The sequence below is a fragment of the Syzygium oleosum genome, unplaced genomic scaffold (assembly GCF_021117445.2).
Source record: "Syzygium oleosum isolate NSW1041296 unplaced genomic scaffold, Sole_v2.1 Sole_v2.12, whole genome shotgun sequence".
In the NCBI taxonomy this organism is placed as follows: domain Eukaryota; kingdom Viridiplantae; phylum Streptophyta; class Magnoliopsida; order Myrtales; family Myrtaceae; genus Syzygium; species Syzygium oleosum.
Genome location: NW_026607496.1, coordinates 5049028 through 5293117, shown reverse-complemented (window position 1 = coordinate 5293117; position 244090 = coordinate 5049028). Strand labels below are relative to the sequence as shown.

Sequence of the window (244090 nt, the reverse complement as noted above, 5' to 3'; positions counted from 1 at the left end):
TAAAATATTTAAAAATATTGTTAATAAAAAGAAATTTTGTGGCGTTACCAAACGCATTTATGTTCTTTTTCTATTCCAGGAATGGAATTTTGGGCCGTTAACAAACGCCTTAAAATGCTCAGAATTAATTCCGGGCACAGAATCAAAAAGAATCATTTATGAGCGAGAATGTTCCGGGCACGAATCGTTGTCATGCGCAGCCTTAGCAACATTTCTGTTTCTCTATTTTTCTATTCTTTTGTTCTCCGGAACAGAAAAAGAACAGAAATCCGTTTAGTAACGTCAGTTAGTTTTTTTTTTTCTCCAGAACAGAAAAAGTGGTTTGGTAATAAATATGGAAGAGAAATAAGCAGTAAAAAAATCTACTTTTTTGTTTACTGAACAAAAAAAGAAACAATAGAGAAACACGATCGGCCTTCCCTCTTTCACAAGATATTTTCATACTAAACCCTAAAACCCAAAATCCTAAACCCTCAAACCCTAAACATTAACCCTCAAATCTTGAACCCTAAAACCCTAAACCTTAACCCTCAAACCCTAAATCCCAAAATCCTAAGCCTTAACCCTAAACCCCAAAACCTTAAACCTCAATACCCAAACCCTCCCATAACACTAAAATGAAAAACCCGAAACCCTAAACTCTAAAACCCCAAAGCCCAAATCCCTAAAACCCTAAACCCAAACCCTAAACCTTCTAAACCCCAAATCCTAAACCCAAAACTCGAAACACTAAACCCCAAAACTCCAAACCCGAAACCCTAAAACCTAAACCCTAAAATCGTAACTCCAAACCCTAAATCCTAAAACGTTAAACCCCAAAACCCCGAACCCTAATCCATAAACCCCAAACCCTAAGCCCTATACCTTAAATACCAAACCCAATACCCAAAACCCGAATCCCTAAAACCATAAACCCTAAACCACTAAACCCCAAACCCTAAACCCAAACTCTAAAACCCCAAATCCAAAACTCTAAAACCTAAACCCCAAAGCATAAACCATAAAATCCAAAATCCAAAACCCAAAACCCAAAACCTCAAAACCTAAAATCCTACAACCTAAACTCCAATTTCCTCGACGACCACCCGATATTTGATTTGTCTATAAGGAGTAATTTTTTTTTATGATTGTATTAAGGTTGTCCAATTCTATATAGTAATATATTATTATTCTATTTCTAGTCCAATTTTATACAAACATGAATTGTTAAGTCTCATAAACTGCAATTTCCTTGACCACCACTCGGTATTTACTTTGTCTGTAAAGAGTAATTTTCTTTATAATTGCATTAAGGTCATCCAATTCTATATCATAATATATTCTTATTCTATTTCTAGTCCAATTTTATCCAAACATGAATTATTAAGTCTCTACCAACAATTTTATAATTAAATGAAAAAATTGAAAGTAGAAATTTTTAGTGTCCTATCAAATGCATTTATGTTCTTTTTCTACTCCAGGAATAGAAATTTTATACAGTTACTAAACGCGTTTTTTTGCTCAGAAACTCGTCTAGGGAACAAAAATAGAAAAAATTATTTCTAAATAGAAATAGTTTTTAGGAACAAAAACGTTACTAAATAGACCCTTACCAGCTGTGGAGCAACCATGAACAAGAAAGACGACTATAACTCAACCAGCAGAGACAAGGAGAACACCCACCATCTCTCCGTTTCTATTCCTTTAAGTGTGCCCTCGTATGAAGCGCACCATCTCTAATTCTTTTAGGGCTAGGCAGTTAGGTTGTGATTCATACGCTCATTGGCGAATAATACCTTTCTAAGGAAAATTGTTTTGCCATTCTAACGGTAAATTGATACCAACACCCCAATTTCACATGCAAATCTGATTGGAAGCACAGCACGATGAATATTGTAAGCCTGTGTTCCTCGAACGTTATCAGTTCCGAGATAAGGGATGAAATCTCCCTAGTTACGATGATACATTAATGGTCATTGCTTCATCTCCGGGAAAAGAAGTTATAGCAGTATTAGCAAGACATCTAGGCGAATCGACTAAACAGCATGCGAGAATTTTTAACGCCCATTTCACGTGCAAATCTAAGAACAGCATGTGAATTGAGGAATAGAGTGCTGCACGCGCATAATAACACTAGGATGAAACCAAACTTCGACAACATATTTCAAAGCCCAACCAAAAGCTTAAGTTAATCCATGGACGAACGCCATATGAACAAAAGGGCCAGTTAAAATTCCAGTAACTGGCGGTGTGGGATATATCAACAATCTTAATTTTTTTTTTTTGAACTAACAACAATCTTAATTGATCTTGTGCTAACTTCGAAGTCAAGAAAGTCAATTATCGACGGAGAAAAAAAAGAAAAGCAAAGACAAACAAAGCACCGGATCGGACTCGATTGATTTATCAAGGAAAAAGGAAAACCTAGAACCTCGTTCTCATTGGGAAAAGTGCACCGCAATCTTCGGCCTCATATGCAAAATACAATTGAGTACCAAACCTTACAATTGATGCAATCAAATCTTAAACCTTTGTAATAAAGTTCTTTCGAATAATGCTAAAGACTACGTGGTGTTTAAAAATTGCATACATACCCTCAGTAAATTGCTCTTTTTATTGTAAGTTTAAAGACTTGCCACGAGAATTGAAAAGTATACAAGTCCATTGCACTTTTCTACAAAGATCTAAAATCTAATTACACCAACTGAAAAAAAGTAAGACTGCATCTATAAGATTTAGGACTTTCAAAGCAATTCTACGTTGCTTGTTAAAAATCTTCAGCGAAGAGACATGAAGCCAACCGCAATGAGTTGAACTCCAAAGGTGCCTTCCAAACATGTTCTATCCGTTCAGTTTGGGTTTTTAGTTCTACATATTCAAACTGCCCATTTAGGATGACTTCTAGTTTTAACTTTTTATTTTCTTAAAAAAAAAGATGGGGACGCTCACGAATTTGACTTTTACTCGATACGAAACACTTGAAATCCATCAAAATATTCAAAATATTGATACATAGAATTGTATACGATTTTTTTCAAGATCTTGCAAAACTAGCATAGTTTTTTAAAAGTTGTAAAGTAATAAGTCGATGAATTGCATCAGATATTTACCGAGGCATTCACATCGAAAACCACCTAAACGTCCTCTGGAATCCAAGAAAAGTCGTCCTGCGAGAACAATAAACTACAAAGTTGACATCATAACAACAAGAAGCCAATGCAACTGAATGTCGCAGGCTCCAAGCAGATTTCTTGATTCTCTCAGTCTTCGGTAAAGAGATGGATTTTCAACCTTTCTCCCTAGTCATAGGCCAATGGAATACACATGGGGAAAGCTTTTAAGATGAATACCTTCCTTGTCTTGATCGCGTAAGGCCTTCCCTTTTCTACTCAATGAAGCTCCATGCAGAATAAAGTATGCTCGCAGATTTATGATGCCCCGTCCCGTGAAGCTGCTTACCCACTATCAAGATGACCCTGCTACGTGCACTAACCAGAATTTGATCAATCCTTTTTTTTGTCGTTAAGGTGGAAAACTGAACCAAGAATTCTCTTTCTTTATCATCAATCGAATCACTGTTCGCGACCCAAGATTCTATTTTATCATCAATCCAATCACCGTTCACATTTTTTCTTTTTCTTATCAATGAATAGATCTCTTTACTTGTATGACTTAGATGTCTCGTCTTTTTCGAAAAAGTGATTCGATGGGTGGGATTTGGTACGATACTTATGAGATCGATGAGATTGATATTCAAATATTTCTTCTTAGAACGTATTGATTTGACCCCATAAGCGGGACCACCACCCCATAGCATGTTGCCGCCTGAAGCAGAACCCCGTATTTCTTCTAGAGAATCTCTTAATTTTTCCGGAGCAACTAGAAAGAGATTCTTTAACCAGAAAAGAATTCAGTTTAGATGTAGGGTACCTATCCAGAAGTTTTCGCAACTCCATCATGTATGATGGAATCATCCAAGATTTGACCTTTTCGAACTCTCGTCCGTAACTCACTATAGGCTCGGGAAACAAAGAGAAGATGTGTACAAACGATATATGTAGCAACAAGAAGAAGGAAAAGGATTGAATAGAGGAACTCCCGAACATTTGGAGATCTCGGATGGGTCGATATCAATGGTGACTCATTATTTCGATGAATCATTTCTTCGGACGTAAGAAGATTATGTAAACACTTACTCGAAATCTCACTTATCGATTCCATTGTGGAAGACAGAATTTTTTCAAGAATTTGCCATGATATATCCGATCCATGCATAATATCATGAAAAATGGATACAAATTTTTGACTGCTACTTAGTATCGGCAATAGGTCTGAAAAAGTATCTAAAAATATCCAATTTAGATATTTGTACCCTGTCGAGGTAAGGAACCATGGCATATATGTTTGGAATAGATTCCATTTTGAGAGAGTTGAAAAAGCACTATCTCGTTGAAAGGTTCTATACATCTGTCCTTTCTCAACGCATTTCTTTAGACAAAGACTCCGTTTTTTCCTCTTTTCGGATGGTAAATATTTCTCGAACATGGAGTGTGAATCAAACCCATGTTTGAATTGAAATTGAGATATCGATACAAGTTCTTCCCTTCGAATCGATAGATTCATATCGGAAAGAGGTTGACAATAAGTTCTTTCAAAATTGACTATTTGTCCCTCTGTTAGAGGTGTTCCAGAAATGTCTGCAATCGAGTAAATAGCTCTACGAACTAATGGATCGGATTGAATTGCAAAATGGAAAGATTTGTACAAGTTAGACCTTTCGTCACCACTTTGTGGAAAATCGTTAGGTATGAATATGTTAGATACCTGTGACTCGATTGGTGAAATAGTATCTCTCTCCAAAAAAGCGTATTTTTTTTTTTACCGCCGCACAAAGAAAATATTTGGTTGCGAATGAATAAGATATTGAGGAATTGTCCATATGTAAAATCATAATTATTGATACGGGCCCTTTCCACATAAAAGGGGACTCTTTTGTTACAATAGAAGCAGAAGTGATGTGGATTATTCAAGAATCGAAGTCGATTTGCTTTATAAAAAGAAGATATCAATGAACTTCTATGAAATGGTTTCACGGGATTCAGCCAATTGTCTTGATCGTGGGATATCATTGAGAAATAGGAATCCGTGTTATCAAAAGATTTCCTGCGATTATTTCTAGTATGGAATGAGTCAATCATCCACTTTGGTATCTTATTGAACAAAAATGGTGATATTGTTCCTCCATTGATCAAGAATTTCGATTTTTGGGAAGTATCATGATCATCCAATAATAATGGTTTCCATTTTTTCAAATGAACGATTTGAAGACCTATTGATTCTAACAACTGATTGCGAGTTGATCATTCGGACCTTTCAATTCATAGACGTGGATCTCGGACCTATGAATGGGGGTATTCCCGAAACTCACAAAGAAAAAAGGAAGTGAGTTAGACAAAAAAAGAAGAAACTTGGACAAAACGAAACGAAGTGACTTAGACAAATCTTTTTTGTCGATAACCTCAAACCAATCAATCGAATATTGATTAATACGTAATCGATCGAAGACTACTTGAAAACGGCCCTTCTGCTTAGAAACGAAATGTTCCAAATGTTCCTGGAAATTCTTGCTCCCATTGGACCATTTGTATCTATATGCATTAAAATCCCGATTCACGGATCTCTCAATTCGAGAAATAAAAATAAGAGGATCGAACCATTTCTTCTGACTCTTTTTCAAATTCGATAAATGTTGGTTGATCGTATATTTCATTATAGTTCTATGATTCAAAGTATCATTTCCTATTTGATCCCTTTGAATTCCATATTCGAAGTTGCGATCGAATCTATTCATTAAAAAGAATCGATTCCATACATTTCTTATGTACCCATAGGTGCTATATTGGATTTGAATCAGATTTCGGATCCATCTATATTGATTGACTGCCTCCATTATGTTGTTGCTAGCAAATACCACTCTTTTTGGTTTTGGATCTTCCAAATCATTCCCGCAGGAGATCCGGACCCATTTTTTTCTGATCCTTCGATAAAAAGATTCATTCTCTTCATAAAAAAGAGGAGGTAGAACCAATAAAGATTTCTTTTTCGATTCATCCCTGGAGTTGAATACCTCATTCAAGAATTGTTTTTGATCCAATACGTAAGAATCCATAGAAAAGGCAAATCCCTTATGATACACCGATCCGGCTCGCTTATTGATAGAGTGAATAGATCTGCCGTTTCTTGAAATCTCTCTTCGATTCAAAATCGTGGTGTAACGTGTATCCCCCCTGTTCCGGTCATGGAACAGATGAAATAAATCAAAAAAATGTATTTTTGTTCAAGAATGAAATCTTATGGGAACTGTCCATATCCAGTTCATCCTTCGGAACCATATCACATCCCGGATCTGATGAAATAGGATGAATTGCAGAAGTTCAATTGTAATTAACACTTCCAAAGAATATTAGAATATATAAAAATACTGTGACAAGCTGAAGCTATACCTTTGTGCAAAGGGCAAAATACAAGGACATGCAGCGCTGGGCCTCAGAGATGGCTACGCTTTCTGCAGCATGCAATTGGCTAGTATCAGATGATCTATCATCATTGATTGCTTCCCCTGTTGCACTTTCTTCCAAAGCTCTTTCTACATCAGAATCCTGTAATTTTGCGAATATAGTCAACATTTAGACAAAAATTCAATTTTCGCATGTAGCAGCTAACGCATGCTTTATGAAAAAACAAATATTAGTACGATACTTATTTGTGTGTGTACTAAGCCAAAATATGGGGTCAATAAATACGTCGTAGTCTAATCCTCAATGCAACTGTCACTCTTCCATGAGCATAAATAAAATCTGAAGATTATGCCCTCCATGGAGTTGTGGACTAGTAGGATACCATTTCACTCGTTTATGTATGCATGCATCTACCAAACATAGTCCGCCAATCAAATTGGTACAAACCAATCAATCAGTGTTTTCTTTGGCTAAAAAATTATAAGCCACGAAACTAATGACCATCTTGACCACCCCAAGTAACCCACTCGCAGAAGACGATTCTATTTGTCGCTAAACATCTGTTTTGTCAGGCTTTCCCCCATCCCATCAACCAAAAGTTCCATCTTCTCGTTGAAGCATCTAAGAGCCTCTATTTCACATGCCTGAACAATCTAGTTTCCATCCTTATCAGAAGAAACAGGAACTCTTTCTTGGTCAAAAATCATTTACAATATCTTTGTGTATACTCATTAGTCCTTTCTGCACATGCTTATATGTTGCATGTTGTAACAACCCAACCAGTCCATGTGGGCCAAAACCCCAAAAAAAAAAAAATGCTCTGTTAGGGCAACAGGACAAAGCTCAGAAGAGCCATGATCAAAGACAACAAATGATCAGATTCACTCGGTGGCAAACAATGATCTGCAAGTCGTCTCCAACAAGACTTACAACGGACATAAGCTCGCGCTTGACAGAACTTTGTGGCTAAAGGGAACTTGACAGATAGAGGAGCTCAACAGGTTATTGTGGCACAGAAACTTGAAGGACAACCTCAAGTGATAGAAAACAGCAACCGACGCTAAGTGGCAAGAAGGAGCAACACTAGGTGCTGCAAAGGCTCTAATGTGGAATGACTCATGGATGGGATGACAAAGCCACTTTACATTGACAATGCAAAGAGAGGATCGCATGGAAAAGTGGCCCACACCTTGATGCGAACAAACCAGAACAACATACTTGGTGGCGATTAGGACATGCAACAACAGAGATGACCAAGATATGGTCAACTGGGTCCCTAAGTCCCAAAATGGAGGCACTAGATTGGTGTTGCTGTTTGAGTTAGAAGGTTTTTTGAGGCGGCTGAAACGAATATCCTAAATTTTCGATTCCTCGCTCTAACTTGGCTCCAATACCATGATAAGTTATTAGGATCGCAAGAGAGATGGAGAGAGAAACCACATAGGGACTACATTAATCCTCAATGCAAGAGTACATGGCATGCTCTACATTAATAGCATAAAGAGACGAGCTAATTAACAAGGGAATCCCACCTTCCTTATCTGAGTAACTAATTATTCTTCAGGAAGTTAGATATCTCTATGACCTGTATAGTTCCTTCCAGCATACATTCGCATCATAACCTTTCTTGAATGACTAGAAGTTCAGTGAAAATAGCTCATTTCGAAAGAACAACAGTTGGTACTTTATTTGTTTTTAAAGATTACAAAGCTTAACTTCTTTGCTATCAATTCTTTTTCTAGAAATGAATAGCATATTAACGCTTTGTTATTGCCCAGAAAATGACAATATCTGTCAATAAATGTACCTGAAGAATATTATCGGCAATCAAACAAAAGCAAGTCGAGAACAGTGGCCTAATGCTAATTTTTCCCACACCAGATCTGAAAGTTACGATACCTTCCCTTCAAGTGCCACTGTGTCCAGACTCCCAGAGCTAATCACTGAAAGCAACATTTCCTTTGCAAAGTCTTCTATTTTTTGAGCAATGGCTGATAAAGGATACAGTTTGTTTGCTACCTGTCAAAGAAGACAATGTCTGTAAGGATCTACTAATTAATGAAGAAGCAGAGCAATTTTGCTACAGCTAGTTGCCCATATGTTACCAGACGGATTGCCTTCATGCGCACTTCCTCCAAATGATGAACTGCACTCTGATAATAAGAAAGAAGGAATAAAGTCAACAAAAAAAAAGAATAAAAGGAAAGTATATTCTTATTGAGACCAATAACATTCAGTTTTTTTCTTATTCAGTGCCCTGCCCCCATACGCAAAGAGGAGCTTCAATTCAAACAGAAGGGGACAACGGTGCAATCAGAAAATAAAAAGAAACCATACCATATAACAGCCAAAAAAGAAATAAAAAACATAATTAATAAGTTTAAAAAAAAAGGAGTGAAAAATTCAAAGAAAGTGGAATGCAGGCGATTTACAGTGAGAGTTTCATCACAACCTAAATGTGATCCGTGAGATTTACGGTGAGAGTTTCATCACAACCTAAATGTGATCCGTGAGCAGAAGCAACAAAGAAAGCAAGACATTTGTGTTCATAAATAAAACCTGCAAAGAGATTTTCAAGCAAGAATCTCGAATTGGAGGGCGGAGCAAGATAAGACTCCAAACAAGACTCGAGACCGAGTCAACCGATCTCCGCTTGTAGCTCCTTCTCGGACTTTTCCAGATTGCCGGAGAACATAACCTACCTAATAATTTCAAAACTGATCTGCGGAAGATAAGGAACTTCACCAAGCAATCGCTTAGAGATTTGTCGAAGGTGGAAAAGTATCTTACAGTGTTTTTTTTTTTTTTTTTTTTGGTAACCCAGGGAACTCCCGCACGGCCGACAGCCGGGAGGTAAACCCTGGGGGCGACACGTGCTAGCCACCACACACGTGCACCGGTTAAGTCACCCTGCGGCGCCCGGGATTCGAACACTCAACGTTTTGCGAGAAGAAGAGTGCCCTTTCCAGTGCCACCCGGGCGGGTGGTTGTATCTTTCAAGTGTTTCGCCGCATATGAGAAAAATAAATTCGTAAAGTTTGCAATGGAGGCGGGAGTTCAATATAGTTGAATGAACACCCACCACATTCAAAAGCAAGTGATTCATATGAAGAGGAAGCGGTTGTAGAAGAGAAAAAGTCACGTTCCACTTAAGCCTCCCCAAATAATCTGTAGAGGAGACGCAATGTCAACTCATGTCCCTGAACAAATTGAAAACCAGAGTCAGCATTACGAAACTAAAACTTTCAGAAGAAGCACATCTAGTTGTATACGAGAAAGGCATGTGTATGCAACAATCCTTTTAGTACCACAGGGGATACCAACAATCCCTTTTTATACTACAAACACAGGTTCCAAAGTTGATAAGATTGAAGAAGCGCAGGATAAGAGAAGAGGTCATCAATGGTACATCCTCGCAACCAACATCTGCCATATAGTTCTTTTACACAAAAAAAGAAAAAGAAAAGGGAAGAGATAGACATGGTAATGAAATTAGAAGGATCAGGCAAATGTAACTCTTAAACAAATACCTTCCAAGCCGAACAGAATTAAATATAAAAAACATTTCATGGCTAAAAGAAGGCATAATGATGATTTCTTTTGCTATCACTAAGGGACCCGAGGAAGCTTCATTTGCAAGAGACATCGGTCCAGACAACCTTCAATAACAAAATAAAGTGCCTAGCTAACTAATGCCTTCTTTCTTCAAAGAAACCTAGCTCATTTTCTGCCACATCTATATGGTGACTTAATCCCTACTTTAACTTCTATCTCTATTTTGAGGATCAATGAGGTGTCAGCAAAGAGGATTGAGGAGATATTAAGTCGAGATAGAAATTAGGCCTAAACAGTAGTAGATAATACCTCACCCAAACACATGCTAAGTGACAAGGGAGGGCATAAATCGCTACATCAGAGGCTTTGCAGCCCACTGTCCCCACCAATGCCTTTTCCATTGACTACATGGTCAATAAGCCCAGACAATGCTATTGCCTACCTTATTCAAAATTCCATAACTGAATAGAGCCCTGCAAATCCTGTGTCCTGAAATTCTCTCAAGTTGCCCCCATATTCTCATCTTTCCTTTCTCTGTTTGACAAAGGGACAGCAGCTGCCAAGAACCAACCCCACTGCTGTATAGATGGGTAGATACACAGATGATATAGTAAGAGGTTTCCTCTTTAGATGAGATGAGAATCCAATAACAGTTCACAAGGAAGTTTCGCAAAGTTTGGAGAACTCCCATCTCGATCAGAGTATTCTTAGGAAACAAGACCTTAATAGCTTTTATAGGCAGGTTCAGTGGCCACCAACAAGTAACCGCTAAGGTTCAATAAGTGCAGGCTATGTCTAAAACCAGCTTAATTTTCACTCCTGCCGATACAGCAATACAACAATAACTTCCATTTCATTAAATTTGTTATAGTTACTACTCAACCACTTAAATATTTCAAAATGTATCCAAGTGGTATAGAAGTTCAGGAACTCTCATGGGTATCATTAACATGCTCAATTGACCCCACTCTGCACGCCTTCAAGGGCCCACCTGTTTCACTGATGTCGTTTGCCAATATGGATTAGTTTTCGACTTAAATGGACAGACCCCTCTCAAGGACACTGTGGCGATTATGATTGTTTGATCGCATGGTTGCAGTACAGGGTCTCCAGCACATTAGCCTTCAGGCCACTTAAGCAGCAGACCAACTATTCCAACCAGTCCACCACCTAAGATGGACCTCGCCTCCTCATTTAAATGCTTGAAATGGACCTGATACATAGAAATAAACCATTACAGAGAAAGAGGAGTAACCTATTTTTAGTGTATACTTGATTGCCTACCAGAACAAACCAGTGTCACTAGCTCCTCTTGATCTAAGTTGTTTAACAAAAGATTGTCTGTACGATATCCAGAGGTCCGAGCTTATAAGCATCAAGCGTAACTCATGAACAATCTACAATCACCGAGTGAAGAAGTGTTGACCTATCCAGTGACCTCACTCTGCATCCCATCACATACAATAGCTGCTTCCGCTAACATTGCCTGCATTTGTGTCTCAAAAGCTAGTAGCGATGCTATCACCTTGCTACAAACATACCATGTGATAAACTAACAATGAATTGCTTGGGGTTCCTCAATTGATAAGCTTGTTCGTCATTCTTGCTCAAGATTTGGTTTTGAATTATGATGTTAGCACATTCTATTCAGATCATTCCCATAAGCAGCCTTGTGTGCCTGAAATCAGTCGGCACGCATTGGCATGGGGATGGACTCATCTAGTGAAGATCAGTCCGGTGCTTGAAGAGCCCCAACACCTCGTTGTAGCTTCCAAGAGAAAAGAAATGATCAACTGAACCTTCAACGAGATGATCCATTGTTGGTAGCCCAATGAAAAGGATCTTGCATCTAGCTCTTGGCTCAGTTCATCTCAACAAGTCGAAGGGCTCCTGCTGCAAACAGACCATCCACCACAAAGCTGCAACTTAACCATCTGACGTCAGTCTGAGAAAATTGAAAATCAGAAATTCTTACTACCAGCAATCATTGCAAGAGCAGTTTCCTCCAATAAAATGATGATATCTGTTATAATCTCTCAAGATTATATGGCGCCCAATAAGTTCAGATGCATATTTCATAAACATGTGGCAGTCACCGCATACACGAATATTCTTTATTATTCGTATGGGAATTGCACCATCAGGGTTTTTGAGCAAGATGAATGCAAGAGCAAGTTTCTCACTGTGGTAGCTTATAGATGCAAGCTTCTCATCGTCAGCTACATCATGGAGTGCTGACTTTGTATTAGGAATAAAGCCAGCCACTTGTAGTTTCTTTATCAATCTGTGCAGTTCTTCATAAATTTGATCTGTCTCTGGATGAGAACGATCTTCTGACACAAATCTGTGGACCTTACTATCGAACTCAATCCAGCTGTAAGCTGCGACTTTCCTGACATTTCTGTTCTTCATCAGAGATCTCACAGATGCAACATCTTTCCATCTGGCATTAGCTGCATACATGTTAGATAGTGTAATATATGGTCCAGCATTACATGGATCAAGATCAAATAAATGGCTTGCTGCTATCTTTCCAAGTTTAATATCGCCCATTGTTGCACATGAAGACAAAATAGAGGACCAAATTACGCTATTTGGTTGATGGGGCATTTGCTTGATGAGACTCAGTGCTTTATCTCCCTGGCCTGATCGAACAAGGAGGCTGACCATGAATGCATAATGATCCAAAGTTGGCGTAATCCCATGTACTTTGCTGATTGAATCAAAATACTTCTGTCCCTGTTCCATCAGATTGGCATGAACACAGGATGAAAGAACAGCTATAAAAGTGATAATATCGGGTTTCATGTTCCCTTGCAGCATCTCCTCATATAGTCTCAAGGCCTCCAGATCTTGACCATTTTGTGCATAACCACCTATCATGGCATTCCAAGAGACAACATTCCTAGAAGTCATCCTATTAAAAATGAACCGAGCATCTGCAATGACTCCACAGCTGCTGTACATGTCAACAAGAGCACTGGAAACAAGCAGATCATCATCAACTCCCACAAGAATAGCTTTCGCATGCACAGCCTGACCAAGACACAAAAATGCTAATTTGGCACAGGAACTCACCACACTAGAGATGGTAAAACCATCGGGCTGCACATTTGTTGACAGCATACGACAAAAAAGCAGCAATGCATCCTCTTCTCTTGAACTTTGGGAGTAACCAACTATCATTGTCGTCCAACAAATTTTATCTCTCTCTCTGATCTCATCAAACAATTTCCCTGCTTCAACGACATGTCCACATTGAAAGTAGGCTCTGAGGACATTGGAGACCGTAATCTGATCGGGCTTACAACCAGTCAATTGCATCTCACGGAACAAATCAACACATTTATCCGGATTCCCATTAATCACATAGCCAGAAATCACTGTGTTCCATGAAACCACATTCTTATCAACCATGCGATCAAACAACCACCTGGCCCAATGAATTTCACCACATCTAGCATACATATCAGTCAACGCATTCCAAACAAACGCACTGCCCCTAAAATTACTAGCAACTATCCTGCCATGAATCTGCTTTCCCAGCCTCAAACCCTGCAACTGTGAACTGGCATTCAATGCGCTCACGTGAGTATATTCAGTTGGCGCAAACCCATTTTCGTGCATATTCACAAACACTTGCAGAGCCTTTTGAGGCTGTCCATTCCCAGCGAAACCCGCGATAACTGTGTTATAGGAAACACCATCGCGTACAGGCATCTCATCGAAGGTTGCCCACATGTCCCCAACAGACCCACATTTAGCGTGCGCCGAAAGCATAGCATTCCACGAGAAAACGTCTCTCCTGGGCATTTCGTCGAACAGCTTCCGGGCATCGTCGAGCTGGCCAGACCTCGCGTACAAGTGGAGGAGGCGATTGTGTAAGTAGGTGTCGTCAGGTCGAAAGGAGTGGAGCTCCATGTGAGATTGCAATCGCCTGGCTTGATCGACATCGTGGGCACGAACGCATTCGAGCACCAGACGAGTGTAGGACTCAGGGGTCGGGCGCCCGCGAGAGTACAGCGAGTCAACGGCTTGGCGGAGCTGGTGTCTCGCCGCTCTCATTTGGTGCGTTCGGTTTTGGATTTTTTCTAACGCATGGATGCATCTGCGTCGATCACGACATCAGCACACACGAGTGCTCTTCACAAGACAGATGACGAGCAGATGAATACTGGTTCCAAGAGACTACAACTTGGGCGACGAGGCAACGAAGAAACGGGATTTAGGACAAAGTTGAGATTATGAAACTTAAACCCTAACTAACACGAGAGGAAATGAGTAAGGTTGCTCTAGATATCAATCTTGATTTATGAGTTGTATGTAGTTAACGTCGCTGTCGGACCCGGCGTGCTCGGGAGGGCAGGAATCCTGGAGGGGAATCTCGACGACCGGCAAGGGCTTGAACAGCGGGGAGCAGGACGCCGGGGACGGCGGCGGCGGGGGGGAGGAGGGGTGGGGGGCGGCGGCGGCGGCGGAGAGGAAGGATTGGCGGAGGCCGATGTAGGAGAGGAACTGGGCGAGGGACGGGGTGCCGCGCAGGATCTGGAGGAAGATTTGGAAGAAGAAGGCGAGCCAGTTCACGAGGCCCCGCCACACCTGCATCGACCGGGGCACGTACATCTCCGACGACGCTTGGCGGCCGTGCCCGCTCTCCGCGTGCGCAATGGGGAAGCAGAGAGCACCGTCGGCGGCGGCGGCGGGCGGCGGCCGGGATCCTACTGGTCTGGGATTCCGAAGGGGGCCTCCTCCTCCTCCTCCTCCGGTCTCCGCTTCGACGAAGTCGTGTGCTTTTTGTACTCGCTTTGTTTTTCGTTCTTTTGTTGTCTAGACAGTGAGGGGGAAGAGAGAAGAGAGAGAGAGAGAATATTTTGATTATTTTATCATTAAAATAAGTTTATGCTTATTATATATATATATATATATATATATATATATATATATATATGCTATGATAATCAATTATTGAACCCTTTTTTCGTATCACAATTTAAGCTTTCAGGACAGCCGACGGCACTTTGAAATTTTTGGATACGTGCTTTTTCATTTTGTTTGCAAACCGAAAAAAGGATGAAATGGGGCGGGGGCGTGCATTGGCAACCTCTCTCGGCAGAATTTTCCAACACTCGTCATGGAAATGCCCGGTTTAAGCCCCTCTCTCTCTCTCTCTCATAGTCCAATTTTTTTGAGCATGTATTTAACGTGGTACCTGCTTAATAAACGATTGTGATGGGAATCTTACGAGCATGTCATTAATGCAGTACTTGCTTATTTTAGGAATGTGATGGGAAACCAAAAGTGAACTACGTAACGGTGTTTGAACGCCCTGGTTTGCATGAGTTCTTGAAAAGGATCAGTGAATTTGCAAACCTTATTTTATTTACCGCGGGTCTTGAAGGTATTGCCATTTTTTTTTTATCAATTTCCTATTATTTGTCGTCCTTCCGTGAATTTGTCCATTAGCTTAACTACTTGGGCTCCCTGCAGATTACGCCAGACCGCTTGTGGACAGAATGGACAAAGACAACGTGATTGGAGAACGTCTTTATCGCCCTTCGACTGTCAGCACATAAGCATATTCTATATATCCTGTTATTTCCACTTAGGACAATGTAAATTCTGTTTTAAGTGGTTTGTGCTGATTATTGATTGCATTCAAAGGAATTACTTGAAATTCAAGGATAGGAGATCAGTTCTGGCTTAGGACTAACCTCATCCTCTCTCTTTTTTCTCAATCTGATGTATGACTTGTGAAACTATGGACAAATGAAAGTTATCTGCAAGTCGTTGCCTTGGAAAAACAAAATAAGCAAATGATTAGGTTTGCAAAAGGTAAAGGATTTGTGGACGAATTATGCCCAAATGTGCAATGTCTCTTCGTCTTTGTAAGTTTCGATCTTAAACTGGATTTAAGGTCTGAATCATAAGACGCTGTCGAAGTTTTGATGTGTTGTTAGCTTAGAGTACAAGACTTTCCAACTTGGAAAAGCAGTTCATCTAGCATGAAAGTCTACAGACTATTCTCTTGAAGTTCATAAGATAGTGGGTTTTTGAAGGTTATGTTTGGTTGTGGCTAGTAAACGCTATAGCTGCTTGCTGTTGCATATTATGTTAGCCTGTGCATCATAGATCTCACTTGAGAGCTAGGGGAGTTGGTGCAAATTACTTAAAACTTGCTACTTCTATTGTCAGAAAGCATGTTTCAACGTTTTGAGCCTGAACCAATTTTGGTGCTAAGTGGGGTAAGTGTTAAGGATCAGGTGGAAAACATACTCCCTCTTTCACCCCAAAAAGTTTTCTTTTTGTTCAAGTTCTCTCCTCATCCAGAGCGAGAGATTATTCTCTTCAGTCTCTCACAGCAGTGGTGTCCCTGCCGATTACTGATCATATGAATCAATGCGGGTTGCACTGAGCGAAAGATATAATGTTGCTACTCACAGAAGTTTTGCTTGAAAGAATCACACAAGTGTGTAACTACCTCGTCATGCTATATTAAGATCACAGAAATCTCCATCGATCGATCTCATGGGGAACTCTCCGGCCGCACCCTAATGAAGTCACTCGGTACTTAGTAACTAATTACAGCAGCAGATGGGGTATAAACAATACAAAAAAGGAAGCAGAACTATGAACACCCTCGCAATCAAATCCAATTGCAAGGAGCTGGAGAGTCACCATGGTCATGCACAAGAACTCTGGATCAAGTCTCTCAGATTCTACAGTATTTCTACATCTCACGTTGACTTCGAGCCTGCCCAAAGTGGAAAAATGTCTATCAGATTGTTGCACCGACACAAAAGTACTCAGCGCAGACCAGAAAAGGATCCTGACAGACCAATATGCACAACAAAGCTTGACAGAAATCAGGCAAGACATTGTGTTAATGAACTGATGAATGTAATGCGAGGAAAAATGATTCAGGAACAAAAACCGGAAACCGACAGGAATGAAATTATTTTTTTTTTTTAGCACTAGAAACTAGGGGAAAATTCCCATGTCAATAGTACTAACAACAAAGAAGCACGCTTCAACCCCAACACTCCCATCACGGGAATGGATCTAGTTGGCCTATGTAGCTTGGTTGATCTACAAGCACGATGAATGAGGTTGGAGCAGTTTCAATTCACCGACTGACGGATAGATTTAGTAGCTTGAGGTTTTGTTATGAGACAACCTTTCAACTGGGATAGTGGGGAATTACGAAAGTCGAGGTACAGGTGTTAACATTGTTTTCATCACGTACGAGCAGTATCTGGGACAAGAGAATTACAATGTTTGCGTCACATATCTTCTCTACGACTACGTTTACCCCAAAAATAATATTACTTTTGCATCTATAGAGGAGGAAGAGGTTGCATAGATGTTCTTCATTTGAGAAACCGTGACTGCATTTTATGGAAAAGGATGGCCAATAAGGAATTATTTGAATGTGCAAGATCTTGTACATCTAAAATTAAAAGAGAAATCTTTAAATGTGTTAGAGAGTTGGATGCCAGCCTTTAGCTTTGTAGTAACCGTGCTGCTTAAATTGACTCGAGATATCTATCAACCGGTAATGATTTGATAATTTGACAATTGATGGAAAACTTGCATGAAAATGTATTGCCGGTGATAATAGTAATCTGTATAGTCAATGTTTTTGAAGCAGACCAGAATGGCGGCTTTGCCTGGTTGGATTGGGTAATAACCTTAAGTCTGCTTCTGCTTCTGCTTCATCTTCAGCCTGTTCCTGTAAAATAACTGATCAAACTGGTTTTGACCCGGAAAAACAGTAAATGGGCAGACCCTCTTGGAGCAGTACATGAGACTTCCACTTTAGCTAAGGTTCTCTTTGCTTACTATTGACACCATATTAATTGTTACTGACCATTAGAATTCCGACCCAAAAGCTTAAGCCATTAAGTGGATTGAGACTACTGGTATATAAGGCCCATGGAAACCCTTTATTCAGATGATGTGGGATAACTCTTCAATACCGGTAAAGGCTTTATGGTTTATATGGCTACCTACAAAATAGGAGTTGTGCAGGATTTCAATGTTATTTTCCAAGATGCAAATGTGGGAATTTTTGCTCTTATAACTGGGCATGCTTTTTCACTATTGCTTTACTATTTGTATAAATTACAAATCATGTTGACATGATACATTTAACTGGCAGTACAATGCATTGAATCAGTTAAATCATGAACTGCGAGCATGACCAACCTTCATGTTGGTCCACTTCTGGAAACATTGGTACCTTTGTTGAAATACAAAAGAATCATGTTAAAGGATGACATCTTTTTTTTATGACTTTTGGCAATACAAGACACTTCCGTGTACTTCCATTTTTTTCTTACTGATAAGGAATATATTGGGTAAGCATTGGAGGATCTGACTACTGTAGTTCTTAAACCTGAAATGGTATGTTTAGATTTAAGAAAAAGACCTGGAATATTGGTAATGATTCTGCTAACTTCCTTGAAGTGGAAAACACGTATCGTGATGTGCTTATACCATTATCAGGTAATATGAATGTTGTTAGATGTTCCGTTCTTTTCAGGGGAGGGACACATTTAGCAAACTTGCCCTGGACCTTCTGCTTCGATTTGTATGTCTGATATATCAATTCGTGCGCGCATCAACCAGAAGTTCAAATTCTTACCTTTACTATGGGCGCCTGGTGTTGGCTACTAGCTTGGTGGACTTGACCAGATTTGTTAACAAGATTTGCACTCTGCTTGAATCACAGGGAATATAGGGAACACGTGAAGGATCTATCTTGTTTATCAAAAAATTTGTCTCGGATAGTTATTGTGGACAACAACCCATTTAGCTTTTTGCTGCAACCGTTGAATGGAATACCGTGCGTCCCGTTCTCAGCTGGACAGCCATATGATGATCAGGTTCTTCAAATCCTTCCATTATGGATTGAGAAACATTACCATCTCCATAATTTTATGATAATATCTTCCTGACATTCGTTAATTTTATCTAAAGCTTTTGGTGGTTCTCCTTCCTCTACTCAAGCACCTTTCTCTGCAAAGAGATGTACGGCCAGTCTTGTATGAGAGATTCCACATGCCCGAATGGTTTCAAATGCACGGTATCCCCACCAGTGGAAACGGCGTTTGATCGACAATCCAGGAAATCATCTCATGGAAGTGGAGACTGTGATTCGTCGTCGCGCTACACAAGCTCGTGATTCATAGTGCCCTCATCATCCTTCTTGTACATTAATAATAATGTCGAAGGAGTCCTGTCATTTCAAGAATATTAGGATTTGTGGAGGCAATTGATGCATCATCAGCAGAGGGACCGAAGGGAGCACGAAGTTGATGGACCGATGGAGGGCAGCATTCGTTTTTGTGTAATTAATTCAAAAGTGTAGTTTCCAATCTGATTATCATTGAAAGAGGTGGTCTTAAGAATGGCCTTTGATTGAGAAGTAATTAGCTTGGTCAGTCTTGTAGCAATCGGAATGCTGGAATTACAGAAACTGTGCAGTTGAAGATTAGACCAGTCTGTTTAATTTCATGGAGTTTCCTTGCTTCGTATTCTTGTTGCATGATGTACAATTGTTTAGATCCCCTCCCTTACGGACAAACTCTAAGTTAGGATCCTCTATGGTGTGCTGTAACCGCTTTAATTGCCATGGAGAGTGCGAAATATTTTCATTATCAACAATAACTTATGTCCAAATATTTTTGTAAATGAAGTTATTTATCGCTTATTCATTTTTTAAAATGATATGAGCGATTTTTTTAAGAAAAAGTATTTTTTAAATTATTTATTTTTCGCAAAATAAACGAAATCTGAGATTCAAACAAGACTGAAAACTTTGAGGGCACGCCAACATTGCACACTTATTTTCAAATCAGGTTTTGAGAGGAAACCTACATAAAACTCAGATTTGAAAATCATCTCGAATGGGATCCCTCGATTTAGGGTCAAAGATGTTGCAACACAAACTAAATTTATAGTAATTGGGAGCTAGCATCTCTCGCTTAGCCACTACAACAGCTATGGTAGGTCAATGATCGTCGCCCACCCTCCGTGACCGACCCACTATCATCGACTCACCTCAGCGTCGATCCACCACAGACCGGTGATCTACCACCACACGACCCCTCTTGATGAAGCCAACAAGATGCTACATTAATATGATCTGGTAATGACTAGCGTCTTAAAAAACGCATCCAAGAGAAGCTCATCCAAGAAAAGTACTACGACGAGTTAGGGCTTCTTAGCAACATTTATGTTTCTCTATTTTTCTATTTCTTTGTTCTCCGGCACAGAAAAAGAACAGAAATCCGTTTAGTAACGTCAATTAGTTTTTTTTTTCTCCAGAACAGAAAAAGTGGTCCGGTAATAAATATGGAACAGAAATAAGCAGTAAAAAAATCTACTTTTTTGTTTACTGAACAAAAAAAGAAACAATAGAGAAACACGATCGGCCCTCCCTCTTTCACAAGATATTTTCATACTAAACCCTAAAACCCAAAATCCTAAACCTTCAAACCCTAAACATTAACCCTCAAATCTTGAACCCCAAACCTTAACCCTAAATCCCAAAATCCTAAGCCTTAACCCTAAACCCCAAAACCTTAAACCTCAATACCCAAACCCTCCCATAACACTAAAATGAAAAACCCGAAACCCAAAACTCTAAAACCCCAAAGCCCATAGGCCAAATCCCTAAAACCCTAAACCCAAACCCTAAACCTTCTAAGCCCCAAATCCTAAACCCAAAACTCGAAACACTAAATCCCAAAACTCCAAACCCGAAACCCTAAAACCTAAACCCTAAAATCGTAACTCCAAACCCTAAATCCTAAAACGTTAAACCCCAAAACCCCGAATAGAAATAGAAATTTTATACAGTTATTAAACGCGTTTTTTTACTCAGAAACTCGTCTAGGGAACAAAAATAGAAAAAATTATTTCTAAATAAAAATAGTTTTTAGGAAGGGTTAATACCACGAAAAACCCTAAACTGGTACACTTGTGACACATTTACCCCAAACTATTTTTTTGACCATAAAAAACCCCGAACCGGTACACCTGTGACAATTTTACCCTGAACTTACCAAAAAAAATCCCAAACTGGTACATATGTGACAATTTTACCCCAAATTAAAATTTTAATATTTTTATTTTTATTTTTTTCGAATTTTTATTTATTTTATTTTTTTCATCTTCAACCTCTGGCCGGTCCGGCGACCGGCCAGAGGTGGAAGCTGGCGAGGGCTACCCTCGCCGACGTGGGGCGAGGGCTACCCTCGCCGGCGTCGGGCTGTCCTCGCCCGGACTCGGGCGAGGCGGCCCTCGCCGAGTCGGGGCGGCCCTTGCCCGGCGCCCGAGGGTCGCCTCGCCGGATCCGGCGAGGGCGACCCTTGCTGCGTCGGGCGAGGCCGCCTCTCTGAGTCGGGCGACCCTCGCTGCGTCGGGCGAGGCCGCCCTCTCTGAGTCGGGCGACCCTCGCTGCGTCGGGCGAGGGCGGCCCTCTCGAGTCGGGCGAGGCGGCCCTCGCCGGCGCAGGGCGAGGCCGCCTCGCTGAGTTGGCCGAGGCGGCCACTCGCCCGACGTCGGCGAGGGTCGCCTTCGCCGAATCGGCGAGGCGACCCTCGCCCCGCACGGGCGAGGGCCGCCCTCGCCAGATCCGGCGAGGGTTGCCCGACGCCGGCGAGGGCGGCCCACGCCGGCTTCCGCCTTTGGCCGGTCGCCGGACCGGCGACCGGCCAAAGGTTGAAGGTGAAGAAAAAAAAAAAAAAAAGAAAAAAGAAAAAATTCAAAAAATAATATTAAAAATTAGTTCGGGGTAAAATTGTCACATGTGTACCAGTTTGGGGTTTTTTGTGGTATGTTCGGGGTAAAATTGTCACAGGTGTACCAGTTCGGGATTTTTTATGGTCAAAAAAATAGTTTGGGGTAAATGTGTCACAAGTGTACCAGTTTAGGGTTTTTCGTGGTATTAACCCTTTTAGGAACAAAAACGTTACTAAATAGATCCTTACCAGCTGTGGAGCAACCATGAACAAGAAAGACGACTATAACTCAACCAGCAGAGACAAGGAGAACACCCACCATCTCTCCGTTTCTATTCCTTTAAGTGTGCCCTCGTATGAAGGGCACCATCTCTAATTCTTTTAGGGCTAGGCAGTTAGGTTGTGATTCATACGCTCATTGGCGAATAATACCTTTCTAAGGAAAATTGTTTTGCCATTCTAACGGTAAATTGATACCAACACCCCAATTTCACATGCAAATCTGATTGGAAGCACAGTACGATGAATATTGTAAGCCTGTGTTCCTCGAACGTTATCAGTTCCGATACGTAGACCTGGAAAGAGCGGATAAGGGGTGAAATCTCCCTAGTTACTATGATACATTAATGGTCATTGCTTCATCTCCCGGAAAAGAAGTTATAGCAGTATTAGCAAGACATGTAGGCGAATCGACTAAACAGCATGTGAGAATTTTTAACGCCCATTTCACGTGCAAATCTAAGAACAGCATGTGAATTGAGGAATAGAGTGCTGCACGCGCATAATAACACTAGGATGAAACCAAACTTCGACAACAAATTTCAAAGCCCAACCAAAAGCTTAAGTTAATCCATGGACGAACGCCATATGAACAAAAGGGCCAGTTAAAATTCCAGTAACTGGCGGTGTGGGATATATCAACAATCTTAATTTTTTATTTTTTTTGAACTAACAACAATCTTAATTGATCTTGTGCTAACTTCGAAGTCAAGAAAGTCAATTATCGACGGAGAAAAAAACGAAAAGCAAAGACAAACAAAGCACCGGATCGGACTCGATTGATTTATCAAGGAAAAAGGAAAACCTAGAACCTCGTTCTCATTGGGAAAAGTGCACCGGAATCTTCGGCCTCATATGCAAAATACAATTGAGTACCAAACCTTACAATTGATGCAATCAAATCTTAAACCTTTGTAATAAAGTTCTTTCGAATAATGCTAAAGACTACGTGGCGTTTAAAAATTGCATACATACCCTCAGTAAATTGCTCTTTTTATTGTAAGTTTAAAGACTTGCCACGAGAATTGAAAAGTATACAAGTCCATTGCACTTTTCTACAAAGATCTAAAATCTAATTACACCAACTGAAAAAAAGTAAGACTGCATCTATAAGATTTAGGACTTTCAAAGCAATTCTACGTTGCTTGTTAAAAATCTTCAGCGAAGAGACATGAAGCCAACCGCAATGAGTTGAACTCCAAAGGTGCCTTCCAAACATGTTCTATTCGTTCAGTTTGGGTTTTTAGTTCTACATATTCAAACTGCCCATTTAGGATGACTTCTAGTTTTAACTTTTATTTTCTTAAAAAAAAAGATGGGGACGCTCACGAATTTGACTTTTACTCGATACGAAACACTTGAAATCCATCAAAATATTCAAAATATTGATACATAGAATTGTATACGATTTTTTTCAAGATCTTGCAAAACTAGCATAGTTTTTTAAAAGTTGTAAAGTAATAAGTCGATGAATTGCATCAGATATTTACCGAGGCATTCACATCGAAACCCACCTAAACGTCCTCTGGAATCCAAGAAAAGTCGTCCTGCGAGAACAATAAACTACAAAGTTGACATCATAACAACAAGAAGCCAATGCAACTGAATGTCGCAGGCTCCAAGCAGATTTCTTGATTCTCTCAGTCTTCCTCAACGAGGGTAAAGAGATGGATTTCCAACCTTTCTCCCTAGTCATAGGCCAATGGAATAAACATGGGGAAAGCTTTTAAGATGAATATCTTCCTTGTCTTGATCGCGTAAGGCCTTCCCTTTTCTACTCAATGAAGCTCCATGCAGAATAAAGTATGCTCGCAGATTTATGATGCCCCGTCCCGTGAAGCTGCTTACCCACTATCAAGATGACCCTGCTACATGCACTAACCAGAATATTATTCCGCATTCATTTCCTGCTATGTTCTGGCAATGTGTATTGCCAAAAGAAGATGAAGATATCTAGCTAACCAAATGTGCAACGCACAAATACAAACTGAGCAGTGGGAGTAGCGCATTCTAGTTCCATCAAAACTTGGCCCAAATGGTGAGACTTTCTTGTTATTGCACCAAATCTACAATGTACAGAATTCATAAGATACAGACCGCATACTCATATGAACGACAATACCTTACTGTTCAGCCTGATTTTTGACACAATGATGCAGGCTGTAACCGTAAGTGTCGATAGTATGATACAACAAAATGTTTTGGGGAGCCTCCCTTGACTTGAGTTATGGAGCATGAAATAGTACTGGCTTTCGAGTTTAGCCAATCGGAGTCTCATAGCTGACAAAAATCACAGTTAGTTAGCAGACCTAAGAAAGGAAAAAAAAGAAATTTATCCTACGATCAATTGAACTTGTGTAAGAACAACTATCTTATCAGGCTAACAAAAGCAAACAGAAACGTACACAGAAGCAGTCAACGTTAGCTAGCATTTGATGAATCCTTCTCATTTACAATTTCTTTATCTGAAGTGCCGGTATCCCCTGTCTGAGCCTGACTAGTCTGCACAAGACTAGGAGTTTGCGAATCTGGAGCAATTCCCAAAATAACTAGAAGAGACCTGAAGATAAATACTAGCCTAATTCAGGATTCAAAAATATAATAATCTTGAAATATAAGGAGGCATCAGTCCCTCGTTTCTCTTCTTATCTCTTGAGAAAAGTGAAGGAAGCAAGAGAGGGAAGGGGCTCAGGAGGAACCTGGGAAGAGAGGTGCGTATGTTAGGCTGGGAGGCATGAGCTACCAAAGGTTCCTTGAGTGCAGGCATCCTATTCAAGGCATTCTCTAACTGTGCAGGAGGCAGCTATGTAACAGAGTCGGAGAGCAAACCAGATAAGAAATGAGTTCGTAGTGAAGTCACCATGACCTATCAGGTAGAGGGGAAAAGATTGAACAAAAGTCAGCAGACGGACCTGTAGTAGCACAGTAAATGACTGGGGCTTCGTTGAGGCAGCGCACTTCAAAAATCCCACCCACAGTTTAGGATATTTCCATATCTGCAAGAGCACATAAATCAGCTAAAAGAATAAACCTACACTAGTTGCAAACAGCAAAATTACTAATGCATAAATGCATGTATCGCCTGACCACCTGCTTGTTCACAAGGCGGGAAAGAATCTCCATTACAAAATCCACCTGAGACATTTCGTACATAAACAGAGCCAGTCAAGAAACAGATAGCATATAAAGGTGCATAACATCGAAAAACATAACGAGCAGTACTTCTGCTGTGCTGGCAAGTGACAAGAGAGCACTGTAAAACGACAAACAGCCTAACCATCTTCTGTGGGAGTTTGACAGTTTCCCATTTAAAAAGTGCAAGCATCCCATACAGAAAATGCAATAAGATGGCATACGACAAAATACAGGCACTTCTCTCAAGATATGACCTATATGTGTGCATCTACGTTCTTATGCAGTTAAAATAAGACGGCATCTTCTAGTCCATGTCTAAACTTTGAAATCAGTGTGTAATTATCATCTAAAAGATGAATTTGTTAGAGCATGACATAGTTTCAATATTATCTCTTCACATTGCCCCTCATGTGAAAGCTAGAAAAATGAGAAAGTCTAAAACCTATAGGCCCGATTCGTACGGCGTAAGAACTGTCAAAGCCTGTCAGGTAACAAAAAAGAAAAAGGAAATCCCCAAACAAGTTAAGAGGAAGTGTGAGTATTTGAACTCCACACTTGCTGCTCTGGTTCCATATCGAAGTCGAGTGTATAACAATTTCCTATAAAAGTTTAAGTTATAGGAGAACAATCTGACTCAACACACATAAATGAACGGTATCACATGATGCAGGACAATGAACATGTCAGAGACGGTAAAGAAATCTATTGTTACCACACAACATCCACCACATCCTTAGCGCAATACAGAAGAAAATTACGATAGAACAGGTCTTGGTAAGTCTACAACAATATATACAAGCAATCGAATAATTATGGCATATTAAAAGGATTTTATTTCTTATCCATGATTCCAATTTGAGCCCATAACTTATACTGCTTACTGCAAAGAAGACCCCACTAAAATTATCAGCCCAGGAAAAGATACACACAGGAGGGGCTGAGCATATTTTATGAGTCTCTATACGAACTTAATTTACTGAAGATCCACAACAAGCCTAGAGCAACGCATAGGGAAGAAAAGAGAAATAGTGACTTCATCAGAGTTTAACTTAGTGAAACTTAGCATCAGTCACAGACAAAAGACAATTCCCAACTTGCCTCACAATATCATAAAATAGAAAGAACAGTGCTCTATATGCAAAGCACCAGTCCGGCATTGGTCTGCCGTGAAGAAGAGCAGCCCAAACTATAAAAGAAAGGTTCCCTCCTCGGCACACGCATTTGGGTGGGGTATGGACTGATTTTCCTAACCTAAGCGGCATATCTGAAACGTGTCTGCATTGTATCAGCAAGTAAAGGCAGTTGGATTCTTAATGTTCTTACCAACGCAGGAAAGGCACCTATTGCTTGTAACACTGTACGCATGAACAACAAAGGAAGAGGAATCTGTTCAACCTGTAGGCTCAAGAAATGTCATTTTCATTAGTTCACTATTAATTAATTGGAATGTAAAAATTTGCATTGATCCACACAGCACATACCAGTTGATTCAAGACCTTTGCAATCACTTGTTGCGTGAATATCTGCCGTTGCTCAAAGCAAGCATTGCATGCATCGATGATCTGCTCACAAGATGTAACTTTCTCTAGTAAGCAGGGTCAGAAATATCAAGGGTACACTTGATAAAAAAAAGGAAAGAAAAGAAGAGAGTGATAACCTTCTTCAAGGGAATCCCATCCCTGTCAGGGTCAATCCCGTGGATAGCAATCAGAATTTCCGCAGGACTTATTAGAGGACCTGCATGAGATGATCCCTGCAAAATAATATTCTGATGAACTCTACCAGAGGCAAGTTCTAGCATGAAAATAGTATATCAATTGTTGATACAACACAGGGTTTGTTTGACATTAAATACCACCAATATCCTTCCTACGCTTCTGTCATTTTCTTGGATTTATATGTCAAATGAAATTTCAAATTGGTCTATCCATTCTTATCAGGTCCAGCTTGACAACCATTGAACCAGCTGACTTGAAAAGGGAGATCCAGTGATCATAGAACAAAGAGAAATACATTTGTTGACCTTGACAGTACTCTAAAGTCGTGTAGAATTTAGAAATTTTAATTCAGAGAGATTATTTTTTTTCTGTTTCAGCCAGAAAGCCAAAAGTTATTTTGTGATTCCTGCAAAGTTGAAACAAGCACGCCCTAAAATGAGGGGCACTTACTACCTAGACCAAACATCGGCAAATGACATTAAGCGAATGTCAAATAACTATTGCGACATGTTTATGATAGCTGCATGTGCAACAGATTTTGAAATATCGAATAGTGGTCCATGTAGACTTGAGATTTTCCATGCAAGGGGTGACCACTGGATTTGGTTCACCTGGTAACTGGCCGCAACTGGCCTGATTCAATTCGCGGTAATCTCACTCCTGTGTCAAGTCCCATGCTTCCCTTTTCTCTCCTCCGCAATCCATCACTTATATTTCCATATTTTTTTGCGATGTATAGAACAAATTGTACGCTGGAAATTTGGAAAAAAAAACAAAAAACCAAGCCGCAGCTCCAGATCAAGAACCGACCTGGAACCGCTGGCAGGCTCAATTCTAGGCCGGTTCTAGGGGTTTCCGGTTCTGTTCTTTGGTCTAACAACCTATAAGCAGCTGACTGGGTAGGGAGACCACCTAGGAACTGATTGCCCCTAAGTTGCCAGGCATGATGTATCACGAATCAATAGAGCAATAATCCCCCTCTCATCTGTTTCACCAAAGGATTCAGAACCTTATTGAATTGTTATCATATCACTCCGAACACATATTATGTCAGTTGGTTCATAAACTCAAAAGCACATAATCAATATTAACTCGGAACTGAAATAAAGTCATGGAAAAGAACCATAACTCAAACTATCTGGAAGATTCTTTATATATCTACAGGTAAAAATAGCACGAAAGAATATGTAGCTCAATACAGTTCGCTGAAGAATGTAACATAATTGGACCACTCCACTACAACTTGATGGCAAATTCAACATAGCGTCAAAAGTCCAGTTCATATCAACTAAGGAAATACCAATAGAGTCTTGGATAGACAACTTAACATTCACCTTCTTCGACAGTTATCACCAAAAGCACTATTAAAAGATAGTCTAGTTACCTTACCAAAAAAAAAAAAAAAGATAGTCTAATGACAAATGAAACAGACAAGTCCCTATACATTCTAAGAAGTATGCAGTGAGGAGGTTATCGACACTCTTAAAGTAAGAGTGCTTCTGTAATGAATTCATTCCTTGGTGAGTGCAGGTACTATCTGCATCAACATTCTTGAGTTCCACAAACTGTAATCATATGGGCCCACTTCCTCCACTTGATTGAAATTGAGTTCAATCAAGTTAAGCAATCATTTCATTTCAAGGTTCTCACTTAGTTATATTGGGTACCAAGTCTCGAAATTTGAGAAAATAAGTGAACAAACGACACTCGTAGTGGCAAAACGTGAAAGCCCCTTTTCCTTTTACGGTTGTGAAACCTACAATCTTCTACTAAGTATTATTCTCAACAGGGGAGATATAGTTTGTTCATACATTGGGGATTAGCATATTGAAAGTTGCTATCACCGTGCTAAAAGATGTTAACTGCCATTGCATATGCAGGGTCTATTCTCGTTGAATACAGCTTCACAGAGGCCACTTGCTGCTACAGTCTGCCATTCGACTAGTCATGCTTGAATACAGACAGATATCACTTCCCACAAAAACAGAAGAAGTAAATGGATGCTGAGAGACCACTAGAATGATACCGTTATTATACGAAGAAGCGCAGCTTGCAATTTATCAGTTGGAAGATTGACAAGCCGCGGAAAGATTAGCAACACCTGAAAAATATCCAGAAAGGGAGCTCACTTAGTAAATTGGCCTCAAAACATGATATGAATTGTGGAGAACAAGAAAATGATTCCACAAGTAAATCATCCAAGAGTAATGACAAATCATATGGTGAGCAGCTTGAGTTCACAACTACTTGCACAACATCCTAGAAAGACATCTCAAGTGCTATAGTTTTATAAGCCCGCCAGAATGATTTTCATATAATACTGGAACTGTGTTCATTGGCACAAGAATGGGCCTCCATAGGAAATAAATAGATGAAACTAAAGCTGCATGTCACTGGGCTTCCACTTTAGACAACAGCAGCGGTGGCAGCAATCAAGATTTATCCCACTAACTGCGTTTGGATATATGGATCCTCAAGATATCAAGTACATGTCAGGAAAATCATCTAGTAAGGGAGAGGCCTTAATCAGGTCAACAAGCAGACAAGGGCATCCCACTAAGAGAGTTTGGATATATGCATCCTCGGGACATCAAGCACGTGTCAGGAAAATCATCTAGCAAGGGAGAGGCCTTAATCAGGTCAACAAGCAGACAAGTAAGGGGGTGGCCTTCATCATCCTCCGCAGACTATTCATGGCAGTTTATGCATGCTTGGACACCATGGGAGGCCAACAAAAAGATAAGAATTATAACTATATCAAAGGAGAATAATGTAAAATAAGGATCATGAAGAACGAAAACAACAAGATGTTGCAATATTGAATTCAAATGCATAGACTGATCAAGGCTTCACTCCATAGCCTCTATATTATTTAGTATCACAAATTATCTGGACCATTTTACCAAAATTTTCCTGCGTCTTCTCCGACCCTAGTTTACATGAATTTCTAGTGGTTAAATAGCCCATTCGACTCCTTCCTTGTCGATGGTCGTATAAAAGAATTTGAAATGTTGTATATGTTCATGTTGTTAAATTGATGCCTCAAACTTATCAAGATCAGTATGGGGTAGTAAGGACATCTGTGATTAGAAATTGAGGTCTGAAGGTGAAGGTTGGTGATTGTCAATTTTGGCAGCAAAGTGAGCTTCAGAACCCTATCAATTGAGAAGTGTCGTGCTCCAGTTTGCTCTGAGATCACAAAATTCTACTCTTGTGGAACACATAAAGAGAAGAACTTTGAATGTTTGATACTATTCAACAAATAAATTCAAGTCATTTAAAGGGACATGTAATTTATCTAAACTCTTCAATGATTAATTTGTGATGATAAGAAAACATTAACTCCTGCAATTTACGTGGTTGCAAAAGTATAAGCAAGTGGATCCTTATTGATTTGGATAATCTACAGGCTGATAATTGCTTTGTGATTGTCAGAGAGAAAATAGGGCTACTTCACAGAATTATGCCAATTAATTGGCAACTGCCAACAAGTGACGCTTCCCATGTTGTCTCAAACTTCAGCAAATAATTTGATAGGATAACATAATCCCATATCCTTCATTATCCAGTGGATGATAAGACTTCAGTGTTTTTCAGTCTTCAACTGCATTGGTTAACAAATGGTATTATTAAATTCAGTGACCAAAATGCGGATTGCATCAGACAGATTAGATCTATGCTTCAGTGTTGTTAAAAGTGCAATGCACCAATAAGCACCAGAACTCCCTAATGTCTAACACGCTAGGTGCCAAGTTAGGCGCTCTCCTGAGTAAGGTGCTAAATAAAAATTGTAAGACTAATCCATTGACAAACAAGTATTGTGTTCTTTAAATGACTTGGAATATTCTTAGTATTGTTCTCTCTGCTTTCCATTTGTAATGTAATGTTTTGTGACTAAATGAACAAAAATGTATCATTGTGATAGCACAATCACATTACTTGTGGTTTAAAATAAAGGCCAGACACTCACCATGTGAACATGCTTGCGCTGCAACAATAACTTTCAATTGGTTAACAGAGAGAGAGAGACGGTTGGGATGAAAAACAGTAGTGGAAGTCAAACTGGATCAATGGCTGGTACATTCCCGTTTGACTTAAAGAGACTTTTAAGATAAAACAGTTGCTATATAAAGCCCAGCCCATATGAAAAGAACACGTATACCCTCTAAGGTTGCAATTGCGAGTCTTTACCAGCACAAGACGTGACTTTTCTCTATCAAAAGGTGTCGGATTCCTTAAAAATTTGTTTGCCATATCAACATAATATCAGGCATAGCTCGGTTGAGGTTGCATCCACATTCCAACTGGTCCTTGGTTCAGATCCCCTGCCCATAAACTCCCCTCTTTAATTTTTGAAAGGCCAAGGTCATTTGAAACAGGTCGACCAATAGAATGGTTCCCCGGTCTTGACTGGCTCTTGGTCCAAGAGAAAGGAAGTCCATACAGTACCGGGTTGAACCAGCCTGTGCAATCTGGTTCTGAACAGCCAGTTTTGAAATCATTCGTCTAAATAAGGTGGTCTAACTGTTTTTGTCATTTGTGCACTGTCTTTTGCCACCATAACTCTGATGGGAAAGAAGAAATTGCTGTAGCCGGCTGACAACACATGACACTGTCTGCCACTTCTTGAGAGCTTATCTTAACCTAGGCAGAACTTCGCTCAGGTAATGCCTCAGCAGACGAATACCTCACATTAGGCGCTTGCCTAAGACCAGGTGAGGTGAGAGAAACGCGACTCACCTCGCCAGGCACCTAGGACAGCACCCGCTTCATCTTCGACAAAACTGTTATATAAGTCAATACTTATAGCATTCCACGTTAAACTCGGTGCTTAAATCTTTTTTTTATTTAATGTACCTAATTCTACTCACTGGCCAACAAGAAAATAACTGAAGTAAATCTAGTGACAATAAAAATGTGAACTGATGCAGAAACAATTAAATGGCAACCTGGAAAGAGAAACCCATCAATGAAGAATGGTTATAGTCTTTCATATTTAACTAAGAGTTAGATACAGTCTTAATCATTCTCCAACAACTTCAGGAAAAATAAGAAATTAATGAAGTGATCAATGTTCATCAAATGAAGATGCCATCAACTAGAATCATGCAAAAAGAAAATTGCTTATATAATGAACTTGTCCAGTCACGAAGAATCCTTAAAAACCAAATGGACTGCACCAAACAGGACCGGTCATTCAACCAGTTGAACCGGACATTGGCCAAAGGTCTGCTAAGGATATGGCTCTCAAAACGTCTACAGTCAATGCTAGGACCAAACCAGCATTGACCCGGTTGAACCAGAAAACCTGGGCGGTTCACCCATGTGGTAAAGATGATTGAACCAGTTCAGTTAGAGACACATCAAAAAAATTGCACTGTGATATGCAGGAGCTGATCAAACACATATCTTCACTTTGAAAAACCCATGCTGAAGCCATCCAACCACTTAGTTAAAAATTATTATATTGTGCAATTAATTAATAATACAGTGGGTCGTCTCCTATTTTCCTTTACCTAAAACAATCATCCATGGTGCTGACGGATATTAACAGAAAGTATGCCTCGAACTGTGGACAGTATGCCTCTTCTATGCTTGGGATGCACAAAAGAGACCACTAAACCATGTACTGAAGTTATTTACCAGCTTTCACATAAATTTTAACATCTAAGCAGTCAAATCGGCAGTTGAAGTGGTCGAACCACAAATCGGTGGCTTGATCAGTTCGCTCACTGGTCAGAATTAGAAACTCTAATTATGAGAGAAAATCAATTGATATATGCATAACTACCAAGAAAAAAATATATGACCATTGAGATTAAAACTAAAATACAGAATCCAAGAAAGTACCTCATCTTTTGGTAAGAATGGCAAAACAGGCATTAGAATCTCTATATCCTGTGATCAAACCAGCCATACATCAGCCAATGCCTATGCTTCACCACATATGAGTAGATGATTGCTTTACCTTCAATTTGGAATCATATAACTTCCTCACGGTAAGTACTAATTCGGGAGAAGGAATTATCCCATCTGTCAGGGAGTGTAAAACCTGATGAAAAATTGGAAAAGTCAGGAAAACTTAAGGTATATCTAGTGCAGTGTCAACATTCTAAGATGGATGAGGGTAAGGACCTGTGACAGGAGGTTTTCACTTCCTCCAGGAGCATCTGATATTATTTCAAGAAGTTCAGATGATGGTCCCATTGTTCGGACTAAAATAGGGGTATGACGGTGAATGGCCTGCACCACACAACTGATAAGAAGGAAAGCTCATAACAGGATTAAGTAAAGCGCCTCCCCTCAGAATGATATTAATGATACCTGCTTAGCTGCCGTAGATGCACCTCCATAGATAACAAATATTTCGCGAAAAAGAGAGTGTCTCTGTTAATCAGATTGCAGAAGTTCAATTGTAATTAACACTTCAAAAGAATATTAGAATATATAAAAATACCGTGACAAGCTGAAGCTATACCTTTGTGCAAAGGGCAAAATACAAGGACATGCAGCGCTGGGCCTCAGAGATGGCTACGCTTTCTGCAGCATGCAATTGGCCAGTATCAGATGATCTATCATCATTGATTGCTTCCCCTGTTGCACTTTCTTCCAAAGCTCTTTCTACATCAGAATCCTGTAATTTTGCGAATATAGTCAACATTTAGACAAAAATTCAATTTTCACATGTAGCAGCTAACGCATGCTTTATGAAAAAACAAATATTAGTACAATACTTATTTGTGTGTGTACTAAGCCAAAATATGGGGTCAATAAATACGTCGTAGTCTAATCCTCAATGCAACTGTCACTCTTCCATGAGCATAAATAAAATCTGAAGATTATGCCCTCCATGGAGTTGTGGACTAGTAGGATACCATTTCACTCGTTTATGTATGCATGCATCTACCAAACATAGTCCGCCAATCAAATTGGTACAAATCAATCAATCAGTGTTTTCTTTGGCTAAAAAATTATAAGCCACGAAACTAATGACCATCTTGACCACCCCAAGTAACCCACTCGCAGAAGACGATTCTATTTGTCGCTAAACATCTGTTTTGTCAGGCTTTCCCCCTGTTAAAGGGTATAATGGTCTTTGGGATTTTGATGTATATATATACCGTATTTTCTGATCAATAAAATATACATCATCATTCTTCTTACATGGTATCAGAGCCTAACCCTAAAATTAACGTCGTCCACCACCAACCACCACAGAACCCAAGACCGGCAACCTCATACAAGGCCGGCGACCTCATCCCGGCGTCCCGGGCTGGCGCCGCAACCCGGCGGCGCCGGGCGAGCCGATCTCGAGGTCGCCCAGCCCCGCGGGCGCCGGCGAGCCGACCCGAGGTCGCCCAGCCCCGCGGCGCCGGCGAGCCAGACCTGAGGTCGCCCAGGCCCCGCGAAGCGCCGGCGAGCCAGACCTGAGGTCGCCCAGGCCCCGCGAAGCGCCGGCGAGCCAGACCTGAGGTCATCCAGGCCCGGCGAAGCCATTTCCGGCGCCGATTTAAGTCCTCCAGGCGTCGATCGAAGGTTTCCAGGCCAGGCGACCCACTTCGACGTCTTCTGACGTCACTAAGTGAGGAGCGACCCCTTCTGATGGCTGCTGATTGAAGTGGAATCGAAAAAGAAGAAGAAGAAGAAGAAGGAGGAGGAGGTGAATGTGTTCTAAAATTTGACTTGGTTGCTGATATGCTTGAGGGAAGGGGGATTATCGCTGTGTATGTTGGTTTGGATGATTGGACGTGATGTTGGTTTGGCTAATTGGCTGATTACGTGTAGTGCTATACATGTAGATTGAGAGAAGGGGGGCTGAGTACTGTTGCGTATAATTACTCGTACTGAGATGATGTGTTGATTGGTTCGGATTTGGTCGATCATTTTGAAGTTGTGATAGGTTGTGGAGTTTTGTTTCTGGTTTAGTGTGAGTGATTATGGCGATAAGAACAAAGGAGTATTGATCAAGTCGTATCTACATCTTCTAATCGTTTGACCGAGGAGAAATTAGTCAGGATCACCAACTTTCAAGATTGGAAGAGAATTGTGGTGATAGTATTGACCTAAGAGAGCAAAATCACCATTTGACAGTGCACGAACCGCTGCGATACTAAATGGGATACCATGGATGCCGAATTCTTGGGCAAATGTGGAATTCTATGGAATCTCACGTGGCTGCCTTAGTTACACATGCCACTACTGTTAAGGATTTGTGGGATTACTTGAATGTCCTTTATTATGGGGAAAATAATCTCTCAAGGATCTATGAAATCTCCCAAGATTTCTTTAGAGCTGACAGAAAGAATCGGTCTCTTACTCAATTTTTTGCTGATTTTAAACAAATGTATGAGGAGTTTAATCATCTTTTGCCAATTACCTCTGATGTTAAGACGATGCAGGAGCAACGAGAACAATTGGCTGTTATGGGATTTTTGGGAGCACTTGGACCAGAGTTCGATGCAGTTCGTTCACAAATTCTTGGAGGAAATACCGTGCCTTCACTAACGGAGACCTTTTCTCGGGTCTTAAGGGTTTCACGTGAGTCATCTAAGGATATATCCCCCATAGGTGATAGTTCTGCCTTGGCAATCCAAGGAAATCGAGGTGGTGGTCAAGGTCGTGGTGGTGGTCGTAGTGGCCGCGGCTTTAATAGTGGTGGTAGTGGCCGTGGATTCAATAGAGGCCAATCACAGTCATATGGTAGCATCTCTAGTGACAAAGGGAGTAATACCGGACCTGCACGAACATGTCATTATTGTGGTATGCCTGGACATATTCAGCGTTTTTGCTATAAGCTTCATGGAAAGCCCCCTCATTCGGCTGTCGCTAATGTAGCCAATGCAGTAGAGTTGGGTGTTTCTTCGCAGTCTTCTGAAGGAGGAACACTGATTAGAATGTCAGAAGAGGAACTTGCTAGGTACAATCAGTTCCAGATTTCTCAGCCAATTTCCTCTTCCACAGCTACTTTTGCTCAGACAGGTAATGCAACAGCATGTCTTTCCTCTATCTCTCGCCCCTGGGTCATTGATTCAGGTGCTACCGATCATATGACTGGATCTTCAGGTATCTTTTCTGTCTTTCACAAGTCTTCGTCTAGTGTTACATTAGCTGATGGCTCTCTGTCCACAGTAAAAGGGATAGGCACAGTACCACTGACATCCTCCATATCTTTATCCTCTGTCATGTACCTCCCAAATTTTCCATTTAACCTTATGTCCGTTGGTCATCTTACCAAAGAATATAACTGTTTCTATAACCTTCTATCCCGATTCCCGTGTTTTTCAGATTTGAAGACGAAGAAGACGATTGGTAAAGGACATATGTCAGGGGGACTATATGTGTTTGATAATGCTACCAGTGTAGCTTGTTCAGCAGTTTCTCCACATCAAGTTCATTGTCGCTTGGGACATCCCTCTTTAGCAAGTTTGAAGAAAATTGATTCTCGGTTTCATTCTTTATCTAGTTTTGAGTGTGAGTCGTGTCAGTTTGGAAAATTGCATCGTATTAGTTATAGTCCAAGAGTCAATAAACAGGCTTCTCGGCCGTTTTCTTTAGTTCATTCTGATGTTTGGGGTCCATGTCCTACTGCTTCAAAGTTGGGTTTCAAGTACTTCGTGACTTTTGTAGATGACTATTCAAGAGCCACTTGCCTATATCTAATGAAAAGTCGTTCTGAATTATTCTCTATTTTTTGTGCGTTTGTTAATGAAGTACATACTCAATTTTCTGCTTCTGTTTGCATTCTTAGAAGTGATAATGCCAAGGAGTATTTTTCTAGAACATTCTCTGAATTCATGTCCCAACGGGGCATTCTTCATCAATCTTCTTGTTCGGATACACCACAACAAAACGGTGTCGCCGAAAGGAAGAACCGTCACTTGTTAGAAATTACTCGTTGTTTGATGTTTGAAATGAAGGTAGATAAATCCTTTTGGGCTGATGCTTGTTATGACAAAGATGTTATCTTATCAATCGCATGCCGTCCTCTCGTTCTTAAGGGTGCCATTCCTCACTCTCTTCTTTTTCCTTCTGACCCTTTGTTTCATTTGCCACCTCGTATATTTGGTTGTGTTTGTTATATTCGTGACCATCGTCCAGGACTTTCCAAACTTGATCCTCGATCCCTTAAATGCATTTTTGTTGGGTATTCTCGTACACAGAAAGGTTACCGTTGTTATTGTCCTTCTTTGCATAAGTACTTCACCACTGCAGATGTTTCCTTTTTCGAGTCTATTGTCTATTTTGATCATTTGATGGAGACTCCTACAGTGGATGATGATTCCTTAACATATGTTATTATGAAATCAACACCCACTTCGGATTCTCCGGTTATTCCTCCACCTGTCCAGTATGTTTATAGTCGACGTCCTCGTCAGCATGTGGAGCCCCCTGCAGATGTACCTCAGCCTATCTCATCTACTTCGTCTTCTCAACCTGAGGTAAGTCGGTCACATACTGATCTCGATATTCCTATTGCTCATCGCAAAGGAGTTCGTAGTTGTACCAAACACCCTATTGCCCAGTTTGTCTCATATTTTGGTTTATCTGCTTCTTGTCGAGTTAGTCTAATGACCATTGATAATCATCCTATTCCTAAAACTGTTGCTGAAGCATTATCTAGTCCAGGCTGGAGGGCAGCTATGGAAGAGGAATTACGTGCACTTGGACCAAAATCGACTTGGGATCTTGTTCCTTTGCTGCAGGGAAAACACCATTGGATGTAAGTGGGTATATACTTGTTAAAGTTAACCCCGATGGTTCTCTTGCTCGTCTCAAAGCTAGACTGGTTGCTAAAGGGTATGCACAGGCTTATGGGGTTGATTATGGTGATACTTTTTCTCCGGTGGCTAAGATGACCTCCGTTCGTCTTTTGTTTTCTTTGGCTGCGTCTGCTTGTTGGCCTCTATTTCAGCTCGATGTAAAGAATGCCTTTCTTCATGGAGATTTACAGGAAGAGGTGTATATAGAGCAACCACCAGGGTTTGTTGCTCAGGGGGAGTCTGGTCATGTTTGTCACTTAAACAAATCTTTATATGGCTTGAAACAGTCTCCCAGAGCCTGGTTTGGGAAGTTTACTGAGGCGGTACTCCAGTTTGGGTTGTGTAGATGTACTGGAGATTATTCTATGTTTTATCGAGTTTCTGGAGCTGGTCGGATATTCCTTGTAGTTTATGTGGATGATATTGTCATAACTGGAGATGATTCTACGGGGATTAAAGAGTTGAAAAGGTATTTGCAATGCAGCTTTCATACAAAGGATTTGGGTCTTCTTAGATATTTTCGGGTATCAAGTAGCACGGGCGAAGAAAGGTATTTATATCTCACAACAAAAATATGTTCTGGATTTGCTTACAGAGACAGGTATGCTAGGTGCTAAACCACTGGATACACCAATGGATGTGGGCTCTAAATTGACAGCAGAAGATGGTGAGCTGTTGGATGATCCGCAGAGGTATCGAAGACTTGTTGGAAAGCTAAATTATCTGACTATCACTCGACCTGATGTTTCTTTTCCAGTGAGTGTTGTGAGTCAATTTATGTCTTCTCCCCATACCTCACATTGGGCTGCTGTAATCAAAATTTTGAGATACTTGAAGAAAGCTCCCGGTCGTGATCTCATTTATCAGGATCATGGTCACAGAAGGGTGGAAGCCTTCTCAGATGCTGATTGGGCAGGATCTCCTATAGATAGGAGGTCTACATCAGGGTATTGTACCTTTGTAGGAGGAAACCTAGTATCTTGGAAGAGTAAGAAGCAAAGTGTTGTGGCTAGATCAAGTGCAGAATCAGAATACAGAGCTATAGCTCAAGCTACCTGTGAGCTAGTTTGGATGCGTCAATTATTAGTTGAACTTGGATTTGAAGACCCTGCGCCAATGGAGTTGTGGTGTGATAATCGAGCAGCTGTCCATATTGCCTCAAATCCAGTTTTCCATGAGCGTACCAAGCATATCGAAGTTGATTGCCACTTTGTCCGTGAGAAACTTCAAGCTAGAGTTATTTCTACTAGTCATGTTAGGACCGGTGAACAACTAGCTGATATTTTTACCAAATCTCTAGGGGGAAGTAGGATTGAGTATATTTGTAACAAGCTGGGCATGCTTGATATCCATACTCCAGCTTGAGGGGGAGTGTTAAAGGGTATAATGGTCTTTGGGATTTTGATGTATATATATACCGTATTTTCTGATCAATAAAATATACATCATCATTCTTCTTACACCCCCATCCCATCAACCAAAAGTTCCATCTTCTCGTTGAAGCATCTAAGAGCCTCTATTTCACATGCCTGAACAATCTAGTTTCCATCCTTATCAGAAGAAACAGGAACTCTTTCTTGGTCAAAAATCATTTACAATATCTTTGTGTATACTCATTAGTCCTTTCTGCACATGCTTATATGTTGCATGTTGTAACAACCCAACCCAGTCCATGTGGGCCAAAACCCCAAAAAAAAAAAATGCTCTGTTAGGGGAATAGGACAAAGCTCAGAAGAGCCATGATCAAAGACAACAAATGATCAGATTCACTCGGTGGCAAACAATGATCTGCAAGTCGTCTCCAACAAGACTTACAACGGACATAAGCTCGCGCTTGACAGAACTTTGTGGCTAAAGGGAACTTGACAGATAGAGGAGCTCAACAGGTTATTGTGGCACAGAAACTTGAAGGACAACCTCAAGTGATAGAAAACAGCAACCGACGCTAAGTGGCAAGAAGGAGCAACACTAGGTGCTGCAAAGGCTCTAATGTGGAATGACTCATGGATGGGATGACAAAGCCACTTTACATTGACAATGCAAAGAGAGGATCGCATGGAAAAGTGGCCCACACCTTGATGCGAACAAACCAGAACAACATACTTGGTGGCAATTAGGACATGCAACAACAGAGATGATCAAGATATGGTCAACTGGGTCCCTAAGTCCCAAAATGGAGGCACTAGATTGGTGTTGCTGTTTGAGTTAGAAGGTTTTTTGAGGCGGCTGAAACGAATATCCTAAATTTTCGATTCCTCGCTCTAACTTGGCTCCAATACCATGATAAGTTATTAGGATCGCAAGAGAGATGGAGAGAGAAACCACATAGGGACTACATTAATCCTCAATGCAAGAGTACATGGCATGCTCTACATTAATAGCATAAAGAGACGAGCTAATTAATAAGGGAATCCCACCTTCCTTATCTGAGTAACTAATTATTCTTCAGGAAGTTAGATATCTCTATGACCTGTATAGTTCCTTCCAGCATACATTCGCATCGTAACCTTTCTTGAATGACTAGAAGTTCAGTGAAAATAGCTCATTTCGAAAGAACAACAGTTGGTACTTTATTTGTTTTTAAAGATTACAAAGTTTAACTTCTTTGCTATCAATTCTTTTTCTAGAAATGAATAGCATATTAACGCTTTGTTCTTGCCCAGAAAATGACAATATCTGTCAATAAATGTACCTGAAGAATATTATCGGCAATCAAACAAAAGCAAGTCGAGAACAGTGGCCTAATGCTAATTTTTCCCACACCAGAGCTGAAAGTTACGATACCTTCCCTTCAAGTGCCACTGTGTCCAGACTCCCAGAGCTAATCACTGAAAGCAACATTTCCTTTGCAAAGTCTTCTATTTTTTGAGCAACGGCTGATAAAGGATACAGTTTGTTTGCTACCTGTCAAAGAAGACAATGTCTGTAAGGATCTACTAATTAATGAAGAAGCAGAGCAATTTTGCTACAGCTAGTTGCCCATATGTTACCAGACGGATTGCCTTCATGCGCACTTCCTCCAAATGATGAACTGCACTCTGATAATAAGAAAGAAGGAATAAAGTCAAAAAAAAAAAAAGAATAAAAGGAAAGTATATTCTTATTGAGACCAATAACATTCAGTTTTTTTCTTATTCAGTGCCCTGCCCCCATACGCAAAGAGGAGCTTCAATTCAAACAGAAGGGGACAACCGTGCAATCAGAAAATAAAAAGAAACCATACCATATAACAGCCAAAAAAGAAATAAAAAAACATAATTAATAAGTTTAAAAAAAAAGGAGTGAAAAATTCAAAGAAAGTGGAATGCAGGCGATTTACAGTGAGAGTTTCATCACAACCTAAATGTGATCCGTGAGCAGAAGCAACAAAGAAAGCAAGACATTTGTGTTCATAAATAAAACCTGCAAAGAGATTTTCAAGCAAGAATCTCGAATTGGAGGGCGGAGCAAGATAAGACTCCAAACAGCACTCAGACCCTGAGTCACCCGATCTCCAGCTTGTAGCTCCTTCTCGGACTTTTCCAGATTGCCAGGAGAACATAACCTACCTAATAATTTCAAAACTGACTGCGGAAGATAAGGAACTTCACCAAGCAATCTGCTTAGAGATTTGTCAGAAGGTGGAAAAGTATCTTTCAGTGTTTCTGCCTGCATATGAGAAAAATAAATTCGTAAAGTTTGCAATTGAGGCAGGAGTTCAATATAGTTGAATGAACACCCACCACATTCAAAAGCAGTGATTCATATGAAGAGGAAGCAGTTGTAGAAGAGAAAAAGTCACGTTCCACTTCTGCCTCCCCAAATAATCTGTAGAGGAGACGCAATGTCAACTCATGTCCCTGAACAAATTGAAAACCAGAGTCAGCATTACGAAACTAAAACTTTCAGAAGAAGCACATCCAGTTGTATACGAGAAAGGCATGTTTATGCAACAATCCTTTTAGTACCACAGGGGATACCAACAATCCCTTTTTATACTACAAACACAGGTTCCAAAGTTGATAAGATTGAAGAAGCGCAGGATAAGAGAAGAGGTCATCAATGGTACATCCTCGCAACCAACATCTGCCATATAGTTCTTTTACACAAAAAAAGAAAAAGAAAAGGGAAGAGATAGACATGGTAATGAAATTAGAAGGATCAGGAAAATGTAACTCTTAAACAAATACCTTCCAAGCCGAACAGAATTAAATATAAAAAACATTTCATGGCTAAAAGAAGGCATAATGATGATTTCTTTTGCTATCACTAAGGGACCCGAGGAAGCTTCATTTGCAAGAGACATCGGTCCAGACAACCTTCAATAAAAAAATAAAGTGCCTAGCTAACTAATGCCTTCTTTCTTCAAAGTAACCTAGCTCATTTTCTGCTACATCTATATGGTGACTTAATCCCTACTTTAACTTCTATCTCTATTTTGAGGATCAATGAGGTGTCAGCAAAGAAGATTGAGGAGATATTAAGTCAAGAGATAGAAATTAGGCCTAAACAGTAGTAGATAATACCTCACCCAAACACATGCTAAGTGACAAGGGAGGGCATAAATCGCTACATCAGAGGCTTTGCAGCCCACTGTCCCCACCAACGCCTTTTCCATTGACTACATGGTCAATAAGCCCAGACAATGCTATTGCCTACCTTATTCAAAATTCCATAACTGAATAGAGCCCTGCAAATCCTGTGTCCTGAAATTCTCTCAAGTTGCCCCCAAATTCTCATCTTTCCTTTCTCTGTTTGACAAAGGGACAGCAGCTGCCAAGAACCAACCCCACTGCTGTATAGATGGGTAGATACACAGATGATATAGTAAGAGGTTTCCTCTTTAGATGAGATGAGAATCCAATAACAGTTCACAAGGAAGTTTCGCAAAGTTTGGAGAACTTCCATCTCGATCAGAGTATTCTTAGGAAAGAAGACCTTAATAGCTTTTATAGGCAGGTTCAGTGGCCACCAACAAGCAACCGCTAAGGTTCAATATGTGCAGGCTATGTCTAAAACCAGCTTAATTTTCACTCCTGCCGATACAGCAATACAACAATAACTTCCATTTCATTAAATTTGTTATAGTTACTACTCAACCACTTAAATATTTCAAAATGTATCCAAGTGGTATAGAAGTTCAGGAACTCTCATGGGTATCATTAACATGCTCAATTGACCCCACTCTGCACGCCTTCAAGGGCCCACCTGTTTCACTGATGTCGTTTGACAATATGGATTAGTTTTCGACTTAAATGGACAGACCCCTCTCAAGGACACTGTGGCGATTATGATGTGGAGGTTGAGGTGATGGTTAGCTAATGGTGGTTATAGCGGCGGCAAAAGCAGATAGGGCCGATCATTTGGAGATGATGGCATGTAATGGCGGATCAAAAATGATGCAGAATAGCAGTTGGCACCAATGATAAGAGGAAGAAAGTGCAGTTTTCCTATGGCTAATTTTGGGCGATGAATATAAGCAGGCAACACAGGTACCAAATTGCTAGGTCACTGGATGGTGATGGATGCAACTCCCTTAACTTCAATCTCGGTAAACCTCTCCTGGTGACTGGATGTTGTCCATGCCAAGATGCAACTCCCTTAATTACCTTCCCAGCCATCATATTTCTGGCCTCACGACGATTATGCCTCTCCAAAAATAAAGAACTGGGCAGGCTGTAAAAATGAGGAAACTTCTATAGGTGCTATGAAGGAATTTTTTTATAGGTAAAAAAAAATTAAGGGCACCCAGGGAATGCAATCCCATAGACAACAAAAGCTCAGAACCTAAAGAGCTCAGCTACAAGACAAATCATCAACAATGTCGATTAAAGCATTTACATCCACACATAACTTTCCACTATACCAAAAGTCTAAGATTTTCAACCAACTTTCAGTATTACTAAACAGGATGTTTGCTCTCCAATGAAAGCTCTCGTATTCCGCTCTTCCATATCAACCAAAACACAGCAAGAGGGATTGATGAAATCCTCCTTTTCTTAGCATAAGGCAAAAGAAAACCTTGCAATGCCATGCCCATAATTCTTGTTCAATAGATCCTCCTATAACCCAAGATAGCCCAGGGCACACATTAAGTGACTGCCCAGATAATTTTTATCCACGGACATTGAATGAGGAGATGTCTCACCATCTCTGCCTCTGTCTTGCAAAAACAAGCACCTATTGACCAGCACAATCCCCCTTGTTTGCAAATAGTTTAATGTGAGAATACATTCCCAAAGTGCTACCAAATAAAGATTGAAACTCTATTAGTAATCTCACTTTCCAAATAGCTCTCCAAGGAAAAACTTCCCTCCCACTGACAATCTTCTATTCCAGTAAGCTATAATAACAGTTCACAGAATAAGATCCATCCCTACCACTACTTCAAGAAAAAGTATCCACACCAGTGAGGGAAGTCTTATAGAAACAGCAAATGGAAAAAGACTAATAATTCGAGTTCCCAATCTTAGGCTTGTTTCTTAAGGTCGGTCTCCGACGTGATTTTCCCTTCAGAGAAACAATAACAATCCGACACAAGAGCCTTTTTGTTCCTAGCGATGTCAAAGAGGTCAGGGAAACAATCATCGAAAGACATATTCCCACACCAAGTGTCAAGCCAAAAGTGTATCCTCTTACCATTTCAAGAATAGGATCTGTACGAGTGACAAACTCACTCCACCCAGCTCTAATCCACCTCCAAACACCACACCGATGTGATATTCTTCTACTTTTAGAAATCAAACCAGTTCTTTCAATTTGGCGGTGGCAGCTCTTCAGATACGAGTCTTTTTTCGATCTCCTAGATATTTCCTAACACCTAGGTTGTAAATGGGAGGCACCCCATTGGTGCACTTTAATATTATATACTTGCTGATAGACAAATGATTTTTCCAGTCCACAATAGAACCCTATTCCAAATGAATCCTCTTAGGGCAGTAGTCCTGACTCGTGTCTCCTGTCTTTCTCTTCCCTCCCCAGCTCCCACAAATTAAAAAGAATGCGGAAATAAAGAAAAGAAAAACACATACAGAAGACAATTGATGAAAGAAAGGAGAGCAGGTGGTATCAATTGAAGCATAATATTAAAGCCGACTTGAAAAAGTATAAACAGAGCAAGAAAGGATAGGCAAGTATATGTTGAAATACTCAACCCAAAAGCTTAAGTTATAATATGGAGGGAAACTACATCCATGTGCCTATTAAAACCCCATATTCAAGCAATGTGGGATATTCTATCATCGTCTCTCATATGAAAATGGGACTGGGAACGGCAAGTGGAATTGACGAACAGAAAGCCATACACGAGAAATAAACCTAGGGTGAAATACTATGTTAGAATGCCCATCCAAAAGCTTAAATCATTAGGTAGAAGGAGACTAAATATATAAGGCCTATTGAAAACCCGCGACATGGGATGTCTTAACAATGTCAAATTTACACCAGAAGAGATAGGCAAAAGTTGACTTTATGGACCAGAACAAGCCCAAAAGGTGTGCGAATTCAACCAGACACAAGCAAGCAATGTCTACTAAGCATAGAATATCACAAGAGACGGACCAAAATAAACTTCTGCTACAAATTCTTGTAAAATAAACTCGGGGCCAACCAGAGCATATGTTTCCACAAAACTTAAGTTCATTAGTGTTAGAATTGGCAAAATCCTTCACAAACAGAGTACATGGTTGGTACTTTCCCACTCACACCAAGAAATGATTACTTAAGTAGATGTTTATTTTTACAACATAAGCATGAAATTTTCCAATTTTAAAGGACAACGATAACATGGATTACACAGGACCAGACCAGGGAATAAGGAAAGAAGATTCAATGAGACACGAGAACACAGGGATCTTACCCAACAAGTTATGTATTGCCTATGCAACAAGTAAATGAGGGGATAATCACTTACCTCATGATTCACATAATCCGATGAAATATGCTGATGTAGCTGTATCCATGGGTCTAGCTCCAAGGGAAACTGTGATTTAAAGAAGAATTAAACTTATTCAGTATTTAAGAAGTTGAGCGGAGCATTTCCAAGTGTCATATACAACTCGGGAGGGCTGCAAACTGTAGATGTAACTTACCTATCACTAAAAGGTATGTCAGAGAGTTTTCATCTTATTCCCAGTAATAAGAGAATCATTTTTTAAGTGATGTTTGTGCAGGGGATTCACTCCAATGGACTAATTAAAAAGATTATACCTTCTGGTAGAAAAGGGAAGAATTCGTACCTCAACTCCAAGATAAGAAAGCAAAGAAGAGCGAACTTCTGAACCTCCAGCCACTGCAACTTCCTTATATGCCTCAATAATGCGGGTGAATGCCAATTTCTGCAACTGATCTTTCTGTTCATCAGTCAAAGCAACAACAGGGGCTGACATCTTGGGTAACATAACATGAGAAGATAATCCAACAGAAGCTGCAGATGAGGAGACTGGAATGTTGTCATCAACGACCAGCGGTCTGGGGCTAAGCTCCTCATATCTATCGTTTGAAATTGATGGAATTGACTCTACTAATGATTTCCCCGACTGACTCGTATCTTGCTCTTGACCATTATCTTCAATACCTATGGATGCTAACGAGGAATCAGGCCGGTTTTCTGAATGCCCAGCACTATGGCTGGATGAAGCAAGACCAGGTATTTCACTTTCTAAGTTTCTATCTTCATTGATATCAATCGATAGCATTACGGAGCCCATTTCTGTTCCAGCTGAAGCATCAGCAGAAGTTGGTAAAGCAGTTGGCGAAATAGAACTCTCAACCTCATTAGTTTTATCCGTTTGAAGAGCAACATCATCTGCTGCTGCCACCACATGAAGATCATCTGGCTTCTCAGGCTTCTGCAGCGAAAAGCAAATACAAACTTCTTACGGAAACTATAAACAAATGAAAAGTTTTAAAAGCTCACTGAAAATGAAAAGAGGAAATGTCATCAACATCATGAAATTACGTAGAAAAAGGGGATGAGAAATTACCGCAGTACCTGTTCAGCCTTCAGTATAGAAGATATCTGTGGAAAAGCACTGGAAAGTGAAAAAACATCTTGCAGCCCCTCTTCATCTTCATCGGCTTTAGGACGTTCAGGAGGCAGATGACACATATTTGCCATGACCACCTCAGCCAGCAAGTCCGCAGATATAGTGGAAATAATGATCTCTAAAGACTGAACAGCTTTTTCACCCTGAGCAACCAAGGCACCGAACATGGCAACCAGTTGATGCACAGTTCCAGAATCACTCTCTGCTTTGGAAGAGAGTGCTCCACTTGAAGCATTTTCTTCCTGATAGACTGTGCCTTTTCTGTTCAATTCATTACTTGATTCCTCAGACATGCTAGGACTTGGTTTGATTCGTTTTCCAGAGACATCCACCTCAAAAGTGTGATCCTCTGTTTCCACTCTTTTCCGCCCTCTATTACTTTGGGCAGAATCATTGGGTGATATTGATGGTTTCTCTTCCTGCCAAAATTCTTTTCATCAATTCTATTTTCTCAGCCCGTTTAGGTCTAGCATCCAAGCATAACTAAACATTTAAGTAAAAACATACCACACAACAAACCAGTACATTAGAAACTGAAGGCTCCTCTTTTACTTCTAAACCTCCATTTATCTTGTAGTCTTGGTCAAGGGTTTGCTCAACTACTGGTCCATCTTTCATCTCCCTCACAGCATCAAGTAACTGATCATGCCACTGCAGAGACCAGAAACTCACAATTATCTGGACTAACACCAGCGCGTAGAACAGTACTGACAACCAAAATTAAGAATAAATAATAAGTTCAGACGCAACAAATTAGGGATATTCATTGAGTAAAGTGCTGTCACAATTGGATCCAGTCAAGTGCGAGAATATTGAGTTATTTGCTGTGTCAAATGATAGATCGAAAGTTTGAGCTCCATAAACTCCAAAAGTATCAAGCGCTGAGTTTCAAGTTGATACTAGAACGATGCCCGCGACATGCCCAGGGGTCAACTTGAAAAAATGTCCATTTTAATCATAAAAACCTAATTAAATTTCTTCCCAATGTGTAATTAACATCGCCCAATTGTAGTAGAAAATAGACTTCAGAACCATTTTAATGCATTCAAACTCAAGTGAATAGTACAAAAAGTTTTGTTCTAAGAATTTATTCATTGAATAGGTTAAACAATTGTACAATAAAATCAACTTAAGTTGCAGAAAAGGAGCTAGCTATAAATGCCTTCAATTCATCATCCGTGATACGAAACCTCTTAGAGAGCACCAAAAATTTAAGGAAAGGAAAAACTCATATAGCTTCAATTATGCTATATTTTATCTGTTTTAATCATCATCCTTTTTTGTGCCAGTGCTAGATCTTGCTCTATTACGAGTAAAAATGCCGCTTCACTTTCCCGTAGTCTTATAGTCTTCCTTAAGCATTTGTCTCGGGCGAATCTTTCAGAATTGAAATCTAGAAATCTTCATGAAAAGAGTACTTCATAAAATATTCAAAATCAACAAAGCAATGAGTAATAAATTTTTTATTCCATTTAGCATCAAGTTTGTTCTTAAAGCTTTTGAAAAATGGAATAATATGAGTGTCTTAGACACTCAACAACATATCATTTGGCCATGTGTACCATGTAGAAAGGTTGATGTCTACACTCCTCATTAAATTGTAAAAAACAGTTAAATTGAATAATGAAAATAGCATTCTTGCATTTTCCTTGATAGCTCCTTTTTTGTTAAATCATTATTCTTCAGATTATCCAGTTCGAATCATCTTTGTATTGATTTTCGTTCATTAGATTTCTCTAGTAAATTTTATGACAAAAGAAACTATGATATTTCATCCTTTGCTTATTTTTACCATTTTAATGTTCACTTTAAGAAAAATAAAAAATACAAATCTGAAAATCTTAAGGTAGGTATGTGTATTTCAGGAAATAGAAGAAAGGAAATACAAAAAATGAAGAATGAAAATAATAGGAGAAAAGCTCAACGTTGGATAAAGAGGAAAAAAATATGAGGTGTATGTGTCACCCAATGTAGTGAGCCATGTGTCACCATTTTATAAACCATTTGTGAGCACTACAATACTCAAGATTTGTTTCATTATTTCTCATGTCAAACTATGTATTCTTGTTTGTGTAAGTTTTTGGTCTTTTGTGGACTTAAAGAATCTACTTAGACTCTCCTTACATCTAGAGAATGTGTAATGCGGGTTCTCGGGGATATTCATTCCCCTTATATGAAGGACAAGTGTTTTCTTGCTACCTGTGAGAGCTGATTAGACTGTGGGACATTTAAGAATGTTGTTGTGCTTGTCCTTCTGTGATGATAGAGGGTAAGCAACACAGTGGTTGATATGTGCCACAGTAAGAACAAGGCCAACAACATAGGAAAGTGATCTCTGAAAATTGTGGTGATTCATTTGGGAACTAGTGGAACATGATGGATGGGGGACAGAAGAAAATCTAGAATGTGTAATGTGTTGACACTAAAGGTGGAGTTTGCTTGTGATTTGCTTGAATCTTGGATAGGAAAAAATGTAGGAAACTGCAGAGGACAGTGCAAAACAGGATTTCTGATGTGTATTAGGAGGTGATTATGCTGGGTTTTGGGGGAACATGCATGACTGGTGACCACAAACCACCTTTCGCACTGATTTAAGGATGAGCATAAAACCAGGTGGGAAGGAGTGCGGCCTGCAAAATGAGCATTTCCTTGAAGGATGGGTCCTGCCCAATTCTTGTTACATTGTCCCTGCCTTCCCTTCCCTTGAATACTTAGCTATCTGTCTCTTTCATGAATCAAAAGAAATGGCGAGAGGGACCAAAGGAATTTATTTCCTCCTTCCCTTGTAGATGTTCTAGCTTAAAGTGTCATATGTACTTAATTAGGCATAACCTAACCCTACCCAACTTGATGAGAAAGTTCTCTAAATCTGATATTTGCATTTTCTATGGGCAAAAGAGTAGTAAATGGTGTAGAGATTAAGCATCCCTTGTGCACAGGGCATGATTATTAGGGTTTAGTAGGCTAACTTTCATGAGACTTACCGCTAATTCCACGGCATCGCACTTTGGCATATCCATGCTTTAATGGGTTAGTGATAGGTTGTTTTCTGTTTTATGATGATAACTAAATCTTTACGAGAGGTTTGATTGAGCTGAGTTGAGTTGATTGAACATGGTATGTGATAGAATACTACATAATGACAGCTTCAATATTTTCTGAATCGCAGTGCCAAAAAATAATTTAACAATCAAGATTTTTTCACACTACAGTGTTTTCGTTGCCTCCACTTTCTATACTCCCAAAGAGTTAAGTATTATTATTACCTGCCTCCTCCGTACCCCCTCCTTCCCTCTTTCCTTTCCTTTAACATTTGTCCATCCTACTTTTTACTACGAAACAGACCCTCATGTTGGGCTTTTCGACATTCTCAGATGTACAGTGCAATTCAAAGTGACACATAGAATTCTTGCAAGCAATTATCCAGCAAGAAATTTGAGAAACTACACCTTGAGATGATGAGAAGCTGAGAGAAGTTGAACGTGAGATATTAAACAAATAAAAACTCGGTGATCAAATATTAAGAAAGTCACGAGCAGTTATATATATGCATGGGAAATTCAAAATTGGATAATCAGAAAAGTACTGACTTCACAAACTTAAGGACACAAAGAAATGCACTGTAGTAAAGATATACCAGTGCAACACCCGGGTGGGTGCTCCCTAAGCAGGAACGAAAAGCGTTTTTTAGTGCAAGGCGTACTCCAGATACATGTGCACCTTTTGTAACAGAACTTGTTGGATCCAAACCAAGAAGAACCGGCAAAATGCGTCCATAGTATGCAGGCCTTTCCTTGGCTATTGCAGAAACACTGATAAATAGATCAAAAGAATGGACAAAATGGTTGGAAGAGAGAAATTTAGAAAATTGAATGCATATTCAGAAAATAACAGAGATCATCAGTCATAAAGTGATATAGATTAATCACGCAGCAAATCCAATGCAAACTATTAAATACAGTTAGGCTGCATTTGGTTGGTGAGATACAGTGCACGGATATTATATAAGTAATTCTATCAGGAATTTGGAGCAATTCTCTAATGAGATTAAGTCCAGATAAACCCGGATATGAACTAGATAAAATTACCCCAAACAAAAAACTCCAAAAATAATCGGAATTAAAAAAGATAATAAGAGGGTGGACTATGAAGGGGAGCCCAATGGACCACAAAGCATGGAAGAGAGAGTCAACCATCGATAGGTAAAATATGAACAGTGACAACTACATAGTGGTCCCACTCCTAAGGCAGCGACCACCATGACTGATTTGTCCCCTTTCTCTTCCCCTTTCTCTTTCTCGCTCGCTCTCTTTCTCTTAATGGTTCTGTCTTCTGTCACGGTGGTCTTGGTCGACCACATCAACAAACCACCACACTGGTGGTTGCTATCAATAAAGGCAACCACCATCAGCCAGGCGATTGCCCACCTACGGCTGTTCGAAAACGCCCAATGGCCCAAATGCCCAAAGCAGACCAGTTTTTAGGGTTAGGTCTCGGTCAGTTGGGGCTTGTGAGCCTACCCCTGAAATTTTTCCAGACCGTTTCAGTTTTCGAGCATTTAGCTACAAAGCCCCACAAAAACAAAATCGGCCCAATACAGTATATATTTGTGACTTTGGTCTAAAAACCCCAATTTGTTGTCCACTCTCATTCTCCGCCCTTCTCTTCTTTAATCTCAACTATGTTTCACATCAACAATTTAATGCCGGACAGCACTAACCACCGATGAAACCAGTTCGACCAATGAAAACCATCTATCACTTTCAACCAAAGACGAAACCAGCAGGCCACCACGACAATTATCTGCATCACCCCAGATAACCAGTTAGCTAAAGAGAAACCAACTCCAAATCCAGTGACAACAACGTTCATCATGACCACGTCTCTACCACCACTAATTTCTTCATCGACCATAAAGCCGCTAGAGATCAAACAGCCAAACCGCCATGAAATAGAGTTTTGATGTGTTACTTTGTGACTCTGCACAAAATTTGGGAAGATTTCACCATTGCTCTATGGTGTATGTTGTACATCTACTGGGAGCTCTCATTTCTGATCTTTTAGACACGTTGCATTCCAAGGTCCTCAGACGAAAAAATGAGCCATTTCAAGAGATATATCATGTAAATAGACCTGGCTAAGCCTGAACCAAACTGGGATTGATTCAGTTCGGGCCAGGCACCCTTGAATTAGATCAGACTGACCTTTTGGGCTTAGAACACCCTAACCTGATAAGTTCGGTCTAAGCATATTTTTTCATGTAAGCTTGGTCCTCCCGACCTTGAATCTAATTTATATATTTGATGATTTAGATTTATTCCCAAATCCAATCATAGGTTCACCAAACACTTATGAGACCAGGATATATCGTACTTGCCATTACATCCAGTATTTCCCAAACAAAAGATGGGATATAAGAAATCCAAGAGAGACATTTTCCAATTCTACCTATGAAACAAAATTATCCTATCGACTAAAGGCAGCCTTAAAGAAGCAGACTTACGCAGCATTCTTCACCTATCTCAATTCTCAACTTGCCTCATCCCAAAATCTTTTCAATAGTATCTGCAGTCCCTCAAGTGGGGATTCTAAAGTCATGCCAACATTAAGAAAATAGTGCCAATTAAACTTCCGAATGAACCATAGTTTCCTTCAGAGCAGGAAAAAACAAATGACACAGGTCAGTTAAACAAGTAGGATTTGCTTGAGTCACCTTTAGTTTCGGTCTGTGAGATCTATCCAATCACTACTGTATTAGATTTTGAAATCTTTTGATAAGATTTTTGTAAGTTATAGCACATTAGCACACAAAAGTCTTTGAATAGATTGCATATACTATAAACATAAAACAATATGTACCTATTAATAAGCACAACGATCGTTAGATTACTGAGAGATTTCACTGTTGGAGACCTTAGCTGATCAAGCAATAAAACAAGACTTTTACTAGCTTCCGTAGCCAAATCCCCAATATTTAATATAGGATGACCACCACGAAGCCACGATGCATTGAAGTCCAACAAGTTTCCTGAAACAAAGGTCAAGTGAAGTAAGATAGAAACCAGCAGAATTTGTACTTAGTAAAAATCACACAACACGGTTGCTGCGATGACAATGAACCTGACATTCATCTTACCTTCTAAGCGCTGATCTGAAGGGGGCTCCAAAGATCCATTAGGATCAGGCGTATAGAGTAGAATGATTGCTTGAACAAATTTCAGTGCCGACAACTTTATCCCGTCACTTCCCGGCTTGTGAACAGGTTGTCAACGTGAGTCACACATTGCAAAAAAATTCAATTTCAGCATTCACAAGTTATTGCTTACCTGGAAAGCAATTGAGTATACTTTATCCTTGAATTTCAACATCCATTCCCAAGATGACTCCAGTGAATCATCCAGATCACTAGTATATAGTCCCTGAAACATCTCGGAACAACAAAGCTATTTAGGAATAACAGTCTCCTAACTATCCATATGAGGTGTCTGCATGGAGGTGCTAGGAAGCCAAGGCAGTCCAGTGAGCAAGAAGAGACACCATCATAATGCAGAAAAAAGATATCAAAAAAATCAGAAAAAAAAAAAAGTGATCATCACTCCAGCCAATTCACAAGGGAAATAGATAGAAACAACCCATTAAGCTAACGACAAATTAGAGAAAATTACTTTAGATGTTTGACTTGAATCACCTGAATTAAAAAAGAGAAGAAAGGTTGAGGTGGCCATGGGTATCATCTAGTGCCATCTATAATCCATGAGGGTGCCACCTTATGTTAATGAGCATGATTTGCAGTTACAGACCTAGCAAAAATCTCCATCCATAACATGTTTATGGTTCTATAATCAAGACCGAGGAATCACGGGTACAATTAGTCTTCATATACATAAATAATCTTCTACTATCGAACCACAACCATAGAAGATCGAAGGAAATTAATCTTCACTCCACTGTCTAAACTAAAATGACTATTGCCACCGTGAAATTTTCTTGGACATTTTGGGGTCAGTACACCACACAAATATTTGACTTGCTTCAGACCAGAAAAGTACCATAGATGATGTTAAAACAACCATGAAAGCCGACCCGAGAGCTTCTCCGGGAGGTCCTTTGGTAATACTGATTGCATTTTACAACAATACCCCAAACGGATAATGACGACATGTAGCATGAAAAAGCAATCACCAACAAATGAGCTAAGACAATACTTGCAGTGACAATGCAACCAGTTCCCAGCGATCTCTTTCAGAAAAGTATAGTTTCCGGTCACATAAAAACACGGAATTAGCATCCATTCATTACACAAGCTACAAGTTGCGATCGCAACATCCACCGCACAGCTATTCGGAAAAAAAATAAAATAAACAGTACCTGGATCGCAATTCTCTCGAAAGTGTGACGAAATAAGTCAATGCCGCAACTTATAGCCTGGCGAGCAACCGGCGGCGACTCATCCTTCAAGACCGACATCAAAACGGGCACCATCTCAGGTAGAAATTCCAGCTGCTTGATCCCAATTTCACCAATTATCCTACGCACGGCACCAACAGCGCACAGTCAAGAGGACACTTCAACTTCAGTAGAGCCAGAACAAAACACACAGAGGGTTTTGAGAACGAAGCAAGCTTTACTGAGTGATGAACTTGCGGACGGGACTGCAGCGGTCGGAGAGGAGGTCGAGGAGCTGAGGGAGGAACTCGGCGAGCAGGACGGGGTCGTCCTGGAGGAGGTCCTCCTTCAGGTCGCGCAGGCGGCCGAGCTTCGAGGGCACGTCGGGGGACGATTTGGCGGAGCCGACGAGGCCCGCGAGCCGCTCCCTGGGAGTTGCGGAGGCCACGATCGCCACCATCGGCGCCGCAATGGGAGGGGCGGCGATCCACCCCGCCGACCCCGGACCGGAGCTCCGATACGCCGGGTGGGACGGTGAGCCGGCGAGGGCTGCGCTGTGAACCTCGAACGGAGGACGGAGGCGGCGAAGGTATAGACGATGAAGGAATCCCGACGAGCGTTTCGCCTCTCTGCTGCTCTTGCTGGGCTCCGTTTCCTTTCCTTTTTTTTTACCTCGATCGCGCGCTCTCAATTGGGTTTTGTGGGCCCTCGATTAATTTTGGTGCGTCCCTAAATTCATCGCACGGGTGTGAATAATTGAGCATTAAAACTTTCAATTTCGTCAATATAATTTTTTACTGTTTATGAAATTTCAATATAATCTTTTCACACGATCAAAAATATATATATATGATCCTTCCCGTTGATTTTAAATGAAATTACTTACTCCATACGCTAACCTAGATAATTATACTCAAATAAATCGTTAGGTTAACGATTTCCAGCAAATTAATTGAAAAGGGCATATTAAAATTTCTCACAAAAACTTAAAATTACGTTGACATAATTAAAAATTTGTGACTGAATTAACATACGTTTCCGGACGAATTTGGTAATTTTTCCTGAGGAAGTCATTTTACTTGAGTGAAAAGATGGGGAAGTAAATTATGGCATTCTTTGCAAAGAGAAAGTATTGGTGAATTTTGATTTGTCGATCTATTACATGAGGAAAAAGCACATAATTATATAGATTATGTTTCCATGATTCAAATCATAATTGATAACTTATTTATTCTTTAATTAATTTGGATTTGGCTGCCAAGTATGCAATCTGGGATCTTCATTAATAATACAAATACGGTATCTACTTTATTGATTTTTTTTAGAAAAATATCTACGCCATTATTTTTCTGTACTATTATATGAAACAAAGATAACCTCCTATTTTTAAAAGGTTTTAATTTTTTTCCTTTCTTAAATATCCCCAGATACTTAGCTTATAAATATTGTTTTCATGGATGAATGTCTAACTTAGTAATTCTATTTTATTTCTGATAAGTTTCTACTCTTCTGTTGTGTGACAACTTTCTTTTAAAAAAAACGTACAAATCTTGATAAACCATTCTTTCCACGTGTGTTTACATAATTTATGTGTTGTGCGAGTAATCAAGAATTTCTTTCCATTAAATATTTCTAATAAGATAGCTTGGTTTAATTTTTGAAATGTCAATTTTACACATCCAGACAACGTGCGTGAAAATATAGTAATAGTAATTAAAAAGAAGAAATAATGATTACTATCGATGTTTATTGAATTGGATTGATAGAATTGCCAAGTATTCCTTAGCAACGTGATGTTGCTGGAATTGTTGGAGAATTAATAGTGCCCAAACTTTTGTAAAATGTACAATTAAGTTCTTTTATATTTTTTTCTGTTGAATAAGTCGTTGAAAATATATTTCTTTTAAGTTGGTACTTTTGTGGTGAAGCTTTGCAAAAATGTTGATGTGGTCATTTGATGGATGTTAAGTGTCATGTTGGTGTCTCGTGTGGCTAATTAGAAATTAAAAAATATATATAAAATAACTAAATAAGTATTTTTGAAATAGCAAAAAAAATAGGAATTAGAAAGAAAAGGAAAGAATGGTCCTAAGTAAGTTTGAGGTAGCATGCGGATCTTGGCATCTCTTGGATGTAAATCACAAAGAGAGCAACCGTAGGGTATAAGAAGTGTGAATACCGTCATGTTAAAATACAGAACACATCCTCGCAATCTACTCCACAACAATGGAGATAGGCGAAGGAGGCCGTTGTGGGTGGAAACATCTCTGTTATGGCTAAGGATCCACAACAGGCCTCGAGTTTGAAGCATAGGAACTAGAAAGAAAAGGAAAGAAGAAATGAAAGAAAGGCATTCATTGCATAAAGATATGTAAGAGAATATGTAGAATTGGCTAAAAATGAAGTAGGCGAGAGAGTCCAAGCACCATGCTCTTCGGAATTATTATGAAGGTAAATGATATTGTTTTTTCACCCTTACTATATTGGGCATTTGCTGACTGATGTGCTTAGTTGATGTTGCTGTATCTCGGTTACATTTCTTATCAAAGGCAAACCCGTGGCGCTAAAATGCTGTAATGAGCTACTTTGCTATTCTAGATTTAAATTGTACAGTACTCATGGATTTATTAACGGATGTTATCTCCGTTTGTGCATTTATGGTTTCTTTAGCAACGAACTGTAAAACATTCCTCCTTACCAAAAAAAAAAACTGTAAAACATTCTTAACCACCCGCCTGGGTGGCGCTGCTGGAGCGCGCACTCTTCCTCTCGCAAAAGATTGAGTATTTGAATCCCGGGCGCCGCAGGGTGACTTAACCGGTGGCACGTGTGTGGTGGCTAGCACGTGTCACCCCCAGGGTTTACTTCCCGGCTGTCGGCCGTGCGGGGGTTCCCTGGGTTACAAAAAAAAAAAAAACTGTAAAACATTCTTAACATCTTTGTTTGTACATTTTCAAATTCATTTACATTAACATAAACATTCAAACCAAACACTAGATGAGATGTGATATTTAAATATCGATTTTATTATTGCAATTCATCGAATAATATATAGAATATAAGAAAATTCCTGAATTTTATATCTTATCCTATATATTCCTATCCCAACTAAAATCACGACAATCAAATGTAGCCATAAGGTAGGTTCTCAATTCTAAGTTTTCTAAATTGATGCCAACATAGTAAGTTCTAAAGCTCGGTTGAATACCCTACCCACTCTAAAACCTACACACAACTAGCTGTTGTGGTTGGGATTGGTGACGGTGTTAACCCTATCTACAAACCAGCACTCGATTCATCCTAGCAAGATTGACCCTAGCCACTGTCACTAGTGTGTAGATATATTCATGACCACGAGATGCCATGACTTATGTGAACCTCACCCTAGGACGTTGTGTTTAAACGTGTGCTACTTTATGTTGGCTGCTCTCTCTTTCTCTCTCTATATATGTACACACAAGTGTGTGTGGCAACGTGGGCGGGAGCATTGATTGAGCATGATCGCTTATAACGACATGGGTCCCTGACAATAGCTTTCGATCGTGTATTGGCGTTTGTGCGAAAGTCGAGAGCCTTGTCCAAATTTGTGGTGGAGGCGACCCTCGCATCCTCCTCCTCCTCTCTCTGTCACAATTTATCTACTTAGAATTAGAGATGGTCACGACATTAACTTTACCTGATCTCGCTTGAGGTGTGAGATGTAGTTGCCTAGGTCTGTAATGGCACTAGGTATTGCCATAGAATTGCAATTGAGATTGCAACCATATCGTCATAGACTTGTGATTGCAATTTGTAATCATGATGTCCAACTTTACCAAACTCCTGCTTGTTCACCTTCTGCTCAGGTACCTTCAACTTGTAAACGCATTTACACTCAATATTTTGTTCATCATTAATAGAAAACTCATAACTTTTAGACATACTGTGAAAATACTAGCGTCTTGTGCATCTTTCACTTAGTTACTCAGTCACTAGACATATCAATAGATTTTGATTATTTTATCATCTTCAAAACATCACAAGATATTTTCCCTGCACAATTGTAACCAATATGATCTATGTCGTGCATATCCAGTCAATTCATGTGATCTTGGCCAATGCCACGAACTTTCCTTCTTCTGCATTAGCCTAGCATGAAGGTTAGAGGAGGTCGTGTCACCTTTGCCTGGCCCGGCAAGGGATGCTATACTCTCAAGGTGCTTGGGTGGCATCGGCAAACTTAACATTATACGTCAATTTTTTCGTTTGACTTAACATGAATAAGAATACATGGTTGCAAAAATTGAATTAGACAAAAAGAAAAGCTTATGAATCATATTAAATAAATAATTTTTTTTTTGGTTATACGGGTTTTGATCTCAAAATAAATATTCAAAATCGATGATTTCGCCACCGTCGCCATTCAGCGGCGGCCCTCGGAAGCGCCCTCCCCGAGGTTCTCCTCCTCCGCCGCGCCTTCCGCGACGGAGCGGAGCCTACGACCCCTTCTCTCCCACAAAAAAAATAAAGAATAAAAAATAACGCCATATCACTCCGTTGGCGCTGGGGGACAGGCTGGTTTCGAATACTGTAATGAAACCCAGCTCAACCCAATTTTACCGTTTTCTCCCCACCCACCCCATGCCCATCACCGCGAACGACCCCGTGCCATTCCTCCATCTCCCGGGGGCAAATCCGTAATTCTGCCCCTCCCCAATTCAACCGCATCATCGCCCTCCCCATCTCTCTCTCTCTCTTTCGCCCCCTCTTCTCCTTCTCTCTCCTCAAAGCTTCTCTGCGTTTCCTTCCCCGAGCTCCCCCCCGTTCCGATCTGCGAGCATCGCCATTGTCGCCGCCTCGAAGCTCCGGCTCTCGATCGGTTCTTGGTTTCCGATAAGAGGGAGGAAGGGGAGCGGGCGTCTCTCTCTCTCTCTCGCGCGCTCGCTCGCTCGAGTGTGTGCGTGCGCGCGCGATGGGGGATTTCAACCTCGCGCTCGTCATCGTCGCGATCGTCGTGTGCGCCCTCGTCCTCCTCTTCAATGTCTACCTCCTCGTCAACTACCAGCACCCGGACGACGCCAACCAGGCCTACTTCCCCAAGCTCGTCGTCGTCCTCGGCCTCTCCGTGGCCGCCATCTCCATCCTCATGCTCCCCGCCGACGTCGCCAACCGGCAGGCCTGCCGCCACGCGATCTACAACGGCGCCTGCAGCCTCACCCTCCCGATGAAGGACCTGTGGCTCGCGATCTACATCGCGGACGCCGTGCTCGTGTTCTTCGTCATCCCCTTCGCCATGTTCTACTACGAGGGGGACCAGGACAAGTGCGTTTGATCTTTAGGGTTTTTTTCTTTTTGGAGCGGCGAGTTCTCTGATTTGAGTGCCCCCCCTTTGCGCGCGCGTGCAATGTGGCCGTTGATTGGGGTTTTTTTGGTTCCAGGAGCGTGGGGAAGCGGGTAAAGAGTGCGTTGTTATGGGTCGTGACCACCGGCATTGTGTGCGCTCTCGTGCTTGGCATTTTGTACGGTTAGTTCTTGAATACGCTACTGTAGTTGTTTCGTTTTGATCAGCTTCATGCTATGGGAAAGATATGATTGAAGTTTGCGACGCAGTGGTTTCGACCAGTCAATTCATAAATGAGCTGCTAAATTCTCTGATTGAGGATGTAATATTTTTTTAAGGTTAAATCCGCGGATAGAGTACAAGATATATCTTGTGGCAGCTGCAACTCTAATCTTTGATTGTTTCGAGTTTCTGCTTAAATGTGCAGAGATTATGATGTTATCTTTTTAATCTTTAGCTCTTGAGCTGAGAATTCAAGCATGTCTGCTTGAGTCTTTTGATGTGCAATATGCATTTCGCTCGTTTCTTTGATATCAGGGCTTATTGGGAAGGTGGACTTTACTGTTATGCATCTCTCTTCGAGCACAGCTTCCTTTCCAAGCAGTTGGAGTTTTTCTTCTGGTCAGCCGTGTATTGGGGGCGGTTCGCATCAGGTTTTATCTAACTTTCGGACATTTGCTTGTGGTTTTATTTTCTGATGTCTAGAAAGTAGAAATAGATAATTAAGTAATAATGGTCCTTTAATTTCATGGCATTAGTTTGTGCTGTATGCAATTGTAAAGGTTCTCATACCTGGTCTATTTGGATGTTGCAGTGTGCTGCCTATCAAGCACCAGCCTCAGCAGAGAAAACGTGGACCATGCGCGCAACTTTCCCAGAATATGTTGTTGCTCTTGCTACAGTGGTTGGATCAGTGCTTTTCACGGTATGCCTTTCTTTGGTGAACTCTATTGTTCTAAGGAGAGATGTTTTGTTGTATTTCTGGTTCAAGCATATTGTTGTGTATGGCGATCGGGATTGTAATATGCTCTCTCATGTTAATGAGCAATTGGTGTGTGACTAATACTGAAATGCGAACATGCTGGGACCCATGATCGCATTTTCTAATTTATAAAGCTTTAAACAGCATCAGATTCAGTGAATGTATAGCTCACTTTACACCTGTTAATGTTCATCAGATTTTCGGTGGTGTTGGTATTGCTTGTCTGCCGCTGGGACTTATATTTTCGTTCATCCGGCGTCCAAAGGCTGTCATCACACGGTCACAATATATTAAGGTGCTTTCTCATGTTTCTACTATAGCCGTCATCTAGCGATTCTATTAGCTAATCATATGTCATAGGTAGGTGCAATATGCAATTGGTGTCATTGGCTAATTGTGGGTATTCTACAGGAAGCAACTGAGTTAGGTAAAAAGGCAAGAGAACTGAAGAAAGCTGCTGATGCTCTCCATCAGGAAGAAAGAAGTGGTTCTAAGGGTAGAAAATGGCGAAAGAATGTAAAGGCGGTAGAAAAGGTACTTCCCATGTACTGAAAATATCCTGGACTCCTTTTACTGTGCTTGATAGGGTGGCTGATTACCTACTAGTTATTTAGGTATAATATGATTATGTCAAAATCTTTTATCTGTTTGTGGTTACTTCTTTTTCCTAAAATGGGTAAACTTTTTCCCTGCCTTTTATTTCCCTAAAGTTAACAATGATGTGCTCTATCGTATGATATTTTTATTGCATTAGTTTGGTTCTCCTTGTTTGTGATACAGTAGGTCTTTTAATTAAGGCCATAGGTGTTGTGATAAGAATGTCTGGTGTTCGACAGTGGTTTTTTTCCACATGACACTGTGCTCTGGTCCAATATGGGATTGCTCTGATGCATGCAATGTAATTTAGGCTCTGGTTATCCACTTTCTGCTTTTGTATCTTTGAGTAGTTCTGGAAGGATGGGGGTGGATCTAGTAAGTTGCAAAATGTTAAACACCTCACAAGTTGGATCATTGCTCAGTAACTTCTCCAAGAGGGTCTTCTGCAGTAATTGCGAGTTGACTTGCACTTGTTTCTTTCTGGTTTTGTTTTTCAATTGGGAGGGTGGTAAACACCATTGGACACTGTTACGATGAAATGTGGCTCCTTGGTATATGCCTCTTTTCATTCTTAACTGGTTGCTGCAACTTATTGTCATGCTTTGCAAACATACAGGAGTTGCTGCAGTTGGAAGAGGATGTTAAACTTCTGGAAGAAATGTATCCTCAAGGAGAAAAGGTGATGAACTGGTTTTGCGCACTAAGAAAAATTCTTGATTGATTTCTGAGTATACTTTGCTGACAATTGTGTACTCTTCCTTGTCAGGCTGAGACTACTTGGGCTATGACTGTTCTTGGATATCTAGCGAAACTCGTGTTGGGTATCTTGGGGTAATTTCACTCAGTCCTATTGAAGAATGACTAGTTTTCTGTGTAATTAATGGCATCAAATGGCTTTTTATATTGCTTGTGAATATATCTTCTTGTTCTCCTTTTTCTCTAGAGAGATGAACTAGTTTACTTGGATAATTTGCTTACCATGCTTTGTATCATATGATAATATTTACTATGAACTTTTGAATTTCAAACCGATTTATGGTAAAAGAAGTAAATTTCATTAGCATAAGATGGGGAAACTCTCTCAACAGGTGTCAGTGTGGTATTTTAGAGAGATATTAATGCTAGCTATACCATTGTTTGACATGTGACTTTAATAACTATAATACACTGATAATTGTTTGCCAAATGTGCTTTTTTCACGGAACTGAGCACATGGCTTTATTAAAGTACTCATTTGGCTGTAAATTGACCGATATTACTAGATTGCTTTGAATTTCCTTGTATTTTGACTCTATGCAGTTCTAATATTGAAGATATGTATGGAAATGGTTTAGATAGTGTGGAACCATGGAGCTTGTGTATTAGGTTAATTTGGTCTTCGTTCAACAAGGATGGCATTCTTCTTCTTCTTCTGGAATGGTTTCTTCTGAGGAACTATAGGATGTGACCAATCATCATACCCTGAGACATATGTCAAACTACTTGACAACTGCAGAACACCACTTGCGAATCTGCTCCTTAATATAATCAATTGGTGACACTGCTAGAAATTACAATCCTCCCCCGAGGTCAAGAACTTTTCTCAGGGCGAAGACTGAAGATTGAGACTATTAATTGAACTGAGCTTGTATTTCTCACAGCTTTATGCGTTGGCTTGCTGCAATGGACTATTTCTGACAACTTTCTAGTGCACCATCTAAATCAGGGTCTCTTGGTGTGGTACATTTCAGTTCGTTGTCTAGATGGTTGGCTAGTGTTGATTGGAATCTTGATAGATAGATCGATTTCTTCATAAGTTTTAATGTCTAATTGTGCCATTGTTGTTCTATTAGGCTGATTGTTTCAGTGGCTTGGGTTGCTCATATCGTCATTTATCTCTTGATAAATCCACCTCTGTCTCCTTTCCTGAACGAGGTTTTCATCAAGCTGGATGATGTGTGGGGTATGTTAAGGCCCTCAGAATTCCATGTCTGTGGCTTGTTAAGATGCCTCCATATCTTTGCTCCATGAGATGGATTATCTGATCCTGAATTAATATCCATGCTTCTTTTTTGCTATCCATGCTTATTGCAGGGCTTTTGGGTACTGTGGCGTTTGCATTCTTCTGCTTCTATCTCCTATTGGCTGTAATTGCTGGGGCAATGATGCTTGGTCTAAGATTAGTGTTCATAACGATCCACCCAATGAAGTATGGTGTCCCAGCCACCACTTTTGTATCTTTCCTTTTTATTTAAAAATTTGCTTGCTGCAGATTGGCTAGAAATGCATTAAAACCTAAATAGTCTGCTATTGGTCATTGATAATTGATTTTGTCAAATTGTTTCAGGTGGGGAGCCACTCTCATGAACTCCTTTCTTTTCAACGTTGCACTCATTCTTCTCTGCTCTATCAGGTTTTGCACTTCAGTCCTTGTGCCTTCTCCTTTGCATATTGATGTCCCACTTTGCCATCATTTTCTAAGATAAATCTTGGTGGGGACTGCTATATTGTCTCCACTGGAACTGATACATCAGCCTGTAAAGAAATTCTCATATTTAAAAAAATATTAAAATTATATTGTCACAAAACCAATATGTACATTTCTCCTGCAATATGTCTAGTATTATCGTTTGTTATGATATATGATAAGTGGAAACTAGTAGACATGGTGGCGACTTGTGCTCTGAGAATATCTAGGAGGAAACGATCTAGGTTCGCTGGATCAAATAGCAACTTTTCTATTGGGTATACATAACTGAATCATCACTGGCTAAAAAAGTTTTAACTGTGATCTTGTTGGTTCAGTGTTATCCAATTTTGCGCGACAGCATTTGGATACTACGCTCAAGCAACCGCAGCGCAAGAAATTTTTGGTCACACATTGGAGTCCCTTCGTGGAATTAAATACTTGTACAAGTGAGTGGCCGCCGCTTCTGGGAACAAATTGATACTTATTTGTGTTTGATACTGATTGGTTTGTGCATGCTATGGCATTGCAGGTATAATGTATTCCAGATTGCATTTGTCGCTCTAGCTGGATTAACCTTTGTGTATTATGCTGCCTTTGTAAGTTCTTAGGACCTCTCCTTGCTGATCTCCTCTCTTTTGTGCGCACGTTCATTTTGAGTCTCGTGGTGTGTCGTACTGTTCTATATTTTTGCTCACGGTGGAATTTCTCAGGGATGGAGGAGAAAAAAACCTAGTGGCAGGTTCCAGCTTTCTAGCTAAAATCAGATCTTCCAAAATGGGCTCGAGCTGCCATCGTTAGTTGCTTCTCCAGTTAGAGCAATCTTGAATGCAGATACCGTTATGCCCTGATGTCGTCTTATGTGGAAAGAAGTAGAGGTTTTGGCAGTGATCATCTGCGATAGATTTGATTGCCGCGGAAAGGATGAGACTTTTTGCGTGCTGGCCCACATCTACTGACGCTCTTTGTGCAATGCCCTTCTGTATGTAGAATTTCTTTGTTCTGATTGTAGCATACCCCTTGTTTGAGCATGTGATTGAAAATGAAGAGTACTTCGTGACATGGAGGATTAAGATTTCCACTGTCCTGAGATGTAAGATAATCAAATTGAGAAGAACGCTTGTGTTCAATTTTTTATTGTACTGTGTATTTTGAGTGGGTTCTTGGTGTGCAAACATGTCTTGAGCAGGATAGTGAAATTTAATAGCAGATGGGAAGTTCATGTCAATGTTCGTTCTCTATGTTCTAACCGGTGTTTCTACATAAAACCATGCGGAACGGTTGGAGTTGCGTGGAAGTTCAAATATGCGGTTGATTGATACCGATACTGGTTAATGACGGTTTATTCTTGGGGTGTAATTCGAGTAGAGTCACCAAGATGTTTAAGCTCAACTGGACTCGATTCGAAAATTCAAGGTTCGATACTTGACCCAATCTTGATCAAACTACATTTTTCGAGCGTGAGCTCGACTTGGTTAATCAATTTCACTTTCAACAAGGATTAAACTAGAGCTTGAAAATACGTGATGATAGAAAAATCAAAGATCGTTATCTGTACGTTCATACAGGTAATACGATGTATGATTAAACATAAAAAATCAAATCACTATTATGCTCTCGAGCTATTCGAGTCAAGTAAATTCAAGTTCGAGCTTGATTGGATTAAATACTCAACATACTCGAACTTGAAAAGCATTGAGCAAGATTCGAGCCTTAATACAGATCAGAAGAGCTGATACGGGAAATGAATCGTTTGGCCCTAATTTGCTAGTCGAACTCGAGTAGCTTGCGTGTATTTGCCTCACTTACAGCCCTAGTTTAATTCAATGGACAAGAACAGAAACCATATGACCTGTGCCATGGAAGCTATTGATTAGTGACGAATTGTCCAAATTTCAAACTGGATTGCAGGGTTTGTGTGTGGAATGAACTTCTACAGTCTCTTGGAATCAAACGGTAGGAAATCTCAAGGAGAATGTTGACTAATGTATCCCTTCTTTCTTCTAATCTAGTTTCTGAGGTGAGGTGAGTCTTTTAACGACGAGGCTACCGAGTCGGTATCTTTACACTATCATCCGAACTTATTCAACAGAGCATGCACGGCGCAAGGAAGCGGACGCGGAGCACTCTGGCCATTCCCAAAAGCCAGTTCCTTTTCTTTCCGTTCCTCTAACGGCTCAATGATTTTTCCTAGGGAATAGTTACTATTCCGTCATTTGTTCCGTTAGGAAAGGTTGGACAGAAGCACAAAGCAAACTGGCTCGGGCAAGCTGGTCCTCGTGAAGCAAATGAATAACTGGTCCTAGAATAATCCAAGGCTTTTCCTTTTTCTTGCCTTCCCTGAAAACTGCTATTGGTGTACATTGTTCTTGAACTAAAAAGCAATTCTTATTGTGGCCTGAACTGGGGGGTATCAGGGATGTCAAAGCTCAACCAGGATCATCAAATGTAAAATACGGACAAATGCTTGGCGTCAATCGTCAGTTTCTCTGTTCTTTGTGCTTATTTCTTTATGCCGGCCAATAGGATACATATCCAGGAAGGAGCACAGATGAGAAGGACAAAATACCCAATTGAAAGCAGTTGAAATCGCTCTCTGCTCTCAGAGTCTACAATAGTCTCTTTTTGTGATGAGCAGAGCCCTAAGGCAAACAAAGTGGTTTTCTAGTACTTACTGCAGTGGTTACTTCAGTGGAAATTGCTATCCGACAGGTTCACGGTGGTCTTGCCACCGGGGCCTACCGGGTAATGAGGTGAATCCTCTCCGAATTCAGTGGGCATCGACTCCCTATAAAGACTTGGTTCCCAGTCAGCCTCCTTGAGAACTCTCAATATTTCCTCCACTGCGATCTGACTTCCCTCCGAGGAGAAATGGAAACCGTCCCTGCATAAAAAGGATCAGAGAGCATAGGGTTCAGCCAGAAGCGAACTGTTATACCATGCACGAACCCAGTTTATCTATCGACTAGATTAGGATCAAACATATCTCGTCCGTTTTGGTGCTCACAACTCATTGAGGAAAAATTGAAAGCTAGCTGATTTCAGGCTCTATTACTTGCTTGTGTTGGGGACATCGTTTGATCATGCACGTCAAGTCAGGACCGTTGTAACAAAGTCAAATGAATAGGTCTTGCTTGAAATGTTGTAGAATCTGAACAAGGTGTTCTCAAGACTACGTTAACTAGTTGCAGCCAATCAACCCCTGGACTTCGTCAGATAAATTATTCGAGAAGCAGACCATAATAGTGATAGCTCTGATATGGAGAGCTTTCGTTACCTAAAGAAATTAAACACTGCCTCGCACACTAAAATTATAGTGGTTGGTTTCTGCAATGCAAAACCATTGCAATTCTATGAGCCTGGAGTCAATTGCTGAGAAAGGAGCTTATCAGTTAAGAGCACTGACACAGCTATAGAACCTTTCAGTAGAACAAACTTAGATTAATTTTCGAATGGTATTGAGTTTTTATCTGATATGTATATACAGAGGTTTGAACCGGAACGGTTGAGGTAACCATGTATATCTTACTTTTTCTTCATCTCTCAATCCTTTTCATGTGTTTCTAAGCAAACTTACGTAAAGCATGCCGTAGCCCAATCGTCCCTCTTCTGTATTGCAGTCCATAGATCAACAGCCTTGATGTTCATCTCCCTGCACAACTTTAAGCAGGCCTCCGAGTATACTCGGCATGCGTCGTTTGTTCGACGTAGATCTTGAAACTTATCGCTAATCCCAGGTATAAAGCTCTATCAGAACTCAACATGCGGAACAGAGACAAAAGAAGGATGAGAAATTCAAGATAACACACCTAAAGGATTCGCGAATTTTCTCCTCATTGACGGGTGGAGCACTAAGAAAAATGATGCGGGTACAATCCGACAGGCTCTGCTAAGAAAAGCATGACAGCCTTAGAATTTGTCCCAAGCAGAGAAAAAGAGAGATTTTTCTTTTTGGGACAATACTTAAAAGGCTCTGCGAGTTGCATCTCTCAAGCTCAACAGTTTACTAGTTTAAATCATGCATCTCTTGAAAAGAATGTCGCTACCATAAGTCGCTCACACCTCTTTGCTTACAATGCACTCTTTCAAATCATTCCCTAGAATTGTAGTCAACAGACAATCTAATAATCCATTCTACCTGGAGATAAATGGCAATCTTCCTCATGTTCTCGATATACTCAGGAAGCGGTACATGGGGGCCAAGACCAGATGGGTGAGGCCGCATTGAGTCATTTCCGCCGAAATAGACGATCACCAAGGATGGTTGTGTGGCTGCGTCCTTGCATCGAGGTAATTACAGAAATTTAGCCACAGATTTTTCATTAAATGACAATAGAACTAAAAAATGAGAAACCTTGATGATCATGAGACGTGATCGTAACAACATAAACAAGACATCCTCCACACACAATTGGTGCCTAATTTTTTCAGCATGCAGACCCATCTGTATACATTGCTGATCAGCAAACCATGTATCTACGAGCGAAATGCCGAAAATGTAAACTTCAAGATGGGCAGAAAATCGTTAAGAGCCCAACGATTTGAGTGATACCTTTGGAAACACTTTCTCCAGCACTTCCAAAGCGCACCTCGAGTTCCATCCGGAGTACCCCCTCAAGATTATGTCTGCCTGCAGAGTTTACAAACTTCTCTAGTATTCCACACAACCAAATGAAATAAGGGTAGAAACTTCAATTCCAAACTGGAAATTTCTCATCATTGCTTCAGTTCTTTGATCTCTTCAGCTAGGTTTTCAGTTAGTTTGTTCATCGATACAGTTCGCTTTCGATTTACAACCAATTTTCCGAGTCTCTCTACCAGCATTCATAGCCGGTATTTTTCCAGCCTTGCCATTGGCAAGTCAGCAATATCTTTTTTGAGCAACGATTTTACCAAACATTGAGGGATCTATTACAACAATGAGGGTCATGAAGGCAGCTTTTCCAACTCCAGAGTGCAAAAATTCACCCATCTTGAACAACAAGTCCCATCACCAATATTCCATTGGCTGTGGTAGCAAAAAGGATCACAACCTTCATGTTCCCCCACATCAATTGGGTTCGAAGTTTGACACTTTAGGACCAACATGTATCGCATCTTCAGACTAAAAAAGGTTCATTTCTTTAACCGAAAAAAAAAAACATAAGTAAATAAAAACTGGGTTATCATTAATTCCACCATCGTCATCATAAAAAATTCTTTTTCTTTTTCACATTCGTCGTTGCGTGTACGACACTCATTCATCGAAATCCGCGAAACCTACGCAGAGCTCTTCCAACACTCCTTTTTACCGCGATCCCATCATTCATGGGAACCGTGACATGTAACTCTTTTCTTGATCTTCCGATGCCGCTAAACACAACCTCCAAAAATGGAAAAAAAAAAGAACAAGAAACGAAAAAGTATAAAAGAAAAAAAAGAAAAGAACAGGAAGAAAAAAACGTCGGTGTGGCATGATTTGATCCGTCACAGACCCAAGATCAGACTGTGAATTCGTGATAAATTTTCCAAGCGCGCGCGCGGGTCCCGCCGCCGCCGCCGCCGCCGCCGCAGTGGTGGATCGATTGGGTTCGTCCCGAGAAAAAGAAAAAGAAACCGTGGAGGAGAGGGAGAGAGAGAGAGAGAGAGAGAGCGAGCTTGAAGTGACCCCACGTAAGACATCCGAAACCCCCGCAGGAATCCTCTTCCTCCACGGCACGAGATCTCCCGCGATAACACCTAACTTTTTCGCCATCAACGCAATCCCAAGAAAAGACACCCGACCCAGACCCATTAATCTCTTCCCTTCCTCCATCCTTTCACGCAGAGAGAAAGAAAGAAAGAAAGAAAACAAGAACAGGGGAAAGTCGATGCTCGACGCCGGCGGCGACGATGGAGAGGAGGAAGAAAAGAAGACCTTGCGGGCGTACAGGTCGGCGAGAGAAGCGCCCCATCCGCCGTTGCCGAAGCTGAACTGGACTATCGACGAACCGAACAGCACGAACTGCGGTCGCTCTGGCCCGACCATCGCGCTCACTCCCTCTCTGCTCTGCTCTGCTCTGCTTCTTGCTCTGCTCTGTCTTCGCGAGTGACAAAAATGCTTTATGAGCACGCCACTTTGGGTGTCACTCACTCTCTCTCTCTCTCTCTCTCTATCTAAACATAGAATTTGTGTTCCTTTTCGCTTGCTACTATATCGAAAAAAAAAGCTTAGTCCCCACACCCACACGACAACCTTCATCAGTACGTACGCATTTATTTAATGTACAAAAAAAAAAAACTTATAAAGTGGCACGTTTAACACGACAAAGATATCGACTTATGTACATGTATAAATCGAGCAAGAATATTCTGACGACTTTATATACGTATATTGTGCTGACAAAAGAATAATTTCACATGAGTTATTGAACGCGTCGTGACGTGCCATGAACGAGTTCAGAGGATCTACCTTGCACTGGCACGGTTATTCTCCGCACGTAAAATATATTGACCTGCACATGATAAGAGCGCGCGAGGAAAATAAATTTGCAGTCGGAAATTGCTAATCTCCTTTTTGTTAGCGTGACACGATAACGTGGGGATCTCATTTTCAAGTATATCTTGCAAAAAGTTTTACGAAAAGAGAATATTTTGTCATCCACTATCCGTGACATCGACATTACCAAAAAAAAAAAAATTGAAAAAGGGTGGAGGGGAGGAAAGTGAGGATAAGGAATGGAAAATGGACATCGATTTTGTAGCAGTTTCTCTAGTGAATACATGGCAATACGATTTGTTGGGTTGATGAAGATCTGAAACCTTTGTAATCTGGTTGAGAATGTTTTCGATAATGTTGAAGTGGGTGTCGAATGCAAGTATGAAGAAAACTATTGCATATACCATATTAAAATGTACATTACGGAAGGGAATTGAGAAATTATGACAAAAAATTTACGATTAACAAGGTAGATTTGTTTAAACACTGTACACATAACATACGGCTAATTTCGTGAATGGACGAGGTATTTTACGAATCCAAATATGATTTACAAACTTTTAAAAGGACTTGATTGGATCAATTTGACAAATTTTAGGATTTAATTGCATTTGTCGAAAGTTTTATGATCGATTGCACTTTCGTAACAAGTTTTAGAACTCAATTGCACTTTCAGACAAGTTTTAAGACTCAATTGCACTTTCGTGACAAGCTTTTTATGATCTCCAGTGTACTTATCTCTTCTTTAAATGATAGTTAATTTTGTAATCCTTTAATTGAGTTTGAGGGAGGGAAGGAGGTGGCCGTGGCAGCAATCATCACCGATGGTCCACACCACTACCCTGCTTTAGCTCTAGCAAGCCCTCGCCAAGGTTACTCGACCCACGCAAGGGTCTTTTGTGGCCAAATCTCGCCTCAAATAGCTGGGGCAAAGAGACAGGGCACATATTTCAGTCAAACTCAAGACTCCTTAAAAGGTGATTGATTCTAAGGTTGATAAACTTCAATTTTAAAATCTAAAATCTACCCTATTAGGGTCATTTCTCAGTTTTGGAACTGATATTCAATCCTGTTGACCTCAAAACCAACTCTTGAACCGAACCTGTCGATCCGGGCCGATTTTAAGGTCTACCTAGGAATCAGTCGATTTTTTTTTTTCTCTTTGGTGGTTTCCACTACAACCTGCAAGTGACAACAATTCTGGATGAGAACTATGGCTTGCACGCTGATAACAAATTAATCATAATGAAGTTATAAGTACATAAGTATAGTTGGTATACTTATAACTTCGATTAATATCTCAAGTTTAGAAAAACTATATAAATACGATGAAGTTATAAGTATGCCACTATAATCATTAGACTTATTCCATCCATCCCCTGTCAAGGCTGGTTCCTAGTTTTCGAACCGAGATTCATTTTCGTTGACCCCAAAACCAACCTTCGAACCGAACTTGTTGACTCGGGCCTCTTTGAAGGTCTACCCAATAATCAATCGATTTTTTATTTTTGGTGGTTTCCACTACAATCTATGGCTGATAGCAACTCTCGATGAGAACTATGGCTCGCACGTTGATAACAAATTAAAAATAATGAAATTATAAGTCTATAAGTATAATTGGCATGCTTAAAACTTCAATTGATATCTCAAATTTTGAAAAACTTCGAAAAACTACATAAGTATGCCACTACAATCATTATACTTATTCCATGCACCCCTCTCTGAGGACCAATTCCCAGTTTTGGAACTGAGAACCAATCACGTTGACTCTAGGACGACCCTCAAACCGAACCCGCCAGTTTGGGCCAATTTCAAGGTCAACCATAGAATGGGCCAAATTTTTTCTTTTTTTTGGTGGTTTCCACTACAATCTGCAGCTGATAGCAACTCTGGATGAAAACTGTGGCTCGCATGCTGATAACAAATCAAACATAATGAAGTTATAAGTACATAAGTATAGTTGGCATATTTAAAACTTCAATTGATATCTCAGATTTTCAGAAAAACTTAGAAAAACTATATAAATATAATGAAGTTATAAGGATGATTTATCAGACTTAATACTCCATCAGATCGCGCGGGGATGGACATAGCTCTCATCTCTCCTGCTTCTCTCTTCGCCGACGCCGACCCTGACGACTCTTCCTCTGGTTCTCTCTCTCTCTCTCTCTCTTAGCTTCTCTGGGTCAGCATCATCCCTTAACAAGCTGCACAAATTTGTCTCGCAGAGGAGCAGCATGAGTCCGAGACTCCACAGAGCTACGCGGAGAGGACGCACCGGTTTCCCGGAATGGTTATAGCTTAGTGTTCTTGATTGCACCATCTTCCTTCCCTTTCGTTGCGAATGCTTGCTCATTTCCTATCTGCCTATGTTACCTGCCTTTCTGGTGTTTTGACAGTTTTTTATGACCTCTTCTCATGTATGGATCTGTGTGACAGTAGGGTCCGTTAGCTCTTGCTCGGGGTCACGAGCGCTTGATGGGATTAAAATTTTTGTGGGTTTTTGATTTGGTGGGGCTAGAGATGGGCATTGGCAAGAACTATCCGATTCGTGCCGGACTGCCTCATTGTGCCGGTTCGTGGATAGGAACAGAGGTCTGGTGGTTGTGGGTGTGGTTGATATGTTGAACAATTCGTTGGGGTTGGGAAAATATGCAGGTTTCTGAACGATGAGCAAATTGGGTCTCGAGGCAATTTGTCTGAGGCAAAAGTTTCTTATTGCCATTGGTGCCGGGTCTGGGGGTTGTAGTTGGTATAGGGAATAACTCTTTGGGATTGGGAAGATATGGAGGTTTCTGAACAATGGGCAAAACTGTTCTCAAGACAGTTCGTCCGATGCAAATTTTTCTTATTGCCATTGGTGCCAATTGTTTGTGACCTTTATGCTACTTGCTCTTGTTTTTGTTCGGGCACTGTTTTCTGCAGCTTGCCAGGGTTTTAAGGTCTTGAGCTGTTCCCCCTGTGTAATTGGTTGTGCAGGATTTGGTCATCCGGGAGTTTTCATTCCACCAGCTGAATGCTAATCTTTTGTGGCCGGGGACGTTCGCATTTGCTGAATGGTTAGTTCAGCACCGGACATGGATTGAAGGACGGCGCATCATTGAGCTTGGCAGGTGCGTATCAATTGTCTTGTTGTCTGGACTATCTGGTTGCCATAATGAATGAGTCTCTGAGCATTACATCTTCATGTAACAAAATGGGTGATATTTGGTGCTTCTTGGTTTAATATCCTTTGATTTTGTATCCGCAAATGGTACAGCTGCTTTTGGTACTTTAAATCTTCAAACATACTCCAACACAAGGAGCTTTAGTTTTAGATCTTAATTTAGTGACTCAATGGCAGTGGAACTGGAGCTCTGGCCATCTTTCTGCAAAAATCTTTTAGTCTTGACATCACCACATCAAACTACGATGACCTGGAGATTGAAGAGAATATAGAGCATAACTGCAAGAGTAACGGAATTACACCTGTCCTTCCTCATATCAAACGTGAGTGTCCCTTATCAAACCCTCAACAAAATTTCTACATTCATCTTAATGGCTGTTGACCAGCCTGCTGAGGAAGTTATGACCTGGCATATTGACAGATAATGATTGTTCTAGGTAGTCAGTCTCTTCATGTTTCTTAAATTCTTTATGCATGAATGCCCCTATTCGGTGATTTGGGGAAAATTTATTCTCTGTTAGTGAGTTCTTTGGTTGCTGTACTTTGATCATCATAGCTTTCTGTAAAGGAGTTGTATTCTGATCCCTGCCATACTCATCCTTTTCTCTTGTGAAAAAATTCTGTGGAAGCTTCTTTTTGGCTGGCAATGCTGATGCTCTTAAGATGTGAGACATCTTTTATGTTCATTGTTTCATTGAGGATGATGAATAGGCTTTACTTTTCAGATTCATGGGGAGACACCTTTCCCGTTGGTGAGCCACATTGGGACCTGGTCATTGCTAGTGACATTTTGTTATGTAAGTTTCTAAGCTGTCTTTCATTAGGTAGTGGCTCTGTGGTAGTCTCTTGGAACCAGTATCCATCTGCTCGTCATCTGTCTTGTGAAGAGCACTCGTGTGCTGATGTAGTGATCGACGCAGATGCATCCATGCGTTAGAAAAAATCCAAAACCGAACCCACCAAATGAGAGCGGCGAGACACCAGCTCCGCCAAGCCATTGACTCGCTGTACTCTCGCGGGCGCGCGGCCCCTGAGTCCTACACTCGTCTGGTGCTCGAATGCGTTCGCGCCCACGATGTCGATCAAGCCAGGCGATTGCAATCTCACATGGAGCTCCACTCCTTTCGACCTGACGACACCTACTTACACAATCGCCTCCTCCACTTGTACGCGAGGTCTGGCCAGCTCGACGATGCCCGGAAGCTGTTCGACGAAATGCCCAGGAGAGACGTTTTCTCGTGGAATGCTATGCTTTCGGTGCACGCTAAATGTGGGTCTGTTGGGGACATGTGGGCAACCTTCGATGAGATGCCTGTACGCGACGGTGTTTCCTATAACACAGTTATCGCGGGTTTCGCTGGGAATGGACAGCCTCAAAAGGCTCTGCAAGTGTTTGTGAATATGCACGAAAATGGGTTTGCGCCAACTGAATATACTCACGTGAGCGCATTGAATGCCTGTTCACAGTTGCAGGGTTTGAGGCTGGGAAAGCAAATTCATGGCAGGATAGTTGCTAGTAATTTTAGGGGCAGTGCGTTTGTTTGGAATGCGTTGACTGATATGTATGCTAGATGTGGTGAAATTCATTGGGCCAGGTGGTTGTTTGATCGCATGGTTGATAAGAATGTGGTTTCATGGAACACAATGATTTCTGGCTATGTGATTAATGGGAATCCGGATAAATGTGTTGATTTGTTCCGTGAGATGCAATTGACTGGTTGTAAGCCCGATCAGATTACGGTCTCCAATGTCCTCAGAGCCTACTTTCAATGTGGACATGTCGTTGAAGCAGGGAAATTGTTTGATGAGATCAGAGAGAGAGATAAAATTTGTTGGACGACAATGATAGTTGGCTACTCCCAAAGTTCAAGAGAAGAGGATGCATTGCTGCTTTTTTGTCGTATGCTGTCAACAAATGTGCAGCCCGATGGTTTTACCATCTCTAGTGTGGTGAGTTCCTGTGCCAAATTAGCATTTTTGTGTCTTGGTCAGGCTGTGCATGCGAAAGCTATTCTTGTGGGAGTTGATGATGATCTGCTTGTTTCCAGTGCTCTTGTTGACATGTACAGCAGCTGTGGAGTCATTGCAGATGCTCGGTTCATTTTTAATAGGATGACTTCTAGGAATGTTGTCTCTTGGAATGCCATGATAGGTGGTTATGCACAAAATGGTCAAGATCTGGAGGCCTTGAGACTATATGAGGAGATGCTGCAAGGGAACATGAAACCCGATATTATCACTTTTATAGCTGTTCTTTCATCCTGTGTTCATGCCAATCTGATGGAACAGGGACAGAAGTATTTTGATTCAATCAGCAAAGTACATGGGATTACGGCAACTTTGGATCATTATGCATTCATGGTCAGCCTCCTTGTTCGATCAGGCCAGGGAGATAAAGCACTGAGTCTCATCAAGCAAATGCCCCATCAACCAAATAGCGTAATTTGGTCCTCTATTTTGTCTTCATGTGCAACAATGGGCGATATTGAACTTGGAAAGATAGCAGCAAGCCATTTATTTGATCTTGATCCATGTAATGCTGGACCATATATTACACTATCTAACATGTATGCAGCTAATGCCAGATGGAAAGATGTTGCATCTGTGAGATCTCTGATGAAGAACAGAAATGTCAGGAAAGTCGCAGCTTACAGCTGGATTGAGTTCGATAGTAAGGTCCACAGATTTGTGTCAGAAGATCGTTCTCATCCAGAGACAGATCAAATTTATGAAGAACTGCTCAGATTGATAAAGAAACTACAAGTGGCTGGCTTTATTCCTAATACAAAGTCAGCACTCCATGATGTAGCTGACGATGAGAAGCTTGCATCTATAAGCTACCACAGTGAGAAACTTGCTCTTGCATTCATCTTGCTCAAAAACCCTGATGGTGCAATTCCCATACGAATAATAAAGAATATTCGTGTATGCGGTGACTGCCACATGTTTATGAAATATGCATCTGAACTTATTGGGCGCCATATAATCTTGAGAGATTATAACAGATATCATCATTTTATTGGAGGAAACTGCTCTTGCAATGATTGCTGGTAGTAAGAATTTCTGATTTTCAATTTTCTCAGACTGACGTCAGATGGTTAAGTTGCAGCTTTGTGGTGGATGGTCTGTTTGCAGCAGGAGCCCTTCGACTTGTTGAGATGAACTGAGCCAAGAGCTAGATGCAAGATCCTTTTCATTGGGCTACCAACAATGGATCATCTCGTTGAAGGTTCAGTTGATCATTTCTTTTCTCTTGGAAGCTATAACGAGGTGTTGGGGCTCTTCAAGCACCGGACTGATCTTCACTAGATGAGTCCATCCCCATGCCAATGCGTGCCGACTGATTTCAGGCACACAAGGCTGCTTATGGGAATGATCTGAATAGAATGTGCTAACATCATAATTCAAAACCAAATCTTGAGCAAGAATGACGAACAAGCTTATCAATTGAGGAACCCCAAGCAATTCATTGTTAGTTTATCACATGGTATGTTTGTAGCAAGGTGATAGCATCGCTAGTAGCTTTTGAGACACAAATGCAGGCACTGTTAGTGGAAGCAGCTATTGTATGTGATGGGATGCAGAGTGAGGTCACTGGATAGGTCAACACTTCTTCACTCGGTGATTGTAGATTGTTCATGAGCTACGCTTGATGCTTATAAGCTCGGATCTCTGGATATCGTACAGACAATCTTTTGTTAAACAACTTAGATCAAGAGGAGCTAGTGACACAGGTTTGTTCTGGTAGGCAATCGAGTATACACTAAAAATGGGTTACTCCTCTTTCTCTGTAATGGTTTATTTCTCTGTATCAGGTCCATTTCAAGCATTTAAATGAGGAGGCGAGGTCCATCTTAGATGGTAGACTGGTTGGAATAGTTGGTCTGCTGCTTAAGTGGCCTGAAGGCTAATGTGCTGGAGACCCTGTACTGTGTATTTTGAGTGGGTTCTTGGTGTGCAAACATGTCTTGAGCAGGATAGTGAAATTTAATAGCAGATGGGAAGTTCATGTCAATGTTCGTTCTCTATGTTCTAACCGGTGTTTCTACAGAAAACCATGCGGAACGGTTGGAGTTGCGTGGAAGTTCAAATATGCGGTTGATTGATACCGATACTGGTTAATGACGGTTTATTCTTGGGGTGTAATTCGAGTAGAGTCAACAAGATGTTTAAGCTCAACTGGACTCGATTCGAAAATTCAAGGTTCGATACTCGACCCAATCTTGATCAAACTACATTTATCAATCTTGATCAAACTACATTTTTCGAGTCGTGAGCTCGACTCGGTTAATCAATTTCACTTTCAACAAGGATTAAACTAGAGCTTGAAAATACGTGATGATAGAAAAATCAAAGATCGTTAGCTATACGTTCATACAGGTAATACGATGTATGATATAAAAAATCAAATCACTATTATGCTCTCGAGCTATTCGAGTCAAGTAAATTCAAGTTTGAGCTTGATTGGATTAAATACTCAACATACTCGAACTTGAAAAGCATTGAGCAAGATTCGAGCCTTAATACAGATCAGAAGAGCTGATATGGGAAATGAATCGTTTGGCCCTAATTTGCTAGTCGAACTCGAGTAGCTTGCGTGTATTTGCCTCGCTTACAACCCTAGTTTAATTCAATGGACAAGAACAGAAACCATATGACCTGTGCCATGGAAGCTATTGATTAGTGACGAATTGTCCAAATTTCAAACTGGATTGCAGGGTTTGTGTGTGGAATGAACTTCTACAGTCTCTTGGAATCAAACGGTAGGAAATCTCAAGGAGAATGTTGACTAATGTATCCCTTCTTTCTTCTAATCTAGTTTCTGAGGTGAGGTGAGTCTTTTAACGACGAGGCTACCGAGTCGGTATCTTTACACTATCATCCGAACTTATTCAACAGAGCATGCACGGCGCAAGGAAGCGGACGCGGAGCACTCTGGCCATTCACAAAAGCCAGTTCCTTTTCTTTCCGTTCCTCTAACGGCTCAATGATTTATCCTAGGGAATAGTTACTATTCCGTCATTTGTTCCGTTAGGAAAGGTTGGACAGAAGCACAAAGCAAACTGGCTCGGGCAAGCTGGTCCTGTTGAAGCAAATGATTAACTGGTCCTAGAATAATCCAAGGCTTTTCCTTTTTCTTGCCTTCCCTGAAAACTGCTATTGGTGTACATTGTTCTTGAACTAAAAAGCAAATTCTTATTGTGGCCTTAACTGGGGGGTATCAGGGATGTCAAAGCTCAACCAGGATCATCAAATGTAAAATACGGACAAATGCTTGGCGTCAATCGTCAGTTTCTCTGTTCTTTGTGCTTATTTCTTTATGCCGGCCAATAGGATACATATCCAGGAAGGAGCACAGATGAGAAGGACAAAATACCCAATTGAAAGCAGTTGAAATCGCTCTCTGCTCTCAGAGTCTACAGTAGTCTCTTGTTGTGATGAGCAGAGCCCTAAGGCAAACAAAGTGGTTTTCTAGTACTTACTGCAGTGGTTGCTTCTGTGGAAATTGCTATCCGACAGGTTCACGGTGGTCTTGCCATCGGGGCCTACCGGGTAACGAGGTGAATCCTCTCCGAATTCAGTGGGCATGGACTCCCAATAAAGACTCGGTTCCCAGTCAGCCTCCTTGAGAACTCTCAATATTTCCTCCACTGCGATCTTACTTCCCTCCGAGGAGAAATGGATACCGTCCCTGCATAAAAAGGATCAGAGAGCATAGGGTTCAGCCAGAAGCGAACTGTTATACCATGCACGAACCCAGTTTATCTATCGACTAGATTAGGATCAAACATATCTCGTCCGATTTGGTGCTCACAACTCATTGAGGGAAAATTGAAAGCGAGCTGATTTCAGGCTCTATTTGTTGGGGACATCGTTTGATCATGCACGTCAAGTCCGGACCGTTGTAACAAAGTCAAATGAATAGGTCTTGTTTGAAATGTGGTAGAATCTGAACAAGGTGTTCTCAAGACTACGTTAACTAGTTGCAGCCAATCAACCCCTGGACTTCGTCAGATAAATTATTCGAGAAGCAGACCATAATAGTGATAGCTCTGATATGGAGAGCTTTCGTTACCTAAAGAAATTAAACACTGCCTCGCACACTAAAATTATAGTGGTTGGTTTCTGCAATGCAAAACCATTGCAATTCTATGAGCTTGGAGTCAATTGCTGAGAAAGGAGCTTATCAGTCAAACAGCCCTTGAACTTTGACTCAATGTGCATTTTGGTCCATGAACTTTTAATTTGTTCAATGTAGTCCCCGAACTTTAACCAAATGTTCAATGTGGTCCCTGAATTTTCAATTTATTTAATATGGTCCCTGAACTTTTGGTACATGTTCAATATAGTCCCTGAACTTTATAAAAATGTTCAATGTAATCCTTCCATTAATTCAAGTTCAGGGACTATATCGTACATTTTCATATAGTTCAAGGACTAAATTGAACATGTACCAAAAGTTCAGGGACTACATTGAACAAATTAAAAGTTTAGGGACCACATTAAACATTAGGGTAAAGTTCAGGGACTATATTGAACAAATTAAAAGTTCAGGGACCAAAATGCACATTGAGTCAAAGTTCAGGGACTATTTGTGTCATTATCCCATTTTCGAATGGTATTGAGTTTTTATCTGATATGTATATACAGAGGTTTGAACCGGAACGGTTGAGGTAACCATGTATATCTTACTTTTTCTTCATCTCTCAATCCTTTTCATGTGTTTCTAAGCAAACTTACGTAAAGCATGCCGTAGCCCAATCGTCCCTCTTCTGTATTGCAGTCCATAGATCAACAGCCTTGATGTTCATCTCCCTGCACAACTTTAAGCAGGCCTCCGAGTATACTCGGCATGCGTCGTTTGTTCGACGTAGATCTTGAAACTTATCGCTAATCCCAGGTATAAAGCTCTATCAGAACTCAACATGCGGAACAGAGACAAAAGAAGGATGAGAAATTCAAGATAACACACCTAAAGGATTCGCGAATTTTCTCCTCATTGACGGGTGGAGCACTAAGAAAAATGATGCGGGTACAATCCGACAGGCTCTGCTAAGAAAAGCATGACAGCCTTAGAATTTGTCCCAAGCAGAGAAAAAGAGAGATTTTTCTTTTTGGGACAATACTTAAAAGGCCCTGCGAGTTGCATCTCTCAAGCTCAACAGTTTACTAGTTTAAATCATGCATCTCTTGAAAAGAATGTCGCTACCATAAGTCGCTCACACCTCTTTGCTTACAATGCACTCTTTCAAATCATTCCCTAGAATTGTAGTCAACAGACAATCTAATAATCCATTCTACCTGGAGATAAATGGCAATCTTCCTCATGTTCTCGATATACTCAGGAAGCGGTACATGGGGGCCAAGACCAGATGGGTGAGGCCGCATTGAGTCATTTCCGCCGAAATAGACGATCACCAAGGATGGTTGTGTGGCTGCGTCCTTGCATCGAGGTAATTACAGAAATTTAGCCACAGATTTTTCATTAAATGACAATAGAACTAAAAAATGAGAAACCTTGATGATCATGAGACGTGATCGTAACAACATAAACAAGACATCCTCCACACACAATTGGTGCCTAATTTTTTCAGCATGCAGACCCATCTGTATACATTGCTGATCAGCAAACCATGTATCTACGAGCGAAATGCCGAAAATGTAAACTTCAAGATGGGCAGAAAATCGTTAAGAGCCCAACGATTTGAGTGATACCTTTGGAAACACTTTCTCCAGCACTTCCAAAGCGCACCTCGAGTTCCATCCGGAGTACCCCCTCAAGATTATGTCTGCCTGCAGAGTTTACAAACTTCTCTAGTATTCCACACAACCAAATGAAATAAGGGTAGAAACTTCAATTCCAAACTGGAAATTTCTCATCATTGCTTCAGTTCTTTGATCTCTTCAGCTAGGTTTTCAGTTAGTTTGTTCATCGATACGGTTCGCTTTCGATCTACAACCAATTTTCCGAGTCTCTCTACCAGCATTCATAGCCGGTATTTTTCCAGCCTTGCCATTGGCAAGTCAGCAATATCTTTTTTGAGCAACGATTTTACCAAACATTGAGGGATCTATTACAACAATGAGGGTCATGAAGGCAGCTTTTCCAACTCCGGAGTGCAAAAATTCACCCATCTTGAACAACAAGTCCCATCACCAATATTCCATTGGCTGTGGTAGCAAAAAGGATCACAACCTTCGTGTTCCCCCACATCAATTGGGTTCGAAGTTTGACACTTTAGGACCAACATGTATCGCATCTTCAGGCTAAAAAAGGTTCATTTCTTTAACCCAAAAAAAAAAACTTAAGTAAATAAAAACTGGGTTATCATTATTTCCACCATCGTCATCATAAAAAATTCTTTTTCTTTTTCACATTCGTCGTTGCGTGTACGACACAAATTCATCGAAATCCGCGAAACCTACGCAGAGCTCTTCCAACACTCCTTTTTACCGCGATCCCATCATTCATGGGAACCGTGACATGTAACTCTTTTCTTGATCTTCCGATGCCGCTAAACACAACCTCCAAAAATGGAAAAAAAAAAGAACAAGAAACGAAAAAGTATAAAAGAAAAAAAAGAAAAGAACAGGAAGAAAAAAACGTCGGTGTGGCATGATTTGATCCGTCACAGACCCAAGATCAGACTGTGAATTCGTGATAAATTTTCCAAGCGCGCGCGCGGGTCCCGCCGCCGCCGCCGCCGCCGCCGCCGCCGCAGTGGTGGATCGATTGGGTTCGTCCCGAGAAAAAGAAAAAGAAACCGTGGAGGAGAGGGAGAGAGAGAGAGAGAGAGAGAGCGAGCTTGAAGTGACCCCACGTAAGACATCCGAAACCCCCGCAGGAATCCTCTTCCTCCACGGCACGAGATCTCCCGCGATAACACCTAACTTTTTCACCATCAACGCAATCCCAAGAAAAGACACCCGACCCAGACCCCGACCCAGACCCATTAATCTCTTCCCTTCCTCCATCCTTTCACGCAGAGAGAAAGAAAGAAAGAAAACAAGAACAGGGGAAAGTCGATGCTCGACGCCGGCGGCGACGATGGAGAGGAGGAAGAAAAGAAGACCTTGCGGGCGTACAGGTCGGCGAGAGAAGCGCCCCATCCGCCGTTGCCGAAGCTGAACTGGACTATCGACGAACCGAACAGCACGAACTGCGGTCGCTCTGGCCCGACCATCGCGCTCACTCCCTCTCTGCTCTGCTCTGCTCTGCTTCTTGCTCTGCTTCTTGCTCTGCTCTGTCTTCGCGAGTGACAAAAATGCTTTATGAGCACGCCACTTTGGGTGTCACTCACTCTCTCTCTCTCTCTCTCTCTCTCTCTCTCTATCTAAACATAGAATTTGTGTTCCTTTTCGCTTGCTACTAAATCGAAAAAAAAAGCTTAGTCCCCACACCCACACGACAACCTTCATCAGTTCGTACGCATTTATTTAATGTACAAAAAAAAAAACGTACAAAGTGGCACGTTTAACACGACAAAGATATCGACTTATGTACATGTATAAATCGAGCAAGAATATTCTGACGAGTTTATATACGTATATTGTGCTGACAAAAGAATAATTTCACATGAGTTATTGAACGCGTCGTGACGTGCCATGAACGAGTTCAGAGGATCTACCTTGCACTGGCACGGTTATTCTCCGCACGTAAAATATATTGACCCGCACATGATAAGAGCGCGTGAGGAAAATAAATTTGCAGTCGGAAATTGCTAATCTCCTTTTTGTTAGCGTGACACGATAACGTGGGGATCTCATTTTCAAGTATATCTTGGAAAAAGTTCTACGAAAAGAGAATATTTTGTCATCCACTATCCGTGACATCGACATTACCAAAAAAAAAAATTGGAAAAGGGTGGAGGGGAGGAAAGTGAGGATAAGGAATGGAAAATGGACATCGATTTTGTAGCAGTTTCTCTAGTGAATACATGGCAATACGATTTGTTGGGTTGATGAAGATCTGAAACCTTTGTAATCTGGTTGAGAATGTTTTCGATAATGTTGAAGTGGGTATAGAATGCAAGTATAAAGAAAACTATTGCATATGCAATTTTGAAATGTATATTACGAAAGGGAATTGAGAAATTATGACAAAAAATTTACGATTAAAAAGGTAGATTTGTTTAAATACTGTTGTTGACACCTCAATTTCGACCGACCATTTAATAATAATTTGCATAGAAAATTATGGATTAAATTTTAACCCCTAAACAAAAATATTAAAATTGCATAGCATATAATTTAAGTTCATATAGGTTAGTTGCATTCCGCATCGGACCGGCGGTGGCGAGAAACTGAAAATTAATCGCGTAAACCGAGCTCGAGCACTCGGCTCACTCAAGGGATCGGGGGCCAAAATTCACAAGTCTAAAAGGTTTTGATTGTTTTAATTTGAGCTTAAATTAGCCCGAATTAATTTAGCCCATTTGGAATTAAAATTAAATTAAATGATAAAGCCTAAGTCTAAGCCCATTAGGAATAGGAAGCCCGGTTAATTAACCTAGGGTTGCGATATAAATATGTCATTATGCGTCATAATCAGGGGGCTCTCATAATTTTCAAGATCAGGATTTTCAAAGAGAGCACGAGATACACGTGAGGAAATAGCGAGACTAAAGAGCAAGAATGAGAAAGCGTCGCCTCATCGCCACGCTGCCTCGTGCCCGCGCTGACGCCGCCCGCTCACAGCCAGACCTGTGGCTGTGAGTAGCTTGCTGCCGCTGTTGCCCAACGACGATCCCTGCCGCCGCTGCTGCCATAAAACAGTGACCCAACTCAGCGCCTTCTCATCGACGACGAAGCCGCGAAGCTCCACACGATCTGCTGCCCCCGAGACTGGGATCCTTTGATGCCATCGACGAAGTAGTTGAGCTGCTGCCCTTGACGGTCCCGTGCCACTATAGTTGGACTCTTCTTCGTCGTCAAGTCTCCAGTCCAGCCCTGCACTAGTCAAGCCAACGAGTTTCCAATCCAATCCCTACGTTCCTCCTGGTGTGCTTGTTTTGTTGCAACGTGCCCAAAATTCCACAAGCGTCAAGAGAGGGAGGTGCATAAAGGAGCAATAAAAGACAGAAGAAAAAGATTGTTTTTTTTTTCTTTCTTGCAGGTTATCCACGTTCCACCACTCTTTTGCTTTGCTGACCACTAAGGTCAGGGAGTCCCATTCCAAGATACCGCCGTGAGCCTTGCTGAGCTGCAAGCCTCGCCGACCACAGCAACGTCCACGACAACTCCAGCGGTTACGCCCCCAAAATCGATGTCGTCGTTGCTGCCGTCGTCCGTGAGCCCAGTGCCTAGCCGAGCTGCCCCTGCGCCGCCGTCAGCCCTCCGCCGTCGGTCACCGTCCCGATCCGCAAGCTCGAGTCCGATCCAAGTTCGAATTGGAAATATCCACAAATTAGGTAAGATTCTCATTTATAGTCTTAGAATATTCAATTTCCTAATCTTTCGGGTGTTTGAATATTTCGTGAATAGTGCGTGGATTGCTAGATACCTTAGGATGATGTGTGCTATATCCGCAATATTTGAAAATACCCAAAATTAGGAATCATTCCTAATTTGGCAACGTATCTAGACGACTATCCGATCTTATCTCTAAGGTACGATACGCGGCGATACGGAAAATCGTTATCTTATCCATAATCACTTGGATACGATAATAGATTTTATTCGCTTTCCAAACTCGAACAATCAGCTTTCCGTCGATATCTATAACCCTATAGATATAACTGATAGTTTGATTTCTTGTCCTAATTCAAATTTTCATAAGAAGAATCTTGCGGATTGCGTAGATTGTTTGAATGCGGTTGTTATCTTTGTCTGTTTGCTTTCCTTTTAAATAAAGAAAATCCAAAAATATGTTAGTCAGGATTTAAATTGGAAGTTTTGCATGTTTAGAGAATCCTCAATGTATCTAGAAGATAGGATAATTATTTAATTTAAATTAGGACTTAAGATAATTTATTTCCTAGTTTAAATTAGGTGTTATTCTAATCCTCATAGATTATTTAGGTTATTTTTAGATTCCGAATTTTCATGAAAATCCCCAAAAAAGAATGAATTAGATTAAGATAGATTGCATGTTAATTTAGACATTTTTTTATTCCGAATTTTATGAGAAAAATACAAAAAATAAATCATTTGTCCGTCACTAGAATTAGATCACGTCGTTGCATGACATATAGTTCGCATGCTAGGTTGCATTAATCGCATGTCATTTTTTTGCACGTCATTGCATATATGTTAGTTTGCATTTCAATAAAGCGCAAACCCTAAAGAAAACCTCGAGTGCCTTGTTTTGTTAAGTAGAAATCATAGTAGGATTGTTTGTATGATTTTCTATTAACAATGCAGATGCTTGCGCTGCTTTAAGGTACGTCATTCTCCTAACCTTGCAATCTATTTACTGTTTTCTTGGGTGTTAAATTGGTGGTGCGTAACACCTCACATGTTAGTGATTAGGTAATAAAATGGATCCAGACTGCCTGCGTAAATATTTTTGAAAAGAAAAGGTACCGAAAGGGCGTTAGACTAGATCTAGCGTAATCAAGTCTCCGAGCTTAGAATCTCTGGTTCGTAGGAATAAAACATATCTCCTTATGTTTTATTTAGGTTTTTAATCGACCTACCACAAATAGATTAGTGGCGACTCCAAGCATGAAAACTTTTGCATGTTAAAAACTTAAACACTAAGTTGCGAATTGATAGGGCTTGGGAGGGCCCGAGTTAGGCTTAGTCTTAATAACCCATTAGCCTGAGAAAATTTAGGTCACGACAATTGTACACATAACATACAGACTAATTTCATGAATGGACGAGGTATTTTACGAATCCGAATATGATTTACAAACTTTCAAAACGACTTGATTGGATCAATTTGATAAATTTTAGGATTTGATTGCATTTTTTGAAAGTTTTATGATTGATTGCACTTTCATGACAAGTTTTAGAACTCAATTGTACTTTCGCGATAAGTTTTATAACTTCTAATGCACTTACTCTTTCTTTAAACGATAGTAAATTTTGTAATCCTTTAATTGAGTTGTAGGGAGGGAAGGAGGTGGCCGTGGCAACCATCATCAACGATGGTCCACACCACTACCTCGCTCAGCCCTAGCAAGCCCTCACCAAGGTTACATGACCCAAGCAAGGGTCTCGTGGGGCCAAATCTTGCCTCAGATAGCCAAGGCAAAGAGATGAGGTACATGTTTCAATCAAACTCAAGACTCTTTAAAAGGTGATTGATTCTAAGGTGGATAGACCTCAATTTTGAAATCTAGAACCAACCCTATTAGGATCATTTCCTAGTTTTGGAACTAAGATTCAATCCTATTGACCTCAAAACCAACCCTTGAATCGAACCTGTTGACCTAGGCCGATTTCAAGGTCTACCTAGGAATTAGTCGATTTTTTTTTTCTTTTTGGTGGTTTCCACTACAATTTGCAGGTGACAACAATTCTGGATGAGAATTATGGCTTGCACAATGATAACAAATTAATCATAATGAAGTTGTAAGTCCATAAGTATAGTTGGCATACTTATAACTTCAATTAATATCTCAAATTTATAAAAAAAACTATATAAGTATGATGAAGTCATAAGTATGCCACTATAATCACCAAACTTATTCCATGCTCCCCCTATCAAGGCCAATTCTTAGTTTTAACTGAGAATTGATCTTGTTGACCCTAGAATCGACCATTGAACCGAACCCGTTGGCTCGGGCCAATTTCAGGGTCAACTTGAGAATTAGCTGATTTTTTTTTTCTTTTTGATGGTTTTCACTAAAATCTGCAGCTGACAGAAACTCTGGATGAGAACTATAACTTGCACGTTGATAACAAATTAAACATAATGAAGTTATAAGTATATAAGTATAGTTGACATACTTAAAACTTCAATTAATATCTCAAATTTAGAAAAAAACTATATAAGTATGCCATTATAATGATTAGACTTATTCCATCCACCCTCTGCCAGGGCCAGTCTAGTTTTAGAACTAAGAACTGATCCTGTTGACCCTATAATCGACCATTGAATTGAACTTGTCGATCTAGGCTGGTTTCAGGGTCAACTTGGGAACCGGTTTTTTTTTTTGGTGGTTTCTACTACAATTTGTAGCTGACAACAACTTTAGATGAGAACTATGGCTCTCACGCTAATAACAAATTAAACATAATGAAGTTATAAGTATATAAGTATAGTTGGCATACTTAAAACTTTAATTGATATCTTGGATTTATAAAAACTATATAAGTATGATGAAGTTATAAGTATGCCAATATAATCATCAGACTTATTCCATCCACCCACTATCAAGGCCGATTCCCAGTTTTCGAATGGAGATTCAATCTCATTGACCCTAAAACCAACCCTCAAACCGAACTTGTCGATCCGAGCCGCTTTCAAGATCTACCCCAGAATCAGTCGATTTTTTTTTTCTTTTCGGTGGTTTCCACTACAATCTGCAGCTGACAGCAATTCTGGATGAGATCTATAGCTCGCACGTTGTTAACAAATTAAAAATAATGAAGTTATAAGTATATAAGTATAATTGGCATACTTAAAACTTCAATTGATATCTCAAATTTTGATTATGTCACTATAATCATTATACTTATTCTGTGCACCCCTCTCTTAAGACCGATTCCCAGTTTTGGAGTCGAGAACCAATCATGTTGACCTTAGGACTGATCCTCAAACCGAACCCACTGGTTCGGGCCAATTTCAAGGTCATCTAAAGAATTGGCAGATTTTTTTTTTTTTGGTGGTTTTCACTACAATCTGCAGCTAACGGTAACTCTGGATGAAACATATGACTCGCACACTAATAACAAATTAAACATAATGAAGTTATAAGTACATAAATATAGTTGGCATTAGGGGTGTCAGAACCGAACCGAGATACGAACTGAACCGAACCGAAAATTTCGTGCATTTCGATTCAATTTCGGTTTCGGTTCGGATCATCAAAATTAACCACTTTTTTTTTCGGTTCAGTTCGGATCAGTTCGGTTCGGATCAGTTCGGATCGAACCGAACTGAAATAAAGACTCTTTCTCTCGCCAAGACCATCCTCACGAGTCACGGCCCTCCACACTCTTCCTCTCGCCGCCGTCCCTGCTCTTCTTCTTCTTCCTCCCCATCGACTCGCTCGACTCGCTCGGCCATTGCCGCCGCCGCCCCCGCCGCCGCCCCCGCGGCCGCCGCCGCTGTTGCCGGTGACGACACTCATCTCTCTCGAACCCTAAACGCGGAAAACCCCCCAAATCATCAAACCCCACGAGGAGGCCCAGGAACCCCACCGCCCCCACTCCAATTCGGAACCGCGAGGATCACAACCGCCGGCCCTCGAGAGCGTCGAGCTTGTCGCCGCTGGCGCGGGGCACCCGGAGCGTCGCGCAGCCGACCACAGAGCAGTGAACCCAACCGAACCGAATCGAACCGGGGGAGGGAGAGCTGAGATCACGAGATCCAGATCACACCTCTCTCAAAGCAAGAAGCCTCCAACAATTTGTCCAACATTCGGCTCCTACAGGTCACCTCTCTCCCTCTCTCTCTCTGCTTCTCGATTTTCCTGCTGATTGTTTTCCCTCTGATGGGTGTAATTGCTCTTCCCTTTTTCGCTTTTGAATTCCGTTTGCCGCTGGTTGTCTTTGCATGATGATCGATGGGATCGGCGTGGATTTCTGTTTCTTGGCAAAGTGGGGGCCGTTCTTCTGTATGCATTTTCTCACTGTAGGGATTTGAGAGGCGCGGAGAAGGTGTTTGTCGAAATGGCCGAGAGGGACGTCATTTCGTGGAATACTGTTATTGGAGTCTTTTCGGTGAATGGTTTGTATGAGGAGGCGTTTGTGTTTTTCAACAACATGAATTCGAGGTCTGGTCAAGGTTGGGTTGGTTACAAATGTGACTGTTGGTAACGCTCTGGTGGATGCATATGCAAAGTGTGGGAATGCAGTGGCTTCGAGGCATTTCTTTGACGAGATGGTTGAGAAGAATGTAGTTTCGTGGAATGCGATCATAACGGGCTTTGCTTATGGGGAGCGCAATGTAGATGCTTTTGATCATAGATGTTTTTTATTAGATTTATTGCTTTATTAGGGGATTATGTACGCAATTTTCTGTCTTCTAGAATTTGATGACTAAGAGAAATTGCTGTTACAATGATTTTCTACATTTGATGGTTTCTCCCACAATACTTGGCAATGTACTGCATCTGATTTGATCCTTTGAATGCAAGGTGCATTGCTTCCCCCAACTTCTGAGGAAGGCTATTGTTGGGACTAACCCGCTAGTATGGCGCTAAAGAAATTTTAGATGTATGATAGAAACAAACTCTAGGATTTAACCCAACTGTACATCCTTATTTATCTCTTGTAAGCACATTGTTATATTCATCCTTGGTTTTTATTTGTGTCAGGTTTCCAAAGTTCTGCTTCTGCAAATGCTGGTGCTTCTGATGATAAAGATAGTGGTAAGAAAAATCTGAACTTTATTTGCAAATTCTCATAGAATATACAGAAATGTGCTAAATTGTCCCAGAGCATGGTAACAAGAGTTCTGATGCCGTACTTCGTTTGAGATGGCTTAGTTCATACAGAAATAACTCTTAGTCAAAATTTCGTAGAATTGTTAGTATTGTGAATGGTAATATCGGTTTATGTATATAAGTTTTATGTTCATCTTTGATGATAAAGCAGATATTTTGAGTATGCTTGATTAGTCTGATTAGGCCCATAGAGTCAGAAGCATACCCATATGAAGTAGAAACTAGACAATCTCCATCATACACGTGCACAAAAATTAAATGCGATTGATGTTGTTATTTCTTCTTGTCAACAGAAGATGAGTTGGAGCAGCCTAGCAGCCCATCTGTGAAAAAATCCGAGGAAAAGGGAATCGTGGTTGTCCATGAAGTTAAGTGCAAGCTTTATGTAAAGGTGAGTGTCTGCTTCAAGCGATTTGATATTGATTCATTACATGGAACCACCTCATTCTGGATCACCTTCTGTTCATGGTGCTTATTGATTGCTCATTTGTTCGTGTCTTTTTGGCTTTAGGCCTTGTCTTGGGATGGCTGTAGCCATTTATGACAAGTGTCTATTGAGATCAGTGTGATCATTTATTACTTGAATTGGCCTTGGCTTGTTCCCTCTATGACTTTGTGATTGATTAAAAACACTGACAAAGTTCATCCTACTTTGGTTAGATAGATGGCTTTACTATTTTCTTGCTAAGAACAACTCTGTAGTTTTGCTGTTGGAATTCTCCTGCAAATTTTCTTTTATGAATGTCTTTTAAGTTTGGCCAAGTCACTTTATGCAAGAAGAAAAATATGGCCAGAATGAATAAGAGCATTTGGCTAAGTTCATGTTGTGCAATAAAAAAAAGGCTCTGGATGAGAACACATAACTAGACTTTAGATGGATAGGTAAACTTGCTTAGTGGTGCTGGTTTGTGCTAAAATGTTCAGTTAAGTAATCGGCTGATGAACTGTGACTCATGATTTTACCACCTGGAAATTATCTCATAGATGTTTTTTATCAGCAATTTCCTCTGAGATTGCAAATGATTCAATAGATGTCTCTTGGTTCCAATAATGTTGGATAATGAACCAACAAGCGTGTAGAACTAAGCCATCATGAAATTATCATAAAAAAATTATCATGAAATTTTTTTATCACAAAATTATCATAAAATTATCATAAATACATATTATTATCACAAAATTATCATAAAAAAATTATCATGAAATTTTTTTCATAAAAACAGAAAACTAAGCCATGAATAAAAAAGCAAAAAAAAAAAATAAAAAAAGAAGAAACCGAAAACCAAACCGAACCAAACCGAACCAAATCGGCTTATCGGTTCGGTTCCTATTTGGTTCGGTTGAAGGAGACACCCTTAACGGTTCGGTTCGGTTCGATTTTTCTGAAAAACCGAACCGAACCGAACCGTTTACACCCCTAGTTGGCATATTTAAAACTTCAATTGATATCTCAGATTTTCAGAAAAACTTAGAAAAACTATATAAATATGATGAAGTTATAAGGATGCCAATGTATTTATCAGACTTAATACTCCATCAGATCGAGCGGGGATGGACATAGCTCTCTTCTCTCCGTCTTCTCTCTTCGCCGACCCTGACGACTCTTCCTCTGGTTCTCTCTCTCTCTCTCTCTCTCTCTCTCTCTCTCTCTCTCTGGGTCAGCATCATCCCTTAACAAGCTGCACAAATTTGTCTCGCAGAGGAGCAGCATGAGTCCGAGACTCCACAGAGCTACGCGGAGAGGACGCACCGGTTTCCCGGAATGGTTATAGCTTAGTGTTCTTGATTGCACCATCTTCCGTCCCTTTCGTTGCGAATGCTTGCTCATTTCCTATCTGCCTATGTTACCTGCCTTTCTGGTGTTTTGACAGTTTTTTATGACCTCTTCTCATGTATGGATCTGTGTGAAAGTAGGGTCCGTTAGCTCTTGCTCGGGGTCACGAGCGCTTGATGGGATTAAAATTTTTGTGGGTTTTTGATTTGGTGGGGCTAGAGATGGGCATTGGCAAGAACTATCCGATTCGTGCCGGACTGCCTCATTGTGCCGGTTCGTGGATAGGAACAGAGATCTGGTGGTTGTGGGTGTGGTTGATGTGTTGAACAATTCGTTGGGGTTGGGAAATATGCAGGTTTCTGAACGATGAGCAAATTGGGTCTCAAGGCAATTTGTCTGAGGCAAAAGTTTCTTATTGCCATTGGTGCCGGGTCTGGGGGTTGTAGTTGGTGTAGGGAATAACTCTTTGGGATTGGGAAGGTATGGAGGTTTCTGAACAATGGGCAAAACTGTTCTCAAGACAGTTCGTCCGATGCAAATTTTTCTTATTGCCATTGGTGCCAATTGTTTGTGACCTCTATGCTACTTGCTCTCGTTTTTGTTCGGGCACTGTTTTCTGCAGCTTGCCAGGGTTTTAAGGTCTTGAACTGTTCCCCCTGTGTAATTGGTTGTGCAGGATTTGGTCATCCGGGAGTTTTCATTCCACCAGCTGAATGCTAATCTTTTGTGGCCGGGGACGTTCGCATTTGCTGAATGGTTAGTTCAGCACCGGACATGGATTGAAGGACGGCGCATCATTGAGCTTGGCAGGTGTGTATCAATTGTCTTGTTGTCTGGACTATCTGGTTGCCATAATGAATGAGTCTCTGAGCATTACATCTTCATGTAACAAAATGGGTGATATTTTGTGCTTCTTGGTTTAATATCCTTTGATTTTGTATCCGCAAATGGTACAGCTGCTTTTGGTACTTTAAATCTTCAAACATACTCCAACACAAGGAGCTTTAGTTTTAGATCTTAATTTAGTGATTCAATGGCAGTGGAACTGGAGCTCTGGCCATCTTTCTGCAAAAATCTTTTAGTCTTGACATCACCACATCAGACTACGATGACCTGGAGATTGAAGAGAATATAGCGCGTAACTGCAAGATTAACGGAATTACACCTGTCCTTCCTCATATCAAACGTGAGTGTCCCTTATCAAACCCTCAACAAAATTTCTACATTCATCTTAATGGCTGTTGACCAGCCTGCTGAGGAAGTTATGACCTGGCATATTGACAGTTAATGATTGTTCTAGGTAGTCAGTCTCTTCATGTTTATTAAATTCTTTATGCATGAATGCCCCTATTCGGTGATTTGGGGAAAAGTTATTCTCTGTTAGTGAGTTCTTTGGTTGCGTACTTTGATCATCATAGCTTTCTGTAAAGGAGTTGTATTCTGATCCCTGCCATACTCATCCTTTTCTCTTGTGAAAAAATTCTGTGGAAGCTTCTTTTTGGCTGGCAATGCTGATGCTCTTAAGATGTGATACATCTTTTATGTTCATTGTTTCATTGAGGATGATGAATAGGCTTTACTTTTCAGATTCATGGGGAGACACCTTTCCCGTTGGTGAGCCACATTGGGACCTGGTCATTGCTAGTGACATTTTGTTATGTAAGTTTCTAAGCTGTCTTTCATTAGGTAGTGGCTCTGTGGTTGTCAAAATGTTGAATATGTATGCCAAATGAAGAGACAACGTAGCTATTTAGGTTAAGGGGTGAAGAGTCTATGGAGAAACCGCTGCAAAAAGCAAGGGTTCTTGATTATTATGATTGACGGGAGCTAGCAGATGTGGCAACATTGTGCAAAGCAGTCTTGAGTTCCATCATGTTTTTTGCAGTTATTTTTCTAAAAGTTTGATTCTAGGTCTTTGATATGCTTGGAGCCATGTGTTAGTGTTCTGTGCTGGAAGATATTGAATGATCACTGTGTATTTTGATACCTGACTTTAGGGTTGGTTCAAACTGTCCAAATGCATGATAGGCACTTCCAGTTCCTTAAGACGGTACAGCCGATCTGGAAATGTAGCGTTCAAATTTTTATTCATCTTGGGGAATTCTGTTTGATAAGCTACTGCCACGCCCTTTTGGCATCGACACCTGGAGCCTGCTCCTAGTGGCTTCTTTTTCACTTGTTTTCCATAAATTTGAGAGGAACTTAAAACTTCATTTCTCTGGGTAATTCTTCTTCCTGTAACCCTCTAGTTTTGTGTTTAGCAAATATGTGACAATGAAAGATACTCTTGGTTTATGCAATACCAACTTACTTTAGTGACTGTGAACTATCCTGTCCCTTATATATGACTGGAAGATTTTGTCCTTACCGTTTTTTTTTTCAAATTCATGGAGGAACATTGCCTTCACATCTGCAATTTTTGGCTTTAAATTCTTTCTTTTCTCAAAAAATCAGCGATCGGAGGATATTTCCTAATTTTCCGTTGTTTTATCTCTTGGGATAATTAGTCTAGGGAAAATGTTTTTATTGTCAACAGTGAATTATGATCATTGTCCTGCACATTATTCAATACTACATACTCTTAACATATTTACTTTTCATGATTCTGTGAAGATGTGAAGCAGTACCAGAAACTGATAACGACTCTCTGCTTTCTCCTGAAAAATTATAAGCCAAGAACTGACAGGGCTGATGTCATGGAGACCAGTCAGAAAGGTAATTATACACATGCCTCTTCCGGTTTTAGCTCAGGTTTCATTTTTTTCACTGATTCTTCTGCATCTATTTGCAGCAGGATCTAACGTTGGGTTTCCACGGCCAGCATTTCTTATGAGTTGGCGACGCAGAATTGGAAAAGAAGATGAGTCTCTCTTCTTCAATGGTTGTGAGGATGCTGGACTAGAAGTGGAGCATATTGGCTCCAGGGTATACTGTATCAAACCTAGAGACTAGAGAATTGAGATAAACTGAGGTGGATGGTTAATACTTGATAGATATGTATCGACAAGCGACACGATCAACGTGACTAGGTAGTATTTTGAGTACATACAGCACAATTTTGCGGAACCTCTTTGACATTGGACACAGTGGGGGACTTAAAATCACAGGAAGGATTGTGGTTTGCAAGCTTTGGGAAATTTTTAGCTGTCGAAAGGAACTTTTGAGTCCTTTCAATCTGTGCCTCTATCTCACTATTGAAATATGACGGATAGTTATGTAGATGTCATAAACTGTGTGTTCTGCTTACAGCATCTTGGTGCTGCTATTGTGCAGGAAAAGGGCCTGCTTTCGGGCACTATTTAATATAACAGGAGGTAAAAGATAACTACGCAGCTGAATCTGGAGGATGAATCACAGGTTAGTCTCTACTGAGAAAAGGTTTTGGCATTTTTAACTCTGTCGGCTCTCCGATTTTTTAGCTTGACTATAACCCCCTTTAATAGGTGCAATGGGCATTTCGTCTGGTTACGGTCTTTACATAATGCGGAAGTAATTTCCCAGCATGATAGCTATTGTGAATATCATACTTTCATTCTGGGAAACAAAAACTTCTTTCACATTTACAGAAGATAGACATGTCTAATGGCTCACTTTGGACACCTTTGAATGCCTTACTTCCACATTGAGATCTAAAGTTGGAACCCTCGACCTCTTTTCTTCTAGCTGGAGATGAAGTCTAGACAATAGCCCTTTTCAGCTTGAATGACAGATTCATCTAATAGTAACTCGAATCCGGCCTATGAATGTAGAATGATATTCATCCTAGTCTTTATACAGATAAACCAGTTAGAACCCTACTGTGTTCAAAGATCCATTCATTCATTCAGTTACTTATCATTTCTTGTCACTTGTCAGTCTGGTTCAGTTCCACTTGTAATTTGCTGCTCTTTTTGTCTAAATTTGTAAAGACTATTTCAAACTATCAGCCTCTTTGTTAGGTAGATTGGACTTAAAGCTTGGGTGTGATAACTCTATCTCAATATGCATTCGATTTCGTGTCCGGATTGCATTACATTTAGGGTGGATAAGATTATCTTACCTAAGAGCGAAATAAACTCGGATAGGATTTGCATGTATACATTTTTAAAATGTAAAAACTGAAGAAATTCCGTTTCTACCTTTATCCTATTCGATTCTCTTCCGATCCGATGTAATTTTCGTTTTGGTTACAAATTCTGATAGATCAAGCGCGATCTCAGAGCATACTAAAGTTTAGTGTTATTTTTGTGAAGGGGAAAGACGATTACTCAACTAATATACGGTCCGATAAAAAAAAAAACTAATAAACGGAAACCAAATTATTGGCATACTAAAATGATATACGATTTGCTTATCATAGCTTAAAGGGGGGAAAATTTAAGTTTTGTCTGAAAACCTAATCAAGGGATGATACATCGAATATTATATAATATTTCGTGGAGTATAATATATATGTGATGAAAATAATATCAAGTACCAAGCGACTTGAGAAATCGTACTCAATCTACATCGTCAAATAATGTTTGATTTGTCGTTTGAGAAAATCAAATGACTAAATCGAACATTTATAGATGGTTCAAAAGCTACATTGAACAAATTAAAAGTTCAGGTGGATTATATTGAACATGGAATCAAAGTTCATGGATAATATATGTCAATTTTCCATTAATAAAGTCAATTTTGAACATCTCAAATTTCTAAAGATACATCGAATTCTTACATTCATGTCATTTCAACTCATGCGCTTACATCTTCAAAATATCAATTTTTTTATTATCAAAATGCCACTGCTTAGTTCCATGCAGTACGAGGTTCTTTTTTTTTTTTTTTTTTTTTTTATCTCTTTTCAAGAGTTGCGACTTGTAAAGAATATTTGACTGCCTTATGCCAAGCCGAAGAAGATTAAGGGTGCGTTTGGCAATCATTATGTTCTCGAAAATAATTTCTGTTAAAAAATGATTCTTTTTTATTTCGTGCCCGGGAACAATTTCTAAGCATTTGAAGGTGTTTGGTAACTGTCCAAAATTTCTATTCTTGAAATTGAAAAAGAACAGAAATGCATCTAGTAACAGCATAAAATTTCTTTTTATTAGTAATATTTTAAATATTTTAATATTTCTTTCTTTTAAATTTTTTTTTCTTCTTCCCCTTCTTTGGCCATGGCCAAGTCACTGGCGCCGGTGATCGGCCATAGGCCAGGGCCGGCGAGGGCTAGACCCTTGTCGTCGCCGTCGCCCTCGCTAGATCCGACGAGGGCAACTCGCGGCTTGGGCGAGTGTCGCCCTCGCCAGATTCGGCGAGGGCGGCTAGCGGCCTGGGCGAGGGTCGCCCTCGACAGATCCGGTGAGGGCGGCCCTCGTCCAGGTTGCGAGTCGCCTTCGTCGAATATGGCGAGGGCGGCGGCGAGGGCAAACCACGCCAGACCCTCGTCGGCCTTGACCTGTGGCCGGTTGCCTGCCACGGGCCAGGAAGAAGAAGAAGAAGAATTTTTTTTTTGCCATTTTTTATTCTTGTTCCCAGAATAAAAAAATAACTTTTTTTTATTTCTTGATTCTGTTCCAAAATTGATTCTAGGATCAAATTTTTGCAAATTTGTACTCGGGAACAAAAAATTTACTAAACGAATTTCTGTTTCAAAACTGATTCTGGGAACAAAATAATAGAAATAGTTATTGTTTTGCCGGTTGCCAAAACGCACCCTAAAATTCTCGTACTGCTCCTCCAGTCCAAAGTACTGTCTACCTTTGACAAAAAAAATCACCTAGGAAAAAGAAATTATAATTCTTTTTAATTAAATGTCGACATATTCTCTTTACGAATTCTAGGTCTTTAATATGCTAAAATTAAAATTTGAATTTTGGAAATGAAAAGTGAAAACATAAAAAAAAAATTACGTAACAACTATTCCAAAACGCATTTTTTTTTCTTTTGTCCGGAAAAATTAACCACTAAAAAGTAATGCGCCCTGACATCAAGGATGTACATAGATAAAATGTAAATGAATGTCGAAAAATCAACGGAATAAGAGTCTAAGTTATTCGGCTAAGCAAATTCGAGCGATGCAATCAAAATATAATTTGATATGATGATTGCTTATCGTACAAAATTAACTTGAAATTGAGAGTCAACTTCTCGAAACAGAGCTCGAGGTCGGCGCGAGAGGGTATTATAAGGGTGCGCATGACAATCATTCTGTGCCCGGAAACTATTTCTACTCAGAAATGATTCTTTTTTATTCTGAGCCCGGAAACAATTTCTGAGCATTTGAAGGCGTTTGGTAACTGTCCAAAATTTCTATTCCTGAGATAGAAAAGAATATAAATACGTTTGGTAACTACACAAAATTTCTTTTTATTAATAATATTTTAAATTGTTTAATATTTTTTTTCTTTTTTTTTTCTTTCTACCCTTCCCTTCTTTGGCCATGGCCGGTCGCCGCGCCGGCGACCGGCCACAGGCCAGGGCGTCGCGGCCCTCGCCGCCGCCCTGGCCGCCTGCCTCACCGCCGGCCTCGCCCAGATCAGGCGAGGCTGAGCCTCGCTGTCGGTCGCGACGGCGAGGTCGGCTTCGCCGTCGATCGCAATGGCGAGGTCGGCTTCGCCGTGGGTCGCAACGGCGAGGCTCGGCCTCGCCCGATCTGGGCGAGGCCGACCTCGCCATGATCGACGGCGAGGGTCTAGCCCTCACCCTCGCCGGCGAGGGCCGTGACGCCCTCGTCGGCCCTGGGGCGACCGGCCACAGCCAAGGGAAGAACAACACAAAGAAGAAAAGAAAAAAAAGAAAACGAAGAAAAAGAACTCATTTTCAAAATTGTGCCGAGAAACAAGAAGCAACTTTTTTTTACTTCTTGTTTCTCTTCCAAAACTGTTTCTGGGCACAAATTTTTGCAAAAATGTGCCCGGGAACAAAAAGTTTACCAAACGCATTTCTGTTCCCAAACTATTTCTGGGAACAAAAGAACAGAAATTTTCACTGTTTGGCACGTTACCAAACGGGCCCTAACTCTTCAACCCTAAACTCGAGCGAATTCAATTATCACAAACTTAACATCAGAGTAATCCCGAGCTCCATCTCGTCAAGCTCTTGTAGGAGAATATAATTAAATTGAAAGCGATGTTGTTTTTTTCGATTTCCTTTGTCGTATCGATTCATTTATGTGCGTAATGAAAACATTAGATTTGATGTTTGACACGAGGTCAACTTGATTTAAATTCATGGACTACGCAAATTGACTCAACTGTATTTTAATTAGGTTTGTGGGCCTTTATGTCACTAATTCTAGTAATGTATAATCAATCTTAAATTTAATTTCGTCCATTTGTATGGTTGAGAATTTACTAATTATGTAGGGCCCACGCACTATGATGTAGACACTCAAACTTGAGCTAGCTCAATTAGTCACAAATCGGGATTGAAGTAGCTAACAACTTGAGCTTAAATTACTTATTAGTATCTCAAAGCTTGATTTCACATGTTACTTAGGCTCCGTTCGTTTGGCGGAAAATATTCTCCTTTTGAAAAATATTTTCCCGGAAGTCATTTTCCTGGAAAATGTTATCCCGGAACATAATTTTCCGGTGTTCGGTGACCAATATGAAAAAGTTTCGGAAAATATTTTTCGTCGGTGACCACCGGCGGCGGCGGCGGGCGGCTGTCGACCGGCGGCCACGGCGGCGGCCGGGCGGCGACCGGGCGGCGGCAGCCGGCGGCGGGTGGCGGCCGGCGATCGCGGGTGGCCGTCGCCGACCGCGGCCGCGGCGGCGACCGGTGGCGCCGGGCGGCGGCGGCGGCGGCAGCGTCGGGCGGGCGGGCGCGGCGGCGGCGTCGGCGGGCCGGCGGCCGGCGGCCAACGGCGGTGACCGGCGATCAACTTCCTCTCCCACGGAAAACATTTTCCCTCCCATGGGCAATTTTGCCTTCACTTTGTGGGAAAATGATTTCCTCTTTGTGAAAAGAGGAAATCATTTTCCTCAAAACAATGAAGGATTTGAGGGTGGGGAAGGAAAATGTTTTTCCACGGAAAACATTTTCCGCCCCCTAACACCGGAAAACGCGGAAAATGTTTTCCGGAAAAATATTTTTCCGCAAACGAACACAAAATGAGAAAATTGTCTAAAAAGTCTTAAACCTATTGTGCTTTTGTTAATTCAATCATAAACCTTTCAATGTTACTAATTGAATTCTAAACTTTTTCACTTCTTGCCAATTGAGTTCATTCGGTTAATTTTGGTCGGAAATTGCTCATATACATGCTAGCAGTTTTACATGGCATGATAAGCGCTGGCATGGATAATTTTAATAATATTTTTCGAATTTTCTATTAAATTTTTTTCTTTTTTTCTTATTTTTTCCTTCTTTATTTTTTTTTTCTTTTTCATGTTTATTTTCTTCTTTCTTCTTTCGTTTTTCCTTTTTCCCTTCGCTGGCCATTGCCGAGCCTCGTCGATGGCCGCCGGAGGTCGTCGGCCTCTAGTAATGGCCGCGGGCGGCAGGTGAGGGCAACCATCGCCCTTGATTTGGCAAGAATGGCTTGAGGTCGGCGACCTGTGCCAGCCATTGACGAGGCCAAGTGGTGGCTAGTGGAGGGAAAAAGGGAAAAAGAGAAAAAGAAAGAGGAAAGAAGAGAAAAGGGAAAAAAAAGAAAAAAAGAAAAGAAGGAAAAGAGAGGAAAAGAAAAGGAAAATAAATAAATAATTTGAAAAAAATATTTAAAATTGTCCATGTCAGCGCCAACTATGCCACGTAGGACGGCCGGTGTCCACCTTAGCCATTTCCGATCAAAATTAGCTAGATTGACTTAATTAACAAAACGTGAAAATGTTTAGAACTCAATTGGCAAAATCGAAATGTTTATTACTGGATTAACAAAAGTACAATAGGTTTAGATTCTCTACTTGAAATTCTAATAAATGTAGAAACAACAATAGGAAATTAAAAGTCTACATATATAATGACAAAGGTTATTTTTCAGATGATGCAAGGGCACTGTCCCTACGCGACATTGTGAGAAAATTATCAAAAAAGTTTTAAATTTATTGTACGGATGTCAATTTAGTCGTTGATGATTTTTACAATTTTTTCTTTCCTTTTTACTCTATTTTCCTCCGCCGATCACGGGGGCCTCAACAATGGCCGGAAAGGGTGTCCTGGCCCTCATCGGCCGTCACTGAGACTCGGCGATCGGCAAAGGGAAATAGGGAAAAAAGAAAGAAAAAATGAAAAAATTTAGAAATTAAAAATTAATTGCGAAAATCGTCCGCGTTAGGATTGCCGGCGCTGACTAGGCTATCACGTCAGCGATTTCTTGTCAAAATTGGCTGAAAAAACTATATTGACAAATTATCAAAAGGTTTAGGACTTAATTGGCCAAATTGAAAAGTTTATAATTAAATTGACATTCGTAAAATAGGCTTAGGACATTCTTGGTTATTATACCGACATTTGCGGAGTCATATATGCTTAAAAATTGCTGATACTCGATCAATTATTTATTCGAATAAGATAGACGACTTAACACCCACCCGGCTTTTATCAACAAAGTTGTTTAATCACATAGGTAAAAACGGTCTGTGCTAGCATCGACGTGGGGCGCGCGTCGAGTCAAAGATCAGCATCACGACATAGAAGATCCACAAATCGTCTAACCACCTCAGAAAGAATCCCGTACACCAATAAAGAGAATCAAAACAAACGGTGTTTCATAAAGCTGATCGAGACAACGAAGAAGAAGAAGAAGAAGAAGAGGAGGAGGAGAAATATCAAACGGAAGAGACAATGAAAGCGAGTTCTTCTCAGCAAGGTACGCAAGTACAGCTTCCACATGTCGACCTCGCTCCATTGTTAGCCTCAGATATGTCTTGTGTGGTTGTGCCGACGGCATGAGTGATGGTCATGGCCTCACGCTAGGACCGTTTTTCAGTTTTCAGCTCTATCCTAGGAAGATTCAAGGAAGGAGCACCTAAAGAGTTCATTCACGACACGCCAGGGACAAGAAAATTTTAGGTACTACGAAACCCTTTTGTTATATGTATAAACCATGCTTTCTCGTATGCTACGTATCTTTCAAACACTTTGGCGTTTCCTAAAGAAGTCACTATAAAACCTTACTATTCTTTCGCATCGCTCTTATTAGAATCCTATAGAGATCTAACCATCCAAGTGCTCTAACCAATTTTACCTTCACATGCTTGAGGGACAACTTTGCCAAGGGGCATCAGGAGTCACATGAACATCAAAAGGTTAGACTATCTAAAAGCGAAGCCCTCAATTCAACAAACCAGGTGAATTCAATAGCAGGCACCCGTTGGCATTCCAGCCTTCCTTCTTTCAGGGCCAATTCTAACTACTACATAGAATTGAAGAAAAACAAAGAAAAGGTCTTTAAGAAAAAAGGAAACAACTAAAATACCAAGTCATAAGCGGAAACGTAAAGAGAGGGAGTCGATAGATGTTAAAGAAAGAATTTCCAATTCTAAGAAAGTGTCGCTCCAATCGGGTTCAAACACTTATCATCGTGGTTTTTTTTTGCCTTTTTTCTTTTTACTTGGGGCCCGCGTTTCATTGCTAGATTTGACCTGGAGCAACCACTTGGGCATTGCAACGAAAGGTTCGGGCATCTTGTACTTGCATGGAAACGGCAAGAACGCAGCATGTCCATTTATTTGCATCCGTCAAAGAGAGATCTCTTTTGTTGTGTTCCTCATTACTCAAATGAATCAACTTGTCTTCTTGTCAATAATGAGACGAGGCTAATCTTCATGTTGGAGGGAAATATATAGGAACCATTTGTTTATTATTTTATTTATTTTGGCCCATCATATAGGAAACTTCTTGGAAACACCCTTACTGGCTCTCTTGACACATGGGGGTGGGTCGGTCAATTTTTTGTGTTGTTTTTTTGTCTTACAATGTATCCAAGACATGGCATGTGGTAGTGGGGTTTCCATGGAAGCGAAGAAGCAATCGATGAGCGTGCTGTGTATGCAGATACGCATCGGGATCGTCAGGTCTGGTGGGACTGATAAGGATCTCGCTAGATCTAGTAATGATCCGGATGCATATTGGTACATATGACGAACTCACCAAATAACTTCCCAACAAATCCTAATATTATAGGTTGTAAAGGGTAAAAAAGTTAAGTGGTCCTTGAATCGTTTGTCTTTCGATGCGCTCATCGCTAATGCTTTGCCGTGTAAGAAAATGAGTCTGACCTTTCTGAGGCTCGAGAGCCTTGTGATATATGTTAATGGCGTCTGGATAACGGTTTGTGAGTGATGAGTATACCTAAAATAGACGATTTGAATTCGTGAGCTATGTTCTCATGCCTCTTTAAATCTGCATCCACGACCCATAAAGAATAGATATAAATCAAAGGTGGAATCAACTCAACAATGCGCATGCCTAATGGTTCAGCTTATGAGGAGAGTCGTGATTTCTATAGATTAGAAACGAATTTGTATCTTTAGCATCTGTGTTTAAAGACCCACCAACGCATAAAGAAGTAGTATACATGGGAGTCTTTGCAAATCGAATAGTAAAATTCTTCAAGGGTTGAAATAAAAGTGATTAATTACGGTTTAAGTCAAAATTACACAAATTTATGGGTGTATGCATTATGAAAACGAGATCAATCGAAACTTACAATCCTCAGAAAAGGGAACGGCAAATGTCGTAGAGACAAATTTACGCACACTTGTGTCTAATCAAGCAAATGAAGCTAACCGTACCGAAAGAACCCTAAACCCTAAAACCCTAAACTCTATATGTCAAATTTTCTATGTGTAAATTAGGAACAATCATGGTCATGACTATGATTAATATGGCTTGTACTCTGTGGTTATGTGCACATTGTAAATGTCATTGAGACAAATTATACACACTTGTGTCTAACTAAGGAAATGAAACTATCTATGCTTTAAAAACCCTAAACCCTTAAACCTAAAATCCTAAACCCTATATTAGTAAACTAGGAACAATCATGGTCATGACCTTGATTCATATGGCCTGTAGTTGTACACACTGCATAGTTCATAGAGACAAATTACGCACACTTATGTCTGATTAAAGAAATGAAACCAACTATGCTTAAGAAACCCTAAACTCTTAAACCTAAAATCCGAAACCCTATATTAGTAAACTAGAAACAATCATGGTCATGACTATGATTTATATGGCCCGTAGTCGTGGTTATATATATACACATTCTTCCTGCAAGAAAAGAAGGCAACGTTTATTACTGTGTTTTCAAGGGCATGAACTTGGAAAGCTTAATGAGCACTTCATGCAAATATACACAAGCAAAACCGACTTCAAGACAGCTCCTCACGCATGATCTAAAAGCAAAAAGAAGGGAAAACAAAGCAGAGTTTTCACTGAAATCCCAGTGAAAATTGGAAGTCAAGCTCAAGAGTAGTACATGAAGAACGTATATATAGAGAGGCCCTAGAATTGCTTCTCTATAATCATACCATTGCCGGAAATTTCACACTCTTTTCCCTGATTTTGTGACCTTGCACCACTAATTTCATGTTATGGCCTTCACTGCCTCTAGACCGAAATTTCCCCGCCGTATCGAGATTGTGGTAATGACCGTACGCCAACTTTGAGCGTAGCTCGACTATATATATAACGACAGACCCAGCTCCACGCGCACGAGTACCGTACATGCGTCCACGAAATCATGCCTCAAAAAGTTATCGACCATTTAGCCTTCGTGTATGTAGCACCCCCGCGCAATTACTAAGCACGTACGTTTGCGTAAAGTCCGGACCGCAAAGTGTCTGAAACCAAAGTCTGCATCCGCGATTTGTTGTCTATATCAGTTACAAAACTATACGGTGGAAGAACGTGTATCGTAACCCCTCACAGCAAGCATCACCAGTGTGTTTTCGAAGTGTAATTTCTGGGAAGCTTCCTGTGCGTAGGGTTTGGTTTGTACGTTTCCATGATACACATCTTCTCTCTCGTGCACTGACAGTGTCATGTAGCGACGGTCGGTTGGGATGCGCTTCCTGTCTTCCTCTTCATAATTCATGTGGTCTTGATAGACTTTAACTGAAGGAAGACGACGTGTCGCAGATCAAACTGGAGGGGGCACGAGATCCATTTTTCACTGTCCGAAAAACGGTACAGATATATGCATCATCGTCAGGTAAAACGGCCTCCTGAAATTCGGTACAGATATTTTTCACTTTCTGTGGCTCCGAAACGAGGATGGAGTCGGTAACTCTTGTCTCTTGCAAGTTGATATTAATGGTGATGTTCATGTTTGGATTCGCCTGGTAAAAACATGGCGATTCAGTTGGGAATGCCTGAATGAAATACAAGATGTGTTTTGAGTTTATCATCATGACGTTGTACTCTCGTACGGACTGTTGGAACTTCTTTAATATTCAGAATCGCATTCTGTGGAATCCCGTACTGACTTTGACGACTTGTTCGATTTTTCTAGTGAGGTGCGATCATCAGGGATTTAAGAGTGACGTTTACTATTTTGTTTGTTTAATTAGGGGTGAGTAACTCGGCTGATTCGATTCAAGGGCCGGTTCGGTTCACAAGAGGATTGATCCGGATATCGATTTCAAAAACTGGAACCGGCCTGGACTCGTCAATAACGAAATGTACGTAAGAGTGACAATGACTAAAGACATCAAATTATCCAGTTTTTGCAGATGGAAAGAAGATGCTCGCTTACGGTCTCGGTTCATTATCTTGAACCGGCCTGCTCCAACTGTGAACATGAAATCTAAGTAAGATTTTTTGCTCTTTTTTTACAATAGAATATATTTATTGATATTAATATGTTTGACATATTATTCTCAAGTAAAAAGAATCGTATTGTTTTGCTCTATAAATAGGGTCGGTTCCCGTTCCAAAATCCAAGAACCGACCCTGCCATGTTAGGTTCTAGGAACCAAGTATGTAACCTACCCACTCTAAAACCGATCATCTATAGTTTTAATAAGAAAGACCAAAATAGTGATTGTTTGGTGCGGTTTGTTTTATAAATATATTCTCTTTATTGAATCTTTATAGAATAAAACGAGTTAAATATCCCACATCAAATGTCTATTGGGATTTGTATATTCTGTATATACATTTAGTCTTCCTTCACCTATTAGTTTAAGGTTTTGGGTCGTCCATTCTAATATGGTATGAGAGCTAGTTCTGCCTTAGCTTATTTCGCATGTGTGGCCTCCCATTCAAGCCTTATCTCATATCGCTTATATGTTTTTTAAATAAAGACGTTCGCTTCGAAAGCTATCAGCGAAGAGTTTATGAAACCTGCCGGATTCTTCATCACCTTATCTCCATTAAGACCGACAGCTTCCCTTCTAGACAAGACCTCTCTTGCATTTCCACTGAACTACCGAATTTTGCGCCAATTTTGCCATAAGATTTTGGTGATTTGGGAGAGAGAAGGAGCAAATTCAGTTTTGCCCTAATTCCCAATCTCAGTTCGTTTTCTTCAAATCTGGCTTCTGCACAATGACGTAGTTTAAAGAGCCATTAACGCTGAATTTCCGCATCGAATCCACGTCAAACGTGTGGCTTGCCACGTATTTTTCATGTCAGAAGCTAACATGGATGTTTTACGTAAGCTAACTAAGGATAGATATGTCTTGGTATAACATTTTAAGATTTTTTCTAATACAAAAATTAATATGAAGTAAATGTATCACGGACATACCAATTTCAAATTTTTGATAGTATCATCTATCTTAACAAAATGTCGAACGGGAAAATCTTTTTGGCAAGCGATATGTCTTGGTGGTATTACTGATATCGTCAAAGTAGCCATTCAAGGGGTAAACATTGGAGATATTATTAGGCGCTTTTGGAGCTATTGCCTACTGCCATTTAGACTAGTCTAGTCATCTCATCATGATGTGTCAAATTATTATAAATCCTTTTTTTTATTGCTTTTTATTAAAATGATCATATAATAGTTGTTGCATAAAGATTGAATCACAACGTCACGGTTCGATAACACCTAAAATTCCTCGAGATATTTTCTCTTGCCTAGGGTTGATTGGTTCCTAATAAAAAAATTTGGAACTTAACCAGGCAGAATTTGCTCCTTTAGGGACTGGTCTGGATCCGAACCGGCCTGATTCATGGTTGACTCGAGAATCGAGCCTAACTTGAAGTAATATGATTATAATTTTTAGAAAAATATACCGTATGAACAATCCGTGGCATAATAATTAAGGAATTGATAAATTTCATAATATTTCCAAGTCCGAAGCCTATCCCGACATATCTAGCTTTATGTTAAGCCAAGCAAACATACAAAACCAAGTCAAACCGGTCCTCGGTATAAAATCGGAAATTAAAACCGGTTTCACAATCTTTATTTAGATACCTATTAGATATTCGTGCGAACCAGCTTAAAACCGATCGGGTTAGGCCAATTCGGTTCGAGTCCCGGATCGAACCGGCCGGTCGCTTGCCCCTACTCCTCCCCGATGGTTTCTAAATATCTGGACTCTTTACATGTCTGCCACGTGGCATTTTGACTCTGCAAACCTACATTTGCATCAAATGAAAAACAGAAAGAAACATGAAACTTCCAGGAAGATTCATACACAGTTCGGTTTACCTGCCAATAAAGCATACCATATATGCATATATATACAGCCACTCACAACACTCACACAACACACAAACAGAGACACAGAAAACGCTGTTTCATAGCCATCCTCCAGGAACACACGCACACATCGCTCCGACGACGGACGGTTCTTCTCGGAATGGCGAACAATTCGTGCAACGAGGCGTGGGTCATCGAGAACGGCGGCCTCAAGGTGTCGAGCAAGGAGACGAGGCCCGGCCGGACGGCGCACAACATGTCGTCGTCGTCGCTGCGCAAGAAGTCCGACCTCGCCCTCGTCTCGAAGGTCCCGTGCCGCTCCCTCCGGATGCTCCTCGCCAACCTCCAGGAAGTCATCCTCGGGACCAAGCTCTCCATCCTCTTCCCGGCCATCCCTCTCGCCGTCGCCGCCGAGTTCTACGGCTTGGGAAGAGTATGTCTGAGTACACAGAGAAAATGAAAAAAAAGATTTTAATTTCTGTCTGCTTTCGGAAACAAAACCATATTAATTACTTGGACTTGCAGTTGACATGCGTTTGATTTGGAGTGATTTTTTTCTTTCTTTCGACTTTTTAAAATTCCAACTTTATTTAATCTAATTGACAGGATAAAGAACTCCTGAAAAGAATTGGCTGACTGGAAGATATTAAAACATAAAACGTAAGGAAAATGAAATCTTTGACACAAGAGTTGGCTTCATTAGAATACAAACTTCATTATCAATGCGCTTTAATGATTTTAAAATTTGGGAAATTTGAAGAAATGGTTGTTCAAGATTCTGTTGAATTCTTCAATTTTCTTGCCTGTCATGTAAAGAAATCGGCTAATTTACTATTTTCAGAAGCTAGAGATATCTATTTAATGCGCTGACCAAAGTGAACTGCGTTGCGTCTGCATGCAGTCGTGGGTCTTTGCTCTGAGCCTCCTTGGACTCACCCCTCTTGCCGAACGTGTCAGCTTCTTGACAGAGTGAGTTCATAGAACTTTATAAATCATTTGATTTTGGACCTAACTCATTTAATATATATGTATGTAAATATATCTGAGTCTCTCACAGCATCGGTTCTGATACTGGAACTAGGGTTTCTTGACTTATGCCCTCTTTGCTGTATTGTCATTTTTGGCAGGCAAATTGCTTACTACACCGGGCCCACAGGTACTTTTTTTTTTGAGGCAGTCTTCATTTCTCATGCCAAGTACAGGCTTATATTAATGAACTAGTTAACTGAAAATAGAGATGTGGTTCTCAGTGATGTACTATAATATTCTCTTCAGGTCCTGAGTACAATGGCAAATGGACAAAGTTTTTGTCCAGTCTCAGATTAGTTTCTATGGTCATCCTGCGGAGATGGACATTTGTGGGTAGAAAGGAACTAATGGTGAAGCGCGTCACATGCATTTTGATCGTCGGTTTACTTTTCGAGTGACTGGTCGCGACCTCGAGAGGGAATCGAGGATCGTAGATCAGTTACTTCGATATGATTTCGCATTTGTTTCCTCTGGATATGATGTGTTCATTAGGAGTTTATTATTTTAAACGCGGTGAAAATTCGACTTAATCGGGTTATCTCTTTTCTCCTTTCAAGTGACTTTGATTGTGTATGCAATTTGCTTTACTTGTTTTGCAGTGGGAGGGCTTCTGAATGCAACCTGTGGCAATGCAACCGAGCTGATAATAGCCATATTTGCCCTAAGCCAACACAAGATTGAGGTGGTGAAGTACTCTCTCTTGGGTTCCGTCCTCTCCAACCTCCTGCTTGTCCTCGGCACTTCGCTGCTGTGCGGCGGTCTCGCCAACCTCCGGAGAGAGCAAAAATATGACCGGGTAAGCAAAAAGATCGACTGCTCGAATGAGTGCGAATGTAGTTAGCTTCTGTCGTCGCGATGACATAGATGATGATTTCAATCTGGGCTTTTTGTGGTCTTCGAATTCGACAGAGACAAGCCGACGTGAACTCCCTCTTGCTGTTGCTGGCGCTGCTGTGCCACCTGCTGCCGATGCTGTTCCGTTACGCCGGCGGTTCGGCCGCCTCGACCGCGGACCCGACACTCAACCTCTCGAGGGCGAGCAGCGTGGTCATGCTCCTCGCCTACGTCGTCTACATCTTCTTCCAGCTCGTCACGCATCGCCAATTGTTCGAAGCACAGGTTGGCTGAAACCATTCAAGCTTTTAATTTCCCAATCTTATGGATCACAATTCCTTAATTTTCACTAGTTTATGATGCTATATTGAAGACGTCTTTGTGGCAGGTGGGTTGGTTCGAATCTTGATCGCTTACTTCTTCATACTAAATTAATTGCCACTTTCAATAAAGTGCAATAAATGATGCTGGAGTATGGAGCTAATGTTGCACCAACCCTAACATAGTAGAGAAAACAAAATGCCACGTCACATCTTCTTTCAATTTTCCTATGTATAATCCCTATAATCGTGTGCTAAATTGATCTGATCACAGGACTCTGATGAAGAAGATGACACGGTTTCTGGTGAAGGGGCAGTGATAGGGTTTTGGAGTGGATTTGTTTGGCTGGTGGGGATGACCCTTGTCATAGCTTTATTATCCGAGTATGTTGTCAACACAATCGAGGTAATTATGTGTATCTAATTAATTACTTCCAAAGTGATTAAGAATGCTACTTTTTGTTCACTAATCACAAACGAATAATTAGTTAACCATATGTTTAATTGATGATGTTATTAGTCGGCGTCGGCTTCGTGGGGCCTGTCCGTGAGCTTCCTCAGCATAATCCTGCTGCCGATCGTCGGGAACGCGGCCGAGCACGCCGGGGCAGTCATATTCGCTTTCAAGAACAAGTTGGTGAGTGTTTAAAATTGATTGAGAGGCCGATCCGGCAGTGAATTATCGAGAGGCCGATCTGAAAATCATCTCTCGACGCGATCGCAGGACATATCTCTAGGCGTCGCTTTGGGCTCGGCGACTCAAATTGCGATGTTCGTGGTGAGAATTTATGAATTTTACGTTGCCGATTAGACTCTTTTTTTTTAAATATTATTACATCAACAAGCTTCAATTAAACTTTGAATGTTGATGATTTTCAGGTCCCTTTTTGTGTGATTGTTGCTTGGATAATGGGGATTAAGATGGACCTCAATTTCAACCTTCTTGAGACTGGCTCTCTTGCTCTATCAATCATCGTCACAGCTTTCACTTTGCAGGTTATTATCATAATTATCATAATCATTATAATTTATTATTATTAATATTATCGTCACCATCTTCATCATTATTATTAGTCATTTATTTAAGGGATTTCAATTTTAATTTTACTTGACGCAGGATGGAACTTCCCACTACATGAAAGGATTGGTTCTCCTGCTTTGCTACGTAGTGATTGCAGCGTGCTTTTTTGTCTTAAGAACTCCCCAGGGTGAGTACTATTTTCCTTTTTTTTTATTTATGTTATTTTGAAAATTATTTTAAAAAATAAAAAAAGTACTAGCTTTTGTCAATATTTATGACGCCAAAAATCTAAAATCTAAGTTGGATAAATATTTTCTTGAGCAGATCTACCTAACATGAACAACTTGGAGCTCAATCTACCAACTGAAGTAGTTTTCAGAGCTTGAACCAGTAAGTGCAAATTTCACGTTCAGCTCTTTCGTAAGTACCGTTTGGATTGAGACCGATCCTGAGCCTGTTTTAATGCAGAATTCGGGCACCCGCTCGATGAAGGATACGAGGGCTCGGATGAGAGGTTAACTAAACCGGTGATTCGTCGAGAGGCGAGGAGGATTTGTTATTCTTTCGATTGCGTTGATCGATTGGTTCGGTTCGATTGCTCGAGAGGAGTTACCGGGAATTTTGCTTCCATCTAAGGGTTTGTTCATTCGTCTTGATGAAGGTGGTCTAAAGGAAGATGGGATTCATGGCCTTTTGGTATATTTAAGTGTGGATCATTTAGGGTTTTTGGTTGAGTGAAAATTTTTGTTCCTCATTTCAACTTGGAGTGACGTGGCAATGCAAAAAAGGGTGATACAATAAATAATAGTCAATAAAGGAAGTCTCTTCCTGTTGTTTTGTTTTAGTTTACCATGTCTTATTTTTAGAATTAATTACCTAATGTTCTTAATGTAATGCTCTTATATCATGTATGCTTTTTATATATGTCTTCCTTCATCCATCAGTTTAAGTTTTTTTTATTGAACTTTTCAATATGGTATCAGATTAAGTTTTTCCCCAATTTAATTTCTCACAAGTTCGGCCCTCATGTCGTTCATAATTCAATTTGCACGAGAGTGTGGTTTTGAAGTATCTCGCTTAACCATTGGGATTTGCCCCAGTGGCCACTATTCCTACTTGGGAATGGGAGGTGGGGGCCTTTTTAGGGGAGTTAGGGGTGGGGACGTGTAGTTTCATACGTGGATTTCGACTCTCACGCCCTACAAGAGATATGGTAAAAATTTGAGAGTGAGTTGAAAGTTAGAGTAGAACATACAAAAAAAAAAAATATCTCGCTTAAGCTTTTGGGTAAATTATCTATCTTGGAATGTTTGCGAGTTGAAGAATATTAGCACCCCCTTTTGTAAGCTTAAATGAGATGGTTAGAATTGACGATAAAGAATCAAGATTGAAAATAGATCGAATAATACATGGATTTGTCTCCCATTTGGTTATTTTTTCAGTACGAAACAAATATACGTTCCCTTTAAGATATACCACATGATCATAAGATAAAACCAAATCAATCACGTCTAGATTCCGATGATTTCACTCTAAGTAACCAAACAAGACCTAGTGAATCATGTATTATGGAGAAAATTGTCCAAAATGTCTCAAAATCTACTCTACAATGGTCAATTCAATCATAAACTTTTTAGTTTGTTTAATTTGATGAATTTGGTTCTAAAGCTTTTGAAGATTTGCCAATGTAGTTATTTCGGCGAAAATTGATTGGCAATCGCCGACTTGGCCGCCCGCTTTCATATGTGGCACAAGCAGCGCTAACATGCAGGCCCTCACTTGTGCCTCGTCGGCCATCGCCAATGCCCCAATAAACCCCGCTAGCCCTTCTGAGAAGATAGATAGTGAAAAAAAAGAAGAATTTTTTTAAAAAAATTAAGAAAATTTTAAAAAAGAAATCATGAAAATCATCCTCATTAGCGCCGGACTACCAATGGCCACATCATTGATTTCCGACCAATTTTTATTGGAAGGACCATATTTAAAAATCATTAAAAAGTTTAGAACTAAATTGGCCTAATCGAAAAATTTAAAACTAAATTGGAAACCGTACAATAGGTTTAAGATTTTTTTGAACAATTATCCCATGTATCATGTGTAACCACAAACAAAAATAAGATCATCTATTACGCTCTATTTGCGCGCCGTATGCTTTATGTAAACTAGTGCCCACTATCGGTGCCTTATGTCTTTTAGTGATAATGATGTAAATGGTCTTTAAGCTTTGACTCAATGTGCAATGTAATTTCTGAACTTTAACTTAACATGTAATATAGTTCCTAAATTTTTAATTTGTTCAATATAATCCATGTACTTTTTGTATATGTTCAATGTAGTCCCTGAACTATATGAAATAGTTTAATGTTGTCCTTTCATTAATTCAAATTCAGGGACAACATCGATTATTTTCATATTATTTAAAGACTAAATTGAACATGTACCAAAAATCTAACAACTACATTGAACAAATTGAAAATTCAGGAACGAAATTGGACATTAGACCAAAGTTTAGAGACCACATTGAATAAATAAAAGTTCAGGGGGACCACATTACACATTGGGTCAAAATTCAGGGACCATTTGCGATATTTTCCCTTTCTTTGAAGGAAAGCTTTTCATGCAATCTAGTTTTACATTTAAGTCAGATTGAAACTAATGTAATTACCAGAAAAATGACTAAGCTAACATGGCAACATATATAAATGCCTTCATGGAATTTCCTAAAAACGGATAAAATTAAGCGTGGGATGGCCCCCCCTTTATTTTAGCCCATTAAAATATTTATACGTGCAAACTGCGTGACTAGACTTTTTGATTACCTAACTTTCACATCTATTAACCACTAAGGTTTGCCCCAGTGGCCATTCTTCTTACTTGAAAAGGATGAGGTGGGGAGTTCGAATCCCCACCTTCTTAGGAGGAGTTAGGGGTGGGGACGTGTAGTTTCAGATGTGAGTTTCGACTCCCGCTGCAAAAGGCGAGACAAAAGTCTGAAAGTAAGTTGAGTCCTTAAATTATTTTTAAAAAATGAACATATATTTTTTCTTTTTGGTGACAAATTTTCTTTTCTTGTCTAATTAGACACATTGATTTAGTGTTTTTTTTTCTTTTATGGTAATGCAGACTTTTAGGGGATAATACATAATCAATCCATAAACTTTGACCCAATTGCAATATGGTCCCTTAATTTTTAATTTGTTCAGTGTAGTCCGTGTACTCTAGCCTAATGTTCAATGCGATCCATGAACAATAGGTTCATTGTAGTCCATGAACTATATGAAAATATTCAATGTAGTCCCTGAACTTGAATTAATGGGAAGGACTACCTACATTAGTTCATAGACTAAATTGAACATGTATTAAATGTTTATAGACAATATTGAATAAATTAAAAGTTCAGAGATCACGTCGCACTTTGAGCCAAAGCCTATGAATTATTTGCGCCATTTTCCCCAATTTTTTTTTATCTGATTTCGATAGGTTAATATCCGGCTTGCGTGCCACGTGGCAGTAATATTGGGTGGGGGGAGACCAGGCACCGAATCGCAATTAATTTGGAAATGGGATTAATTAGATTGATTTAATAAGGAAAGTCGAATGCAAAAATAAAATGAAATATAAATTAAAAAAAAAAGAGGGGATCATTTCCTCTGCCCTCCTCCTGCTTGTCTCGCTCCCTCCACTCTGCAACTACCTCCCCCTCCTCTCTCTATAGCGCGCGCTCTTTCTCTCTCTAGCTCTCTCTTCCTCGTTGCCTCATCTCTTCTTCTTCACCAGCGCTGCTAAATCTCTCTCTCTCTGAATTTCCGTTTTCCGTCGCCCATGACGGAAGAGAAGGGCGTGCTGGTGTGCCGCGGCATCCCGGGCCTTGAGGCCGCGGCGGCGGCGGCGGCGGCGGAGGAGGAGGGGCCGCCGCGGGCCGCCATTGTGGCGCCGGTCGCGGCTGTGCCTGAGGGCCGGGAATTCGGGCGGCGGCGGCGGCGGCGGTTTTGGTGGGTTCGCCTCGCTCTCGGTGGCGGAGAAGAAGGAGCGGCGGAGGAGGGACTGCGAGCCGACGGCGGCCCAGCTGCTGAAGCACCCGCTGGCGACGGTGGCTTACGTGCCGAGGGACGTGGCGCTGTTCATCGCCGGGGCCATCGCGGGTGCCGCCGCGAAGACCGTCACGGCTCCGCTCGACCGCATTAAGCTTCTTATGCAGGTGCGGCGCTGCTTTTGCTTTTTTCTGCTTCTATTGATTTTGGCGGGCTTCAAGTTTAGTGGCATTTCCTTCGTTTCAGGAGGATAGTTTATGTTTTGATTCGAGGAAAGCGATGTGACTGCTGATTATTTGAATTTCGGATTGGTATAGGGGAACGAGCTACGTTAGCTATGGAAATCGAAAAACTATAATCTTCAAATGTTGTTCTTGCTTTTTCGTTACTGATCTACGTTCTTCTTGATATCTACGGGTTATCGCGCAATCGATTGGTTGTAGTGAATTCTGCTGCTGTTACGCCGCGGCCTTGAGAAATGATGTGTTTGGAGAATATGTTGCTGGACTGCGTATGGGAATGATTCTCTTCCTTGGGATATTTATGCGACAAAACCGGGTTGTGAGGAATAATTTAACAAATGCAGGCCGTGGTCGTTTGGATTTTTGGATTGATTGCCTTGATTTTTTTCATTTAGGGTCGTCCTCATGAGTGTTTGTTCCTTTGGAGTGGAGAATGGATGTTTCTTCTGGCCATATCAGATGCTTTGACCGGAAGTGTTGGAATTGTCTCTTTGTTGTGCTTGCTCTTTGAGTATCACTTATTCATAAGGGTAGTTTTCTTGAATCGGGGCTCACTAGACTCTTAGAGTGAATGATTTTGCTGCCTTTGACAGACTCACGGGGTGCGAGTTGGACAAGAAAGTGCGAAGAAGGTTATTGGTTTTTCCGAGGTACGATATGCTCCATCAAACACATGCTGATCAAAAGTTAACAATTTCATATGGCTGAAATCTTTTTCCTGATCTTTTAATCTTGATAAGTTGGAAAAGGAGTTATTTCATTTGGAGTAAAAGGGATACTCGCTCTTACTTCAATTAACCAACTTGTTTGTGAATTGTTCTCGTGGACTTCCCTTCTAGTACTACTCTATTCTAAGCACCGCATAAAAACTCTGTCAAATTCTTTCACTGGAATATTAAGATGAGATTTTATTCAACAAAATTTAGGTATTCCATCTTGTGAAATTGCACCATAGAACTTTTTGGTGGTTGGTCAAAATAATTGCACGCTGAAGATAAAATAAGAAGGTGTTTTGGCCCAAAAAACCAATGATTCATGGAAATTTGAATAAGTAGAATTTGCTACTTCTCCTGGACTTTTGTACACGTATATTTGATCCAACATTGTCTGTGGAAATCTTTCCTTTTCCTTTCCCATCCATTACCCAGTAGAAATCCAATATGTTTGAATGCAGGCCATCACGATGATAGGCAAAGAAGAAGGAATGAAAGGTTACTGGAAGGGCAACCTCCCGCAGGTTTGTTGACTTTATAACTCACTATTGGTTCACAAAATCCTAGTTTTGCGTACATAATGCCCATGTCTTTTATGTTCCAGGTGATAAGAATCATTCCATACAGCGCCGTCCAACTTTTTGCTTATGAATTTTACAAGGTACGTATGAAGCCATCTCGTTTTACCCCTTCCCAAAATCAGCGATGGAGAAGTTAGTGCATACCGCATGACACTCATGTTATAATTTTTTGGTTCTTGGAATAGTAGAAACTCTTTAAGGGAAAAGATGGTGAACTCTCTGTTGTTGGAAGACTAATGGCTGGTGCTTGTGCTGGCATGACTTCTACCTTTGTAAGTATACAGAGCCTCAAGAAAAGCTGGGGTTTATTGGGAGTTTTTGAAAGTTATAAACTGTCTTTCCAGTAAAGGTTCTGTTCCTGTCACTATTAATAATGAACAAAATGTAGGTTCTCTTCATTTTTTTTATGTGACAAAATCAGTGTAAGAACATCTATCTACTCCTCCCATGTAGGTCACCTACCCATTGGATGTCCTACGTTTGCGCTTAGCAGTGGAACCTGGACATAGGACGATGTCACAGGTATAATCAATCTCTTTGATTCATACAATTCAGATTGCAGAGTTTGCCTCTCATTACAGATGTTGGTTGATTCCTTTTCTTTCTTTTCTCTAAGGTCGCCCTGAGCATGCTGAAAGAGGAAGGGTTGGCATCATTTTACAAAGGTCTAGGACCTGCTCTAATAGGAATAGCTCCTTACATTGCAGTGAACTTCTGCATGTTTGATTTGTGAGTGCTCTCATGTTGCTCTTATATTCTGTTGAATTATGCATCCTCCACGTATGCCAGATCGAGATGATACTTTTGATGGATGACAGGATAAAAAAGGCATTGCCAGAGGAATATCAAAAGAGAACTGAAGCATCTCTTGTAACAGCATTGCTCTCAGCCAGCCTTGCCACACTAACGTGTTATCCCCTAGACACCATCAGAAGACAGATGCAGATGAAGGGTGCCCCTTACAAGACAGTTTTGGATGCTTTTCCAGGTGATTTGATCCTGGCAGTTTGTTATCACCACTGAGTTCTCAGCATCAGAGCAACATCACTAACAAGATAAATACAGTCGCAGATCAGAGTACTTGATTGCTAATAAGGATGTTGCACCAGTGATAATGAATGTCATTACAAATATGATGCCTTCTTTTTTGATATCTTAGTTACGATGTCATGTGAGGGATTGTATGCTTTCCCCTGGTCACAATATCAGAATCTGCATTTGGCTTCTCGTGGATTGAATGACATGATTAAGGACTTGATATAGCATACTTTGAGCTCAGATTCATTCGTGGGGTTTTTGATTATTCATGCTTTCAAGAGATTTTTACTGTGTAATTTAGTTTTTCTGTGTCGTCTAGTAGCATCTGTATTATTTCTGCAAGCACTTGTGCATTTGCTTTCTTATTAGAATATTGATTCGCTTCTTCAAGCAGGTATTATTGAACGGGATGGAGTGATTGGCTTATATCGAGGATTTTTGCCAAACGCATTGAAAACATTACCAAACAGCAGGTTACTGTGATTCCTCTTGCCTCCTCCTCTACCTGAATTCCTGATCAGAGTTTCTCCTCCATTGTGTTTTGTGAAATCTGGGACTAAGGACATACATACAATTTCATTGTTATTGTCAAGTTTTCAGCTTTCTTGGCCTTATTTGGCTGGCCTATAAATGATGATAACTTCATGAAACTATCAACTGGAGTTTTATTAGAATCTTAACCGTCTGTTCTTTGATTCTTCTGGAAACCCCATTATCTTGAGATAATTTCTCAAATCTGTGAGGAGATGTAGAGAAATTAAAGTGATATTCTTTGATGGAATCATTTGCGCCCTTTTTTTTGTTTGTGTTGTTGTTTTGATTTTCCTTTCTGTTGTCTAGAAGATAGCTATATGAAGTTCCAAGGGGTAATTATTTCAAGTGTCGGCTGCTTCTCCTTTGTCTTAGTTGTTCCCCCACTCCTATGAACCCAACCCAAGTTTTTGGTTGCAGCCATTTTTCATTTAGGTACTAATCATGTTTCCTTCTTTTTGGAATGTTCTGGTGCCCTCTCAGCACTTTTAGTGTGCATATATCAATCTTTTGCCGGACCTGGGAAATTGCAAGACTCGTCAAGTTGTCATACATATGTACATTGTATAAACCTACTCGCTTGCATGCATACTTATGACGATACGCTAAATCTCCATTTGCATAACACCGAACACATTTGCCCATCTTGCCTTGTTGCAGCATTCGGCTTACGACATTCGACACGGTCAAACGCTTGATTGCTGCCAGCGAAAAAGAGCTCGAGAGGATTATGGAGGAAAACCGCCAGAAACAAAATGGAGCAGCTGCCGACATTTGATCCAATTCTTTCAGTCATTATTATATCTTCTTTTTCGTCAAGATATCGATTTTTGCCAGCATATGTATCAAGTGGGGGCCGTGTCTATTGTTCACAACCTGGCTTTCTCGCTCGGGGATGAATCAGATGATCCAACGGTTGCTGAATCTTTGGCATGACCCTGAGGGGTCCTTTAGAAGCCATCATTCAAGCTGGTCGCCGTGCAATTTTTTCTCTTCTTTTTAGCTTCGGGATCTAGCATCGGCTGGGCTTAGTTTGGAATTTACCAGTCATTATGGCTCTGTAGTATACTCATTATCTTAGAACCCAGCTTCATTCATGGGCTACTACTTGCAGGTCAGTCCCGCGTCCCCCCCTTACCTCTGCTCGGACGCAATTAGAGTTTCTGTCGATGCTACAGTTTCGAAGACGCCATACTTTCTGTGATGATGATTGGCACATCTGTACTAATTTGAACTAGTTCAACTGGCCAGTTCAATTTTGAAAACGCGATTTGCAGGCTGATGCGTTAATATGCTAATTTTCGCCGTACCTGATTTTGTATTAGAATTCCGTAAAAATGCATTTGTGTAATTACACAATTGTTAGGAGGACCTTGGTCGGCAACATCTTTTTATTTTTATTTTTCTCGAAAAAATTTCAAATAGAAGCCTCATTTATTAAAAAAAAAAGTCAATAGAGTGGGTCTTGTTTCAAATAAAACTCTCGAGTAGCTCATTGGCCGACCAAATTTTCGCCAGCAAAGAGCACATGCGTGCCATATTTCTAGCCATGGCCCGAGGCATTTTCGTTTGGGGTATCTCATTGTGTCGGTTAGTTGGGAGCGTGTTTTAAGACTAAATTGCCCGCGAGCACCATTAAACAATCTCCACTCGAGGGACCTCTTTTTGAGGAAAAAAAAAAAAGAACAGTTTTATAAGCCTGAAGTGTCCTTATTTTCTCAAATTTCCTTTTTGGTCAATTGATCTTTCTTAGGGAAATTTTAAATAAGGACCTGAAGTGCCCGCATTTTCTCAAATAAGGATTTGAAGTGAACTTTATGTCAAATAAAGGTCTGAAGTGGCATGTGACTCTCAAATAATGATCTGAAGTGGCGAGAGTTCTAAATAAGGACCTGACCTCGCCGATCATCAACGGGCGAAATATTCCAACCGATCAAGGGTATTTTTGTCAAAAAACCATTTTAATTTTAAATTATTTGTATTTATTTTTTCTTTTCTTTTTTCTTTATTTTTCCTTTTTCTGGTTTTCTCTCCGACCATCAGCGAAGCTCGAGAAGAGCTGCGTGAGGGCGACCCTCGCCTGCAACAGGCGCGAGATGGCCTCGTCGGCCAAGGGCGACGCCGGCCCTCGCTAGATTGGGGCGAGGGTCGCCCCCGACAGTTGCCGGCGAGGGACGGCCTCGCCCAGGGCGAGGTTGCCTCCCCCATGGCTGCCCTCGCCCAGGTCTGGCGAGGCCGACCCTCGCCTGTTGTCGGCGAGGCGACCCTCGCCAAGGGTGAGGGTCGCCTCGCGTAGGCGATGCCGTCCCTCGCCTGTTGCCGGTAAGGTGGCCTCACCAGATCGGGCTGGGCAAGGGTCGCCCAGCCCTTTCTAGGTTAAGCTCTTATTTAAAATAAAATTCACTTTTAGATGTTTATATGAAAAAATGAGAGCATTTTAAATTTTTGTTTGACATAAAATTTATTTCATGTGTTTATTTGAGAAAATGAGGGCACTTTCTTTGTGCCCTTATTCGAATTTCCCTTCTTTCTTATGGGCGGAACAGATAACATCGTCATCTCCTTCTACGTTCTCCGGAGGACAGGAGTCGCATGTCGCAAGCGGTGCACCTCTCGTTCCCGCACCGCGCCTTCCTCTCCTGCCCACCCCGTCGCCGGAGAAGAAGTAGCCGAGATGGACCCCGCTCCCCTCGCGGAGGCTCTCCGCGCGCCGCGCGGCACGACGACGCCTCCATTCCCAGGTGAAAATCTCGGGAACCACCCCCCGCTTCCTTCCCTTCCCCCCCACGCATTTTGTTCGACGTGCCTGTGATCGGTAGCGATGCGCCGTTGTTTCGTTCCTGCTTGTCGCGAATCGTGACGGCGTGGGCTGTTCTTCTTCTGGAGCAGGTGCGAGGGTGCGTCTCCCGTGGTTTTGGTGGAGCGATACGGCGACGGCACTGCCAAGAGGTCTTCTTCTTCCCCTGATCGTATCTCGTTGTTCTTCTTCGGGAAATGAACGCTGGAATTAAAGACTGAGCTCGATGAGTTTCGGCTTGTTTGACCGATTACACACCCTTGCATCATTCGTCACAGTGAATTGGTCGCTCTGTAGAGCTCTCTGAGATGTGACAGAGCGAAACATAGTCGAGATTAGGTTGATCGCTCAGTGGAAGAAAACAATGCGCTTCTGCTCCTTATGTTTCACCGAAACGATCGTTTTGGAAAACATTTTCCCAAAAATAATTCCCTGTGTCGTTTAAAAAAACGAATGAATGAAAATATTTAGATATAAATTGTTGTCAATAATGAAAATATTTTATATTGATTAATTATTTCAATGTAAAATCATTCATTTTCCGCGAAACAATGGCAGCCTTCAAGTTCTGCCATGGAGCCTACCGTCTGGCACTTGTGCATATCTCTTTGTATGTTGTGCTGGTGTTTAGGTTTCTATTGCCTGACCATGTTCCTGTGCTTATTTTTGGACTTTCTATTTGCCCTGCATGTCTTCAAACCTCAATGTCCAGCTCATTCGATGCCATTTGGGGTCTAAACTCTGAGGCACAAACAGTATGCACGTATGAGTTGTTGCTGATGTCCTCCTCTTTGCTGTTAGTTGAAAGTGATCCACAATTTAATAAATGAAGGAGGAAAAGAATGTTGTTCTTGATTTTGTTTTTATATTTGTATGTAATGATCATGTTTTTTTGTCAGAAATAAATTAACAGCTTCGCTGGCGAGTTAATGTGGTTCTCGCATTTCGACTTTTGTTTTACTCTTCTCGTGTATGCAGGTATACATTACATGACAACTCACTGTCGAAAATTTCTCTTGAAAAACATATACCAGAAGAAAATAAGGACACACATTTTGCTGACCCAAAATTAGCGTTGCTCCCTGATTCTGTAAAAGATTTTATATTGCCCTCAGGCTTTCCAGGTGAGCAGCATCTGTTGTCTGGGTTAAGATTTCAATTTTCAAGCTTTCTGCTTTTGGTGGTTTTTGTGTCTTTTAGTCTTTACTATGTTTCGTTTTGTATGCTTTCTCATGTTCCTTGCAGAATCAGTTTCAGATGATTATTTGCAGTATATGTTGTTACAGTTTCCCACAAACGTCACTGGATGGATTTGTCATGCGCTGGTCACCTCCAGTCTCCTAAAGGCATGTCACTGTCAGCTGTCAAGCCTAATATACTGCTTTATATTCAATATGTTGTATTAATGTGTAGTTTCGGCCATTATTCAGTTCTGTATAAAGGATTTTCGTGCCAGAAAACTTGGAATTGAGTACTTGTCATGCGATAGATTCTGGCTAAGAACATTATTAACTTGTAGCACAATAGTGCAGGCTGTTGGTATTGGCTCTTTCTCAGGCAGTACCGCTGCTGCTTCTGCTGCTGCCATTAGGTAACATTTACTCTCTCTCTCTCTCTCTCTCTCTCTCTCTCTCTCTCTCTCTCTCTCTCTCTCTCACACACACACACACACACACACACGGTCGTGCGCGCGAGCAACATAGACGTGTGCATTAGGATACATACACACAGACATAAAAAGCATGCAGCAATGGACACAGACATGGTTATATACGAATAATCGAATAATCCATTTGTAGGAATGAGCTCTGCTTCTTTATCTGTTAATCAGATGGGTGTCAAAGGATGGCATTGGAGCTGTTGGCCGTTTACTTATTGGTTTGTATATCCTGAATATAGATTGAGGGTAGAATTTGTTTCCACTGTAATCTGCGGTAATAGGTGTTAATTTTCCAGGTGGCCGGTTTGGGAACGTCTTTGATGATGATCCGAAACAGTGGCGCATGTATGCAGACTTTATTGGCAGTGCTGGAAGGTATTGTTTGCTGTATTGGGTGTCAGTTATTTGGATATCAATTTTTGGTTGTTATGAGAAGACACTCTTAAATTCGTGCAGCATCTTTGATCTGACAACTCAATTGTATCCTGCCTATTTCTTACCGCTCGCATCTCTTGGGAATCTTGCCAAGGTAAATAATAGCTTAAGCTTGCTGCAAATTTCTTTTCCAAAAGGAATAGGGCTGTCACTATGATTTAATTACTCTGCTGTAAATAAGCTTTCATTCCTTCGGTGCATCATTTATTTATGTACCGTGAGCTATCTGAAATATTCCAGAGTAGGTATGGCAGAGATTTGGTGAGACTTGAGACACAGTACTCTTGAGTATTGAATGTTGTAGATAAGCTTTCAATCATACTTTTACATTGACTGAATTTTGGCACGAAACGATAATAAGTTTCAAATTCAAAGAACCTCACGCTTGATTAAAGTTTTCATCTTACGTATCGACATATAGTGAAACTCATTTAAATAGAAGTTGGGACCATAGATGAGGGAAGGTCAATGGCTTTTAAGGATTAGATGTTTAGAATCATTTGTTTCTCGTGAGTAGCCAGTGTTTTTTCAATGTTCAATCTGCTCACAGTAAACTACTTCTTTGGTGTACTGAACTGAATCTTTTGTACATTCGCATTATTCAGTGCTACCCATGAATTATCTGGTGATAGTTCATTCACAATTAGGTAGGAGTATATTTGATGGTATTTGACAGCGAAGATTGATTAGGTAGCTGAGCCTCTATATGCAGAATGGAGAAAGCCCTTGAAATAGAACTTGACCGTGAGCTAGAATGCTATCAGTTAAGTGTAAGTGGAAGAGAGGGTTGAATTGGCCGTCTTGACGTAGATAGTTAAAAGAAAATATCAGTAGCATGAAGAAGACAGTTTGGAAGCAAAAGAGATGGCTAGCATGATTGGAAAGGAGTAAATTCTGACAAAAAAATATATTGTATCTTTGTTGAATATCATGCTCTTCAGAATTTAATTTAAACAGTCGAGTTAAGCGGAAGAAGAAAAGGAAAAGGATGTTGGCTTTTCTTGTCCTTGCTTAGTGGACTCTTGGATGGTTCGTTCTTTTTCTTGCCTTTTTTGGTGGTGGTAAGGGGCTGGATCCCTAATGTTTCTAAAAATCAGAAAAAAATTCGGAGTGCCAACTCAACTCTGCTCCTTTAAGATTAAAGCAACGGTGCATAAATACATACGATGACAAAAAAAACCGGGCTTCCATGCAGTGGTATGAAGAGTTGTATTGGCTCTCCACATGCTTTACCTTGCGCTTGGTATTAATTTTGTGAAGGAATTTGATTGCATTTTTCCATCTATATACACATATGACTGGACCGCTTCTCCGACTGTTAAAGATTTTGTGCTTGTTGCCATAGTCAATCTAATTTTTCTTCATTTGCTGAAACATCATATGAACAGGCTGTTGCGAGTGGGTTAAAAGATCCTTCCTTCCGTGTAATTCAGAACCATTTTGCAACCTCTGGAAATCTGGGTGAAGTAGCAGCCAAGGTACATCTGCCACAGTGCTGCTGCATACGTCAGTGCACATGATAATGCAAATTTGAGATTGTGATCTTGGTGTTTCATTGTCATTCCTTATCTGTTCCATTCTTAAAGCATCTATTCTAATATTGTCCTTCTGTCAAGACAAATTTTTTCCTCATCTGATGATGGATTTTACACAAATAGCTTATCGACAAGGTTAGGTACACTGAGATTTGATCATTTTATGAAAATCTTATCCATGGATACCTAACCGGTGCTAAGATCAGCCTAGCAGGCTGTCACCATCAGGCTAGGCGGGGCTGAGGGAGAAATGGATGAGCAGAACCCATAATTCACAAGAATCTCAATCTTCTGTTAAACCTTACTCAAGTTGTCTTTGTGCTTCCTGACAAGTCCCGAGTGTTTTGAAACCTTAGCAGAGCACTTTGCTTTTTCCGGAAGCTTCATAAACAAGTAGCAGTAGTAATGAGCAAATTGTTGATCTGATTTGCATGACATGGAGAACATGTTTCCTGTGGAAATGATGTTATAGCTCACCTAGTAATGCATCTTGTAAAGGATTCAGAAAAAAGAGCTTTAACCTACTACTTTTATGAGATGTTGGATGCATCTTCGATTCTGTTTTTCTTGTCGTTGATTGACATGTGAACAAATTTTTTTCTGCATTGCTCTGTGGTAGCATGAAAAGCAATATTACTTCAATTTATCATCATCTATATTACGCTCTATTTGTTTTCTATTCTCCTGAGTAGTGAGTGTCAATATGGAGGCTTATGCTCGCATAACTAAATAGTAGGTGCTTGTCTAATGAAAGCAGCTAGCTGCACACTGTCTAGAATCATATTTATCAATCTTTTCAGGAAGCATTTTACTCAAAAGAAAGGGCCAGGAAAAACCTAGTCTTAGATTGTCCCTTTGATCTTCTGCGAAGGCCATCTTTTCTGCTTTTCCTGATGACCAATTTGTAGAATGTTTTCAGGAGGAAGTTTGGGAAGTAGCTGCTCAATTGCTTGGTCTAGCAATAGGGATACTTATTTTGGTAAGTCATCTGCTTTTCTAAAGGTGATGTCCAATTTCTCTAATCTAGGAATGTATTGTACATGAAAGAATCATCATATCATGTTGATTTGCAATTACTGATGCAGGATACACCTGGTCTTGTTAAATCTTATCCGTCTTTGGCATTGACTTGGATGAGCGTGAGACTTGTTCACCTTTGGTTACGATATCAGTCTCTCTCGGTGTTGAAGTTCGATACGGTACGTTCACACCTGTCATTGACCACCATGAGAAAGAGAAGGCTAGGAATGATAATTGTTTTTGGGTTAATAAAACACCCTTTCGAGATTCTATGCTATTCTTCCACGTTTCTCGATGACCTGGCTTTCTGCTGGTTAGATAGAATTAGACAAAGGTAGGATAATAGTAGCAGATAGATTTTTATAATCATTAATTTCTTCACTGATGATTTAATGCGATCATTTTGGCAGATAAATCTCAAGCGTGCTCGAATACTTGTAAAATCACATGTGTTAAGCTCAAAAGTTCCTGGTAAATTCATACACATTTCAGGTTTTTGCGATTCTCATTCTTCTTCAGTTGATCAGTCGTTATGCCTAATTGTCTTAGGATGTGATGAATGCAATGAGACTGAAAATATTCTCGTTTGGCAAAGATTTTTGAAGCCTTACATACGTTTTGGTGTGCCATTTGAAGAGATGATGAGTGGCAAGAAGGCTAGTTCTCAGGTATGCAGAATTAATGGCCTCATATGGTAAAAGTCTATTTCCTATTACATCAAGTATTGAGGGAACTTTTGGACACAACCGGCTGGGGTCCTGATTTGCATCCCATCAAACCAGGTTGCATATTTAAGCTGAATAATAATGATTTTTCTTGCTTTTTTTGGCCAAAATGAGAAACGACTTTTTTATTTGAGGAACACATACAGTATTATGGAAGTCACAGTTTTGTGCTCAAACAAGTCGGTTTTTAATTAGTTTATCATTACTTATTATGCTTCTGAAGGGATGTTAGATAGATCAAATGGTGACCATTGCTCAATCGGTAATGTATCACTGTTTTCTTTATTGAACTTGGATGAGCTTGTCATTAACTTTAAATGATCGTGCACAAATATTATCTTGGCCAGCTGAAGCGAACTTCTTCAATCCCAATTCTCAAGTTGATTTCTTAAAACAACAAAGCTGCTTATTTTGGCGCGCCCCCGCCCCCCACACCCCCCAAACCAAGAATCAGTTCTTAATTGGCTGGAAAACATATATGCTAAAACATCTTTTTTGCCCCCTTAGGTGAGCGAACTTTTGAAACTATATGGAAAGGAGGAATACATTCTTAGTGTAAATCCAAGCTATGAAGACTTTGAGATCTTCATTGTATTTAAGGTATGGCTTTTTAACTTAAGCAATGGAGCCAGATATGATGTAATTTCATGTATTGCATCGTTTTTTCTCTAATATAATCTCCTCTAATCAGGTCGGAGCTACAAGTTCATCGGTGTTGCGGGGTCTCTGGCAAGCTAATTGGCTGCATGAGAATTGGGACAATGCGTCCGATATATACTATCAGCTGGCTTTGAGCCTTTCCGAGATGGAAAAGAGGTTCGACGATTTTCTGCAGCAGTTGGATGAAGCTGGTTGGGATAGACGCAATATAACTCTGAAGGTTCCGAAAGAAATCTTGATTGATCAGATTTCTGCAATATGATGGATCTCACATAACTGTAAACGCTGGTCCAGCAGAACAAGCCCTTGAACAAGTCATAACCTCGGAGTCATCGGGTTGGCGATCTATATGGTCACAACCAGAAATTTTGCGGCTCTTGCCTAATCCAAGCTGCTGCAAGTAGTTTCTGATTCTGACCTTCTATTACATGGGAGGAGGAAAGTATTCAGTCGTCTCTATATAGAGAGTGGAATTTTGTTAGGATGTTCGTGTCTGTGTCCAACGCTACCTACTTTGACAAGGCAACTAAACAAGGAAAAGAAATACGACCGACTCAGGGAATGTTCGTCTCCAAGAGGGTCGGAGTCTCTACGTGGACGAGATTATAACCGCATCACGGTAAATTTTAGCAATCACTTGCTCGGTGGAGTTTGTGAAATCATCAATAGTTGAACTTTGATCATTCCTTCTATACAGTTCTCTCTATGAAAGCCGATGTGGTGTGGTGTTTTTCATTTCGGTGAACAAGGGCCGATGCGACGGTCATCCACCATTCCCCTTGTAATGATTGATAAGGGTGTAATGTAATTTTAGCACGACTATCATGTGTTGATGCTATGATCTAAGGGCCGGCACTATTTGATGGAGTGACCCTCTGGCGAGTCGTCGTCATATGCCGGCACGACCCTCAGGCAAGGGTTTTTGTTGGCGGATTACACCAAATGCCCAAGGTTCACGGTCTCGGGCGAGGCCAATCCTTTCTCAGGGTAGCGATTATCCTCACAAGAATGGCCGCGACCAAGACCCCTCAGCTGAGGTTTTGCGGGGCATGCTGGTTAAGACTCATTCTGAACGCAACAGAGGCCAAGTTTGATGCAAAAATGTACAAAGTTGGTGCACCTCTCTAATTAAGTTGTAGGGTCGGGGTAGAAATAAAATGTCGCAAGTTGGTGGTGGCCTGTTTTTAATGGGAAGATAAGCCTCTCGTCTTTCTTTTTTTTTTTTTTTGTTCTAATTATTTTGGTTTCAGCGATTGCACTTCAATTCCTAAGTAGCTAAGACGACCGTTCATCGTGCTTCATTTTTATTAAATTCATGTGATGACAACCAACTTTGCAAATCTGCGATGAACATGATTTCAACCTAAAGTCAAAAGTGATGACCTAACAAAAGCAACACCATTGCCACGTTCATGACCATCCTATCTCCTTGTCCTCACCAGGGCTAAAAGGAAGTCCGGGGGCGGGATGAGGCACCGATCCCTTGTCGTTATCAGGTCATAGTCACGTTCGTTTCGACAGGACCCCTGCACAAAATGTCATAAACATACGGGAATTCGGAAGATTTATGATCAACGAACGAGATCTACTCTTGTTTCAATCTGAGTGATCGCCGCATCTTTGAGAATTGGAATCACAGAAAACCCCGCACCGATGAAAGCAAGCATCTTCCCTTCCTTTTGAGAAGACAAAAGGCCAAATTCCCCATCCAAAAGGGGACCTAAATCTCACTCTATCTCCAATGCCCCCTTGATCAAAAGACAATGCACATTATCACATAATTAATTGCACACAACATCTCTTCCAATGATCCCACTTTGCATAAAGAACACGCAAACCTAATGAAGTGGGGAGTGCGCAAGGGATACTTTAATTTCTTGATTGGTGCGCTAACTAAAACTAACATTAAACCCAAATTATAATTATAATCTTGGATCACCCGAGAACTAATATTTTATGAATCAAATTCATAGGTTAATTCATAGGCCCATCGTCAATCTTTTATGGTGGTAGTAGTTGCTTGGCAGTTAGCTTAACTTCGTTGTTCTTCCAAAGCATCCATACTCAGATACGGTATTCGGATAATGTCCAAGGATAAAGTAATTCGTGTCATTTCCGAAATATTTCAATGTAATTTTCAAAAGGGTCGTGTGTGTGTTTTTTATTTATCGGATAATTCTCAGTTTTCCGGACTTCGATTGCATACATGTTGTCGATTGTCAAACATCGTGTACGAATTTATTTTTCATTTTTGCGTTTTGATTAAATAAAAGCTGACAAAAACAGAATTTAGGCTCCGTTTGTCTCGCGGAAGATAAATGATTTGGAAAATATTTTCCTAAAAACGATTCCTTATATCTCTTGAAATAATTAGTCAATTAAAAATGCTTTCATTGTCGTTGGCAATTAATGTCTAAACATTTTCATGGACGATGAAACTTTTTTTTGTTCATTCATTTTTATTAGCAATATAAACGATTATTTTTAGAAAAATATTTTTCAAATTATCAGACAAACAGAGTCTTAATACCTATTTCGGATAATCCCACATATTTTTTTTATAAAAAAATTAGCAGATAGGGAGTGTGTCGGTCCTGCAAGCAAATGGTTGCTTCGCACACCACAAAACAGGCCGAAGTGGTTATCCTTGTTTCCTCATCATCTTCTTTGGTTGGTTGGAATGTCCTTGTCAAAAATAAATAAATAAAGCAGCAAAAAGAAATAAAGAATTGGGTAATTTAATCTGCTTTTGATTGCACGAATTAGATTCTTAATTCTGATTTTAATATTATATATTTGGCCTTATTGCTGGAATATAAAAAAGATAAAAAATGAAACGGTGCTCAGATATCAAGTTACTTGTGGGGGGTCAAAACAAGATTCCGTGTTGAAACACAGATTCCGTGAGATGCACAAGAACTTTTCTGGGTATAATCATAAGAATTGCTCTGCATAGACAGGAAACAAATAGGAAAAGAAAATTAAATTATTAATTAGAATTAGGAAAATTTACAAAATCCCTGTAAATTTTGAGATCAGTACGCGTTCGCCCCGAACTTTCAACTATTGGACAATATCCTTCGAGCTCTCTCATTTTTGTTACAGCGTTGGTTACGTTATTTTGTCCATTAGCATGTGGATGTATGTGACTTTTAAGGGGGTGAAAATATATTTTCTTCTCATTTTTGAAGGAAATCTTGTTTATTTTTACCTCTAATTGCCGTAAAATGGAAACTTAGCATCATAAGAAACTAAATAAACTGAAATACTACTAATAGGAAAAAATGAATTTCGATAAAAAAAATTTGTTGAAATTTGATACATTGGCCACTCTAATAGAACGAAAAAGATATTTTAAGAAAGAGATAAGCACAAATTCAATAAAAAAAAAGGGAAAAGGCCTCAATTACAAGAAGGTTAATGACATAAACTGATTACTCATTCTGCATATTTAGAGGGTTAATTAATGTATTCTACTTGATTGATAGAAATAGTTTTAGAAAAATTATAAAAGGAAATGATATCCTCGACTAATTAAAAAGTATTCATAGAAATCTAAGGTGATATTTTTATTTTATATTTTTACAAATTGTTTTTTTCATTAATTGACCATTTAAAAGTACATAATTCCATATCCATTTTTTGTAATTTGACATTTTGTTATTGAGCCATTTTACATTTTACTTAATGGTTTGAACATGTACTAAAAGTTCAGGGACCACATTACACATTCAACTAAAGTTTGCGAACCACATTATAAATTGGGTCAAAGTTCATGAACTATTTGTGTTATTATCCTATATGTTAACAATTTTTTTTATTTTTTCACAATTTTATATTGACTAATTTTTTTACATTATTATTTTATTTAATTTTTTCTCCATTTTTTTTTTCATTTTATGAAAATCAAAGAACAGATAAAAATACACTCCTAAAAAGTCATGTGCATTGCACCTGCTAACGGAAAACTAACAAAGGGTCAACAGCTGTAACAAAACGAAAGCTCGGGGTTAGTATATGACGGTCGAAAGTTTAAGGAGCAAACGTTACATGGGAGTTTTGTGTAATTTTCTCTGAGAAGTATTAACCGTGTGATAATTATTATATTAAATCACATCGACACCCCATCAATTTTTCTCAAAATTACTTGGACTTCCGGTTGGATCATGAAAAATTGACCTTGAATTTACAAAACTCCACATCACCAAGGAAGAGGCACGCAAGCAAGCAGGGTCCAACTTAAATGACCCGATCCGCTTGATCAGAAATACACAAAACCCATGATGTCTAACAAAGCCAATTGGGTCTTTCCCCCTTTCAAACCATCGTTCTTCTTGTTCATCTTCAACCCCAGAATGTCTAAACCCTAACTTAAACATCTACTTCTTTCACGGCTCGATTCCCGGTTGGTCGAGCGTGATTCACCTCGTGGTCGGATCTTGATCGGTCCGGTTCGAGTTGAGCATGTTGAGTTGTGCGTGTTGGATCCTTAATCCAACATTGGGCTTATATGTAAAATAATTATGTGTTGCAGACTGTCATGTGAACTTAAGCCAATTAAAAGTGGTCTAATAAGGTAATTGGATTTTAATGTATCTGATAGGGTGTGGGCCTTTAATGTGTGGAGACTCTAGGGTAATTTCTATTTTTATGATGGGCTAAAATAGAAATACCAAAAAGAAGGGATAACAGAGAAGTTATCTATAAAAAGCGGTTATGGTCCCCAGATCACAATATCACAGAATACATAACGTATTCTTTCTCTGGCATCCATCACCAGAGAAAGAGATATCCCAGAGAAATAATAAAGGACTCTCTAGGAGAATGCGTAGATCTGGAAGGCTGTCCGCACGACTCTACAGATCAATCCCGCTATGGATTCAGGTACGCTTCCGCTAATAAATCTTACAATTCTTAATGGTTCAGCATGTACGATCTATTTAGGTTGTGATGATGTACAACATAATTAGGTTTTCTTTTCCTTACAGTGCGTGCTTTGAATCTAGTCAAAATGAAGTCAAGCTCGAGTACATATGTCAAGTTCTATGGAGCTTGAGTTGAGTTTCGAGTTTCAAATTAATGATTCTAGTCAAGCTCAAATTTGGCACTATATCGCCTCGACTCAACTCAATTGCGTCCTTAGGTATAAAGCCACTTGACCCGAGATAACAAGCAACACCAAAGTATATATGGTTGTTTTCTGTCAACTTGAAAATTTTTTATTGCCGCGTCATTCTAATTCCTGTTTTAAGTCTGTGAAAATTGTTTAACGTTTTCGACTTGCTCTAGTTACCTCGTGCCTTTTGAGTTATGGTTCAGTGCACACGATGATGTATACGTCAAGGATTTTGCTAATGAGAGTATTAGGGAGATACTTCATTTAAAACCCATTTAAGTGAATATTATAATTATCAATTCACTGTTTCTCTCATCACGTGTTACGTGTAATCACTTATTGCAAATCAAGATATAATTTCCTTCTTTAAGTACACGAGAACTCATGGTACAAACAGATCGTTTTTCATTGGTGACATGGAATTTTGTGAAATTCTAAGTAATTGTTTATGTTCTTGCTATATCTTGAAGAACTTCATTATGAACTAGCAGCATTCTATTAACCTTTCGAAACCAAAAGTGCAATTTTGAAAACGTAAGGGGTGTCCGAGTAATTATGTCAAACTTGAGAGGATGCCCAAGTAATTTCCCCTAAACATTGAAAATATGCCATAACCAATGCTTACGTGCAATCGCACTCAATTTGTAATAGATTAATGTCAATCTCTTTAAACTCACTCCTCCTCCAACCTTTTGTGCGCTTTAGATTTTGTCGTGCGACCACTAAAGTGACCCCACATCGACCAATCTAAAATTTAAATAAAGAGAGAAAATGCGGAGGCGCCGCATGGAAAAGTATTTTACGTGCCGGGTCGCAAGACCCGATGTGATGTGATCAACCGATCACTTTACTAGATTGATGCACTTGTCATCTTATGCAGTAGCGCTTAATTTTTTAGATCACCTGTTTCGATTTGTTGTCGTATTAGTGACTATCGCATGAAATATCTTTACACCCGGCAATTCCCCATGCTCGTTCAAAGGTTGTCGGATCAATCCGCACATGGGCGGGCGAGACTAGCGGTGATCGTGATCCGGGCGGGCGGTTCCCGACATGGTACTGGAAATCGTCCACTAAGGACCGGTTCCGAGAAATTGAAACCGGGAACCACCCGGGAATCGGACCGCCGGTGTGGTCCGGTTCCCGAGTAGGTCCATAGAGCCGGTTCCACCAAGTTTCACGCAAATGGAGGTGGCCGAGAGTGAAAGAGGGAGGCAATGAACGGCTAAAGGCGCGGCCATGAGTTGATGGGAGTTGAGAGTTGAGCTTTAGATTAGGGATTTTATGGTTTTCATTTTTCTAAAAATGTTTTCATTTTTTTTTTGTTAAAATTTTTCTAAAAATTTATATATGTATATATATATTACCGGTCTGATCCGAATGGACGGGTGGGCGGTTCCATGCCTAGAACCCGGAACCGAACCGGTACTCACGTGTTCTAGTAAATTAGAACCAGGAACCGGACCAGTCCTCACAGGAATCGTTGGTTTCGGACCGGTCCGGTTCAGTTCCGAGTGATCCGGGCGGTTTTCGATTCCTTTGGACAACCCTCAGCGAGACAGAGCTGTATGGGCATTGAGTTGCTTTACAAACACCGGTGAGGGTGGTGCAGCCTTCACCCGCGATGCAACCACCACCGATCATCTCTTTCTCGTCCTTTTCTAATAGGTTGCTTTCAAAAAAAAAAAGAGTACATTAAAGAACTTGAATAAGGAATGAATCATAAGAAAAACAACAAAATGCCTATTTCTTTTTTTTTTAAAGTAGGAGAAAATTCTCTTTTTTTCTTTTGGGTACGAAATGGAGATCAAAATTAGCGTTCAAAGAGTAATGACCGCCGACACGTGATGCAGAGTACAATCACGTGCAAGTCACGTGATGTGGATGCGTGATTCCATTTTTTCTTGCTTTTCTTTAATTAATGGTGACACAAGACTCAAGTAGCCCCACTTTTTCTTTTTGGGAAAAAACCACCAAAAACCCCAAACTTTGCCATCTGTGACACATTTACCCAGAACTTTTTTTTGTGACACCAAAAATCCCGAACTTTACTTTTTGTGACACATTTACCCCAATGTATTTAGTCCATGGGCATTTTCGTCTTTTTGCTTTTTCTTTTTTTTTTTTCTTTTTTGTCCTTTCCGGCGAGGGGCCTCCGCCGGATCCGGCGAGGGGGCCCTCGCCGGATCCGGCGAGGGGGCCCTCGCGGCGCCGAGCGAGGGCGGCCCTCGCCGATCCCGCGAGGCGGCCCTCGCCGGCGCCGGCGAGGTTCGCCTCGCTCGGGCGAGCGAGGGCGGCCCTCGCCCGACTCAGCGAGGTCGACCCTCGCCGGCGTTGGGCGAGGGTCGACCTCGCTCGAGTTGGGCGAGGGCCGCCTCGCCGCCCAGCGAGGCGACCTCGCGCGGCCGGCGAGGTCCGCCTCGCTCGGGCGAGCGGAGGCGGCCCTCGCCCGTCTCGGCGAGGTCGACCCTCGCCGGCGTCGGGCGAGGGTCGCCCTCGCACTGGGCGAGCGAGGGCGGCCCTCGCCGACGCCGGCGAGGGCGGCCCTCGCCAGATCGGGCGAGGGCGACCTTGCCGGCGCCGAGCGAGGGTCGCCTCGCCCGATCTGGCGAGGCCGCCCTCGCTCGACGCCGGCGAGGTCGACCTCGCTCGAGTCGGGCGAGGGCCGCCTCGCTCGCCCGGCGAGGCGGACCTCGCCCGACGCCGGCGAGGGTCGCCTCGCTCGGGCGAGCGAGGCGCCCTCGCCCGACTCGGCGAGGTCGACCCTCGCCGACGCCGGCGAGGGTCGACTCGCTCGAGTCGCGAGGGCCGCCCTCGCTCGCCGTGCGAGGCGAACCTCGCCGACGCCGGCGAGGGCCGCCCTCGCCGGATCCGGCGAGGCCCCCCCTCGCCGGAAAGGAAAAAAAAAAAAAAAAAAAGCAAAAAAGACGAAAATGCCCATGGACTAAATACATTGGGGTAAATGTGTCACAAAAAGCAAAGTTCGGGGTTTTTGGTGTCACAAAAAAAAGTTCGGGGTAAATGTGTCACAGATGGCAAAGTTTGGGGTTTTTGGTGGTTTTTTCCCTTTCTTTTTTGTCTCATTATCAATGTTGATCAAAATTTTTTTTTAGTACAATTGGATTCCTCACTTTCTCAAAATAGTTGACCTTGGTCCTTCCATAATAACTATAGAATATCTCTTTCTTTCTTTTTTATATTTTTTTATGTAGAAGTGTCGATTTTCAAACTAAAATCATCATCAAATTCCTTTTAGGAGAGAATACTAAAAATACAATTCATTTTTGACCCGATAATCACTTAGATATCCCTATTATATTTTCCCTTTTTTCCATACCTTCAAACAAAACCCAATATTGAAAAGATCAAATCATCCTTCCTTGTAGACTCATTTAAGCATCTCGCTTGAGGCTGGAGTGATCTGGTTTCGAGTGTCCTAGGCTGTTATGAGAATTGAGGATCTAGGGATGGACGATTCTGAAAAAAGTGACATTTTTGTAAATTAGGACGCGATGCTAATTGATATGAATGTGAAAAGTGATTTTTAAAGGTCAAGTGTAGAACTAGGGTATGTATTTGGTATTTTAGATTGTAGAGGTATGTTGGAGGTGCACAATAGAAGCCCAGTATCTTCATCCGATGAGATCGCCAAAAGAGATCTTGAGTTCGAGCCTATCAATATATCCATTTATGGAACAATTATGATATATTAATTGCTTCACACCACACTAATTATCTGACGTGAGACTTTTCTAACACAACTAACATATGTATCTCAATAATCTCCCCCTCACGTATGAGTTCAGTATTAAGTATGTTTCTCTTTAATTCATTCAGGTATCCTTCTGTACCAATATATCTCAACTTGAATTTTCATCAACGCCCACCTTTATCCCTGGTCTCTTTCTCCAAACCAAAACATGAAGGCTACAATCGAGTCATCTTTGTTACACCACAACACCCACCTTTACCCAGGTCTCTACCTCCAAAATTAACATTGGTGACTGAAATTTTTGTGTTGGAATTAACATGTCAAATGACGATGTGACCGTGAAGAAGTTTCTTGCAACAGAGAATCCTGCAGACATGTGGACTGAGTTCATTCCTCTAGACAAGTTCAAGCTCAGGTCGGGCTTGATAGATGTATGTGATGGTTAAGTGTCCATCGGAGCCTTAGGAGAGCTGAGATAGACAATAGACATTATGAGTTGGCTCAAACGTCAAGTCAAGGTAGAAAATTATTGAGCATATGTCTCTAGTTTGAGCAGGTTTTCTACTTGAGTAGGTTTCTTGAAAAAAAAAAAGGTTTATGATTTATGGTATATATCATACTCTAATATTAGATACAGTAGAGCAAACAAGATGAGTATCATATTTTCTCTTTGCAAGTTTTCTAAGTGAGTTCTCTGTGAGAGATTGTGAGATAATACTTGAGTTTATCTAGGTGCGGGAAATATTTGAGCATGTGAACGATTTTAACTTTTGTTTTTCGATTTAATTAGTGGATTATTTACTACTGACTCTTCCCTTGGAGTAGTTATCAATACTCGGACCTAATTACGTGAATTTCTGGTGTTCTTTATTGTTCCTCACTTATATCTATGGTGATTTTGTGTTAATTTAATTGCAAGATCATATCATTTTCTTCAATTAAATTTACAATAAGGTATGTAAATGGTTACCGAGTGAAATACAAGGTGCATTTTTAAGTTATTTTTCCTCACTTTTTTAAACTAAAGTGAGTGGTTTTAGCGGCCACATAACTTTGTTTCCGTGTCCATATTACCGGTTGCTGGTGAAATAAAATCCATGAGATCGTGTTTGAACAATTCTTTTTTTTCTTGAAAAAGTTCAAACATGCTAGAAATCAGATAAATTACATTAATAGTGTCCATAAATTCATTTCTTTTTTTTATTATCTGTTAAATTTGCATTAAGAGCAAAGCTAATTCCTTAGGCTCGTCCCCTTCCTAGAGACCACCGAAAACGTCTCTTCAAAAAGTTAACGGTTTTCACAATCGTGATTGGCCCTAGAGGTGAGCATAAGTCTAGGGTTCAACCGAGAATTGGACCAAATCGACCATAGAAACCAATCTAATTCTAGGTTCCCACAGTTACCGGTTCCAAAAAAAGTGAAATCGGTATCGTGCAATTTCCTAGTTAAGAACCTCGAAATCGAAAAACCGGACTGGGAACCAATAGGGTGGAATGAATATATGTGGTGAGGTTTTCTAATAATTGTCTTAGTTTAATTAATAACATTTTTAATTTAAAACTATTGTTAAGTGATTAATTATGTTTGTTGTTTCTTTTTATTTCAGGTGGTTAGAATTTGAAGCAATTTTTCATGAATGATTGAGGACTAAAGTTCTATAATTTAGATTTTACGTTACGTGTTTTCAAAGTTTTATTGTTTATTTTATTTTACACGTTCATGTATATGTAGGGATGAGCATGGTTCCAGGAAAGAATATGGAACTTGAAAACCTGATCGGTGGGAACCTATAAGTTTCAGGTTCTAAGGTATGCAGGGTACGTTCCGGGTTCTAAAAATTGAGAAACCTGTTTTGACGGGTAGATTCCAGGTTCTAGGTAGCTGGTACCTGGAACTTGAAACCTTAAACAAGTTTTTTTGTGTTTTTTCTTGGTCTATGTCTTCGCGTGATCCTGCGGTGTTCTATGACGTTAAACGATGAGTGTATAATCTGGAATACTAGTCTAAGATTTCATTTTATGACTTGTTAATATTTTATATTTTTCGTGTGTCTAAATATAAGTTATGGTCAGTGGATCATAATGACAAGTGATGGTCATTAAATGTGATGATTCACTGTAATTGTTCAATTAATAATACATATGGAACTCGGTAGACCTTAGAACCTATGTCGGGTTATGTTCTAGGTTCAAATGTATATAAGGTAGGTTCTAGGTTCTAAAAAATGTGGAACTTGGGTAGGTTCCAGGTTCTAGGTGGAACCTGTACGAAACCTAGAACCTCTCAAACTTACTATTATGGATTGTTGTTATTGACAAATGGGGGATTTTTGTTGTTTCCTTAACTTTTATTTTGCTTAACTAAAAACGAAACAAAAAAAGGGAAGAAAAAAATAAAACAAAAAAAGATTACCCGGTTCTCGGGTAGACCCTGGAATCGATTAAAAGGACAGGTTTCGGATTTCAGTTTCCAAAAATCGGGAAACCTATTCTAACAAGATAGGTTCCAGATTTCAGGTGGAACTTAGACGGATTCTGAAATCGCTACCCCCGTTAAACCGAGGTTCAAGTCGGCCGACGACGAATTTAAGAGGGAGACCAAGGGGCAGTTGCGTAGTTTCAACCTCACACCCCTCTCGCTCTGTCTCTCTGTTTTCTCTGGATTTAAACTAATTGGACAAATTATAAATGAAGTGCTGGTGAGAGGAGAGCTGAGCGACACTGTTACGTGTGAACCAAGCGAAACCCAAGTAACCCCCCACCTCTCTCTCTCTCTCTCTCTCTCTCTGAAACGCCACTTCTCATACGAGCGAGACAGAGAGAGACAGAGAGGGTGTCTTCTCTAAGTTCTCTTTTTGCTGTCGTGGGTCGGCTCCGAGCTCGCGCGCCGCGGCCTGGTTCGGAGACGTCTGTCGTTTCGTTTGCGGCGGCGGCGGCGGCGGCGGCTGCTTCTGCTTCTTCTTCTACTTTTCTGGGGCGGCGGCGGGCGGTTCATTCTTGGTGGGTGTGCCGGCGGAGATGACGGAGGAAGGGGGCCGTCGCAGCTAGCGCTCGGGGGTCTCTCTCTCTCTCTCTCTTTACGGAGTCGTTTCCGCCGTTGGATGGGAATACCTGTGGAGGGGAGGCGGGAGAGACATGCGGAAATCGTTCAAGGACTCCCTCAAGTCGCTCGAAGCGGACATTCAGTTCGCCAATACCCTGTAAACCCCGACTTTCTTCTTGTAGTCCGCTGTGTATCTGGGGATCTCTTCTGTTGTTTTTGGAAATTTCTTCTTTTTCATTTGTTGTAAATTTTTCTTGGGTTCCTCTGTTTCTGATTTGTGCCACCGGTTGAGCAAGATTGCGCACGTTGGTGCCGATCGTAGATTCTTGAAAGTTGGAGGTGAAAGCTTGTACTGTGTTCTGCAGTCTCTTTTCTTCCACGTCGCAGCAAATTTCAGTTCCCGTCCAGATACCGAGCCTTTTGTTGTTTAAGAAATCGAAAGAAAGGCGAAAGCTTGCTTATTTAAGAGACGGTGTGTGCGTGTGTCCGTGTGTCCGTTATCTGAATGGTTCTGCAGTGATATAGATCTTGCTGACCCCTCAACGTGTGATGTGCCGTAGCCCTTGTCCTTGTTCCCTCCCTGGGAATTGAGCTCGTTTAGTGCTTACTCTCTGTTCAATTACTCCATGACCAACTCACCTTTTGCTTTGTATTGAACTTTTGCTGCGTGTTTTTCTCTTGGATTGATCCAACACAACATGGTGCATAAGTGAATTTATTGAGAATTTTGTGTCTGCCATCGTGCCGAGCCTGACGATCGCAGCAGCTAACTAGTACTGCTTTTTGTTCGAACCTCAGAGCTTCAGACTACCCTCAGGAATACGATGGTGCCTGTCTTCAGATGAGATTATCGTATAGCCCAGCTGCTCGCCTTTTGCTGTTTCTTGTTCAGTGGACTGATTGCCACCTCGCTGGTACCTTAGGATTGCTTAGGATTCTCATTTACAAGGTAGGCTGCACTTTCTTGATTTCTTTTGTTTTTTAATGAAATAGTGGCTGTCTCCTTGTGCAAAATTATAAAACGGGACTTAAAGAAAGCATCTCTTCTGTTCAAGGATATGCTGATTTGATGGTGATTATCGCAGGCTTATGTAGATGGCAAGACCACCGTGTCTATTCATGAAAGGAAAGCTAGCATTAAAGAGTTCTATGGTAAGTGGAATGAAGTTATGGTTCTTCCCTTCAGTCTCGATACCACTTCTAAGTACTATCGGAATTTTGTAAATACTATCCCAAAGAAGACTTCGCCTGAATCCCACATCAACCTTCGCATTTCATGACTAGGTGTGATATTTCCCACTCTCCTGCAACTTCACGGAGGAATAACTGACGTGGAAGAGAGGAAACAAAAAGAAGTGTGTGCCGCCAAGTACAAAAGAAAAGACGAACTTAACAAGGGAAAGCTATCTGAAATTGATATTGAGAGAGAAGAGGAATGTGGTATTTGCATGGAGATGAGCAGCAAGATCGTACTGCCGCATTGCAATCATTCTATGTGCATGAAGTGTTATCGTAATTGGTAAGTCGTTTCATGTCTAAAGGAAATATCTGTGCATTGCTACATCCTGCTCAGAAAATGTATGCTCGAATGTGCACATCCCCTGTATTAGAGAACAATCACTCGCTGAAATTAGAAAGATGTTTCACCACATGTATTCAGCACTAGTTTTCTCCAACAATAGAATAGTCATGAAAGGCTTTCTTTGCCGTGTCAATGTGTAAGATCGATTTTAAATCTAGGTTTGATCACTCCATCATCTTGAAGGTTATTATGAGTTGGACTTTAAAATGTTGAGTCATGCTGGTAATGCTTTATGTTTCATGTCCTTTGCTTGATTGGAACTTTCATTTCCGTTGATATATGTTTCATCTGCTTGGTTGCTTCAGGCGCACCAGGTCTCAGTCCTGCCCATTCTGCCGGGACAGTCTTAAGAGAGTCGACTCTGGTGACCTATGGATATATATGTCCGGCATCGAGATCATCGACCTGAACTCCATTGCTAGAGAGAGCATGAAGAGACTGGTTACGTACGTAGAGAAGCTTCCTCTCATAGTCCCAGATCCCGTGCACGTCTCCTACGATCCTCATTTCTGATGATTTTTCCGGTGGAGGTCGAACTTGGACATAGATTGTGTTTGTAGATAATACATCATTGTGCATATGTTTATTCATCACATTGCTAGTTGCAACCCATTTAGAATTGTATATAAATGTGTGATCAATACAACTTGGTGTATGTATACTCATATTCTTTTACATGGAAGTGTAGAGCCGAGAGGCTTCTTTGGTGCGCTCAGGTGATAATCATCATTTCAAAATGAGGAATGTTCTTTCTGTTTTCTACAAGCGAATTATGGGAAAATGCAGGAGCAGAGATATTTAAATTCAAGGTTTTTCAGCTGTTTTCTTCCCTCATCAGGAAATTTCCACTAAGGTTGAAATTCTTTGCAGGTATTTTCACACAATTGTGTTGAAGCGTTGTCATTTCGTTCTCAACTTTCTTAAAGAGGATCAGGAGCGAATACCCTGCAATCTTGATTATGCATTAAAATGGTCTAGGCCGCTTCACATGAAGAGAGAGAGGGAGAGAGAGAGGGACAGAGAGAGTACTGTTCTAATCATTAACGTTAGGAAGAATAAACACATAAGGTGATCTTCCTCCCACATTATAAAATAACGATCTGTATAAACGGAAGTCAGGAATCGTAAAGAATAGAAGATTCCCATAAACATGACGGGACGCTATTTTCATGCGAGTCTCACTAAACGTGCAATGTGGCCTCCTACTAAATACTCTGGTTTCGACCAAAGAAAAAAAAAACGCTCTGGTGTTTCTTGTGCATCCAAGGTTCCGGACTGTACTTACGATCGGCTGGCCTTCGTTATCGGAGCCGACTTTTACTTCGACCAGAAAATCACGACTCTATGATACAAAAAGCGGAAAATAGAAGAGCAAAATTTGCCAGCTCTTGCACATGCATGGTCATGAAACTAGCCAACCAAAGCCTTATGAGCAACAAAATGCTAGACAATAAACAGCAGAGACATAGGATAGATTATGTTACTTGGGAAACAACAACAAGCACTTTCTGTGGACCAGAACATGTTATACAACAAGCCATAAGAATCTGGCTATAGCCAAAAAAGAAAAAGAGAACCAGAAGTGCCATACGTTAGCTCGACGCGTCGTATACCTATAGTCCAGAATTGTCCACAAGATGGACCTATTCAACATGGAGTTCCACACCATCCTTCTTTAGTCGTCCTCATCGTCATCGTCATCCTCCTCTTCTTCCTCATCCTCTTGACCATCCTACAGCCCAAAACAATTATGTAGGGGTGGATCAATCCACAGCCAATGCAAGAGACAAGATGCATGATCGTATGCTAATGCCAGCGATATGCTCTATTTATTGTACATCCTGTTTTGGAAGGATAATAATTATGTCAAAAGAATATGATCTCAAAAACAGTTTCGTTATGGACCGAAAAATTTCCCCAAAATTTTCTTCTTTGCAGTTAAAAGTTACCCCCCCCCCCCCCCCCCCCCCTCAAATGCAATGGTCGCTTCTTTCTCTTGACACTTCTTTCTCCAGTGTGGCATTCTTTGCATATGGAAAGGCGCATGCATCAGACCTTGCTATGAAGGAGATGGTCCCAAAACTAAAAGTGTACGCCTAATATCAATCACCAACTAGTGGTGAAAGGCAAATTTGAAATATGCTGCGGTGATGCCAACAGTGTAAGTACAATCACGAGCAAAGTTTCACTCCCGAGATGAAAGACGGAAAGATGATCACTTAATAATCTCGAAAACCATGCCATGATAATATCTAGGAACAAAAATAATGCTGGAAATCATAACCACATATTAAAAGATACCTCCGCACTAGCTTCATCTTCATCATTCACTTCGGATTTGGACCTCTCTGATTCCTCATCACCATCGTCATCCACGCTCTCCTATCACCATGCATAGATAAAGGCGTTTAATGGCCAGTAAATGCCAACAGAAAAACTTTTTGCTATCAAGATAGTAAGATGGTTTACCTGCTTCTTGTTGTAGGCATTCATCAGCTTTTCGTACTCAGCCTTCTTCTTTGCAGCCTTGGCTTCATACGGGGCTTTCTCCTTTAAAAGATGCAAGAAAATTGCAATTAGAAACTTGAAAGCATCTAGATATAAACCAAAATTTTTAAAGGCAAAAGGCCAAAAACTCCCCGCAAAGATGAAGACAAGCCATGAATCATTGGCCGCAAAATCCCTCGAAACAAGCAATATTGGTGCTAAATTACAGCACCTAACACTACAACGCCACCCCCCAAGACTACAATACGGTTCTTATCAAGAGTACACACATATTTGCAATAGCAAACATCCCGCTGACATCAAGTGTTAATACAGGCATCTGGAAAATGTCGTGCTTACCGCCTGAGACATGGATTTCCACTTCTCTCCTCCAGCTTTCCCGACCTTCATTCAAACATTTCAGTTAACAAATCAATTTCATCCATATTTCACACCAAATGCATGGCGGACCAGCACATAGTGAGAGATTACGTGCTTACAGCTGATACAGCCTTTATGTTAGGATTCTCCTTCTTGAAAGTTTTCCTAAACTCCTCTCTGTAGCAACACATGATACATAAGAGATACATTGCAAAGCTAAAGAATCAACTCGGTAACTTCTACATCATGCAAGCAGCACACATAAGCACACACCCACCCCCATGCACAAATGAAAACAAACCAAGAAAGGAGGAGGACAAGAAGATACATACAGAAAAACAAAGAAAGCACTGGGAGGCCTCTTTGGTTTATTAGGGTCTTTCTTGACCCGTTTGTCCTTCTTAGCTTTGCGCTTGGTATCGGGCCTAGCTGCTGCCTTTCTCTTTCCAACCATTCTGAAAATAACAGGGAAGTATAGGCTATCAGTACCCCGCTAAACACATTCCTGTAACTGCTCTATATGACATTATAAACTAGACTGGGCTAAGTGAGGCGGCCGCCTCGAAAAGGCCAGCCGCTGAAGAACTCCACAATCTTACTACAGGAAATTGATCAGACACGGTAAAAGTTTCCGAATCGAAAGAAGCAACAGTATAACCTGTCATCAGCAGGCTTCAAGGCTTCCCTTGAGCTCCTGGCCGGGCCCTTGCCCTTCGTAGTCTTCATCACCAAGCTACAAGTTCTCCCCTGTCCAAAACTACAAGATCGAGAGCCCAAAAACAAAAAAAAAAGCTCAGGACACACATACCATTTCTCAGACGCGAATTTAGGCTGACCCAATATGAACAAAATCAAAAAGTTGTCGAATTTTACTTTGACAAGCAATCAAGCAGAAGTAGCCGGGCATCGGAATTGGTAAAGCATGAGTGGTCGCACGCAGAGTGAGGCAAAGCCAGGAAAACCTAGGATATTGACCCACAACTAACAAGATTACTAGGAACTGAAAAAACACACGACTTTTTTCAGCCAGCAAAACAAAACAAAACAAAAAAAAAACCCATTTAATGCAAGATCAAAACTACAAACTCAAGGCTCTTCACCTATCTAAAAACGGAAGCAATCCTCGCATAATTTGCAAATTTCAAAGAACTACATCATCATGCTTCAACCTTCCACACGAGCAGCATCAGCCCACAGCGATTCACACAACAGCACCCTTAAAACTAATGAAACCGACGGACCAGTACTCCCACGAATTTCTTTCCCGAATTTCATAATGAATTTTCAACAGTGACCCAGGAGGGAAAAAAAAAGCCAAACCAAACCAAACCAAGACACAGTCTTGAAATCCGACCGAACACATAGGAAACGAGGAAAACAGAAGGGAAGGAAATCGAATTTTACCTTCAAGAAACGGAGCCGGGAGGGGCGACAACTTTCTAAGGGCGGACAATCGAGCTGCGAAATAGCGAATCAAGCGGGGAATATCATCTTTTCCTTTTTCTTTTCTTGGGCGGAATCGAACGGGAACAGGGGACAAGGAACAGGGGCGTTGAGACGAAGGTGTGTGAAGCTGATGTGCGCGAGAAGGAAAGGGAGGAAAGGGGAAGGGGAGGGGAGGCCAGCGGAGAAACGGGGGGGGCGACCGGGAGCAGCCGGTAACCCCCGTAGCAGGTCGCCGCCAGCTCCGGGTGGGAGGAATCTTCAAAGGGGCAGCGCTTTAACCGACAATAGCCGGTCTCGGGGTTCGAGAAAGGAGGGCATCGCCTCAATGATCGCTTTCGTGTTTGTGCGTGGCAATTAGGTCTTTTGAGGAGGAGGAGGAGGTGAGAGAGAGAGAAATTTGCCATATCTTTTTGGCTTAATTTATTTGATAATTACACTAAGGCAGATATTTTTGTTGGTTATCCCCATACATGTGGTGGTGACCAATGGAGATATTTCCCGTGGGCACTCCCCACCCACGGGTCGACACGTGTCGGCCCTCGCTCGCTCGCTCGCCGGTACCGGCTCCTCCCTCCCCCTGGCGGGTCTGATGGGTTCGGGATCCTGTAAACCGGTGTCGACTCCGACGCTCTGGACTCGGATTTGCTCGACGGAAATTTTGAACAAACGTGAAGAGGAAATAGAGATCACCGGATGGATTGAATATGCCTGGTTCGACACGGCCTTGCTGCTCGACAAGTGCCGCCGTTAGCTATCACTATTGCAGTGGTCGCCGAAGTTCTCTTTCTTGACTAAAGACAACCCGTTTGATGGTGGTCGTGATCCATTAAGATGATCCTGCGACAGAAAGATTTGCCCTATAATATAACAAGTTTCCTTTTATTTGGAAAAAGAAATAGATGGTGATTCAAATCTTTTATTATCAATCAAATCATATTTTATTTACCCATTGTCAAGTGACCCCACATGGGTCGCCACTCGCGATGCTAAATCGTTCAATTAGTTTAATTAAGTCATAAACCGTTTAATTAGTTCAATTAAGTCATAAAAATTTTCCAAATGTGAAATCAAGTCCTTTTGACCACTCTAAAATTTCCTCCGTGCCACTCGACGAGTACATACGTGGCGGCCTTAATTTGCCTTTCCAACATCATTTTTTGGATTTAATTGCATTTCTCGATAAAGGTTGAGAACTTAATTTAACAAATTGAAAGGTTTATGACTAATTGCACTTTTTGGTAAATATTTTAGGATTTGAGTGAACCAATTGAAAAGTTTCGGGCGCGCGTGATGGCCATTCCGTTTCTCTATTTTTCTGTTTCCAGGAATATATTTGGAATAGAAATTCATTTGGTAACGCAATTTCATTTTTCTATTTCTGGAACAAATTTCTACTCAAGAAATTGATTTGGAACAGAAATTAGAAGTAAACATTTTCTACTTTTCTATTTTGGAACAGAAATAGAAATCATTTCAACAAAAAAAAAATTCTGGTCTTCGCACAAAAACCTTCGCACTTGACATATAAAACAGGAATAGAAAGCTTCGGCCTTGAGAAGAAAACACGAAGTACTCCCCCATCTCTCTTCAACAGACTTCGACCAAAAACCCTAGGCACGTCATCGCTCACCTCCACTTCGAATCTTACTCCGTCCTCCTCGCCGGCGTCAACTCCGATTCCATCTTCCTCGCCAGCGTCGACTCCATCCTCCTTGTCGACCCTCACAGAACAATGCCCTCATTGACTGCATGAGTCTCTCTTCTCGACGCCTCTAGGTAACTGTGTGATTAACCGCCTTTCCCACACAATCCATTCCGAATCCGACTCCAACTCCATCCTCCTCGTTGACCCTCACGGAACAATGCCCTCATCAACTGCACGAGCCTCTCTTCTCGACGCCTCCACGTAACCGTGAGTGACCGGCTTTCCCCGCAATCGGTGGGCTTCCCCTCTTCATCTCGCTCGTGTTGTCACTTTGAGGCTTGGATTTGGAATGGTCGCTTGAATAGGGTGTGATTTTTTGTCTTTCTATTAGGGCATTGAAGTTTAATGTTGGGGTTAGAGGCCGATGGCGTGAGTTTTGGGGTCTTTATATTAGGGCTTCCCCTACGTTCTTAATCATGCTCATGAAACTCAGGATTCTGTGCTGCATATGGCTTATTTTCCATGCACTGAACCAGAACTTTTTATTTTCTATACCTATGAAACTCATGAGTTCAGTGCTGCATTATGAATGACTTTGCCTCAGCTTCACTTTTTATTTTGGGAATGCTTTAAAATTTCTTCTAAGTTAGTTTATGCATACACTGAACCAAAACTTATGAGTAGAATCCATGAGCTTGCTATATATTAAAGAAGTCCTCAAGACACCCGAAACTTTTGCTGACCCTTTTGCAGAATTTTACCCCCACCCTTTGACCATTTTGTACAACCCCTTAATGTTAAAATAGTGATTTTATTAATGTGTGTGGATCGTGTCCGATTGAGACTGGCCTAGTTTGCTTTCATTTTCTTCTTTATAATCATAAGTAATGGGAAGCACTGTGATCATGTTTATACAGTCTGTTGATGAATGATACTTATGAAGAAATATGCTTCTACTTTGGATCTTCAATTGGAATTTTGTTTCTTTGATCTATAATTCTACTTCTACTTTGAATCTTGAACAAGCTTCTTTGAATGATAATTCTCAAGATGATATATGCTTGCTTGTACAATCTAATATGCGGATGTTCTCTTTCAATTTTGTTCGTGCATTTTGTTTTATTAACAATCATAGAATATTACATAGATGTGATCTTGACATCAAATCTTTTATACTTGAATTGGAACACCATATGATATGGCTCATTTGATGCTCAACCAGTTAAGGTTAAATGGCATCCCACAAAGATGCATTTATGGCAAAGTGGACCGAGCCTTTGACCAATCTACTTATAAGCTTGTTGGTAGAAGAGGTATAAAAGGGAAATCGCACCACATGTACCTACAACAAAGCAAGGTAGAATAACACACTTGCCGAATTCAATAAACAAACAACACTCTAGTTTAGAGTTGTTCAATTGAAGAACAAGATAAACAAACTGAAGAGATAGTATGGCAGTTTGAAGAAACTTCTTTCACAATCTAGATTTGGATGGGATAATGTTAACAAAATGGTCGCCGTGGAGGATCCAAGTGTATGGGAGTCTCACATCAAGATATCACTTTACTTGGGTCATTTTGTTCTTATTGTGGATGTAAGCCTCGATTATGTTGCTGACGTATGTCATTATTGTGAAAATTGCAGGATAATAGCAAATGGGCTAAATTTCGAAAGGATGGATTTCTTCAGTAGCTCGATCTGTATATTATGGTCGGTGATACATGTGCTACTAGGGAGTATGCAACAGGAAATGTAGAATAGTTGGTGGTGTCGGAGGGAGAAGACAATTGTGTTGGTAGTGGCAATGGTGGTGGTGCTACAGTAGGTGATTCGGAGGAACTTAACGAATATCCTAATGATGAGGAAGCCTTCGTACTTGATGCCAGTTCGTGAGAAGTACAAGTTCGATATGACTCCAAATTCCAAGAGGAGGAGAAAAAGTAACACGTATGATGTTCTTGGCACCTTAAAAGATATTCAAGATATGATAAAATCCAAGGCAGGTCAATCAACGAGTGGCTCCGTCACCTCACATTCCCCACCACCCGAAGATCCCTACTCCATAGGAGTTGTGGTTGCCGTCCTAAATGGCATGCCTGACTTGGAGCAAAATCTTTACAACAAAGCCATGAACTAGGCATGCCTTAATGCTACCTAGAGAGAGGCTTTCATCACATTCTTACCCGAAAGGATACGTGAACTTCTTCAATCTTTTTAAGTAGATTTTAAGAAATATGCTTTGAATTTATATTTGGCTTATTTTTACTCTATGACTTATGTACTTGAGATGCTTTGGTTTTTATTTTATTTTATTATGCAACTATGTTGACATTGTGGTTATTGTTGATTGTTATTGGATTCCACACTTATTTGTTGTGTTTATGTTCTTAGTTTGTGTGATAGCATAAGTAATATAAAGGAGGGGTGAAAGTAGCATGAATAATGATCAAGTAGCATCAGTTGAATTAGTTGAACAAGGTTTTGATGATTTTGAACTTGATATACTGATAGAAAGGTTGTGCACTATTGCGTTAGATATGTCCATGAACATGAGAGAACTCATTAAGGACATCGTATTGTTAGGACCCGAATGGATAAGAGAGGTTCTTTATGGACATTCATATATAGTATATGAAGCTTTTAGAAGGGAGAGACATGTCTTTCTTAACCTTTGTGATTTTATTGAAGGTAAGAAGTTGGTTGGAAGATAGTTGATATATTAGAGTGAATGAACAAGTTGCGATCTTCTTATTTATGATTTGTCACAAGAACTTGAATAGAGATTTATACGAGAGACTCCAACATTTGGGACAAATTATCAGCAAGTACTTTGCTATAGTGTTGTAGGCAGTTCTCAAACTGATAAGAGAGATTATCGTACCACCTTCCTTTGATGTTGTCCAAGAGGAGATTCTTATGGATCCTACCCATAAACATTACTTCAAGGTAGGATTTTCATACATTCATTTGCACCATCAGTTTCGTTTTGTTGATAATCTTATATAATACTAGTATATTGTAAAATGACAAGGCTGCTTAGGCGCTATTGATGGCACCTATGTTCATGCTTATGTACCTGTGTCGAAACAAATCCCATTTAGAAGTAGGAAAGGAATTACCACTTGGAATGTGATGTTTGTTTGTTCGTTTAATATGAAATTTACTTTTGTGTATGTTGGTTGGGAAGGCTTTGCCAACGATTGCTGGGTGCTCTCGGTAGCACTCGAGATTCCTCGCTTGGAATTTCCTCGACCACAACCAGATATTTGATTGTTTTTCATGGGATAAGTTCATTTATAACTGTATTTTGGTTGCAAATCATGACCAACATATGAATATCTTGTGATAGGCAAATACTACGTGGTGGATTGTGGTTATGCTGTACCTCTAGGATTTTTACTCTTAAAGGTGAACGGTATCAACTAAATGATTATAGGGTAGAGCAAGACGGCCAACAATAGCAAAAGAATTGTTCAACTATAGACATTCTTCACTAAGGAATGTCATTGAGAGATCATTTGCGGCATTAAAGAATCGATTCTTCATTTTGAGGCACATGCCTCCATTTACAATTCGAAAGTAAACACGTATCGTAATTGTATGTTATGCTATCTATAATTACATTCGTAATCAAGACAAGATGAATAAGAACTTTTCCCTATATGGTGATCCGAAGTACCCGTTTGGATCTACACAATATGAGGTTATAGACGATACATCAACTGGGGAGGGAACCGAGATCAACATGCTTAGGAAAAATATTGCCAAGAAGATGGCAAGAGATCATTATATGACGGAGATTTCATGAAATTCTGTTTTCAACTTTTATAATGTATTTTCATTATTTTGTATTTGAGGATTTCTTATGTTTGCTCTTGTAATGTGATGTGGTATTTGGTATTTAGTAGAGTTCGAGGATTTGTCATTCTTTCTTTGACATTAGTAACTTTTAGAACCTTTTAGCTTTATTGCTTTAAGTATGAAATTGACGGAGCATCACAAATTCATTTACGTGTCTGTTCTTGTTTAGTCTGTAACAGGTATTTACGCGATTAGTGATGATCATGCTCTCTCTCGCTGGCCTTATTTGGGAACTGTTACTCTATCATCATTCTTTCGATCAAGGCTTGTGTTTTTTTTATAAGCTCTCAAATGGAAGCTGAAGTTCCATCTTCTCTTGCAAGGCAGAAACTTCATTCGAAGAAGTCATGGGATATGCTTGTCTTGTTCCTGTCTTCGGTCGGATTTGCGAGAGGGACAAGGAGGAAACTTCTATTTCACCGAGTTGATCTTATACAGTGGTTTCCAGATTTCGATTGGCCTTAGCCGCTCGGATATGATTCCCTTGCCCTGGGCAAATGTTGTGATCTTCGACTCGGGGGAGACTTCAGCTGTATGCTCTTTTTGTTGGTATACAAAAGAATGTGTGAATCATGAGAACAAAAATAAATAGTCGGTGAATTCTTTATTGGACATTTTTCTCACATAATTTTGAGAGATTTGGTGCAATGAGAGAGTTTTCACATTTTTTTTTGGCATCAAATTTACTCATATTCTAATTTTGGAAATATAAATTTTGTGTTATTATTAAATGAATTTCTGTTCCAGGAAATAGAAATTTTATAATGTTATCAAACAAATTTCTGTTTTAGAAATAGAAATTTTGGGTCGTTATCAAACGAATTTCTCTACTTAAAAACTCTTCCAAGGAATCTATTTCTGGCCAGAAATCTATTTCTGGAACAGAATGGTTATTATTCGCGTTCAGCTGCATTTAGTACATAAAGTTTAAACTTGTGGTACAATTCTCCCGAGTTATCTTATTTCTCATGATTATACACGATTGAATTGAAGCATATAATCCTGAATTTAATGCTTAGTTGGTAATAGTTTGGTTATCAAAAGAGAAAATTACACAAATGGTCCATGAATTTTGACTCAATGTGTAATGTCGTCCCTAAACTTTTAATTTGTTTAATGTGGTCCTTAAACTATAGCCCAATGTGCAACATGATTCTTGAACTTTTAAATTGTTCAATACGGTCCATGGACTTTCCATACATGTTCAATTTAGTCCCTAAACTATATGCAAATGTTTAATATTGTCCCTCCTAAACTTGAATTAATAAAAGGACAACATTGAACATTTTCGTATGGTTCAGGGATTAAATTGAACATGTACCAAAAGTTCAGAGATCACATCAAATAAATTAAAAGTTCATGGACCATATTGCATGTTGGGCTAAAGTTCAAGGACAAATTGTGTCATTATTCCCTTATTAAAACAAATAATAATTGTAAATGTCAATCCCATACAAATCGAGAAAAAGAGAGAAGTTGTGTGTTGCACCGACAAATAAACTACTTTTCCGGCAATGAACAAACTTACAATTAATTATGTAGGAGTTCGATTTAAGAACTTAACCTTAGGTTATCTATGCAATAAGGTAACAATTCCATCCATTATTGTTAAATAAAAGATTTCGACTTGCAACATCAAATTTCGCCCCCCATGTAAGGGCCTATAATACCTCACTACTTATACAGGAGCAGCTCTGATTGAATAATATTTGTATATTTCGTGAACGACACACTTAAATAATCTCTCTAAACAAGTACAAGTTTATCATTGAATGTCTCTTCTATTACCTCCACCCAGTCACGAAATTTCTAGGAGATGTTTTTTATTTGCATTCACGACTTTTGGAAAGAGTCGCTAAATTAAATTCTCTTTTAGGTGAAGGAAATGTGACTACCTTTCCAATGGGGGCCCTTTTGTAACACTCGAACAATTTGAATGCAATGCCGTCATAACACTTCATCTTATTTTCAATACAAAGTGCCACAATATAATACTATTTTGAAAAATCATCAACAAGGGATGATATTCTTTTTTTAATTTTTAAAAGGAAAGTATAAAAAATATACCTCTCATTTAACCTAATGATCGCTTACATATATTTATCTTGATAAATATCATCCATATATCTCCATGCAAAATTGCACATTAAAAAGGCCAAATTATCACTCCTACAAAATCATTTTAGTATATCGCTTGTGGTTTGGGAGGATAATTACCAAAATCAATCACAAACCTATTTTACGGATTTTAATTTAGACCTAAATTTTTTCAATATTAGTAATATAGTCCTAAAATTTTGTGCGAAATTCTAATTTAGTCCTTCCAGTCAAAAGCCGCTGTAAACTGCTGACATTTCATCTAGTTATTGCTGGTCGTCTTACGTAACATGCTAACATGGATAACTTTATTCAAAATAATATCTTAAATGTATCGCTAAATTAACGATTTCCAGCGATAATTAGCCGGAAACATTACATTGGAATTTTATGCAAAAAATTTAGGACTATATTGACAAAATTGAAAAGTTTTAGATTGAATTGATATCCATACAATATATTTAAACACTCGATTGGTGACTTTTCCGAGTTTGGTAATTGAGTTTTAGATGGTTTTAAGGGTTTTTGTTGGATGTGAGAATTTAGGTTTTGGGATAAACATTTTAGAAAGAAAATGCTATTTTCGTAAGTAGGGGCACTAGGATAATTGAAGTGAAGGTGTAAAATGGTCATGAAAGGTAATATTCAGGTATGTATTTGATGTTTTCAATAATAGAGACTATAAGTGATTAATAGGTGAAAAATGAGGTATGTTATTGGTATTGTCTCTCTTTTTTCTATGTAATGCCTTCGACATAGTATAGAAAAGTCAGATGTGTCTGCAAAAATTTTTACTTTTTGTTTATTACTTAATCTAAATCTCGTGGCAAACACACTTTGAATTTTTCTAATATAATAAATTTGAAAATTTCATAATAAATAAATATTTACACATCAATTCACGAGTAATTTTCTCATAGCTATTATAATTTATTAAATTTTGACAAAAAAGCAAAAATTACATTTTACTTTATGATAAGCATCAACGGCAAAAATCATAAAAAATCAAAACTATGTCAACTGTGACACATTTACTCTAAATTTTTTTCTGTTACCCAAAAAATCCCAAACTTGTACATGTGTGACACATTTATCATCCGTCAAAATTTTGTAAATGAGAACCGTTAAAAATATGCTACAAAAACGTTAGAAAGCAAATAGTGTTGACATGAACACGACGTTGTTTTGTTCGAAAAATCATCTAACGCAATCTTAACCGACAGTAAATGCGTTGCATAAGTACAAGTTTGAGAATTTATATGTGATGTGAAAAAGTTTAAGGTAAATACGTCACGATCAGCATAATTTAAGGTTTTTTTTTTGTGACTTTTTCCCTTTTTGTCTTAAGAAAAAGGGGGGGGGGGGGGGGGGGACCTAGCGTAATTAATCTAAAGTAAATGGGCGAAAAAGAAAAATGGTGATGGCGGCGACCTTCTTCACGCTTCGTCTCCGGTTCGTCGCAGTTGCTCCCGCCGTCGCGAAGCTCTCATTAGTCGCGGGAGCCGCATAACAAAGATGGCGGCCACCCTTCTTCACGCTTCAGTCTCCGGTTCGTTGCTGTAGCTCCCGCCGTCGCGCAGCTCCGATCAGTGGGGAGCTGTATAACTCTCTCTCTCTCTCTCTCTGGTGACAGTTTTCAAGATTCGTCGCCAATCACCGAGAGTCCATTGTCGTTGGCAGCACAACCCAATTGGGTGAGCTTCTTTTACATCACTTGCTTTGACAGTTTTCCCCGAGGTGGCCGCGTCGCAAGATTTCAGCATATCCGTCTCGGATGCTCCGAAATTTCGCTTCTTTCGTGGAAAGTTTTGGTATTTGCTTGGTTTCCGGACGTGGGTATTCGACGACGGTTCGGATTTCGACCTCTTCTCTACTGGGTTGCCAGCTTTTGGTTCCGTCTCTGATCATGGCGTTGGATTTGATTGAGCTTTTAGTTGTTTTCTCCGCTTGTGCATTCCCCAGTAGATGGCGATTAGGCTGTGTATGCTATGGAATTTGAGTCAAGGCCTGTCTGGCCTATTTTGATGTGAAATGGTGGTGATGTTACGGGGTCGTTGGGGGAAATATGGCTACGTTTGTTGCTCGGTGATGCTTTATGGATATGTAGCTCGTCTTCTCTGTTATTTCTGAGTATGGTGAGATATGTCATACAGATATTTGGCTCGGTTTTAGTAAAGTCGACTTTGAGTAATTGTTGCACAGGTCAAATTTCATGCACAAGAATCCTGGATTGCTGTTGAATTTTCTTTGCTGTCAACGGAGCTACGCATACGCCTTTTATTATTCGTCCTTGTCCAATATCTTGCCTGTGATGATGCATTTCTTGTTTGATTAGTAGAATCCGTTGGCCGTGGTTTTTCTCCTTTTTGCATGGAAAGGGTTTTCCACATTGATTTCGGTGTTGCTGCTCTTTTTGAATCCTCTCCTAAGGTTCCATTATTTGATTGTGGCCGTTGGTGGTTGCCTTGGTTGGTTGATTTCATATCTCACCTAGGTGTGGGAAGGTACTGATTATTTATGAGCTACATGTCTAAGTTTCTTCTTGTTCATGTGGTGCTTGCTGTTGATCATACTGCACGATATAGATGGCTGAGAGTAGTTCATGAAGTGTGTCTATTCACAACAGGACTTTGCTATGGGAACACGAAGCCTTTTATGGGATATCACAAAGAAGTATTTTACAGTGGGTTTGATTGGGCTTACTGTTTCAGATCGATATGCAAGTATAGTGTCTGTTCGTGGCTCCTCTATGTCTCCTGCATTTAATCCCAGAAGTGACACCAGTTAGGTACCAGTGTCCTTTGATGTTTCTACAGATATTTTATTTGAAACATTATGAGCTCAGGATCACTCAAATTGTGGTGAGCTGATTTATTATCTTTTTGTGTCTAAGTGTCTATGATGCTGACTGATAGTTGCTCTCAGTGCAGATGACTATGTGTTGGTGGAGAAATTCTGCCTTGACAAGTACAGATTTTCACATGGCGATGTTGTAGTCTTCAGGTAGCTCTCGCTTTCCCATTGTTGTTGCTTAATTTGTATTTCAAAATCAGTGTGCCTCACTGCTTGGGACCTGTGCTATCTGATCTGGTTATATCATCTCACAATTACAAGATCCATGGAGCAAAACATGCTGTAGACATGATATGTGAAATTCTGATGCCATATAAACCACTTGTTGGCATTATGCACATGAGGACCCTTGATGAATCTTTGAGATCCAAGGCATAAGCTAGGAAGGGCTACACCCTTGATGTTGAAGACCTCATCATACTATTAGAATATAATAATAGCTCATTAGCTGTATTAGAACCTGTTGTGTCAAAAATGGTTTTGATGTGGGATCTCAATTCTCTGATTTTAGAATCGAATTCCTTGGAAATAGCAGGGGAGCTTATCATTGAATTTCCTCTTTTTGTCAATCTTCATCTTCTATCAAGATTGTGGTGAATTTTAAGTACATTGAAATGTGGTGATCATCTGTGTAACTACTCTTTCAAGCGTCAATTTTACTTCTGTAACGAAATCTCTTGCAGCTCGCCTAACAATCACAAGGAGAAACACATAAAGAGGATAATAGGATTGCCAGGTGACTGGATAGGAACACCCAATTTGGATGATGTGTTGAAGGTTCCGGAAGGACACTTTTGGGTTGAGGGAGATAATTCTGTTTCTAGTCTGGATTCAAGATCCTTTGGCCCGGTGAGTTGGCAGTCTCTTCTTACATATAAATTTCCATATCATGACTTATCTGATTCATATTGGACTAGCCACTAAAGTTGTGATTCGGTAATGACAAGATGAATGTCCTGTGGGAATTTTTGTTTTCTCAATGATCTTCTAGACTTTCTTTTCTTAATAGGATGGAGAAGTTGCATACAAGTTGCCACCATGGATGCTAAAAAAAGTTTATGATCTGTCAAGCTACTTGAACAATTTCTCTGAAAACTGTGGAGAAAGTTTTGCATGATATAACATTATGTTTTTGGAACAACTAGTGGCTGGAGTTTTCAACATGCGAGCCGATTGAGCCGAGAAATGCTATAAATAATCAGTACCTTAGATGTGTAGCTTTATATTTACTTTTAAGACTTTTTGCGCTTGCATTGATCCCTTTGCTTAGATACAATCTTTTCGTAATAATTTGTAGGAATTGGGTGTTTACTTATGCAACTTGCCTATTCCTTAAAGTTTACATTTATGCTATGTCGATTCTTCTCTGTGGATAATGTCAACGTGCTTCTGATGAAGTGTGGAGGCTTAGTTGCACGTGGTTCATGCAATCTAAATGTGGTCTAGATGAAATCTCTCATTTCATTTTATGGGTTTGATGCATTTCCATTGGCAGATCCCTCTAGGTTTGATTCGTGGAAGAGTGACCCATGTTGTGTGGCCACCTCAGAGAATGGGTCGCGTTGAAAGAGAAACTAATCAGCGTCCACTTTCCTCCTTACAAGATAGGCCCGAATTCTACTGAGGCTGGAGTGATTTTGTTGATCATTTTATGGGTTGCCTCTTCTAAGCATCAACCCTGTTTTATACTCTTAGTTTCTTTGAAATGCTCTGGTGTAAAACAGGCTGTTGTCAGTTCAGGATTTACTCCTTTCTTCTGCTTCATATCACCAATTTTGTATTTCAAGAGATCAGTCAACAATTTTGGAGAAACTGGAGGAAATTTGTTGTATGTTCATGTTAGGCATCTGTTGATTCATTTATTTTCTAAAACACAAGTGCTCACTCATCGTCTTGAGCACTGTTATAATTACCATTCCGAGTCTCTTTTACTTGTACTCTTGTACTTGGGATGTTCTGGATTTTACTGAACACATCTCAGTGAACAGTCTGTGTTTTGCTCCTCCAATTCTTGTCATGCCTTGAAGAGACTGACTTTGTGCATTTTATTCCCATATGGTTATTTTATTATTGTATGTTTTTCTGAAATCAGAAAGAATCTTTTGGTCATTAGTTGCCCAAAAAAGAAGATTTGGGCTTTCAACTTTGATTGAACTGCTTCAAGCAAACGATGATTCTCTTCTCTGCAGATTTGAAGTTCCCAAGCCCAAAACAACAGCATTAAGAGCAAAGTGGATATGGTATTGAAACCTGATGTTTTGTGTTTTTCCTTTTGGTTTTGGCTGAAATTGTTGTGTATGACACGGTGAAATCTAGATTTTCTTTTAGCTTGTGGACCAACTTTCGGGTTCACTTTGATTGCGAAGCGGACTTCGCGACTTAATAATCTTTGGTCAGGCAAAATAGAACAAACCCGGGATCGTGCTCGATAAACTTTTAGTTTTGCTTGGTTGTGAAATTGTTACATCCAAGGGTGGTGTCTTGTTTGTCTGAATTCGACCGCCCGTTTCCGCATCCCTTGGCCTTCAAGGGGCGAACCTTTTGGCTTCTGTAATTGGGTTGACATGTTTCAAACCGGGAATTTCCCTTGTGTGACAGGAATGGCTGGTGTTCGTGTAAGTTGCTCGGTTCTCTGCTTGTTGAGTCGGTAAATCTGGACTTCTGTGTTAGCTCTCTGCTTGTTTAGCTTCCCATTTGGTTCCGTCGAATCGGCGAAATCGATTTCTCTCGCAACTGTATTGTTCGAAGGGCATCGAACCCGCTCCCTTCGGGCCCATCTGAGCTTTAACACGCAGTGCCCCGTGCCCGTGTTGTAAAAATGAGTACCCACGTCTCAATCTAGTCCAACCCCCCCGTCTCCTACGCTAGATGCTCTCTGAAACATGCGTACTCTTCCCTTATTCGTCCTCATCGTGGGAAAATGTTGCGACGACCGCGAAAGGTTGGACCGTGGAAAATGAAATTGTCTTTTGGCACGATGCTGTGCATGCGTGTTCGCGGCATCGGCCCTATGCATGACCCCCAGAAAAAAATTTCTTCTTTGGCTGAAGAATGACGAATGATTAAGACATGGAAAGAGGAATCTTACCATCATCGTTGACTTCTGACTCTCCCCGTGTCTTGACTTTCTAATTTGCAGCTGCCGGCACGAACAATTTCGATTGTCCGAGACGTCAACGTACGGCTGTCGGTGTCCAGCTTAATGGGACCACACCGGACATTTTTTTATTCTTCATGTTCCTTTGATCTAATGGGGCCTGTTAAATCCAAGGGACTTCAATTTTGAAAAGGATTTTTATTAAGAAAGGGAAAATGGCACAAATGGTCTATGAACTTTGGCTCAATATGTAATGTGGTCCTTGAACTTTTAATTAGTTCATGCGGTCCCTGAACTTTAGCTCAATGTGTAATGTTGTTCCTGAACTTTTGATATATGTTCGATTTAGTCTCCGGACTAATATGAAAATGTTTAATATTGTCTCTGAATTTGAATTAATGAAATGATAATATTGAATATTTTCATATAGTGCGAGGACTAATTTGAACATGTATCAAAAGTCTATGGACCACGTTGGACAAATTAAAAGTTCAAGGATGATATCGCACATTTAGTTAAAGTTTGAGGGACCACATTGCACATTATGTCAAAGTTTAGAGACTATTTGTATCATTATCTCGTTAAGAAATTATTTGGATACTTGTTAAATAATTAAATAATGCAGTGCTACAGTAGTCAACTTTGCTGAATTATCCCACGATGTTCTTAACAAATAGTTTAAAAAAAAATTGAGAATTTTCTCATTGGATGTATGAGCAAGTGTTTTGGTCAATAATGAGATATATTAATGGAGAGCTTTGAACTCATCGAAGTAACAAGGACTTTGGAGTTGGGTCCTTCCTTTCTGACCAAACCCCATGAAAAAGAAAGATAAAGAAAAGAAAAAAAAAGTGGAGTTATCTTTTGTTTTCGCCAACACCCACCAACATGGAAACCATGGAATAATAACTAATTAACCTAGACTAGACAATGACCATAGGTCATGCTTCGGGGGAATTGTCCAACCAGTTCTAAACTTTCCAACTTTGCTGACGCGGCAATATGCCACTTAAGACGGCCCGTGATAACTGGATCGCAAAAATCGACAACTAAATTGGCAAAATTAAAAAGTTTATCATTGAATTGATATTCATATAATAGGTTTAGGACTCGTGCTTGATGATGGTGTTATTGGTGGACAATGGCAGATCTAAAATTATAGGTTGAAGGGAGCAAGGAACAATATATATTTTTTCATTAGTGAAAAAAGTAAAAGCTATTTTTTTTATATCACTATTCACAATTATCATAAGTTGCGACGTAATTGGAATTATTTCAATCTTTCAATTCTGGACTTTTGGCCATCCTTCCTACTTAGGAAGGGAGAGATATTCCCCACCTTCTCAAGGGGGGTTAGTAATGGGAACGTTTAGTTTAAGATGTGGGTTTCGACTCCCACACTCTGCAAAAAGGCAAGGCAAAAGTTTGAGAATAAGTTGAGAGTTAGAGTAGAATAAATCAAAAAGAAAATTCTCGACTTTTTTGTCCAAAAAACAATTTCTTGACTTTTCCCGTTGATCGACTGGTTTGATCGATGAGCCACGACGTAATTGGAAAGAAAAAAAGAAGAGGGAAATATGTTACATTTGCATGGTTTTTTTTTTACCACCAAATGCAACATGTCAAGATAGCTTGATTTTTTGCTTAAACACATCTAAATCATATGTTACATTGTTGTCTCATGTGTTTCTAAAACTTTGATATTTTTCCCATTCTCAAACTTTTTTGTCGAGGGAAAGTAAGAAGTGAGAAATTGTACTTTTATCTAAGCGTGGACATATATATAGAGAGAGACTACCAAATTTTGAATTAATACTACGAAAAACTTTAAACTGGTACACCTGTGACAAATTTACCCCAAATTAATTTTTTGATTACGAAAAATCCTAAATCGATAACTTATGACAAATTTAACCCAAATTAATTTTTTGACCACGAAAAACCTCAAATTGGTACATTTGTGATAAAATTTATCCTCCCTTAAATTGGATTAATATAAAAAAAAAATCACAAACTAGTACGCCTGTAACAAATGGGGGGTAAAGCTCCAAACTCGTACATCTGCCAATTGCCATGAGTGATTTAACTAGGCAATTTAATAGTAAAATTTAACATAAATTAATGAAGCGTAAATTTGTCGTAAGTGAACCAGTTTGGGATTTTTTGTGGTTAAAAAATTAATTTGAAGTAAATTTATCACAAATATATTAATTTGGAGCTTTTCGTGATATTAACACGTAAATTTTCCCATATTGATGTGTATTGTCATCAAAAGCACATCACTTCATTGTCGCAAGAGAGAGAGAGACTACCCTAATAATAATTTCATTCGGTGCAGCCGCAAAAAATAAAAATAAAAATAAATAAATTCTCAATCAGTAGCAGTTCAACTGAATTTGTCAGGACGTTGACTTCCCCAGTCATGGTGTGCTTTACATTTGTCAGAAGAAAATACAACAGTGCGCATCCACATGTCAGCATGTCCTTCGTTGCTCGCGTCACCCGCACGTCACAATCTGAACATAGAGCGAGCAAAACTGATAAAAGAAAGAAAGGAAAAATGGGCACGAGGAGTTCCCTTTTTTTTTTTTTTTTTCCCAAAGAAAATTAATCTTTTCTATGAAGCACGCATTCTTTTTTGGGTTCATACTACGAAAAATCTCAAACTGGTACAACTGTGACAAATTTACATTAAACTAATTTTTTGACTACAAAAAACTCCCAAACTGGTACACTTGTGACAAATATACCCCAACCCCAAATTAATACATTTGTCATAAATTTACCCTCCATTAGTTTCCATTAAATTAGATTAATACCAGGAAAAATCAAAAATCGGTACACCTGTGATAAATGGACGTGTCATCCAACTTAGCAATTTAATAGTAAAATTTAATGGAAACTAATAGAGGCTAAATTTATCACAGGTGTACCAGTTTGGGATTTTTCTTGATATTAAACCTTCTTTTTTTCTTGAGAAGGAATGGCTATGTCAAGCATTAGGAAACTATTTGAAAATCACAGTTTTTCTGGGCTAATTCGAATTTCCGATCCCCTGGTACTATACTGGGCTTATGATTAGCTTCCACGTTGCAAGATGGGTTTCGGGTGCCGCCGAGAAAATCTTATAAAATATACACGTTGGCTCGGCTTTTCGTTGGTGGCGACCTCGAATTCAAGTTATGATTGTTCCACCGTTCTTAAAAGTGTACCATGCCACTTGGGTAATTCATGTTGCTCCTCACTAGTATACTTGTTAATGACTAATTTGGTTTTGAGAGCGGGGTTCGAGATTTTCGTATAATTAATCGAGGCATGTTTGAAAATTCACTTAAAAAAATCCGTCTTCGTCGAAAAGACGAGCCCGGTTTCTTCATTTTAGATTGCTTTTTTCGGGGTGACCAATTCTACAAAAAATTTATGATTCGCTAAGTTAGAAAACTACTGATGAGATAATGGAAATTTACTGATACAATGTTGCTAAGCTATTCGAAAAAATTATCATCAGTCATCACATACTGAAGAAGACTACCTAGTACTGTTCTTTTTTTTTTTGGGTCAGCACCTAGTACTATTCTTAAATGAGCAAGAAACGAGGTACGAGGGTCGTCTCTGGCAGGAGCTTTTACCTTGCCTCGAGGGCGTGTGGGGGTGGTTGAGGTGGAAGATTGAAGAAGTGGGCGTGGGTCGCACTGAAGCCATCATAGGAGCAAATCTCTGCACGGAATCGATTACCCACATCTGCCGACTCCCCCATGGAACCGATCATGTGAAAAGGGTTCGGCCGTCTCCAGCAACTTTCCCTCGGAAAACAGCTAGAGGGGACCCCGAGAGAAGTCGCCATCAATGACGTCCATTTGATGGAGTCCAAAGCTTTTTGTCTTGTTTTTTTCCAGCCACCCCTCCTCCTCTTGGGGGGTGTCTACATGGGTGTGCTTTGAAAACGAAGCTCTGAATTTCTTGATGGCCGGTGAAGTAAACCTCACACGTTAATCGCTGTATTGCGACGTTCTGTCCTTGGTAAACTGTAGAACTACCCCTCCCCCCTCTCTCTGTCTTATCATTGTCAAATGTTTTGGGGGGCAATCTCTCTGCTGCGCGTATTCTTTCCCATTTATTACCGGCAGGGAAAGAAGGGAGGTATTCATACGGATCTTGTTTTTCCAAAATACAGATTCTACTGCTCACTCTTTGTCTCTGCAGATTGTCCTGCGAATTCTCCCAACCTCTGGCTCTGTTTCTTCGGCAGTTTGGAAGTCAGGTCAGAGTAACTGACGTTTACTCGTCTTTATCTGCTCCTCCTGTTTTTCTTTGTTCAAGTTTTGAGCGTGGATTTGCTGAATTTGGAAAAGCTATTCGGTTGTGTTTTGGGTCTGTTTAGGGTGGAGAGGACAAGGGGATGAGGTGAAGCATGGAGGTAGCTGGGAACTACATGTAGAGAGATGTGCAAAGCAATGAGTTTTGGCTGCTTTGGTGGGTTCAGGAGCTGTAAAAGACATAGCAGCCCAGCTCAGGCCGAGGGAGATGGTAAGCATGCCAAAAGTTCTTGTACTTTCAATTTTCAAATGCAGGATGATTAAATCTCACTCTTCTCCTTTTTTAACATCTTGGGCTGTTTCTTTCTCTCTCTTTTTCTTTAACATGGGGTTTTCTTGAGCAAAGAATTCGAATGAAAGCTGACTGATGTCTGGATGATGCCTAATTGGCATCATCACCACCATCATCTCTGAGAGCTTCCGAGGATATGAAAATTTGGTTTATGTGAAAATTTTCGGGCAAAGAAAGAAATTTTCTGCTCATCCTCACGTTATCAGAGTATTCGTTCCGATGTTTCTTGAGGGCACTCTATGCAACAAGTGTGTTCTTGCTTAATAAGCGCGATTCTGGTTCCGAGTTCATGATATCGAAAGGCAAGTTTGGTCAAAACCGTAGTCTTTATGATTGTGGCTTCAGTTGCAATTTTCGAGTTGGTATACGTGTACCTAAGTCAAGTCACTGGCCAAAATTAATGGCATATTTCCTTTTGATGCATAAACAGACTGGCTGCAAAAGTAACTCAGTAGTTCGACTTTCAATTTGCAGCATTCTATGCTTAGCAAAGGTCAAATAAGAAACAAACCATGCTCGTAGAGGAGTATGCCAGCTGAATCAAGATACTCATTAGTGCAAGTTTTGACTTTTCTTAACTGTATCCTAAAATATACCATGTCACGGAATGGTGTCGAAGTCAGCTGATTGTTTTCTACTGTTCCTCTGTAATTTTTTTTGCCTGTAACAGAGATTCCGACCAACAACGTGAGGCTTTTCTCTTATCATTCATTACGATCGGCAACCGGGAACTTCCATCCGTCAAATAAAATTGGAGGAGGTGGTTTTGGAGTTGTCTATAAGGTGAGCCGATTGAATTATCTGTTGAATCATGGGACAGCAAAGAATGTCCTTAGGTGTTGATACTTGATAGTTATTTTGCATGGTGTCACAGGGAGTTCTGAGAGATGGTACTCAGGTTGCGATTAAGTCCCTTTCAGCAGAATCTAAGCAAGGAACGAATGAATTCCTAACAGAGATCAACATGATATCGAATATTCATCATCCAAACCTCGTCGAACTCATTGGCTGTTGTGTGGAGGGCGAGAATCGAATTTTGCTATACGAGTACCTGGAGAACAACAGCCTCGCTAGTGTTTTACTTGGTGATTCTCATATATCTGATTTGGTGTATATTTCAAAGTCTGTGATACTTTTAAGTGATTGAACAGACATCTTTTCTTGACTTGAACAACAATTTCCTAAATAAATTTTCAGCACAAAGAGATTCAACTATTCAACTTGTGTTAATTCCCAGTTTTGTAATGCAGGTTCAAAAAGCAAACATGTCATTCTGAATTGGCCTCAGAGGGCTGCGATTTGTCTGGGTACGGCATCAGGCCTTGCCTTTCTTCATGAAGAAGCCAAACCGCCCATCGTCCACAGAGACATTAAAGCCAGTAATGTACTTCTTGATGGAAACCTTGATCCAAAAATCGGAGATTTTGGGTTGGCAAAGCTATTCCCAGACAATGTCACCCATGTGAGCACTCGCGTAGCAGGAACAGTGTAAGAGTAATTGTTATTGTGCTTCATATCCCTCAAGGCTTGCATAGGCTATGTTCTTGCTCGGAACTTTTGCAGACAGTTCATACTTGTGGTGTAGGTTTTCTAAGAATCTACTAAGGTGACTATTCTTAACCGGAATGCATGGTTTTTCCCATTTTCCTTTTCTTTTTCTTTTTTTTTTTGAAGTAGATCAAACCGGATGTATAGTTAGCACTCGCAACAAATGTGGTCATCTCATGTTTTTTTAGTTTAATCATTTAGGATGTTTTCAGGGAAAGAATGAACTCACCAGAAATAGTATCCTTCTCTCTGAAATACATGTCTCGTGCCTTTGACCACATATCCTTTATGTGAGATCACTATTGAGTTAACTCACACATTGTCCGGTTGAACTTTGTTCTGTTTAACCTCATGGCTTTATGGCTATGTGATTTGTCTTTTTTTGGTTGCTCACAGAGGTTATCTGGCTCCAGAATATGCCCTCCTAGGCCAGCTGACGAGGAAGGCCGACGTGTACAGTTTTGGGATACTTGTGCTCGAAATCGTTAGCGGCAGAAGTAGTAGCAAAGCCGCCTTTGGGGAGGAACTCATGGTTTTGGTGGAATGGGTATGTTTCTGGACTAAGTACAGAAAAGTTCACAATTCAGATGATCTACCTGTGTTTCTTATGCATTTTTTTTATCAGGAGCATGGATGAAATTCTATAGCAACTCGAGACCCTTAATTAAAGTGTTCTAACTTACAGTAGCAGTTTTGCATCTTTTAGGATTGAAGTTGTACTAGCCACAGCGGTGTATAAATTTGTAATGAGCACAATAATAGTATAATACTGGTATACTGACATATGGTCAATAATTGAGTAGTTAATAATCATCTAGTTTTTTAGCATCAAACAGGCTTGTTCATCCAAAGGCATTCATTTTGTTGGAGTGTCAGAAATTTGTCTAGATAGTGTCCTTTTCGTCTTGATGTCTAAGAAACAAGATTCAATGTTGGGGACCATCTGCAAGTTTGAGTTGACAAGTGTAGCATCACTAGCATTGGGAAGAAGCCGTGCATTGAGATTAGTTCTAATGCTTTAAATTGAAATGACAAGATTGCGTATATGTTATTGCAGCTCGTCCCTTGTCTTGGTTTTTCAATTTTTTATGGATTGGAATGGCTTATGATATGGGTATAACATCCCTCCCTCAGACCCTGCATCGATTGGTCTGTGCATATGCTGACTAATGCTTATTTCCGAGCAGACGTGGAAACTAAAAGACGAACAGAGACTTCTAGACATCGTCGACCCAGAGCTGGCAGAATATCCGGAAGATGAGGTGTTGCGCTACATCAAGGTCGCACTCTTTTGCACTCAAGCAGTTTCGAACCAAAGACCGACTATGAAGCAAGTGGTGGAGATGCTTTCAAAAAATGTTAGCCTTAAAGAGGAGTTGCTGACGGAGCCCGGCGTATTCAGGAGGAATTACACTAGGCAATTAGCTGGCGGTGGCGCTAGTTCGTCAGCGTCTTCTCAGGCCCAGAAGGGTAAGCAGGTGCCCAACCCACAGGACGCCTTGACTCAAAGTAGCTTCCACGGTGTGAGCCAAGTACTTCCGAGATGATGATTAAGTCACTTGTTATTAAATGAACATGCGCAGCACCGAAACCCGAGTACCCGAATTTTTCCCCAACCTTTACTTGGCAATTGTTCATACTCCCGGGTATCTCTTCGTGCTAATGATGCTCTGAGTAAGAATCGGTTTCTGTGTGAGTAGGTACCAGAGTGCATATGGATTGAGGATAACTAGATAACATTTTTCGTTTCGGTGAATATCACTCTTTAGAACTTATGTATAGGCATTGTTGATTCATTCATCTGTATGACATCGAGATAAGGTTCACCAATAAAACAAAAGTCGTTTCATGGTATTGACTGCTCTCTTCTCGTCAATGGATGAAGATACGTATTCCGCGATTACATCTATGTCTGCATTGGTTTGGTTTTTTCTATGGTTGGCTTTTCCTCCTATGAAAACCATGATGCTAGTAATCATAAATGAGCCACCAGCTACAAGAACCTTTTGAAACTCGAAACGATTAATTGCACATTGACACCACATTCGGTTCCAATCGCAAGGCGCGAGGTTTCCGAATCAGCAATCCGAGAACCGTCCCTCGGCACCGAAAGCCTTTCGCCAACAGTAACCGCGGTTCTGCTAGGAGGATTGTGTCATCTGATTTGCAAAGAACGCTAATGGACGAGTTTTCACCGATAGAGCAACCATGTACTGCCCTTGTTGAAGTGAAGATATCAGAACCACGCCTCGGACAAAGAATAATGATCAATTACGAGCAAATCTATTTTCTGCCGGTACATGTTAATATGTAATGGACTCAGTAGTTTTATGTTTCACATACCTTTGCCGTTGGAATACTCAACATAAAAACATAAAACCAACAAAGCGAAATTCTGGAGGAGGAAAACTAGAACTTGAAACAGCATGATACAGGACAAGAAATTTTATAAGCAGAGACCATATGAACACAAACGCACACCAGAACATTAAGCCTGACAAAACTGATACCAAAAGTACAAGAGCTAGAGTTTTTTTTCTACATTCTGCACAGAAAAGGACTGAATCTATACAAGATGCACATAAAACTGATGTTCTATGATTTACTACACCCTGAACTTAACATCCCTGACCTCGAACTATAACTCTGCAATACTAGCAACCACAAATTGCAGGTCCACACCGAGAGCGCTCAAGCAGTAGATGAAACCTTCAGAGCTGCCGCTACAACAGCCTTAGGGGAAGCTTGAGCAGCCGGGGCTGCACCAGCGGCCGGTGCACCGGGTTTAGCATCTTTTTTAGATTCTGTTGCTTCCGGTGGGTTAGGTTTCATATGGGGAGGAGTATTGTGCTTAAGCTTGATAACTATCTGACGCATCCTTGAGAGATCGGTTGGCTTCCCTGGTTTCGGCCCCTGCATAACCATGATGGAGGGCTGCTTCTCCTTCTCCTTCTTCCCCCTTTTCTCAATTGTTGGAACTTCACGAGGTATGAGGTCTGCAATTGACTTCCAATAGTCCTTCTCGGCTTCAGCGTGGAACTTCTGCTGGTTGGCCAAGAATAACTGGCAACAAAAATATATGGCAAAAAAATCAAATGACTGCACAACATCTAAATAGAAGAATCTAGCTCCAAAGTGTTAAGAGTATATCCAATGTCACTTAAATACGTGATTGTGGTGAGCCTTATGTTAAAAGTAGTCTCAATCTGACTAATAATTTAATCTTTTGGATTGAGCTTTTCAATAACGTATCGGAGTCTGGTTCCATATTCATGCCCCAATTATCATTTATTTCGCGCATGATTCCTGTTTATCTCATTTCCCGTTCTTTAGCTCCACAAGCATTTTATTAGGGTTTGCACATGAGGGGTGCTAAAGTATATCCTACATTGCTTAAATACGATACTTGTGCCAAATATTCATACAGCTTCCTCAAGCTAATAACTTAAGTTTTTGGGTTAGAATCTTTAACACAAAAGAAAGGGAGGCTATGCACCGTCCTTATTTTCCAAACTTTTTGCTTCCTGGTATCCTATCAATCCAGTATGTAGAAGACTACCAAAAACGAGTCTTACATCAGAAGCTTCTAAGCTTGCCATCCACGGACAAGATTGATACATGAGAAAGGAGCATACAGAAGTCATACCATTAATAGGTGAAAGAGTCCAGGAAGCGGAACAATAGAGCTTCAATACTTATGCTCGGCTCTACAACATCTTTTGCAAAAAGAATGTATATATTAAAGATAGTGTCATGAGCTTTTGCCATTTCTATTTTCAAGTATGAGATGCAAATAAAATAGGTATTTAAATGCTTAGCTCTCCTCAAACTTTATCAAGAACACAACCAAGGCTCAACTTAGAAAGGAGTTATAGTAACTACAAAAGGCTGATCCATATGATATACTGTTCACCGATTTTTACAGACCCACAGGATGTTTGTGGCTGCTACAATCTCTCACAAACATTTAGAAACAATCAAAATTCAATATTATGTCCAACCAAATCCAACAGTTGGACCTCTTGCATAGCGGATACTCTTTTCCATCGGTCTAGTCCATCATGCAAACATTGAGTCCTCAAGAAAAAGAGTTCTCTGCAAATGATCTATTTTCCTAGAAAAGGTAAACTGGCAAGGTTTTGTGATCTCTCATCATTCGAAACGAAGGGAATAAATCCTGACATCGACCGAAAGGAATCTAAGCCTTTAGTCTTTGTAGTATAAATAACCTTCCAATTCGAGTTAGATCGCATAAAACACTTGCAAGATGCAACTAAGCATACCTGAGCAAAAAGGAGAACGAAAGAACTGTCTTTTGCGCACGAGCTCAGATTCATATGTCAATCAACTGATCTGTTCTACCACAGGATCACAGTGTTCGCCGAAAAAAGGAAATTTGCATGAATTCATTACCTTCTCCCTTTCTCTATTGGAAGACTTGCTGTTCTCCACGGATATGCAGTGTTTCCGATAGAATCCGATCTTGTATTGCTCCGCCTCCTCGATGATCTCCACCAGCAGCTCTTTCTCCCTCTTCTCCTTCTCCTCCAACCTGATCGCATTTAACCTGGAAATTGCATCCCAAGTCTTCATCAATTACACAAACAAGGAGTGATCGATTCATTCCTATTCTACGATTACTCTGAAAAGCGAGCAATTTCGGTGCTTTCAACTTATCCTCAACAGCATAACACGCAGAACAAAGACTGACGCATCTGTACTTTTGATCCTACGCAGTTCGAGCTATACCGTAGTCAATCTATTCACACTGATCTATGAAATTCATGTCTATGAGAAGCTCAAGTTCATCAATCTCTCTCTCTCAAAATTGATCAGTTGTAAACATCGATTGAAACGCTATCAAACACCGGAAACACAGCTCACCTCCTCCACTCTCTCAGAGCAAACCCTTCCTCCGGCTGCATGCCCACCGGAGGCGGCAGGATCGGGCCGTCCGGCTCGCCGAAACCCCCTTGGGAGCCCTCGCCGTTCTGCTCCGGAGACAACCCGCCGCCTCCCGCGTACATCGGCGCCGGAGGAGGAGACTCCGCCGCCGCCGCCGCGGCCGCCTCGGACCCGAACACGTCCTCGGCCGACCCGTACGACGGCGCACCGAACACCGGCGGCGGGTCGGCTTCGTAGTCGAACCGCTGCGAGGGCAGGCGAGGGTCGTACCCGACGTAGCCGTCGCCGTCGAAGGGCCGGGCCGACCCGGCGGTGGGCGACTCGTCGCCGACGAAGGAGGCCATCGCCGATTCCCCCTCAGGCGACGGTGAAGGTCCCGGCGATTCGCGGGAGAGAGATGATCGCCGCACTTTGGTGTTTCGCGAGTTAATCGGTCGAGCGGTGGTGGGGCGGGCGCCGATGTTATCCGGTGGAGCCGCGCGAACCGCCGGGAGACACGTTGCGGTGCCTGATTGGCCGCGGCCATGGACAGCCGAGGGTGGACCTATCGGCCGTGGGGGTTCGAGGGAGCGCAGCGTGGGGCTTAGCGTAGGCGATCGTAGGTCCCTCTGCGGGACAGCGCCACCTTTTCGGTTGACTGTCCCCGCCACTCGGATGCTTCATCAATTGCGTGATGACCCGGATTGCCAAATTTCGGACCTCTCTAGCGTCACCTCAACGCGCCACGTGTCATCTTTTGATTAGCCAATCGGATCTCGTGATTTGTTTGTAATGAGCTAATCGTCGAAACTTAAGTACGGGAAAATTACACAAATGATATCTGAAGTTTAACTTAATATGTATTATGACTCCTGAAATTTTAGTTTATTCAGTATGGCCCCTAAATTTTAGCCAAATGTGTAATATCGTCCCTCAATTTTAAATTGGTTCGATGTAGTACTTTAAAATTTTGGTACATGTTCAATTTTTTTTTGTCGAGAATGTACATATTCAATTTAGTCCTAAATTATATGAAAATGTTGAATATTGCCCTTCAATTAATTCAAGTTCAAGGACAACATCGAACATTTTCATTTAGCTCACTGACTAGATTGAATATAAACTAAAAGTTTAAATACCACATTTTACAAATTAAAAGTTCGAGAATGATTGCACTGTTTTTTCCGAACCTCAAATTGTCCCAAAAATTGTGGAGTTGTAATTGCAAAATTGCCAAAAGTCATCGTCATTTCCCTTAACTACTTCGCTAAGTTAGACTTAACTTAGATGAGAGGTACTATGGTAATTTAAGAGGTGGTAACCAAATTTAAAAATTGACTCTTGTATTTGCGCAAATTGAAACGAGTTAGAGGACATACACCCAACTTAGAAAAGTGAAACTGTTCTTAATTCAGCATCTAAGATTTGATGATATTAATCAAGTTTAATTTTAAGTATTTTAATTTTGGAAAACTTGCTTATAGAATTACGAAAACGTAAAAAAAATTTCGATACATTAATGGATAATGTCGACATTTAAGCAATTAAGTTTATTGCTACCTTGTACTTTTTGGCTTACAAACTAGGGTTAATACCATGAAAAACCCTAAACTGATATACATGTGACAATTTTACTCCAAACTAATTTTTTTAGCATAAAAAATCATAAACTTGTACATCTGTGATAAATTTACCTTCAGTTTGTTTCCGTTAAATTTTACAGTCAAATTTCTTAAATTTTACGGTCAAATTACTTTGTTAAATGACACGCGGTAATTGATTGATATGCTAGTTTTATGTTTTACCATCCGTTTATCACAAGTGCACCAGTTTGTGATTTTTTATGGTATTAATTCAATTTAACGGAAACTAACGGAGGGTAAGTTTGTCATAAATGTACCGGTTTGAGGTTTCTAGTGATCAAAATATTAGTTTGGGATTTTTTGTGATCAAAAAATTAATTTTTGGTAAAATTATCACAGGTGTACCAGTTTGAGATTTTTCGTGGTATTAACCCTACAAATTAAGAGCTAAATTGCACATTGGTTTTAACTAACGAAAGGAACATGCCGTGCCATGTTAAGATCCATGTCGATGTAAACGGGTGCCGGTAGAATCAATACAAATAGTAAAACACACCATGATAATAAAAGTTAAAAAAAAAAAACTTTTGTTACCATCAAACGGGAGAAGAACACTAGAAGAGCCAAAACTTGTGTACGGCGCTCACTTTAGTGCCAAAAGTTTGTTTCGGATCACTTAAGTGCCAAAATCGGAGAAAAACGATCACTTAAGTGCCAATGGCGAGAAATTCCGGCCAAATTAATACGTGACTTTTTTAATTAAAATTTTAATCTACGTGGCATTTCCACATGTATATTTTGAATTTCTCAGTCCTACGTGGCATTTCCACATGTAAATTTTGAATTTTGATTTTTTTTTTGATTTTTTTTTTCTGTTTTTTCCTTCTTTTCTTTTTTTCTTTTTTTTCTTCTTCTTCTTCATTTGGCCGGTGACCAGACATCGGCCACCGGCCATGGCCGGCCGCCCGCCTCGCCGGGGTCGCCTTCCCCGGCGACCGCCGGCGAGGCCGCCGTGGCCTGGGCGAGGACCGGCCCCGCAGATTTGGCGAGGGCCGGCCTCGCCCGCTGGGCGGCGGCCCTCGCCGGCGGTCGCCCGAGGGTCGCCGTGGCCCGGGCGACCACCGGCGAGGGCCGGGCCTCGCCAGATCCGGCGAGGCCGGCCCTCGCCCAGGCCACGGCGGGCCGGCGGGCGACGGCGCCTCGCGTCGCCCGTGGCGGGCGACGGCGGCCTCGTCCGGGCGAGGCCAGGCGGCCGGCCATGGCCGGTGGCCAGTGTCCGGTGACCGGCCAAACGAAGAAGATGAAAGAAAAGAAAAAACAGAAAAAAAAAATCAGAAAAAAATTTAAAATAATTAAAATATTATTAAATATTGTCCTCGTCAGCGCCGACGTCCCACGTAGGACTGAGAAATTAATAAAATATGGCCACGTCAGATTTTCGGCAACCCAAATCGGAATTGGCACTTAAGTGATCGTTTTTTCAAAAAGGTGACACTTAAGTGATCCTAAACAAACTTTTGACACTAAAGTGAGCGCCGTACATAAGTTTTGGCACTTCTAGTGTTCTTCTCCCCCGTCAAACACACCATAAGAAGAGAAGCAATTATCGAAGTGCTCTCAAAGGATCCCGCGAACGCCTATCTAGTCAATCACAAAGTACCAAAACCTTGATCCGACAGACCGTCCTGTGGCCCTTCGAGAGCACCTAGAGGAAATTGCATCACCATGGCGTCATTTTTCCTTTCAAATTCAGGTTCCACCACATTGTCGAACTGAGACGGCTGCGCTTTGAATGTTTCTCAAATTGATTACGTGCAAATAAAATGATTCTGGCCTACTTTGTCTTGGCTAATTAAATTAAATCTAAGGTTTGTCCACACATGAGATTTGCGAATTGTTTCGGAGGGCGATAGGAGTGAAGACAAGATATGGTCGGGCCTGCAAAAATGCATGGCGATGCACTGTCGGCGAGACATTATCCTCTAATCCCAAGATTATTTTAGACAAAAGTGGTGATTAAATCAATCGATGTGCTTAATATTAAGAAGGGCCAATTGATGTAATTAATAAGAAACTATATTTTTTTTCTCTTTAATTTACTTGGAGGCCAATCATGTAAAAGATCTCATTGAGAAGTGGGACATATCTTTTCGGGTATGTGAGAGTGACACACTTGTCAAGCGGGGAACAAGGCAAATTGGTGATAATTGCAGCATCTTTTGTGACCAAGGTGCAATTAATTAAAGCTTAAAAGTGTTCCTCCTATAGATTAGTATATCAGCATATTGGGGTAGATCCAATAATCTGCATTATTGAGCTTTAACCATGTTGGAGATATCTTGGATATTTTTCTTTGATTTTTCATATCTCTTACTATGATGCGTATATGTAAGAGATTCTCCATATCTCCATTTGGTTACGCATATTTGACACATCACCTTAGTTAATCATTTCATAAAATCTATATATAGGCTCGGTTCCCTGATTGTAAAATAGGGAACCGGACCAGACTGAACCGTTTCAGGGTTGGTACCAAAAATGGTCATTTTTTCCGTCTTTTTTTGGTTTTTTTTATTCCCTACAAGTGACCGTTTTCTAATATTAAAAGAAAAAAATAATTTACCAATTAGGGTTTATTTAAGAATAAAAATAAAAAAAAATCAAGAAGTCTTGGTCAGTTCATCGGTCCGGTTCCCTGTCAGAAACCAAAAACCGAACCGGTCCCCTCAGGTTCTAACCATTAACCAAAACGATCAATTTGGTCCGGTCCAATTTGATTTCTAGGTTGGTGACTGGGACCGATGCATACCTCTACCCTAGATATCCCACGGAAGTTGACATAGACGTAATTAAAGAAGTTCTAGTACAAATTTAGTACCCCAACGTATTCGTTTTTGAAATAATCGGAACATATACGAACATTCAAGGACAACATGCTGTGTTTTTTTAAATCAATTTTGCGAACGCTCTTTATGTCAAGTACTAGTATTAAAGTCGGCAATAAAGCGAAAATTAAATTGATTTTTATTGATCAATTGTGAGTGCAATATGACATGAGTATGCTTGTCATTTCTGGAATTTGGCATTATTTCTCTCAATCGATCGATATGTACGGACCACTATTCTGATTTTAAGAATATGAAATTGAAGGTCATAAGTAGTAGGGGGTGTCAATAGTTTGGTTCAGATGTTAGGTTTCCATGATACCCGATCCAAACGAAACTAAACCGTGTGAACTGTGTGTCTATTATGTCCCAAACCAAAACCCAACCCGAATATGAACCGAACCGAAAACGGGTTGGGCCGTGCCGTTATTCGATTCTCCTCCTTTTTTTGGGGGGGATCCATTCCTTCGTTCCTTCCTTCTCATAGACTAGAAATGCTTTGAAATCCTCCATGGCAATGGTTTGAGATAACATCTTGAGTTGTAAAGTGAGCAATACTCTTTATCTGTCGTCTTTCCTCTTGTCCTTGTTGACAAGATTTGGGCAAGATTTTGAGCATGAGTGATTTGCATATCACTTCAAACCAAAATTATCCCAACCATATTTCGAATCCAAAAATTTTACAGTTTCCAGTCATGCCGCAACGGTTGTCCTTCGGCCCCAATGTTGCCGACGACCCGATGCCCACCTCTGAGCTCAATGGCCACAATTGAGCAGCCTAAATCCCACCCAATCGTGACCTAGATTCAAGGCCGAGTCAACCCCTAGATCTCCGTGGAGCTCCACCGGAGGCGAGCATAAGATCTCGGCTCGTTGTCGTCGCCTTGTCTTTGACTCTGGTCGTGCTGTGCATGGTGTGCGCGAGTAGACAAAGACGCGTTCAAGGTCACTACAGATGGGGACGAGAGACATAGAGGGGAGACGATATCGTGTGAAGGATGGAGGAGCAGTTAGAGGTGAGCGGTTCCAAATTCCGTATAGGTTCCATTAGAAACCTACCTGTTGAACAAATTCTTCATTTTTTAGAATATAGAACCTAACATGCATACCCTGGAACTTGAAACCTACCTTGTCACACATCCAAGGTCTACTCAAGTTCCACATGTATTATTAATTGAACAATTGCAGTTAAACATCACCTTTTCTGACCACCATTTGCTTCTACAATATACTGACCACAACTTATATTTAGACACACAAAAAATATGTAACATTAATAAAATAAAAGTCTCTTTCATAAAATCGAAAGTCATATTAGTAGTTCCAAATTATACACTCATCATCAAACGCAATGGAATAGCGTAGGATTGCGCAAGATTGCGCGAAGATATAGACCAAGAAAAACACAAAAACTTGTTCCAGGTTCTAGATTCCAAGTTCCAAGTTTTAGGTTCCACCTACCTAACACTTGAAACCTACCTGTCGAAAGGTTCCTTTATTTTTGGAACCTAGAACCTACTCTGCATGTCTTATAACCGGAATCGGACAGATTCCCACCAGTCCGGTTCTCAGGTCTCAAGTTATACTCTGAAACCATGCTCATCCCTAGGAGCGGTGGTGCAACAAAGTGGGAGATCGAGATGGTGATGGAGTTGCAGACGAGGAGGAGAAATTCAGAGGGAAGCGGACGTCAAATTCTGTAGAAGAAGAGTGACGACAAAGGGTTTTAAATATGTTTTGGTTCGGTTCGGGTCTATGACCCGAACCGAACCATTGTCATGCCCGTTTTTAAAACACATTTTTTGAACTGGAGAGATACCCGACCCAAAAAGGCTCGAAAGTTTCTAGTTGGATCGGTTCAGGTCGGGTATTTTTGACACCCTGTTACGTAGGTAGCATCACTCTTTTAAGTTTGACCTATTGGTGCAAAATCACGTAATAAGTTTTTTCTCAGCATCTTTGGCATCTCATCTTTATCATCCATAATCATTTTTTTATGAAAAAGGTGCAATTAGTTATTATCAATTTTCTAAAGCCCCTAGGGTTCACGAGCCATTTGGCCTATTTAAGCCAGATAATCAAACCATTATTTTTTTAAACAACCATGTGATGAGCAACTCCTACTATCAGACCTACCTCTCTCTCTCTCTCTCTCTCTCTCTCTCTCTCTCTCTCTCTCTCTCTCTGCCCTCAAATCTTCATGACACTGCAAAGAATTGCTAAGAGAATGCTAAACTGTTGTCGGGTCCTTCTTCGGGCTAGAGCAAGATCACTTGTTTTCTCTGCATTGGCCTTTGGAGCTACTTTGGTCACTCTTTATGAAGATAGTTTTGTCTTTTCAAGTAATTCTCTACGTTCTTTGAGTTCCAATGGAGAAACTCCTCGATTAATTCGTGGAGCAACTCACGAGACAGAAGCAAGAATTCTTGAGTCAACGTTCAAGCACTTGCAACTTCGTTCCGTGCATGAAGAGGTTATTGAAATTCAAGAAGTCAAAGTAGACGACGACGAGTACGAGAATATAAGACCTCTAGTTCCTCCTATTAATGTCACAGAAGAAGAGAGAGTCTCATGGTTCCGGAAAGTCTTGCCGGAATTCGATATATTCCAGTCAAACAACTTGACACGGCCATTTCATGTTCGCGTGACGGGTTTCTTTGGCCGGAAGAATAATTGCTCGGTACAGTTCTTCATGACGTGGATCTCGCCGGCGAGGTCGTTCGGGAGGAGAGAGTTCTTGGCCTTGGAGAGCCTCTTCAAGTCAAACCCATATGGTTGTTTAGTGATCATATCAAGAACCATGGATTCCAAACTAGGGTTTAAGAAATTCAAGCCCGTTCTTGGTCACGGCTTCAAGGTGATTGCAGTAACTCCGGATTTGCCCTTCTTGTTCAAAAACACACCGGCCAAGGCCTGGTTCGACGAAATGAAGGCCGGAACGAAGGATCCGGGTGAGATTCCATTAGCTCAAAATCTCTCGAACTTGATAAGAATTGCCATCTTGTTCAAATACGGTGGTGTGTATCTAGATACTGACGTCATAGTACTGAAGGACTTTGCGGGGTTGCGAAACTCGATCGGTGCTCAAAGTGTGGATGCGGTATCGAGGAGATGGACAAGATTAAACAATGCGGTGATGGTGTTTGACAAGAACCACCCGCTCTTGCTTAAGTTCATGATGGAGTTCGCCTCGACCTTCGACGGTAACAAATGGGGACACAATGGACCTTATTTGGTGTCTAGAGTGGTTGAGAAAGTCAATGGGAAAGGGGGCTTCGAATTTAAGGTTTTGCCGCCGATGGCTTTTTATCCGGTGGATTGGACGAGGATCGGAGGTCTGTTCAGGTGGCCGCAGACTCGGGCCGAAGCGAAATGGGTGGAGGCGAAGATAACGCAGTTAAGTGGGGGGACATATGGGGTGCATCTATGGAATAAGCAAAGTAGGCGATTGAAGATTGAAGAGGGAAGTGTCATAGGAAGATTGATCGAAGATCATTGTGTTATTTGTGAAAAGATATACGATTAAGGAAAATTTTCCGGTCAAAGGACCATTGTGTTCATCATTTTTGCTCTTCAAGATCTGTCAAAAGTTGTTTATTTTCCTTACATATCTCCTGGTAATTGTATAGATGGTTGTGTTCCTTTTGATTGGTACGTTGCAATAAATGGATGAAATGCAGCTATAATATGGCGGTTCATATTAGAAAAGGAAGTTGTGCATGTTCAATCAAAGGCAACAGATGTTCTGCTACTCTAGAAAAGTATATCGATTTAGTTATCAGTTTGATTACACCTGGCATAGCTCAATATACAATTGGTGTTTTTCAAATTAGAAGCAGGAAACTCTGCTTTTTGTCCTTGTAGTTGCATATGTTTTCAAATGAAGTCCATGCACTTTTAACTTGTCTAATCCGGTTTTTTTATTTTCGCAAATTTTCTAATCAAGTGTCTTCGACACCAAATTCCATCTAATCAAATTCAACTAACGAGGTTGTCGAACGACACCAAACTATGGTACGAAAAAAGCATGCCGATTCCCACGTGGATGTGGGTGGAAAAATTGAGGCAATATAGACAACGTCGGAATATGATGTGAATAAAATCTCTCAACATTGATATTCACGTGGACTTCCACATCGGAAAAAATCTATCCGCGTCCTATTGCGACGTTGGTAGGGGGACTTGATTAGAGAATTGGTGAAAGTAAAATAACTTAATTAGATAAATTAAAAGTATAAAGACTTAATTTGGAAATTCATGACGAGAAGTAGAATTTTTCCTAAAAAAAGTATAAGAGAGTGGAAAGAATATTTATATGCGAAGTCCCCAACCAAATAACACATGCATGACAATATCATAGAACCACCTTCTTGTCAAGGATAATTTGTTTAATGCACTTAAAATAACAATTGAATACAAGTATCAACCTTGTTGCAAAGGTCTTAATCATTATAGTATTAAATATATATGTTACATGTTTGGTAGGAGCCCAAAAAAAATAAAAAGTCGGCATGGCTCCAGAGAATTCACCTGCTATTTTATATTATCTTTGGTGACACAGCAAAAACCTAATAACTCCGTCTTCGTTATCTTCGAAATTAAGATAGAGTAAGGCGAGGGTTTTGAACTTGGAAGGCTCAAAGCGGAGTTGAGCTCGTTGGAGAGGCTCCTGTTTCTTCCTAGCCTTAATCTCTTCGAGGAGCTCGATGTGGATCCCGTGTTCTCATCGCACGAAACGACGTATCGCGGGAAATTAAACTTGCTCGATGAATGCCAATTTGGTGTATGGAGAAGTAAGTTGGAGGCTTATGATTAGGTGCCATCTTCGTTTTCGAATCCGAAACCAAAGCAAGATACAATGAAATAATTTCTCTTTCAGTGGTGTTATTGAGTTGTCACTTGTGGGTTTTCCAATGAGTTTCTAACGTGTTTTCGGAGGGGTAGAAGTTGAGAAGGAGAATTTCGAAAATAGAGATTGCGCATCCTTCGATTAATAGGTCTTAACTCCTTATCCGAAAAGAATGACAAGCTTATCATTATGATACTAATTTAAGAAACTTGTTCAAGGGTCGATTCAAAACTCCAATTCAGGGACCTGCTTGAGGTTACTTCTTGCCTCAATCCGTGTCCTAACCTTCCTTTAAGGGATAATTGTCCGAAAAGTCATAAACCTATTATATGATGGCCAATTCAATCCTAAATTTTTCATTGCAGATTACTTACTTTGTTATTAATCATAAGCATAATAAAATACTACATAACATGCTCCAAAAGAAACTATATCTATTGATGGCAGGAATTTTGGTGACTCTATCTTATAAATTAGGATAGATTAGAGCGAGGTTTTTGACATGGAGGGCTCATAGCGGAATAGAGCTCATTGCATAGTGTCTATTTCCTTCCGAGCCTCGCTTGATGTGGATTCTATGTGCTTATCGCACAAAACGACATATCACGGGAAACTAAATGTGCTCAAGGGATACCGACTCGGTTAGGAGAAGCAAAGTCGGAGGCTATTGATTAGGTGCCATCTTTCTTTTCAAATCCGGAACCGAAGCAAGATTCAATGGACCAATCTCTCTTTCAATGGTGTAATTGAGTTGTGTCACATACGGGTTTTTGCTGCTGAGTTCCTAAGGTTCCCAGACAGGTAGAAGTTCGAAAGGCGAATTCGAAAAATAGAGATCACGCATCCTTCGATTAACGGGTAATAACTTTTGATCCGAAAAGAATGACAAACCTATAACTATTATACTAATTCTAAAAAGTTGCTCAAGGTTCAATTCCAAAGTCCAGTTGAGGTTATTTGGTACCCCAAAATCCATTTCCTCAAACTTCCTTCAATGAGCAAAGATGTGGACCGTGGAGTCGTATCGCACGGTAATGCCTTATCGTACGAGCAAGATCCACCTCCATGAACGAGGATAACTCTGCCCTCCATCGTCTATCTCATTTACTGGATCGTGCCCGCTTCGATCGAAAACCTCACCGAGATCTAGCCATCATCGTCAAGGAGGGGCCGTCAACTCTAGAGGCCCCTCCTCCAAATCTCTCGTTCCCATCAATGAATTCATGGCTTCTTCGACAGCAAGGAGCTCAACATTACCATTTTATGGATACACTAACATGGGATGTCTTGGCGCTTTCATATAGGGGTGAGCAAGATGGACCGCCCAAATTGAGACCGGACCGACCGATTTGGTCCGGTTCTTGGGAATATCGGTCTAGTTCCCGATTCCTAAAAGTGGAACCGGTTCTCGGTTCTACAGTGGGAACCGGACCGATAAATATATATTTTTTTCTAAATTTTTTTATATTTTTTTATTTACTTTTTAAAATTTTTGAAAAAAATAGAAAGCCTAATCTAATTTCCCCAATTCTCTCTTGCATTTACCAATAAGTGATTCGTCCCATTGGAACCGGATCGGACTATCGGTCCGGTCCGGTCCACGGTCCCAAGACTATTCGGTCCGAACCCCAGTCCTAGAAATTGAGAACCGATCCTCTCGGTCCGGTTCCCGATTCTTGGGTTGGACCGGACCGGATCGAGAACCGCTCACCCCTACTTTCATATGCTCATCTTACTTCCTTATGATATAAAAAATATATATATATGCTAGCATTTCGCGTTAAGGAACGTGCAACTTTAAATGTGTCCCTAGTTATCTCGTACCGTCCTATCGCTTTATTCGTAATTAAAAAGTCTCTAGATCACTCCTTAAGAGCCATACATTATGCAAGCATGCTGCTTTCTTGAATTGGGCTAAGTCCAGACTCTGCCAAAAACTCTATTAACATCCAATTGGGCTCAGTTCCAGCCTAACCCCAAATATTGTCCGAACCCCAGTTGATAGGCAGGCCCGTTTTGGGACCGATGCTTACCTTGTCGCAGCCGATTCCCAATTTTTAAAACCGAAAATGAAGCCTACCCGAAACCAAACCAAACCAAACCGGCGATTGAGATTTTTGTCATTCGAATTCTACCCTCCATAACATTTGAGATTTTTGCTTGCACTTTTTTGTGTTTTTTTTTGGGGGGTCGGGTTGCTTGCACTTTGAGCAGTTCAAATTGTGACTTGTTTCACCAAATCCGTAAAAACCCGTATAGCTCAAGCTCAAATTGCACCAAAAACCATATAAGACTCGAAACCTTTTTGAGCTCGAAATATCTCTCAATTCAACGTGGAAAGTGGAGTAAAACACCGTTTAACCAATGCTCTTGACCCGAATCAATTTTTAACCAAAATCAATTTTAGCTGGGACGAGCACGTCTTCGCTCTTTTCGCGCGTCTCCCCGAACCAACCCCTTTTTTTTTCTACTGCCGCCATTCAAACAAAGCACGTCTCCAGAATCTTGACCCAACCCCCCTTCTTCAGTTCGAATTTTCAACCCCCGGATCCTAATAAAACACCATCAAAGATCAAATTTTTACCACCAAGAAGAAACCGAAATGCATCGAAACGAAATGGGTCGAGAGATTGGGAAACTAATTTCATTAAATTCCACTGAAAATCGAAAGAAACACGATCTACACGAGAGAAAGGAGCACCAAATCCACTTGTTTCTCGCCCAATCTCGCTTCACAAGAGAGACCCACCAAGCTAAAAACCAACTAAAACACAACCAAGGCAGAAACCCCTACGCTTCCATATACAAAAAAACCCCCCACGCTTCTCGTGTAGCCGGAACCCTAGCTAAAGCAGATCGGGGATCAGCCGCCGAAGCCGTACAGGGTCCTGCCCTGCCTCTTGAGGGCGTAGACGACGTCCATGGCGGTGACGGTCTTGCGGCGGGCGTGCTCAGTGTAGGTGACGGCGTCGCGGATGACGTTCTCGAGGAAGATCTTGAGGACCCCCCGGGTCTCCTCGTAGATGAGGCCGCTGATGCGCTTGACGCCGCCGCGGCGGGCGAGGCGGCGGATGGCCGGCTTCGTGATGCCCTGGATGTTGTCCCGGAGGACCTTGCGGTGGCGCTTCGCCCCGCCCTTCCCCAGCCCCTTCCCTCCCTTCCCGCGCCCCGACATCCTTCTGCTCCTTTTTCTCTCGAGAAAGCGAGGGGAAAATTTCGTTGGAGAAAATCCGGGAAAAAACTGTTCCTGCTTCGTGTCGCTGCGAAGCGTGTTTTTTATAGGGCGGGGGGAAAAATCCGGGAAAATTTCGAGTTGTTGTTTATTTCTTTTTTTTCCCTTTTCTTTTTTGGTGTGTGTGTTTCTCGAGCTGGGTTGTTGGCCGTTGGATCGGGAGCCATCGACGGACGGGAGCGGCGATCCGCGTCGCGGGATTTGGGAGATCGCGGACCGTAGATGGGCTCGTGAGACGGACGGCGGTGGAGGCGGGCGAGGGGCTCTGCGCTTTCGCCGGGGGGGCGAAACGCGGATCGGTGACGTGGCGGATTTCCTTGCCGGTCGGTGGCTTCGGAAGAGTTGCTTGTGGCGAATGAAATTCCGAGTGGTTTTTTTTTTTTGAACGGCGCTGGATTTTTCGAATGACCGTTTTGCCCTCGAGGTCCTTTTGGGCTCGAGCCCGACACAACCAAGAGAACTCTGACATGCTCGAGATCGACTCGTTTCCTCGCTCAATCGAACTCGACTCTCTGGCCCAAAAAAAAAAGAACTTTACTCAACTCGAAATAGTTGAACTCATAAAATATGTAAAAGAGGTGAGAATATAAATTGTTAAAGATATGTATTTGTGATATTACGTGATTACGTATATTATTATGTAGTTCTGTATATTTTCCTTGATTTGTTACTTTAGATAGTCGTTATGTAAAGCCTATAAATAGACTCGTGTATAATTCACTTGTCAATGAGCAGAACATTATTTTTTCTCTTTATTCACAATTCTTAACTTGGTATGAGAGCCAGCGTTATCTGAGGCGTGCATATCAAGCCCCACACCGACAACGTCTCTATCGATTCTCCGCCAAGAACGAAGCTTTTAGTCACTGTTCAACATAATTCCATTGCTCATGAAGTCTCACCGCCAAAAACCACCGGACACGCGTGGTGGTGTGTGCGGCGGCGTCCAGTTTCTGCCAACAGAAATTTCGGTATTTCAGAGTCTGAGGGCGATAAGTCTGAGGCATTGTTCCTTTGTGATTTGTACGCCTTCCTCCGCGTGTTTCAAAAAACAAACACAAACCCAAGACTCGCCATCCTCCGCCGAGCCAGTTCGTGAAGTCTCACCGCCAAAAACCACCTGACGCGCCTCTAGAAGGATCTGCGCGTGAGTTCCACTCGCCACCACAGCAACATGCGCCTGCACGCGCCACGTGTCTCCGTTCTACTGACGTCATCGCCACGTCGCCTCTGCTCTACTGACGTCATTTGACACGTCACCTTTGACAGTTGACCATTGACGGTTCAATCGGATCAGTTGGACCGTTTCCGTCACATTTCTGACCGTTTCCTGACCGGTTCTTGGTGATTTATGACCGGTTCCTAAAGTATTTCGACACGCTGAGTTCATTTTTTAGGCTTATTTTCTCCTTATTTGCTCTCTAGGTACTGTTTCCTCACATTTATTGTTCAAACTATTGTTTTTAACAAGGTAAAGTGCATATAATGGATTTATTTTGTAAGCATTGTTACCAACATGTTCATATGGCATCCCATTTATATCGATAACGATGTAAGCAACCTACTAGGCCAAACAATCAACTCCGAAGCCGAGGTTCATACGCACATCCATTTGCCAATGCTACTGCTATAGATACTTCTCCCATTGGACTGTTGGTCAGTTTCTCACTAGAGGATTTCCATTCCATTCTTCGAGAATCTGGTACTTTTAGCTTCTCTATTTCTCTTGCTATGTCTAATTCCGATTCATGGTATTTTGATTCCGTTTGCTGCAATCATATCACATCAAATTCTAATTTGTTTAAGTAAAAATCCTTCCTTTCATGCACCTACTATTCAAATAGTTGACAATTCTCTAATGCAAGTCAGCCATACGTACAGGACACATTTCCACATCTACCTTATCCTTACTTAACACTTTTATAGTTCCTCAACTCTTTCTAAATTAATTTCAATTGGATAAATATGTGAACTTGGCTTTGATGTTCACTTCTCTTTTCACGATTGTCATGTGCAGGATCCACAAACGGGGCAGATCATTGATGCTGGCCGTAGAGTGGGACACCTATTTGAGCTTGTTTCCTTAGATATTATCGACTCTATTTGAGCTTGTTTCCTTAGATATTATCGACTCTTTTGTTGGTTGTACTATTACAATGTCATCTGAAACTTGGCTTTCTCGGTTAGGTCATCCTTCTTCTTCTAGATTAAAATCTTTGATTTCAAGTAGTCATTTAAGCTCTGTTGTTGATAAACATTTTGATTGTTTACCTTGTCAATTAGGAAAACATCATGCCTTACCATTTGATCTTAGTGAATCTATTTTTCATGCTTCCTTTGATTTAATTCACTCTAGCATCTGGGGACCTTCTCCAACACCTAGGCTCTTGCTATTTTGTCATTTTTGTTGATATTTGCTCTCGTTATACCTGGCTTTATCTTATGAAAGCTTGCTCATATCTACCGTGATTTTGTTGTAATGATAAAAACACAATTTTTTCAAAAGACATCAAGGTTTTTCATACTTATAATGCCATGGAATATCGAGATGCAAAATTTCTTAAATGTCTCTCCCAACAAGGTACTCTTATTCATCATTCATGTCTAGGAACTTCCGAACAAAATGGCTACGTGGAACATAAACATAGGCATATCATAAATGTTACATGAACTCTTTTAATCTCTGCCTCTTGTCTAGAAAAGTTTTGGGGGAAGCTTGTCTCACTGATATATATTTGTGATATTTTGTGATTCTGTATATTATTATGTGATTCTGTATATCTTCCATGATTTGTTACTTTAGATAGTCATTATGTAATGCCTATAAATAAGCTTGTGTACTATTCACTAGTCAATGAACATAATATTATTTTTATCTTCATTCACAATTCTCAACTTATATAAATAATAAAAAGAAATATTATAATATTATAATATATAAAATTGTTTGTCACCAACACAGAAAAAAGTTACATAAAAATAAGGTAGTTGATTAAGTTCGCAAGCCGCTTTACGCTTGAACCCAATTGGACTTGGGCAAGCTGGGTGAGGCCGGCTTGAGGCGAGGCTCGAGTTTGCCTATTAACGGTCGCCGGTAGTTGTTGTGACCGGCGACCGGCCAAGGAAGAAAACCAAAAAAAAAGAAAAAGAAAAGAAAATTAATTTAAAAATAAAAATAATTAAAAATTCAATTTTTTTGGTAATCTTCCATAGAAAATCAAATCGGATATCGAATGGTGGAAAATATTTTCCAATTCTTTTTTAGGTCTCAGCCAAACAACGAAAAATAATTTTTAGAAAATATTTTCCTAAAAAATGACTTTTCAGAAAATATTTTCCAGAAAGTCACATTTTTCGCGAAACGAATGGAGGCTAATCTTAACTTATTTTCTGTAATAAAATTTGATTTAATTTTGTTTCAAATATACGGTTGACCATAGTGTTGATTTCTTCCATACGATGACTTGATGTATGGCTCATATCTTTTCTTGGCTCATATACTTTTGATTCATGTTTGAAGATTAACTTGTTTAGATTGTTGGCTTGACAACGTGGTTTGTCCATTTAATTTATATTCAAAACTTACACTTTATTTTATAATTTGGTTGCTTAAATTAGGTACAATTTATCTTTGAGTACATAGTTAATAACTTAGCTTTATCGTGTATTTTTTTAAAATGCTAATTGTGATTTTGTCCTTTTCTTATGATTTTTAGCAAATGATAATTGGAGAAATGGTTATCATTTCGGCCCATCTGATATCGTTCCAGGCTAAATTTTATATTAGAATGGTTTAATAGTGTAATCTAAGTCAAGTTGAGCTACAACTATGCCCAATTCGAGCTCAACTCGACTCACACACTCGATACTCGAAACTTGACTTGAGCATTAAAGTTTCCGCCGGAGCCCGGCTTGAACATAAAAATCAACATACTCAATCTCAATTCGGCTCAATGGAGATGAACTTATAAAAGGAACTCGATCGAATTTGTACATTTGTGGCTGAACTACCTAAATTGAAGAATTATGTGTTTATGTTTTACGTTCTTTAAATATTCTTTTTTTTTAATAAAAATAAGAACAAAAATTTAGATTACGCTGGCAATCTCTCAAGCCAAGTATTGACGAACTCAAATTTGATAAGACGACCCGAGTGGCTCGAGCTGAAGCTCGATCGAGAATCGGGCGAGCCCGACTTGGAGCAATTATCAAGTTGAGTTCAAACTTTCGAAAGCTAGTAAGCTCGAACCCGAACTGAACCGAACCGGCAATGCTAACCCAACACATAGCCCACCAGAAAAATCCCAAAAACCACCAATTGCAAAATAAATGATTTATTTTTTACCAAAAATAAATAAATAATTTATTCAACCAAAAAATAATTAATTAAAACAAAAAACAAAAACCTCCGGTTTCCTTCGACTCCATTGTCCAAGTCCAACAACAACAACGACAACAACAACAATCCATCGAGCGACAAAACCAAAACGCGCAAGGCGAACACCAGAGGCGCGATCTGGCCCAACGGAGCGCCCCCCGATTCAGAGGCCAACCACCGCCCCCGCCGCCGGCAACCGCCGTCTCCGGTTGCCCCCTCTCCGGCGACCTCCGCCGCCGTCCGCGTCCGGGAGCGTCCACCACCCCCCGATTCGGAGGCTGGGTCGCTGAGACTCGAGGCGACGAATCGTATCGACAGGTAAGCCCCCGAGATGGTCGGTCTGATTTGTCGATTCCAATGTTGAAATCTAGTTGGAGATTCCTTGGATGGTTATTGGGAAAGGGAGGGGGGGCGGGGGGGATTCGTGTGGGATTTTGGAATTGCCGCTTACGAAAAGGCTGAAGAGTCGTTTGGGTTTTTGGGGTGAGTCGTTTATGGGGAAGGCCGTCGAGGTTCCTTGCGTGAGCCTTTGGAATTGGGGTTCATATTCCCGTGATGTTTATCTTCATGGTTCGAAGGTATAGAGGCGATCGCGACGGCGGCTGCAGCGGCCTGTATGGGCCGCTATGGGCGCGAATTCGGATCTTGCCGCGATCACAGCCGGTGGAGGTTGCGGAGGAAGGCAGTGATCGGTGCGGCCTCTGTTGGCCCGCTAATTGTAGTTCATGTCAAAGGAGGGCCAATTGGTTGTGGGTTTTGCTGGGCTAAGCACGGCGTGGTAGGAAACATTAATAAAAATATCGTTTGAATTGGTCAACTCTGATCTGATTCCTGGACGAACTAGCTAACGAAGATATGGGACTATGAGTATAACCAAGCATAGGACATGAAAATTGCTGCATTGTGATTCATAGTATGCTTGTCTTTGCCGGCGGTTTTTAGCCGCCCCTTCCAAGAGTGTTTAATTTCTCAGTCACTTATTGAAACAAACCAAATGACTATTTCGTGACTTGCTCTGATGATGCGAGATGAACGTATCTCTATCCTTTTTCTGGCCAAATTGTGGTTTTTACCCCATCATTGTTTGTACCTCAGGATCATCACCTAAGGACAGTGTCTGCTTTACTCAGATGGTTGTAGTTGTTGGTGTTAAGCGTGAAAGAAACTTGGCCTTTTGACTTAGGAAACTAATGGCGTATGAGAAGATTTTGCTTCTTTCCTCCTGTGTCCTTATATATGTCTGCGCTTCTTCTTCTTCTTCTTCTTCTTCTTCTTCTGTAGGTTTTCTTTCAGTAGGAATTATGATGTTTCATATATGTGTGGATGAAGTTCATTTCTATTATGCATAAAGTGTAAAGTTTGGGAAGTTGAGGGCCATTCCTTATTGATTTCCTGACCTACAACGATAGTGGCAAGGCAGTTGCTGTCATAAAATCACATGGATGCATCTTGAAATTGTTTAGAAGCTTCTAATGCTTACTTATATGCAATCCTGGATCCTCAACTTTGCAGCTATGCAGAGTCAGCTTGTCTGCAGTGGCTGTCGAAGCCTTCTTCTTTATCCAAGAGGGGCTCCAAATGTTTGCTGTGCATTATGTAGCACAATAACCTCTGTTCCTCCTCCTGGTAACTTTCGTGATCTATATCGTCTCCAGCATACTCCTTTGATGTTTTAATTAGTATTTATTGCATCAGCACATACCTATGTTTTGTTTTTCATAAACATGGCCAATCTCCTTGTGAATGGTCTGCGACATCCTTCTCCAATGTTATTCTATATTACCTTTGTGATTTCTGCAACCTTTTTCAACCTCCCATTGTGTGTTTTTCTTTTCAGTCTACTACACCTTTAAAGATTGTCGTAGTCCACCCTAGCATCCTATTTTGTCTTCATCACTTATAGTATTGAGTAAAAGCCAAAGCTCCTGGTGGTTTGAGAGACATACTAGACGTAACAGACCACGAGTTTGGATGGTGAGACTGATTATCTTTATTTTTCCGGGACATCATTTTTGAAATCTTGAATAACACTTTCTGCAACTGAAACTGAACTTTTTTCTGCTTGGTTGCATATAGAACCTATATAATTGTTGTAGTGGTGTTCCCATTTGTCCCATGACTTGTGTTAATGTGCTTATGAAAATGCCTTTATGACATTTAACTCTCAAGTCTCTATAGGATTTCATTAGATTCTCTATGTGGTTGTGTTTGGCTGACTACATTTCCACATAGCCTTTGCAGGTTCAGATATGGCCCAGCTTATATGTGGAGGTTGCAGGACACTGCTTATGTACACTCGTGGGGCATCCAGTGTGAGATGCTCCTGCTGTCACACTGTGAACCTTGCACCAGTTACACCTGGTACTTTCTCATTAAACAACAATTAGCTTCCTCTAGGATTCTGTTGAGAGTTTTCTTTCTTCACATCATTTTTTGTAATGCTAAAAAGTTCAATTTCCCTAAATATCAACAATAAAGCTAATTGTGATGTTGGTTTGGAGTAGAAGCCAATTCTCTTGTTTTATTAGCTCCTTAGCCACATTATCGGTCTCGTCATAAGTTTTGAAGCGTAAGTACTGATTTTATTCTGCATGATTAATTTTGAGATGATAAAATGTTGGCTCTTGAGTGGCCATTTGTAAGTCGGAGCTCACTTAGGATTATTGAGCATCGTCTTTTTCTTAGTATGTTGCTGGAAGAGGTTGAGGAACAATATTTACTTTTGGACCTGATATCTGGATTATGCTTGACTTTGCTTCTTGAACCATTTCTTGTTGGAGTGGAAAAACTTTTTGTTTCATTTGGTTAAAAGGAGCGGATGTGAGAAATTTTTTCTTCTTCTTGTGGCGCAAGATTTTGTAGCGGTTGAAGAAAGAGCAGGAAATATGAAGAATGGACCTTAGTAAACTGCTTGGGATTTTTGAGATCTCATGAAAGAGTCTGATGGTTTTTTTGATTTTGTGCTCATGCTTTCCTTGGCAAGCTAATTAGGGGTGCAGGCTTCAGTAATTTCTCCGCATCAAGATACCATGGGTTGTCATTTGTTGAGATATGCTCAGAATCATTTCAGTTTCTTTATATGTGTTTTAGAATCTTTTTGGTATAAGTAGTGCCTGCTTACGTTTTCCATTTTTTTTTTCTTTTTTTTTGGGGGGGGGGGGGTTGGGTTGAGAGTGATATTTATTGGAGATCGAAATGCATTTGCAACATTTGGAACGTGGGTTTCACTCAAATTTGTAGGGCTTTTTACTCCCCATGCTTGTCATATCCGTAGTTGCTGAGCTAGTGTATCTTCTTTGTCAATGGATAAGCCATTTTTACATACTATCAATGTTTTGCTAGATGATGAAAACGAGCTTTTCGTGGTACTGGAATTGGAGGAGTAGTTTTAACATTTTTACAAGCTTAAAATTTGTAGGGCTCTTTCCTCCCCATACCTGCCACATGCTTAGGTGCTGAGCTTGTGTATTTTCTTTGACAATTTATAAACCATTTTTACATAGTATATACATTTAGCAAGATGATGGAAACAAGCTTTATAGTACTGAAATTGGACTAGTAACAGTAACAATTTTAGGGTGACTCCATCTTTATATCTTTTGAGTTCTCATCGGTTCATTGTCAGAACCTGACATAGACAAGCAGACTGACCAGAATTGTCTCTGTATAGTTGCTGATTTGGGTTTTTGAAATGGGATATTCTGTGGATGAAAGAGGAATTTATTGAGATCCTGAGATTATAATGGAGGTATATGGAGAAAAATACTCTCTTTGGCATCATACATCAATCTATTAGAAAGTAAGATGAGGGGTTTTCATAGCCTCACACAATATTTTTTTCATTTATTTGATAGACGCTATCAACTTCATTGTGGTGTTCATGGCATGAAATTATTTGGGTAATCTAAGGCCATGTTTTCTGAAAAGTGTCAGACTTAGAAGGGAATCATGATTCTGGTCCGACACCTATTTCATTTGGTAGGGGTGCGTTGAATCTTGAATCCCCATTCTGAAGGAATTGATATTCCTGCTCTCTTCCAAATTACGAGTCCTCCTCTTAACAATGGATTGAACATTCCTTCCTAGGCTGAAAATCAAGAGACCGAATCTGAAAGAGTTCCATTTTGACGTGAATCGCATCCTACCGTTGCTCATCAAGTTTTAGATCTCTTCCACCTCTAATGGCCTCTCACATTCCTAATGTTTTCCTCCCACTCTTTTCAAGACCATTGGCCATGTCCATCTCCATGACTCCAAACATGTAGCTTTTAGCCTCAAACTGCACCTGCTTCGTGTAAACTTTCTAGTGGCTTTCAGTTGGGTTTTTTCTTTTTCCTTGCCATGGGCATGTCTTTAAAAATTCGATGGCTCTAACAGGTTGACCTTTTACAGCTTGAGAACAGACCCCGTTCCATCCAGTTGACCTTAGACGGGCTACTTAGAAAAGTGGACTAGACTCTATCCCTGTTTTCAGTCTTGTTAAGACAGATGCTTGACATTTATTATGGGCTTGTTCCCTGGCAACTTAGGCATGGTATCGGAGTTTTAGGTCAAGAATTCTAATCTTTGCACTCCCTCTTGATGTCATTATGTCTGTTGATCATTTTGGTCCTTGTGCTGTTCGATATGTTTATCTCCGCAAACCTATGTTTCATGTGGAAGGTCCGACTTAGAAAAGGGAGAGTAGCGAGACGTGTCATTATCGAACAAGTTTGTTCCCTGACAACTTAAGTATTGCTCAAGTCTCTAAGAGTTTGTCCAGATATTAGTTTGTCTGTTTTTTATCCATCTTGCTTCTTGAGATATCTAGAACAGATATCATGGTAGTTAAGAAATATTAAATTTGACATGTATGACAGTTAATTGTCTTGGAGTCTCCATGCTTGTAGTTGGTCATTTTAGAGAACATTCTAGAAGTACACTGTAGAGTTTGAGTATGTTATGCGACTGGAAGTTATGATAGATATGCTAGAGCTTGGTGAATTTGTGGTTTTCGGATGATCATCCAATAATATACCGTTTTATGCACTTGGCTTCACCTGTATTCGGCCTTGTTTCCTTTTATTGGTCTTTCCTTTTCGCTGGCGTCATCAATGAGTACTTAAGTTACATAGAGATCATTCCCAACTGGTTTTTGCACAAAAATTTGCGAGGAATTACACACTGTAAGGCTGCTGCTGAGAGTGGATCATCTTCTCCAGTCATACTTTATTATTCGGGTTTATCAAAGTATGTGGAGTTCTTTTTATTATCAAGATATATGAGAAAAGCTATTAAGGTTGGTGGACAAGGTTGAAATAGGCAATCATGAGTTAGTTGTTTGTACAACAAAAAAGAGAAGTTCCTGGGCGATGATACTTGGCTTTTATTTTCGATTGTCAGCATTGTACAAATACTTGTTTCCTGTAATAATGGAGCTTCTATCTCAAAGACCCCATTGTTGTAATGTGCTGGTTTGTACCCTAAATAATACTTAAAAAGCTTTGGTTACTATTAATTGTCTTGTTATCCTGGTTGTGTGACCTGATTGCAATTATTTCCTTTGATGCTGTTTCTTCAGTTTGTCTCTTGCTCAACAACTTACGATGTTTTCTTGTGTCTTGGTGACTGTGAAAAAGCTTCCAATCAATTTGCTCATGTAAATTGTGGAAACTGCCGGACGATGCTGATGTACCCATATGGGGCTCCATCTGTGAAGTGTGCAATCTGTCACTACATTACTAATGTTGGTGTAAGTTTCATCAATTTTGTGGTAGTAGTTTATGGCCTCTATAATGTCTCATATATGTTTTCAGTTTATACTGTGAATTCTGTTTATTGGACTTCTTGACTTCACTTTAGCATGGAACCAATTGCCGACATTTTCCTTATTAATGTGAACCTAATATTTGGTGGTTTATCGTTGATTAAACTCTTTGCCCATGGGCTATTGAACCTTCTCTGTGGGGAACTAACTCGTTTTGGGCATTTTGAGGGTTAAAACAATTGATTCTCCTAATACCCCCCTTTCCCTGACACTTTATATATTTTGGCAGACGGGCAGTCCGAGGGTTTATGTTCCATCACAAAGACCCGATGGACCACAGTCAGGGACAACACCGTCTACTTCAACGGTATGGTTTCTCTTCCGTTTCCTTTCTGGTTAAATTATCGTTTGATCTTGCAGTTGCAACGTGTTGAGCTTCAATCTTTTGACGCAACTTTTTTCCCATTTTCTCTGTGGCTCAACCAGTCAATGCCCCAATCTACTCAAACTGTTGTGGTTGAGAACCCCATGTCTGTCGACGAGAGTGGCAAACTGGTAATTCCGCAAATCTCTACTTATTTCATAGACATCATTTTGAATGAAACGAAATGAATGCTCAATCTGGATGTCTCAGGTGACTAATGTCGTCGTCGGCGTCACAACGGAGAAAAGATGATCTATTTCCATCAGTTGAATATGGACATGGGGATTGGTTGTGAATACGATGTGAGAAGGACATTGACATTAGTACTTCCAGTACATTCAGATTTCTGTCACTGTATTGAAGATCTTGTCAAACTTGGCTCATTTGTTTGGCCCTATAATGCTTGTAGAGTGAATAAAAGTCTTGATATTCCTAGATGAGCTATGATAAAAAGGTGATCTACTTTTGTCAGTTGAATATGGACATGGATATTGGTCTGTTTATGATGTGGAAAATACCATTTATATCTGTACTTCAAGCACATTCAGTCACTTCATGGAGGGACATTTGTTTGGCACCAATATACACTAGTAGAGTGAATGAAAGTACCAACTCTTCAAGTTTAGTTTTCGGAACACCAATTACGTGCTTCACTGGGGCTTAATGACTAGAAAATGGTGATTTTGCCATACTTGATTGCTAAGTGCTTCGAAAGTGCTTGTTAACGAATTTGAGGTATTATTTACACGCCAGCTTCTTGGGAGAGATGTATGCTAGAAGTTTATACCGACCGTCGGTCTTTGCTCTCTTATCCTTATAATCGAGATGTCAATATACCGGTGGAGTTGGTTAACTTTGATTAGAGTAAGTATCGAAACCCATTAAAAGAGCTACCTTCTCTACGCGGAGAATCTGATGATTTTGTTGATGCAAATGCTCATTACACGGGCCTTGATACATGAAATTCAAATCCAACCAGTTGACATTGTCTCGAGCGGTTGGAAAGAACATGCACGAGATGGAGTTGCACAAAGATGCCTAGGGATTTAGCTGAGTTATTCTCAACTGCCATCAACAATACGAGAAACTAAAGTTGGAAATGGTTAGACTACCATTGAACGCACAACGCTCTGCTCTTTGCTCTAGTTCCATGAACACAAACAAAAGATCTCGAGTGATTTCGTCCCTCTCTTCCTCACCTTCCTATATAAACAATTCGCCATCTCTCCCGCATCAAGCATCAACACCTCTCCCTCTCTCTCCCTCTCTCTCCCTCTCTGTCTCATCCATGGCTCTCGACAATGGAGCGAAGCCGGAGGCCATGCATGACGCCACGCCGATATCCAAGGCGCCGAGAAATCAGGTCCTGTTGGTACTGAGGCTGGTCGCCTTCTTCGCGACGGCGGCGGCGACGGTTATTATGGCACTCAACAAGCAGACCAAGACGATGGTAGTCGCGACCATCGGGAGTACGCCCATAACAGCCACCCTCACTGCCAAGTTCCAACACACCCCAGCGTTTGTGTAAGTCTGTCATTTACATAAAGAATACCTGTTCTTTATATAAAGAGGATACAGCGAAGCAACTGAGAATGATTATGAGTATCGACAGAAGCAAATGCTGAAGTGATCTGCAGACTTCGCCAACAGACGAACTGTAGCCCCTTTGTTTCTTTACGCGTGATCGACTTAATTTATTAGACTAATTTTATGCGATAACTCTCTCACAATCGATGGAAACATGCATTGCAGGTATTTCGTGATAGTGAACGGAATGGCCAGTCTACATAACTTGATTATGATAATTGTCGAAATTTGGGGAGATAAGTTCGACTACAAGGGACTGCGTCTTGTGATGATTGCCATTCTTGACATGGTATGCATGATCATGTTTGGCCAATCCTATTATCAACTATATCCTTCTTCTTATGTCCCATACACATTTGTTTCATTTCACGCCCACATAGAATTCATGTTTATCTGAGATGAGAGACTATACTTTGAGAGCATATAATATTTTCTGTTGATACTGTTGATCAGTAACGCCATAACAGCATATCGCGTCGTATAACTATTGCATAATGAGGAAAAACTATGGCTATGGAGCAGATGACAGTGTCTTTAGCTTCCGGAGGGGACGGCGCTGCCACATTCATGGCGGAGCTGGGGAAGAACGGGAACTCCCACGCGAGGTGGAACAAGATCTGCGATAAGTTCGGGACCTTCTGCGACCACGGCGGCGGTGCCATCATCTCGTCCTTCGTCGGCCTGCTCCTTCTGGTGATCATCACCACGCTGTCCATTGGCAGGCTGGTGAAGCCAAGACCTGCCACTCTCTCCCTTGTATAGAGACTTGGTGAACCCATGAGACAAATCTTTCCTCCGATCACTTGTCTCCCTTTTGTGTGCGTGGGATTGGCCTTTGTTGTTTTGAGTGCCATGTTTACCTTGGATCCTTCTCAATGTTTTTACCCTCCTTTTGTTCTAATAACAGTGCTTTTTATGTTACTAGAAATATGCTTTTCTTTTCTTCGTTAGTTTTTGTAAATAGTAATGTGCATCCAGTGCTAGGGCTCGGCACGAGAGTTGCGTCCGGACCGATTGATACGAGTTTCGCGCGTTTCGTGGAGTTGGTGAGAAGGTCGGGCCGCCAACCGGGTGGTCCGAATTCGGAAGGGAAAAATGGAGACAATACTATGACTAGAGTTGTTTCCATGACAGTACTGCCCAAAGTCCCACAAGCACGAACTTCCAAACACGAAAGCACAAATCAGATCGAAATGGGGTGAATTTGACTCGTCATCATTAAATCTTAATGAATTTTGCAATTAGGTAACCTAACTAGTGTTTCCTTTCAACTATCTGAAACACTACATTTTCATTCTTCGTTGTAGTTAATGCACTCCAACTAAAACCCGACCAAATTTCGGGGAATTGCTGACGTGGAGCCTAGTGGCAGTGACATGGCTGAGAGTAGGTGTACCATGTAGCTCATATCATCTTCTTGCTAGATAATTAGTCAGATTCTGCTCCAACGACAGCGTCATTTGGAACGAAATGAAATCCAATTCGTTTGGGTGCTTAAACTCAAAATTCAATAAATCCGATAACAAAATCTACTAAAGTTATTTACCCAATCATAGAGACATTTGTTGAGCCTCGGAGGAGTTGTCGATGTTGTAATTAGATTGTGTGGGTTGCATTTGCACCCACAAGATATGAGAAAATTGTCGAAAAAGTCTCAAATTTATTGTACTTTAGTCAATTCAGTTCTAAACCTTTCAATTTTGCCAATTGAGCCTATCCAGCCAATTTTAGTCGGAAATCGCTGACGTGGACGCCGGCCGTCCTACATGCCATGGCCGACGCCAACGTGTACAATTTTTTTCTTCTTTTTTCTTTTTTTTATTTCTTTCTTTTTCTTTTTTTTTTCTTCCAAGCCTGATGTCCTACGTGGCATGGCCAGCTGACCCTCCCTAGCCCTCGCCTGTGGTTGGCGAGAGTTGGCTAGTCCTCGCTTGTGACCAGCGACCCTCACTGGATTTGGTAGACAAAAAAGGAAAAGAAAGAAAGAAAGAAAAATAAAAAATAAAATAAAAATTATAAAGAAAGAAAAAGAAAAAGAAAAAAACTATTTAAAACATTCTATTCATGTCAGTGTCAGCCGTTCTACGTGGTACTACCGGCGTCCACATCAGCGATTTCCGGTTAAAATTGGCCGGATTGACTCAATTGACAAAACATGAAAATGTGACTTAATTGGCAAAATTGAAAGGCTTAAAACTGAATTGGTCAAAGTGCAATAGGTTTAAGACTTTTTGAACAATTTTCCGTGCAACATACATAGATTTGACACTTCATCAACATTATAATTAGTTGGATCAAGCCCAATGAATTTTTCAGGAACCATCTAAAGTGCATTTAAGCCCGCAATACATTTGGACCTATCACAAACAAACATGATTTTTCAGTATCTAGGTGTGCTATATATAAAGCCGAGTTTTAAATCTATGTCAACTTCTCGGACGACCAAAACACAATTTATCTCATCTCAATATCAATACAAAAAATAATAAATTAAACATTATATATAATTAAGTGTTAAAGATATTTAGGATAATTCTGATGGTTTTTTGTATTTTTCAAGATTCTGGGAATATCTTTATTTGATTGTACATATTTTGATTAATATTTTATCTTATTTATTATTTTCATAAAGCTTATAAATAGGCTAATATAATATTCATTATGATATATCGAAATATAAAAAATTACTCTCTTCCGCATATCTTTCTAAATTTTCGAGCCAATACTATCCCTTTCGCGAATGTATCTCCACCTTTCATTAGTCAAATTCCACGGGCCACTTGTAATCTTGAGGATTAAAATCCGATATCTCTGCGCAATTACCTAGCAAAACTCTCCTACTATTGTCCATACCATCTTGCTAAAAATCATTCAGATTCATTTCGAGCGCATGCGAGAAAACTAGTATTTATATATTAGAACGATTCACCAGGCAATTCACGGGTCTTTGAGTAAACAAGCAACTAAGTAAAGATCATCTCATCAATGTGAACAAAAATATGTACTTTTTCTATCTAAGTAGTTGGTTATAGAGAACTAAAACCTGAGATTCAATATCAAAACGCAAAAGAAAGGATGAAGACGCCCCCACAACGCCCTTTCGGCACCCCCAACCCTTTGATTAAGCCTTCGATTCATTGATTATTCGATCTTCTAAGCATATGCATGGTGCTCTTGTTTCTAATTATCCGCCGTTAATCCATACTCAAATAATGATAACAATATAACACCGTTATTCGCGTAATGGAATGACTCCATGTGTACGAGCAAGCATGCGGGTGAGCCAATTTTAGACCACGAAATGAATGATATTGTAAAGCATTTTATTATAACCTAACCCTAATGCATAGTAAATAACGCAATTGTTATCGCAAATGATACATTAACTACAATGACATGGCAAACTATGTCAATCATACCGACACGACGAACAAAGGTAGGACGACATCGCATGATACACTGACACGGCATTCACGATGCATGTAACGTTACAATAACTATAATGACATGGCAATCCTCATAACTTGACAGTTGCTTTGACATGCCATCTTCTCCCTCTCGATTACCATCAAGTCACGTTGGTCGGCACTTACTTCTATTGACCTATATCATGTGAACTTCAATTTATTTATTTATTTTTTCAAAAACTGGAAATTACCGTTGATTAGATAACGTTAACGACACAATGCTGGGACACCATTTCACATGGCAAATCAGAAATCATCTTTGACTTGGGATTCTAAATTTATAATCTCTTCCCCACCCCCCAATGATTACGGGTAAAGGAACAACTTAAACATGATTAATTATTTGATCAGAGAATCAACGGCCCACATGTCACTTCCCCGCTTTTTTTTTTAATAATTAAAGGGAAAAAAAGGGAAAAATTTGAAGTTTCCACATGCATTTGCATGTTCTCTTGAGTGTATAGATCTAAGACTTTCCCCTTTTATTGCAATTTTAAATCATTTTTCTTTTTCAGATTATTTCCCACATTCTAGGGTCCCTTTACTCTTAAGTATATATTACATGGGGAAAAGCACCCGAGCCATATGGTCCACTTGATTAGTATAAATAGATTGTTAGCTTTAAATATCATAAATCCGAGATTAATTACTTTTATGGCCTAGTACATTGCTTCTAATGTGTTCTGTTCTTTTGGTCCGTGAGTTAATCTCGTTTATTTGTTTGATATTATAAGCGGTTAAAAATCAATAAAAAACAAAATTAAAAGTACCCAGTAATCGAAACTACTTCCTCTTGTATTTGTTGGAATACTGTCTGGTCCAAAACACATAAATGGGGGTCAATGTAATAATATATATGTTAGCGCTCGTGCCTGCATAATTAATAGTGCGACTGATGTTATCTTGACTATATGTTCCCTACCGAACTAAGTCTACATTTTCGACATGGTTAGCGATTCATCATTTGCACCGGATTACGTGCTCTAAATTCGATATCGTCCGTTGTTCAGAGAACATTAAAAGCATTCATCATAGCAGAAAATCGAGTCCAAGCCTGCCCCCGACCCCTTCTCATCTATGGACTACCGACTTACACGGAGGAGTGCGATTCTTGAGCGCGTACTATGCGTAAATTCGTTTATTTCATTCATCACAATGGCCTCTCTCTATTTTCTTCTTTTTTTCTGTTTGTCACCTTCTTTCAACTGAGCTTGTTTTTCAGTTTTTTGGATCATGTGAAAAAGGAATTGAAGTCGTTGACCACCAACTTGAGATAAAGCACTATTTACTTCCCTATTCTCTGGAAATTCTGATCAAAAGTTAAAATTCAATTGGTCAGTGGGCAGCTTCACATGAGGACATTCAACACCTTTCCCCCCCTCATCAAGAAACAGCAGCAGACTGACATCTGAAAATTTGGGTTGCACTCAAACATGAACTTTAGTCAATTGGTCAGTGAAAAAACCTATTTTAATCCACAAATTAATTTTTAATTAACGAAAAAATCCCAAACAAATCAAGAAAAATTCATGGCCCAAATCAAAAGTCAGAGAGATAGGTCGGCCCATGTAGAGGCTCACATGTGAATTTAAGGTGAGAGATTTTGAGGAGGAGCAAAGGGTGGCACGTGACAGGACCTGACCCACGTGCGACCCATGTGACTGCAGGCAGGTCAAAAAAGAAAAAAAAAATGTCCACATACAACCTTTTCAGAATAATTTATTAAATAATAATAATTCAATAAATAAGCAGACCCATACTCTAAATTTGATTTTTTTTTAAAAAAAATTTGGCAGAAATTGGGGGAACATGCTTGTAATAATGACATTTTGCCAACTACAACTTGAGGACGACCGACCGTATCTTTATAGTATCCTATCAGAAAGCAAGAAGGGGAAATTAAAAATTTTTTTTTTAAGAAAAAGAAGAAGCTCAAGCTAGGGCATTACATAAATTTAATTTATGGCCGATGCTTTAATAATAGAAAGGGAATCTTCACACACTATATATTAGTATCACCAACTAATTTTCTAAAGACAAAGGGGAAAAATCAAAATTATAAAAAGCGAAAAAAGATAGAAATTGAGGAGGGGGGGGAGGAAAAAGAAGGGAAATTCCAGCACACATCACATGCCAGGGGAAGAGAATCATTGCCACTATCCCCATGTATATGTTACATGATCTTCTTAAAAAGAGAATCGGAAAGAAAATTGGAAAAAAAAGGATTGGTTGGTTTCGAAAATGGCCGGAAAATCGAAGAGGCGGGCTCGACGCATGGGACGGCAGCGGGCGGCGGCAACGGCGGCGGCTCAGGGGTGCGGCGGCGCGGCGACGGCGGGTGGTTGCGGGGGCTTGCATTGGTAGCACTTGGCGAAGAGGCCGAACGTGTCGACCTGCCTGACGAAGTTGGTCATGCTGGCCCAGCCGCCGAACCCGAAGCCCACGACCAGGACCCATCCCACCACGAAGGCGTTGATCACGTACATCGCCGTCCAGCTCGGTAAGAACCTGGGCGGCTTCTCCGCGGCGTTCTGCGAATCGATCGAGAGGCAAAATCAAAAGGGAAGGAATCAACATCAAAGATCTAAATGTTAGGCAAAAGGCTGGATCTTTGTTTCACTTAGGATGCCACACCAACCGCTCTTGATGCTAATCATTTTGAAAGGGGATTCTCTAAAAGTTTGGTAGATGGCACAATCGAATAAAACGGCAAGCATGGTAAAATTTATTTGATGATTTACTATGGTTAATTTTGGTGGGGGTAATTCACATGAGAGATGAGACATTGGGTCAACTCAGACAGCTCACGCCAGACATAGTACAACGATCCAATTGCAACCATATAACTAATCGAAAGAGACATGCCCACCCATGTCTTCTCATCTGGCCAAAGATCTTGCCAAATCCCAACCTCTTAAATGCCCCTCCTCTCTCTCTCTCTAATGTAATTTCACTCCCTCCAACACTAATCCTCTTCACTAATCTCTTCATTAGTTCGCATGATAGATCACACACATTGTGTGGAACATAATTAATGACCACAACATATCGAGATTCCGATCGCCGTACCTGGCGGGCGGAGGCCTTTCGGTAGGTGAGCATGTGGGCGAGGGCGGGGATGATGTAGACCGTGAAGCTGACGAGGAGGGCGCCGACGGCGGAGTTGATGGGGCCGAAGAAGGGGAAGATGATGGCCAAGAACCAGATGGGGATGACCACCGGCAGCCTCGCCAGCGCCCTCATGCACATGCTCTTCGTGTCGTGCATCCCGATCACCTTCTCCCACACGAAATACAACGGCGTGCACGCGAACCCGAACGTTATGAACTGCAAAATCGTGTTTTTCCCACGAGACGTGAGATAATCAAAATCGAGCAATGAATCACGAATCACAAGACTATGCATACTTTCGGTACTTAAACTCGATTACTTGTTCGCGATCACTACAATGTGTCTACCAAAATACACTTCATTTATCTATACATGTTAGGTGATCTGTCATGATCTCAAACAAATGAAATGAATTGAATGAATTTGCCTTCTCTACATTGAGAAATAGTGAATACACAAACGACCCTTCTGGTGTGTATACTGTAACATATGGACAATAGTACCTAATTACCTACCCTAACGACGGCGAAAGACAAAGGAAGGGCCGAGAGACGACATATTACCTGATGAATGAGCATCAAGATGACGGCGGCGTCGCGGAATTTCGACTTGGGGAGGAGCGAGAAGGCGTTGGAGTGGTTGAGGAGCTGGTCGCCGAAGGCCCAGTACACGGCGGAGGCCGACGGGAGCGTCAGCGTGAAGACATACAGCGTGGCCATCAAGTAGATGTACTTGAACTTCTGGGGCTTCCACATTGCGTGCATGATCTCCCTGCACAAAATCAAAAGCCAACATGAGATTTCTACCCAAAATGAAAATTTTAAAAAAAAGAGGAGGAATGATACTACCAAATTTTCCAAAGATCGAAACGCTCTAAAGCTTTTCAAAACACACAAAAATCAATACCCAGAAATTTTTCTCTTTTGAAAATCAATACCCGGAAATTAAAATAAAATATTTTCCATGTTTTCTTATTCGAGGAGGCTAGAGAGTCGAAGCGCGAAGGACAGGAGAAGTACGAGGGGGCTGAAGATGGAACGCTTTTGCACTGTTAGTCTTTTAACCGAGGGGGAAAAAAAATAATTATTAAATTCGTTTTGCTTTTTTTGGGCTCAAAAGGAGGTATGGATATGAATAAAGTGCAAAATTTTTTTTTTTGCATGATTTCGTCCAGCGTCTCGAGCTCCGAGCTCGCCGGCAAAAGCCGCGAATGGGAAGCTGTGGCTGGTCGGGTTCTGAATTGGATCTGTGTCCGATCCGAAGAACGAACGTCCGAATTCCTCCCCCCATTTTTTCGGCTTGCGCGATGACACTGAGACAAAACGTCAAGAACGGGCGGGGGGAAAATGGAGCAACGAAAGAGCTTTTTACACGGTCACGGCGTGGCCGCCGAACGTGTAGAGGATGTTGGTGGCGCCGGTGAAGTAGAGCACCAGCTGGTTCGGCCCCGTGTGCGTCACCCCCTCCACCTGCCCATCGATTCATCGAAAATCAATCTCTCTTAGCAAACTCCCTTCTGTTGTCGTTTACGATTCCGAAATCTCATCAGCGAAAGCAATGAACGGATCCCGGGCCGCCGCCCGGCGGGGGGGCGGCGGGGTTTATACCTGGCCGTGGGCGAGGGCGGCGATGGTGAGGTACCAGGCGGTGTAGGTGGTCATGCCGAGGCCGAGGAAGGACCAAATCCGGTAGTTGTGGAAGGAGGGTATGAACACCGTCGTGGCGCAGCAGGCGCCGAAGATGTAGGTCCACGTCCGCTTGTCCAAGTGGTCGTTGATGTAGTATATGTTGCTGCGAGCGAGCGAACACAGAAGAGGGAGGAGGATGATCAGTAAAGAAATCTTCTCATGCGCATTGATCTCGTGCGTTCGTGAAAACCGAGAAAGATGGGTGATTTTTATCTTTCTGAGTTGATGTTCAGAGCAAAGCAAGAACCTTGCGCAGGCGATGAGCTGAATGACAGAGCCGAAGAGGAGGAAAGTGCAGTTGAAGGCGAGCCCCAAGGCTTTCCAGTACGGCCCCAGCAACCCGTCCAGCACTTCGAACCACTGCAAATCAATCGATGGATTTGTTCATTTTCTCTTTCGTTTTTGCTGGGTTTGATCTTCTCGTCTGGGTTTTTTTTTCTTTGTGGGTTTTCTTGCGGGGAGGGAAAGGTTGAAGAGAAGTGAAGAGGGGACCTGAATGACGTGGTTCTTGAAGCTGGCGTTCTCCTTCTCCTTCCTGCTTCGGTACTCAATGTAGAGGACACTGATGAGGTACGCGGTCCAGCTCCCCATGAGGCCGTAGAACACCTGCAAGATGATCCCCGACATCATCCCCAGCTGCGAGAACGAGTACGGCAGCGTCAGCAGCACTTGCGCCACCTGCAACCAATCGAGAAAACGGGAAAAAGCTTTGAGGATTCCGGGCCAAGATCGCATCGAAGGATAGATGGGTGTTCTCTCGATTCTGATTTTACTTGGTTGGAGGCGCAGCTGAACCAGGCGTCCCAGGCGGAGCCGCCGTGCCAGAGTAAGCTCTTGACGCTGAGCACGGAGGAGGAGGTCTCGTCCTCCCCGCCATCCTCCAGCGCCCTGTCGTGGCCGTCCTTGGCGTGGCTGAGCTCCGCCTCGCTCGCGTTGGAGACGATAGCTTCCGATTCGGCTGCTTGCTTCTGACCCAACATTTCCTTCGTTGTGCGCACTCCCCACGTCTCTGTCTGTCCTGCGCGAGCATAAGGCATGAGGTACGACGCCGAATGATTATATACAAAAGAAAGACACTTCGATGACTCAGATGACCAAACAAAAAACCAAACAGAAAACAGCGAACCCCGAGAAAAATGCTACTGAAAAATCCCAGCTTCTCTAGACACCCCCGCCCACCCCTCAACCCCAACCCCAGATCCGAAACACCGTCACATCTCTTCGAACCAGAAACATCCAAAACCGTATCTCGTCGCCGAAATGTCACCTTCTTGACCCGCGAGCAAAAGGACCGGCCGTGTTCTCCAAGGCCGCTCGCTCGCTCGCTGGCTCTGCTTCTCGCTTTTCCCCCCGCTCTGTCGAGGTACCTCGCTGGGCTTTACAGAACAAAAGGAAAGAGAGAAAAAGGCAGAGACGGGCGGTGCTGCAGAGAGGTTGGAGAGGGAGTGGGGGCTCTTAAATGGTCGAAATAATGGGAGGCAAAAGACGGCACAAAATCTGCGCTGCGCTCGGTGGGGGAGGAGCTTCGGCGCTCGTATTAATGCGCCACCAATTCGCTCCGCCAAAAGCAACCCCGAAAGACGGCGGCCCTGAGAGGTACTTTCTCCCCACACACACACGCACAGAGAGAGAAAAGGGGCCTTCAAAAAGCAGCGAAAATCCGGGACGTTTCAACGGGGGGGGGAATTTCAATGGTCGTCGCAGCAGTTCAGGGGAAAGAGCAGAGCCTCCCCTGTTTTTACATGCGCGAGCTCAACACAGGAGCAACGTGAAACGGGAGAGAGACACAGAGAGAGAGAGAGAGAGAGGAGCTTCTCGGGGTCGATGGCGGATTTAAGGACTGGAGCTCGGCTCACACACAACACGCTGCGGAGGATTCCCATTTTTATAGCATTTTAAACTGCTTCAACGGTTAAGACCAGATCTTAATCCGGGCTTTAATTTAATTCAATTCAATTCAATTTGCTTAATTTACCTTAATTTGACTGGATTTTTGGTCTTGTCATCACCACATGATAATCATAGGCTACAGTTAGCAGCACCAGCAGCAGCAGCAGCAGCCGAGCATCTGTTGACGTTAGGCCCTCTTCGGCCCCGCCGGATCGCGAGGGGAAAAGCTCTGTTACTCGGTCGGGAAACGTTCCGATCTGTGCCGATCGCCGGCGTTTCGATTCGAGTCAATTTGATTGAATCTGCCGTAGTTTCGATGGTGTTCGCAGCTGAAAGTGGCGTGATTGAGCAGCGGTTAAAACGGCAGCTCAGATCCAAGTCTCAGTCAACAATAATTGCCAGGGAACTGGATTTTTCAATTATTTCCTGAATATTATTTTTTAATTTTTCTATTCTTTGATCTGCCTCTTTTTTTTATTTATTTAATATTGAGGTTTTGAGTTCACCGAGGTTTCATCAACTTCCCCCCGTCCCTAAGGGTGAGCGGCTCCCGGTCCGCTCCGGTCCAACCCAAGAACCAAGAACGGGACCGGTTCTCAATTTCTAGGACCGGGGACCAGATCAGCTAGTCTTGGGACCGTGGACCGGATCGGGCCATTGGTTCGGTCCAGTTCGGTCCGGTTCCAATGGGACCAATATTAGATATTATTTGTGAACCAAAACCGATTGTTCGATTCTTTTCTTTGTAGTTCCGATTTAATCCCATAAGGCTATAGAAAAAATCGGAAAAATATATATAATATATGAAAAAATTGAACAATCGGTGCCAATGGAATCAATATTAAATATTTTTCATATATATATTAAATATTATATATATGAAAAAAATTAGAAAAATATATATTTATCGATCCGGTCCGGTCCGGTTCCCACCCTAGAACCGAGAACTAGACCGCCAGGAAACCGGTTCCAGTTTTAGGAGCCGGGAACCAGACCGATATTTCCGAGAACGAGATCAAACCGGTCAGTCCGGTCCCTGTTTGGGCATTCCATCTTGCTCACCCCTACCCGTCCCCCCTCTTTACTAATGGAGCATTGCCAACATTAACTAACCTCGACTGCATAAAATTATAATGCTGAGAGGTTTGTTCCTTAAACATTTATTAAGAGGTCCATTAATTATATTTTTGGAAGAATTTTTCATAGAAAATTGTCTTGTGGGTATTTGTTAAGAGGTCATTTAAAGTCGATTTGTAAATTTTTGGTACATTTTTTTTCCCATATTATGTGCGATAAGCTCTTTAGAAATCGAATTATCTCCTGTGGAAGCATACTTAGCGAGGAATTTTCTCTCGTTAATAAGGCCGAAAAAGAAAATGAGCTTTTATTGACGAGTTATTTAGAGCCACTCATTAATAAAATTCCTCTTTAGTTACGCTTTTTCTATATGATATGGGTAGCTTTTAAATGTGTTTTCTTTTCGAACTTTCGTGATGCTTGAACTTATGCTCTAAGGAAACTCGTTAACAAATCTCGTACATAAATACTGAGCTAAATTCAGTTTTATATCAATATGATAATCATGCAAAATTTATGTGTTCTTAAACTAGGAACATATTAAATCCTCTACGTTATAAAATATGACACGCGATCGACAATGGATGGATAACATATGTAGGAATTTGCTCGAGTAAATTTCTCTCCGATGCGCATTTTCACCATCAATCGATGAGTGTGTAAATTAATTTTTCACATCAAAGGATCTGATAACAACATTCGATAATGCATGATTAATGAAATGAAGAAACGATAGATTATTAAAATACGGTTAAGTTTATTTTAACATCATTCACCTCTTTTAAGTATTGTATGAAACCGCGTACTTCAATTCGGGGAACAGAGAATGTATGACATTCAATGGTTAGTAAGCGAAACTCTTATCGATAAAGGATTTTGTATACGAGTATTCTATGAAAACCTTTTAAGCAATCCATTGACAAAAAAGAAAAAAAATCGCGGTTTCACTGGACCGACTGCTCTCGTGTTACACCGAATCAATGCTCTAAAAATCGAATTTACCAAATCAAATTATATCTAATAAGCATCCCGATGGCACTCTCAATTAGACACCTTTTATGAAAAGTAATTTCTTAAAATCGGCCAAAGAAAAAAGAAGAAAAAATAGAAAACGGAAGAGAGCGTGATTTTCACGCGCCCCAGAAGCGCGTCACCGTAGTTGAGACTAATTAGCGGGCCGCCCTATCGAGCCAATCGCCGGAGGCCCAAATTAAGAAACGTTCGATTCTTTCTTTTTCTTTGTTATCGCCGAAAAGAAAAAGGAAGTGTGAAACTAATAATGGGGAAAAAAAAAGTGGAAAAGAGGGATAGCGAAAGAAAACACTACGGTAAAAAATAAATAAATAAATAAAAACAAAATAAAAAAAAAAGGGATTAATGCTAAGGGTCCGTTTGTTTCGTAGGAAAATGAATGAGCTGAAAAATATTTTCCTAAAAAATGATCGCTTATATCGTTTATAAAAATGAACGAACGAAAAATATTTTAATCGTCCCTGAAAATATTTAGACATCGACTGATTATTTCAAGCGGCATAAGGGATTATTTTCAGGAAATCTTTTTTTTCCCGAATCATTCATTTTCCGGGAAGCAAACGGAGCCTGAGTTCATTTTTTGTCCACGCGGATATGTTCTCAGCCATTCAACATTTATCGTCGGATGTGTGACATAAGTGTTTGGAGCAGGTTTTGCAACCGCAAATTTTCACTTGTCGATCATTTAACGTTGAATGTATAAACTATTTTGTAGACCGACCGGGGACCGGGAACTTTAGAAAAAGAAAATTCAAAAAGAAGAAGAAGAAGAAGAAGATGGGGCCAACATTTGGGTGTTCCAAATTCATTAATTCCTGTTGGCCAAAGAGAAAGAGGTCCATTAATTCTTTATGTCCATTCACCATTAAGAACTCGCACGCCATCATTATTGACTAGAAGTAGAATTTCATGTTTTTCAGAAGTATGGTTAACACCGCATTAGTATACGATGCCTTTATTGCTTGTTGGCTCATGTTGATAATTATTACTTTAGGAACATTTATTAGGTGTACCGAGTAAGTAGGGAATAAATTGATTTTTTTGGCATATTCATTATTACGTATCACGAGAGAGGTATCAATGCTTCGAGATTAATCACTCGAGAAATGTTCTTGAGAATCATTCTTTTAGTAAAACTACTCCTTCATTAGGTGAAGCAAGACGGATATACTCAAGCATAATGTCGACTATTCTTGACTAGTCGACAAATTTTGAACTTATTTAAGACGCCGCCAAAAACCCTAAATAATGTTCACTGTGGCATGTTTACCTTGAAGGAATTCCCTTGGATCATTTGTTTCGGTTAAGAGGTAACCTCACCGAAAGAAGAGAGCTTTTATTCTAGTGAGGGCCTTCGTGGCCTATCCACATCCTGCGGGGCAGGGGCTTCACGGATGCGTTTTTGTTTTCACGTGCCGGTGTCCGCACGCCTTTGCACTCCCAATTCCCCCCTGTATTTTTTTATATCCTTTGGAAGTTTTACATCCCGGCAATCTCAAAATTCGGATGATGATCGAGATGAATACTTTTAAGGACTTGCTCAGGACCAAACTACTCATTTATTAGGTGAAGCAAAACGAATACACTCCACATGATGTCAACTGTTTTTGACCATTGGTTCCCAGCTGAACAAACTTTGAACTTATACAAGAAAAGAGGAAAAAGTCACCAAAAATCTCAAACGATGCTACCGCGAACTCTTTTTGGAACATAAAAACCTTAAACTATGCTCATTATGACATATTTATCCTAAACTTTTTATTGTGATGTAAAAGTGCCACGCATGTACGAGTTTGAGATTTTTGGTATTATAGAAAAAATTTAAGGTAAATGTGTCCTAATAGATATAATTTTGGATTTTTGGTGACTTTTTCCGTGAGATATAAAAAAAAAAAAAACAAGTTTCAAACTGACCGAAGATTTGAAGCACGGGCTTCACCGTCGACAAACATCCACATAATCACTTGACCAAATTTCGTGTTTAAAAGAATGAAATTTTTATACGAGTAAAAAAACTTAGGCCCATCCATGAACTGACTAGCGGGAAAGTGATAATTGTTTATGTATAATTAATGCTTTGAAAAAACAAATGATAACTTTTTTAAGTTTATTAGAAAACTTAATGAAGTGGCTTTTGTGCCATCCCAACCCAACACTACACAAGCTAAGCACCTGACATCCAGCATTGAGAGAGGCTGAGGAAACCGGCTTGTCAATTTCGAGAACTTTCGGGTCGCGGGTGGTGTGGAGTAGTTATAATTCAAATTGAACACATCGATCGTAGGTATAAAATGCGTATATTACCACTCGAAGGGGGCCGTTATGCTGGTCGTCCCCTCCCAACCTTTTTACATAATCAGAAAGCTTATGATAAAATTTTAGAAAATGACTGCTTTTGTTAAAATAAAAAAAAACCATAATTCATACAACTGACCTCATGCGCTTAGACCGGAGTTCTTCGAGGCCGGGCTAAGGATTCACGAAGTTCGGGCTCTAGATCCCCGATGCCTATGCCCTGGACCTCGATGGGGCCGGAGGCTAGGAACCCGGTGCTCGGCCCCGGGACCCCCCCTTGCCCCGGACGGGACCGAGGGTTATATACCCAGGACTCTTTTTCTCCCGCGCGCGTTTCATAATTTTTTCCGAACTCAGACGCCGAAAAAACGGCTTTCATAATATTTGCAAAAATAGAGACGGACATAAAAAAAAGAAAAAAGTAAAAACGAAATTGTCTTCCTCAAAAGTAAATTCTTCGAAAAAGAAATTTGTCTTTTTGTCATTTTTTTTTGTCCTTTTTGCCCCCCCAAACCCCCCACCCCCCCTTTTTTTTTTTTTTTTGTTTTTTGGGGGGGTCGAAGTCTTTTTGTCATTTGACTCTACACTCTCTGAAGAGGAAAAGAAGGAAGGGGGTTGAGGGGGGGTGGGGCCCGTGGCGCCGAGGGTCAAAATTTGGTGCGGCGCTACCTAACCCACGGTACACAGTGCACGCGCCTTTTTTGACCGCCGCGACGGCGCCAGCCTAGCCGAACCCGAACGGGGGCCGCCCCGCCGAGCCGAGCCGGATCCCGAGCCGGAGCCGGAGCCGGGGCGGCCTCCCCTCCCTTCCTCGCCTCGCACGCGCGAAAAGCGCCGGAGAAGGAAAGGCACGCGCGCGATAGAAGCTCATCATCTCACGCCGTTGGTTTGCCCCCGCGACGCGACGCGCCGCGACTGCCCTCCGAAATCCGACGGCTATGATTCGGTCCCGCCATCGAGCGTTAAGCCTGTTGGGCCCCCCCGCACCCCCACCCCCTCCCAAAATATAATAAATTTACGGTTTTATCCCTCCCTCTCTCTCTCTCTCTCTCTCTCTTTTTTTTTTTTTCGATTTCTTTCCTTTTTTATTTCGCTCCCTCTTTTCTTCCTTTTCCCCCACTCCTTTTCCCTTTCACATCCATCCCCGCTCGCGCATTAAGAAAAATAAAAAAATCAACACCATAAAAAATCCCGAACATGCCTACTGCGACACAAATGTCCCGCACTCTTTTTTTTATGTGACTAAATACCCTAAAGTTGCCGCCACCGTGCGACGGATACCCAAAACTTTCTTTGGGTCGCGGAAAAAAAAAAACCAAACTTATAAAGTCGGGAGTATCCGTGTCACAATGAGTAAATTTAAGGTTTTTTGTGACACAAAAAGAGTTTTGGGTATTTTTGTCCCGATTGAAATGGTTTAGGGTTTTTTTTTTGTGATATTTGTCCGAAAAAAAACAAAAAACATGTCATATTTCACATAAATATGGTATTTTTTTTTGTTTAGTCGTCTTCTAATATTATCGTGTTTAATTCAATCCCATTACACAAAAAACCATAGTTAATGTAATTATCGTCCGAGGAACGGAGGGATAACACGCGAGTATAAAAAGAGATTTGAAGCATAGTCGGTAATTAGACGACAGGCAACACGATTTCCCGACCTTTGGCATAAGCTGGCTTGCAGATACACGCTATAATAAGAGCGAGTGTAATTCAGTCGAAATATAGACATTTGTTCTGATTATATAACTCAGAAAAAGCTCGATCGGATCCATTCGCTCAAACCACAATATTTCACGAAACACGTTCTATTTAATGATCGGAATTTTGCGTTCTACCAACAAAACAAAAAAAACGGGAGAGCATAGTCTTGAATCGAAAATCTATGGAATTGCGATAAAAATTCTTTTTCATCGTCAAATAAAATAATAAGTGTATTAAAGTAATTTGGCATATCCCATTGAATTCTCTCTCTCTCTCTCAAATACTATGATTGAAAAGTTAAACTTTAAGGCCACGCAAGAAGAAAAAAAAGGCCAGAAATCGCCGCCGATATTCATTGCTCTTCAAATTAAAGCCAAAGTTTGAAAAGAAAAAAGAACAGAGAAATGAATGTTCCGCCTCACGAGTCATGACATGCATGGAATATAATGTACGTCCGATGAAACCTAGCTAGCTGGACTTCATTTTGCATATCATAGTCAAAAAACGACGACCCGATTGCTCCCACTACAACCCGCCGCCGCCGTTGCGTGGCGGTCGAGGTGGTGGAGCCACCGTGGTCGGAGGCCGAAACCGAAAAAGGAAGAAAAGAGGAGAAAAATAGAGGGAAGAGCATGTGAAAACGAAAGACATGTTACTCGTGCACCTCACAAAAACCCTCCCACCTTGGCCCCGTGCAAACGGGATTTGTCGGCTCCACACACACACACACAAAACACTTTTCTTTTCCCACTTCTATTTCTCTGCCACTTTAGGATTTGTCAAAACAAAACGGAAAAAGTAGGGAAAAAAAAAGGAATAAAATTTATTGAAAATGCCTTGAGGATACTTATCATCATCATCACCCAATGTCGGAAATCACCAATTTGAAGGCGAGCACTACCCACCCTTTTTGCCATCGTGAAAACCAGTGGCCTTGGGGAAAAAAAGGGCTTTTATTAAAAAGAAGGCCGGCATAATTACGAGGAAAATTACCAATTCGGGCCTAAATCTAGCCACGATTTCAAATGCGGCCTTGGACTTTTCAGTTTCGTCATGAATATCTGATATAATCGTTCCAGCCAATTTTGGCCCGAAAATGCCGACACGACGGTCTGATCGTCCCCGGCAGTCCCACTCGACACGCCCGTGATTCTTCCCGTTATATGTTCGAGTAGGGCCTCTTCGGTTCTCAGACCTTCCCGATCCTGGACGGCACGAATAGATAGTATCTTTTTAACTTCGATCGCGGAGAGATTCCCAAACGAAAATTCTTTAGAGGAAAAGGGGGCAAAAGAGATGATATCTGTTTTTTACCAAACCGGATGATCCTTTTGGTGGGGGGAGTGACTAGACACTTTGACTATCAAATAAAGGAGGAGGGGGAGGAACAAACGTGAGTTGGGATCAATCGAGAGAGAGAGTGCCGTTCGGATTTCGTCCAACCACATGAATAATAATAATATTAAATAAGATTATGTTAAGTTAGTGGGGGGAAGTAATGATTAGCGAATGAATTTCGACGCCACTAGCTCTTTCACACTTTGGCCACGAGGACCAGACTATGGGAATATGTTCCCATTACGTGCCCCCCTCACATGGGTCCCCTTCCTTATTTGCCGATTCCCATGCACATCAAATTTACAAAAAATGAAAATTTGGCCAGGAGTTTTTTTTTTTTCAGGAAAAAATCATTGAGAAGATGACCTGGTTTTCAAAAAAAACCCAATTTCCAATTTGAGGACCATCAATTGGGAAAAGAAAATGCGAATTTTCGTGCCCTGTTTTTTCGGGGCATGAGGTTCGCTCGCGCACGTGGATAATCGAATCAGAAAAATATTACGTTTTCATGCGAGAGCTTCTCTTGTGTGGTGCGCGGTAAAAAGAAAAGAGAAACTCGGAAAATCGAGCTTTCCTTACGAAGCATGTTTATTAACTTTTCTCAACATATGTAGAGAGGTGACGAGATTGAATCCGGTAAAAGATTGGAGAATTTAGGGAACGAGAAACGAATAATGCTTCTTTATTTATGCTCCGGTCAGGATAAAATTATAGACGTGACGCGACGAAATCTTTCTCGCTAATAATGAGAGAAAATACGCGTCTCTAAAATAAAACTCATTTTCTAATTGAAAAAAACAATGAAATTCATTCTAACATCATCTCTGAGAGTTTAGACTTTACCTAGAGTAGGTTGTCAAAAGTCTACGCGAGGTCATTGTATTATCATTGTTTTAGTCGCTAATCAATAATCTTATAATGAGTGAAGAAGCAAAATGTAGCTGAACTCTCAAGCAAGCCTTTTATATCGCTCAGACGTTGACCCAAAGGAAGAGCTAGCCTCTAATTTAGATGTGTTTCCACATAAAGAACACCCATAATCATGTAGTAACAAGTATTATTCAATGTCCAAATGCATGCTACGAGTCCTAATTATGGGTAACCCTAAAATGAAGTTTTAATCATTTTTCTTTTGTAGAAACCCCCCCAAAAAAAGAAAAAGAAGAATGCATGCTACAAGTCCCAACAAATGCATTGTACTGATTATGGGTAACCCTAATTACGACTGAATTAACAAAAATGTAATAGGTTTAGGATTTTTTTGGACAATTTTCTCCCTAAGATAAGTGAATTAACAAAAATGTAAAATGTAATATTTACAAAGCAATATTGCTTTAAGGGAACTTAATCAGTGAATATTAAGGTTCTATTGGTTTTGCGGAAAATGAATGATGTAAAAAATATTTTCCAAAAAGTGATTTCTTAAATGCATGCTACTAAGTTTTAAAAAATGCACGGCAGTAATCATGGGTAACCCTGAGATGAGATTTTACATAGTAAATATGGAAAATGGCGGGCATTTTATTTTCTTTAAAGGAACTTAATCAGTGAATATTAAGAACCAAAAGATGGGCAAGAAACGTGACGAGAGAGGATTGCTTTAAGGAAAAAGGGGAGTTGGATTCCTTCTTATCGACACTTGGTCAAATGGAGGGATCGTGGGTCATTCCAATCAAGTCAAACTTACATTAGATAAGAACCTTTGGATCCTGATCAATTCGAATATATTAGATCGTTACTAAACACAAGGCCATATCGTGTGATTGATCCCCTTATTGAAATATATATAATTTATCTCGAGATTGATGTCTTATAAATCAAAGTGGCATCTGATCGAATGCACCCATAAGACCAATACATACATAATAACGAATGCAGACCTCGATTCACAGAATAATTAGATGAAATCTCCACATTGATTAGGTGATATCAAGTCATTAAATGCTCATGATTACATTGGCAATTGAGTTGTAGGTCAATCTTAGAGATTAGAAAGCTACGATTTGATGGGATTAGGGTAAGGGGAGGGTAGTGTTTTGAAGTTGCGTAGATGATTTGATTTTGACCCGAGCTCTCATGGCTACAGGATGGGATTTAGGCTTGCTTTGCTTTCAAGATCAGATAATCAATTCGTCCTCAAGAATAAGTAGGAGCTAGCCTTGCTAAGCCTAGGTGGCATATTGATGTATGCTTGTGAAGAACTTTGCGAACTTACTTGGGTCTTGAGCATTTACTTATGAGAGCTGAATTCCTCGCGATGGGCGATTGTAATTCGGTCAATTTGTTCTTACATAGAATCAGTTATATGTGCAATGTATATTATCTAAAATTTTCTAATATATGGATTTGTATGATATATTTGATTCTTACTAAAGCCGAAGGATGAAAAAATATCATGTGAGAATATATATATTTATTTAATTACTAATTATGGGCTTTCAGTTCCTAATGCCATCTACTTAGGTACAACTCTCGCGTAATCTATCCTAACGCCATCTACTTAGGTACAACTCCCGCGTAATCTACAATCCGATCTAACAGTGAAGATCAATGAGAAGCCTCTAGAGTACAATTCAATCACTTGTAACATGGTTTTTCCAAATTAATAAGTTACTGTAATAAAATTGTCTCATCTAACATAACATGATATAATGATGTTGCTTTTCGCTCATTGATTCCATGCTTTTATAACATGCCTTGGGCATGCAATTGGATAACCACCCCTTTCAATATCACACCCCGTAACATCCCTTATCTTTTTAGGGAGATTTGAGTTTCTTATGGATAAGAATTTTGGTGGTGATCTTGTTATAAGATAGGCTCAAGGAAATTACTGGATCATGAAATATTCTAACTTTAGAGATTTATTCAATTCCTCTCTCCCTCTTTCACTCATTTATGGGTTCTCCTTTCGTTATGCGCGATGAGCTTGAACAATTATTTCACCCACACCCATCGACTTCGCGCCCTCGAGTAATTCGTGCCGGAGTCGGCTTTCGCGTGAGGAGGGAGAGAGTTAGACATGTAAATTGTATTGCGTGTTTTGTCATGATAACTTAAACGGTTAGGGATTCAATTTCAAGTCATTAAACCCGACATGGATCCATATTTCTTTATTTTATGGGGGGCATGGAGGATAAGTAGCTTTCGGAGTCCGGTGGCCTTAGTTCTTTCGAGCTCAATTGGACTCCAAGAGATTAGGATGCAATAATTGGAGATGGCCGGTGATAAATGATTTTATGTTACGTTGATAAAGCTAACTTCGATAAGTTGGATGTTAAGTGGCATGGACCCTTGGAAAAATTAATGTCTCTCGAGGCCCAGCATTTATTATATGCAGCAAACTATCATGTTTGAGACCTCCTATTACCCCACAATTCGACATCATGTTAAATTGCATGACAATGGCTTATGACCATATTATATTTATTGTTTTCATGAATATAGCATTTGATAATGACTATCACGCGGGGCTCGCGTGATCTATCGGTTTATGTGGAGCGGGATAACGTATGCTGGGAGTACCCAATAAAAGCTTCACATCACTGATCAAACTCGAACCCTTGACCTCTCTTGCCTCTGAAAAGAGCTCATCACTGAATTAAAACTTTCTATCATATCGAACTGGATTAAAGGACAAGCATAGAGTTGAAGAACTATAAATATTCAGACGAAAATCCTGCATTTAAAAAATATTTTAAGAATTGATAGCTGATCAATCAAAATTTACTCAACTTTAGTGAAAAAAAAAATCCCACTCAAAAGCTCAGATCATTGAAAGTAAAAAGGAAAAAAAATGAAAGATAACACAAATTGAAAAATAATTGCTAAAGTCTTTAGTACTGAATATGAAAATAAAAAATTGTTTGGCAACATATGAAAATTTAATAATAAATTTTGTTGTTTTCTTACCAAACATGGATTAGTAAGCATTATCAAGATGTTCTAATAATATAATTGATAAGTTTTTACTTGTCATTGTACATTTTTTCACTTTATTAATTAAGTCATTCTTCCTTGCCACGTTAAGGGATTTTTGACTGAAACCATTCAATTAAATTGTAAGTAGTTAGTGGTTATCAGAGGCACTTAATGGTTTTCAGCACTTAAATGTGGTTGTCAAACACAAAGGATAGAGTTTGTCTTGTTATTGCAAAAGGGTGTGCTTGTTTTCATGAGGGTTGAGCCAGTCATTATTAATCTTTCCACCTAGTTTTCTCCTTATGATTTCCCCAATTCTTTTTGCTATGGTCTTTTGCCAACAGGACAACTTCATGCTTTGCATCATTATGTGTCCATGTTAGACTACTGCTTCCCGGTCGATGGGATTCCATCTCACTACCATGTTTCAATCTATTGAAATGGACCATACAATCGTTTATTCTAGACACTTAAGCTGTTATAGGACAGTTTGGTATTGTATTCTTTAGTTTTCAGTGCTCTTCTCACATGAAAGCTGATTCGATGAAGAAGCTCTTAAGTTCGTGTACTTGAAGTACGTGGGTTGAAAGAATTTGTTGGAAAACAGTGCACACGATGAATGGGAAATTGATATACGAGCGAAAGAAAATGTGTGGTTATCGAACTATATATAGAGATCTTTAGCTCTAATACCAACTTATAGCGAGGTAGTGCTCGACTGTTTTCTTTTTCTCTCCTAAAAGCTTAAACCGTTAGACGACGACACGCATTACATTCTCTAGCTCGACCCAATCTATGTAGTGCATCTCTTAGTCAATCGATCATGGCCTTCTAATGGGGCCCCATAATTCCTCGAGAGTTCATCAAAACAAGCCATGTGATCGTCCACAACTATCCACTTCCAAAGCAAAGCCCCCAAAACTCTTCCCCCAAATGCATGCACGCATCAGCATGACGATTCACCAACGTCGGACCATGCTGTGCTGCATAAGCACAGCATATCAGAATTAGCTGTGAAATGTCATGATTGCAAGAGCAATTGAAACCCTAATTTTATGCTGCCACCGAGAAGATATACATGGCTGCTCGGTGGGATGATAAAGTAAAGAAAAAACCCTCGTGGCTTTCCAAAGTGCGTAAACGTTGGCAAAGTGTTTTGTTTAAGGAACGATTCGACCTTCGATTTCGTATGATGATACTTCCGGATAAGTAAAAGAAATCGAAAGTGTGCGTCCCTTGCTCATTTCTTTTTCGCAGCTTCCCTTTTGGCTCTTCAGAATCTCTTTGGTTGGTTGGGGATGAGGAGAAAGAACCCTATGACATTATTTTGTCGAGAAGAGAAATGTTAAAAGCTAAGATCGGCGTTGATACCCACTCGATTATGCCAACATTACATGCACCTCTCGATGTATAAAGTTGGGTGTGGCATGGGATTTTAATGATTTACAGCTAGAATTTAGTTAAAGGGTAAGATGGATTGATTTCGAGGGAGGAAAAAATGTCTATCGTTTGCGAATACATATAGTAGACATCTTTACTAGTTGTATCTCTCGATTGCAATCGTACGTACAGCATATGTGGCAGCTCATCATGTCGTGGATGTAGGGGCGTCGTGGTGAATTTCTACTACCACAGTTGTAAGGGATGAGATTTGAAGCCAAATTGAAGGTAAGAGACTTGGATCTCGAATATGAAGTATTAAACTTTTTATATGGAATCGCAACCGTAGTCATAGATCATCAACTTTCTTGATTTTTTCCACGTCGATGCTACATATTGATCTCTAGAAGTTTGTAACCATTTATTTATATTTGGACGGAAAAACGAAATTTATACTCAAATCACGATGGGTGATTAGTTTATGGATCAAATCCGTCACAAAATAAAATATGAGGACCGAAAAATAGACATGAGCAATTGCACAAAGATCATTTTTGTACTTTTTCCAAAACGATTAATGTTGTTTCTTTGATCAAATTCTTTTTGCAGTTCCAATGAACGTGAAGTGTATCAACTTGAATTATTCAAGTACCTTTGAAAACTGTCGCACGATGCTTGGTATGGTGTATCAGGTCCGTAACTAGTTTCACTGGTTTTGTGGGCTTAATGCCTCCTTAGTTATCCATACGAAACTAAGATTATTCACGGATATAAAGGAAATATTCGGACAATAATTCCACAAGTCATCTCTAGAATGTAATAATATCACATTTTATACTTGTCTTCTTGCACAAAATTTAAAGTAGTCTATATACTGTTTTGTTCATGGTAATTTATGCACTTTTTGGAAAAGATGTGCGTTCGTTGTTGGAATATTTTCGGTATAGGAGTTTGTTGATGGGGACTAACATCCTTAATTCGCTCTTAAGAAGGAATTTTTTACAGGAAAAAATATTCAAAATGCTCCCAAAAAGACCAAATTCGAAAATTCCACGCCCACATAGGTTTCTAAAATCCCAATTGCAACAATTCATGTTTCGGAAATCAAATCGTCACGATTGAGGTTTCACATCCCCGATCGCACCAACAATTTATTCTAAACATCTACCACCATTGTGATCTGGACTTCATTAATAGTGGCGACCCTGGCCTGTTCTCCTGGCAGGCATTACCGATGGTATTCACGTTAGCATTTCGACTTTAGCAATTTTATGGAAGGACTAATAGCAAACTCTCAAAACTATTTTGAATAAAAAGTACATCGACGGTTTTTATTTTATAGAGATTATACAAATATAGCTGGTCACATCATCCCTTAAAACTAGCAGCATCGAATTCGAACTGCTAATTACCATATCGAGTAAAGAAGAGTACTAGACATAAATACATCACAATATAAAACTGATTTATTAATCAAATGATTGTTTTTATAATGGGTTTTTTTTTTAAATATTCTCATTACAACCCCTCGTGACCATGATGCTCTTGCTTTGTCCCCAAACCATTTGCGGCGGCAATGGCACCGGTTTTGTCACCACGGCGAAGCTCCCCATGCAAAATTAGCTGACACGTAGAATTAAAAAAATTGCAGAAAAAGGAAAATTAAGCTGACAAAACTGTGTTTTCGAATGCTTTTATTTTCTGTATTTTGGCAAATATCATAACTATTTTGCAGCTTTTGACTTTGCTTGGTTTGCTTAATTGTCTGCTCTCGATGTCATAACCCGCCACGCATTGCTTGCGTCGTTGGTTTCGATTTCAGGAAGTTCGCAGAGTCCCATGTCATGGTCTTCGGAATCCAATCTCAAAGCTTTCAGATTTTTCCTTTTCATTTAAAAGTTTATTTCCCCGATAAATATTTTGATGTTCCCGTCGGTTTTATATTAGCCATTTGGTCAAACTTTGCAGCCATTTTCGGTCTCATGTTCATACCATTACTTTCATGTTTTTTTTAGGGTAAATCATATTTGTTCGTGAATTTTGATCCAATATATAACGTAATTTCTGAATTTAAAATTTATTTAATGCGATTTCTGAATTCTAGCCAAACGTGCAATGTCGTGCTTGAACTTTTACTATGTTCAATGTAGTCTCTAGACTTTTGGTCCATGTTTAATTAACTTCCTAGACTGTATGAAAATGTTTGAGTTGTCCATGAACTTAAATTTACGAAAGGACAATATTGAATATTTTCATATAGTCCATAGAATAAATTGAATATAGTCCCTCTAAAAATGTTCAGGGACCAAATTAAACAAATTAAAAGTTTAGGGACGACATTATATGTTAGGCTAAAGTTTATGAACTACATTGAACAAATTTAAACTTTAGGAATTACATTGCACATTGGGCCAAAGATCGAGGCCATTTGTGTCATTATCCCTTTTTTTATTTCTAATTCAGTTTTTGCATTTTCAATTTGTTTGATTAAAGTATTTTACTTTCATATATTTTCTGGTGGGATAATGACACAAACAGTCCATGAATTTTAGCCCAATGTGCAATGTAGTCTTTGAACTTTTAATTTGTTTAATGTAGTCCTTGAAATTTAGCCTAATGTTCAATGTGGTCCCTAAATTATATAAAAATATTCAATGTAGTCCCTATTTCATATAGTTCAGGAACTACATTGAATATGTACAAAAAATTCAAGGACGACATTGAACAAATTAAAAGTTCATGGGCCATAGTGAACAAATTAGAAATTCATGAATCACATTGCATATTAGGCCAAAGTTCATAGACTCTTTGTGTCATTTTCCCTTTTCTTATCAAGTCCATCTTCTATTCCATATGGATATCCTGGTGGGAGTCCGCATCGGCTAAATTTTACCCACGCCATGCTCCGATGTTATCCATATTGGCTAAAGTCATTAATTATTTTATATGCGTCTTCATATTCAAGCTAGTAGAAGCAACTACTTTGACATATTGATGTAGGATGAGAATCATATCATAACCACCATCTGATTAATTTCTTTTCCATCCTGGATAGGAGTTGATCAATATGATTTGATGCATCTTTGGTCAATATTTTGTTTTCTATATGATAAAGGAACTTTGGTGATTAGGATAGGATTTCATGGTAGCAACCCATTTTGACCGCCTGATATAGGATGATCATCCTACAAAAGTCACCTTGCAATGATTAAGTCTCTCATTTTGCAAGTCTGTTATCAGGTGGGATATGATCGCAGATCTGACATCCTGGTTTCTAATATGAGCATAACTTATAGGTGGTTGGTAAATTACAGATATAACTCGAAAAAGATTCTTTTAGCGAGTGAACATCGACAGCGTATGTTAAGCTTCAAATTAATTATTTAAATGCATATTTCTTTGTTATTTTAGCAACCGATCAAAGCTTGTAATATCATCCGATAAATAACTTTTAGCGAAATTTTTTAGTAAATTCGAGATTTTACGTTGACGAAAGGGTCTTGAAATGAAGAAAATTGGAAGAAAAATTCAGCAAAAGAAGAGTTGACGAGTCATATCAAAGGTCACAGCTAATCATAAGGGGCGAACGAGCTGGAACGATGAGTAGTGTGTGGCTCTCACCTTATGAAAACGATCATTCTCTTTAATCATTAAGAGACAAACCATAAGTTAGGCAAGGCTAGCGAGGGATAAGTCTTCCCTGGGTGGGGACAGATGATGCACTTCCCTATCCGGAATTCCTAGTTTCTCCTTCAATCCCTGTCTGTTTGGTCGTATCCCATTTCGATTTTCAATCGATTAATCTCATTGAGTGCGGTAATTCCTCAATTACATACACCAAATGACATATATAAGCTTATATTCTTAAAGAATGGCCTGAAAAGAATGTGCAAATATGATAAGTCGAATACAAAACTTGAGTTAGAAAGGGTAATATACTCACCACATAATGACATGGACAGCCATTGGATTGCTATCTATCTAGTCTTTGTTTTCATTTTTTTTCTTGGAGTTGTTTTTGGTGAGAATTACCTATATATATTTCTAATATTCTCCTCATTTATTAGACTTTTTATTTTGTCAATTCGAAATTCTAGAACATCCGTTATGAGTACGAAACTATTTGGTGACAGTACTTGCTTTCTCCCAAACTTTTGACTGTCCCTCTGAACTTCGTTTACATAATGTCACTAACTCTTCATGCATCTTTCTTGTTGGGCACGACTTTGATGCACGTGCCTTTTCAGAGCTAAAATATGATTCCTTCAACCTTTGTAAAAAGAAAAAAAATACGCAAATATTCATCGATTTTGGAAGGAGCACAAATTGACCCGGTAAGAATTCATTTCATTTAATTTCACTTATTGTAAATATTTTTATAAAGTTATGGTACTCAAGTGATTGATTAAAAAGTTATAAATATGTACATACACTCAACGTATATAATAATGATAGCAGCTTGATGTCTGATTGATCCAAGGCATGGAAATTGGAATCATATCACTTTTTTGCTTCATCCATTTCAGGAGACAACAATGGAATGCACCATGAGTTCAGATCATTCCTCGTGTCTGCTGCATTCGGACAGATTTGTCTTCTGTTAGTTGATCCAATGTTGGTTGGGAAACAACAATTTCACGCTTTGATGATCATGCTGATACACATGCTGACTTTGACTTTGACTTTGATCCGGGAAAATTCAACCATATTAAGGTTCCACTTGTTTCGCGAAAAATATTTTCTGGGAAAACATTTCCTTATTTTCCAGCATTTAGATCACTTAAGAAAATGAATCAACAGAAAATCTGTGTTTAGAATCAGGAAAATGATTTCCTTTATAAAAAAATCGAAAATCATTTTCCACAATATGATTAAGTATTAGCGCTTAGACCAAAAACCCTACATTTGGGCACAGGAATCCCAACACTTGTTTTCAGGTCCTTGACAGTGGCCCCAGGCTGGGGCTGGGATTGTCGGGGTCTATCGAGGTCAAGCCCAAGTCCAAAGAGGTCGGGCGCAAAACCCCAATGCCCCATCTCGGGTCCACAGAGGTTGGGCTCAGGACACCAATGCTCGTGGCCGGACCTACAACTCTAGTACCGTTGCCCGATTCATCGACACCTTCGGCTAGGTCCACAGAGATCGAGCTCGAGACCCTGGTGTTCGTGCCGGATTTTTAACACTTGGGCCTAGTTCCATTAAGGCCAGGCTCAGGTTCACAATGCTCGGGACCATAACCCAGGAGCTAGTGCCCGAGTTCCTAACGCTCAGCCATGTCCATTGAGGGCGTGCCTGGGACCTCAACGCCTGGGCTAGATCTATCAAGGCCAAGCCCAAGTCCCTAGTGCCCAGGCCTATGTCCATTGGGGCCAGGTCCCTAGCGCCTGGGCCTTGGTCCCGAGTCCATCGAGGCTGGGTTACAGACGCCGATGCTCGCCTTGGTCAATTAAGGCCAAGCTCGAGACCTTGGCACCCACACCTAGGTCCATCGAGGCTGAGCCCGAGGCCTTGGTGCCTGAGCGTGGTCCCCGACACTCGCGCTCGGGTCCATCGAGGTGAGGATTAGGACCCTGAAGTCCATCCCCTGGTCCTTGATGCTTGGGTCAGGATCCATTGAGGGTAGACCCGAGATCATGGGGCCCATATCCAATTTATCGGCTATTCATGCGTAAGTTACTATCGTCCGAATAAGTTATGTCTATTTAGGAAAATCAATTTGATATTCTATATCAAATGACGGAAAATATTTTCTTGTTCATTTTCAGGTTTTCAGTCACACACCATAAAATATTTTCATTTTCTGAAAAATATTTTTCAAAAATGTCACATTTTTCACGAAATAAATGGAGCTTAAATGTGTACTTGTTTTGGGAAAATCTTCACGATAAAGGAAATATTTCCGGCAAATCATTTTTCCGGAAAATGTTTTCCCCTTTTTAGGTTAGGGAATTCATTTTCCTAACTTTAAGTATGTATATATTCTTTGACCGTAAATGGTTTTCCGTTGACTAATTATTTTCAGCAAACCAAATCCCTGAAAATGCAGAAAATAATTTATAGTTTTTTTTACTCAAACAAACGTATTCCGAGACTAACTTTCAATTGTACTTGACAAAGCATTATTTGGTTTCATCTATTCCTTCGTTACTCAGCAAGCAAATTGTTTTGACAAGTAAATGTATAGGCCAATTTCGTGAAAGAGGGGATGTTAGAGATATATACGATGGGATTTAATTGGCTTAACTTGCTTCTCTACATCGATCTTGGATAAACTGCTTTCTTTATTTAGAACCATTTTACATTCTCACTATCCATCAAGGAATGAAACAGAAACAGATAGTTGACCGTTGTGATTTGATCCATTATTTTAGTACAATTTAAATTGTTCTAAAAGAAAATATGATAGATTTATGGAATACTTGACGATTAATTTGAATTCAAGATAAGAGATTCATTAATTATTTGCCAACCGTCTCTTTTTTTTTTGGTCAAAATTTGCCAATCATCTTGATTATTGTATATTACGATTTTGTCCATCTATAAATATACGTGGCCATCGGATATTTCAAATATATGTGTGGGTTCTTTATGAATTTGTTTTGCGAAAGTTTGAGATTGAAGTAGCCGTCAGGTTTGCTTAGTCAATAGTATATATAATTATTATATTGGTGGCAAAAAAAGAAGACGCAACGTCTATTCATTGCTCACCTTATAAATTTCCAATTTAAAATTCATTATATTGCTGATTTGATTTATATCGTGCTAAGGTATCTTGTCAAACCTGCTAGGATCAATGTCTGTAATAATTTTCACAAACTTCTGTGCTCGATTGCTTTCAATCATGTTGGTCACCCTATTCACTTTCTCTAGACCCGCATGCTTCCACATATTGTGACCCGTTAGGCCGACAAAAGCATCAAATGAACTTATTATTATTAGTATTATTATCATCATTATAATAATAATAATAATAATTATTCTCTGTAATCCCAAGACAAAAATTATTTCACAAAGATTAAGTTTGTCCCAGCGGAAAGCAATAATTAACTAAACTTACAAAGATGTATGCGACGATAATGTAAGTTTAGTGCAATGTCTCAGTTAAATTTCTGACAAGCAATTATTTCACAACTCATCATTCTTCTACTGTGGAATGGGGGACATTGATTTTTTCTTGTATCCAGCATTCTATGATACGATGTCAGAGCCTTTTACCCAGATAAATTTAATGTTCATGTTCTAGTAAATATTGTTTAAAATTACTTTGACACCATCACATATGAGATAATTTTGAAGATTGTTTCAAGACTCTCAAGCATTAAATATTATGGCCTTTAAATCTGGAAACTTTTCTCTTCCGATCTAGTTCTAGATCTTGGAGTTCTAATGAATAAGTACTCCGCCTCCGATTTCAATGGTGTTCGCAGTGGGGGTGAGCGTGGTTCTATGGTAGAACCTGGAATCTGAGAACTTGACTAGTGCAAACCTGTAGGTTTAAGGTTTCAAGGTATACATGGTAGGTTCTAGGTTCCAAAAATTTGAAAACCTATTTTGACGGGTAGCTAGAACCTGGAACCTGGAACTTGGAATCTAAACAAGTTTTTTGTGTTTTTTCTTGGTTTATGTCTTTGCGTGATCCTGCGGTGTTTCATGGCGTTAGATGATAAGTGTATAATCTAGAACCACTAGTATGAACTTTCATTTTATGATTTATTAATGTTTCATATTTTCATGTGTCTAAATATAAGTTATGGTTAGTGGATCATAATAAAAAGTGGTGGTTGTTAAAGATGATAATTCACTGCAATTATTCAATTAATAATACAGGTGGAACCTGGGTAGACCTTGAAACTGACCCTCGAACCTGTGATAGGGTAGGTTCCAAGTTCCAAAAAATAAGGAACCTATTATCATGGGTAGAACCTATACGGAACATGGAACTGCTTACCCCTAGTATTGATTCATGCAATGACTTCTCATTTTAATTATATTTATTTGAACCGCAATGACAGGAAAATCGGTCTTTTGTATTCTCTTTAGTGAATAACAAGTTTGTTTAGTATTGTTGCGTTCATTTTTGTTTTGTTTAACTAAAAATGAAGTAAAAAAAAGAACCTATTAGATCTTGGAACCTACCCTGTAACCTGTACCCAATGATAGGTTCTAGGTTCCAGATTTCGATGGGTAGGTTCCAGATTCTAAAAAATGAGGGACCTGTACCCGAGGGTAGGATCAATGTTCCATGTAGAACCTGTAAGGAACCTGGAACCTGGAACCGCTCACCCCTAGTTCACAGCAGCTTCGGTGTCATATATGTGCTCGAGCTCTAGCGTCAAACTTGCTAAAGGGTTCGCTCTCATAGGTGTCAAATAAGAGTTTGCTCATCATGTTTTTGTTGTCTCCGTAAGGTGATGGTGTTGAGCTGAACCTAGGCGCACACCGTCAAAAAGCAAAATAGAGATCTCCATGTGTACTTATGACTGATGATAATGTGTGATTCGGTGATCGACCACTATTCCTTTTGCTTGGATGCAGTCATAAGTTTCTCTTGAAGGACGAGCATGTGCTTATCTCCACCGACCACTACAGATAGATATCTCCATGTATGCTTATCACTGATGATAATGTGTGATTCGGTGATCGACCACTATTCCTTTTGCTTGGATGCAGTCACAGGTTTCTCTCGAAGGACGAGAGTGTGCTTATCTCTGCCGACTATACTTTGATGATATATCTTGATTTCTAGATTTTGATTTTTTTTCCTTTCATGTATCATTTTAGTATGAATGAAATTTCATGTGACAAAAAAAAAACTAATGAACTTATATAGTAACTTTCCGTACCAAGTGACAAATTGATCGAGTTAAGCATTTTGAAAAACAGAAAAAAAAAGTTGATCATTTCCCCGTAGAATTGTCCCAATTCGATGAATCACAACTTAAAACTTTTTATGAACATAAAACTAGTTTGAGACTAAACCCTACTTGCCGGTATAATCAAAACCTAAAAGAAAATGCTAGATGTGAACAATTGTAAAATTTAAGAAAGGATCATGTACATGCTGCAATAAGGAGCATTTCCTAAGATGCATATTTGCTATCTAGTTCGGAATCTCATTATATATTACAATGTCTTAATGTAATCTAACATAATAAGTGAGATAATATTTTCAATTATGATATTGCTAGAAGTAAGTCGAGCTAATACGGGTATCTCCTAACTTCTCAATAACATAGACGAGTGAAATTCGATTGGAATTGCACCTAACTTGCTTGGTTTGCTCCACCTTCTCAAACATTTGAATTAAGGGAAAATGAAGATGGTCGATCCAAATTGTTTTGGAGGAACCCACATGCCAATTCACACTGGCGATTGGGAAGTGGAGCTCTGGAGCTAGAAAAGAGATGAAAATGGTGCCTGGATTTCAGTACCCATCAATCCCATCAATCATGTCAATGAGCCAGTTGTCCATTAATTGACGTGAAACCATCGCCAATGGTCGATTTTTCATTTTCTTTGCGATTCACCATCTCTCTCTCTCTCTCTCTCTTAGCACGTTTGTGGCTGTAGAGAATAGACTTGTGATATGCATAGTAGAATGATGACTGGGATTTATGATCTTACATGAGACATCAAATTTGGCGTGGGATCCACTCAGATTTTGGAGGGTTTGATGGGAAGTGATCCGAAACCACATCAATTTTCTTTTTGGAGCCAACTTGTCCTTCGCCACGCAAGAGCGTTTCAACGCTTGAATAGATCATGAAAAAAAGAGTACAAATCTAAACTTATCAACATATTCAATTAAACCTCAACCCTTCAACTCTCCGCTAAGAAACCACAATACATGCACCTAAAGAAATCGGTCGTCTTTGGGGTTATGTCTCAGCGTACTGCTCTTCCTAACTCAAGTTCTGCGATTGGTGCTAGCCAGTGATCATCTTTCAGACTTGATTCCTAACAAAGCAGAAGAACTTAAGCGGCCCTCTTTCTCCTTTGGCACTCGTAATAACAAAGAGAAGGCTGATGAGACGAGTCTTCTTCTAGGAATAGCATCTACGAGAACAGCATGCTTATAGATGTAACTATATAAGACTGTCATGTTCCAACACTTGTATGTAATGAGTTGCCTTTGCGAAATGGTCCTGTATATTCAGTTTTCAAAATTACCAATATCTAGATAGAAGCGTAAATATGGTATATAAAAATTGAAACTACAAATTAAGAACCCCTATCTAAATAGTAGGGGTGTGCAAGGAGACCTACGGACTGTGCGGAACCGGCATGGCTGAGTAGGTTCTAGGGTGGGCATTAATGGTCACGATAGATTCCACGTTCTAAAATTTTAGAATCGTTGCGAGTACATGGTAAGTTCCAGTGTTAGAGGTCATATCCATCCTGCTATACATCTTGTGCGGGTTGCCTTGCACGATATTTAAGTATATAAGCACAGGTGTCTGAACTATATATGATTTTCTCTTTTCTTTACAAAATTCTCACGTTTAAAGGTGTGAAATGAAGAGAAAAAGCGTACCTTTTTTTTGGATTTTACTTGCCATGATCTCCAAGAATTATGTTGCGTTGACCTTATTAGGAATGCGTTTGTGCTTTGATATTCACTTTTTTCATGTGTTAATAATTAGAATAGTGGCATTCTTTATTGAATAAAAAATTTCAGAGTAAGTACAGAGTAGCATATTAGAACTCGTGAAATTTGTTTTGGATTCCATGGTGGTTCGAAAGACCCCTATAGGATAATTGCCAGATTACAAAAACTTGGAACCGGTGTCGTGAAGTAGGTTGCCACTCTGTGATGCGGAATCTATTAGTGGTGTGTTTCTGGACCGATTGGACAGGCAGAAGTCCAAACGGAAGGCGAAACGGTGATGCGACAGAACCGGCGGATCCGGTTGACGACATCGGATATTTTTTTATGAGTTAATTTAAAAAGGCAGTTTCCTAATTTTGATGTTTTATGCTTTCCAATTTTAGTAGGGTTATAATTTAAAAAAAAGGCAGTTTCCTAATTTTGATGTTTTACGCTTTCCAATTTTAGTAGGGTTATGTTATAGGTATATAAGCTTGTTAAGGGTTTGTTTTGACATTCAGAACATTATCATCAATATTGAATTTCGAGATTTCTTTTTTTAAGCAAGGTTTTGTTTGAATTATTCCCTGAACCCTGCGTCAGGTGGTATCAGAGCCTATGGCGACTGGCGGTGGTCTTCGTGACGATGCTCAGGAGACTGGAGCCCCAACCCTTGGGGACGACGCGCTGCAACGTTTGGAGCAGCGTTTAATGGAACGCTTGGATCAACGATTCGATCAAAGTCTTCGTCGTTTCGAAGAACGATTTGACGAGTTAACAGAACGATTCGAAGGTCTCGGCGTTGATGTGAACCGGAATCGGCGGAACGACAGAAGGTCGGGTGCAGAACTTGCTCGCGGTGATCCTGTTGATAGGCATGTTCCTGTCCACAAGTAGAATAACCCTCTATTTTCAGAGAGTTCGGAAGAAGAAGAAAACTATTATTTTGATGCGAAACGTGCTGATTATGGCGGCAGACGTCGTCATGGAGGATTTCAAAGAGGATATGATTGGAGAGATGGAAGACGACGTTACGACGATCGTGCAGGTAACGACTTTAAATTGAAAGTCGATATTCCTTATTTTAATGGAAGTTTGGGCATAGAAGAATTTCTGGATTGGCTTGCTGATATAGATAGATTTTTCGACTATATGGAGACCCCTGGTGAGAAAAGGGTGCGATTAGTGGCCTGTAGATTAAAGGGGGGTGCGTCTGCATGGTGGGAGAGATTACAGAATAAGAGGGAGTGAGAAGGGAAAGATAGAGTTCGAACTTGGACTAGAATGTGAAGGTTGTTGAAGCAAGAATTTCTTCCACCCGATTATAAACAGATTATGTTCCAACAGTACCAACATTGCCAGCAAGGCAATCGGACTGTGCATGAATATACGGCCCAATTTATGAGATTGGCGGAGCGGAATAATTTATCAGAGACGGAGGGACAGCAAGTGGCCAGATATCTTGATGGTTTGAAACCCTTCATTCGAGATAAAATTGGAGTGCAGTTTCTATGAAATTTAATTGAAGCCAAGAATATGGCAATGAAGGCAGAATTGATGCAGCAAGACAGGAGAAGAAGAGGCTACGAAAATTATCGAGGTAGCAGTTCGAGCAGTTCGGTAGAAAAGAGAAGTTTCAATAATCGCTTTAACGCAGGGCGAATTCAGGAAGATAAGGCGGTAGAAAAGCATCCTATGAACGATGCGAGGGATAAGGGAACGCAAGCACATAAAACTGCGAACCCTAACCCTTATGCTAAACCAGCCGCGATAAAGTGTTACAGGTGTAATCAGCCTGGGCACCGATCTAATGAATGCCCTCAGAGAAAGACCGTAAATGTAGCAGCGAGAGAAGAGGAGGATGATGGATATTGCTGTGCGCCGGATGGTGAGGACGATGATTTTAAAGATGAAGAAGAGGAGCAAGTAAACTGTGTGGTGCGCAAGATGATGTTGACCCCAAAACAGGAGGATAATTCGCAGCGCCATTAGTTATTTCGAACCAGGTGCACCATTTTGGGAAACATCTTTGTTGTGGTTATTGATAGTGGAAGCATGGAGAATATCATTGGGAAGGAGGCAGTGAAGAAGTTGGGAATACCCATGGAGAAGCATCCTAATCCCTATACGTTAGGATGGATTAAATATGGAGCGGAAAGCATTCAGGTGACTGAACGATGTAAAATTCCATTCTCCATTGGAAAATATCATGATGAGCTGTATTGTGATGTATTAGACATGGATGTATGTCATGTGTTATTTGGGAGACCGTGGCAATTTGATGTAGATGCTCAGCATTCGGGAAGAAGCAATCAGTATAATCTTGTGAAGGATGGAGTGAAGTATACGTTACTGCCACTGAAGAACAAAGGAAACTGCTGAAAATAATTTCCTTACCCTTACGAGGAAATTTGAAGCTGAGGTTAAGGAGACCCGACAGATTCACGTGTTGGTCGTGAAACAAGCAATTGAGACTATCAATAAACTACAAGTGGAGGAGCAGCCTGACTGCTTCAGGCATTTATTGAAGGAATTTAGCGAACTGATGCCTGAAGAGATTCCAGATGGGTTGCCGCCTATACGTGATATTCAGCACCATATAGACTTAATTCCTGGTGCTAGTCTGCCTAATTTACTGTACTATAGGATGAGTCCTAAAGAGAGCGAGATTCTAAAAGAGAAGGTGGAGGAGTTGTTGCGAAAGGGGCACATTCAGAATAGCATGAGCCCATGTGTTGTTCCGGCCTTGTTGACTCCTAAGAAATATGGGAGTTGGCGGATGTGTATAGATAGCAGGGCCATTAATAAGATAACCGTGGGTTACAAGTTTCCAATTCCGAGATTGGATGACATGCTGGATAGGTTGCACGGTGCTAAGTGATTTTCGAAGCTGGATTTGAAGAATGGATACCATCAGATTCGGATTTGGCCCGGAGATGAGTGGAAGACAGCTTTCAAAACAAAGGAGGGTTTGTACGAATGGTTAGTGATGCCTTTCGGACTTTCCAATGCTCCAAGCACTTTCATGAGGCTTATGAATCAGGTTCTGAAATCTTTTATTGGCAAATTTGTTGTAGTTTATTTTGATGATATCCTGATTCATAGTAAGACTAAGGAGGATCATCTGATGCACTTAAGGGAGGTATTGACAGCTTTGCAGATTAATAAGCTGTATATTAATCTTAAGAAATGCAGTTTTTTAACTAATAAGCTGTTATTCCTGGGGTTTATTATTACTGTTGAAGGAATAGAGGTAGATGAGGCGAAGGTAAGAGCAATCAGAGAGTGGCCGACTCCTAAAACAGTTTCTAACGTTAGGAGTTTTCATGGGTTAGCTACTTTTTATCGGCGATTTATTAAGAATTTCAGTACTATCGCAGCCTCAATTACTGAATGTATGAAGAAAGGCAAATTTCTATGGGGAGAGGAAGCTGAGAATAGTTTTACTATTTTGAAGGAGAAGTTATGTACTGCACCTGTTCTTGCTTTACCTGATTTTGATAAACTGTTTAAAGTGGACTGTGATGCTAGTGGAGTTGGTATAGGAGCTGTTTTATCTCAAGAGCACAGACCAATTTGCTATTTCAGTGAGAAGCTTAGCGAGGCGAGACAGAAGTGGAGCACTTATGACAAAGAATTTTATTCTGTCGTAAGGGCTTTGAAGACCTGGGAGCATTATCTGATTGGGAAAGAATTCGTCTTTTATTCTGATCATGAAGCTTTGAAGTATCTGAATAGTCAGAAGAGGATTAACAAAGATATGCATGCGCGATGGTGTCAATTTTTACAAAAATTTCCTTTCAGATTACAGCACAAGTCAGGTGTGCATAATGTCGTAGCAGATGCATTGAGTAGGAGAGCTGGCTTGTTGATTACATTAAGCCAAGATATCTTGGGGTTCGAGCAGCTGAAAGACTGTTATGCAGATAATGATGACTTTGGGCAAATTTGAAAGTCATGTGCTGCTGGTCAACTTGTGCAAGAATTTTATGTGCAGGAAGGATATTTGATGCGTAGCAACCAGCTTTGCCTTCCTCGAACATCATTACGAGAGAAGGTAATTCGTGATTTACATGATGGTGGATTAGGTGCACACTTGGGTCGTGATAAAACTATTGCTGCAGTTCGGGAGCAATTTTACTGGCCCCAGTTGCGTAGAGATGTCAGCAGGTACATACAAAAGTGTTATGTTTGCCAGACTGCTAAGGGGAAATCTAATAATACAGGTTTATATATGCTATTACCTGTTCCTGACAATATATGGGAAGATCTATCCATGGATTTTGTGCTTGGTTTACCATGGACACAAAGAGGCGTGGATTCTGTTTTCGTGGTGGTTGACAGATTTTCCAAGATGGCGCACTTCATTCCTTGTAGGAAAACTTCTGATGCAGTAAGTGTGGCAGATTATTCTTTAAGGAAGTGGTTCGTTTGCATGGTGTGCCCAAGTCTATTACCTCAGATAGGGATAGTAAATTTTTAGGGCATTTTTTGCGGACTTTATGGAAACTGTTTGATTCATCTTTGAATTTCAGTAGCACTGCTCACCCGCAGACTGATTGGCAAACAGAGGTGGTTAATAGAACTCTGGGAAACTTGATTCGAAGCATTTGTGGAGATAAGCCGAAGCAATGGGATGTTGCTTTATCACAAGCAGAGTTTGCTTGTGATAATGCAGTTCATAGTTCTATTGGCAGGTCGCCTTTTTCTGTTGTTTATACAAATGCGCCTCAGCATACTCTGGATTTGGTACAGTTGCCTAAGCAAGCGGATAAAAGTGTAGCAGCGGATCATATGGCTAAACAGATTGTGGAAGTGCATCATGAAGTCAAACAGAAGCTGGAGAAAGCTAATCAGAAGTATAAAGCTGCAGCAGACAAACACAGGCGGAAGCAGATGTTTGCGGTAGGTGGTCAAGTCATGGTTTTTCTTCGTAAAGAGCGATTACCAGCTGGATCTTACAGTAAATTGTAGCCAAAGAAGTATGGACCTTACGCTATCAGCAAGAAGATCAACGATAATGCTTATGTTATAGACCTTCCACATAGCATGGGCATATCCAACACTTTTAATGTTGCTGATTTGTCACCGTTTCATGAGTTCACAGAGCCGTTATATCCAGATTCTGATTTTAATTCGAGGACGAGTTCTTTTTAAGTGGAGGAGAATGATGCGGAATCTATTAGTGGTGCGTTTATGGACCGATTGGACAGGCAGAAGTCCAAAAGGAAGGCGAAACGGTGATGCGAATAGAACCGGCGGATCCGATCGACGACATCGGATATTTTTTTATGAGTTAATTTAAAAAGGCAGTTTCCTAATTTTGATGTTTTACGCTTTCTAATTTTAGTAGGGTTATAATTTAAAAAAAGGCAGTTTCCTAATTTTGATGTTTTACGCTTTCCAATTTTAGTAGGGTTATGTTATAGGTATATAAGCTTGTTAAGAGTTTGTTTTGACATTCAGAACATTATCATCAATATTGAATTTCGAGATTTCTTTTTTTAAGCAAGGTTTTGCTTGAATTATTCGTTGAACGCTGCGTCACTCTGGAATCGGCACGCGCTCCCTACAGAACAGTGCCGAGAGATTTGCCTAAGTCGCCACATTCCATTTCCATCAATCTACTTCACATTGCTGCTTTCAACACAATGGCAAAGTTGAGAAAATGGCCGTACTTTGTGATAGTGGTGGACAAAGTAGAAAAATGGTCCACTCATCCGACACAAAAAATAAATGAGAGGGAGGGGGGATTTTGAAATTCAATCGGCAATCGATCGTTCACCAGCTTATTGTCAAGCATTTATGGGGCACAGGGGAAGAAAAAAAAGGACTAATTGATTGATGACAGAAATGGTGATAGAACGAGGATTTAATATGTGAAAGCTATCAAAAGGACAGACATTCGAGAGGGGGCCGTCGTGCTCTTCACGTGCTCATGCTCATCTGCGCCCACGACAAAAGCGCTTCTCTTGCAAATGCTCTTTCTTCTTCTTCTTCTTCGTCACCTTCGTTCATTTCACCTCGTCCACTCTCTTTTCTCGCTCTCTGCTTCTTTGTCGTGTCAGGCTTGACCCCCTTGCCACGTGACTCTGTCATTCATTCGTTCTTCTTCTTTTCCTTCTCTTTAATTGATTCACTAGACATGAAACCTAGAGAACCCGACGAGACGTAGTCGAGCGATAGAGGTGAAGAAGTATATAGAGCCCGGCATGGGAGTTTGTTGAAAGAAATTTGACTAATTCTTTTGATTGTGATGGCGGAACATATGGAACAAGCCTGGATAAGATGAAGGTGCCGATAAATCTATCATTAATCATGTGATTTAGGAATATCCCTCGCGGTTTTGAACTCGTTGTTGATGTCATGAGATAGGGATAAGATGAAGTTCAAGAATGTGAGATTTGGCATCATATGCATGGGGTATATTCTTCACAAGTTTTTTTCTCCCACTGACCAAAAGCTTGTGGTCTGTATAGTTCTGCAAGATAATCAATGTCCTCAGAAATTCAATGTTTAGGACACCTTCCATGGACTTTATAGTAATCTCTCTCTCTCTCTCTCTCTCTCTCTCTCTCTCTCGAGAGAGAGAGAGAGAGAGAGAGAGAGAGATTCATCTTTCATATCCTCAACATTCCCACCAAACATGAATACATATGGCCTACTTGCAACATCAAATCTCTTCTTAGATGGTGCGCGCGCGCTCTCTCTCAATATGACGCAGTTTGATTCGGATTGCGATCTTATTCGCGATTTGTCCAAGGATAATGTTAATAAGTGATCAAGATTGATAGGGGATTGAAATGACATCTATGAGTGCCAATGACAGCGAGACGAATTTGACTAAGAAATGCTACATCTCAAATCCAATTTCATTAGCATCACCGCATTCCAAACTCCATTCGAGTAGAGTATACGAGGTGTCGAATCCAGTCAATTATCCTATGAACTTGTCTGATTAATCACATTCAAACCTTTTTTCACCCGCTTTAAGAACCTAAAATTCATCGTTACTACTGAAAACCCTAGAGTTCTAACCTTCTAGGTTGAAATCACAACCATTTGTTGAGCCTCGTTAAGCACACTTGAAGCCGCCCAAATCACCATGAAAACGAAAGATACCGGTGCTTTGAGATTTCGTTAGAGTTTATTTGAATGGGAATCCACTACAGTTAGATGGTGGACATCCTTATATTCCAGAGAAATTTCAATCTTATTAACTAACGATACCACGGGGATCCCATTAATAGAACTAAAACCTTATACAATTAGTAAATTTCAGCATCAAACAAATCTGGAGAGTGAGAAGTGCCGATTATGACGCCAAAAAATCATAAAGATTGCGAATTGGATATCGTGAGCGGCTAGAAACCCTAAAGAGGTATCCATTTCAAACTATTTAGAATGGAATAAGCAAGATCCCTACATATGTTTGAAATTTGGTCGAGCACCTGATGGCAGAGTGGGGCGACATATATTAAAAAAACCTCTTGTTTGGTCAATACGTGTAGTAAACAACTTGGAATTTAGTGAATTCTTTTTATTCCATGTTGTGTTGTGAAGTAGTACTCGCTGAATTTAAGGATGAAAAGCAAGCTGTAGACCCACACAAGAAAGAGCATTCAAGAAATCACAATCCACCCACGATTTGGTATCTTCCTCTCTCCTGGCTCAATCCCCACTTTTTGATTCTTGACTTTTTTTTTCCTTTGGGCCCTTGCACGAACGTAAGATGATGAAGGGATTGTGGCAGACAAAGAGGGGCAAAACCATACCCTCCCAGGCGAAGCTCGACTAAAAGAATTTTGGGCATGAAGAAAGAAAAGATTCCCATCAAAATTCGGAGAGAGAGATGGGGTTGCTTTGGTGGATTCCTCAAACCACTACCTCGTCTTTGCTTTTGACATTATTATGTGTACAAGGGTGAAATCATTAATGGCGATTCTTGTCCTGGTGCAATTTGCTGGTCAAAAAGCTCCTCATGGAGATCTAGCTTGTGAAAGGAACAAACGAACTTGGGCAAAGTAGGGTTTGTATCCTCTGTCACAGGCATATGATCATGCTTTACACCGTGGTGTCTCGAATTTTTGCACCTCGTGATGTCTTATCGCCATTCAATTTTAATGTTTTTAACATTTGAAGAAATCCTTTGTGGGCAAAAAAAAAAAAAAACCAATTTGAATTCGCGGTAAGTAAATCGGTTCATTTCACCCCGATGATCTTCTATTCATACGACAATTGTCGGTAAGGGTAATTAGGACACGGTTGGGCATAGCCATATGAAGTTCTTGCAAATGACTAACATGTCCTAGAATTGCTACAAATCTATTTTGAACGCAAGATAAGAAGTGTCACTCAGTGCTGAACTGTAGAATGAAGAGTTTTGTTTCTGAAAACAAAATGTAGAAGAGGTGATTTATGCCTATGGACATATTTAGGGCAAGGCTGTTCGGGTATGTCCGAGCCCATCCTATGAAGTCTCTACTGGTGAGACTCTTGGCAAAGTGGATTTTTCGTTTTGGGCTGAATCAAATCGACCAATCATGTATTTTTATGGGCATTTACATGGGCTGAATCAAATCGACCAAATGTCATTTATATGGGCTGAATTAGCTTGTAAGTCCAAAGCATTTGCATGCCCAACATCATTTAGAGAATAGCCAGCATGACTGCACCAGTCATTTGCAATCAAATGACAAGTTGCCTTCCACCCTACAATTTAAAGTGAGTAACACACCAGCTTGAGAAAAATTACGTGATCGGTCCTAAATCTATTGTATGAAAGCCAATTTAGTCCAAAGCTTTCTATTTGCCAATTCAGTATTAACCCTTTATGCGAAATTCCAATATAGTCATTCCGACCAATTTTCACAGGAAATCACTGACGTGACGGTGTGCCACGTAGGACAGTCGGCAATGACTAGATCGCCACATTAGAGGTTTCTGGCAGAAATTGGCAGGAAGGAGTGCATCGAAATTTCACGTAAAGGTTTAAGACTAAATTAGCAAAAGTGGAAAGTTTAGAACTGAATTGATATTCGTATAATAAGTTTAGGCATGATTGGACAATTTTACCCATGGTTTTTTTTGTTTTTTTTTGTTATTGGTCAGAATTAAACTCCTTTCGTAGGTTCAAGTGGGTTTGGCATTACAAAAAACATGGGCCTTGGAACATACGAGGTCCCATAAAATTCTTGGAAGATTATAAACCCAATTGCCTATGGGCCTTAGAGACCCATAAACTTGGGGAAAATTACCAAAAAAATCCTAAACCTTTTGCAGTTGTGCAAATTCAGTCATAAACCTTTTTTTTTTTTTGCCAATTCAGTCTTAAACCTTTTGCAATTCGGCCAATTCAGTCCTTTTGGCCGGCCAAAGCTGACGTGGGCGCCAGCCGGCGCTGACGTGGACGCCGACCGGTGATGTGGCAATATTTTAATATTTTTTTTTCGAATTTTTTTTCCTTTCTCTTTTTTTTTTTCTTTTCCTTCTTCCCCCTGGCCAGTCCGGCCAGGGGGAAGCTCGCCGGCGAGGTCCACTGGGGAGGCTCGCCGTGGCCGGGCAAGGCAAGGCGACCTCGCCCGGCCTCGCCACGGGCGTGCGGCAGCGGCCGGGCGAGGGCGGAGGCTCGCCATGGGCGGGCGAGCTCGCCCTCGCAGCCGCCAGGTGAGTTCGGCGTCACCCAGCTCGCCCAGCGGCGGCGAGGGCAGAGCTCGCCCAGCCATGGCGAGCTCCGCCCACGCCGGTCCTTGCTAGTGCCGACGAGGGCGAGCCTCGCCGTCGCACAGCCACGGCAAGGCTCGACCTCGCCAGATCTGGGCGAGGTCGCCCTCGCCGGTCGCTTGCCATGGCCGGGCGAGCTCGACCTCGCCCAGATCTACCGAGGTCGAGCCTCGCCGGCCACTCGCCAAATCTGAGCGAGGCTCGACCTCGCCGTGGTCGTGCGACGGCGAGGCTCGCCCTCGTCGGCAGATCGGGCGGGCGGAGCTCGCCATGGCCGGGCGAGCTCGCCCTTGCCGCCGTCGGGCCCTAGGCGGCCGGCGTCGCCCGGCTAGCCGGCGGCGGCGAGGCGAGCTCGCCCGGCAGGCGAGCTCCGCCTCGCCGTCGCACGCCCGTGGCGAGCCGGGCGAGGTCGCCTCGCCTTGCCCTGGCGACGGCGAGCCTCCCCAGTGGACCTCGCAGGCGAGCTTCCCCCTGGCCGGACTGGCCAGGGGGAAGAAGGAAAAGAAAAAAAAAAGAGAAAGGAAAAAAAAATTCGAAAAAAATATTAAAATATTGCCACGTCACCGCCCGGCGTCCACGTCAGCGCCGACCGGCGTCCACGTCAGCTCCGGCCGGCGAAAAGGACTGAATTGGCCGAATTGCAAAAGATTTAGGACTGAATTGGCCAAAAAAAGGTTTAGGACTGAATTGGCACAACTGTAAAAGGTTTAGGACTTTTTTGGTAATTTTCCCCATAAACTTGAGTAGCCGGTTTTTCACTCCACTAGTCTATTCAGAGATTGAAGGATGAAACTTACAAAAAAAAAAAAAAACAGAAGGACAAAAAGAAATTTTCGACTAAAGTTCTAAGGTAATTTTCAGAAATGCAATTTGTACCGTTAATTGTGGGACATGATAGGTATTTGCTAGACATTCTTTTTATATTTCAAGACTCGTAATTCTAAGAAATCTACACGAAGGAAAATGCGTTAAGTTGGGTCTTAAAGGGAGGGTAAAGTTAGAGCAATATTTATATGCTCGAGCATCACGTGGCATCCCGCTCAATCAAATCAGAAGCACATAGTGCTTTAAATATTTTTGAAAAAAACATGTAAGTTAATTGTACGAGCAACGATGGATCCAATGAAGGTTGGCGAGAACCGTCATCTCCTAATTATATGTTTTTCTAGTGTAATTTTAATTGACTAAATATCGTAACCTATGAAATGTCATATAAATATTTCTATGTCATGCTCCTTTTTCGGTAGTTATATGAAATCCCATTAAATTAGGTAAAAATACACGGGTGTGTTACTAATTTGACTTTTATTGCATCTATAATAGGTGAAAATGCTTCCGCGAGTACACTACAAAAGAATTGAGTTTTACAATTAAGTAGTAATTCAAAGCGTTAACAAAAAGTTACCCAGCAGTAATTATATTTCCTTCTTGCTAAGGAAAAAGAAATATTATCCGATAATTGAAAATTTTTCTGTCTAGATTCTTTTTCAAATTTGCTCCATGCCTGTTTATCGTGTATGACTTGGGTTGCGAATTCCATCGTTAATGGTAAAAAAAGGCATGGCACCACTTTATTAAATATATGTCTAATTTTGTAATGCCACAAGAAAAAGAAAATAAAAACACTACCACAACATGTAAGTTCACATTGTGACCTCCACACCAAGAACATTGGACCTTGTAAGACAACTCATCGGAAAAGGACTATAAAGGGTAAGAAGGTAAATATCGCTTGATAACAACGCTAACGCCTCTATACATTTTGGCTTCTTATCTCTTTTCTTTTTGTAATAATCTAGGAACACGAGTGTAAAGGCCATGCTCCTCGAAATCAAAGGAACAGCCCGTAATTCGCATGAACCGGTTAAGCTAAGGATTTTAGCCCCTCGCCCCGTGCATGTGGACTCACTCAAAATAATTTGTATGCAGCTTGTGTTTGAGCAGATGACCTTCACTGTTCGGCTTCGTTCGTTTTGCGAAAAATGTGACGTTTTTGAAAAATGTATTCCAAAAAGTTATTTTTTAGAAAACCATTTTTTAGAAAAATGACAATATTTTCTGGTATTCGACTGAAACTTTAAAATGAACTGCAAAATATTTCCCGCCGTTTGGTAGAGAAATTAGATTTTCTAAGAAAAAATTATCAAAAAAATCCATTTTTTTAATTCTTTTTCTTTTCCTTTTCCTTTTCTTTTCTTTTTGCTTCTTCCTCGGCCGATTGCCAGCCACATGATGGTCGGCGATTAGTAGGGGTGAACGGTTCCCGATTCCCAATTTTGAGAATCGAGGATCGGATCGGTTGGCCTTAAGACCGGGAATCGAACTGGAACGATGGTCTGGTCCGGTCCAATGGAACCAATCATTTTTTTGGGAATCGGTCTAGTAAAGTGGGTAGAGTAGAAACGGAGAGATGAGGGAATGTCATACAATAAGCACAAGTAGAAGAGAGAGGGGGGAGTGGAGAGCAAGGGGAAGGGAGAGGGAGGCGAGGAGGGTCTGGCAATTCAGTGGTTGAGGTTGACGAGGGGCCTTGCCGTCCACCACGAGCGTCCACATTGCGGAGGAGGATGAGGTGGTGCTGGTTGACGCCGTCTTTCTTTTGCCAAGAGCCAAACTCCGCCCCCAGATCACAAAGAAGCAAAAGCAAACAAGAGAGAGAGGGGGTCGACGTTATGTGTTTGGAGGGGAGGGAGAGAACCACTTGTTGCTGCTGATGTGGTGCGGATTTTTTTTTAAGAAATAAAAAAAAAAGTACATATAGTTAGTCTGGTTGGTCCGATCCGATCCGGTTCCCTCTTGGAAGTGATAATGACACAAACAATCCCTGAACTTTGGCTTAATGTGCAATTTGGTCAATAAACTTTTAATTTATTCAATGTAGTCCCTGAACTTTAGCCTATTCAATTTGGTCCCTGAGCTTTTAATTTATTCAATGTGGTCCCTGAACTTTTGGTACATGTTCAACTTAGTCCTTGAACTATATGAAAATATTCAATATAGTCCTTGAACTTGAATTAATGGAAGGACTAGATTGAATATTTTCATAGAGTTTAATGACTAAATTGAATATGTACCAAAAAGTCCAGGGACCACATTGAACAAATTAAAAGCTCAGAGATCAAATTGAACATTAGACTAAAGTTCAAGGATTACATTGAACAAATTAAAAGTTCAGGGACCAAATTACACATTTGGCCAAAGTTCAGGGATTGTTTGTGTCATTTTCCCCCTTTGGAACTGGGAACCGGATCGCCCAAACATCAGTTCCACTTTTAGGAACCAGGAACCGGACCGACGCTCCCGATAACCTGACCAAGCAGGCTGGTCCGGGTGGTTTCCGGTTTGGGCGATCCATTTTGCACACCCCTAGCGATTAACTATAGGTGAGCTCGAGCCTCGCCCGATGTCACCAAAGGTCAACGAGGGTCGAGCCTCGTCCCGCTCACCGCTTGGACGAGTTCGGCCCTCCTTGAATTTGGCGAGGCTCGAGCTCGTCGAAATTTGGTGTGTTCGACCTCGCTGGCTTGTGGTGAGGCTCGAGCTCGCTTGTGGCTAGTTGCTAGCCACCACTGTGGCTGGCGACCGACTGAGGAAGAAGTAAAAAGAAAAAGAAAGAAAAGGAAAAAAATTAACATAATTAAAATCTTGATTCCTTAAAAAGAAAAAATAAAATAGAAGGAAAATGTGTTTGGTGAAAGAAAGTGCTCGGTCTAGAGGTGAAAGAAAGAGAATGGAAAAGCAGAAAACATTTTCCACACTTTTCAATGTATTTTATCCTTTGACGGAAAATGTTTTTCTTGACTAGTTTATTTTTCATAAACCAAATGAGGGAAAATTCGGGAAATGTTTTCTTGGAAGTTATTTTTGGTAAAACGAATAGAGCTTTCGAGTTGAAAAATCTTGACAGCCCAATCAGCACTCCGCCAACCATAGAGAGTTTACTTCTTTTTAAGCTTATTATCAAGTCAAGGCTCAAAATGATGTCTTGTGCCTTGGACCAAGAAGAGATGGCATAGAAATGTACAATGACTCCATGCGGGTAGCCCCATGAAAAGGTAACCACCTTTTAAAAAGAGAAAAGAAAAATATTTTTCAAGGTGGAAGCTGGAAATCCCACTAGGGAAGGTGGAATTTAGTGGCCAATGATATTTCCCTCAATGGTTTAGGCCTATTTTTGCCAATTCAAAACTCATGTTCCACATTTGAGGATGCTTTGGCATTTGAGGTTTGATTGCTTGGAAGGCCCTTATACTTTGTAAGATAATGTGAATAAATAGCCAAGGCTGTCTCAGAGCTTGTTGAGTGGGCTCATGTGGTCTGTAATCTGTATCATACACATTAGTTGTGAACAGATGTTCGGAGTTCATAAGCTTAATCCAATTACTGACCAGTCATATATCCCAAGGTTGGCGAAACATCGAGGAACTATTCCTCTGAACTATAGTCTTATGGCTTCTATGATGAGTTATATCATAAACAGAATAAGAACAATCACATAGATAATAAAAAAATCAACACATGAATTTACTCAGGTTCACCCCAGAATAGGGCTACGTTCTGCAAAGGGATTCCACTATAATATTTAGGTTTATAACTTCAATAACTTGTCACAATGATCTCTCATACGAATACAATATATATGACTTAAAATGGGCCCAAAGCCCAAGCCTATTCGAATCCCTTTAATCTCACAACAAATGGGTCAGCTTAAAACCTGATGCTATTTCGGAGGCGCTGCTCTCGAGCCCCCGACCGCTATCTAGGCAGCGGGACCCCCGACATTCTGTGCGTAGGGGTCACATGTCGTCGATTTATACTTCGATTTCCCTAAGCTCACGTGGGCGTATATGGTATAAGAAACAAGGGTCCCCGAAGTATTCGCCAACTCCAACATTCTCATACTTGGTGGATACTTCACGTAGACGATGGCCATACCAACATCACTCCTCTTCAATCCAATCGCAGCAAAGCACCATTCAAACTTCGCAACCGTGACGGCTTTAGTAAGGAAGTCTGAACTATTTTTCACCGTGTCAATCTTTTCAAGCCAAACCACTTTCTTCTCCACCTTCTCTCGGATAAAGTGATATTGTATGTCGATGTGCTTTATACATGAGTGAAACGCTGGATTCTTAGCTAAATAAATAGCCCCTTGATTGTCTCATCTCACCTCCACGGCACCTTGCTCAAAACCAAGCTCCAAGCACAACCGCTGTAACCATATGGCCTCTTTTCCGGCATGAGTAAGAGCCATGTACTCAGACTCCGTAGAAGAGAGCGCTACCACGCTTTGCCTCCTACTCATCCAACTCAGCGCAACTCCAAATAATGTGAAAACATACCCGCTAGTAGACTGTCTACTATCAATGTCTCCACTCCAATCTGCATCTACGTGGCTCACGATATCGAGGATGTTTCCATTCCCTGTACCTTCAAAACATAAAGAAAAATTCCAAGTTCCACAAAGATATATGAAAACCCTTTTTATTGCATTCCAATGTTCTCTACCTGGGTTGGACATATATCGGCTCAATACTCCCATTGCTTGGGCTATATCCGGACGCGTGCACACCATAGCATACATCAAGCTACCCACTGCACTTACATACGGAACTTGGGCCATCTCTTCAGTCTCCTCATCCATTTTAAGGCATTGTTCTGCAGATAATTTGGTCCCTGAAGGTATGGGGGTACCAACAGGCTTGCAGTCCGTCATGTTGAATTTCTTCAACATTTCTTTGATGTATTCCTCTTGCCCTAGCCATAGCTTCCGTTTCCCACGGTCCCTGGTAATTTGCATGCCCAAAATAAATTTTGTAGGCCCTAAATCTTTCATATCGAACTTCCTACCCAACAAATTTTTTACGGATTTCACCATCTTCACGCTATTCCCGATTAACAACATATCATCCACGTATAGCGTGAGAATGACAAACTGATCGCCCGCCCTCTTCACATAAACACAGTGGTCAGAATTTGAACGCACAAAATCAAACTGAAGCATGTACGTGTCAAACTTCTGGTACCACATCCTCGATGACTGTTTCAACCCACATAAAAACTTTTTCAGCTTGCACACCAGATTCTCCTTTCCTTTTGCTTCAAACCTTTATGGTTGCCTCATATAAATCTCCTCCTCCAAGTTCCCATGAAGGAAAACCATTTTCACATCCATCTGTTCCACCTCAAGATCGTATGCAGTTGCTACGGACAGAACAAACCGTATCGAGGTCAATTTCGCCACGGGGGAAAAAATTTCGTCGTAGTCAACTCCTTCGATTTGAGAATACCCTTTGGCTACGAGCCTCGCCTTGTACTTTTCCACAGTCCCATCCGGTTTCAATTTTTGCTTGAACACCCACTTACACCCAATTGCCTTTCTATCCTTAGGCAATTTACACAGGTTCCATGTCTCGTTATTGTTGACATATAAATTTTAACTAGTCATTTAGAAACAATTGCATAGAAAATTAGGGATTAATTTTTTAACCCCTAAACAAAAAATATAATTAGATGGCATTGCATATAGATATTAGGAGCATTCCATTAATAGTTAATTAGGCCCATATAGTTTGCATATTTATCGGACCGACGGCGAATGGACCCGAGCAAATGGTTCCGAGCTTAAATGAAATTAATTGAACCAAGCCCATGACCAAAATTCACATGTTTTGCACGTGTGATAATTCAAGTGAAGATTTTCTGTCACAAAGCAATGTCTCGAACATATATTTTCAGCCAAATTTGATATATTTGATTCTATTCTCTTCTATAAGACAGGACACTTTGCAAAGTGATTGGGGCCATATATCGCGAAGATATCTGCAGTGGGGTGATAAAAGCTATTCTGAGCCATATTCAAAGCAATGTTATATTCATCTACATTAAAATAAGCAATAAAACATTGCAGGGAAGAGGATGATTCGGTGGATTGTGCACGAAAAGGGAGGAAAGAATAAAACAGATTCCAAAAGTGCACACAATAGGAAATAAGATTTGGCCTCTTTCCTAGATAGCCTTCGTCCCCTCACCTATAAAAGGGTGTTCGTGGACAGAAGTGGAGGAGGCTTTTCTTCTCTCTTTTGATCAATAGCGTTAGACACAACCAGAGAGAGAGTCATCCGTGAGAGGAAGAGAGCGAAAACACATGTGAGAGTGAGAGTGCAAGAGAGAGAAAGTCGGTCGCGCCGCCTCGCGACCGCACTGCGCGGACCACTGGTGCTGCTGTTTCGCGAGGCCGCCATCCCATCGCTTCGCCCGACGCCACTGCCCGCGAAGCGTCGCACGACCTGCTGCCCCTGAGACTGGAATCCTTTGACTCGACGACCGCCATTGCCCCGTGCCGCGACGATTTACTGCTTCCGTCTGAGTCGAGGGTCTCTCGACAGTCACGGCTACTTCTCACTCCAGCCTCGACACGCTGTAGACCTGTTGCACGATGCCGACACCTCCTTAACCGATCTGCTGAGCTTCACACCGCCAAGCCACGGAGACAACAACGTCAAAGGAAAAGTCAAAGAGGGAGCCAAGTGGTGGAAGTTGATTGAAGGACTTTGACTACAGTTCAAAGGAGGAGCACGTTCTGCGCACTAAAGAAAGACTCCAAAAGGGCACATCTCCACTACAAAGCCATCCCCCCCCAGCTTGCGGCCAGTCTTGCTCGACTCTACTGTTCCCGC

At 40.5% G+C, this 244090-nt stretch overlaps 21 protein-coding genes and 2 long non-coding RNA genes across 43 annotated transcripts; 13 read left to right on the top strand and 10 right to left on the bottom strand.

The window, feature by feature from the left end:
• Positions 1 to 2919: 2919 nt before the first annotated feature.
• Positions 2920 to 3477, bottom strand: LOC130139458 (uncharacterized). Its single transcript, XR_008817633.1, has 2 exons — positions 3330 to 3477; positions 2920 to 3146 (listed from the first exon to the last, which is right to left on the bottom strand). It is a non-coding gene; the product is annotated as an uncharacterized LOC130139458 (long non-coding RNA).
• Positions 3478 to 10826: 7349 nt separating this feature from the next.
• On the bottom strand, positions 10827 to 14204 carry LOC115662741 (pentatricopeptide repeat-containing protein At4g21065-like). 2 transcript variants are annotated; one of them, XM_056316439.1, is made up of 3 exons: positions 11594 to 14204; positions 11347 to 11496; positions 10828 to 11265 (listed from the first exon to the last, which is right to left on the bottom strand). In XM_056316439.1, exon 1 carries the CDS (start codon positions 14115 to 14117, stop codon positions 12027 to 12029), a length of 2091 nt encoding a protein of 696 aa, XP_056172414.1. In that variant the 5' UTR covers positions 14118 to 14204; the 3' UTR covers positions 10828 to 11265; positions 11347 to 11496; positions 11594 to 12026. The 2 variants fall into 2 exon arrangements, with proteins under 2 accessions (XP_030440704.2, XP_056172414.1); XM_030584844.2 differs by having other exon boundaries at positions 10827 to 11265; positions 11347 to 14204.
• Positions 14205 to 14718: 514 nt separating this feature from the next.
• LOC115667793 (uncharacterized protein C2F7.02c-like) lies at positions 14719 to 19588 on the top strand. The gene is made up of 5 exons (XM_030589334.2): positions 14719 to 14817; positions 15330 to 15450; positions 15540 to 15621; positions 18784 to 18937; positions 19032 to 19588. Exons 1-5 carry the CDS (start codon positions 14719 to 14721, stop codon positions 19164 to 19166), a joined length of 591 nt encoding a protein of 196 aa, XP_030445194.2. The 3' UTR covers positions 19167 to 19588.
• A 4516-nt stretch (positions 19589 to 24104) lies between these two features.
• Positions 24105 to 54761, bottom strand: LOC115672207 (uncharacterized). 4 transcript variants are annotated; one of them, XM_056316333.1, is made up of 28 exons: positions 54346 to 54758; positions 54086 to 54245; positions 53044 to 53136; positions 52854 to 52968; positions 52577 to 52745; positions 50355 to 50529; positions 47243 to 47368; positions 46663 to 47136; positions 45908 to 46519; positions 45583 to 45651; positions 41414 to 41530; positions 41094 to 41339; positions 40682 to 40729; positions 40476 to 40595; positions 33410 to 33565; positions 33256 to 33318; positions 33067 to 33174; positions 32900 to 32983; positions 32782 to 32829; positions 28958 to 29032; positions 26871 to 26966; positions 26695 to 26775; positions 26537 to 26608; positions 25169 to 25213; positions 24991 to 25074; positions 24778 to 24881; positions 24484 to 24638; positions 24105 to 24358 (listed from the first exon to the last, which is right to left on the bottom strand). In XM_056316333.1, exons 1-27 carry the CDS (start codon positions 54561 to 54563, stop codon positions 24500 to 24502), a joined length of 3897 nt encoding a protein of 1298 aa, XP_056172308.1. In that variant the 5' UTR covers positions 54564 to 54758; the 3' UTR covers positions 24105 to 24358; positions 24484 to 24499. The 4 variants fall into 4 exon arrangements, with proteins under 4 accessions (XP_056172308.1, XP_056172307.1, XP_056172310.1 ...); XM_056316332.1 differs by having other exon boundaries at positions 24105 to 24638; XM_056316335.1 differs by lacking the exons at positions 24105 to 24358; positions 24484 to 24638; positions 24778 to 24881; ... (4 more) ...; positions 26871 to 26966; positions 28958 to 29032 and adding an exon at positions 29663 to 29683 and having other exon boundaries at positions 54346 to 54761.
• Positions 54762 to 58973: 4212 nt separating this feature from the next.
• Positions 58974 to 64676, top strand: LOC115672173 (LIMR family protein At5g01460). The gene is made up of 14 exons (XM_030593943.2): positions 58974 to 59404; positions 59521 to 59606; positions 59961 to 60076; positions 60238 to 60348; positions 60602 to 60700; positions 60817 to 60939; positions 61619 to 61681; positions 61769 to 61833; positions 62835 to 62944; positions 63076 to 63190; positions 63329 to 63394; positions 63787 to 63897; positions 63981 to 64047; positions 64162 to 64676. Exons 1-14 carry the CDS (start codon positions 59055 to 59057, stop codon positions 64207 to 64209), a joined length of 1530 nt encoding a protein of 509 aa, XP_030449803.1. The 5' UTR covers positions 58974 to 59054; the 3' UTR covers positions 64210 to 64676.
• Positions 64677 to 65915: 1239 nt separating this feature from the next.
• LOC130139463 (GDSL esterase/lipase WDL1-like) lies at positions 65916 to 69581 on the bottom strand. Its single transcript, XM_056316465.1, has 6 exons — positions 69345 to 69581; positions 68001 to 68078; positions 67587 to 67727; positions 67258 to 67334; positions 67026 to 67175; positions 65916 to 66332 (listed from the first exon to the last, which is right to left on the bottom strand). Exons 1-6 carry the CDS (start codon positions 69453 to 69455, stop codon positions 66137 to 66139), a joined length of 753 nt encoding a protein of 250 aa, XP_056172440.1. The 5' UTR covers positions 69456 to 69581; the 3' UTR covers positions 65916 to 66136.
• Positions 69582 to 71967: 2386 nt separating this feature from the next.
• LOC115662740 (pentatricopeptide repeat-containing protein At4g21065-like) lies at positions 71968 to 76864 on the top strand. Of its 4 annotated transcripts, XM_056316243.1 has the most exons (6): positions 71968 to 72055; positions 72134 to 72198; positions 72885 to 73018; positions 73249 to 73394; positions 73797 to 73868; positions 73992 to 74150. In XM_056316243.1, the coding sequence occupies exons 1-6, from the start codon at positions 71989 to 71991 to the stop codon at positions 74006 to 74008; spliced, it is 501 nt and encodes a 166-aa protein (XP_056172218.1). In that variant the 5' UTR covers positions 71968 to 71988; the 3' UTR covers positions 74009 to 74150. The 4 variants fall into 4 exon arrangements, 3 of the variants coding, with proteins under 3 accessions (XP_056172218.1, XP_056172216.1, XP_056172217.1); XR_008817610.1 differs by lacking the exons at positions 71968 to 72055; positions 73249 to 73394 and adding an exon at positions 76656 to 76864 and having other exon boundaries at positions 72062 to 72198; positions 73797 to 76558; XM_056316241.1 differs by lacking the exons at positions 71968 to 72055; positions 73249 to 73394 and having other exon boundaries at positions 72062 to 72198; positions 73992 to 76610.
• A 1482-nt stretch (positions 76865 to 78346) lies between these two features.
• Positions 78347 to 82277, bottom strand: LOC115672174 (GDSL esterase/lipase WDL1-like). 2 transcript variants are annotated; one of them, XM_056316238.1, is made up of 6 exons: positions 82146 to 82277; positions 80788 to 80865; positions 80374 to 80514; positions 80045 to 80121; positions 79813 to 79962; positions 78347 to 78763 (listed from the first exon to the last, which is right to left on the bottom strand). In XM_056316238.1, exons 1-6 carry the CDS (start codon positions 82254 to 82256, stop codon positions 78544 to 78546), a joined length of 777 nt encoding a protein of 258 aa, XP_056172213.1. In that variant the 5' UTR covers positions 82257 to 82277; the 3' UTR covers positions 78347 to 78543. The 2 variants fall into 2 exon arrangements, with proteins under 2 accessions (XP_056172213.1, XP_056172214.1); XM_056316239.1 differs by lacking the exon at positions 79813 to 79962 and having other exon boundaries at positions 82146 to 82276.
• An 8825-nt stretch (positions 82278 to 91102) lies between these two features.
• Positions 91103 to 95548, top strand: LOC115672362 (uncharacterized). 5 transcript variants are annotated; one of them, XR_008817681.1, is made up of 9 exons: positions 91103 to 91245; positions 91334 to 91398; positions 92084 to 92217; positions 92448 to 92593; positions 92995 to 93066; positions 94021 to 94122; positions 94199 to 94436; positions 94681 to 94764; positions 95316 to 95548. XR_008817681.1 is itself a non-coding variant. In XM_030594158.2 (7 exons), the coding sequence occupies exons 1-7, from the start codon at positions 91185 to 91187 to the stop codon at positions 94357 to 94359; spliced, it is 738 nt and encodes a 245-aa protein (XP_030450018.1). In that variant the 5' UTR covers positions 91103 to 91184; the 3' UTR covers positions 94360 to 94466. The 5 variants fall into 5 exon arrangements, 2 of the variants coding, with proteins under 2 accessions (XP_030450018.1, XP_030450017.1); XR_008817680.1 differs by having other exon boundaries at positions 94974 to 95361; XR_008817679.1 differs by lacking the exon at positions 95316 to 95548 and having other exon boundaries at positions 94681 to 95284.
• A 7377-nt stretch (positions 95549 to 102925) lies between these two features.
• LOC130139519 (uncharacterized) lies at positions 102926 to 103975 on the bottom strand. Its single transcript, XR_008817659.1, has 2 exons — positions 103895 to 103975; positions 102926 to 103593 (listed from the first exon to the last, which is right to left on the bottom strand). It is a non-coding gene; the product is annotated as an uncharacterized LOC130139519 (long non-coding RNA).
• Positions 103976 to 107032: 3057 nt separating this feature from the next.
• Positions 107033 to 111026, top strand: LOC115664031 (vacuolar cation/proton exchanger 3). Of its 2 annotated transcripts, none has more exons than XM_056316674.1 (12): positions 107033 to 107411; positions 107880 to 107947; positions 108106 to 108134; positions 108607 to 108803; positions 108917 to 109126; positions 109436 to 109567; positions 109682 to 109798; positions 109886 to 109939; positions 110041 to 110157; positions 110279 to 110369; positions 110507 to 110572; positions 110675 to 111026. In XM_056316674.1, the coding sequence occupies exons 1-11, from the start codon at positions 107139 to 107141 to the stop codon at positions 110566 to 110568; spliced, it is 1350 nt and encodes a 449-aa protein (XP_056172649.1). In that variant the 5' UTR covers positions 107033 to 107138; the 3' UTR covers positions 110569 to 110572; positions 110675 to 111026. The 2 variants fall into 2 exon arrangements, with proteins under 2 accessions (XP_056172649.1, XP_056172648.1); XM_056316673.1 differs by having other exon boundaries at positions 110651 to 111026.
• A 2398-nt stretch (positions 111027 to 113424) lies between these two features.
• Positions 113425 to 118616, top strand: LOC115672206 (probable envelope ADP,ATP carrier protein, chloroplastic). The gene is made up of 11 exons (XM_056316708.1): positions 113425 to 113435; positions 114020 to 114380; positions 115049 to 115105; positions 115630 to 115692; positions 115773 to 115829; positions 115938 to 116021; positions 116203 to 116271; positions 116366 to 116478; positions 116568 to 116737; positions 117182 to 117260; positions 117979 to 118616. The coding sequence occupies exons 1-11, from the start codon at positions 113425 to 113427 to the stop codon at positions 118094 to 118096; spliced, it is 1182 nt and encodes a 393-aa protein (XP_056172683.1). The 3' UTR covers positions 118097 to 118616.
• Positions 118617 to 119889: 1273 nt separating this feature from the next.
• Positions 119890 to 126988, top strand: LOC115672386 (protein root UVB sensitive 5). The gene is made up of 15 exons (XM_030594192.2): positions 119890 to 120059; positions 120208 to 120267; positions 121094 to 121239; positions 121361 to 121461; positions 121648 to 121706; positions 121947 to 121993; positions 122072 to 122150; positions 122232 to 122304; positions 123599 to 123688; positions 124665 to 124724; positions 124831 to 124944; positions 125176 to 125236; positions 125315 to 125433; positions 125998 to 126090; positions 126182 to 126988. Exons 1-15 carry the CDS (start codon positions 119911 to 119913, stop codon positions 126410 to 126412), a joined length of 1482 nt encoding a protein of 493 aa, XP_030450052.1. The 5' UTR covers positions 119890 to 119910; the 3' UTR covers positions 126413 to 126988.
• Positions 126989 to 137736: 10748 nt separating this feature from the next.
• On the top strand, positions 137737 to 140315 carry LOC115672273 (E3 ubiquitin-protein ligase AIRP2). The gene is made up of 5 exons (XM_030594044.2): positions 137737 to 138180; positions 138822 to 138972; positions 139109 to 139175; positions 139308 to 139542; positions 139911 to 140315. Exons 1-5 carry the CDS (start codon positions 138116 to 138118, stop codon positions 140116 to 140118), a joined length of 726 nt encoding a protein of 241 aa, XP_030449904.1. The 5' UTR covers positions 137737 to 138115; the 3' UTR covers positions 140119 to 140315.
• Positions 140316 to 141031: 716 nt separating this feature from the next.
• Positions 141032 to 143971, bottom strand: LOC115672274 (high mobility group B protein 1). Of its 3 annotated transcripts, none has more exons than XM_030594046.2 (8): positions 143878 to 143971; positions 143132 to 143220; positions 142806 to 142928; positions 142593 to 142650; positions 142453 to 142497; positions 142075 to 142155; positions 141907 to 141987; positions 141032 to 141337 (listed from the first exon to the last, which is right to left on the bottom strand). In XM_030594046.2, exons 2-8 carry the CDS (start codon positions 143197 to 143199, stop codon positions 141281 to 141283), a joined length of 513 nt encoding a protein of 170 aa, XP_030449906.1. In that variant the 5' UTR covers positions 143200 to 143220; positions 143878 to 143971; the 3' UTR covers positions 141032 to 141280. The 3 variants fall into 3 exon arrangements, with proteins under 3 accessions (XP_030449906.1, XP_030449905.1, XP_056172650.1); XM_030594045.2 differs by having other exon boundaries at positions 143132 to 143230; positions 143878 to 143902; XM_056316675.1 differs by lacking the exon at positions 143878 to 143971 and adding an exon at positions 143574 to 143617 and having other exon boundaries at positions 143132 to 143230.
• An 8969-nt stretch (positions 143972 to 152940) lies between these two features.
• On the top strand, positions 152941 to 156311 carry LOC115672372 (uncharacterized). Of its 2 annotated transcripts, none has more exons than XM_030594176.2 (5): positions 152941 to 153217; positions 154150 to 154306; positions 154454 to 154526; positions 155060 to 155225; positions 155872 to 156311. In XM_030594176.2, exons 2-5 carry the CDS (start codon positions 154159 to 154161, stop codon positions 155998 to 156000), a joined length of 516 nt encoding a protein of 171 aa, XP_030450036.1. In that variant the 5' UTR covers positions 152941 to 153217; positions 154150 to 154158; the 3' UTR covers positions 156001 to 156311. The 2 variants fall into 2 exon arrangements, with proteins under 2 accessions (XP_030450036.1, XP_056172768.1); XM_056316793.1 differs by lacking the exon at positions 152941 to 153217 and adding an exon at positions 153922 to 154061 and having other exon boundaries at positions 154153 to 154306.
• A 4890-nt stretch (positions 156312 to 161201) lies between these two features.
• On the top strand, positions 161202 to 165238 carry LOC115672301 (putative serine/threonine-protein kinase). 4 transcript variants are annotated; one of them, XM_056316274.1, is made up of 8 exons: positions 161202 to 161493; positions 161648 to 161734; positions 161855 to 162000; positions 162752 to 162864; positions 162956 to 163166; positions 163332 to 163569; positions 164026 to 164176; positions 164817 to 165238. In XM_056316274.1, exons 3-8 carry the CDS (start codon positions 161916 to 161918, stop codon positions 165174 to 165176), a joined length of 1158 nt encoding a protein of 385 aa, XP_056172249.1. In that variant the 5' UTR covers positions 161202 to 161493; positions 161648 to 161734; positions 161855 to 161915; the 3' UTR covers positions 165177 to 165238. The 4 variants fall into 4 exon arrangements, with proteins under 4 accessions (XP_056172249.1, XP_030449939.1, XP_056172248.1 ...); XM_030594079.2 differs by having other exon boundaries at positions 161203 to 161493; positions 161648 to 161740; XM_056316273.1 differs by lacking the exon at positions 161202 to 161493 and having other exon boundaries at positions 161547 to 161734.
• Positions 165239 to 166059: 821 nt separating this feature from the next.
• Positions 166060 to 168951, bottom strand: LOC115672302 (clathrin light chain 2-like). Its single transcript, XM_056316715.1, has 3 exons — positions 168514 to 168951; positions 168043 to 168196; positions 166060 to 166692 (listed from the first exon to the last, which is right to left on the bottom strand). Exons 1-3 carry the CDS (start codon positions 168876 to 168878, stop codon positions 166321 to 166323), a joined length of 891 nt encoding a protein of 296 aa, XP_056172690.1. The 5' UTR covers positions 168879 to 168951; the 3' UTR covers positions 166060 to 166320.
• A 6230-nt stretch (positions 168952 to 175181) lies between these two features.
• LOC115672300 (uncharacterized) lies at positions 175182 to 176507 on the top strand. Its single transcript, XM_030594077.1, has one exon. It carries the CDS (start codon positions 175182 to 175184, stop codon positions 176505 to 176507), a length of 1326 nt encoding a protein of 441 aa, XP_030449937.1.
• A 3953-nt stretch (positions 176508 to 180460) lies between these two features.
• LOC115672378 (histone H4) lies at positions 180461 to 181040 on the bottom strand. Its single transcript, XM_030594186.2, has one exon. The coding sequence runs from the start codon at positions 181003 to 181005 to the stop codon at positions 180694 to 180696; it is 312 nt and encodes a 103-aa protein (XP_030450046.1). The 5' UTR covers positions 181006 to 181040; the 3' UTR covers positions 180461 to 180693.
• A 4463-nt stretch (positions 181041 to 185503) lies between these two features.
• On the top strand, positions 185504 to 192087 carry LOC115672377 (protein LSD1). Of its 2 annotated transcripts, none has more exons than XM_030594184.2 (7): positions 185504 to 185758; positions 186953 to 187066; positions 187682 to 187801; positions 191059 to 191171; positions 191476 to 191553; positions 191673 to 191741; positions 191821 to 192087. In XM_030594184.2, exons 2-7 carry the CDS (start codon positions 186955 to 186957, stop codon positions 191860 to 191862), a joined length of 534 nt encoding a protein of 177 aa, XP_030450044.1. In that variant the 5' UTR covers positions 185504 to 185758; positions 186953 to 186954; the 3' UTR covers positions 191863 to 192087. The 2 variants fall into 2 exon arrangements, with proteins under 2 accessions (XP_030450044.1, XP_030450043.1); XM_030594183.2 differs by having other exon boundaries at positions 187673 to 187801.
• A 697-nt stretch (positions 192088 to 192784) lies between these two features.
• LOC115672376 (CASP-like protein 1B2) lies at positions 192785 to 194125 on the top strand. The gene is made up of 3 exons (XM_030594182.2): positions 192785 to 193134; positions 193363 to 193486; positions 193720 to 194125. The coding sequence occupies exons 1-3, from the start codon at positions 192899 to 192901 to the stop codon at positions 193957 to 193959; spliced, it is 600 nt and encodes a 199-aa protein (XP_030450042.1). The 5' UTR covers positions 192785 to 192898; the 3' UTR covers positions 193960 to 194125.
• Positions 194126 to 198609: 4484 nt separating this feature from the next.
• LOC115672375 (auxin transporter-like protein 2) lies at positions 198610 to 203326 on the bottom strand. The gene is made up of 9 exons (XM_056316579.1): positions 202707 to 203326; positions 202237 to 202476; positions 201956 to 202141; positions 201711 to 201823; positions 201383 to 201566; positions 201147 to 201244; positions 200339 to 200546; positions 199734 to 199991; positions 198610 to 199195 (listed from the first exon to the last, which is right to left on the bottom strand). The coding sequence occupies exons 2-9, from the start codon at positions 202441 to 202443 to the stop codon at positions 198974 to 198976; spliced, it is 1476 nt and encodes a 491-aa protein (XP_056172554.1). The 5' UTR covers positions 202444 to 202476; positions 202707 to 203326; the 3' UTR covers positions 198610 to 198973.
• Between the last annotated feature and the right edge of the window lie 40764 nt (positions 203327 to 244090).

Coding starts and splice junctions, on each gene's coding strand:
- LOC130139463 (XM_056316465.1), bottom strand. CDS start 69,455: ATGGTCGGGCCAGAGCGACCGCAGTTCGTGCTGTTCGGTTCGTCGATA. Junction 67,728..68,000: donor TGGAGAAAGTGTTTCCAAAG/GTATCACTCAAA, acceptor CCTCGATGCAAG/GACGCAGCCACACAACCATC. Junction 67,176..67,257: donor AAAATTCGCGAATCCTTTAG/GTGTGTTATCTT, acceptor ACCTGGGATTAG/CGATAAGTTTCAAGATCTAC.
- LOC115672173 (XM_030593943.2), top strand. CDS start 59,055: ATGGGGGATTTCAACCTCGCGCTCGTCATCGTCGCGATCGTCGTGTGC. Junction 60,349..60,601: donor TTGGATCAGTGCTTTTCACG/GTATGCCTTTCT, acceptor AATGTTCATCAG/ATTTTCGGTGGTGTTGGTAT. Junction 60,940..61,618: donor ATGTAAAGGCGGTAGAAAAG/GTACTTCCCATG, acceptor GCAAACATACAG/GAGTTGCTGCAGTTGGAAGA.
- LOC115672274 (XM_056316675.1), bottom strand. CDS start 143,602: ATGCGAGGATTGCTTCCGTTTTTAGATAG. Junction 143,231..143,573: donor TTGCTTCCGTTTTTAGATAG/GTGAAGAGCCTT, acceptor TCGATCTTGTAG/TTTTGGACAGGGGAGAACTT. Junction 142,498..142,592: donor ACATAAAGGCTGTATCAGCT/GTAAGCACGTAA, acceptor GTTTGAATGAAG/GTCGGGAAAGCTGGAGGAGA.
- LOC115664031 (XM_056316674.1), top strand. CDS start 107,139: ATGGCGAACAATTCGTGCAACGAGGCGTGGGTCATCGAGAACGGCGGC. Junction 108,804..108,916: donor GAGAGCAAAAATATGACCGG/GTAAGCAAAAAG, acceptor CGAATTCGACAG/AGACAAGCCGACGTGAACTC. Junction 110,370..110,506: donor TGTCTTAAGAACTCCCCAGG/GTGAGTACTATT, acceptor TTTCTTGAGCAG/ATCTACCTAACATGAACAAC.
- LOC115672302 (XM_056316715.1), bottom strand. CDS start 168,878: ATGGCCTCCTTCGTCGGCGACGAGTCGCCCACCGCCGGGTCGGCCCGG. Junction 168,197..168,513: donor GCTCTGAGAGAGTGGAGGAG/GTGAGCTGTGTT, acceptor TGCAATTTCCAG/GTTAAATGCGATCAGGTTGG. Junction 166,693..168,042: donor CCAATAGAGAAAGGGAGAAG/GTAATGAATTCA, acceptor TTTTGTTGCCAG/TTATTCTTGGCCAACCAGCA.
- LOC115672375 (XM_056316579.1), bottom strand. CDS start 202,443: ATGTTGGGTCAGAAGCAAGCAGCCGAATCGGAAGCTATCGTCTCCAAC. Junction 201,567..201,710: donor CAGCTCATCGCCTGCGCAAG/GTTCTTGCTTTG, acceptor GCTCGCTCGCAG/CAACATATACTACATCAACG. Junction 199,196..199,733: donor GAAAGGCCTCCGCCCGCCAG/GTACGGCGATCG, acceptor ATCGATTCGCAG/AACGCCGCGGAGAAGCCGCC.
- LOC115672300 (XM_030594077.1), top strand. CDS start 175,182: ATGACACTGCAAAGAATTGCTAAGAGAATGCTAAACTGTTGTCGGGTC.
- LOC115667793 (XM_030589334.2), top strand. CDS start 14,719: ATGGGGAAGCAGAGAGCACCGTCGGCGGCGGCGGCGGGCGGCGGCCGG. Junction 14,818..15,329: donor CTCCTCCTCCTCCTCCTCCG/GTCTCCGCTTCG, acceptor TGCTTATTTTAG/GAATGTGATGGGAAACCAAA. Junction 15,622..18,783: donor CGCCCTTCGACTGTCAGCAC/ATAAGCATATTC, acceptor CTTGAATCACAG/GGAATATAGGGAACACGTGA.
- LOC115672207 (XM_056316332.1), bottom strand. CDS start 54,563: ATGGTGGCGATCGTGGCCTCCGCAACTCCCAGGGAGCGGCTCGCGGGC. Junction 40,730..41,093: donor GCTTGAAAATCTCTTTGCAG/GTTTTATTTATG, acceptor TCTTATTATCAG/AGTGCAGTTCATCATTTGGA. Junction 40,596..40,681: donor GCATGAAGGCAATCCGTCTG/GTAACATATGGG, acceptor CTTCTTTGACAG/GTAGCAAACAAACTGTATCC.
- LOC115672378 (XM_030594186.2), bottom strand. CDS start 181,005: ATGTCGGGGCGCGGGAAGGGAGGGAAGGGGCTGGGGAAGGGCGGGGCG.
- LOC115672174 (XM_056316238.1), bottom strand. CDS start 82,256: ATGGTCGGGCCAGAGCGACCGCAGTTCGTGCTGTTCGGTTCGTCGATA. Junction 80,515..80,787: donor TGGAGAAAGTGTTTCCAAAG/GTATCACTCAAA, acceptor CCTCGATGCAAG/GACGCAGCCACACAACCATC. Junction 80,122..80,373: donor AGATTGCCATTTATCTCCAG/GTAGAATGGATT, acceptor TTTTCTTAGCAG/AGCCTGTCGGATTGTACCCG.
- LOC115672386 (XM_030594192.2), top strand. CDS start 119,911: ATGTCGCAAGCGGTGCACCTCTCGTTCCCGCACCGCGCCTTCCTCTCC. Junction 125,237..125,314: donor GTTAAGCTCAAAAGTTCCTG/GTAAATTCATAC, acceptor TAATTGTCTTAG/GATGTGATGAATGCAATGAG. Junction 125,434..125,997: donor GCAAGAAGGCTAGTTCTCAG/GTATGCAGAATT, acceptor TTGCCCCCTTAG/GTGAGCGAACTTTTGAAACT.
- LOC115672377 (XM_030594183.2), top strand. CDS start 186,955: ATGCAGAGTCAGCTTGTCTGCAGTGGCTGTCGAAGCCTTCTTCTTTAT. Junction 187,802..191,058: donor CCTTGCACCAGTTACACCTG/GTACTTTCTCAT, acceptor ACTGTGAAAAAG/CTTCCAATCAATTTGCTCAT. Junction 191,172..191,475: donor ACTACATTACTAATGTTGGT/GTAAGTTTCATC, acceptor ATATTTTGGCAG/ACGGGCAGTCCGAGGGTTTA.
- LOC115672362 (XM_030594157.2), top strand. CDS start 91,185: ATGGACATAGCTCTCTTCTCTCCGTCTTCTCTCTTCGCCGACCCTGAC. Junction 91,246..91,333: donor CCCTGACGACTCTTCCTCTG/GTTCTCTCTCTC, acceptor TTTGTCTCGCAG/AGGAGCAGCATGAGTCCGAG. Junction 92,218..92,447: donor CGCATCATTGAGCTTGGCAG/GTGTGTATCAAT, acceptor ATTCAATGGCAG/TGGAACTGGAGCTCTGGCCA.
- LOC115672376 (XM_030594182.2), top strand. CDS start 192,899: ATGGCTCTCGACAATGGAGCGAAGCCGGAGGCCATGCATGACGCCACG. Junction 193,135..193,362: donor CAACACACCCCAGCGTTTGT/GTAAGTCTGTCA, acceptor CATGCATTGCAG/GTATTTCGTGATAGTGAACG. Junction 193,487..193,719: donor TGATTGCCATTCTTGACATG/GTATGCATGATC, acceptor GCTATGGAGCAG/ATGACAGTGTCTTTAGCTTC.
- LOC115672372 (XM_056316793.1), top strand. CDS start 154,041: ATGAGCTACATGTCTAAGTTT. Junction 154,062..154,152: donor TGAGCTACATGTCTAAGTTT/CTTCTTGTTCAT, acceptor TCACAACAGGAC/TTTGCTATGGGAACACGAAG. Junction 154,307..154,453: donor TAATCCCAGAAGTGACACCA/GTTAGGTACCAG, acceptor CTCTCAGTGCAG/ATGACTATGTGTTGGTGGAG.
- LOC115672206 (XM_056316708.1), top strand. Junction 114,381..115,048: donor GCATTAAGCTTCTTATGCAG/GTGCGGCGCTGC, acceptor TGCCTTTGACAG/ACTCACGGGGTGCGAGTTGG. Junction 116,479..116,567: donor AACTTCTGCATGTTTGATTT/GTGAGTGCTCTC, acceptor GATGGATGACAG/GATAAAAAAGGCATTGCCAG.
- LOC115672301 (XM_056316274.1), top strand. CDS start 161,916: ATGTGCAAAGCAATGAGTTTTGGCTGCTTTGGTGGGTTCAGGAGCTGT. Junction 162,001..162,751: donor AGCTCAGGCCGAGGGAGATG/GTAAGCATGCCA, acceptor TGCCTGTAACAG/AGATTCCGACCAACAACGTG. Junction 163,570..164,025: donor ACTCGCGTAGCAGGAACAGT/GTAAGAGTAATT, acceptor GGTTGCTCACAG/AGGTTATCTGGCTCCAGAAT.
- LOC115662740 (XM_056316241.1), top strand. CDS start 74,035: ATGAGAGCGGCGAGACACCAGCTCCGCCAAGCCATTGACTCGCTGTAC.
- LOC115662741 (XM_030584844.2), bottom strand. CDS start 14,117: ATGAGAGCGGCGAGACACCAGCTCCGCCAAGCCGTTGACTCGCTGTAC.
- LOC115672273 (XM_030594044.2), top strand. CDS start 138,116: ATGCGGAAATCGTTCAAGGACTCCCTCAAGTCGCTCGAAGCGGACATT. Junction 138,973..139,108: donor TTAGGATTCTCATTTACAAG/GTAGGCTGCACT, acceptor TGATTATCGCAG/GCTTATGTAGATGGCAAGAC. Junction 139,176..139,307: donor TAGCATTAAAGAGTTCTATG/GTAAGTGGAATG, acceptor TTTCATGACTAG/GTGTGATATTTCCCACTCTC.